At 40.0% G+C, this 209,239-nt stretch overlaps 9 protein-coding genes across 15 annotated transcripts; 3 read left to right on the top strand and 6 right to left on the bottom strand.

The window, feature by feature from the left end:
* Positions 1-11,175: 11,175 nt before the first annotated feature.
* mrpl39 (mitochondrial ribosomal protein L39) lies at positions 11,176-26,585 on the bottom strand. Of its 2 annotated transcripts, XR_005991631.1 has the most exons (11): positions 26,405-26,585; positions 25,594-25,800; positions 25,353-25,492; positions 23,164-23,263; positions 22,899-22,966; positions 20,844-20,956; positions 20,682-20,747; positions 19,720-19,873; positions 17,364-17,411; positions 12,005-12,145; positions 11,176-11,316 (listed from the first exon to the last, which is right to left on the bottom strand). XR_005991631.1 is itself a non-coding variant. In XM_041781997.1 (10 exons), the coding sequence occupies exons 1-10, from the start codon at positions 26,439-26,441 to the stop codon at positions 11,239-11,241; spliced, it is 1,011 nt and encodes a 336-aa protein (XP_041637931.1). In that variant the 5' UTR covers positions 26,442-26,585; the 3' UTR covers positions 11,176-11,238. The 2 variants fall into 2 exon arrangements, 1 of the variants encoding a protein (XP_041637931.1); XM_041781997.1 differs by lacking the exon at positions 12,005-12,145.
* A 1,850-nt stretch (positions 26,586-28,435) lies between these two features.
* Positions 28,436-72,851, bottom strand: LOC121506275 (ras-related protein Rap-2a-like). 3 transcript variants are annotated; one of them, XM_041781999.1, is made up of 5 exons: positions 72,716-72,851; positions 61,736-61,949; positions 53,157-53,477; positions 29,557-29,568; positions 28,436-29,478 (listed from the first exon to the last, which is right to left on the bottom strand). In XM_041781999.1, exons 3-5 carry the CDS (start codon positions 53,468-53,470, stop codon positions 29,241-29,243), a joined length of 564 nt encoding a protein of 187 aa, XP_041637933.1. In that variant the 5' UTR covers positions 53,471-53,477; positions 61,736-61,949; positions 72,716-72,851; the 3' UTR covers positions 28,436-29,240. The 3 variants fall into 3 exon arrangements, with proteins under 3 accessions (XP_041637933.1, XP_041637932.1, XP_041637934.1); XM_041781998.1 differs by lacking the exons at positions 61,736-61,949; positions 72,716-72,851 and having other exon boundaries at positions 53,157-54,371; XM_041782000.1 differs by lacking the exons at positions 29,557-29,568; positions 61,736-61,949; positions 72,716-72,851 and having other exon boundaries at positions 53,157-54,371.
* Positions 63,969-83,363, top strand: kpnb3 (karyopherin (importin) beta 3). Its single transcript, XM_041781996.1, has 26 exons — positions 63,969-64,128; positions 71,407-71,487; positions 72,738-72,930; positions 73,029-73,131; positions 73,206-73,302; positions 73,386-73,490; positions 74,944-75,066; positions 75,153-75,273; positions 75,375-75,462; positions 75,569-75,675; positions 75,870-75,994; positions 76,079-76,168; positions 76,251-76,424; positions 76,506-76,724; positions 76,913-76,996; positions 77,074-77,206; positions 77,308-77,429; positions 77,540-77,636; positions 78,452-78,624; positions 79,985-80,096; positions 80,488-80,543; positions 80,626-80,748; positions 81,509-81,728; positions 81,805-82,033; positions 82,110-82,251; positions 82,364-83,363. The coding sequence occupies exons 1-26, from the start codon at positions 64,051-64,053 to the stop codon at positions 82,448-82,450; spliced, it is 3,282 nt and encodes a 1,093-aa protein (XP_041637930.1). The 5' UTR covers positions 63,969-64,050; the 3' UTR covers positions 82,451-83,363.
* Positions 83,364-84,987: 1,624 nt separating this feature from the next.
* Positions 84,988-97,077, bottom strand: atg13 (ATG13 autophagy related 13 homolog (S. cerevisiae)). 3 transcript variants are annotated; one of them, XM_041781509.1, is made up of 18 exons: positions 96,926-97,077; positions 95,030-95,110; positions 94,390-94,470; positions 94,023-94,142; positions 93,763-93,809; positions 93,044-93,184; positions 92,798-92,838; positions 92,612-92,708; positions 92,326-92,433; positions 91,593-91,686; positions 91,353-91,451; positions 90,098-90,181; positions 89,889-89,998; positions 89,074-89,215; positions 88,877-88,954; positions 88,685-88,792; positions 86,061-86,189; positions 84,988-85,955 (listed from the first exon to the last, which is right to left on the bottom strand). In XM_041781509.1, exons 2-18 carry the CDS (start codon positions 95,096-95,098, stop codon positions 85,878-85,880), a joined length of 1,626 nt encoding a protein of 541 aa, XP_041637443.1. In that variant the 5' UTR covers positions 95,099-95,110; positions 96,926-97,077; the 3' UTR covers positions 84,988-85,877. The 3 variants fall into 3 exon arrangements, with proteins under 3 accessions (XP_041637443.1, XP_041637444.1, XP_041637445.1); XM_041781510.1 differs by lacking the exon at positions 96,926-97,077 and adding an exon at positions 96,629-96,811; XM_041781511.1 differs by lacking the exon at positions 91,353-91,451.
* Positions 97,078-97,171: 94 nt separating this feature from the next.
* On the top strand, positions 97,172-101,450 carry harbi1 (harbinger transposase derived 1). The gene is made up of 7 exons (XM_041781514.1): positions 97,172-97,349; positions 98,449-98,614; positions 98,687-98,889; positions 98,988-99,075; positions 99,277-99,481; positions 99,922-100,097; positions 100,609-101,450. The coding sequence occupies exons 1-7, from the start codon at positions 97,282-97,284 to the stop codon at positions 100,807-100,809; spliced, it is 1,107 nt and encodes a 368-aa protein (XP_041637448.1). The 5' UTR covers positions 97,172-97,281; the 3' UTR covers positions 100,810-101,450.
* A 139-nt stretch (positions 101,451-101,589) lies between these two features.
* Positions 101,590-163,995, bottom strand: creb3l1 (cAMP responsive element binding protein 3-like 1). 2 transcript variants are annotated; one of them, XM_041781512.1, is made up of 13 exons: positions 163,597-163,995; positions 141,253-141,391; positions 137,369-137,455; positions 122,995-123,146; positions 122,831-122,912; positions 116,899-117,098; positions 115,698-115,844; positions 115,427-115,485; positions 112,554-112,622; positions 108,044-108,146; positions 107,788-107,944; positions 107,052-107,211; positions 101,590-106,958 (listed from the first exon to the last, which is right to left on the bottom strand). In XM_041781512.1, exons 1-13 carry the CDS (start codon positions 163,705-163,707, stop codon positions 106,922-106,924), a joined length of 1,503 nt encoding a protein of 500 aa, XP_041637446.1. In that variant the 5' UTR covers positions 163,708-163,995; the 3' UTR covers positions 101,590-106,921. The 2 variants fall into 2 exon arrangements, with proteins under 2 accessions (XP_041637446.1, XP_041637447.1); XM_041781513.1 differs by lacking the exon at positions 137,369-137,455.
* A 7,166-nt stretch (positions 163,996-171,161) lies between these two features.
* zgc:110699 (uncharacterized protein LOC325371 homolog) lies at positions 171,162-178,265 on the bottom strand. The gene is made up of 8 exons (XM_041782261.1): positions 178,217-178,265; positions 178,002-178,080; positions 176,372-176,428; positions 176,180-176,253; positions 174,982-175,120; positions 174,438-174,531; positions 174,196-174,267; positions 171,162-172,022 (listed from the first exon to the last, which is right to left on the bottom strand). The coding sequence occupies exons 2-8, from the start codon at positions 178,051-178,053 to the stop codon at positions 171,914-171,916; spliced, it is 597 nt and encodes a 198-aa protein (XP_041638195.1). The 5' UTR covers positions 178,054-178,080; positions 178,217-178,265; the 3' UTR covers positions 171,162-171,913.
* Positions 178,266-192,753: 14,488 nt separating this feature from the next.
* On the bottom strand, positions 192,754-201,736 carry LOC121506404 (NADH-ubiquinone oxidoreductase 75 kDa subunit, mitochondrial-like). The gene is made up of 19 exons (XM_041782194.1): positions 201,621-201,736; positions 198,469-198,545; positions 198,256-198,347; positions 197,928-198,035; positions 197,717-197,793; positions 197,554-197,635; positions 196,914-197,044; positions 196,642-196,827; positions 196,433-196,567; positions 195,470-195,584; positions 195,217-195,362; positions 195,003-195,131; positions 194,786-194,915; positions 194,550-194,710; positions 194,322-194,476; positions 193,631-193,806; positions 193,412-193,546; positions 193,133-193,205; positions 192,754-193,050 (listed from the first exon to the last, which is right to left on the bottom strand). Exons 2-19 carry the CDS (start codon positions 198,539-198,541, stop codon positions 192,959-192,961), a joined length of 2,196 nt encoding a protein of 731 aa, XP_041638128.1. The 5' UTR covers positions 198,542-198,545; positions 201,621-201,736; the 3' UTR covers positions 192,754-192,958.
* Positions 201,737-202,666: 930 nt separating this feature from the next.
* Positions 202,667-206,888, top strand: unc50 (unc-50 homolog (C. elegans)). The gene is made up of 6 exons (XM_041782195.1): positions 202,667-202,750; positions 203,560-203,831; positions 203,950-204,070; positions 204,578-204,717; positions 205,393-205,500; positions 206,418-206,888. Exons 2-6 carry the CDS (start codon positions 203,564-203,566, stop codon positions 206,552-206,554), a joined length of 774 nt encoding a protein of 257 aa, XP_041638129.1. The 5' UTR covers positions 202,667-202,750; positions 203,560-203,563; the 3' UTR covers positions 206,555-206,888.
* The last annotated feature ends 2,351 nt before the right edge of the window (positions 206,889-209,239 follow it).

Raw genomic sequence — 209,239 nt, 5'->3', positions numbered from 1 at the left:
CAAGTAGCCAAGACATAACAAAGTGACCTCTTTATTGCCCTCAAGTAGCCAAGACTTGACAAAGTGCCCTTTTTAGTGCCCTCAAGTAGCCAAGACATGACAAAGTGCCCTCATTAGTGCCCTCAAGTAGACAACATTTGACCAAATGCCCTCTTTAGTGCCCTCAAGGAGCCAAGACATGACAATGTGACCTCTTTAGTGCCCTCAAGTAGCCAAGACATGACAAAGTGCCCTTTTTAGTGCCCTCAAGGAGCCAAGACATAACAAAGTCATCTCTTTAGTGCCCTCAAGTAGACAGAATTTGACCAAATGCCCTCTTTAGTGCCCTCAAGGAGCCAAGACATGACAAAGTGCCCTCTTTAGTGCCCTCAAGTAGCCAAGACATGACAAAGTGCCCTCTTTAGTGCCCTCAAGTAGCTAAGACATGACAAAGTGCCCTCTTTAGTTCCCTCAAGTATCCAAGACATATCAAAGTGCCCTCTTTAATGCCTTCAAGTAGCCAAGACATGACAAAGTGCCCTCTTTAGTGCCCTCAAGTAGCCAAGACATGACAAAGTGCCCTCATTAGTGCCCTCAAGTAGCCAAGACATGACAAAGTGCCCTCTTTAGTGCCCTCAAGTAGCCAAGACATGACAAAGTGCCCTCATTAGTGCCCTCAAGTAGCCAAGACATGACAAAGTGCCCTCCTTAGTGCGCTCAAGTAGCCAAGACATAACAAAAGTAAACACACTTTGACAAATTGCCCTTTAAAGTGTTCTTGGTTGATAATTTTTGACAAAGACCCCCTTTAGTGCCCTTCAAGTTGAAAATATATGACAAAGTACACTTTTAAGTGTTCTTGTTTGACAATTTTTGCCAAAGTCCCCCCTTTAGTGCCCTTCAAGTAGAAAATATATGACCAAGTACCCTTTTAATGTCCTTCAGTTAAGAAAAGTACCCTTTTAAGTGTCTTTATTGTCAACAAATTTGACCAAGTGCCTTTTTCACTGCCATTAAAGTAGACAAAAAAGCTCCCTCTTTAGTGCCCTTTAAGTATAGAAAATTTGACAAAGTCCCCTTATTAGAGTCAAAATTTAGTTTGTAAAAATTTGACAAACTGTCTTTTAGGAACCCCTCAAAGTATACAACACATGACAAAGTGCCCTCTTTAATGCTGTTCAAGTAGAAAAGAATGACAAAGGATCAAAACTAGACCAAATTTGACAAAGTGCCCTCTGAAGCGTCCTCTTAGTTGTCTCTCTAGGGCCCCTTAGGTTGAAATACATGACAAGTTGCCCTCTTTAGTGTCTTTCAGGTAAACAACATCTTTCAAAAGTTTCCTCTTTAGTGTCCTCTCTTTATAAAGTAAAATAGTGCTTCCAGGGTTTCCCTCCAGTGGGTAAATTGTGATCAGATGTCCCCTCGGTGCTCTCAGTGAATGAAACCTGAGAGGAGAAAATGCCATATAGTGCCATATGCTCCTTGCTATAAGATTTATTTTCATTGACCTCTGCCCTAGTGTATTTTTGTAAAATAAATGGTTAAATAGTTCATAAATCCTCATCTGTTCTGATGTCTGCTCAACAAGTGAAGAGAAACTAGAAACTCTGTCCTTTATTTCTGCGCTCCTGTGGAGCCACTTGGCACCTTTGTCAACCTGGAGGTTATTAACAAAAGTTGCTGCCAGATGATGAAGAACACTCTATGAAGGTCAGGTCCACAATACACCATCAACACCGCTATAATAGATTATAAATCATTCCAACAGCTTCATAAACTCGTCATGAGTGTGTCTATAATCATGCGTGATAATCCCATGCATGGATTCATCCCTCTGACTGCACTGATTGTGGTTTTTAATGAATGTCTGGTTGTTTTTCAGCTTCTACCTTACTCTAAGTCTTGGCCGATCTCTCCCTCTCTCTCTCACAGCGGTGCTCAGCTTCCCTCTCTGTTGCACGTTCACACCTGTGCTGGGAGACTGGCCAAATACTACCTCAGCTTTGTTCCACCGGCCAACATGTGCGTGTGCTGGAGTCATTTTCAGTTTCTATTAAAATGTGACGTTTATTGGACGCTACATTCAGAATAAATCATGTCCTCTGCTTGTTAGACTTCATATACCCCACTATTTGTCTTCATGCCTGATTATAATCATATATTACCAGCTAGAAGAGGCATTTGGACGTCATGTGAACATGCTTACAATGCACTACAGACACAAACTTCTTAAAACAGTCCTAAAAATCATGTTTATTAAATCTATTATGGGCTGACTTAATGAAACCTTACCTTTAGGCAAACGCAGCACAGAATCTGTAGATAAAACTATCAATGAAAGACATTTAATCACAGATTATGGGCTTTTAATATTGCATTATACCACCAAAAATGAAAAACTGTCTGTCTCCACTCATCTAGATAGGCGTGCAGTAGGAGGGCTGCAGGACCAAGACGTGTGATACTGATCATCTCCACGCCAGGCTAAGCTGTGGGAAAAATCCCTTTTCACAAAGTGTAGGAATCATGCCTAATGTGTAGAAATTTCCTGATAAGTGCAGCATGCAGGTCCATTTAGAGCTTTAACGTCCTATTTTCCCCCCATTATCTCTGATTTCTAACTGCTGTTCCTCATTTCCTGCCCCAGTCTGACTTATGTGCACTATACAGATTATATGACCTTGCCTCCTATACTTGCAAAAAGAGAAGACCTTTAGTCCCCTTGAGGGGAGAAAGTCTGATGAAGTGCTCTTAAGTGCCCTTCAAGAAAATAAACGTATGGCAAAGTTCCCTCTTAAGTGCCATTCAAGTAGACAATAAATGACAAAGTCTTCTTAAAGTTTCCAAAAGTAGGCAAAAATTGACAGAGAACCCTCTTTGGTGGCCTCTAAACAAACAAAATTAAACAAAGTGCCCTCCTTAGTGCTCTTCAAGTGGACAAAATTTGACAAAGTGCCCTCTTTAGTGCCCTTTAAGTAGACACAATTTGACAAAGTGCCCTCTTTAGTGCCCTTTAAGTAGACACAATTTGACAAAGTGCCCTCTTTAGTAGCCTTTAAGTAGACACACTTTGACAAAGTGCCCCCTTTTAGTACCCTTAAAGTAGACACAGTTTGACCAAGTGCCCTCTTTAGTGCCCTTTAAGTAGACACAATTTGACAGCGTGCCCTCATTTGTGCCCTTCATGCAGACAAAATTTGTTAAAGTGCCTTGTTAGTACCCTATATGTAAACAAAATCGGACAAGTGCCCTCTTTGGTGCCCTTCAAGTAGACACAATTTGACAAGTGACCTTGAAAGTGCCCTTTACATAGACAAAATTTGACAAAGTGCCTTGTTAGTACCCTCCTGTAAACAGATCGGACAAGTGCCCTCTTTAGTGCCCTTCAAGTAGACACAACTTGACAACGTGCCCTCTTTAGTGCCCTTCAATTGGAAACAATTTGACAACGTGCCCTCTTTAGTGCCCTTCAATTGGAAACAATTTGACAACGTGCCCTCCTTAGTGCCCTTCAAGAAAATAATACCTGGCAAAGTTACCTCTTTAGTGCTATTCAAGTAGACAAAATTTGACAAATTTCCCTCTTTAGTGCCCTTCAAGTAGACACTATTTGACAAAGTGCCCTCTTAAGTGCCCCCTAAGTCAACAAAATTTGACAAAGTGCCTTCTTTAATTCCCTTCAAGTAGACACTATTTGATGGAGTCCTTGCTTTACAAAACAAAATCTGACAAAGTGCCCTCATTAGTGTCTTTCATGTAAACAAAATTTGACAAAGTGCCCTCTTTCCTGTCCTCTTAGAAGACAAATTTAGCAGTGCCCCCTTTAGGGCCCTCTGCGCCTCCTACACTTGCAAGAAGAGTGGTTTGTCGTAAAAGCTAAGCTTGGAACCATGGATGGAGACACCAGGTGAGGTGACAATGACTCTCGTTGTGATGCTCCGAGGATAACAGAATCTGACCACCAGATTTAATGTTTTCAGACATAGACAGACCATAAGAAAAGGACTTTGTCTGCCTATTGCACAATTGTGGGTCCAGAGACACTCCGGATACACAAAAGTATGCGCAAAAACACTAAAGTTGTTTTTTCATGACGTCTGCTTTAAAATGCCCAAATAATATCCAGCGATTACTAAAAAGAAGAGTTGCAGCTTCATAAAGGGTGTAAAAATCAGAAAATTTAAATCCACAATTATTCAGACAACATCAATACTAAGCAGCCAGGTGTATAACAAGCACATTTAGTTATTTATGAAGGTTGTTTTAGGTGAAGAGCTGTTGTTTTGGCCCCAAACAGGCAGATATCTTCAAGGTAGAAGTGTTACGACTATTTTAAATTAAAGAAGGAAAAAGGTGCCAAAAATAGTTCCTACATTTGGATCAAGATGCTTCGCTCAAAGCGAAATCAGAGCGAGGTGCAGCCCAAAAAGATTTAAAGGCTTATGAGATGAAGGTTTGACACTCTCTTCAGGCCAAAATAAGATTCTGTATGTTTGCAGAGCTTGATCCTTCTCAAGATAGCAGAAATACTGGGATTATTACCCGCTAGGATGACGAGTCTTTGACATATACTGCAGAGAAAAACCCCTGTATGACACTAACTTTTATTCTTTAATTCTGATGGGTTAATAATTGTGATATTTACTCTGTAAAAGCAGAAAAATTGGTGTGTTTATGAAGTATTTTTCTCCCTTTTAGTCTATTTTTGGAAACTGTTCAGTAATGATGGCATGCGGTTACATCCAGCTGTGCAGAGGGTGCTGTTTGTTGTCTGGCTTTGTACTTTTTTCCTTCATCGTTTGTTACTTCTGCCTCTTTAATTCTCCTTTTTTTAATGAGGATTTGCCTGAGAAGGATTTATGAGCACTTGAAGTGTATTTGTCTTTATTCCATGCATTTAATTTTCTCAGTAAAGATTGCTTTGGATGTGTTGATCCGTCTGTAAGCATCGCAATCTGTTTTGATTCAGCAACATATGGAGGGTAAGTATGACCCCCTAACATACGAGGCCAATGAGGCATATCGTATAGCTTCGATTGCATTTTTATTGAGTTTTGTATTAAAATCTTTAAATTTGTGGTATTGCATTCGATTTTAATCAGTGTTTTGTGCCAACAAGCTTTTAGACTGAACCTGAAACCTAGAACTCACATGATAACAAGGTGAAGGACAGGCAAATGTGGCTCAGTTCAGATCAACATGTGCAAAAGTTTGAAAAGGAACCAAAATAACAGGTCTGCTGGGGTTCAAAGCGTATCCATCTGACCCTAAAGGTTGGAGCGAGGTTCACCACAGTCCATTGACTGGATTGCTTCCTCCCACTCTGACAGCGCTAGACCAAATGGTGTGTCTTGAGGCACGTCCAGACATGCCCTGAGAATCTGTAAAGTTGCTATAACATGAGCTAAAGAGGCTATTTTGCATACGTTGTTAGATGTGCCCTGTGCAAAAACTCTGCTCTACACAAACAAGAGTAAGTTGACTTATGGTGTTTGCAATATATAGAGAAATTTAAATGGAAAGGCTTAAGAGAAGTTGAACATATTCCCAGTGGGTATTGACCTCCGTCAGGGCTGCCCTTTGTCTCCGATCCTGTTTTTGATTCTCATGGACAGGAACTCGAAGTGCAGCGAGGGGCAGGAGGGTTGATGTTGGGGGACCTCAGGACTTCATCTCTGCGTTTTGCAGATGATGTGGTTCTGTTGGCTTCTACAGTGGTTCATAGCTGAGTGCGAAGCGGTTGGGATTAGTGTGGGCACTTCCAAGTCCAACACCATGGTTCTCTGCCAGAAAACGGAGGGTTGCTCCCTCTAGGTGGGGAGGGTAGTCTTTGCCCCAAGTGAAGGAGTCTTGTTCATGAGTGAAGATAGTGCGAGATCGACAGGCAGATTTGTGCAGCATTGCAGACATCGTACTGTAACACCATAGTAGACCCAATCCTCACCTATGATCATGAACTCTGGGTTATGACCAAAGGAATAAGATTGCAGGTTCAAGCAGTTGAGCCTTCGAGGCAGGATGAGGAAATAGGAAAGGAACTTAGAATAGAGCCGCTGTTCCTTCGTCTCAAAAGGAGCCAGTTGTGGTGGTTTGGGCATCTGATCAGGATACCTCCTGAGTGAGGATGGGAGGAGACCCCAGGTAGACCCAGGACTTGCTGTAGGGATTAGATATCTCATCTTGCCTGGGAACACCTCGGAACCACCAAGGAAGGGTAGAGGGACGTCTGAGTTGACTTGCTTGTCCTGCTGGCACCGCGACCCAGCCCTGGATAAGTGTCCGAAAATTGAAGGATGGGAATCAGCAGTTTCTGCCTTATATTTGAAAATATTTAACTTGTTTTTGACAAGCAATGTGTGGATGCTCTGTTATTTGTCTGTTTTGCACTGTAGTAGCCTGACACTCCAGACTGTTTCACATATCAACTGCATGGGATATCTTTCAGATTTATGTGGGCACCAGCCCATAGACGGTATTTAGGAAGGGCAGAACCTTTCAAAATAAAACTAAGAAAGTGAATGGATGAACCTTGTGTCTGACACATAGATTACGAGCCAATCAGAGTGATGAAGCATATCATGTAGTCGGCATGCCCCACCCTGGAGAGTACATGAGGCTCAATCATTACTGCACTTTTAGTGAAGACAAATCTTTTGAACGTGAAACAAAAATTGGGGACAAATGCACCATTTTGGGGAGTATGCAGCCTTCTTAAGGACTGTTTGATAGTTTCCAGTTTTCAGTCTGGTTTTTCCTAACATGGAAGCGTAAACATGACTTAAAAGATGGATATTTGTGTTCGTGTGGTGTCCTAATGGTATTGATGCATATTCCCAAAGTTTTTGGTCCCTTAAATCTTTCACTAGACTACTGCACTTTTGACTGCCAATAAAGCTTTGGAAATTAAACTGCAAACCTGAATTAATGAGCTGATGTGCTGTCACAAAGTTTGGCATTGTAGCTCAGCAATGATTTTGCATTGGAATTGAAATGGCAAATTATTGAGTTTTATCAACTTTTGGGGATGCTTAAAGTTTAAGACTGTAGCTTCAAAATGAACTAGGGCTGCAAGCAGCACTGAAGAGCCCTCCCACCCCGGCGCATTTCAGGGTGTGTTCACAGAATATTGTTTACTAAAGTTATAATAGGTTAAAGTCATATGGCACCATCAAAAATGCCTTATTTTGAAACTGAGATGAAGCTGGTCGACTTCCTGTTGGTATTTAGGCATGGGTTCAAGACTTTTGTCGGTCTTATGATGACCCATACACAGACCAAAAATCATAAGCCTAGGCTGAATGGTGTGCAGGGTCTGATTATTTAAAGGGAAAATCTAAAATATCAGGGGCGTGAATGTACGATTACCACAAGGGGGTGCTATGACAAAGTAATGATACTGATGCATGAATCTATTCAGGATCAATGCCTGATCATCCCTGTGAAATTTGGTGATGATTGATAAAAGCATTAAAAAGTTAGAAGGCATTATTGGTGAATTTCACTGCAAAAATATACAAAAAAGGAGTTTAAGTTTGGACTCTGGTCACGACCCCACCCTATTGTGAAAACTCACAATTTGCACAACTTTAGATCTCCAGGTTGTCTAGAATGAGCAAAAAAAAAAATCTGGAGTCAATCCGATAAAATCCCTTGGAGCAGTTCGTAAAATATGAAACTTGTGAATCACCCAAAAATGCAGAAATTTGACTTTTAGCTGTTTGTAGTGCATTTCCTGTACATTTTAGAGGATGATCCCAAGAGACTTTTTTTATCGTTTAATCATGAGACATACGTGTACCAATTTTCATGCATGTAGCTCTTACCCAGTCCCCTAGCTCACATTTGGAGCCCCTGCTTGATGGACTCTTATGATTCCGCCAAAATACAAACATTTCAGGGGGACTATTTTATAAAGTTTGATGTGTTTTTTAGCATGTTAAAGCCGCCAAATTAGTAATTCTTTTGACAGAAAAAAGCAGATACAATAGGGTCCTCGCCAACTGAAGTCGGTGTTGGGGCCCTAAACATTTTAAGGGACCACTTGGACAAGATCTGTCATGGAATAGTGAAAATTGGTCGCATTTCTTATTATTTAGTAAGGCAATGGTTAGAAATGTGTAGGATTAAGTAATTGCTGCAGGCCTTCTGTGAAGGACATAAAAGAAAAAGCGATTCATTAACCTGAGCCCCGCAGATCAATAATTCTCAGTGAATTACTATCGACTTAGAAAGTGTTAACACTAAAAAATGGACTGAGCAACATTTCGACACTTTCCCTGCTTTAAATCAAAGAACAAGAGGACATTACTGATTAAATTTTCTCGATGCATTATTCCAAAGTGTTTTAGTAGCTATTCAAATTTAATAATGTTTGAGCTGCAGGCGTTCCCAAACATCCTGAGCAGCAAGGAATTCAGGGCACCGGCTCAAACATCTCAGGTCTGCTGGTGCGACTGGCCCGCCGTCCGAGGCATATGTTTCCCTTGGGTGTGTCTCACACATTGTCGGGGTGTGTGGCGGTGGGGGGAGCGGGATGCTTGAGAAGGAGCAACAGCTGCACAGCGGCCAACTTTTCAGGCCTGTGGGTTTGTTCAAGACGCAGACGTCTCGTGATACACTCGGCTGTGATAAACGCCTGAAGTCTTTCCTCGCTGTTATGAAGCAAAATGTAAAAATAATCCATCGATAAAGGAGGATTCTGGCTGCTTGATACCACCTTCTTCCACTTTAAAAGACACAAAGACAAGAGGCTCAAATATCAGACTGTTTTGTACAACTGGGGGATGGGAAAGGGGGTTAAAGTAGGGGGGAGCAGCTCCGTTTTCTTTGTGTAATTGGAGGTCATTAACAGTATCAGCTGTCTGAAGCCAACTGTACCACCACACAAATGTCAGGCACTATTGGTTCCACTTTCTAATCAAGGTCCTCTGACCTGCTGCTTCGTTAAGGGGCTTAAGGACATGTCAAAGATATTTCTAGTGAATTTAAGTGAATTTTAAGAATTCTTTTAATCATTTATTGTACAAAAGTTTTGGTATAGCCCAAGGCGATGGCCTTAGCCACTTGCTGTGAAACACGCTTTGATATCCACAGCTTAATCCTTCAGGACAAATGTGCCTTACCAAAGACAAACCCTTGTAATCCAAACTGTTGACAACTTCTTACAAAGACGTTTTCACGACAAACAGCTGGAGGAGCATTTTAAATCTAATTAGGTTAATTGGCAACAGGTCAGCAGCAATGGGCAGAGGTTTGCCAATCTGCAAAAAAACAAAACAAACAAAAAAAAAAAACGTGTCTAAAAATTGTGGAACAATTTCCAAAAATGTTCCTCAATGAAAAATAGCAAAGACTTTGAATACCTCACCAACTACAGTCCATAATACCGTCTAAGGATTCAGAGAATCTGGAGAAATCTCTGAACAAGGAACAAAGCTGAAGGTCAGAATTGGATGCTGGTGATCTTCGGGCCCTCAGGGGCCACCGTATTAAAACCAGGAATGACTCTGCATTGGAAATCCCTGCACGGGCTCAGGAACACTTCAAGAATTTATTGTTGGTATCATCCAAAGAAGAAGCCATATGCACTGCCGTCTTCTCTGGGCCAGAGCTCCCTTAAAATGCACCGACGCAAAATGGAAAACTGTTCTGTGGTCAGATTAATCAAAAGTTGAAATTCTTTAAGAAAATCGCAGACGCCATCCAGTTTATCAGTTCCTAAGCCTACATCTCTGGGTGCTGATTTGGCTCAGTGGGTGGAGCAGGTGCCCATGGATGGAAGCTGAAGTCCTCGGCATACCGGTCGTGGGATTGATTCCTGGTCACTGGCCTGTTTGGTGCTCACCTTTTCCCTTTCTCACTCCCTAATTTTCCTGTCTCTCTTCAGCTGTCCTGTCAGAATGGAGACAAAGAACCCCAAAATAAATCTTTGTAGGGTTGCATTGGTGCTTAAAGCATGGGTAACTTAGACATCTGCAAAGGCACTGAACATGTGGAGGACCGTTATGTTCAGGGATGTGTCTAAATTCTGCCTATGGCAGTTGAATCGTAGGGTTGAAGTGTGGAGAAGACGTGGAGAACACTATGCTGATTGCTGCACCGATAGAGTGAAATCTTTTGGAAGCAGTGTGATGGTGTGGGGCGGCATCAAGATGAGATTCTGCAACCAGTGGCGATTCCTTACCTCCACAGTCTGGGATTGAACTCTATCCTCCCTACAAAGCAGGGTTTATCAGAGACTACCACCAGAATTTAAGAGTAGAGAGGATGGAATGGCTCCTGCTAAATGGATAAATTGTTAAATTGCCAATATGTCTAGTGTCTTCAGATTTCAATCATCCAATCCACCAAACAAGAGGCAACCCACATACTCAGCTCTGCTGCTCATCCCACAAATGCATGCTCCTTACAAATGTGGCACAATTTAAAAGGTAAATAAACAGGCTTTTCAACGGTATAAGATTTATTGCCAAGAAACATTGTTGCTTGTTAAATTGTTAAAACTTTTTCCTATTTTTTAAGCTTTTTATATACATCAGAAGACCAGAAAAGAAATAAGAAATACCTGTAAATATAATCCACTAAGAAGCAAAAAGTACCAATTCTAACTCCACATAATAAAGCTCCTATAAAAAGACACCTCATTAGAAAGCGGTGCCTATCTATTTCAGCCTGCGCCTCGACCCGTTGACGACACTGTTGGGGATTTTGTTGGATCAGAAAAGGTTCCTCCGCTGGCTATGAGGAGTTTGTGTCTAATGTGTGAAAACGCCGGGAATCCTGGGAGGAAAAAGTCAAAAGTAAACCCGCCTCATGGCCCCTGATCCCTGGGGCCTGCTCACACTTTCTCACACTTCTTCAAAACACACTCGGAGGATCGAGGGCCACCTGTTTGACGAGTGACAGACACAACAGCTGCTCTGCTGCCTGACCTTCAGCCAAAGCATGCAAACACGCACACTTCTGTTGTTAAGAAAACTGCTGACATACAGGGATTTATGCGTGCTTCTCTTTACACTTTCACTCCTACAAATACACAAATAGATCAGCAGTTATTAACCTAAGAAGCCTTCCGCCCTCCTGGAGTGTGAAAAGCTTTCTTTTAACATGCTCAGTGTGAGAAAGACGGGGTCAAATTGACAAATCCTGTCAATTTGCACCCATTTTTCATAAGAGATGAACTGAACAGATTTGTCAGAGATTTTTACACATTTATTGAACAAATAATACAGTCTAGTACATGACAAAGTGTGTGGAAGGTTATGCAGAGGATGTTGCAGGCTGGTCAGAGACAGGAGGAGAGTGTGGAGTTGCTTCTTCAGTCTTGGGCACCTCAACCTGTGCAAAAAAAAACAAAAACAAGAAAAGCTTCAGTCATGTTCCTGATTATTCAGTTTGGTTTATCAAAGATGAAAGATCAAATTTAAAGGGATTTTTCTACAGGGAAGTTCGAGGGGTGTGGGGGCATCTGTGTGGAGCGTGGGTGGTCGTGTTTGGAGCGCCAGCTGGAGGCAGACGGGGGAGATGCTTCCCTGCCGCCTGCAGCCGGCTCACAAAACAAACGCCCACGCATCGCTGCTTTTGTGGACCTGATGCTGCAACAACGGCATAAACAGAAGGTGGAGAGAGTGATGTAAACCTTCAAACTTTACAGTGCAATGTATGAGAGCAAAATGGCCTTAAAAATATGTTTCGGATCAACAGCTCTTCAAAATCTCAGGAAACGTAGGTGTTTTTAGGGCTCTTCTACAGAAGTGCATAAAAAGTGCTCTGTTGTTTTATCCACCAGCATCTAACCTTAAAAACAAACACCTGAGTAACTGTTAAGCTTAAAAACACCCTTATAATTACTAGAAACATCTCAAAGCTGCTTCAGGAAAAATAGAAGTGCTTCCACAATCATTAACTAGCTGTACTTCTATTCAACTATTACATGTTTACTCAATTTTCTTCTTTCCAGACCTTATTTTGAACAGTAAAGCAAAGGTAAAATAACAATTAATAAAGCATTGCAAATGCTTTATACCTCTGGTCATGGAGGTGAAATTTTCTTTAGTTCCACTGAAGCCAGGAGTGAGTGACTTCCTGACTGTGTGGCGTTCATCTGCAACGTTGTTTTTTTCTCTGTCCAAGACATTTCCAGCGCCGCTCCGGATTACTGGGGGCGCTTGAACGACAGAATATGCAGATGATGGCAGAGAATAATCGTGGTTGATCGTCAGTAAGCGGCATGTAACGTGAATGAGATACAGCGGGAAAACAGCAACTTCCTGTGGCACTTCAAGCCTCCTTATGAAGCCGTCTTTGGCGTAACATCCAACACTTTCATGGAGGTGTTATAAGACCTCAACCACAATATATAAATTTAGCTCAAGAAGTAGGTAGATTAGCGTTTGGTAGATTATTTCTTCGTAACAATGCTTCTTGGCAATAAATCTTATACAGTTGGAAAGCCTGTTTGTTTCCCTTTTAAATGGAGCCATATTTGTAGGGATCATGCCTTTGTGGGATGAGCAGCAGAGCTGAGTACGTGGGTTGCACCCATGAAAAATTTGCCAAATCTTCTTTGCCAATGCAAAACAACTGGTTCTGCCGTTGACTCTTGTTTGGTGGACTGGATGACTGAAGTCTGAAGAAACAAGATATATGGCAACTATACAACTTATTAATTTAACAAGCAGGAGCCTCAGTAGCGTGTGGAAGCCTGGTCACACTGCTGTGGGATGGAATCTCATTCTTCAACCAGCATTTGTCATGAGTCTGTCAATGTGGTTGTGTTCTGGCAGCAACAGCACGCTCAAGCTGATCCCACTAGGGTTCAATGGGGTTGAGGTCAGGACTGCTGGCAGACCATTCCATCCTCTTCACTCCCAAATTCTGGAGGTAGTCTCTGATAAACCCCACTCTGTGGGGGCGAGCACTGTCATCTTGGAGGATAAAGTTCGATCCCAGACTGTGGAGATATGGGATTGCTACTGGTTGCAGAATCTCATCTCAGTATCTCTCTGCATTGATACTCCCTCCCGTTATTCCAGTGAGCTAGATGGCGCCCCACACCATCACACTGCCTCCACCAAAAGATGTCACTCTATCAGTGCAGCAATCAGCATAGCGTTCTTCTCTTTGTCTCCACACTTGACCCTACAACCAACTGCAGTAGGCAGAATCACAAGTTGCTGACACCAGTGCAAACAGGCCTGATGGTGAAGGACAGTCATGGCAGCCCCATGAGACTGGAGATTGTTCTGGATTGTCTGGGCAGAGACCCGTCGGCCATATTGTCCTGCAAACCTGACTGCAAATCTGTAGAACGGCCTACGGTTCCTGAGGGCTGACAGTGTGAAGAAACAGTCTTCTTTGGGTGTGATCTTCTTGGGACACCCACTTCTCAGCCTGTCTTTGACATCCCCTTCGCCTTCAGTTTGGAGATGGAAGTTGCCGTTTTGAACGGGTTCTATCCAGATCAGTCAAACGTGGCATGCCGATTCTTGGAGCAGACACCTACTGACCACTGCAGCAGAGCCCATGCTCACGGATGCAGGTGCTTCTAGAGATACCAGAAGCTCAAGAGTCAATAGCAACAGCAGAATAAGCTGTTTGGCGTTGGCAGAGATTTGGCCAATTTTTACATGGGTACAACCCACATACTCAGCTCTGCTGCTCATCCCACAGATGCATGCTCCTTATAAATGTAGCACCATTTTTAAGGGAAACAAACAGGCAAAACTCCCAATATCATCACATGAAAAGACTGACTGTCTCATAACAACTTCAGTTTGCCACTCACTGGTGCCTGTTTTCAGCTATGACATTTGTAGAGTAATGTTTTACTCCTTCCTAAACTCAAGTTGGCAGCTCAGAAATACACTAAAAATATCTGCAAAATTCCAGTCAGAGTGAAAAGGGTCTAACATTGCCTACAGATCTATTGTAGCAGCTGTAGAAATCGTTTCAAGCTTTGGACCTCACATCTTCTCTCACAGCTCCAACAACGTTTATCCTTTATTGAAATGTTTGCATCTTCCATGTCCATGGAACATACATTTTTTAATCCATTGCTTTCCAGGCATATTCTGGATATATTTAATTAATGGACTATTTCTCTGTGTAATTCCTGGGGGTTGACAATGATTAATCATAGCCTCGTTCCCCTCGTCACTTTGAGTTAAAGTATTTCGCCTTTATGTGCACGTGTTGCTACATCTTTGAAGCGTCCCCCTGAACTTGGCTTGAAGGCTCATTTCGCCCCAACAATCTAAATACATGAGGTACCAGTGATATACTCAGTAAACAGCGACTAGTACAGACTAATACATGCACTGCAGGCTCAAATATAACCAAACATTTTTAGAGCAGATGTTTAGATGGGGAGAATTAATATGAAGGCACACAAGTTTGTACTGCAGATGGCTCCAAGCTCTGGGCGTGCAGAACAACAATGATGAATTTCCAAGTTGAGAACAGATTCTGGACGAGTCTGCCAAGAACTGCTTTTAAATAAAAATAGTACAAGTTAAGATGAATCATACTTCTGTAAAATATCCTTGGTTGTCCATTTGTTGATTGAGCTGACTCCTTTAATGAATCTTTGCAAAATAAGCCTTTGACCTGAGTTGAAATAATTTTAAGAATAAATATGAATGTAAATTAAATAAAGATATGTAATGCAGAATAAGTGAATGCATAAATACTCACCCCCTTTAAAGTGACCAACCTAATTCAACAAAGGTCCAGTCACTGGTTAATCAGTATTCCTGGCTACCATTACACCATCAAGACAAAGGAACACTCCAAGCAACTCAGAAAAAGGCTATTGAAAAGTGTAAGTCAGGGGATGGATAAAAAAAATGTCCAAGGCCCTGAACATCCCCTAGAGTTCAGTTAAATCCATCATGAAGAAATGTAAGTTATATGGTGCATGTGTAGAGAAAGACTGAATTAGGGCTGGGCGATTAATCCCAAATTAGATTAACTCTTAATGTGGCATGCTGCAATTTTCAAATAACAGGAGGTGCAATATTTCTTTAACCTGAAATTTGTGTCAAACAGTTTAGAACGTATTTTGCTGCAGAGATGTTATGCATTACATATCATGCAATCATTCTCGTGCCATATTTTCAGAATAGTGTACAAAAAATATATATTTTCTTCATTTTTGTTTGTTTTTCTTATTAGATATGAGAATTATATGAAAATTATCATTCCCTTTAATACAACAGTTCATATAAAATTTGCAAAATGAGTCAAAAAATAATCACAATTAGATATTAAGAAAACATTCTTCCTAGTTTAATCAAATATTGTCTTTGTTATAGTAAACAATGAACTATTGCTTGTTTTTGTTGTAAAATACACATGAGGAACTCAAGAAATAATCGCACAATAAACTGCAATCACAATATTGGGTAAAAAAAAAAAATCAATTCTATTTTTTCCAAATCGTTCAGCCCTACTCTGAATACAACAACTGTTGGCCTGGTTCTTGACCGGTCAGAGCTTTATGAGAGAGTGGCGAAGAGAAAGACACTGATGAAGAAAACTCAGATTCAATCTGGACTAGAGTTCACCAAAAGGCATGTGGGAGACTCCATGGTAAAGAAGAGGAAAGTTCTCTGGTCTGATGAGACCAAAATGGAGATTTTTTTTGTCATCAGACAAGATGCAAAACTCTGCACATCACCACTAGGGGTGTAACGATTCATTGATCTGGATCGATCGATCGATCATGGCAGCATCATGCTGTGGGGATGCTTCTCAGCAGCAAAATATAGGAGGACAATCTTATTCATTCTGCAATGACCTGAAGCAGACAGAGAAAGGTAAACAGAAGTGGTTTAAAGACAACAAGGTGAATGTTCTAGAGTGACCCAGTCAAAGCCTAGACCTCAATCCAATAGAGAATTTGTGGCTGGACTTGAAAAGGTGAAAAAAGGTCATTATATATCACCGTTAAAGTAACCACAGCTTGCAGCAGCTCAAACCCTTGACAGGCACACTTCAAAAAGACACTGATTATCAAGTTGAAACTGCTTTATTCAGCATTTTAATTACCAGGTTTGTTTGTTTTGGAGACAGGGAGCCCTCTGAGGATACTTATGCAGCACACAGATCATAATGCTGTCGATTCTGCATTGCTTTGTGCACAATGACGCAGCTAAAATAGCTTTACTTTAGAGATTCAGATGCTAGTCACCTCAGCTTTGCCAACTTTAAAGGGGAATATGTTTGATTTAGCTCTGAGTCGTATCCAAACGCAGAGATATCTGCGACTGCTGAGCGTGAAGCCAAACCAGCTTTTTGTTGCATTATAGGAGGAGTACAATCATCCGGATAGTCTTAAATGATCTCAGTGCACCAGCTCTTGAAGAAGAGGATATAAAGTGCATTAGCTTACATAGAATAAATACAGTGCAGTATAAACGTCCTTCAGAGGCTTGTTTGGGTTTATTGCTCCTTTCCTGATTACTCATGTTGATGCGCCATTAATATAAACGGGACAGAGAGGACAAAACGTTTGCCCTCTATATGAAGGAGCAAACATCAATGCATGAGGTGATAATATGGAGCGGCGTCCTCTAAGATCATAAACCAAGCATCCTGCAGCCGCTCTGAACGCCAGCTGAGCTTGTAAAACTTCAGACGTGCTCCAAATATCGTCTGCTTTTAATGTGATGTCCAGACTTTAGTCTAGCGTTACGTCTAAACCCCCGAATAGCTCGATGTGTGGAGATAAATGTAGGCCACGGAGCACAGTATGTCATCAGCTGCCAAATCGAGCGTGTCTATTAATGAGTGCAACTTTTTTTCCCATCATTATGCAATCAGAGAAAGCCAGAGAAGCTGCAGCAAGCTAAGTGGCTCCATCCAAAATTAACTCACAGCCTAGTTTTAATTTGAATTCATGCATCTGCTTTTCGGAGTCAAACTTGTTATGCTCAGAGGGGGAAAAAAAGATTCCTCTTTGCGAGTGTCAGGATGCACAACATCTTCAAAAAAAAGACCTGCAGAGATTTAAAAATACTTCTGCTTGGATCTTAAGTGAGCGTGTGCGTCTTTGATGTCAGCTCAGAAGACAGAAGTTTGTCCTTCATGACGAGGATGAGATCCGCGTTCTCGCTCTCCCTGTTTAGCACCGAAATATAAATGCAAAGCAATAAAAATAGCCATGTTAAATCTCATCCTCTGGCTACTCTCTGAAATGTGAAGTGATGCTGCAGCCGGGGAGTGAGCTGGCTCGGGTACCCGGCATGTAGACCAGACCAGTGCCCCAAAACACAGAGAGCCCTCCTTCCCTGAGCCTGAGCTGGCCCCGAGCTGCAGCTTTGATGTCCCTGCTGTTGGACGGCTGTGAGACATTGGAAAGCACAGATACTTGTTGTTCTTACCAGTTTCACTGCCCGCTGCCTCAGTTTCCTCCAGACTGTGTGGTGAGCCTGCAGAGAGGAGACAACGTGACAAAGAGGCACATGTAGACACCGATACTCACTCTGACTGCTGGATGTACGTCTGTTTTATAGGACAGCCTGAAGAACAAATACATATTATATTTTATATATCATCTGATCCACACCGACAAAGAAGGCTCTACTTATTAACTCCAGGGAAAACGCTGCAGGCTTCTGAAGGGGGAATCCTTTTTTATACACATTATTTGGGTCTGCAGGTAAAGCAGCTTTTGAATTCGCTCCAGTGCCGAGACACAACAGCTACGCCTGAGATCAAATGGAGCTTAGTTTGAACTTTCGACAGTCTACGGTCTACTAAAACTCAAGCAGAGCTAGAAACACTTCTGTTAATCCTGTTAACTGATAATAATCGGCTTTAAGTTCTCTATAAATTCCTTAAGTGGCTTTTACTTTGAAAAATGACAGTAAACCCCTTTAATTTCCTTCAAATTCAGCATGCATTAATGCACATTTCTAAGCAAGCACAAAGGTCTGTCAAGATTAATCAGGTTAATTGCGATTAATCAAGGTCCACAATTAGTGCACCCATTTTTTTAATTTATTGTGATTAATCTCATACTTTGTCTCTTTCAACACACTTTGGTTAAAAGTCATATTATGAAAAAAAAAAAAAAACTTTTTCAGGCTTTTCTAACAAAAATATGTGCCCTTGGCCTGTCCACAATCCCCTCATGATGTCATGTGAGGAGTTAGCCCCGCCCCCAGGTTCAGTTGGACCTCCCCAATTGGAAGAAAGTTCCACCCTCCTCTCAGCTGAGGATCAGAGGAGCAGCATCCATTAAGCTGCATCCATTTCCTGAGAGGGGCGCGGTCAGGGGTGGAGTCAGACAGATCAGTAACATTTAAAGCTACAGACACAGAAACAGCTCGTTCTGAGCAGGGCTGAAACAGAGGGGTTTTTAGACATGCAAAAATCCAACACTGGACAATTTTTTAAACAACAAACTTCACAGGCATGTTTTGGGGACCACTGAGAACAATATAAACTTGTCTTAAAGGGGTAAAATATGTGACCTTTAATGGCGTTTTAAAGGTTGAGAATCAACTCAGGGTTAAAATACATGCATACATAAGGTCACAGCTGAGGTTGTTCGTCCAGTTGACCGAGAGAGTCTAAACAGGCTGACATGCACCTAAAACTCTGTTCGTTTTATAATTTTAAGATGCCAATCCTGACTCTGAAATGTCATTTTCTGCTCATAATCCACTGACTAATGAATCTGGACTCTGAATAACCATTAATGTATACAGTTTTCTTATTTTAAGCTTTTATGACATTTACCCCAAACTCTCTCATTTACCCTCATTCATTTTGATGGAAAATTTTCCCCCAGAAGGGGGCGGGACGAGCATCATTTCAGCAAAGTACCCAGATTGGTTGAAGCTATCAATGGGGCTCTGTGTTTGTGTATGAAGAGGGAAAGCATCCAGGTGATCACTGAGACACTGGGACATGGTGAGGGTCGGACCAGGTGTGAAAAGCATTCAGTGTCAACAGCCATGACGGCTCCACTCACTCTCTCTCTCTGCAGGCACTAATACAGATTCTATAACATCAGCTCTCATCACGTGTTTTTGCCTTTATGACTACATCTACTTTGATTTACATAGAGACCAACGTGTCCATGGTTGTTCTCTTCACTAATGCTGTGATCATTTAAGGGGTGACTGAAGTATAGAAACAGCGCGGGCCAAGGACCACTGTCGTCAGATGGCGTCACATTACCCAGAATGCAGTGCAGACTCCTGGTGAGTTTATAAATTCAGATTTTCTCAAAGAAAAAACAAACATGTATTGTCTGTTTGTTGATTTAAATACATATAGGAGAGAAACCCCTATTTAAAAAGATGAACTTGTCTGATCATATATGGTTTCTTGCTAAATGAACCAGGTTAATATTTCAGATTAACCCTTTACATTTTTATTTATGTTGAAAAAAGGCATTTTCTTTCAGTGACTCTGAAACCTGTAAATGCCTGAAATTAAAGCACCAAAAAATTACACTTTTTAGCCATAAATTGCCCTTTAAATATGATGTTTTCACCACATAAAATGACGTATAAACAGTTTGTTAGTATTAATCGGGCAGTCAAGATTAGTCATGTTTTTTAAGGAAGTTTAAACCATTAGGGATTTTAAATATCCCTTATATTTTTTAATTCTGATGCAATCAAAAGTTCAAACCAAAAGAGACCGTAAAAGTAAGAAACACTCCTTGATGCCTCATTTGTATTTAAGTGTTAAGTTACCACTATCCGATAAGCGTGTCCATACCTGCAGCTGCAAAGGCAGCGAGAGTCCTTGGGCCCTACGGTGCAGGCCCAAGGGCCCCTGTCCCAGGTTGTGAAGAGCTGTAAACTCATATTGAGAGCACAGGCCTGTTCTTGCCACTAGGGGGCCCCCTGTGAGAAGCACATGGTCCCCACATCTACAGGAAAAGATACATGGTTTAAGAATTTATGGATGATGCAGATAATGAATAGTCAGAATTTAAAGTTTAACCCTCTGAGCTACACCCTTTTTTTTAGCCATTTTGTCTCGCCTGGACTTATTGTCCTAAAAAGCTTGTAAAACATCAACTCTGTGGTGCACAGTCAAGCTCCAAACATCCTTTTCTTCAGGATAACCTGAGCTTTAAGAATATGTGTGCTGCAGAAATGTCACATGAATTTAAAAAAAAATTATGGCACTATAAAGATAAAAGAAAAACTGAAAACTAAAACCCCCTCTGAACTCTGAGGACACATCACGGCCTCTCTGTGTCTTTTTCTCTCTATTGTGAGTCACTCTGGCTCTCTTCACTAGTTTCTAAGTCTGTGCACATGCGCTGTTCAGCAAATCATGATGTGACGACGGAAAAGCCTGACGTTGGTGTCACAGCCCAATCGCAATGCATTCTGGGATACAACTAGACAATATGGTAGCAGGCAAAGTTGCTAGCTGCAGGAACGATCAAAAAATGGATAAAAAGACGTTCAATATTAGAGTTATTGGTGTGGATTTAATCCACCTCTGAAAGTCACCTGAGTTCCAGGGTTGCTAGAAAAGCCTCTGTAAGAGCTACAAAGGCGTGGATAGCGTCATTAGAATGGTACAGCTGAGGGGTTACAGAGGAAAAACAAGTAAGAAGTTATGATCTATGGTTCTAAAGTTATTTCACTTTAAATAACCTGTGTCTCATTTATGACAACGTCCATCTCAGAGGGTTAAACAAACACATGTTCTTGAATAATCACCTGTAGAGCATCACTGTGCCTCTGGGACTCTCTTCTGCCTTCTGTTCAACCTCCTCCTGTTTAAACCTGGAACAGAGAGAGAAGAATGGTATAAGTGAGCAGAGGAAGATCTATCCATGCCTGTTAGAAGTAATCATCTGTATTTAATATCTTCGTTTTTACCTGCTGTGTGAAAAGACTTCCAGTGCCACAGGGATCGTCACCTCCAGAGGCTCCCACGCCAAGTCCTGATGGATCAGCTGCTGGGCTCCTCGAGTTAAGGAGCGCAATGATTCCTGGAGAAAAATACAGCGAGATAGAGCATTTTTTCATCCCTCCTCCTTAAATACTTGAGAGAAATAAACTGTATAGTTTTGGTGGTATGGTGTAATACAGTTCTAAGTTTGTTTCTGTCTGATTTTTTGTTTAACTATTGTTGTAAGTCATCTGATTTCTCCTCAGAGGTCAGTGCAGACCTCTAACAACCATTTTTTCATATTGATAAAACAACAAAGACTCAGATTCACAATTAAAAAGAGCAAGGGGGAAATATTGAACATGCACTAAAATATTTCTTTAATTGAGCAAAAGTGCTATTAACAAATAAGACTGATATTCAGTTTTGAAATCAGTAGATGGTGTTAAATATGATGCAAGAAGAAGATTAAATTTGTGACCATAAAAATCCAAATTACTCTCAATTACAATAAACCAAAGAGCATCCATTTATGAGTCTGTTACAGTCTTATTTTTGGATCTTAGGAGGTATTCTAGTGAACTTTATAAAGGGACTACATGACTGGAAGCTGGAATTTGGTGGTTTTGCTGCCCCCTAGTGGTTAAAAGTCATATCTCGCTTCAGTGATGTAACAGCTCAAGATGCAACATCCAATGCAGGAAACCAAGAAAAAAACAAGCATTTTTTGCCCTAAAAGCTGGATTTTTGTGTTCAAAGACACGCTTTCATCGGTGGGTTGGGACCCAAAAGTGGCCTGTGGAGTTGTTTCCACAGGTCATAAATGTGCTCCTTAGAAAAGAAACTCCAACAAATGTGCATAAGACCTTAGCAGACAGAATCTTTTCAATGCTTTCCTGCAAAAGGAAGAAAACTGTAGTTTTTGTCTCAAGATCTTTGTTTATTAATCTCAATATCTGTGATAAAAACTGCTGGATTTCCGATCATAATGCAGCCACTTCTAAAGAGCTCTATAAACTAACCAACATTTACATGATTTCACAGGAAAACAGAGCTTCTGCAACCATGCACTCTGTAAACATGCACGTTAGGTCTCTTTTTTTTTTTCATCTAAAACAGAGTCTCATTAAGGAGGGCAAGTTCTGAGGATACAGAAATCAGCAAAAACCAAGCCATGAGGTCAAATGAACTACCTACAGAGCTCAGAGACGAGGTTACTGACAGGCACAGACCTGGAGAAGGCTGCAAAAAAAAGTCTGCTGCACTGAAGGTTCCCAAGAGCACAGCACTTGGAGTTTGAAAAAAACTACCATAAAGCCCAGATCAGTGGAGGGCTGCAGTGACGGTTGTCCTTCTGGAACTTTGTCCCATCTCCACACAGGATCTCTGGAGCTCAGTCAGAGGGACCAGGTTCTTGGTCCTTCTCTTACTGCGACCCTTCTTCCCTGATTAGTCAGTTTGGCTCTTGGAAGAGTCCTGGTTGTGCAAAACTTCTTCCATTTGAGAATCATGGAGGTCACTGTGCTTCCCCAGATCTGTGCCTGTCAACAGTTTGGTCTCTGAGCTGTGCAGTTCCTTTGACCTCATGGCTTTGTCTTTTCTAATATGCATCGCCAGCTGTGAGGCCTTCTATAGAGAGGTGTGTGCCTTCTCAAATCATGCCCAATTAGTTTCATAAACCACAGGTGGGCTCCAATCAAGACCAGGAGAAATGGTAGGAGCCTGAGCTAAATTTCTAGTGTAGCTGCAAAGGATTTGAATACTTATATCGATGTGATATTCCAGTTTTTTTTATTTCTAATAAATGTGCAAACATTTCTAAAATTCTGCTTTCACTTGTCATGATGGGGTACCAAGTGTACAGTAATGCATTTTTGTTTTTACAAGTGTAGCATCAGGATGCAACATAACAAAATATACCACATACTTGCTCACCCTCATCCTTAATGTGCCCCACTGACATTTCCAGGTTAACACCCACACTCCAGCCTAGAAGGTGGCCATAATGCACCTTTCCTTTCCTTTAAAAAAACACAACACACCTCAGATGGAGTCCATGAGTCGAGCTGAGGATCGAGCACAACGTCACAGCAGAAAGCTCCAGAAGTGACTGCAGAGAAACACACGAAAATGTCAACTAAAGAAAGACCAACTAAAGCTGATACTGAATGATCCTGCACAGAAAATAAGGCTAAACACCACAATATTAATAAGTCTGGTAAAAATAACGGTTCTTCTCTGATGGGGCAAATATAAACTCTGAAATGTGTCTGACTTGAATCTGGACTTTTAAAATATTCCATCTACCTGGCACTTCCGGCGTGCTGAGCAGCTCTACAGTATAGTCGTCTTTGAACGCAGTCTCCAGAACCTGACCAAGCAAGGAGGAACAGGAACGCCAAAACGCCTGAGGGGAGAGAGAACACTCTTTCAATTACACTGTCATTTAAAAATTTTCTGAATGCAATTCACACCAGTAACTGGGGATTTAAGATGGCAATAATGTTCCAGTGATCAGTCTGTGTTTAAGGCTTGTCATAAGTAACACAAGTCATTATTACTGGTCACTACAACATTTATTCTCTTTGTTGCAAAAAGAAAATTTTGGCAAGTTTGCAAAACTCAAAGAGATTTTTTTCATTTACATCTAATAGTTTAAGACTGATGGACAAATGAGAAACTGGAACCCATTTACTATCAGACACGGAGTGCTCACTTAAATATAAAGAAGCAGCAGCACATGGAAATGAGTTTAAATCCCTACTGGTTTTCATTTCCGTGTCCTTTAATAAGAACATATATAATTACTGCTATTTCCTTTGTTAAAAGCTGAACTATCGGATTATTTGTCCTGCAGAGTACGCAGTGATTTATGAACAATACTAAGACAATAAAGAGCTACGATATAAAATTAAACTGGAAAAACAAACCAGACACATTTGTGCACCCAGGTGTTGGTTATTTTTCATTTCAGACCATTCATCCTCAAATTTTTGGTTCCTTTTTTTAATTTAATTAGAAAGTTTCTCTTTATGGGACAACACTTAATTATGCATAACTGTTAAAGTGCTCATTTATCTCATCAGCCAATCACACGGCAACAATCAGTGCATTTTTGCATAAAGACATGATCAAGACCATGCGCTGAAGGTCAAACAAGCATCAGAATGGTGATTTAAGGGACTGGTTCTCAACGCGGGGGTCGGGACCACCTTTGGGGTCACAAAACAGTTAAAAGGGGTCACAAGATGCTTTTAAAAAACAAAGATTATTTTTCAAATGATGTCTTCCTCCCCAACTTTGTTACTATTTGCCACGTTCATCAATTTTGCACAGTTTGGACCCGTTTTTTTCCTTTTAAACAAGTTTTTTTGCCTGTTTTTGACACTTTCCACCTATGATAGCCTCTGAGGACCCATTATTGCCACTATTATCCCCTTTTTACCAATCTGTATGCCTATTTTGGTCATTTTAACCACTTTTCACCATTTGTTTTACCTATTTTTGCCAGTTACACCAATTTCTTCTAATTAATTCCCACTCTTCTGTCTCAGTTAACCCATTTTTGCCAGCTTTACCACTTTTTTCCACTTTTAAATCCACTTTCACCAAATTTTCCAACCATTTTGCCACTTTTAGAGCCCATTTTTGTCCCTTTAACTCATTACTTCCATTTTTTGCTTATTTTATTGCTGCTTTTATCTTATTTTGCTACTTCTAACCCATCTCTGCTACTTTTAAAATCCCGTCACCAACCATTTTTGACATTTTTAACCCATTTAATAACCTAAGATTTCTATATTCCACAGCACAAATGACTAAAAACATCAAAAACAGATATTTGTTCCTTAAGTGGTTACTATTTAGGTTAAATATAAAATATGGATATCACAGCTTAACTTTACCATGGACCATGATTTTGCTGACCTCTATGGGCCCCAGCTTGGCTGGGTCCCTGAAAGTTCCCCCCTTTATCCTCCCTTATAGAGGGCTTGTCTGCACATGACTATTCTTGAGTGTGCATGGCTGTTCAACCACCCTCAAGCACAGTCGGGGTCCCCAGTCTCTGGCACCTTTATTCTGGGGGTCGCTGGCTGAAAAGGTGGTGAACCCCTGATTTAAGGGACTTTGAACTTTGGCGGTCTGGCAGGCTTTCATGTTTACATCAAATTCTGAGCCTACCATTTGAATCTCACAGCACAAGAAAGATCAGACCAGGTAGCATTTTTTCTATCATCTATGGTCCTATTTTGGAGAGTCTGAGTAGCCTTATTTTGCTTTTCTAAGCTGACAGGAGTGACCCCCTCATAAAGGTTTGTGCTTTCTGAGTACCTTTAATCTGAAAATCCACTAACCACCCCTGGATTTCTTGATTTTCCCTGCCTATTATCATGTCACTGTACTTTTTCTGTGATATCAAGGACATTTTAAAGATAGGTGGTTGTCAGTTCTGAGGGAAACACACAGAGTTCAGTTTCTCCTCCTTGAAAAAGTACCTGGTTGACCATCGTCGGGTTGTTGTCTTTAAATGTGAGCAGGGTTAAGGAGCAGGACTCAGTGAGGGGCTGATGAAGAGGCCACAGCTCCCCGTTGACCAGGGCCATCACAGAGTTGGTGACATGGTACTCGGTCAAGTCTGAAAGGCATAGAACAAGTACAATAAAGACAGTTTACATGTAGGGTAGATTTAACTTCTACATGCTGACTACATCGTCCACATTTTCTGCTTTCACTCACGTCTGGCACAGCTGAGCGGAGTGGACATCCCTTTATTCATGACGAGCAGAGTCCCCTCCAACCCGGGGCCCTCCACGTTCACCTCGATCTTCTCAATGCGGGGATACAGAGCTCTCTGTCGGGCCTGCTCTCTGGAGAAGACGGCGTCACGATGGCGGCGAACCTCAGCAGCCGGAGGACGCACAGCAGCTGCTGCAGATGCAAAGCCTGCAGAGGTGGAAGATGGACAAAGGATGAACAACAGGAACCCAAATTCCCACATGCCAGCTGCATAATGAAGATTACCTGTGCTGACTATATTCATGTACAAATTTGTCTGAACTGAAAGAAGTTTTTTCATGATATTCTGATGTTTTTAGACACACCTGTAAACTCCTCTTGACAGATATGAAAACCAACCTCAAAACTTGATCTGTTTGCATTATAAGCCACCTATTAGGTTTAAAGCTCTTTATTTATTCCACTTGTTACATCTATTATCTTGTACAGAGCTGTCAGACCACATCAGATATCTAAAATAGATCCCCAAAACAAGCACAGGTGTGCTTTTTTACCTGAAACATGATTATCTACGACTTAGAGGAGCTACTGAGGGACGCAATCTTAGCTAAATGTACTTTATCGTGTACTAAAATAGCTCAAAAAGCCAATTACAAACATATAAGTTACTTATATATGTTCTTCATCAGGCTACGTCGAAATAACGTGGATTAAGCTCCCTTTTTGTACAGAATAATCAATAAAAAGAAGCGGAATCCCCTCAAACTACCTTGCTAGCATGCTAATGCTACTCTGACCGTTAGCTACTTACGTCGTTGGAGAAGGTGACGCACGGTCCTGGCCGCCATTTTTAACGAAGTATCCACAAATAAATAAAAACAACAAAACAGTTTTTGATAAAGAAGGAAGAATTAATAATGTTTGTCACTTGTGCGTGTACGTGAAGGACGCCATGCCTGTTCCGTGTGCAGCGATTATTTAGGTCCGGGTAGGAACTCAGTGGAAGGTTCCGCGTGGCAGATGCTTTCCGCCGTTACGACAGCAGATGTCGCTGTTTGATGGTTTTATAATGAGGCTAAAGCAAAGGAAAGCCTGCAATCTGAGCTGTGGAGGAATAGTTAATATATATCGAGTCCTGCTAATCTATTTTGATCACATATTTCTAGAAAATATGTTTTTATATTTAAAGTTTTAAACTGATGGCACCTCTCCTAATTCATTCCTACCTCCTGTGTCCTCTTATGCTGATTGGATGCTCTCCAAAGTTAGCATCTTGGCTCTAAAGTCTCACATGTCCCCAATTTCATCCCCTTAATGGACTCTAATGGCTCTCAGAATTTGACAAATGCTTGTTGCATTCTCCGGGACCAGAGCGGGTTTTAAGTGTTGGCACTAATGACAGAAGGAGGAGTGGCAGGACTTTGGGCCAGGAAAGGCAGCCGCAGAACCAAAACATCATAAATCACGTGGAAGCAGGAGAGGATGGAGCCAGATTAGAGCTAAATATCTTGGGAGGGTGTTTTAAAAATGACCAAATGAGAAAGGAGGTGTAGGTTTAAAAAGATAAATACTATTGCTGTAACTATTTTGATGATTGTGGACAGTGCATAAAACTGGAACAGGAAGCCAAGTCTATACAGGCTGTAATTTCTAAAAATGATATTTTAAGACTAGATGTAAGGGTACACTTACACTGCTGATAAAAACTGTTCACCCCATGCAAGGTAAAATAAGTGGCTGCATAAATGTTCACCCCTTCAGTGGATGGATTTTCCCATGTTTTGCTGTGAACCCTCTACCTTTACAAGCCTTCCAGGGCTGGCTGCTAAGAAGCACCCCCACAGTATGATGCTGCCACCACCTTGCTTCACAGTGAGGATGGTGTGTTTGTGGTGATGTGCAGTGTTTGTCACAAAATTATTGTATCCTTTCCTTGCCTTGTACTTTTCAATAAACTTTTCTCTGAGTTGCTTGGAGTGTTCTTTTGTCTTCATGGTTTAACGGTAGCCAGGAAAATAATTAACCAGTGACTGGACCTTCCAGACGCAGCTGTCTTTATACTACAATCACTTGAGTCACATTGGACACTGTTGAATTAGGTCAGTCACTTAAAAGGGGGAGAATATTTATGCAGGCATTTATTTTAAATTATATATATTTTTTAATTAAACTGGCATAAATCTGGTTTCACTTTGATATCAAAGATTTTTTTGTCAAAAAGCCAAATTATTTTGGCCATGACTGATTTATAAAATTAATAAAGGTTAAAATATCCAAGGGGGGAATAATTTTCATGGGCCCTGCAATTGAAGTAAATAAATGTACAAAAAATAAAAATAAAAAATTTATTTCTAGGACATTATTAAGCTGAAATGATCCGGTCTTGCCTCCTAGATTTCTCAAAATAAAAAGATTTTAATCATGGGTCCTATTTTCCATCCATAATTTGTAATTGAAGATGTAACTTCTCAGTAAATAAATACATATATAAATAAATAAATAATAATAGTAGGGAAAAAGAAGAATATTTCCAGTGTTGTATTCATAAATATAAAGAAATAAAGTTGCAATTTGATATTTATGGAAGCCCTCAAGGACATAAATGTCTAGATATGTATTTTACCTATGAAACTGTGTCATTTGAGTTTATTTTCTCGATATCTTGTCTTCATAATAACATTACACTTGATATTGTCTTGATAAAAACAGCCACAGAGTGATCAGTATCAGAAAAACAGTAAAATAGAACGAACAGATGCATGTCCTCTCAGGGCTTCCATAAATCTGCACAATAAAATCATGCAGCAATAAAAAACACCCGACACATTTGTGCAGAAAGATTTATTTTTTGTTGAAAATAAGTGATTCTGACATTGCACCACTTACATATCTTGTGTGATTTACCATAAATGAGCTACACACTGACACTGATGTTCACTTCATACAATGTAACAAGGCATTTGTATCATCTGTAAAGTGTAAAGACGAGTGTCTGCACATTTTTAAATGACTGATTGATCGGCTGATTGGTTCACTGATGCGGTCTCTTTGGGTGTGATTGATTGTACTCCATGTCAGTGTGACAGTACGACTTCATGCAGCCGGAGTTTTTCAACATTTGGGAGGAATTTCCCCAAAGGTGCAGGTTCTTTTTGAAACATTCGTACATCTTTTTCATTCATTCAGACTTAGGCGGGCCTGCTGTGACATTAAGTCCTGGTTCCACTCCTTCACAGTGGGGTTGCTTGACATCCGTTCTGATACTACGTGATTGGTCTTGCACTGTTTTAAAGTCCAAAAAGTGCAAAAAGAGACAATAAAATTGTTCAGTTCACTGCCATCCCTGCATGGATCTATGGCTGGTTTCCCATGAGCACAAAGATCCTCTCCGTCGATGGCTTTTAAAGATGGTTTTGGCACCGTGCTGCCTTTGGGAAACCTTGTAAATTTGCTCCTATCATTCAAAAAGTTGGCGATGAAAGTGGGAGGTCGAGTGTTTCTGTCAAAGAAAATCCCACCTGTGATCGAAAAGCCTTGCAAGACAGAAAGCAGTTAAAAACAGTTTAAGAAAGAGCGGATTTTCCCTTCTACCTTCATCTATTTTACTCGATTCTCTTCCACCCTCCCAGCTATCACACCATTGGTTGCTACTGCACGCTGCAGGCGGGGCAGCACGCCTCCCTCCGGTCCGGCAGGGGGCAGAAGTCCATCTGCCGCACGATCTCTGCGAACAGCTCGTCCACCATCGTCTTGCTCTTGGCCGACGTCTCCATAAACGGGCAGCCCCAGTCCTCTGCCAGCGCCTGGCCCTCGCTCGGGGACACTTCCCGCTCGTCTTCCAGGTCCACCTTGTTCCCCACCAGCACCACGGGCACCTGCTGATACCTGGAAGGGAAAGAGAAACCAGACGAGTGAAATCTGCCGCTTTTTTTCTCCTCCTGCTGGGTGTGTTTTGTCTGATACCTCAGGGACATCCTACGAGAGAAAAAGCGACAGAATGAGAGTGTGAGCGTGCATTGCTGGCCTACATACTGTATTTGTTAGGAGCTAAAACAATAAGAGTTTAAACAATGCACAATGGAGCAAAAGAAGAGGGATAAATAGCTCCAGCTTCCCAGGAGGCCAACATCCCTCCACGGGGGTCTAATATCAGTAGGCGGTCATTAAAGAAACGTCTATAACTGCCTCTTTTCCACGCTATGATGCTCTGTTTACCTCAGGATACATTATAAATGCATCTGCATGACATGCAAGCTGAGTGTTTGATGCAGGAGTGTCCAAAGGTTTTATATTAAAGGCTACACACAGAAAAATATAAGTATGACTGGGCCACTTCATTATACTTCACCTTTAGAGTTTTAAAGCTAGTAGAACCAGTCCAATATAGATGGAGATGTGCCTTAAGAAAAACAATACTGGCTCAACAGGGCGAACAGCCAAAGATTGTTAAGGAAAACAAGAGCAAACTGCACAACGCTGCCAACTTAAAGGAGTCTTGGTGCTTGAAACTGATACAGTGCCTGTAAAAGTATCCCCCCTGTGGATGTTTCACCCTTTTACTGATTTAATAAATCAATCATGGCCGATAGAATTTGGCTTTTTTGACATTAAAAATTCCTCTTTAATGCCAAAGTGAAAACAGATTTCTACAAAGTAATGTCAATTAAAGAATAATCTGTAATGTAACACACATTGGTGCAGCATCATGCTGTAGGGATGCTTCTTAGCAGCCGGCCCTGCAAGGGTTGTAAAAGTAGAGGGTAAAATGAATGTGGCAAAATATTGGAAAACCCTTGGGGACAATCTTATTAAATCTGTAAGAGCACTTTGGATTGAGAGAAGATGTCTTCTGTGATCGGCAGTGTTTGTTAGTTAGTTTGTTAGCAACATAACTCAAAAAGTTGAGGACGGATTTTGATGACATTTTCAGGAAATGTCAGATATGGCATAAGGAAGAACTGATTAGATTTTAGAGTGATCCAAATCACCGTCTGGTTTCAGGAATTTTTCAAAGGATTCTTTACTATTGGGAGAAAGGGCTAATGGCGGAGGGTCTGTGCTCTCCAAGTGCTTTTCTAGTTTAGGTTGGTATATTTACCGTTTTACGCTGCAATCTCAACTAAGACATGAAAATACGCTTATCAGTCATTCTTTTAGGGCTGTTGGAACAATTTTCAGGGCTCGAATATAACTTGAATATTTAAAAACTCATTAATATTGTCATGCGTATGGACCCTGAGTCTGAAATAAAATCTATCTATCTATCTATCTATCTATCTATCTATCTATTCGAAAGCTGAAGTTACTATTCAAACGTGTTTTTTGAAAATATTTTTGCTGTTTAAAATCGTTCTTGAGTCTCTCCCCTCTCTCCTTGGCCTCTACTTCACCCATATGTAGGTGCAGGAACCAAATGTTTCGTCACATGACACGTGACATGATGAACAATAAAGTTTTCACACCAAAACACAGAGGCACAGCAATGGCTGCCATTAAGGATGTTTATTGCCAAGGTGGTGCACACACTGGCAGTGAACTGGCAAAAGAGGCTTTGCTACATTAATAGATGCTGTTGTACGAGAACAAAACCACAACGCCCACCGACAGTAACCTGCTGTCATGGTGGAAAATGTTTCTGTCCTGTTTATCCTCTCCTGTCCCAGCTGGCACGCCGCTACCTGTGCATCCCGGGCACCTCCGGAGAGGGTTTTCTCCAAGGCTGGGACGATAGTGAACAAAAAAGCTCTATTCTTGATTCAGAAAACATGGATCACCTCGTGCTTTTAGGTCAAAACATGTAGGGACAACATAGTACCAACATTTTTAAAAATGTTTTGTTCATTATAAACATATTTTTGTTTGACATTTAATTTCTAACCCGTTTGTTCATTTTTAAGTTGATCATCAGTACCAAAATACTTGTAAAGGCCTCTAAATGGTGCAGGTGGCTGTATTTGCACTAAAAAGTACATAAAAATGAACATGAACTACTTTTGCTTTTAGCTCATTATTTCTTCATCGCAATCTGTGATGTAATATTGGAGAGTCCCCTAGTGGGCAAATGTGTAACTACACTGTGATTAAAGCAAATGAACGTTTTACATACATATCGATAAACAATGTGCATAAATATTCAAATAGAATTCAAAATCTGTAAAAAGTAAATGAAATTCGAATGGGACTGTAGGTAAATATTGACAGCCCTAGATTCTTTGTGTCAAAATGTTTGTTTACAGAATCAGTACTGCAGCACCAACTAGTGTTTAAACAAAGCTGCAACTTCCATGGTTGAAAATTTAAAAAACTGCAGTTCCTCAAGTGTCCACTGGAGGCTGTCTGCAGAAGTATAGTATGCCACATACAAACCCATGTTAAAATGCAGATTTTTGCAGTGGAAATAAACCTGTTTAAAGCCTGGTTTAAATTATTTAAGTCTGAATAGTTCATGTTTTTATGGGCAAAGAAAAAATTATTACTAGTGCATTTTGGTTTACATAAAAATATTGATTTATGCATAATTAGGAGCGTAGTTGATAGTAAGCTGGCATGTTGTAGCTGTTTGTCAGAAAGCTCTGCCTTAGTTTGGGGCGTTTTCTATATTACGTCTGCCACAGATGAGCGTCCTTTGGTGACCAAACAGCTGATGTTCCTCAGGTTTTTTCAATACTTTCTACAGTCTATGGTTGAACCTAAGAAATGTAATACAGTCAAACTCAAGCTTCCAATTCTAATGCGGGCCATATTAAATTTAATTATCTGAATTTGCTGCGGGCCAATTAGAAAAGAACCACATGTCACACAGTTTGGACACCCCTGTTCTAATGGCTTCAGATTTGTGTTTAAAATCTCGGCACTTTACGTCATTTCCATCACCTTTTAATGGATCAAAAACTTTCCTCTCCGCTCGTGGCCAACAACCGCCGTCCTCTCCCCCTCTGAGACATCAATACAAGGAAACCAGGCCGGGGGAGAGTAATGGTAAAGGTTATTGAATAATTGAATGAAGCTAATGTGCTGCTCTCACATGGACAGACATGAGCGTCGGCTTCAGACACAAGAAACAACTGTTTCCTACTTAATGTATGAAGCTTTAGCTTTCTGTGTCTTTAAGTGTTAAACATAACAGCGTATCAATGCGGAAGGTTTAACAGAGCAGCTTTGAGTTAAACAAGGTCACATCATTCATGTGCTATGAAAATGAAGAAGGGTTAAACACAAGGTGAATGCCTCTGTTGAGGTGCACAAATCTACTTAAGGAACATGTGAGTCCATTTATGGATGTTTATAAAGATGAGTCTCACATGACATGTCTGTTAAACTAACAAGATAACCCTCAGGTATCTTTTCCCTTTTTACAAATTATCATCCTGAAGGCCGTCAGGAGGCCAGAGCATCACAGGGCCAGAGTTGCTGAACTGGCATAAGCTCCCATACCTGACCTGACCTGACCTGACATACAGTACTGTGCAGGACTTTTAGGCATGTTTGGGACACAAATTGGAGAAGGGTCTGGCCCTTTGTCTGAGACGCTGGATATCTCAGAAAGGAAGTGCCCTAATTTGCCGGTGCAACGTTTTAGATATATATATTTTTTGTAAATTCAACTTTACTCTTTAAAAAAGTCTAGTGGTAAAATTCATGAAATAACCACACTGCAAACCTTACAAACTAAAAACATTTCATGAATAAAACAGAGAAAAAGGTCAGAGGTCTAATCTAGGATTGAATTATCTATAGACCCGTTTTAGAAGTATTTACAGGAATGATGGCTCAGTTTAGCTTTGTTAGTTATAGCTAAAGCTAACATAGCTAAGCTAGCTATGTAATAAATGTTACTACATAAGACACTGTAGCTAAGTTAGCTTTACTAACTTTAGCCTCAGAAATTATGGCTAAAGCTAGCTTAGCCATGTAGACACATAGCTTACTCAGCTACTTTGTGGGCTTAGCTTTCGCTATGTTAGCTATGTAGCTTATGTGGCTTACGTAGCTATGCTCGGCTTTATCAAACGTTTGGTAATCAGGTTTTGAAGGTCAGGTTTTTAACTTTAACTTTAGTTATCCTAACCCTTATCTTAGCCTTTACCCTAACCCTAATTGGAAGTTTTATTTCGGAAGTTTTAGCCTGTATTTCCATTCTGAGATATATGGCGTCTCAGATGAATGGTCTGCAGCCAGACTTTCTTGAAATATTGAGGCTGAAGTAAATGTAAAATGGACTTAATCTTATATTTTATACCTACCCATTCACTGTTTTCACTCCACATTCACACACTGTTGGCAGAGTTTTCTATGGAGAATTGGCCATCAGTCCCATTCAAATGCATCCGTACCCATTTACACGCCACTGACGAAGCAGTGGGAGCAAATAGTGGTTAAGTGTCTTGCCCAAGGACACATTGACATGTGGCTGCGTAAGGTGTAGATGTGGTGAGTAAGCCACCTGAGGGCACCGTCAAGCAGGAAGGGAGATTGACACAACCCTGGTAGCGCTCTGGATGTCCTTGCAAATCACGAGGGGCATGGGAAAATAATCTGTTACAAAAATAAACTAAGTCCACACTTGTGGGTTGAGTAAGGTGCTGATGTTGTGAGTAAGTGCGGTCTAGGTTACGGTCTGGGCTGGTAGTAGGGTTACCCAAAGGCCTGAAAACCACTGGTGGTCTCTGGTCATACCTGAAAAGGCCCGGCAAAAGAAATGCCATTGAGCTTGACCTTTGCTGCCGGGCAACACCCACGTGTGCCACTGTGTCGATTCTTAACCTGACACCCCAGATAGATTAGCTTCACACCGCGACAGAGGTGTGCATGTGCAGCTACCGAGAAAAACCACAAACCACGGCGACTATAGACATGTCAGAACACGACTTTTGTCATTTTTGAAAAGAAAACAACTCACTGCTGTTCTTTGTTCTTCTTTTAACGAAGAAATGTCGTCAAGTTCTGATAAAACTGGCACCTTAGCAGCATCCACACTAATGGCTTCCACCATAATTGCACTGGCCTCTTGTTGCTGCTTGCTTACGTCATGACTCTACCGTCCCTGAAAGTACTGCCCCTCGTCGCTGATGGCCCAAACGGTTCAGACGGTAACTTTGCAAGATGGATTCACCAGTGAGAAACAAGTAAACGGGCGTATCCATCTGCTTTGCAAGGTTAGCCGATTCTGCCAAGTGGAAGAAAGTTCTTTGGCCTGTTGAGACCAAATTAGTGCCTTTTTTTTGGCCATCAGACAAGACACTAAACAATGCACATCACCACAAACACACCATCCAAAATGTGAAGGACAGTTGTGGCAGCATCATGCTGTGGGGATGCTTCTCAGCAGACGACACTGGAAGGCTTGTAAAGACCGAGGGTAGAATGAAAATGGTAAAATATACTGAATATTCTGAACCATTTTGACCATTAACTGATTTAAAAATTCAATAAAAGGGTTATATGCACTGTATATTGGTGTTTTTCTTTAACAATGTATTTGTGCAATGCAAATTTTTTAAATGTAGTATTGAAAGTATCATGTTGGAACATCTTACCTGACTTTTTTACACTGGAGTTGCCCCTGCTGGTCATCAAATATGATGCAAGTTTAAACTCTACCACACTGGCTTTACTTCCCAGATCATGGCTGCATACAACATTTTACAAACATGTTAGCACACTAAGGCTAGAACAGAGCAAAGATTTATCCTCATTCAACATATTTCATTCCAGTTAGAAGGCAGTCATGTTTTCTCTGATTAAATAACTACACGTCAATTACACAGTGTGTATATTCTCACAGCAGGTAATGGTGCAGGCCGTGAAATGGCCTCGACCATCAGTCATCCCTAAGTGCATCCCGGGCCCGGCTTATTGATCCGCTGGTGCTATTGAGAAATGGGCTCTTATCTACAAATTGGTGGCCTGCTGCCGCGCTGCTCAGCCCGGGAGAAGAGCTGAGGCGTGGAAAAGAGCCGGGGAACGAGTCAAAGAGCGGAGGAGGGATGGTTTGAGGAAATCAGTGCAGGGAGGAGGTGGGGAGGGGGGTGCTTGAACACCTGCTGGACCTGCAGAAATATCCTCAAGTGAGAGATGTCACAAGTTTCAGGAATTAGGTAAGAAAATCTCACTGAAAAATCAGCAATTTCATTCAAATTTAGGGGATGCATGTCAAGTAGAAGAAACCCACTTTAAATGCCAAAGGCTTCCCCCCACAGCTTGACATTTCCCCCCCTACAGAAACTGCACTGTACACCACACAAACATCTACACACTCACAGCAGCTGACCTCAGCAGGACGAGCATCTCGCCCTGCCTGTGTTTGGAGAGCCGGAGTCTGCAGGGTGTGAAGTGTGAACAAGGAGAGCACCACGCGGACAAATGTAATCTGACAGCTCACAGGAGAAACTCTATATTTATCTACAAAGACGCAGGGAGAGCCGGCCTCACCAGGGTGGGGCTCGATGGGTGGGGGGTTTGTGTGAAAATAATCAAGCTACCACCCCCTCTTGGCCTGATGAAGAAAGTGATACTGCTCATTACTATATGAGCCTTTTCTCTTTTATGACACTTTAACTAGTTAGCAATTTTTATCTTCTGACTTGGTTCATGGTCTGCAACTTTAGAAGCCCTCAACAGTAGATGGAAAATCTAACTAACCAGATAAAGCAGTATTAAGTGTTACACATTTAGAGGCCAAAAGGTTTAAAGTAGAATTAATCAATTTCTTTTTACAGCTTGTGGAAAAGAAGAACACACTGTTGTGAATTATGAAGGTCGGGTGTCAGGTCAAGTCAGGTACAGGACAGGAGCTGGTTTGGCACTTTGCCACATCAGTCTTGGTCCTGTACTGCTCTGGCCTCCTGATGGCCATCGTCCAGGCCTGCCCCAGTCCCATGGTCCCTTTCTCTAGGTATCCTCCCAGCTGACTCCTCCATGATGCACGTGGCTGCCCCTGAGGTCTGGTCAACCCACCGGGTCCTGGGTGCCTGGTATGCAATGAGCTGGAGCAGGCCCAGGAAAGTGCACCAGGTGCCACTGCTGTATCCAGCAGTGGACTCTTCCCATCCCCACCCTCCTGAGAATCAGCATTAGACACATGGTCTTGCCAGTCATACCCAAAAATGTGCCAAAGAGAGGTTGTCACAAAGGAGTCCAGCTGGCGCCTCTGGCAATCGATCAACGTCTAGTACAGCAAGATCGGAAGGACCAAGGGCCGAATGCTCAGATACCAGAACCGCCATACTGTCTTGCTCAGTGAGCCTACCCCCCCATGTGCAATTCCAAGCCTGTGGTTAACCTCGCCCCTGCAGTCAGCACATTGATGGATTACGCTGCCCAGGTAGGCGAACTGCTCTACAACTTCCACGCTCTCACCATTCAGACGGCATCCATACCTGGATATTTGTTTAGTCCCATGCTTCAGCCTCCTCACTTGGCAAGTTAAGAGCCATCACAAGGACACCAACAGTCTCTGCAGGGAAAGGGAATTCTGGAGAGACTACCTCCAAAATTTGGGAGTCGAGAGGATCGAATGGCCTGCAACCCCATTGAACACTTGTTGGATCAGCTTGGGCGTGCTCTTCGTGATCAACACAACCACACTGGCAGACTTGTGACAAATGCTACTTGAAGAATGGGATGCCATCCCACAGCAGTGTGTGACCAGGCTGGTGACCAGCATGAGGAGGTGCGAGGTTGTTGTGATTGTGTAAGGTTCTTGTGTGAGGCTCCTGTTTGTTAAATTAATAAATTGGCTGTATATCTTGTTTTTTCAGACTTCCATCATCCAATCCACCAAACACGAGTCAATGGCAGAATAAGCTGTTTGGATTTGGCAGAGAAGATCTGACAAATTTTCATCCCACATACTCAGCTCTGCTTCTCATCCCACAAATGCATGATCCTCACAAATGTGGCACCATTTAAAAGGGAAATAAACAGACTTTCCAAGGGTATAAGATTTTTTCCAGGAAGCATTAGAACAAAGAAATAATCTACCCATGCTGGGAAGAAAAGATACAAAGACACTGATGTTTATATAATCACTTCACAGTGTATTTTAAACAGTGATTCACTGATTCCCCCACAATCACAATAAACCATTTCCTCCTGAACAGTTTCTCTTTCTTCTTTATTTACTAATGTTTATCCTCTGCCTGAAGTGTTTTTCTTCCACATACTGTGTGAATTTAAAGCAGCAGAAAACAACAAACACTGCTATCTTGTTCCTCGTCCAGCATGAGAGCTGGCACCGTGCATTATGGGAATTATTGGCACAGTTGGAAAGTGTTTGGATTTCTTGGCTGACACTAGCAGCTGTATGAATATGCAGCTTTTTTTGTTTTTAAGAGTCAGTGGGAGAGAAAGTCAAGTCGGATTTATGGAACAGACAACAGCAGGTGGCCGGAAGATTACGAGTTTGTGTACAGTGATGTCATGGATGTTAAAGTCTGAATTTAGGGATGAATATGAGGCAAAGTGACCTTCACTTTACACCTCCAAATGTCATTGTCTATCATTGAGTCCCTTTAGCATTCTTTAGACTAACTTTAGGCTTAATGATGTTGACTTTTGACCAATCAGGTCATCCTTGAATCAGAGTTCACATCAATGCAAATTTTGGAAGTTATCTCGCAAATCCCATGTTCACAAGAATGGCTAGAAAGGATGGTCAGATGTGAGAATGCGTATGGGTTTATCATAGAAATTTAATAAGCAAGGGATGAGCATGAGGCCCTGTGACTCCCACCTTTGACCCCCAAAGTGTAATCAGTTTATCCTCTAGTCCAAGCGGACATTTGTCTATAAGTTGAAGAAAATTCCAAGAGTATTCTAAAGATGTTAAGTACACATGAATGGTCAGAATGTAAGGGATGAACTTGAGCCCAGGTGACCTTTACCTTGCACCTCCAAAATGAAGAGTGGTTATTTCTGCATAGCATCAAGAAAATTTCTTCAGCATTCCTGAGATTTATAAGCATCTGACTCATGACTTCCAATAGTAATCAATTTATCGTTGAGTCACAGTGGACATCACTAACCTTGCAAAGCTAATGGATTTGCCAGACTTTGCTCCAACTCAAAAAGCTCCAATCCACAACGTTTGTGCCAAGCCCGACACTGTTTGGACCAATCAGCTTCATTAAAGGAGAACGAGGTGGAAGCTATGGGCGGGGTTAAGTTATACCTGCCGTTTGTAACGGCTGCCTCCAGTGCAGTGATTAGCTCGGATGTACAGTGCTTAACAAATGTATTAGACCACCCTAACCCTAACCAAAGTAAGGTTTATGCCACAGCTGCCCTAAATTAACAGCATTGGTAATTACCAAAATCATTTTTCATGTTTCTGCAATGGTTAATACATCAATATGTAGAAGCTCTTTAATCCAAATGATATTTTTAATGCTAAAATATAATTATTATTCTTATCCATGAATTTTCAAATTTACTGATTTACCAAAAAAAAAAGAAAAAATAGTAAAGCACATTATTATTTCTTGATTAATATGTCAAATTATAGTTATTTACTTGCATTTCTGAACAGACAAATGAGTTTTAGTGGTTGAATGTTATGCTTGATTCATTTCTGACTTCTCAGAGAAGCCTAGTGAGCCGGCTCAAATTTGGGTGAATTCAGTTTGAAATCCCTCATTCCTGTTCAAAATGGTAAAATGTGGAGAGCTCACTGAAAATGAAAGAGTACGCATTAAAGCACTTCATGATGCTGGATGGTCTCTGAGACAAATATGACAGGTGGTCAAATACATTTGTTAAGCACTGTAGCTACAACATAGCAGCAGTTTTACTAAAACTAGACCACTTTTTTGTGTGAAATAGGGCAAGAACAACTCTAAAAGCTTTTCATGATAAAAAAAGATGTGCCGCTTCGGCATGAGTTTGAGAGTAATGGTGTTGTGGTTGAGAATGGCTGCTGGTAGAGTGATTAGCTTGGATGTAGCCACAGCATCGGTATTGTCAGAACTAGACGACATTTCTAGACACTGACAGTTTTTTCATGACGGAAGAGATGTTCACACTCTTCTCTGATCTTCTTCGGCATGAATTCGCATTCGTTATGGGTTCGGTCTGCCTGTGTGTCTTTTAAAACAAGAGCTTGGAGCCACTCCGAAAACTTGTCTCGGCAGAGAAGATGTTTTTGCACGTCTCCTGACCTGGCTTGGCATCAATTTAATTCACAGAGAAGCTCTGAACATTCCTCCAATTACCATCCGAGAGGTTTCTGAAAAGTTCTGCCCTTCTCAAATGCTTTCTATGGGAGAAAGAATGAGAATTACATCCATGCAATGGATATCTGAAACAGTCGTTCTGGTGTGTCAGGTTATAGACAGACAATCTGAAATGGAAATACTTTCTGTCTTGGCTATCGTGGAGGTGGAGGAATTTTAAAATGCTTGCATGCAGTTTTTTTAAAAGTCAAATTGTGTAATAAAAGCCACAGGTTGCTGCATCCTTGTGGCATCTTGGATAACTTTTGCTGATACACATTTGACCTTTGCATTGTACACAACTGCCATCTGTCTCTGCAGGGTGTTATCCCAACCGTTGGGAAAACACAAACCCTCCCACACACCAAGAATTAGTGTTTATAATGCACAAAAAAACATGGATCCACATTTTCCACTTAGCCTCCAGGTACAACCGCCTTATTAAAGCTACCTGCTGTGTTAAATAGCTGTGATGACTTCACTCGGGCATATTCACAAGCCCCAGAGCGCCAACAAACACATGAGAAACACAAAAGAACAGTCATGCATCTCCGACGTGAAGCCCTCCAACCGTGCAGACGCCTCTTTGCTCCCTGCATCTGCTCTTAATTAGCAGTTGGAGCGGCTGAACGCAGTGACAGCCAGCCTAACGCATGTATCTGCTACAGAACTGGACGTAAAAATCATACAGTGCCTACACTGTTTAAACTCCCAGAGGGTGTTACAGCTGCAGAACAAAGCTTAGTCGTGTTTCTGTTTGACCTTAATACACGAAGAAGAAAGCAAAACAACACCAGGAAAACATTCCTGTGATAATCAGATGAAGAGGAGGCCTGCACGGCAGATGGAGACGAGTCTTTAGAGTCTTTTTTATGATCAAACCCCAAGCTTCATTTCCATCTTTAAAGTCTGAGCCCAGCACTTCTCCATGGTCTTGTTTTTCTTGAATGCAGATGTACAGACAGTATGGGCAGTATGGGACTAAGTGAGACAAGCCCTCATTAGTTTTTATTACTGCTGTTCTTCTCTGCAGTAAATAAACAGGAATGTACAGAGGGATTTAAGTTTGTTTGTTTGTTTTTTACCCAGAGACAGGATATTAGCATAAACATGCATGCCAGAGTTCGAAATACTGCTGATCTATAGGGGTATTCCCACAGCAAGTTCATGATTCATCTTCTTTTTGCCAGCTTTTATCAGACATTTAATCTGATATGGGAATGAAAGTGTGATTTAACCTTTCTACCATTTTTAACATGGGGGATGATGTTTTCAGTTTCCCCCACACCATAACACCACCACCGGCCTGAACCGTTGATACAAGGCAGGATGGATCCACACTTTCATGTTTACGCCAAATTCTAACAGTAACATCTGAACGTTACAGCTTAGATCAACTCATCAGAGAAGGCAACGCTTTTCTAATCTTCTGTTGTCCAATTTTGGTGAGTCTATGCAAATTGTGGCCTCGGTTTCCTCTTCTTAGCTGACGGTGTGCTGTCCAGCTGCTGTAGCTCGTCTTCTTCAAGGTTCTACATGTTGTGCGTTATATCATCTTGAACCAGTCTCCTCCGACATCATCAAGGCATTTTTGTCCACACAACTGGCACCCACTGGATGTTTTTCTTGGACCATTCTTTGCAAACCCTGGAGATAGTTTTGCGTGAAAATCCCAGTAGATCAGCAGTCCCTGAAATACTCAGACCAGTCTAGCACCAACAACCAGGGGCGTAGCACAGGGGGGAAAAAAAGGGTACTAATTACCCAGGTCCACAGTAGGGAGGGGCCCTTGAGGAGCCTGCAATGAAAAGTGTGTATGTGTCTGTTTTTTCTTAACAATTATTAGGGGTGTGAGCAAAAATCAATACAGCATAGTATCGCGATATTTTGTCTGATGATATATCGTCTCGTCCACCAAGTATTGATTTTTGCAAACTAATATGCCAATATGAACTAAAGTCTAGGATAATGGAAAAATAAGATAAATTGTTTGGACAATTGTTTGTCCAGTAAGGTCGGCAGAGTTGGCGATCATACAGCAGGAGAAAGTTAGTACAACAAACATGGCAGCACCAGGGGAGGACATTAGGAATGCAAGCAGGGCACGAATGACACATGAGGTTTGCAAAAAGTGCTACATGAAAATAAAATACTGCAGAAATACGATAAACATGAGGGCAAGACTAATGCTAAATCAGCTAAACAGCTGAAAAAAATGATATAGCTCGCAAGATATTACAATATATAGTATCGCAATCCTCGCTGTATTGCAAAATGTTTAAAATCATGATAATATCGTATCGTGGGACAACTAATGATTCCCACCCATAATAATTAGTGTCATTATTGAATCAAAAGTGACAAAATGAATCAGTCAACAGACTGATATTTGTATCAAATAGAGTAAAATAAATACTGGGGGACCTCTGCTCCTCCCGTAAAAATGTCCAAATGGTATTGTCCAGCAGTGCTAAATAATGCAGCTAAATTCAGTTTAAGTAGTAAAAATATTGCTCATAAATGGGGAAATTATGCTTCAAAAATACATTAAAATCCATATATATTTGTAAAAAAAATGGTGCAACATTTTTTGCTTGGCTAGCCAGTTAAGGGGGGCCTGTGTAATATTCTTTCTGGAGGCCGAAAATCCCTAGCTACGCCCCTGCCAACAACCATGCCATGTTCAAAGACACTTAAATCCTCTCTCTTCCCTGTTCCCATGCTTGGTTTGAACTTCAGCAAGCTGTCTTGACCACGTCTACATGCCTAAATGTATTGAATAGCTTTCATGTGATTGGCTGATTAGCTATTTGTGTTAACAATCACTTGAACAGGTGTACCTAATAAAGTGGTCTTTAATATGTTCTGGCAAATATCAACACCAAAGTAATATCACTGCTTTAATTTAGCATAGACTGTTATATCTTCACCTTCACAGGCCCTAATGGGATTGGACCCCAGAGAGCTTTTCTCTTTCCCACCCTTTTGGGGGGGTGTGTGGTTGCAGTGACCTTTGACCTCTGACATCTAATTAGCTCCCCCTCAACTCCAAGTGCAGGTTTGTGCCACAGCAACAGAAACACAAGGCAAAATTACCCTGACAGTTGACCTCAAACACGTGATGAGCTCATCCTCAAGCCGTGTTGGACATTTGTGCAAAGTTTGCAGAAGAGCTTGCAAAGGGTTCTTGAATATTATGCTTATAATCAAAGTACTAAAATAAGAGTTAATGATTTTGACCCCAAAATGCAATCAGTTCAATCTTAAGTCAGAGTGGACATCTCTCACCGCGCCATGATGAATGTAAAATATATCTTTTCCTGTAGATTTGTGAAACAGCCTATCAGGCATGCAATGTTATGTTTAGAAACTCATGTTTCACAAAAATTGCCCAGAATGCCTCTGGCGTTGTCTATTGTTTGTGTGGAGGCATAAAAATACCACTTTGGCAAGAACTGTGTTAATTTTTTGCACATTTCTCCGATCTCTGCTCTTTTACAATGGCATAGTTTCTTCACAATCATCTAAAACCATTCAAGAAAGACTTTTGCCAACAAGTGATACTTTTAAAACTGTGGCAAAAGGGTTGCATAAAAAACATGGCATTGAATCTACTATCGTATAGACGTGTTCTCAAAATGTAAGAGTTGCAAGAAAACTATGAATCAGTATAAGTGGAGGTGGAAAAAGGGTGAGAGCACCAACAAAGAGTATCTCAGCATCTCTTCTTAACTCACATTTCAAATTGAGCTTTCAGCTTTAAGGTACAGAATCTCTCTCCTTCCTGAAGGCGAACACTAAAAGCCTGAGGTCAGGAAGTTGCTTTGCACCCCCTGGGATATGTAGTTTTGGTCTCCCAGTCAGCGGCGCGTGATGCTCACCTCCTGCTATTAGACACAGCATCAGTGCAGCGTGAAAACAACACAGCTTTGAACCTTCTTGCCCCGTCCTCTCGGGCAAACATAAAGCTTTACATGATTAGATTGTGAGTAGGGCTACACCCAGATGCCGTTTTTCAAAGATAGAGACGGACAGGAGCTTTATTTGGTTAGTGTGAGAGACTCGTCGGTCCTCGGAGGGTCTGCAGAGGAGAAAGTATGTCAGAGACAGCGTGTTCTAGCTTAAACATGCATCAATTATGCACATATGGAATGAAAGGCACAAAACTACATCATGGCAGAGCGTCTGGTACAGATGTCCTTAAATAGTCTCTCCTCTGGGACAAACAAGTTAAAGGGATAGTGCATAGATTTTACAATTGGGCTTAATTTGGTACTTATGCTAAATCAATGTTAAAAATAGAACAACACAAATATGCTTCCTAGGCGGCTATCAGTTTAAATCAAAGCAATATGAATGATTTTTTCTCTACTTTATCTCAACCATAAGGCTTTGTTTATCCTCCATTAACTAAAACTGTAGTGCCACAGGAATAGAGTGTAGTTTGGACCAAATTCCAGAAAAGTTGGGATGCTATGTAAAATGCAAATGTGTTCATATTGGTCCCCACTACATATAGTTAAGCTACTCCTCTAAAAATGTTAAATACTTAACAACATGACAGAGCCGCAGTGGTGGGTCACCTGTGTCAAGAACAAAGAAGAGAGTCAACCTCATACTGAAGAAGAATATGCACTATGTATGCCTAAGAAGCAGGTGGGACCTCTAACTCAGTGGATAACTTCACGCATGGTGCAAATGTGTCTCGCATCAAAACAACATACAAATACAACTAAACATATATAAAACACATTTAAACACTCTGCCCAAGGGTATGGTGGGGAACACGCCTACACACCCCTCCCCTAAATTTAAATTTGCAGAGGGCGGAGCTTAGATCAGCTGACTCTTTACAAAGTTGAACTGGTCAAATAACTCCAAAACTGACGACCATTTCACACAGAATGGAGTCAGATGGGTGGGAAGTAACTGTACTTTATTTTTTGTTGCATACAAAGTAGCAATAGCTGATTTGAACTTATTACTAAGTTATTTTAACTTATAAATGATCAACAATCAATCCGTCTCTATATCGTGCAAATTCATAACCAAAGTTATCTTAAGACAATTCACAAAGAGGACAGGTCTAGACTGTACTCTCTGTTGTGGCATATTAAAATATACCAGCGTTAATCATGAGTATTATAATAAAGACTACACCGTATTACAGGGGTGTAAAACTTTTTCCACTGAAGGCCACATAGAGAAAATCTGAAGGATGGTGGGGCCACTTTCAAATACTTCTCCTTTATGATATCAGAGTTAGTCAGTCAAGTCCAATTTAGGTAAAGATTTTAAGTCACTGGAAGTTGCATGTCAATAAATTTTCATTTCAAAATGTTGGTTTACCGAATTAGCACAGTAGGTCACTCATACCATCTTCACAAACTATAATTTTTTTGTTTTCTTATTGACAGACAAGTATAGTTTTGTGTTACCTTCCCGGACGAGCCCCCAAGGTGACACAAAAATAAAATACACAGTCAAGCACGAGCTTCATGTAATGTGGGTCATTTTTCAAGTTTTAGTTTGCTGCGGACCAGCTAAAAATGGGCCAGGGGCCACATCTGGACCCCGGGCCATAGTTTGGACACCCCTGCCCAATCATAATAAAGACCAGTGGTAATCTTTTATTATGTAGTATTGCTCTTGAAATCAATGGAACTGCTTTAGTAATGATTACAGATGTGATGCAACTATCACAAGAATAATGGCGGTGAAAGAATGTAATAAACTCTATTCTGAGTGAAATGGTCTTCATTTCTCGATCAGTGTTAGTTCAACTATGTAAAGAAGCTCTGCTAAATCAGGGGGATGTGTGGGCGGAGTTTCCCATCATGCCCTTGGGCAGAGTGTTTAGATGTGTTTTATATGTGTTCAGTTGTGTTTGGATGTTGCCTGGTGTACAGTGATCCCTGCTGGGGTTCTTTTACTCATATTTCTGGTGGATTGTTGTTTTGATGTGAGACACATTTGCACTATTAGTGAAGTTACCCACTGAATTAAAAGTAAGGATGCACTTATCATTTTTTTTTTAATAAACATGGGCTTGAAATCCCATTCTGTAATGCTCTTTTAAACTGTAATGAACCTCCCACCACTAGAGGTCGCTGTAGCTTCAGTTAATGGCTGCTGCCTTCCTGTCTGAGCTCTCCCACTTCTCCTGATATAAGTATAAGAAGTTTAACAGTTAGCGTGGAGTAGGGAAAGCACGGTATGACAGTTTATTGAGTAGTAAATGGAAATAAAGTGGTATGTAGGCTGTCAAGGGTTGAATTCATGTTTCACAACTCAACCGAAGTGAAAGAGGCCAGATATTAAACGAAGGTCGGTCCAGCTAGCTGCTAACGTTAGCTACGATGTATAGAGTATATCGTCACGGCCACAATTCAACAGTTTTCTGAGTATTTTCTCCACCCTAACCCTAACTTTTTTGGACTTGGGTTTGTATTTGAGGTCATGTAAGAACTCAGCTAAAACATATCTGTAAGATTAGAGTGGCCATGTCATGATTAATGTGGGCTTTTTGGTGTAAATACCAGATTGCACCTTTACAGCTTGGGACTGATGTGCTACCTCTTTATGTTCAGGTAAATTAAATGAGACGAAATCTGACTAGCTTCTTGGACAGGATCAGTCTTTCTATTTCTTTCTATGTAGGACTTGAAACTAAGCTAAGTAGCTTCTGATTCAAATTAAATATTCACATTTCAGACAGAAGAGTGGTATCAATCTTCTCCTGTAACTCTAAGTGTATTTCCCATCAAGTCCCACGATCACTCAGCTCTAATTGTTTTTCCTGCTTCCTTTTTATAAATGTGTGTCAACACAATGAAACTGATAGGAACACAGCTGGAACATCCCTGCACGAGGCTTCACAGCACCTGCACCCCGCAGAGCTGTAACATATAGGATTATTTCCCACGATCCTCCCGCACACAGAGCCTCTGCATTCAGGTTTATACGAGTCCCTAATGGAGGCCTGATGTCTTCTTGGCTTCCAACCCGACACAATCCCATTAAAGTTGTGGTGAGTGGGCACGTACTATATCTCCGTGTGGTGCTGCTGGCTCAGCGAGAAGTTTGGGAGGAGGGAGGCTGATCTCCTAGAGGCAGCTAATGGAGGCCAGGAGAGGGTCGGATAGTTGTTTTATATAAAAAAATAGACACCCAGAGGAGGTCTGCATGTGTCTGAATGACCGACAAAGCCTGTCCTTAACTCTGCAGTTCACTGAGAGGCATTTAAGAACTCCTACATGCTCAGATTTATCATTAGATGATTGAAAATCTTTTAACATTCTGTTTGGAAACTTCATTGGACAAAAACATGCAGCTTACTTCTCTTTTTTTTTTTTTTTTTTAATAAAGGGATTCATTATGGACTATGAGGCTGAGTCCAAGGCCCTAAAAGTTGGATAAAATTAGAAATGTTCAACATAAATTTGACTATTTTTCCTTTTCTCCTCAACAGCATTGCCTGTATTGTGACAGGTTGAATGGTAAATCTCTACATGAATGCAGACATTGCACAGATTGTAGCAAAATGCATAAAAATAATGAATGTTTTGCACTTACTATAGAAAAATGGAGCTTAGCACATGTGGAGATTTGCTCCACAGACCTAACGCTTTACGTATGCTCACAAAAACTGGACATTTTCTGAAAGTTTTTGAGAAAATTATTGTGTTTTTCTCATTTAAGTTAGCTAATTCCCTTTGTGTTAACAGCCTCAGTTTCTATTTAACATGGTATCTATACTGCATGATGTTTATTTTGAAAGAAACTGTCACAAAGTGAAAGTAACTGTCCACTTATGCGACCCAAAATCAGCATCTCCAAATAGCTAAATAAGTGTGAACTATGAAAGCACCATGCTAACCAAGCTTGCATTAGCTTTAGCTGGTAATTCTATGTTTTTGCCTTTATTCTGAAAGGACAGCTGAAGAGTCACAGGAAAAAATGGTAAGTGAGAATGGGGGAAGACGTGCACCAGACAGCGCCAAGACCAGAAATCAATCCCGCAACCTGCGCTTCAATCAAATTGTAATTTGACTCCTTTTTTGTTTGCAAAACTGCTCAAGCTCTGTCAGACTGGATAAGATTGTCCTTCAGGACTTTGTTGCATTCATTTTACCCTCTTCCTTTACAAGCCTTGCAGGGCTAGCTGCTGAGAAGCATCCCCACAGCATGATGCTGCCACCACCATGCTTCACAGTGGGGATGGCTCTATCCCCTGACTTCTACTTTTCAATAACGTCTCCTCTGAGCTGCTTGGAGTGTTCTTTTGTCTTTATGGTGTAATGATAGCCATGAATACCAATTAGCAAGCAACTGGACCTTCCAGACACAGGTGTGAGACTACTAGCACCAACTGGCTGGACCTCTGTTGAATTAGGTCAGTCACTTTAAAGGGGGTGAATATTCATGCAGTCACATTTGTTTGTAGAATTTTACATTCACTTTGACATTAAAGAGTTTTTTTTTTTTTGTCAAAAATAGCCAAGTTATATTGACCATGGACAACAACAGAGGGGGGTTGACTGGCTGCTCAGTATGACTAAGGTGCTTCAATAGTAAACCAAAATTTGGTACTCTGGAAGCTGGAAAACAGGGGGAAAACTGTCAAAAAAGGGGAGAAAACCAGGAACTCCAAACACAAAAAAAGTCCAAATGAGGAAGGAAATACTAAAAAGCCTTTATTGTAATGGCCAAATCATTAAAAAGCCAACATGTTTCGACCAAACCGGTCTTCTTCAGGGCTAACAAAACGTTGTGTTTGGAGTGCCTGGTTTTCTCCCCTTTATATTTACCATGATTGACTTAAAAAAATCAATAAAAAGTTTTTAAAAACATGCAGGTGAATGCTTTTTATAGGCACTGTATATTGTATACGCCTAGGTATTTCTTTATTAATGTATACTTTACTCCAACAATTCCCCTTTACTGTAAAGGTGAATATTCAAACATAGCTTGCCTTGTTCAGTGCAACAAACCTCCAAAATATTAAATTTATTACTAAGGAACAGAGAAAAGAAGCAAAAGTTGGGCCTAAAGGAGCATAAAACATCAATATTTGGCTTGTAAAGAGTCTTCTCCATCGATCATTTATTCATCAAACAGGCATTTATGCAGTAATCATTTAGCACAATTCTGCTTTAAGTTGTACATTTAAAAATAAATCATGTTTTTGTGTCACTGTAAGGATGTAGGTCTTTAACTCAGTTGCAGATTCGGACATACAGTAAGAATCCGTGCCTCAGACCCATGGCAGTGTAAAATAACACCATGAAATATTCATAGGTGTACACTTGAGGACAGCGATGCTTGGTGCAGTGAAAGCAGCTGTGCTGGGTGGTGGCTGTCTACCAACAGCAGAGCAGAGCAGAGCTCACTTATAGTCCTCTTTCACTCTTTTTAACAGAGGAGTTCCCTCATGCACCGGTCCCCGCCGTGCATCGTCAGCTGTGACGCTCTGCTGTGACGTCTGAGCTACAGGAGCATTCGGTTCACTCCGGGGATGGAGGTGGGAGCTCTGCAGCGAGGGTTAAATTATAAATCCTTATTATACAATATGCAGCTGGATGAATAAAGGTGCCACGTTTTTTTGTGTTTAGTGATGTTCAGCTGACAAAAGCTGAAGATCTCTAAAGAGAGCGTCCCCAGGTAGGGATGCTGTAATTCTAAGGGCGACAAAAATGACATCAACCTTCAACATAAGGAGTAAAACAGAGATCTAAAACCACTATAGCAGCATGAATCACTGACATAAATGCCTCACTGTTTGATTTCTACACCAAATATCTACATTTGTTATTCGTGACATGTGTTAAACATCCTTACCTGGCAACAAAACTCCTCCTTTAATCAATTCAAGCCCTTATTTCTAACCTGCACTCATATCTGGATTCTATCACTATCATTAAACAAATGAAGTGAGGCTCAAAGCCAAAAGCACCAATATGTCACCTCTAAGAGAGGAGATCACCATTTTCCTTCCAGCCGTGAGATGAGCTCAGTGGATTTGTTGAGTAATGGAGCGAAGTGATCAAAGCCGTCCAGGGTTAGTCATGTGTGAGAGACAGCGAGAGGTCAGCTGGTTGATATACGACAAGTGAGACGCAGCTGGGACTTTTTTATGAACAACATATGAGATGGTTAGTGGATTCTCACGGAAGTGCTGGCGGAGATCAAGACAGAGGAAGTGAGACTCGAATACTGGGCCTGAATGTGAAAGAAATCATTATTAGGGACTGAGCACCAACGTAGGGTCAATGAGGAAGCTATTTTATCTGTATGCATCATTTTTCTGTCAGAAGAGTCACTAATTTAGAGGCTTTAACATCCACAAAAACTCACCAAACTTAACAGAATGTTGTCCCCCAGTGGAAATCTTCATATTTTGGTGAAATCCTGAAAGTTCATCAAGCAGTGGCCTCACAGAGGCCCCAAACAAGAGATAGAGGACCAAATAAGAGCTATGTGCATGAAAATTGGTACACATATGTGTCCTGATTAGATGGAAACAAAAGTCTCTTGGGGCCATCCACTAACATGTACAGGAAGTGCACCACAAACCGTTTTTGGGTGATTCACCAGTTTCATATTTTAATGAACTACTCTGAGGGATTTCATCTGATTACCTCCAGATTTTTTTTGCTCATTCTAGACAACCTGGAGATCTGAAGTGGTGCAAACTGTGAGTTTTCACCACAGGGTAGCGCCGGGCCCAAACTTAAACTACTTTTTTGTACATTTTTTCCATTGAAAATACACCAATAATGCCTTAAAATCTTTAAGAGCATAAGACAGTCATCACCAAACTTCACAGGGATGATCACACATTAATCCTGAATATATTCATACAATAATAGCATTACTTTGTAACAGCGCCCCCTTGTGCCAGTTCAACATTTCCACGTCTAAAATTTTGCATTATCCCTTTAAATATTCAGCCCCTGAACATCATCCAGCCTAGGCCTATGATTTTTGGTCTGCATATGGGTCGTCATAAGATCTACAAATAACCCTCCTGGACCCACGCCCAAATCCCAACAGGAAGTCCACAAGCTTCATCTCAATTTCAAAATAAGGTATTTTTGATGGTGCCAAATAACTAGCCTATTATAACTTTAGTATACAATGATATTCTGCTCTTTTGTGCAAGACAACGGTATCACACTGAACACGCCCACATACAAACTACTCATCCTAGCGCCACCTTGTGGTGACAGGAAGTGACATAACTGGTTTATATTTTCATTCCTCTTATTGTGCTTTACCTACTGAGCTCTGATGTTGAAAGAAAGGCTTCAATAATTCACCTAACACAGACATGTTTCATTGAAGGATGTCTCGCTGGTGATGGAGAGCATTTCAACATCTCGCCAATTTGACAGGAAGTATGTGCAACTCTCATACCAAACATCTGATTGCCTTCAAATTTCCTGTGTCAGATCAGGGTCTGCCGCTCCACATATTCAAAGGTTAATTTCACTGTTTTGATGTAGCGCCCCTTCTGGCAACAGGAAGTAACACAATTTGGCCATTACGCCATTTCACAGGAAGTCACTGTAACTTTTGTATGAAACTTCTGATTTGCATCAAATCTCACAATTGCTATAACTGTTGATTGATTATCAAAAATTAGTGCAGATGCCATATGTGAAATTATGGAGCATGCACCAGCAGCATGCAAAGTGATTTGATTTCATGGTTTGCATGTTTATTTTATAGAAATATCAATTTGCTATAATAATTGTATAACATAAGTCAAGCTCACGTTATTTTAGGTGATTTTAGGTGAGACACATAAACTATCAGGGGCTTGGAAGGTTCCAGGGGGGCACTCCAGTAGCATGAAAAGTAAGATTTTTCTAGGTGTAACGTCACTTTTAATTGACAAAGGAAATAAAACAGTGCCAACTAGAATTTTCTCCGTCACAGAGCACCCAAATTCTGTGCCCCCATTGTCATAGAAGGGCAGAAAAGATTAGAAATTGGTTTTAAATTTTCAAAGTAAATTTTAACAAATTTAAGGGGCTCTAGGACGGTCCCGGGGGTACCCCCAACAGCATGAAAACTAGCTCAATGTCATGTTTTCAACACTATTTAAAAATATGGGGAATTTAAGTAGCAGCTATATATTAAAACCTTCTCCATCATAGAATGTTAAACCTTTTGCATCAATGTAGCTCAAAGTGGTGCATAGTGTTAAATTAAAGTACTGATATATGGTGGCAGCTTATCAATAACTGCACAAAAGTCAGGATAGCCCTGCATACCAATCCATATCATTTAAAGTGACGTATACGGGTGTGCCCCTTGAGATCTTAGCTCGATCTTAGGTGTGTCTTGTGCAAAAAAACTTTGAAAACTTGTGATTTATAACATTTTAAAGGCCCAAGGGATGTTTCAGGGGTACTCAAGCAGCATGCAAAGTAATTGTTCCTCACTATATATATAGACAAGGGAATTTTGAGTAATTATTATGCTTGCGAGAACTTCCACTCAACTTTCAGAGTTCGCACTGCCTCAAAAGGCCATTTGCACACAGAAGTGAGCTATCTTTATGGGTATTTTGCCCCACCCGTGTTCATATGTGTGGTTTATGAAATTTTAAGGAGTCATAAGGTTCCAGGGGGTAACCTGGTCCTTATGTTAAGTGTAACAGATTGAATTTTATGGGCCATGGGGGATTCATGGGGAGGTGCCACTTTAGTTTAATTTAACATTTTATTTCAGTATTAGGAGAGAAAAGAATTTAAAGGGATAATTATGCTTAGAAGGACCCTCCCTATCATGTAACACCAACATTTGTGTGTCTACATTGAACAAAGAGGCCATTTAGAGAGAAAAATGTGTATTTTTATCACCATTTTGTCCCATCTGTGCCCTTATTAGTGTATAATCCTGATTTTAAGGTGTCCTAGGACACCAGGGAGTACCCCAGCTGCATTTAGTAGTTTAATTCCATGTTTTATTCCAGCATTGCTAGATAAGGGAATTCTGGGGAACAGTAATGCCTATTAGAACTTTTCCTCTAATTTTAAAACTTGATATTTTATGTTTAAATAACCTTAAAATGGAATTAGGGTGCAAGAAGATGCAGCTGTAATCAATGCCCTATAATTTATTGATCTTTGAAGGCCCCACCAGGGTTCAAGGGGAACTCCAAGTAGTTGAATTTCATGTTTTAATTTACTTAGTAATTTTTATGCTTATTGCAACTTTTTCTCTCATAAAGATAGTCAACTTTTGTTCTCAAAGAACCTTGGAAATTATTGATAACCTCCTCCTTACTGCATGGAAGCACCTTTAGGGAACAAAGGAGGTTAGTGGATGAAATAGACTCACCGTTTCACCCTGATGATCTGGTCCCTCATGGGCTTTATGTCCTGAAAACTTTGCTGGTTGACCAGACTGTAGACCAGGATGAAGCCCTGGCCGTTCCTGATGTAAAGGTCCCTCATTGAGGCGAACTGCTCGGTCCCGGCTGTGTCCAGGATCTCCAGCACGGACGGCGAGGAGTCCACCTCGATCTCCTTCCTGTAGAAATCTTCAATGGTCGGGTCGTACTTCTCTATGAATGTCCCGGTGACAAACTGGACCGTGAGGGCGGACTTCCCCACCCCGCCGCTGCCGAGCACCACCACCTTATACTCCCGCATAGCGCTCCTGTGGATGCATGCAGAGGAGAAAGGAAAGCTACGCTACAGCCATGACACAGACACAGCTAACAATAAATGAGAGGCTCCTGCAGCTAGAAAGGCGAAGCTGGAGCATTTAGCCCTGAGATACAAAGCCACAGCCTCTACTGAAAGATTCCCACGCTATCTTGCAGGGACACCATTCCAGAGGCATCCATAATGCAATAAGGCGTCGGTGTGGTAAAAATAAGATTGGCTATTATTAGAAACAACGAGACGGCACATCTTTTTATGCGCCCACAAAACAGAAGGCTAACACTACATTTCTCTGCACAGTGGGGTACAGTCGAGTTAAAGGCAAAGAGTCTATTTATCCTGAAGAAGAAGGCTACAGTGCTGCTGGGAATCCACGCCTCTGGAGTCGGTGCATGATGCATACACTGGATGTTGCTGTTTCCTGGAAGATATGGAGGGTGATTAGTGCCACAGACAAAAGGGGAACGGCTGACCAAACACCGAACAGTTTTGTAATTTAACTGGATTTTAAAAAACAAAGGAGACCATAGAGATATGTTTAACAGATTTTAATGTTATAATTAGAGTCCGGCGGACAGGTGTAGCAAATTAGCACTTCGCTATAAACATTTAACATCAGCACCTGTGCGTGGTTAGTGTCACAGCATCAATGTCACTGTCAATAAATAAATATTAAATAAATAAATAAACACCGATGTTCCAAGCAGGCAAATCCCTTCACATCCAATAAAACTGAATTATTGTGTTTATTAACTGCGATAAAGCTGTGACGGTTTAAAAATTACAACCTTAATTAGTCAGACTTACTTGGAGTTGTTGAAGTGCCATAATTTGCCAGTGCAACTGTTTTTTTATTTAAATTCAACTTTATTCACAAAGTCTGGCGCATTCATTAAATAACCACATTGCAAACATTACAGACTAAGCAACATTTCAAAATAAAACAATATATAAGAGCAGAGATCTAATCCTGGACTGAATTATGTAGATCTGTAAAAGAAAACAGTGGCTCGCTTTAGCTAGCAAAGCTACATAATTAATATGTAGCTTAAGCTAGCAAAGCTACATAATTAATATACTACATAAACCAACATAGCTATGTTAGCTTTGGCAACAAGAACTTTGGTAAAAGTAGCTAAAGCTGAAATAGAGATCTATGTAGCTTACCTAGCCCCTTTGTAATCTTTGCTCAATCTATGTAGCCATGTTAGCGAAATAATCTACATATTTAACAGGATCTACATATCTTCCGTTAGCTAACAAACAAAAGATCAGAGGTATAATACTGGACTGGATTATGCATGGTCCTGTTACACAAATAGTGGCTTGCTTTAGCAAACATAGCTAAAGATGATGTAGAGATTGTACGTAGCTTACCTAGCTACTTTGTTAGCTTAGCTCTCTCTACATAGCTATGCTAGCGACGTAATCTACATATTAAATGTAATCTACGTTTCTTCTGTTAGCTACACAATAAAAGATCAGAGGTCTAATCCTGGAATGAATTATGTGTAGACCCGTTTAAGCAGTAGCTACACAGTGGCTCACTTCAGCAAATGTAGCTAAAGCTGATGTAGAGATCATACATAGCTTATCTCGCCACTTTGTGAGCTTAGCTTTATCTACATAGCTATGTTGGCTTCATAATCTACATATTTTATGTAATCTGTTTTTTCCGTTAGCTATAAATTAAAGACCTGAGGTGTAATCCTGGATTGAATTACAGACCTGTTTGAACAGTAGTTACACGAACAGTGGCTCACTCTAGCTAACAGCTGCGCAGTTAACATTACTACATAAGCCAATGTAGCTAAGTTGGCGTCAGCAACATGAGCTTTAGCAAACATAGCTTACCTAGCCACTTTGCAAGCTTAGCTTTAGCCACATAGCTATGTAATTTATGAATTTTACGTTATCTATGTATCTTCTGTAAGCTCCGCAAGATATGCAAATAATGTAGCTGCAGTAGAGTGTTTTCAGAGAGGACTAGCTTTTTTCCTGTTAGCAGACTGTGTAGTTGGCTTCATTAAGCCTTTTGTTATCAGGTTTTGCTGGTCAGGTTTTTTGTTTTTACTTTTAGTAACCTAACTGTTAACCAAATCCCTTCTTTTCACGTATGTATGGTTACAGAGGTAAATCAACCAGAAGTCCATTATTCCTATGCGAATCTCTGTGTTGTCCAACCTGCCTGCGAAACTCCTCCCCTCTGTAATATTTATATCCTGAATGTGCCACTAGTACGTTAAAGAAATTTAACTTTTGCACCATATGGCAGCGTGCTAGCTGACCATCTGCTAACAGGCTATGGCTACTTATATTTATCAGCCTAATAAGAAAAACAGTCCGATTAACAATTTTGTCACATTTTGTCCACCTACGGATATCCTCGGAAAGCACTTTTACATATTTTGTCACTTAGATGGCTCACTTAAGGGCACCTTATCATGTTTAGGTACCTTTGGGGCGTCGCAAATGGAAACTCTGTGGAATTTCTTCCACCATTATGTATAATGATGGTGAACAATGATAACGACTGCCTGACAAACTTGCATTATAGAATCTATTTTACTAGATAATATGTTGTGTTGCTCTGACTGGCCTGTCATTAATAAGACAGGCAGAATGCTTATCCAACTGTCTTCTGGGTTTTATTTTGAAAGTTTCTGCCCTTCTCAAGCACTTTTTATGGGCTGTTACCCAATAGATGTGAAATATATCTAATGCCAAGGATCTATTGGCTGGTCAGGCTACCCCTAGAACCCTACGGTGACCCTGACTTTGGAAACCCCTGATTTAACAGACATATAGACGTAATTCCATCACTAGGAGCGAGGCTAGACGGACATCGGCTGTGGAAATGCAAGCAAGCGTAGTGGAAACTCCATATGTGTGATACCTACCTTGTTGAGTCTCCCTTCTTTCGGTCTGAAGCCTTGCCCGACCTTTCCACTCATAAAAAGAAGTCCCCACACTTGAGCCAAACATGAGTGGTTTTAATAACCCCTCATATGGCTGTTTTTTAAACTTCAAAAAATGCACCAGTGCAGTCTCAGGAAATGACAGAAAACAACAAACAAAAGGGTCTGTTTGTTCCACTCTGAGGCCTTATCATCAGGACTATCATCCATAGTGAAAACTTAAATCTGTAGAGTCCCTGCTCTTCTTTATTAAAATAGCACTGAAATCTTTGTGTGTTTGTATGTGCGGAGCATATAAGCATAAACAGCCTTAAAAGCCTCAGGGCTACATTAGCCTTTAATCTGTTTATTTACACATTGGCTATGCTTCCAAGAGTGGACTTCAAGGCACAAATCAGGGTCTCTGAGGGGACCACAGACGTTAAAGTCAGAGGATGTTTGGATTTAGTCCCTTACAGTGTAATCCTGCGTGGACATGGTTCCTTATAATTAACAAAAACCAAGACCAAAGAAAATCTGACCAGACACATAAAACAGCTCAAAATAATACATTCAGAAAGATTGAAACTAGGAATGCAGTATCAGTCGTCTTGTTGATTTACTTTGTTGGTAGGGTGAATTCCAGTTACCTGCAGCCTCTGGTGTGCTGCCATCTGCTGGCTTAAAGTGTGAATCACCCAAACAATTCCAATACAAAGACATGGGATAATCTTCCTGCACATTCAGGGGACAAAAAGCTCAGAACAATGACTGGTCACTCATGAGCAGGCGCCCCCTTTTGGCTGTACGATGTGCATATTAAACCTTACAAAGACATTTCATAAGACAATTATCAGCACCATTAAGACTGAAAAAACCTGGCAGTTGCAATATGAAACTGTTCAACCTCCACTGCAAATCAGGTTTGTTGTGAAAATGTGCAATGAACAAATCAAACAAAAGCGACTGAAATACCTCAACACAACTAATGCTTTAAGTGATTTCTCCAAATTCAACTGAAAATGAAACTTAGTAGAGCACCTTTTTGCTACTGCAAATGAGATGCATACCCAGACACCAGCTTCTGGCAGCGATCCTGAGGAACCTTACCCCATTCCTCATGTGCAAACCTCCATTTCAGTAATATTCTTAGGTCTGCATGCCGCGACCGCCTTCTTCAAATGCCACCAGAGATTTTCTACAAAGTTCAAGTCAGATGACTGTGATGGGTCTTCGGCAACCAAGCCTCTGTGCAACTTGAGGTATGCTTGGTATCACGGTCCTGTTGGAAGGTCCTACAGGACTTCTTTCTTCTTCCTCCAGGCATACCGCTGAGCCATCATAACAAAAAGATCCAGTTTGTTTCACTGCTCCATGAACAGAATCCCAAATCTCTGTAGCTTATACAGTATCTTACGAAAGTGAGTACACCCCTTACATTTCTGCAAATATTTAATTATATCTTTTCATGGGACAACACTGAAGAAATGACACTTTGATACAAAGTAGTCAGTGTACAGCTTGTATAATACCTCCAAGACGACCACTGCCTTGCTAAAGAAGCTGAGGGTAAAGGTGATGGACTGGCCAAGCATGTCTCCAGACTTAAACCCTATTCAGCACCCTCATTGGAAGATGGAGGAGCACAAGGTCTCCAACATCCACCAGCTCCGTGATGTCGTCATGGAGGAGTGGAAGGATTCCAGTGGCAATCTGTGAAGCTCTGGTGAACTCCATGCCCCAGAGGCTTAAGGCAGTGCTGGAAAATAATAGTGGCCACACAAAATATTGACACTTAAGGCACAATTTGGACATTTTCACTTGGGGTTTACTCACTTTTGTTGCCAGCTGTTTAGACATTAATGGCTGTGTGTTGAGTTATTTTGAGGGGACAGTAAATTTACACTGTTATACAAGCTGTACACTGACTACTTTACATTATATCCAAGTGTCGTTTCTTCAGTGTTGTCTCATGAAATTAAATATTTGCAGAAATCTGAGGGGTGTACCTACTTTTGTGAGATACTGTACATATGATGTTGAGTAGACTGGAGCCGACTTTTCTTGATCTTTTGGCTCAGTAGTGGTGAACGTCTTAGAGTTCTGGGATGGAAGCGTCGACGTTTAGTGCACGCCTTACTGTACTCTCCGAATGCCACCAAGTTTCGCCAACTAAAAGTTTTGACCAAGAGTAACAGAAGATAAATTACAACAACAAGGAACTTCTTTTACCACCATATCAACATGCAAGTCATCATGAAGACAACCAGAGTAAATGGAACCAAAAACCAGAGTTGGAAACTCTCACTACCAAGGTATGATTGTTGATGTTAATCCAGCACCACAGAAATATACGGTACTGTTGTTATAGAAAACCTAGTCTGATCCACAGGATGTTAGGAGTGTCTTATTTTCTTTTCTTTCACCTTTCTCTCTCAACAGAGCTTGTGAGCTTGTTTTACAAAGTGGAGATGCTGAAGCCGCTGGTCACCAGCGGGGAGAGAGGAAGCGCCCGCTCTGCAGTGAGAGTATAAACTGGTGGGATCAGCCAGATGGGGCGATAAACCCCACCCCTCTGGCAGCACAGGTGGATTAAAACAAACACCCAGGATTGTTTGCAGGTTTGGTGCAGAATTCCACCAGGACGATGGTGAACAGTGTGACTTAAAATCAGTATATTATTCTAAATTAATCTCATCTCTCTGGCCTGGACGGTTAATCTGAATAAATCTGATGAGAATAATCACAGGTTCTTTCCTTTTTTCCCTTTTGTCTTGTCAGCCTTTATGTTTGTTGTGCAATGCAACGTTTGGACAGCAGAGGGCGCTGAAACGTCACTATTTCTAAGTTAAACCAGAGCACTGTTTGCTCATGGTGTCTGTGAGCTGGCACAACTGATGGAACTATTGAGAAATGTTAAATGTGTCTGCGGCTTTCTACCACTCTTTGAATGTTTGTTAATCACAATTTATGTAATGTTATGGAATTTGTGGGTTGGAAATGCACTCATCCTGCAATGTTTAGCTCTTTTAGCTCAAGTTGTGCATGATTGCATTTATCATTTTATACATTTATATTTAAAATAAACATTATTAGTGACCTGAAACACCATGTATTTAAGAATATTTGGGAAAGCTCCTATAGAAAGCGTTTGGGAAGGGCAGGACTGTGCCCCATTTGTGGGGAAGCAAACCCTCACACTGAATGGTGGTAGGTTAGAACAGGGGTTCTCAATGTTGGGGTCGGGACCCCATTTGGGGTGCAAGACACTTAGAGGGGGTCTTCAAACGCCTTAAAAAACTAAGAACATTTTTTAATTTACACTGTTGCCACTTTACACCAATTTTGCCACATTTTCACCCATTTTCCTCACTTTTTCCCACCAATTTTAACACATTTTAGAAACTTAAAACCTGTTTTCTTTAAAATTTTAAACCCTTTCCACCATTTTTTTCTGCCTGTTTTTGCCACTTCTAAACCAATTCTTGTGACTATCTGCCTATTGTTGGCTCTGTTGACACATATTTGTCACTATTAACCCCTTTTTATCACTTTTTAAGTCACATTTCACAAATTGATATGCCCACTTTTGCCAGTTTCTGACTTTTTCTGCCTCAGCTAACTTTTTTTTGCCATTTTATATCCATTTTCATTCCATATCCCCAAATTTTCACCTATTTTTGCCACTTTAATGCAATTTCAGCCACTTTTGAATGCCTTTTTACCACTTAATATGCCCATTTTTGCCACTTAAACCAATTTTTTTGTCATTTTGGGATCATTGTGCCACTTTAATCTAATTTTTGGTATTTCTAACCCATTTCTGCTACTTTTAAAATCCAATTTCATCACCTTTCCCTCCATTTCTTCCCATTTTTAACCCATTTTAGCTATTTTAATGTATTTCATATTTTCAAAAGAGGGCTACTTACTACTCAAATGAATTAAAATGTGCTTCTTTGATAAGAGTGGTTATTATTCAGGTTAAATATAAAATACCATAGCTTAACTTTACAATGGACCATGATTTTGCTTGCCCCCAGTTTGGCTGGGCCCCAGAAGGCTCTCCGAATTTTCCCCCTAATGGACGGCCTTGTCTCCACATGACTGTTATAGAAAGTTCATGGCGTGTTCAGCCTCCTTCAGGTACAGTGGAGGTCCCCGGTCACTGGCACCTTTATTTTGGGGTTGCCGGCTGAAAAGGTTGAGAACCCCTGAGTTAGAAAACGTCCGTAGCAATGCGATGAAAAGCCATTTTGTTGTGTTTGGTGCATAAAAAGATTAAAAAGCCATAATTTAAGGCTTGTTTTGTTATTCTCAAATGATGAACGTGTCAAAGAGGAGTTCTGTGTCTTTTGGATGAAACTAGAGAGGACTAAATGTTGAAAAACAATTCTATTTTATCTTAATTATGTAGAAATTTTATTAGAAGACATGTACTTTTTGTGATTTCACTGGAATGTCATCCAATAATTGGGGGGATTTATTTAAATTTTAGACTACATTATTGCAGTTTTATTGATTTGAAGCTTGCAGTGAGTGCAGTCATGCTGTTTTGATGGTTAATTCCTGCACTGTCATGCACTCCTCCTTACTCACGTTACAATCAGGAGTCCACATCACCTATCCAATAGCACTGCTCCCCTCCCTCACTGTAAGCCTATCATATCGCTGCTGTCCAATATAAATGTGGCTTTCTCCTCCACCAGTTCATCATGGCATAGCTGCTAGCCACGTCCACGTCACTGCCATGTCTACAAGATGTCATCATCAGCCATCAACCCTAGCCTCTTTACTGAATGATCCTCAGACATCATCTCTTCAACCCCGGGCTTCACAGTTGATCCACTTTCATCTAATCAACCTCAGATGACATCATTAGCTAACACCACCACCACCCGTGTCTGGACTGGGATGGATCTCGCCGTTGCTCAGGGCAGACACCCTTCGATCATGCTATATCCATGAGGAGTTACAGCACCTAATAGACTAACAGTAATTCAGTATCACATCTATGTCAGTAAACATAACAATATGTTATTTTTGAATCAGTCACCAGTCTCTACTGGTTGAAATGAATTTTGATCTTCTTTGTTGTGTATTTATTGAAGTTTTGGTGAATTTGGTGCAGAATTTTAATGGCTTTTAAGCATACTTATTTGAGAACTTTATTAGGATGCTACCTTTGGGTGAATTTAGCCTTTGGGGGATTTATTGAACTTAAGACTACACAGGATTCTGACCTACATTGTCGCTATATTACTCCTATTTTGGATATTTTATCCTTGGTTCTTTGTATTCTATTGGAATTTAAGCTTACTGCCAAACAGCTTTTTCTGCTGTTGCTATTTACCTTCATTCTGACATCCCAAGAAGACCATGTCCTCACCCTGTCAGGAACCGTAGGCTGTCTTCTACAGATTTGCAGTCAAGGTTTGCAGGACGATATGGCCGACGGCTCTCTGCCCAGACAAATCAGAATAGACTGCACACAGCCAACCTCCGGTCTCACAGGGCTGCGAGGAGGGGTGCCATGACTGCCCTTCATCATCGAGGTGGTTCCGGACCTGAACATGTGAGGGAACATTATGTTTAGCAATGCCTATGGCAAGTGGATCAAAGAATCAAATCTGGACGAGACACACTATGCTGATATCTGCACCGACAGAGTGACATCTTTTGGTGGAGGCAGTGTGATGGTGTGGGGCGGCATCTCCCTCACTGGAAAAACGAGGCTTGTCATCACTGGAGACAATCTCAATACAGAGAGATATGGAGATGAGATTCTGCAACCTGTGGCAATCCCATATCTCCACACTCTGGGACTGAACTCTATCCTCCAAGATGAAAACGCTTGCCCCCACAGAGCGGGGTTTATCAGAGACTACCTCCAGAATTTGGGAGTGGAGAGGATGGAATGGCCTGTCAGCAGTCCTGACCTAAACCCCACTGAACACTTGTGGGATCAGCTTGGTTTTGCTGTTTGGCTGACTTGCAATAGATGCTGGTTGAAGAATGGGATGCCATTCCACAGCAGTGTGTGGCCAGGCTGGTGACCAGCATGAGGAGGAGGTGTCCGGCTGTTGTGGCTGTGTATGGTTCTTCCACACGCTACTGAGGCTCCTGTTTGATAAATAAATAGATTAATAAATTGCTAATATGTCTTCTTTCTTCAGACTTGATTCATCCAGTCCATCAAACAAGAGTTAACGGTGGAGTAAGCTGTTTGGCTTTGGAACAGAAGACTTGGCAAATTTTTCATAGGCACAACCCACATACTCAGCTCTGCTGCTCATCCCACAAACGTATGTTCCTTACAGATGTGGCACCATTTAAAAGGGAAATAAACAGGCTTTCCAGTGTTACAACAAAGACATAATATACCAAACACAAATTTACTTACTTTTTGTGCTGTTTTTTCTTAATGGAATCAAAGTCAGATACTAAGGTCGCCTCAAATTGTGAAATATAAGTCGTATGGGAGAAAATTACAGTATCATCAACATACAGTTGAATTTGACACTTTAGTAAGGGTTTGTGCTAGTGGGATAATGCATTTAAACTACAAGAAATATACTCATATCGCTATACAATTACTCAACATTTTCTTCAGCTAAGGGCAATATAAATCCACTGAATATCTTAAATATATCTTGCAGACTGACTTGACTCTTATCTAACCAGGTGAGAGGTAATAAAAGCAGAGGTTTGTAGAAGATAAATGCATTTATAATTTTTTTTAAAGGCTTTGCTGCCATCTTCTGGAAAATAGTGAAGACAACCCACTCCACTGATATGGCTGGCCTGAAAACACAGCCTGTTTTCACCATATATTTAATACTGATAATAAACTGGGCCTTTTATTTTGGTCCTTTCTAAGCATTTTACTCTACAGTTTCCAAATATTGATCTATTTCAGGATTTAATGGCAAAACAAAACATTTTGACCGACACTTCAATTAGTTTTTGAGTATTTTTGCCTACTAACATTCATGTGTCTGCATAGATTTAATTTCTAAAAACCATGTTGGCTTGTCTTTTTGCATCAGTTTTTACTTAATATAAAATAAAAGCCAATAGCAGCTTAATATTATACTATATTGTTGCTGTTCGAGAGGTGAATGCATTTAATGTTTAATAATAACATACATCACAAATATTTCAATATACAAAGGCTTTTCTGTGTCCATTTGTGTAGTAAGTCGATTTTATAACGTAGCTATTGTCAAATAAGCTGAAATTTTTGAATATAAATTGGCATAAGATGGAAATACTTACGTACAATACCGTAAAATATCCGTAAAGATAACATACGAGTCAATGTAATCGATATCTTTCGATAAATAAAGATATTTTGAATAATACTGAGGCATTGTTTTCATTCTCTTCTGGCTGATGAAGTAATTTCCCGCGCTTTAGTCATTCACTATAAGCTAATGGGAACAACTCATTAGCTTTCCTGTGTCCAGTCCAGCCAATGAGCGCTGAGACTCTGTGTCAGCCAATGGCGTGCGTCTGAGGGAGGACCCTAGACCAATGAGCGGCGAGTAGAGTTGATATAACAAGCCAATAGGACGGGAGCAGCATTGTGTGACCGAACTGAAGCAGGGTCTGCCGGGCTCATTTCGCCGCTTCTCCACCCGGCTGGTCTTTTTGGATCTCACTGCAATGGCGGAACAGCAGCAGTTCTACCTCTTGCTGGGCAACCTGATGAGCCCTGACAACAACGTCAGGAAACAATCAGAGGTGAGTGGGGAAACCCGGGCCGATTTTAACGGATGACAAGTTCGAGGAGTGTGGAAATCAGTGTCGGTTGGGCTAGCTCGAGCTAGCTGCCCGGGTTTTGGCCGCGCGCGCAGTCAGCGCTCACGTCAGGCTGTGTAGCCCACGTGCAGAGTGAAGCCGACAGACTACTAGTCTGCTAGCGCTAACTACCTCCACCATGTTGCGTAGTTAGGTGGAGATAAAGTAGTCCTTACCGAAACGACCCGAGTCGTGACACTACGTGGCTGTGCCGGTCCGTGCCACACTCGGTCGGGTTGATTCACACTGAAATGTTCCGTCTGTTATGAACTGATCCTTAATTCACAGCTGACTGTAGCCACAGAGCTAGTCACGGAGCTAGTGGAGTTGAGGAAGTAGCACGAAGCTAAGCAGCTACAACAGTGCTGCTAGTTTAGCTAGTAAACCAGCACTAGAAGGAGTGGCTGCTTTAGGATAGACACACGAACCCCCAGATTAATCCCCAACATCTATGTCACGTTATATGTCTCATTAAGAAGCAAATGAAGTTTGTTTTGTTGTAGATACGAGCTAAGTTCATGATGAGGACAAGCTATGCTAGCTGTGATGGACGTTATGCAATGGCCTTTAGTCGTCTGAAGCTAACAAGATACTAACTTTAGCTTACAGGAGGATTAAAACATATCAAAGTAGGACTTGGTGATATGAACCAGACGCCACGACTTTATATTTTTATTAAGAAGTATTAAAACAAAGCCAGTTACCAGTCTACCCCTCATGGGCCAAATGAATGACCAAATGTGGCTAATCATTGGAGCCATGGCTACAATAAAGGAAATGATAGTTTCTCATTTGGCCTAAATATTTTAAACATAATGTTTTGTTGCCATCAAGCATACTTCTGGTAGTGGTTTTACTTTAAACAGTATGGTTTTTACTGCATCATCACTATCACAAATGGCCGGTTTGAGTCTGAAGAACAGTCTATTGTTGTATCAATACAATCTGAAATGATCTAGAGCTTGCCTGATAGTTTATGGGTATACATATTAGGGATACATAATAATATAAGTATCAGCAGATAAGATTCATGCGTATATTTGGCTATAAAAATCTGCAATTATTAGCTGTAACTATTGGGTGTTCAACAAATACATTAGTGGATTTTAGACTGGACATCAGACCTGTGTCCGTTTTATCTGATCCATCATTATTTCTTTCAGAGTGAGTCTAAGGACTTAAGTTTTGCTCTGACTACCTTTAAATGTCTGCATCAGATACACGCTAAAAGGTAATACTGTGCATCCCCTGTATATTTAAAAAATTAACACATTGCCCAGGCTGAGTAATCCAGGGCCATGCTTTTAATAAATGAGTGTTTTGTTTTATTGTATTATTGTAAATACATGTCTAGAAATCACGAGTCCCAAGTGAGGTTGCTTATAGAGATGCACTACTAGGGAAATTGGCGCTGATTTTTAACACGACAATGCAAATTTAGGACCAGTAAATCAGATCAGGGTTTGTCCAACAGGTCACTTCTTCTGCCCTGTTATTTTTTATTGACTCAGCAGTTAGAGGCATCAAATTCAGGCATTAAAACAATTGAACATACCCCATAAACACTGGTAACTAATATCTGGCCGTGCCACATCATTTGGCTGATGTTTAACCAATGCATTTGTATATCTCTTGTTGCCGAAAAGTTTGATGCTTCAGTACATTATTGATGAAAAGCCTGAGATAGCAAAGGAATTAGGCCATCACAAACTGGAGATAAGCACTGTCATGCTTGGTACATTGGTAAAATATGTTGGCATAACAAAAAAAGCTGAATGTTTCTGTGCAAATTAGATATGCAAATAAGCAATTACCCAATAATTTCAGTTTTCACGGCCATGAAAAGGGTGACTTAGATATTGAAGCGTTTGAAGTTTGAGAGCCTTGTACCTTAACAACCCGAGTGTTCATTTGAATACAGATGCACCAATTAATCAGTGTAACATCGGCTAGTATCGGCACTGTTGACACACTTAATAATATGGCATGAACAGATGTGGGCCGCCCGATGTTTCTGTCATGTTTGATCATTTTAATGCTGCCATCTGGTAAACCTGTCTGCAGGATCAAGTAGATGGTTCACTTGGCAGCGGAAGTCACCTATTTTCAGTTTTTCACGGTCATACATGAAAGGAAATGTTGCAATACTACAAGCTGAAAAAGAAACATACATCTGTGATCTGCAAAACTTTGATAAAGGCCCAATCAATGCACATCTGATCCTAGTGTTGTCATCATTGTTCATAAGGGATGTCACAATACCAGCTTTTTAAAATCTGATTTAATGAGTAAAATCCAACATTATTGATGCCACATTTCATGACATGTCTACAAAACTAGTCTGAGATGTTCATTATTGCGTTAAGTCTTGTTTTTACTCACAAAAACATGCAGACAGAGTCTTGTGTTTTGTGGCAGCTTTTGGCTAGAATAAGACTAAAGAACAGTGAGGTTTCAGGGATTTTCAGGTTTTTTTTAGAGTACAAGTAAGCTAGTGCTATGTCAGCAAAGCTTTTATGCATTTTTTCATCACTCCTTACAATATAAGCATGTTTAAATGACGGAAATTTGTCCATCCTCAAACTTTAAATGGTGTGTTTTAAGGGCTGAAGGTTTAGATCTGAACTACTTTTAAATATCTGTGTCTGTTAAAACCCATCATCGTGCATCTCTAGTACTTTTCTGAACAATTAGTCATAAAAGATTTTATTTCTATCACATGTAAAATCAAAATATTTAAGGATAAGAAGATATTAAACTCTCCTGACATTTAAAAGTTATTTTCTGGTCTAGTTGAATTAGTTTCGGAGCGTTAGCTTTCAGCTAAAACCTGGGGCAAACACCGGTTTATAGCAGCTCAGTGTCTGGTTCAGTAGAGCCATTAAAGAGCAGAATGCTGTGATTATGTTTTCACTTTAGCTGTTGGGATTTCTCTATTTTTAATCAGAACCTTTCCTTCAGTTCAGCAAAGTTTTAGTTGTTTTTTTCTGTGGTCACATTGAGGTTACAGAAAAAGCTTTTATTTCATAAAGACATGAACCTGATTTTGACCAGTCTCATCTCTGCAGATCTTTAGACTGGCATATTTCTATTCCTTGGACTTTTTGGTGGTTTCTTCATACATGGGCCAACCCAAAGGCCAACACTTCAAGTGTTGATCTGTAAGCGTTTAAAATAGTCAGAATTGGCGCTGTTGCTTTCCTTGTTTGGTTCCTGTCGCTCACGAAAGCGAATTATCTCACTGTCAGTCACGTCACATCGGAGCCAGGCCATCCTCTGGTGGGATTAGCTCCTCTGAGGATTTGTTGGGGCTCAGTCTCGCTGCCCTTTTCACTTTTATTTTCCCACCCTGATTAGCCGCTCGTAGCAGCGAAGCATTGTTCTGAAAAGTTTACCTCTTTAGCATCCGACTTTTGGATGAGGTAGTAGAACCTTATCACGCTCCCCTCCCTGGTTTGGCAGTCAGCGGTTTTCTTTGTAAACCACAGACGGTCTGCTGCGATGCTAAGCTCACTGGAATTCATCCTTTATAGAAACGCTCCCTTTGTGTCCCAGTAGGAAGTGATCCATCTGGAGAAGACTTTGACTCACTTTTAGGCTTCAAACACAACCACTACTTAGCTTTTAGGTGTCTAGATCCTCATCCACCTCATTCAGGAAAGTCTCTGTGGCGCTGTAATGGACTACCAGGCGCTTTTGTTAAAGAAACCAAATTGGTGTTGGTTAATTTTGGATAAAACTGATGAGAATTCTGACTCTTGGATGCGTGGATCTTCAGCCATATTCTAACCAAAATCTGCCCGAGTGAAAGACAGAGACCTGTCTCAATTGCAGGAGAATATTGGCGAGTTTTGGGCACTAAACCATGCCAACACGTGTGCAGTTAAGGCGGCATGCTTATCATTTTTTGGCATTTAAAACAAGGAGTGACCCTCTACTAGTAGCTAGGGATTTCATTTTTTTTTGTTGCCAGAGGAGAAATGGGTCTAAGTTTGCCATCACTTCTCCAGTAAACTTGAACATTTTTTGTAGGTTAAAGTGGTTCTTTTTCAAGCTTTAAGGCCTGAATTTGGTGTTTTTTGAACAACAATGCTACAGTTTGTGACTGAAGTTGTGAAAATTTTAGATACTTGGATGCTTTTTGATACCACTTTTTAAAAAATGATCATTTTTGTTGTTTTAGTGATGGATATCATTGAAAAATGCCCCAAACAGCAAAAAAGTGTGAAGAACAGGAATTAAACCATCAGAACTTGCACAGGAACTGCTGCGTTGTGACAAAATTGCAATTGTTACTCAAAATCGAGTGTTTCAGGTTTGTATTTCTGTTGCAGTGGCATTGTAACTGAGTCGATATTGTTCATATTTGTACGTTTGAATTTCTGATATCATGGTGACCCTGGTTTTTGGGGGTCCAAGCTACCATTTCCCTGGAAAGCAGCTTAAAAGCCTCAACATGAGGGGGGTACAACCTTAAAGTATGATTTATTTATGTGTGCTCATCTTCAAAAGTTCTTAAGACCAGATCCAGTAGAAAATCTCATTATTGGCGCTCCTTTGCTAAGGATTATTGTTAAGATATCTGTGACTATTTCAGTGTAGATGCAGCCTAAATAAGCAACTAAAACCAAAGCTTCAGCTGGCTCTATTTTTAGGCTAAAAGACGCTTTTTAAAACTCCCTTGAAGTTTCTATTCAAATGCGCTTCCATTCGTAATCAGCTTTCTCCCCCATCTCACCATCCCCGCCTGTCGCCTCTTTGACGTGCAAATTTCCCACTTTTTTAAAAGCGATTACTTTAAGGTCTTTTCTCTCCCTCTTCCACGTGAGACGTCCAACAGTGTCATTGAGCTGTCTCTAATCTAAACCTAATAGAGGAGGATTTTAGTAGAGGATTACACATGATTGTGTTGTAATATTTCCCTCTGAGGACACGCCCATTCCCTCTCCCCTGTGTGTTTGCATTTCTCCCGTTGCTGCAATGATATCACTTCTAAACGCTGAGGACCAAAACAGACTCGCGAGCAGGTTTTCTGGTTTTTCAGGTCTCAGATTATGGTAAAGACGTGGTTAAGTTGAATAAAAGAATGATTCAGCAGAAGATGGAGGCCGTTTGAAGTTAAGAAGCTGCGTTTCTTCTCTTCATGGCATGCCAACAGTCAAACATGCAGCAAAAAAAAACGTCGACTGATAGTTTTTAAGAACTATGTAAATTAAATGTCGGTTAAGAAGGCATAACTGCAAGTTGAATAACTCAAAGACAGACCAACAAACCAACATAAAGTGGTTGTAGATCCATTTACCCTTGCAAGCATACATCTCAACTAGACCGTTTCTGCGCTTGTCTTTCACCCAGAAGACGTCCTCTAGTAGTAAAGTACATGTATGAAACATGTATGAAACATGTTCATAACACCAACAGTTTTTTTGCTTTAACTTGTCAGCATGTCGGCTAATTGAAGTACCATGATCTTGTCTTCATCAGTGTTTGTCTAGGGACTAGGACGGTAGCCATGAAAGTTTCCTAATCAGGATTTGACTGTAGATCAATGATACTCAACACTGGCTCTTTTTGTGGTGATTTGTGGCTCTACTACATCTGAATTTGAAATATTCCCCCAGAAAATCTTAATAAAGGAAAACTTTGACCTTTAAAATTATCCACTGCAAGTCACATTAATCAGTTTTTTTTCTCACTCATTCACAGTAGGCTTTACTTATCAGACTTAACTGTGAACCTTTATTTTTGCCTATATGTTTCCATTGTCCTTACATGCAGTTGTTTAACCTTTTTCCCCCTTTTTGCCACTTTGAATCCATTTGTGCTGATTTTAAACCCATTTTTGGAACTTCTTTTTTGCCACGCCCCACCGATTTTTGCCACTTTAATCAGATTTTTGCTCTTTTTCACCAAGTTTGCCACTTTTGTTCAGCTTTTTGCCATTAAATGCCTCTTTTCCCCCCTTTTTTGCCACCTTTTGCTGCTTTTTGCACATTTAAATCACTTTTCACTCATTTTTTTGCCACTTTTTGACCATTTTGCCACCTGTTACTCATTTTTTTGTCACTTCTCACCCATTTTTTCCACGTTTTCTCTCCATTTCTATCACTTTTCACCCCATTTTTGCTCTTTAATGCCTATTTTGCCCCTATTCACCCATTTTTGCCACTTTTTGACCATTTTGCTAGCTTTAACTTATTTTTACTGCAACTTTAACCCGTTATCACCACTTTTCGCATTAGATTATGGCTCTTGCAAAGGTATTTTTCAGCAATTTGGCTCTTTGGTTAGGCAGGGTTGAGTAACACTGCTGTAGATCAACTTAACTGTGCATGTCAACTGAGACTCTAAATTACACAGAAAATTGGGAATGTTTCTGTCCTGGCAATTTTTTTATGCAACTTGGACAGTACAACAGAAGCAGCTAACATTTATTTGATTCCATCAGCAAAAACTTGCCTTCTGTTTTAGTGTTTTTACATCTTCACTTGCTTTAAACATTTATTCATCCATTCATGAATTTATTTTTCCCCATTGTTCAGATTGCTTAAGTTGGACAAATGCATGCCATGTTGTTGGTGATAATCAGGACAATCATGATTGAACATTTTGGCCATAATCGAGCATAATCAGCTTTTATTTTAAACTGTAGATCAAAAATTGCAATACTTTGGTGCCACACTCTGCCTTTGTTTTGATTGTCCGGTCTCACCCTTAACTCCCACCCACAAAACGATTTGATTGGCTAGACATCACAAGGAATAAGCAATAAATGCGAAAAAACATCACTTCTGTTTTCTCGCTTCTTGGGCTTCTTGTGGCGGTAGAGAGAGTGCTAAACTCTGCATTTTGCTTTATTTTATCACTATTATTTGATCACTGTATTTCTAGACATGCATACATTATTATCGTTATTGACTGACGTGCCAAACTGTTTGCATGTTGGCTCCAAATATCGGCTATCCATCTCAGAAATGCTAATAACTGGTATCGGCTCTTTAGAATCTATCTCTGATTTCTGAGAAATCACAATTATCTAAATTATCAAAAAAGAATCCTAAATCTAGACAAACTCTGTGCAAAAGGAGATCTCTTTGTAACTGGACGGACAGGAAGATAACCTGGCGCCTGTTGGAGATGACTTGTCCCTGAGTTTACATTATGCTTAAATGTTTCCTGCATGTCTCATCCTAACCATGTGTGGTGATTTCTTCCTTGTAGGAGACCTATGACACCATCCCAGGTCAGAACAAGATCACGTTCCTGCTGCAGGCCATCAGAGATGCATCCGCTGCAGAGGAGGTTAGTCAGTGTTTTACATGTCTGCTGTGAAATGTTTTTTTTCCTCCTTTGAGATGTCTTCATTTAAAGCTCAGCATGCTGAGCTACATCAGTGTTTGAGAAGCCATCCAGAGTTCATGTGATACCACTTCCTGTCTGTATTCCTGCCATCTATCTGTTCATTAAGGCGTGATGTTGGTGGCGTTTTAGGAATGCGGTCCATCCCTCCTCTCAGCTGTGAGTTATGACTCACAGTTTTGGCATTCAGGCCGTTGTATTTACTCCTCGTCCAGCAGCTGCTTTGGCCCTCACGCTTCCTTTTTCTTTACCTCGAGGTGGATATTTTTAGAGTCCTGAAACGGGAGCAGGCGAATAGGAGCTCGCTCCACGGAGAGTGACTCTGCCTTTCTCAGATGATGCAAGTTTTATCACTGCAGATTTGTGTTTTTGAGGCTTTAGCTAGCCTCATACCTTCAGTCATAACTAACCAGAGGTTTAAGAACATACAAGACAGACCAGTAGATGCTGCTGATTTAATTTAGTGAGTTTATATCAAATTTGGAACAAGCAGACACAGCCTATTGCTTACAAATTGACCCTTTTACAGAAGATGAACAGTTTGACTTGTGGTGCTTCATACAGAAATCACTGCTGACTTTGGTACCTAGCTGCTGCTGTTCTGTCAAATCCATCTATATGAATAGGGGGAAGGCTTTCTGTAGGCAAAAGTAAGAAAACAGGTCATGAAACTTAATTTTAGTACATTAGAAGTCATGTAAGTTTTAAAACAATGAAAAAAACTTGAGTATGAAGGTTTGCGGCTACTATCCTGCTGTTTATCTGTGATTCTTAAGATACCATTGGTGCCATTAGCACGTTTACATTCTAGGGCTGCACAATATTGTGCATTTCTATTGAATGCAATTAGAAAATATCAGACTTTTGTGCTAGCCTGACTAAATCTAGAATTTTTAATCACATTTAAGCATGTCAGGATGACTAAAATTGCTCTAATCCCAAGTTTTTTGGGAAGCTATTGGAAATCTACTCCCTTGGTGCTTCTATATTATGACTAGGAAGGTTGCTAGGGAATAATTTCACCCCTGCAGAATGTGGCGAATGCTAGCATTTGATCATTTTTGCACGTTGGTGCCCAATGCCTCTGTTATGATTGAGTATATCTTGGCAGAGCCTACAAACAACTTCAGCCCTGCACTGTTTCTTTAGGGGTTATGATGATAAGCATTACCTTGTCTGTTGTCTTCTCCCAGGTCAAACAGATGGCGGCGGTGCTGCTGCGGCGGCTGCTGTCGTCGTCCTTCGAGGAGATCTACCCGGGCCTGACGCTGGAGATGCAGACGGCCATCAAGACAGAGCTGCTGACCAGCATCCAGCAGGAGAGCTCGCCCAACATCCGCAAGAAGGTGTGCGACATCGCCGCCGAGCTCTCCCGCAACCTCATCGGTAACTTGGGCGCTTTTACAGCTGTGAGAAAGAATCAGTTATCGTGTAAGGACTTTGACTTGATTGTGCGCTGTCTGATTGTGATGTTTTCTATGTAGATGACGATGGGAATAACCAGTGGCCGGAGTTGCTGAAGTTCCTGTTTGACTCTGTAAACTCAGAAAAAGTGGGCCTGCGAGAAGCTGCCCTCCACATATTCTGGTAACTCTCCTGCTGCATTATTGCAAAGTTAAGGTACTCTTGTGTTCTGCTGCTGATAAATGTTTGTTTTTCAGGAACTTTCCAGGGATCTTTGGGAACCAGCAGCAGCACTACATGGAGGTCATCAAGCGCATGTTGGTTCAGTGCATGCAGGATCAGGAGAACCCACAGGTAGGATCTCCAGGAGGGATTTAAGGCTGATAATTCCCTGATTTATATGACTGTACATGTAATTTTCTAACGCCTTTCTCCAGATTCGTACCTTGGCTGCTCGGGCCGCGGCGTCCTTTGTTCTGTCAAATGAAAGCAACACGGCTCTGCTCAAACACTTTGCAGACCTCCTCCCAGGAATCCTGCAGGTGAGATGAAACAGCTTTTGTGCTTTTTATAATTTCTATTTGCTGATTCTGCTCATAAAAATAGAACCTGTAGGCCGTGAACAGGATTTCTGCTCTTAGTTGAGATTGTAGTCCTGAATACATCAGCCTGGATGAAAACCTGGAACCCATCTGGGGACAACTGAATGCTGTTTAGCATTTTATTGATCTCTGCAAACATCTGAGCAGATGAAATGTCTGCAGCGGTCATCTAAGCTTTGTTTCTATGTGAAATGTTAATAACTGCACAAAGGCGACATAAGCAAGGTAAACAAAGGGACTCGAGGCTAGCTCTGTTTGTTTGCCTCTACTGTTTAGCATCAGTGCGCGTTTTATGGTCAGTGGGTAGGTTTTGTTTGCTTAACATCTTTATTGATTGTCTTTCTGCGGTGCAAACAGATGGCCTGTTAGATGTTCCTCCCATCAGTCATTGCATCATCTTTACTTTCACACACAGAACTCCTCCTGCAGAACCTCCAACAGCTCTGTCCACTCTGAACCCTATGCTGAATCTAGTCAGGTTGTAGTATAAGTCATGGAGAGCATATCCTCTTTAATACAAGCCTGATTCCAAAAAAGCTGGGACACTGAATAAAATGTAAACAGAATGCAATGGTTGTCAAATCTCATAAACCCATATAATATTCACAATAGAGCGTCAACAACATATCAGATGGCAGCAACACATCTCAAAAAAAGTAGGGGCGTGGCAACAAAAGGCTGGAAAGTAAGTAGTACTAATGCTTGAGGAGCATTTTCCACCTTAATAGCAAAACGTCAGTAACATGACTGGGTATAAAAGGTGTATTTTAGAAGTATGGACACAGGGTGCAGATGGCCTAGTGTTTTAAGATGTGCCTCATGTTTGTTTCTTTGTTCATCCTTCTACGGTAAAATTTGTTCAAAAGACTGAAGTTCTAGGTCTGAAATACATATTTGGATATCTGCAAATAGTCCGATATTGTGCATCCCTATTTAGAGCAACATCCATCACAACAGCCTGGCTTCACAGTCCAGACCTTTCACCAATAGGAACTGAGCATCATAAAAGGCAAATCAGGCCAAGAAGACCCAGGACTGTTGAGCAGCTAGAACCAAAAATCAGACAAGAATGGGACAACATTCCTCTCCCAACTGGCCTCCTCACACCAGATGTTTACAGGATGTTGGTAAAAACGTGGCCCTATCCCAACTTTTTTGGAATTGGAGTTGTAAAATATTTCCCCGTACAAGCAGGAAACTTTGAAACATTTATCTTCAGGACCTGGTTCTTGAACATGCCGGATCCTGCCGTCATTTCCCAACAGCCTTAGTGTTTCAGCTCTAGTGAGACGGTTCGAGGGTTTTATTGACTCATACTGGGAGGCTAAGCTCTCACATTTAGCTTGGATAAAGGTGCATTTCACAACACTGACCTGAGCTCCTGTTAAACCAGGCGGTGAATGAATCCTGCTACCAGGGAGACGACTCTGTGCTCAAGTCTTTGGTGGAGATCGCCGACACAGCGCCCAAATACCTGAGACCCAACCTGGAGGCCACGCTGCAGCTCTGCCTCAAGGTGAGAAACAGACACACAACTTAACTGAAACTCAGTCTATAAAGCTTTAAAATCTACAAACTGACCTCTCCTCACGGTCTCCTCAGCTGTGTGCAGACACAAACCTGACCAACATGCAGAGGCAGCTGGCTCTGGAGGTCATCGTGACTTTATCGGAGACGGCAGCCGCCATGTTGAGGAAACACACAGCCATTGTGGCTCAGAGCGGTGAGGATCTGCTCCATCTTTGTTTACTAGATTTATCCAGCCTGTGTGGTTTGGTAGAAAAGATCAGACTCATGAGTTGAACCTGTGTGTCGTTGCTTCAGTGCCTCAGATGTTGGCGATGATGGTCGACCTGGAGGATGATGACGAGTGGGCGTTGGCCGATGAGCTAGAGGATGATGATTTCGACAGGTAGACTTATAATTTTAGACCTTTTTTTTGGGGGGGGGGGGTCAGATTTTTTTTTTTTATATTGAAGGATATAAACTCACCATCTTGCCAAACTTGTCACTGACAGTAACGCTGTAGCCGGTGAGAGCGCTCTGGACAGGATCGCCTGTGGTCTGGGAGGAAAAATCATCCTGCCGATGATCAAACAACACATCATGAGCATGCTGCAGAACCGTGAGTGATTGTTTACAAACTGCTGTTGTTTTAAGCCTTCACATGGTTTTTAATCAAGACAGACTAATGCAAACGGTCAAAAAATCTTTGTAAGTGACTAGCATTATGAAGCGTAACATTTAAAATAAGTTGCATGCATTAAGAGGATAAGATGCCCCATAGTTGATGCTAATCCATTGTGTTTTTGTCCTTAGCTGACTGGAAGTACCGTCACGCCGGTCTGATGGCGCTCTCTGCCATTGGCGAGGGCTGCCACCAGCAGATGGAGGCGATTCTGCAGGAGATCGTCAGCTTTGTCCTCCTCTTCTGCTCTGATCCCGTAAGACACTAAAACGTCAAACATTTTCACACATACACCAAACTTTCAGTCTTCTTTGGAGCTTATGAATCCTTGTCTTATCAGCATCCAAGGGTCCGATACGCTGCCTGCAACGCCATCGGACAAATGGCCACCGACTTCGCCCCGACCTTCCAGAAGAAATTCCATGATAAGGTGCATAAAGCGCAGCATACAGAGCGCGCACCCACCAGAATGGAGAACTTTGATGGTGACGTTTTTGATTGTCTTCCTCCAGGTGATCTCAGCTCTGCTGCAGACGATGGAGGATCAGAGTAACCCTCGGGTGCAGGCTCACGCCGCAGCCGCTCTCATCAACTTTACAGAAGACTGCCCCAAAACCCTTCTCATCCCGTATCTGGACAGCCTGGTGCAACACCTCCACGTCATCATGGTCGCCAAACTGCAGGAGGTAAGAGACGAAAATCAACCTTAACACGTCTCCCTGCTTTGAATGTATATGAACTTACAACGAGTCGCCTCGTCATCACAGTTGATCCAGAAAGGCACCAAACTGGTCCTGGAGCAGGTGGTGACGTCCATTGCCTCAGTTGCCGACACAGCGGAGGAGAAATTCGTGCCATATTACGACTTGTTCATGCCATCGCTTAAACACATCGTGGAAAACGCCGTGCAGAAAGAGCTGCGGCTGCTGAGAGGGAAAACCATCGAGTGTATCAGTCTGATCGGACTTGCTGTCGGCAAGGAGAAGGTATGGTAACCCTGAAATCAAAACCAGCAGATGGATATGCAACATTTAAACATGTTTGCATGCCTGTTTGACATGTAACAAGATATCCTGCTGAAAGATAAAGTTGCATGCATGTATTTGCAGTTTGCAACACTTTTCATGCTCTTAATGGTTAAATATCTCTATTTTCTCTTCCTGTCTTGTTTCAGTTTATGCCAGACGCCTCAGCCGTCATGCAGCTTCTCCTCAAAACTCAAACAGATTTTAATGACCTGGAAGACGACGATCCACAGGTAGGACCACCTAACATAACCTCGAATCTTCTCTTTATGATGTTGTACCTTTGTGATGACATTTCTGTCTGTTACAGATCTCATACATGATCTCAGCCTGGGCCAGGATGTGCAAGATCCTCGGTAAAGAGTTCCAGCAGTATCTCCCTGTGGTGATGGGTCCGCTGATGAAGACGGCGTCCATCAAGCCTGAGGTTGCCCTGCTTGACAGTAAGTACACAGTGAAAGTTTGGCAGATTAAACTGTTTTTAAGCCTTAACAAGCAGCAGAGAAAGTGAAAGATTTAGTTCTGACATGAATCTGTGTTGTAGCTCAGGACATGGAGAACATATCTGAGGATGACGGCTGGGAGTTCGTGAACCTTGGCGACCAGCAGAGTTTTGGAATTAAGACCGCCGGCCTGGAGGAGAAAGCCACCGCCTGCCAGATGCTGGTGAGTCGTCCAGGGTGGCCTCAGACACTAAGCGCCTGATCTGAGGTGGATTTGATCATCTAGATGTTGATTTCTGTGCTTTTAGTGAGACTTGCTGTGCTGTTTTGCAGGTGTGTTATGCCAAAGAGCTGAAGGAGGGCTTCGTGGAGTACACGGAGCAGGTGGTGAAGCTGATGGTGCCTCTGCTCAAGTTTTACTTCCATGATGATATCCTTGTGTTGAAATCCTAAGCTCATTTTTCCTTCTTTATATTTTGATCATTTCGGCTGTGCTCATGTTTATGGCATGATTTTTGGATTGTGTTTTATTTGATCTTATTTCCAGCTCAGCTCCTGCAGTAAGTCTAAAATACAGTTTAGAAGCAAAAGTCACACTCAAGCTGTTAAGAGCCAAAAACGCCCCATTGAAATCCATTCAAACTGACATTTATGATCTCACTTCCATTAAAGCATAAAACAGGTATTTTATTACATCAGGGTGTCAGTCTGGGCTTTTGCCTTGGAATTGATCATTTTCACTACTCTCCACCAGATGGCGTCATTTTGATCATATTTGGCAAATGGAGAAAAAACATGCAAAAAAATAATAATGCACAAAAATCAATGTTTCTTCTAATCATTGATATATCCCAGGATGTAATAATTCAACACAAAAATGATTTTGCATGTAGCATATTGAAACTAATTCATTTTTCTATCTAAAAGCATGGTGGCATCATGACAAAACGCTGGCATTCGTAGGGTTAAAATGTTCAAAAAAATAATAAATATTTATAACAAAAATTAGGGCAGTTGTAGGTGAAAGACGACGCTTAATGAAAATATTAATGTTTCGTATTTTTATAGCTACTATATGAAAAGTGCATTTTTGGTCCTTAGCAGCTTAAGTGGGACTTTGTTAAAAAGTCTTGAAGCTTAACATAAAAAATGGTCAAAAGTTCAAAATTCTTCAGTTCAGTTTATGAGTGGAGGTAAAATTCAGAGGTGCTAAAGTGGCTGAGATTTTTCCTTAACTCCACTCACGTGTCCGGGTGGCGGCCGCCGAGTCCATGCCCCTGCTGCTGGAGTGTGCGCGTGTCAGAGGGCCGGAGTATCTCACCCAGATGTGGCACTTCATGTGCGACGCTCTCATCAAGGCCATCGGCACCGAGCCTGACTCGGACGTCCTGTCTGAGATCATGCACTCCTTCGCCAAGGTACCTTTAATCCTCCTCGACACTTTGATTATCACAGACATCCTGATTGAGGTCGCTGCTCATAAAATCAGAGAAAGAAATACATGTTTAGATCCCACGTCTTGTATTGTCTTGTATCGTATCGAGTCTTTCCTTGATTTTTAACTTTTTAACACAACTCTGGCAGTCTGTCTAGATCCTTGGTTCAGTTCTTCTTAGATACACTTCCTGGCCAAAAAAAAAAGTCGCCACCAGGATTTAACTAAGCAAATAGGTACGAACCTCCGATTGGATTATTACTGCATGGGCAATTATCTTTCAGCTTGCAACAAGTTATTTAACTTCAGCTGATGCAATGAGTAACTTCTCGTTTCTTAAACAATGGATTTTGTCTTCCCTAATGGCACGGGCATACTCCAAGATGACAATGCCAGGATTCAACGGGCTCAAACTGTGAAAGAGTGGTTCAGGGAGCATGAGACACCATTTTCACACATGGATTGGCCACCACAGAGTCCAGACCTTAACCCCATTAAGAATTTTTGGGATGTGCTGGAGAAGGCTTTGCGCAGTGGTCAGACTCTCGCATCATCAATATTAAAATCAATGCAACACTGGATGGAAATAAATCTTGTGACAGTGCAGAAGCTCATTAAAACAATGCCACAGCGAATGTGTGCTGTAATCAAAGCTAAAGGCGGTCCAACGAAATATTAGAGTGTGTGACCTTTTTTTGGTGGCGACTTTTTTTGGCCAGGCAGTGTATTTGAAGGGGGGGCTCAATGGAAAAAAGGTTGGGAACCACTGGTATAGATGATGTTCGCACCTGCACTTTCTGATGCACAGATTTCTCTTCCATGCGACTTTCTAATGAAGTCGTTTTTAACGTTTAGGCCAGGGGTGGGACTGTCGGCCCTCCTCCTCATTCAGTCTATTTTAAATATCAAGCATGATAAACACGTAGAAATCATAATACCAGCCATGAAACATGAAAAATGGAAATACTTCACTCATTATCTTTGATTATTTGTATATGTTGGGTTGTTTGCAAGAAAACAGAGACAAAAAAATGCTGTAATTAAAGCTGTTAAGCTCTTTTAAAGGCAGATATATAACCAGTTCTGTTAAATGCATTCAGAAGCAGTGTAAAGTGGGTTAAGTTTCTGGGTTTTACTGATTAAAATAGCTAATCTTATTGGCATTTTACCTGAAATAAACTGATCAGAGCAACATATTTCTTCCTCTTGTAAGATTACAGGGAATCTATATTGTTGAATTGAGTTTCCTGTACTTTAAAAATCAAAAATGTCGCCCTCTGGTTACGACACGGGCCACATGACTTTGGATATGAGAATTTAGAGTGCGTCTTTCTTCTTTGCAGTGCATCGAATTGATGGGCGACGGCTGTCTGAACAACGAGCATTTCGAGGAACTTGGCGGCATCTTAAAGGGAAAACTGGAGGAGCATTTTAAGAACCAGGAGCTCAGACAGGGTAAGAAAGGCAGTTTTTTTTTCCTGCTAATTCAAACCAGGTGCTGCAGGATGTGAATTTAACTTTAACCTATGCATACAATGAAAGTTCTTGTGATAATTACGGCTATAATAAAGCAGGGGTGTCCAAACTTGTTCCTCAGAGGGCCACATACAGATTATATTAGGATAATGGGGCTACTTTCATTCCTCGCCACGAGGATTTTAAAGTTAGTAAGACTAATCCAATATAAGTTGATACATGCTTAGTGATTGAGTATGCCTGAGTGGCTAGTTAATGGCTGGCAGGGCAAATACAGTTGTTTTCAGGATTTCAGGGGCCCCGTTTAGCTTTGGCTTCTGTTAATAAAAACAGACACGTTAAGTTTTCTCTCATCTTCGTCTTTTTCCAGCAAAGAGACAAGACGAAGACTACGATGAGCAGGTGGAGGAAACGCTTCAAGACGAGGTAGATATCGTCTTCTAAGCTCACGTCTTGGGTAAATACTAGAATGAAACTCAGTCATATTCATGTGTTTTTCCTCCTTTAGGATGAGAACGACGTCTACATCCTGACCAAAGTGTCGGACATTCTTCACTCGGTGTTCAGCAGTTATAAAGAGAAGGTGCTGCCGTGGTTTGAACAGCTGCTGCAGCTCATCGTCCAGCTCATAGTGAGTGTTAAACACATTACTGCTCACTACAGTCATTGGTTTCCTCTGGAGCTTTGGAAGAAGGGCCACTAGATGGTGCTAAACAGTTGCAAACAACCTCCTGCACACAGTCTAAACTGCATAGTGCTGCCATTGTGTTTTTGCAACACAGCCAGTGGCCTTTCTCGCTCTTTAGCAGCAGGGTTAGATATGCCTCGGTTTATTTCACAGATCTGGTACTTCTCAATTCTATCTGCATTACACTGGAGAAGATTTTTTTTTTACAGCATCAGGGATCAAAATGGGCTGAAATATCAGAGTTTGATAACACAAGTTAGATAAAAGTGTGCGCAAAATGTTCCTATGAAATTGTCAGGAATATTGAGACAACAACTTCATCTGTTTTATTATTTGTGCATCATTTGTTTTGGGTTTTTTTGCCCTTATTTCTCAGCTCGGCTCCCACTTACAGTCTAAAAACCAATAGAGGTTAAGAGTACATTTTGCAAAAATTCCAATGAATGCATGACTATTTTTAGTGAGCCAGCCCTGGTCAAGTTTCTTTATTTTTCTTTGTATTTAATAGAGAATTTGGTTTTATTCTCTTGGTTTAAAAAAAACAAAAAAAAACTGTCAGATGAATTTAACGTGGTCTTTCAGCCTGCACTAATGTCAAAGTAAAAGTCTTAAAGAAAATACCTTAATTGAGACTGTAGACCATCAAATCCCCTCACCAGACTCCTAATTCAAAGCGGTTTCTAACATCTCACCTGGTGTCCAGTGTCCCAACAGGCCGTGGGCCGACAGGCAGTGGGGTCTTTGCATCTTTGACGACGTTGTCGAGCACTGCAGCCCCTCCTCCTTCAAATACGCAGAGTACTTCCTGCGGCCGATGCTGCAGTCGCTGTGTGACACGAGCCCGGAGGTGCGACAGGCCGCCGCCTACGGCGTGGGAGTGATGGCTCAGTACGGAGGGGAGAACTACCGCCCGTTCTGCACAGGTACAAACCCAGCCCATGCTCATGTTGAGGTCCAATCGGGTCGTTCCTTCCTGCTAACTCGATGTTTGCTCCTCAGAGGCCATCCCCATGCTGGTCCAGGTCATCCAGGCGGCCGACTCGCGCTCCAAAGAGAACGTCAACGCCACAGAGAACTGCATCTCCGCCGTGGGGAAGGTCATGAGGTTCAGACCCGAGTGTGTAAACGTAAACGAGATCCTCCCTCACTGGCTCAGCTGGCTGCCACTCAACGAAGACAAAGAGGAAGCAGTGCACACGTTTGACTTCCTGTGCGACCTCATTGAAAGGTGCGGCCAGCATTGACCCGAATATTCGCAATCAGAGTTTTAAAAAAAGATGCTGAGTGTTGATTTCTCTCCACAGTAACAACCCCATCGTCCTTGGTCCGGATAACTCCAACCTGCCCAAGATCTTCCTGATCATCGCAGACGGCGTTGCGAATGAGTCGGTGAAGAGTGAAGACGCGTGCAGCAAACGGCTCGCAAATGTTATCCGTCAAGTACAGGTGAGCGTCCTTTGTACAAAGTAATCCAAGAAGGTTGTCGTGCACAGCTTGTTTCTGAAGTTCTTGTTGCCATTCTTGATTTTATCAACTTATTTTCGTCGTTTCCCCTCAGGTGTCGGCGGGATTATGGACACAGTGTGTATCGACGCTGAACGAGACGCAGCAGAGAGCCATACAGGATCTACTGAACACGGCCTGAGCCCGACCCCCGTCACCTCCCTGCTCTCAGATAAAAAAATAAAGCCCATGAAGAAGAAAAGTCGAGCTCTTGGACCTCCTCCATACACTCCCTGTCCTCCCTCTCGCTCTGATCTGTAGTGCGTTGGACGCCGGCTTCACCCCATCACCACGCCCACCCGATTATCAAATCAGCCCATGAACGCCGGGGAGGGGAGCGGGTCGGATTTTGAAGACGATGGAGGACTGAACCACCCACCTCAAAGACTTTAACCCCAGAGAGGGAAGTGTCCCGGTCCTTTCACGTGTCTTTATCTGGACGTTTTGTTTCCAACCATTCCCTGAAGTTTGTCCTCCACGTCGCCCCGTAAACAAACGTGTGGGACAGTCGGGCTCAGAGGGGGAGAAAACGGGGACATTTAACGGACTGATTGATTTGAACGAGGTGGAAATGCACACTGGGCGATCACTGCCTGTCTCCTGTGAATTCTTTATTTTTTTGTATTTTTATTTGATTTCTTTTCTCGTTCAGTGTTCCCAATGTTACCTGAGGAGGGGGGGCGGCCTCTAAAAGTAACAGCATGTTCAGTGGCTAACTCTAGAAAATATAGTTAGGAAATTTACATCCTTGTTGTCTGGGAGACTTGATTTAAGCAGCTTTTCTCCTCCATAGCCTTCCAGACGTGTTTCTGAAACTGTTTGCTGAACGGTTCTCAGCCCTTTAGGTAGCATCGTAAAAAGGGGGAGGGAAAGGAGCAATAACATGTCTGTAGTCACGGCCACGCGGCATGACACGTGGGAGAAACATGAATTGTAGATTTGATGTAAAATGCGTGCTACCATACTCTTAACTTTACGGTTTTGACCCTTCGCAGTCCTGCTGGTTTGTGATGGAACTCCAGAAAATACCAACAATAAATTCCATTTGAGAAAGACGACATTTCTTTGCACTTTTATTCCCTAAAATGTCAGAATCGGTGTGGGAGTGCAGGCTCAGGATGGAGGGGAAAACTACCGCCCTCTGTTTAACAGCAAAATTCAATAGGGGGGCTAATAATGTCTTCATCTGTAAGATTAGAGCCTAGGTGATAAAAATCACCCCTTATTTCCCTTTTTAGAAGCTTCAGAAGTCCTGATAAAGACCCCAAGAATATCTAAAATGAAAGACTAGCAGACAAAATACCCATTTTCCCCTTTATAAGCTTTGGAAGTAATGGCAGAACACCAAAACCACTGATAACAGGACCTAGCTTGCAAAAATGCCCATAAATCATTTTTAAAATATTGAACACACCTTGACAGAGACCCCAAAAGTATTAAAATTTTGAGCCCAGCTGAGAAGAAATAGCCTTATTTGGTTGGAAGTTGACAATGGACCACAAAACAAAAGTTTTTTGTTTTCTTTTAAAAGCCCAGAAAATATTTAAAACCAAAGCCAAGCTTATAAAAATATCCTTTTTTCATTTTGAAATTTTAGAAATACCAAAAATGACCCCAAAATATGCAGAAAATGCCCTCATTTTTTTAAAGCTTTCAAACACTATTTCCCCCCCTTTTTTAGCTTAATAAATAATTAGGACGCCTTTTAACATGATGAAAATCAGAGCCTAGCTTACAGAATCACCCTCAATTCCTTTCAATAGCTTTAGAAGTACCGATAAAGACCCCAATAAATATGAAGGACCCGAAGCCAATTTCCTAAAATTAAAAAATATCCTTGGATTTTGAATGTCTTGTTTTTTGGCTGTTAATCTGAACCCTTTGATATCCTGACATATTTGTCCCTAAGGCCAAAAATGTCCTAAAAACTGCTTTAAAAATAATATATAAATATTATTTCCACTTTCAACAAGTCAGACTTTTCAAACTACTTCAGCCTGAAATATACATAAATATTACTTTTGTTTATGGGGTTTTAACCCTTTAAAGGCCAGTATTTTTACACCAAAAGCATCAACACATAGCTGGACTTGATGGTAATGCACTTATTTCAGTTGCAAGGCACCTTTGAAGAAAACGATAAAAAATATCCCCGAGCAAATCTGATTCTTAATCATTCAACAGCCAAAATGGCTTGAAAATAAAGACTAATGGCACAAAATGTCCCTAGGATCTCTAATGGGTTTAAACCATGTGGTAAACCAGCTGCTTACACAGCCTAACAGCCTGTTTGAAGAGATGTATGATCTTTATGACAAGTTTAATTTGATACTTGTCAAAACCAGAAAATACTGAGTTTTACCACAGCAAAATTAAGAGTCCAAAGCACCCAATGTTGAGGGTTTTTCAGGATGAAAACTGAAAGCAAACTCTAAAAATGCACAAAAATGTTGGTACTATTTCACATTTGTGCAGTTTAGACTGTGCTCACCCCCTCAGTAGTTTTAAGCTAAAGTTTTGGTACTTTTTAACACTGACTGATCATTACAATAATGAATATAGCATTAAAACAACTGGTATCAAAAAGTGCGAACGTATAAATGAATTCACCAACCACAGGGAGAGGACATGCATCCTTCCTGCATGTTTTCACTCAGGTCATTTGCAGACAAACATCAGTTCGAACGGAGCAGCCATGCTTTATTTATCAGGACATTTAGACCAACAACAGCAAAGAAACAAGTAAATTAAAGCTCTCAACCAAACAGTCGTGGACGATGACGCGGCTCCTTCTGCTAACCCCAGAAATACACACCAGCATGTCGTACACTGAACACACTCGCCAGTCTTCTAGTTGGCTAAAACTACAAATTTAATGCAACAGGCCTGCAGAAAATCTTACCTTGAATTATTTTAATGCATCTTTGCAGGGCTGTTGCATTTATTACAAAAGACTAGCTTCTGGCTGTATTTAAGCATGGAAATATGTTCTCTGTACACACACGGAAAGCTTTTTATTCACTTTATATCCATTTAGGGCCTTCTTGTTGGCAATTTTAATCCCCAGACCAGCTGGGAAACACCTGCGTGGGTAAATGAGTCAGTTTCCTCCGAGCAAGGCAGTGAACCCTCTATTTGTGGATGCAGAACTGTATTTCTAATCTATCACTAGTATGCAAAGGGCTAGATCTGCACTGTAAGGCTGAGTTTTTTTTTGCAAAGACCAGCTTTAAAGAAAAGAAGACGCCCAGGAAGGAAGATTTTTTGATTTCTCAAGTCGGAAAGGCCATGATGAAGAGAGAACTTCACATATTCAGTAGGGACGAGCTACAGTTAACTAATGTTTGATTTTTCTGGCTAAACACGGATGAACTGTGGTTTTCTAGTGCCTGTCCTCCACATAATAATCGATATTTACAGTGACAATCTGTACAGGCGGGTCAGCATGGTGAACGTGCCAGGAGAGAATGTCAGAAATTAGTGATTCTCACAGGACAAACAATGACAGTCTTATTCTCCCTTTCATTCTTATTTTGTGTTTCCTCCCTCACACATCGATGGTTTCTCCTCTACTGCAGCATGTCCACGAAGGCGTCAAACTCGTCCATGTTCTTCTCGTAGACGGCCAGTTTCTCTGGCAGAGAATCCTGCAAAAAAAAAAAGAAAAAGAAATCAAAGTTTAGGTTTCAAAATCAGGTTTTCAAATGCAATAAAGAAAGTTTTATTTAGAGCTGGAAGAAGAAGGCGGCTACCAGGTCGTCGGCCATGGATTGCGAGCTGATGTGGAGGGACAGGCTCGCCAGCTGAGGAGGGTTCTGGAACTCGCGGTAAAACGTTCCTAAATCCATCGGCAGCAAGTCGTCTTTAGAGAAGGCTGGACGCTGTGCACGGATTAAGAAAGGGTGATCATATTAACACGCTCTCTATTTCGTTTTAGTGATAAAAATATTAAAGGGTAGTGAACACTGTCGACTTAAAACAGCCATAAACAATGAGCTTTTTCTAAAGAATGCCTGTGAAACACTGAATCAATCAATCCTTGCTTTTTTTTAAGGAAAAAAATGTTATTTCTTCATGTAGGGCTGTGAATTATCAAGCTAATCTATCTACTTCCTGTGGCAAATGCAGGGATGTAACTACTTCCTGTGGCAAATGCAGGGATGTAACTACTTCCTGTGGCAAATGCAGGGATGTAACTACTTCCTGTGGCAAGTGCAGGAATGTAACTACTTCCTGTGGCAAATGCAGGGAAGTAACTACTTCCTATGGCAAATGCAAGGATGTAACTACTTCCTGTGGCAAATGCAGGAAAGTAACTACTTCCTATGGCAAAAGCAGGGATGTAACTACTTCCTGTGGCAAAAGCAGGGATGTAACTACTTCCTGTGGCAAATGCAGGGAAGTAACTACTTCCTATGGCAAATGCAAGGATTTAACTACTTCCTGTGGCAAATGCAGGAAAGTAATTACTTCCTATGGCAAATGCAGGGATGTAACTACTTCCTATTGCATCCACAACAGGGATCTAACTACTTCCTGTGGCAAAAGCAGGGATGTAACTACTTCCTGTGGCAAAAGCAGGGATGTAACTACTTCCTATTGCATCCACAACAGGAATGTAACTACTTCCTATGGCAAAAGCAGGGATGTAACTACTTCCTATGGCAAAAGCAGGAATGTAACTACTTCCTGTGGCAAAAGCAGGGATGTAACTACTTCCTATGGCAAAAGCAGGGATCTAACTACTTCCTGTGGCAAAAGCAGGGATGTAACTACTTCCTATGGCAAAAGCAGGGATCTAACTACTTCCTATGGCAAAAGCAGGGATGTAACTACTTCCTATTGCATCCACAACAGGAATGTAACTACTTCCTATGGCAAAAGCAGGGATGTAACTACTTCCTATGGCAAAAGCAGGGATCTAACTACTTCCTGTGGCAAAAGCAGGGATGTAACTACTTCCTATTGCATCCACAACAGGAATGTAACTACTTCCTATGGCAAAAGCAGGGATGTAACTACTTCCTATGGCAAAAGCAGGGATCTAACTACTTCCTGTGGCAAAAGCAGGGATGTAACTACTTCCTATGGCAAAAGCAGGGATCTAACTACTTCCTGTGGCAAAAGCAGGGATGTAACTACTTCCTATTGCATCCACAACAGGAATGTAACTACTTCCTATGGCAAAAGCAGGGATGTAACTACTTCCTGTGGCAAAAGCAGGGATGTAACTACTTCCTATGGCAAAAGCAGGGATCTAACTACTTCCTGTGGCATCCACAAGCAGGATCTAACTACTTCCTATGGCATAAGCACTTATGAAACTACTTCCTATGGCAAAAGCAGGTATCTAACTACTTCCTGTGGCAAAAGCAGGGATGTAACTACTTCCTATGGCAAAAGCAGGAATGTAACTACTTCCTGTGGCAAAAGCAGGGATGTAACTACATCCTGAGGCAAATGCAGGGACGTAACTACTTCCTATGGCAAAAGCAGGGATCTAACTACTTCCTGTGGCAAAAGCAGGGATGTAACTACTTCCTATGGCAAAAGCAGGGATCTAACTACTTCCTGTGGCAAAAGCAGGGATGTAACTACATCCTGGGGCAAATGCAGGGATGTAACTACTTCCTGTGGCAAATGCAGGGATGTAACTACTTCCTATGGCAAAAGCAGGGATCTAACTACTTCCTGTGGCAAAAGCAGGGATCTAACTACTTCCTATGGCAAAAGCAGGGATCTAACTACTTCCTGTGGCAAAAGCAGGGATCTAACTACTTCCTGTGGCAAAAGCAGGGATGTAACTACTTCCTATGGCAAAAGCAGGAAACTTCCTGTAGGAAACTTTCCAACATTCAGGGATGTAACTACTTCCTGTGGCAAATGCAGGGATGTAACTACTTCCTATGGCAAAAGCAGGGATCTAACTACTTCCTGTGGCAAAAGCAGGAATGTAACTACTTCCTATGGCAAATGCAGGGATGTAACTACTTCCTGAGGCAAATGCAGGAAAGTAACTACTTCCTGTGGCAAATGCAGGGATGTATCTACTTCCTGAGGCAAATGCAGGAATACAACTACTTCCTGTGGCAAATGCATCCACAACAGAAATGTAGGAAATTTCCAACATTCATTTTATCTTTTGAATTATTACAATGATCAGTTAGAAAATCTGGATATTTTTACAGAAATGTAAGGACAGATCAATGACTAAACCGAACTGAAGTTTTTTTGAATAAGCAGTCAGTAATCATATCTTAACCTTCATGGACTGGTTTACTGACTTTAACACACTAAAGAGAGGTATATAAAATTCACTCAGTCATCCTTGTGTTAACTATGAACAGAAGTGAGAGCTCAGTTGAAAAAAACTTACAAAGTCGATCATGACGAAGTCGTCCTGCTGCCCTGATCCTTCTGAGCCCTGAGAGTGAAGACTGGCCTGCAGGGGGGAGGGGCAGGGCGGGGAGTCCGGAGGATGCACCTGGACACAAAGAAAATATAGATTTTTGAGGTCTAATTAAAGACAAACCACAGAATTGTGCTGTGAGAGCGTAAAAAAGTCTACCATGGGATCGTTCTCCTCTGAGTCAAGTCCTCGAGGAGCGAACGCAGCAAATGGAAGATCCAGACTCGCTGCTGTTATCTGCACAAATGTTGAGCAAAAATAAACTCAAAACATCCTCAGAGAAACGACGGTGTCAGTGAGCTTTAAAAATAGAGAGGAAAATCAAAGATTGCATGTTTATAATAAATCCAATGTACCTGTGTGCTGGGTTTGTTAACAAATGCTCCGACTTTCCTCGTGAAGGCGTTCAGAGACTCCACCGGGTCAGAGGGAGAAACACTCCGGCGTCCTTCGTCTCTCCGTCCCTCCCCGCTATTCGACAGACCGTCATCATCGCCGCTGGAAAAAAACAAGAAAATACCGTTAGCCCTTCAGACATCCTAGGGACATTTTGTGTCTTTCAGTTTTTTATTTTCAAGCCATTTCTGCTGTGTTGAATGAATAAAGCTCAAAATTTTCTTTTTTAGAATTGCTGTCTCAGTTCCTTAAATTAGCTTAAAATGGCTAAGCTGCACAAAAACCAACACATTTTTTCCTAAGGACAAAAACGGACCCATTTTGATCCCACATTTATCTCATCATAAGCTAATGCAGTCCTTTATGTTAAGATTTCACTGTATAGTTCTAGCTTTCAATTTTTAGTTTAAATATTTTTCCACCAGATGGCGCTACTTTTTTCACTTTAAAAGCATGCTGAAAAATTTCACACTTTTTCACTGCTTTCTGCAAGGGTGCCTTGCTACTAAAATGATTTGTGAAATAAGGAGATGGCAAATTGTAAAAAAAAAAAAAACACAAACAAATGAGATCACTAGAAAACATCTTAAAGCACAGAAATTAAGAACTGGACATGACTGGATATGCTTTAATCTGGAAAACATTTTAAAAAAACAGAGAAATTTCTCTCTAAATTTACAGAAACAACAAAAAATTGATCTAGAAGACCAAACAAGCCAGCACGGAGCAAGTTAACCTGCTTAATACTGATGTGAAGCAGTGCATGGAGATTTACCTGCTGCCAGGTGTGTTGGGGGCGTGCTCTACTGTCAGATGGGCGTCGGCTCCATGAGGAGGCTGATTAGGAACCAACACAACCCCGCCCTCTTTCCCAGGATGCAACGCCTGAGGATGAAGAACAAAGACAAAGAAAATTAACAGGAAATTCACAGCGTTTACAAAACTTAGACACAGTGTACTGATTGATCTTCGAGCGTTGTTTACCTGGTTGGGGTTGGCTCCGGGGTGGCAGAGCTCAGCAGCTCCCCCTAGAGCTGAAGGCTGGTATGATAACCTGGAAGTATACAGCTAGAGAGACAGAGGGAACAACAGACACAAGACGTGATGGCTTTAGGTGATAAAATATGGAGCTCTACAAATCAAACATGTAAATTGAAGCTAGACCTTCAAAATAAAGACATCAAAAAGCTGGCCCTTCAAAATAAAGACATCAGAGCACGAGAACAAGTAGATATTTACAGCATTGAACTTAACTTTCCTGTATTTCATTAAAATCAAAGAAAATAAACAGATTTAAACATGGCCTAATTTAAACTTCTAGAAGTTTCTTACTTGTTTTAAGGAATTCTGCCCAAGTTACATAAAAGGCATTAAAGATTATTTAAGATTTAAAGCTACAACTTTTTCATAGATTTGCTTAATTTTCTAAAATTCTGTTTTTACTTTGTCGTGATGGGGTACTCAGTGTAGATTACTGAGAATAAAAATGAATTTTTTCGATTGTAGTATCAGGCTGCAAAATAACAAAATTGAAAAAAAGTGAAGGGGGCCTGAATACTTTCTGAATGCACCGTATGTCTATTTATAAAGAAATAACAGGACTTTTAGAAAATAAAGGCCCTGTTTGCACTCAAACTGAATTTCTTGCTACATTTCTTAAATATCTCTTACTGACCCATGCAAAGTTTTATAATATTTCAGATTTGTTTTCACCCTTTTTTTGATGTATCTCTAAAATGTTATATTCTTGAGAGTTGAGGGCCTAAATTTGATGGTTTTTAATTTAAAAACCTCATTTCAAGACTCTCAAATTGATAGGTTAGAGGGGAAAGTCAGAAATTTAAAGTGTCAGAGGTGTAAGTGTTCAAAGAATTGTAGAGAACTGATAAATAAAATTAAATATGGGCAGAAAGATGGTTTAAAAAGTTTGACATGTTTAGGGGCAACACACACACCAAATTAAAAAAAATTGATCTGAGTGTTAAACAGTTGGGCTGGCTACACACTCGACGATGAGGGCATGGTCTGATTCAAGACTCTGCCATTGTGGTGTCATTATGGTTATTTCAGAGCCTCAAATCAGGTCGGTTATTAGACTCCACAGGACCATGCGCCACATGTCTGCAGTCTTACATGTTTTCTAAAACCGGTTCAGATTTTAAAATCATCTCGTGTGTAGCCGGCTTTAAAAGTTGTTCCACACACAGTCACACTCTCACAGTGGCCAGCAAAGACTCACAGTGTGAGTGACAAGTCCAGGAGCCAATGGGATCTGCAGACTGTCCTGGGGGAGGGGCTTAGAGAGTTTAGAGGGCGAAGGGCTCAGTGTGCACACGCACTGAGATACCACGCACACAGACGGATAGAGCGAAGGACAACCGAAAGAAAACAGACAAAGAGAGAAAAGAGAAATGAAAACAGAGGAAGTCGTAGGATAAAGACGGAGATCATGAGGAGGAGCAAAGGTTCGTTTTCTTACCTGAGAGGGGGGGGAGGTGGAGAACGAGGTGGTGCAGACTTCCTGGGAGTCCTGAACGCCTGCAAATGGTCCTCCGTCGTCCTCATCTGGAGCTCTGCACATACAGTATAATTTAGATTAATAAAGATTTTTAGGACATGGTGGTTTAAAGTAATATGATCTGATCAAAACAATCAGTTATCAGTAGAAGATAAAAGATCGATGCAAAAAAGCAAGCGGCAGTCTCCCACTGTTGCTTTGTGTTCCCAGCTTAACCTTAAGTTTTAGGGCAACAGACACCGGCCCATTAAGTACAAGAGTTTTCTTTCCTTCCTTCAACACCATCCAAGCAGAGGTTCTGCAGAAAGTCCACGACCCTAGCCATGCTCTCATCCCAAAGCTGAATCTTGACACTACAAGACTTTTAACTTGCTGGAACCGTGGAAGGAACATGAATTGTCTGACCTTTGTTACTTTCTGGATCTGTTGGGCATCAGACTCCGATCACAAGTGATCACAAGTAAGCATTTCATTTGCATTAATTGAAGGCCGCATTTGTGATCTTGTTGTCGTTGCTTATGTGTTTTTGCTTTACTTTGCTGTGTCCATTTATGTCCATTACAGTGCCTTATTCTTCATTAAAAAAACAGTGGAACTGCCGTTAAAATCAAGGTCTGGCCACTAAGTTTCTGTTATTTTACTAAATTTTGCAGACTCCTTAGCAGTCAGATTAAAGCTGGATTAATGTATCTACCTGTAGTTGCAGGGCTGTCCCATGTTTGCAGGCCGCTGGCTGCTGCAAGGAGGATCCACAAAGTGATCCACGATGATCCCCATGATGGGGGCTGACCGCTCAAACTGTCTGCAGACGACACAAGACATTTCAACCCTTAAGTTACATTCCCTTAGAGTTTTAAGCCTAGAGCAAAATGTGATCTTTATGAACCAAAATATTAGAGGGTAGAATTAAAATGTGTTTCTAGATAAAATAAGCAAAGTGAATTTTTTTTAAAGAGCCTGTGTTGCATTGCATGTGTTACCTGTTTGACATGAAGGCCAGGTTGGTGCGGTAAGCACAGGAGAGTGTGACTGTTCCCACCGGGGTGCCAACGACACCAACACGCACCGTCTGAAAACCTTAGAAAATAAACACCACAATAAACACACAAACCAGCCAAAATTACACCAGTAACTTATTTTTCATACACTTTACTGGTTATGGTTACCTTCCCCGAGCCCACCAAGCTGAACTTCACCAAAGTAGATCCTAAAACACAAAAGAAGTGGTTGAAAATGTTTTGCAGTTGCATGCAACAAGATAAAAATCTAGAAAATCTCAGCTCTGTAACAAGACTACATGATGTTTGCATTCTTTTGTTTTGAAATGAAAGTAATTTGGGTTGAATTGGTGCAGAAGTTTGCAAAGAGACTGTAGAAAATCAAACTTGGTTGATCCTGAACATCACGCTGACCTGTATAGAATGACGTAGTCGTGCCCCTGCTTTCTGGAAAGTTTGTAGGCCGGTGTTACTCTGGTGATAGCGAGCAGAGACTTCAGGAGGACGGACAGTCGGTTGTAGACCGTGTACGACACCTTGATGTCCTTATCACACCTGCAACAGAGACAAACATAATCATCATTCATTAGTCCTAAAAGCTTGGTGGTACTTCTTGTATATGCAAACTTAAACATGGAAAAATCTTCACAATTTATGAACATTTTTATGGACACTGAAGATGAGTATTTCTTCTCCATATAATGTCTTTTTCATTAATGTAGCATAAAGGCAGCAGCAAAGATTTTCAAGAGCTCTGACCAAGCGTGGTGACATATCGATTCAGAATCAAACTTTTCATTGCAGAAAGGTGGATTTTCCTGAGGCAGACATTTATGGACATACTCGCTTTATCTCTAGTGTAAAAGGTCATCAGATTTTACACAGCAGTGCTTCGGAAAATGTCACCAAAACAGAGACAGAGCAGTCCATTTATGACTTAAATAATCTGAGACCTCCACTGGTCGCTTGTTTACAAAACATAACATTAGGTGTTCGTGTGTGACAGTAACATTAATGCAGAGAGGATTAGTCACAAGTCATAACAATTCTGCACATTATGAAGTGAATTTTACAGCATCAAATGAGGAGAATGATCTGTTGTCCACAAAAATATTACAGCAGATTTCTCTCACTTTTCATTCATCTCCAGGCACCAAGTCTCCAACTCCATCGAGTCTCCCTGAGGAAGAATCAAAGCCAGAAAGATTAATGCAACAACAGTTAACTTGAATAAAATACACATGTAGTTCTTTTCTTATAATAGTTGAAACTAACACCTTCAGCAACTTTGAATATTCAAAATAACTAATATTAAACTCACTGCACAGTTTGATGACTAGAAAGTGAAAAATCCTTAAATAAAAGAGGAATAATAGTGGGATTTATTTTCTACCTCTGATGTCTTCAGGGAGATCTCAACACACATGGAGCGTCCGATGCCAGGGAGCTGGCCGGCCAGCGCCTTTTTGGCTTCATGAGTCACCTCAGGGATGTCTTTGATGGCCAAATTAAACTACAACAGACACAAATAACACTCTTAAAACAACTTTACAAGACTGATGGTTTAAACAAGTGCTGGACAAATCACTGATTTTCAATTTAATTTGGGATTTTGACATTTTACATTTATCAAGACAAGATAAATTAAACCATCACTTTGCTGCATGCAGGGTTGCTGCACTCTTTTTCCTAGTTTAAACCAGCTACATGTATGTAAATATAAACGAGTCCTGAAAGCTTAAAACAGGACTTTGTTTTACCCAATCAGAGCCCGTAGGGGACGAAGACGAGCGAGTGCAGATCTTCTCTCCGAGACGAGCCTGGACGATCACCTGGACAGTCTGCAAACACATGATATAAATGAAAAAAAAAAAAAAAAAAACATAACATTTAGTAAGAAAAAGGTACATCCACACTTAATTGCTGTGGAATCTTTTTTTGACGTTGTGGAGATCAAAAATGATGTATACCTAAAGAATATTGGTACAAAGAGAAAGTAAAAAGAAAGTTTTACATGTAAGTGAGAAAATACTGTCATAAACCCTCCCTTCAATTTTTTTTTTTTTTTTAAACCTTGGCCTTTTTTAAACACCTTTCTTTCAATAATTGGCAAACAGTCAAAATGTGGGACTGGAAGTAGAATACTTCTGTAAGAAAAACAACAGCAAACTGATAGAGGCAGTGAGAGACAAATCATTCCACTTTCAGGTTCCTTAAGATAATATTTGTGTTTTAATCGATGGGTTCTGGTGGCCAAAGGTTAAAAATAACTGAACTCACCTCTGAGAACAAGGTAAACAACAAGACCAAAAGAACATAGCGTCCCATAAAAGCTCCTGTATTGATATTTTCATGCAGCTGTAAAATCAGGACTGACCAGTGCGTCGAACTCTTTCTTACCTTCAAGGCAAAAAACTTTATAAACTTGTCCAGGTCTTTTTTATCCTGCGGACTCAGGCCACTGTCCATGTTTTCACGACCCTAAAATCAAAGACATGCTCACATCAGATCAAAATATCTTTTAAAATGACCAACAAAATATGCCCTAATTGCTTCTACTCACATTTATCTAAACCTTTCTGCTCTTTTTTTTTATACTGAAATTTTAATCTTGTCTGAGTCTCTGAGACAAAAGCTGAACTTTTTGGCAGAGTTTTTATTTCAAAATATCTATTTTTAAATAGTCTTAGTCAAGCCTTCCTCATGAAAAAAGGTAGTTGACTAACAATTTTATGCAAAGTCTTAGTCGACAAAATTAACACTGACATTCTACGTGCAGTAAGTATCCTAACACGGCATTTTAACATGTACAAAGTGGCAAATCAAATGGCATAATATCATCTAAGTATTTGACAGCGAATGCACCTTGAGAATAAATATATTGTCCTTTTGTCTGTGCATAATACTGGCAGATAACTGAACTGCAACCTATCTGGTTTTTAGTATAGAGCCTGTATCGTTGTGCTGATATTATTTTTTTCCCCTAGTAATAACAGAAAAAGTACAATAATAGCAAAAAAACTAGGGCTGAACGATTTGGGAAAATAATCTAAGTGCAATTTTTTTTACCCAATGTTGCGATTGCGATTTAATATGCGATTAAATAATAAATTCTTAATCTTGTGCATTTTCCAACAAAAACAAACAATAATTCATTACATATTATAATCCACACATTATTAGATTAAACTAGGGTTGGACAATTTTGAAAAAACATCTAACTGTGATGATTTTGACTTATTTTTAAAATCGGATATGTACTGTTGTATTGAAGGGAGAAATAATTTTAATATAATTCTAATATTTAATAAGAAAAACATACAAAACTAAAGAAAACAGGACTTTTTGGTACACTTTTCTTGCATGATACGCAATGCAAAACGTCTCTGCTGCAAAAAAAAGTTTTAAACTAGTATTTCGACACAAATTTCAGGTTAAAGAAATATTGCACCCCATGGGATTTGAAAATTGCAGCAGACCATGTTACGATTTAATCTAATTTGCGATTAATTGCCCAGCCCTACAAAAAAACAGACGTATTACAGTGATTTTTATCATATTAATCAGCTTACAAATTAGATAAAAACGGAATATGATCATTTGAAGTTAAACCTTTTAGTGGTAAAGTCTACAGTGATATGCAGATTAATATTTTGTTGGACTAGTTTTGAGTTTTTAGTTGCAAATTCAGAAGATTTAGTATGAAAATGTAAATTTCAAAGACTGCTAATGCATGAATAATATTTAAAAAAGGAGCTGAAATTGAAATAATCGCTGTAAATGGTGAGATATTGTTCAGAGCAGCATTTGTTATGATTCATGGTAGCTCACCAGCTAAATCTGGACCAAAACAAACCAAGCTACCCGCGCATGTTCCTTCCTTTATAGGCAATACAAGTGTTATCACAAGCTATACAGTCCATTTAATACAAATACAAGACTTCCTGTTAAATATTCAGTAATAATATGCTGATTTTTAACCATTTAAATCCCCCTTACAGTTCAGTTTGTGTTGAGAGCTAGTACGAGGCCTCCGTGTTGACATGTAACTGCCCCGGCATAAAATGTGGGTCAAAATGAATAACCAGCACAGTGACAGCTGACTAAAACGCTAAATATGAGCACCTTAAATTTCAGCTTAGAGCTTTACAGTCGTTTTACCAACAATGTCAGAGTATAAACGTGTCAATAAGGAGGGGCACAGGAGAGGTGACTCTGCCGTTAGCCGTTGGCTAATGCTAGCCGTTAGCTCACGACGACACAATTTCGCTCCATAATAAAAACAGTTGAACTCACATCCGCTTTTCCCTTTAAAGAGGAACTTCGGTTGAACTTAGAACAGACGACATGCAACGACGTGTTTAATGAGCATTTACACGCCTATTTTGGTGCTCAAAACGTCAGCGGCGGCTGTGCTACTTTTCTGTTTATCTTCTCCATGTCGACGTGTTTAGATAGCAGCCGTTTCTACTCGACACTTTCGATAGCTTTGCTTTAAATATCCCATAAATGTGTCAAGTCAATAAAAAATATATATTCCACACTGACAGCGTAAAAACCAATGGATGGACCAGATAGATATATTTCAAACACACAAGAAACCATCTAATGTGAAACAATAAATTCTAAATGCTGCCGTGTCGAATCTGCGGATGCGTCAAACAGGATACGTTTACGTGGGCTGTGTTTTGTTTACAAACGCCGCACCACTTCTGCAAAGGTAAGAGCTAGTTTCTTATTTAAATCAAACTAAATGTGCTTTCAGTGGTATCCGTTTAAAGTTACTCAGATAAACATACGTCTAGATTTGTATTTAAAAACATAAAACGTTCGCAGATTTGAGAAAATCTCATAAACGAGCGAAATAGCTTGTTAGCACGTTAGCTTGACTCTATTGAATACAGGTATGCAGACCCTGAAGTTGAGTGTTTTGCACAAACGTGCTTGTCATTGTTAGTGTAATGTGGTGCTGATGATAAACATGGAAGTAGTGAGGAAGCAGGAACCAATTGCATTGCCAAGAAGCACAATTAAACGGCATTTAACACCCAAATATAAGGAATAAATGTATTAAACACAATACATGCACAATTATGTGTTAAAGGCCGGTTTCACAGGCATGGACACACTCTAATGAATTTCCTCAGTCATTATTGACTTTGTTACTATATTGACAGCTTTTATTGTTGTTGAGGAGTTACAAGTATTGTCATCTTTCATGCAATAAAGGATATTTAAGCGCATGTATTTCAGATGCCTTCTTATAAAAGCCCTTCTACAGGTGTTGCACATGATCTTTTATTATAATTAATGCTGGCTGCATTCACAGCACCGAGTCCTTGGAAATAAATCTTCTCTTCTGCCATAATTCTCTGGCAGACTGAATAAGATTGTCCTCCTATAGTTTTCCGCATTCATTTTACCCTTTACCTTTACAAGCCTTCTCTGGGCTGCTGCTGAGAAGCATCCCCACGGCATGATGCTGCCGCCACCGTGCTTCACAGTGGGGATGGTGTGTTTGTGGTGATGCGCAGTGTTTAGTGTCCTTGTCTGATGGCTGAAAGGCCTCATATTAGTCTCATCAGACCAACAAACTTTAATTTAGACTTTTAAGCACACAATATGTTTTTAGTTATTTGTAGAGCCTTATTTTTATTTTAGTTTCAATTAAATGAAATGATTTTTGCATTTGAGTTATTTAGTAAGTTCTAGTTAACTATAATAACCTTCACTCTTATGTTTACTAAGAGAAAACTGACAAACTGAAGCTAATTGTTCATGTGAAATGGATATTGATGATAAATTATATTTTTCCACAGCATGGCGATCTCCATAGCCATCTTAGACTGTGACCTCCTCCTACACGGTCGAGGCCATAAGACCCTGGACCGCTTCGACCTCGACTCTGTCTCAGATAATTTCCTCCTCACGCAGTTCGGCTTCCCGAGACACTTCATCCTCTACCTGGTGGAGATTCTCAGAGAGGTGAGCCTCTGCTGATCTCTTGTTTTGAATAATCCCTAAAAAAATGATTAATGAATGTTTTCTCTGTGCCAGGCTCTGTGCAGACGTACGCAGCGGTCCCGAGCTATCAGCCCTGAAGTCCAGGTGTTGGCAGCTTTGGGTTTCTACACGTCCGGCTCGTTCCAGACATCTATGGGAGACACAATCGGGATCAGCCAGGCTTCAATGTCCAGATGTGTGTCTAATGTGACCAAAGCCCTGGTGGAGAAAGCGCCGCAGTTCATCACATTCAACAAGTACGATTGTACAACTACCATCTGGAAAGATTTTAAACATTTAGCCCCATGAAGGCTATTTTTAACGGACATTAACGGTGATAATGTTTCTTGAACAGTGACCCCACCAGCATAGACCAGACCGTCCAGGAGTTTCAGAGGGTGGCAGCGTTTCCAGGAGTGCTCGGGGTGCTTGATTGTGTTCAGGTAAACATTTCAATACTGAATATTGGAAACATATTTCTGCAACTTAGAGGGCAGGAGTTTGCCTGCAATTTTTGATGACTGAAATCAAGAAATTAGGGCGTCTTATCGTGGTGCTTGATTTTTACTAGATTGATCTTAAAGTTTAAAATTCTGATCCTTAGGTTCTGACATCCTAACTGAGCCGCCCTCCTTTATCTCCAGGTGACGATCAAAGCTCCAAACAGCGAAGACTTTTCCTTCGTGAACAAAAAGGGCTTTCACTCTGTGGGCTGTCAGCTCGTCTGTAACGCTCGAGGACTCTTGCTCAGTGCAGAAACCTGGCCGGGTGGGCTCAAAGACACGGAGATTCTGGAAAGATCTGCTCTCTTTAAACAGATGCAGGACGTCGAGGAGGGCTGGCTACTTGGTGAGAACTGGATGGTTCCCTGATGGACTTTATTAAATCTAAACGTGTCCCAAAAATGAATCATGCAGGACATGGCAGTCATACAGCCAGCTGATCCTGATCTCAGCTCCCACAGCCAATCACAGCTCTTTCTCTCAACACAGGGGTTTATTTAAATATGACGTATTCCTCACTAATCCCTCCTTAATGCTGCTGCTAGCAAAGTTTAACCTCCTCCACCCCAGCCTCCTCCTTTATAGCATAAAGCCTGTTGCGCTCTCATATTCAGATTCATGCTGTTATGGATTAATTGCTTTTGAGTTAATTTTACTGTATACAATATGCATTGTCATTAATGTATTTATCCATATGGGGGTTTTGGCCACGTACTCCGTGGAAGGTCAAACATGCTGCTTGATCTTTTTGACTGAAAGGAGTAAAGTTTGTGATCTGCTTCCTAGGTGACCGTCGTTACCCTCTAAGGAAGTGGCTGATGACGCCGGTCGACAACCCAGAATCCCCTGCAGAGCTTCAGTATAATCTAGCTCACACAGCGACTCATGAGATTGTGGACCGAACATTCAGAGCCATTCAGACCAGATTTAGATGTTTGGATGGTACTAAAGGATACCTACAGGTTATTCTGCTTTATTTCATTCTAATAAATCTAAATTTCCAGATGTTAACTTCTCAATTTACAGATTTGACTATTTTAATTAATGCAATAGTTTTGATTTTTTAAGTTTCATCATTTTCAGCATCATTGTAGTAAGTTTCAAGTTTCTAACCTAAACCATGTAGGACTGGATACAAGCCAAAAAGTGGTAGAATAATAATAAATAAATCAGAATAAATACAAGGGATAACTGTGGCCAGCTCTCTCACTAATCAGAGGCCTTAAGTCACAAAAACAAAAGGAATTAGAGGCAGAAAAAAGTAATCTAAGATGGTCTCAAAGCTGCCAACTGAATCACTTTCCTTCTAAAACTTTCTGTACCTCTCATTTACTCATGGCTTTGAACTTTGGAAAAAAAAAATAAAGGAGGGTTTTGACTGTAAGAATTACTTTTAATGATATAGCAACCAGCTTGAACTGAAGCGTAACCTCCATCCAACTATCTATCTACCTTGTCCCTTCTCCTCTGCAGTATTCTCCAGAGAAAAGTTCAGCCATCTTGCTCGCCTGCTGCGTCCTCCACAACGCCTCTTTGCAGTCCGGTTTAGACGCCTGGACGCTGGAGAGGACCGACCCTCTGGAGCAGCCGGAGAGCCTCGAACAGAGACCCGAGGACCGGGACAGCCAGGCAGAGAACCTTCGGAAAGAACTCATACTAAAACACTTCAGCTAATCTCATCAAAAGACTGAATAAGACTGCAATAAGAGCAGAGAGATGAACAGGAGAGTCTCATTTAAAGCAAAATAAGTCCACAGACACAGTGTTGCTGATGCAGTTTTTTAATATTTTGCTGGTTTCTACTCTACGGACTACACTAAGATAACATAGAAGTATATTGAGGAACATGCAAGGAGCTATACAACAAACCAAGACAACATTGGATCATAACACATTTTAAATATCGCCCAAAAGTGCTTGATTATCCTCATGGAAATGTCAGAATAATCAAGCACCTCCTGGAGTTTTACATTATTCAAACTGTGTGCAGCTGCTGTTATCGAGGATTCTTTACAAGTGGAAAAAGTCACCCTCCCTCTTTTTCTTTTCGTGAAATTCCCACCCAGTTTACATCTTCATTTACCCCCAAACTCAACTTTTTTTTTACCTTTTCCACGTAATTCCACAGGTTAAAATTTTGGACAATCTCACAATACAAAAAAAGGGCATTATTTACAACAACTGCACATTAAGTTGTCATTATTTATGTACACTGGTGCATTAAGATTGTTAAAGGGGAATCTGGTGTTTTTAACCTGGGCTTTATTTATAAGTAAGTTTAAATCACCAATTAAATCAAACACGTGTTTAACAAGGTGCATGTTAACATGCCTGGTCAAAGTACATCCACAAATAAGTCTCATTTTTTCCACCAAAACAGCCAGGAAATCCATCTATTTAAAGCCACTAAACTAGCATGTTTTTGCTAGTTAGACACAGTAGTTGCTTGTGAAACTACAAGCTTTTAAAAGCCAAATTTCAAACAAAAGAGCAAGCCGCTTGGGTTACATTTAAGTTTTTTTTCTCTGCCAAGTTAAACCACTGTTTTTGTCAGTGGAGTCTGGTGGCTTTAAAAAGAGCATTGTAAATTGTAATTTTAGGTTCAAGAGACAATCAGTGTCTTTATCTCGTCTTTTTATTAAAGAAAATGGTTCTGTTGAGAAACCACAAGCTGTAAATGTTCTGTTGTGTTCTCTTTATTCTTGCATGAACTCACACCATCAGATGGACCAAAACCAGGGTGCAAAAGGAGTTCTCAAGAGCTGCACAGATATGTGCAAGATCTGCTCTTACCATTTCAAAGCATTAAATAATGATAACAGTCAAGCTGACTGGGGCAGAGGTAGAGCATCGACTCCTCCATTCTGCACGGCAAAACCTTTTAGCCTTCTTTTGTAGTCTTGTAGCTGCTTCTGGAGAAAATTCCTGTATGGAACAAGCCATAGCTGTAACTTTTGCTCTATTTAAACCACCAAACTCCAATGACCAAAACAATAATTTTGCCGTTATAAATACAGAAGTTGCTGATCTGTCACTGCCTTGATTTGTCAGTTGGTTTGCAGGGTTTTTGTTAGCATCACACAAATATGTGCAAGATCTACTCTTGCCTTTTAAAACATATAACACAACTAAACAGATCAAACTAGGGGCAGAGCATCAACTCCTTTGTCCCGCGAAATAAAATTGCTGCTTTTGCTCATAAAATCTTCAAGAGCAATACGTGTGGATATTCCTGGAAAAGATTCTTTGGAAAAACCAACAAGAGCTGTCACATTGCTCTCTTCAAACTAGCAGACTGTGCAGAAAAAAAATGATGTGATAAATACAGGAGTTGCTGATCTACTGCTGCTTCAATTTCTTATTTTTTTTAGCAAGGTCTTTTTTGTGCAGGGTCTGCTCTTACCAATTAAAAACATCTAACAAAACACAAACAGCTAAACTAATCAAGGCAGAGGTAGAGCATCAACTAGTTTTGATTATGTAGTCTGGTAGCTTTAAAAGAGAGGCTTTTTCTGGAAATAGCAAAAGAAACCACTAAATGTATTGTTCTCTTTAAAGTTACCAGAATCAATTGGCAAAAAGGGAACGTTACCTTTACAAATATGGGAGTTGTGCTTTATTCCTGCTTTGTTTTGTTAGTTTGCAGTTTTTTTGTTAATATGTGCTGTGAAATTTCTCGCTTTAAAGTAGCAGACTCTCCTTGCAAAAGGAGTTAGGTTACCTTGCTGATCTACCACTGCATAGATTTGCTTTTTTTTTTTTTCACATTGGTGTTTTTCCTTTTTGTAGCAAAAACATTGTATGAGATCTTATCCAGAATGAAGGCCAAAAGACAAGATAAACAACCTAGCAGTTTGAGGCATAGGTAGAGCATCAACTCCTTTATTCAGCGAGGTAAAAATGTAGTCTGGTAGCTTCAAAATAGCTATATGAGAAGCTTTTTTCTAGAGAAGGTTCTACGGCAAGGTGAGCCACAAAAAATATTGTTTAAAGACAACAGACTCAGTTGACAAAAATGCAACTTAACCTTCGCAAATGTGGGAGTTTTTGCTCTACTCCTGGTAGTTTGTTTGCAGGTTTTCTGTTACCATCACACAAATATGTGCAGGATCAGCTGTTACATTGCTCTCTTTAAACTAGCAGACTCCACTTACAAAAGGAGATGTTACTTCAATAAATTCAGAAGTTGCTGTTACAGGCAGAGGTAGAGCATCAACTCCTTTAACTGTCGATGTAAATTCACCGTTTTGAGAATGGCGTCTCGAAGAGAGTGATGAAAAGTCTGTTTTTCTTTAAGAACAGGTATCGTCTACCTCAGAGATGAGCTCTATCCCTGTAGGGACACGACAGAAGAAAAACAAGGACTTGTAGTGGATGTACACTGACAACACTGCAGCAATTAATGGCCACTTCTGTGGATGCTGGAATTAAATGTATTTTTAAAAAAAATGGTTTAAAAAACACCAGAATTCCCCTTTAAGAATAAAATGACAGAATATTTGTGCTACGAGTTGCAGTCACAAGAAATTGTGTAATTTTTCGCACAAAAGACAAAATCAAAAACATAAAAAAAAAAACAAAATAAAAGAAAATGTGTCAACTGTAACGCTTTTGGATAAAAAAAGGAATTTTGTGTTTTTGTTGAGTCAGAGCTCAAAGTGAAATATTTCATTTAAAGTTTCAAGATTTGACTGGATGCGAAATATTACGTTTTCTAACAAAGGCAGTCTAGTGGTGAAGAAATAAAGATTTTCCTGGTTAAAAAACTAGTGGTGTTAAATTCTTGGAATGTTTTAGTCTCCTGATTGGCTTCATCAATATATACACACTTTCTACAAACAGGAATAAATACAACACACTGCTGTCGCATGAGGGTGGATTTAAAAACTACATTATAGTTCACTTTTAGATTCTGTGATTGATTTGTGTTTTCTTCACCTGGAGGGTAAAATCTGATGATTTAGTTTTCTCCATGCGACAGCAGTCAAACACTGTATTACAGTTAAAGACAAAAAACGATCAAAGTTTTACATCCATGAAACAGCATGTAAACGACACACCATCATGTAAAACTTCATCCTAAAACCACGACACACTTCCTCTTTTTTTGTGCATAAAATAAATATGCTCTTTTCTGATGCTCAGAATATATTATAAGACGTATTTTTGAGATTTTTGTAAACATTATTTAGAAAACAAGACACTGAGATAAACTGATCTTAAAAACAATTATTTTTTTGTTGCATAAATTAAATATGCTCTTTTTTCAATGCTGCAAATATATTATATGTACAATTTTTAATTCATAAAAAATACTTTGATGTCATGTTTCCCAACCTCTGTCAGGACCCCTGTGAACAGTCCCTGAAAATATGGTAAATGGTGCAGAATTTTGGTCTTAATCAGAGGTGAAAACCAGATGTAATCCCAGATAAAAAAGGAAAATAAGCAATATTACTCTGTTAAACTTTGGTAAATGGTTAAAAAGAAGCCTTACGAGTGCAGGAAAACAACTTCCTTTCACATTCATTCTGTTAATGATTGATGTAAACGACTTAAAGTGAAAAAATATTTTTATATAGGTAGAGATAAGCTTCAGGTGTAGATGTAAGGGTGTTGGCTTTTTATTTAAGGCCTCATTTGACTCAAGTAAGTGGAAGGCACTTTTGAAATGGCACTGCTACTTTCTGAAGTATCAGTTTAATAATACGTTGCATTTATTGTGTTCTGTTTACTACTATCACAGAGCTGTGGGATCTTTAATTGGCAGCTAATTAACAGCTAAAATATGGATTTAACTTGCCAAGAAGTATTGTTCAAGCATCTCCTATGTAAAGACTTGACTTGGGTCCTAACATGTGTAGTCACTATTTACTGAATATCCTCTAATTTAAATCATTGCTGGACACAAATCCTCTTGGAGTCTAATGGCTTTTTAAAAAATATATAATTCTGATGTGTTTTAGGTTCAGCCTGGTATGAATATATGGTGTGAAGGGATCAAGCACATCCCCTTCAAAATAAAATACAAGCATGAAGTACAAAGAGCAGACTGTATATAAAAGGTGGACGTAGTCACTGGTTTGTGGCAGCAGCTGTGGACTAGTAAGACATTTTGCACTTTTGTAAGATAAAGGCTGTTTTTTCATCAAAAACGTGAGCTACATCCTTTATACAGATGCAACCAACATACCAGAGTAAAATCCCGAGACAAACGCCGTTATACTGTGAATTTGCTCCCATTCATTTGGATGCTTCACTGCTGGGATATGTAGCAACACAGACCAAAAAGGTGACAGTTGGCGCCACTTTTCACCAGCTTTTCACCCTCATAAGGTCATAATTCAGTAAATAAACTGCTTGGCGTGCTGGTTTGACTGAAAAGACTCCTCACTTAAAGGCAGCAAGTGACCAGAGGAGATGGGCAGAGTGGCTTGCTAGTTGCGTATCCGTACCTTGCAACTAGGGTTGGGTATCGTTTGGGTTTTTTTCTGATGCCAGTGTTAAATTGATCATTTTTATACAGCGACGGTGCCTGAATCAATACTTTTGAGAAGAAAGTGTGTTGAAGGTTGAAGTATCGATATCTGCTATGTAATTTGGTCTACTGCAAAATCTGGAATATAAGCCGCCTGCATTTCCATTTCATTCAGTAGAGCCCACAACGTGCAGCATCTGTGTCGCTCTTTTGCTATCATCTATTTTTCATTGTATGAACTTAGCACATCTACTGTCTATGATACATCATATAACAATGCAGTGATTGTTGTTAGACAGCCTCATAACTGTCTGTGACTCCCTCTGCCCTCTTCAGCCTTGTCTTTGAGCAGTATTTTCAATCACATTAGTGCTCCGAAAGATTTATGCAGTGTCAAACCTTGCTGGTCTGGTCTTCGTCTTTATGCATTCCTCCACATTCTGAGCAGCGAAACAGCTGTTGCAAAACACAAAGACCAGAGGGAATTTTCAGTCACACTTGGTCTTGGTCTGCAGAAATGATGCATATCTCAGCACCTTACTCTGGCATATTGGTGGCATGGGTATATAAGCTGTAGCCAATTCTTTAGATGGAAAAAGGGTATTTAAAGTGTGGCTTTTTCTTTACAAATCCTACATCTGTGCTCACTGCATTTGGTCCAAAATAAGCCGAATTGCTTTAATGTCTAAACCTACTTGGCCTACTTGGCCTTGCATGCTTAAAGCTCTGCTAATAGCTTGTCTATTCAGACCCAAGGGCTACACTTACACCACCTCGTTGTAAGTCTATGGCTAAAACTAACTTTATTTAAGTCATTTATGACAGTGTTTTACACATGCTCATATTTAAAGGTGCAAAGTGCATCATTTCCCATGAAGCTTTGCAAACTTGCAACCTATAATGCTTTGATTCTATAGGCTAAACATAGCTGACTTTATATCTTAATCTATGTCTCTTTAAATGCTACAAGTTGCTCTGGTAGGCTACTGCATGACTGATAATTTTCAACAAGGGGATTTAAAATTATCCTTCATTTTAAAAGATAAATTCCATCATTTTGTTTCCTTTAAAATCAAGTCTTTTCAGGTGAATCAGAGTCTGTTTAAGGTGAGGAGTAAAGCTCTACGTACAGACAGTAAAACGGCTAAGGAGGGTGAACAGACTGCAGAATGAAAGAGTGTGATAAAAAAGGAGAAAACTGAGGTTTTGGTCCAGCTGGATGCTGATGTGAAGCCGTCTGAGAAGAGGGGATCTGCAGGATCTTTGGGGTCAGAGATGAGAAGTCATGAGAGGAGGATTGAGACGTTGTCAGAAAATCTCTGAGACTCCTTCTGCTTTTGTTTCTCTGCAGAGAGAAGAGTTGAAATGAGTCAGGGTTAAATGAGAAAGTCACACATGTAACAATAAATACATCAATGTCTTTGAGAATGATCTGTACCTGTGGTCTGTTTTTGGCCCAGTCGTCTGGTTTCTTTGCGTCTCAGCTGTGTATCTGCTGCTCTGAATGTGAGAGTGCGTGTCAGGCTGCAGTCTGTCACTCTCTAAACTTTGCTCCAGTGGAGACCCTTCATCGTAGAAGAGCAGACTGCGGGAACGGACTGTAAGAGAAACAAAGATTGGCTTCATTCTCTTGCAACTTCATCTAGTATGACAACTTAACTCATTTGTTTGGCCAAAAAGGCATGTGGGAGACTTCAGGGTCAAGTGGAAGAAAGATCTTTGGTCTGATGAGACCAAAATGGAGCTTTTTTGTCCATCAGACAAGACGCTAAACTCTGCACATCACCACAAACACACCACCCACTATGAAGCACAGTGGTGGCAGCATCATGCTGTGGGGATGCTTCTCTGCAGCCAGCCCTTGGATACTACCCATAAATAATGTCAACATGAATTTCTCCACAAAGTTAAGAAGTTTGGTGCAGCTTTAACTCATCAGACACGTGTCTTGTTCTACCCTTTAAGGTTGGATAGAGACGCTTGGTACTCAAACAGAAAGGTGCAAAAAAGTAGGATGATGCACATCAGTTATTTTGCCACATCCATCTTGTAGAAACATGATACTCTTGGGCACTTAATTATCAACTGACACATTTTTTACATGAAAAACCTACACATGTACCATAAATATCCTTTATTACAGTAGAATAATGGGTAAAGATTTGCTGACGTACCCTGACTGGTGGTGTAGAGGTCCGCTGATGGTAGAGGAGCGGAGGGGGAATGAGAGGAAGAGGAGGACAAAGAAGAGGAAGAGTCAGCGAGGAAGGAGAGAGGAGAGAGGCAGGGGGAGAAGGAGCCCAACACAAGGACAAAACACAACGCCATCATCTGGAAAGAGAGACAAACACACAAGTTAATAAACGATATAACAGAAACTTAACAAATAACAGCTATAGCTGAATAGTAAAGATAACCATAGATATTTACCATTAAGCATGTCCCTGTTTGAGTTGAGGCCATTTTACAAGAACGAGGGACGACTTTCCCTGAAATCAACGACTGAAGCTTCTGCAGCTGCTGTAGGAGAGACCTGGAAGAGAAATACCATGTCGATGTTTCAGATTAAAATACATTTCAGATTCCAAGTGACTCACAGAGTCACTCTGAAGACCACAGTGTCCAAAAACATTTTCTGAGTGTTGCATAACTTTCGCTGTCTTTTATTGTCCCTGTCCCAGCTTTTCTGGAACATGTTGCAGGGATCAAATCCAAAATTTGTGTTAATTTCCAAAAACAGCTGTCAAGTCCAGGCCATAGCAGAAAAAAGACCATGCAGATTGCTATCAATGCAAACTTCAAAAGGTGTAGGGGTGAATTACTGCCCATGGCACGGGTCACTTGCACATCTATGAAGGCACCATTAATACTAAAAGGTGTATACAGGTTTTGGAGCAACATATGCTTTCATCCAGATGATATCTTTTCAGGGGCATCCCTGTTTATTTCAGCAAGAGAAAATCCAAGCCACATTCTGCAGGAGTTACAACAGCATGGCTTCACGACACTGGCCTATGGCAATGGAAACCTTGTAAGCAATAATAAGAAAGACTTCCACTTTTAGTCCTTTTACAATTAATGTCTTTAGTAGAGAGTGTTGTTGGGACACAAGGTGATGTATCATAGAGGTAAACATGCCCCTGTCCCAATTTTTTTGGAACATGCCACAAACATAAAATTCAGAACGTGTATATTTCCAAAATATCATGCTGAACATGTAATATCTTTGTGCTGTGTTCAGTTGAAAACAGGTTGAAAAGGTTTTGCTGATCACTATGTTTAGTTTTATTCACATTTTACACAACGTCCCAACTTTTATGGAGTAGTCTCTAAGTACACAATCCCAGAATCCCCCTTTAAAGTTAACACGTATCCAGTTTATGTTTAAATAAGAAGAGAGCTGGTCATAGTTAAACACTAAAATAGAGTAGTGCTGTGATCTGGAGAGCAGGGCTCTGATGGTTAAACTCTCTGTGGGTGTAATGGCCCAGTCTGACCACTAGGTGGAGACAATGAATCAGTTACAGCTACGGCAACCAAGCGAGACAATTAACCGGTCAACAGTCAGTCTGCAGTGTTTCATATTTCCCTGCTGCTGTCGACAACATGAGGCAGAAAAACCGCACGTTGCCGGCTGTAATAAACTTTTTATGGGGTGATTTCGACCAGCATCACTCACGCTGCCCTTTGAAGTCCCACCACAGTGGTTAAGGCCTTTAAATAAACCATACTCACAAAGGTCACGCTGGGTGACTGGGTGAAGATTTGGACTTGAATGTCAAGAGCAGGAGTGGAAAATCATACACCAAAATTAGACAATAGGATTCTGTTATGGTTGCTTTTGCACATGAGCTGGATTTTCTACCTTTTCATGCACATTTTTGTGCAGATTTCCTGCAAGATGAAAGTGCAGATAGCACCAGTAGCACTAACCAAATAGTGCATATATTTAAAAGGGCGTGTAGTAAAGAGAAACCGCTGCATAGAAGCACAATAACCACTAATAACTGCATTTTGAGCCTCTATGGGAACTCAAATTTAGCTCTGAAAACTTTATTTAGACATTCAGAAACTTTGGATTTGTGAGAGTGAGCGTGCTGACTCATGTTCCCCGCTTTGTGCCAACGCATTGTTCCCGTGCAGTGGTTGAACATATTCACCAGCGTGTGTGAGTGTTGTGGGAAGGGAGGGGGCTGGCTGCATGATGAAAGCTGCTGTTAAATCTCAGCTTTAATGACAGGCCGAAGCCGACAGACAGACGCAGAGACAGACCCCCCCTCGGTCCAGACACACCCACCCACCCTCTGGAGATAATAGCACATTGGTTTCATATTGTTGTAATAACAGAGCTGGATGAGTCTACACGTTCCTTCTGGAGCAGACAAATTTCTGTTTGGAGTCTCATAAATCATCTTGTGGCACACTTTGCTTATAAACTGAAGACAGACTGTAAATACCAGCATGTATAGCCCACGGTGGAGCGCTTTCATCTTTAAAAACAGAAGCCTTAATGTGCTACTGCTTCAAGCATTAATATATTCAGACCCAACTTTGTTTTTGGGCCATCCATCAAAACACTTCAAGGGAATTCCTTCAAACTTTGTAGAAAAATTCCCACTCACTTCAAGATGATCGGATTAAATTTTTAAGATTTAAGATCAGAAGTCAAGCTCATGTTCATCCTGTGCTTGTAAACACTAACTCAAGAATACTGTGCACGATTATCAGTGAAGATTCAAGATGTACCAATTAGATTTTAGCAGTCTTCGCTCAAAATAAGTGTCATAGGGCCTCATGTTTATCCTTTCTTGTGAATGCAATAGCCCAAGAGTGTGTTAAAAGATTTTCTTCAAGCTTTGCACTAATATAAATTCTGATTCCAGTGTAAACTGACAATATTTTAAAGTGGGTCAAAAGTCAAGTACAATGGGCCTTATTTTCATCTGTTTCTTGTGAATATAATATCTCCCTGCTTTGAGGGATTTTGTTCAGACTTTGCAAAACACCCACTTAGACTCAAGATGAAGTGAGGTCTTTAGTCAGTGGTCAAGATAACTGGGCCTCATGTTCATCCTTTGCTTGTGATTGCAATAACTCAAGAAAACTTAAGAGGATTTTATCTGACTTTGCAAGAAGGACCCATCTGATTTAACAATTACCCAATTAGATATTAGATGGCAAATGCCAAAATAAGGGTCATTGGGCCTCATGTTTATCCCTTGCTTATGAATGCAATATCTCAAGTGCATTTTGAAGGATTTTCTTCAAACTTTTCGCAGAAGTCTGTGTTGACTTGAGGATGAACTGATTGGATTTTGGACGTTTTTTGGTCAGTGGTCAGGTCTACTGGGCCTCATGTGTATCCCTTGCTTGAGAGCATAATATCTTATGAAAAAATTGGAGGCTTTTCTTCTAACTTTGCTAGAAAGTCTGATCTGACTTAACGATTAAGCGATTAGATTTTAGAGGTCAAATGTCAAATAAGGGTCCCTGGGCCTCATGTTTCTCTTTTGCTTGTGAATGCAATATCTCAAGAATGCTTTGATGGATTTTGTTCATATTTTGCACAAATAACAACTTAAACTCAAGATGAACTTATAGAATTTTGGCAGTCATTAGTCAATAATTTAAGGTAATTGGGCCCGATATTCATCCTTTGCTTGTTAACATAATATCTCATGTTTTGAGGGATTTACTTCAATATATGCACCAACACCCAGTATGACTCAAGGATGAACTGATTGGATACTGAAAGTTTTCGGTCAGTGGTCAAGGTAATCAGGCCTCATTAACATCCCTTTGCTTGTTGATGTGATATCTTGAGAATGCCTATTAGGTGCCTTTGAAGATCTCTTAAAGTCTTTTCAGGATTCTCCTCCAGCTTTGCACAATTATACATTGTGGCTACTAGATGATCTGATTAGATTTAAAAGGTCATTGGTCAAAATTAAGGCTATTGGGACTCATGTTCATCTTGCAAATGCAATATCTCAAGCACATTTTGAGGGATTTTCTTCCAATTTTGCACAAAGGTCCAATCTAGTTTTCCGATTAGTTTCTAGAGGTCAAATATCATTTGGCCTATCATTTGGGCCTCATGTTCATTTTTTTTCTTGTGTGGATGCAGTATCTCAAGAACGCTTTGAGGGATTTTCCTCAAACTTTGCACAAAAATCAGCCCTGACTCAAGGATGAGCTCAATACGTTTTGTAGGTCACAGATAAAAAATCCACCCTGCCCTTCATCTTGACCCAAAACTGTACTGTTACTGCTTGGCAATGTTGTACCTCTAGGAGACATGTATCCTCCAAAAAGTCTAGCTTATTCTTTGATAGAGATTCATAAGAAATGCAGAGATATTGTGGTATGTTTTAGCTGTAGTCCCATTTTTACATATTTGAGGCTCTTGTGTGTGTTGCTGCAATCAAGCCGGCTCTAAGAGACAGATCTCCGACAATGTTGCATCTAATCCAGCCCAGATAAAGACATCCAAGACCACATCCATGCACAGCCTGAGCTATCAGATGTCAAACCTTTTGTGCCCACACAAAGCATTAAGGATTACCACTCGGTATCAGAATGCCCAAATCAGCTGTTAATGCCCCAACCCCAGAGAGACAAAAACAACAACTTTGATTGAGCATGTTTACATGCAATGAGACCCAAAATATGGGATAAAATAGGGCCTAGGAGTTAAAATATCCTAACTCCCCTTAACAACCCACTTTCTGCAGCCTTGCTTTAAAGAGGATTCATCTCTTATGTTACCAGGCTGTATTCTTTGATGTCATATTTCTGTTTTCAATGATGATAATCCAAAAACCTTTACACGCAAGCATGTCCAGTCTGCATTAAGCCAGATAACAACAGATTCAGTCTGTTCAGGATACAGCACAAGGACAACAATAATATCTGTGGTGAGTGTGTGTTCAATCCTCACCTGTTGCTGGTCTCCAAGTTTTCTACTTTCCTCCACAGGTCGCTGTTTTCTGACGTGTAGTTCTCCACCCTGAGACACAGACAGACACAGACTTTTGTCAACATCTCACCTGTGTCAGTTACATGTTTAAATGTGGGCCTCCGATTTTGGCAAAATGAGAGAGAAAAGCTGTTAAAAGTGCAGTTTGGGACAAGCGAGGGAGAGGGAGTCGTAGTCGTATGATAATGAACTCACAAGTCTCAATAGCAGTGTTGATAAGGTAAGCGGTTGTTGATTATCAGGCGTTGAAAAATGCAAAACTGGGTCCTTACAGAAAAGGGTTTCGATCCCCTAAAAGCTCCATGTGTTCAGTGCACAGTGATGTCTGCGCTGGCTCCTCATCCTCACTGCTCTGATTACCATAAATAATAAAAAGACCATGTGGGAAGCTCAGTGCGATCTCATCTAAAGGTATTTCTGTCATTTAAAGGACTCTGATTTGTAGTTTCAACTTTAATATAATAGCCTCCGTGTTTCAAAATGTTGGATTTAAATCAGGCTCAGGCCTATAAATCTGGTTAAAGAAAATGTGCATGGGCTCAGGTAGGATCAGGCTGGAATTTTTGGATAAGCTCTAGGAGGCCTCACTCTCTCCACTGCTGTATGTCTATAGGATCCTGTCTGTGCATGTGCATGTATGTGTGTAGTATGTTCAACAACATACACTGAGAAAACTGGCGTTGCTTCCATCTTTGCAAGAGAATTGATTTTCAGGAGGAAAAGGTTTTCCTGGCTAATCCCATTGATTTCTATAATCAACTGGACATGTTGTTAATCTTGCACCCTGCCGCTCTGATCTCCTCCTGTGTTTGTTTGAAAGCAGATCATTCAGAACATTCTTCTGAGCAGCCCGTCCTGCTGTTTCCTTCACGGATAATCTCCTCCTCATGTTGGAAAAGGAAACATCAACATCGAGAGGAGACAAAAGGGTTTATTTTTCCACACCTTCTGAGTCTTCTCTGATCAAAAGTGTGGATTAAAAACTCTCTATGTAATTCTACTTCAGCCGTGTTTTTAAACCACCTGCTTAGCTTGTGCTAAATAAAGACAAGCCTCCTTTTTTTACCCTGAATCTACCCCATGTGTTCAGCAGCTTACTGGAGTCTGGCCATCGCAACAAACGCTCAGAAAAGCTGAGGAGAGATGGGAGGAAGGAGTTTCTTGCTCTGCATGATGAAACACATTCTCTAACTGTTCTGTATCCCTTTAAAATCGCTGGGCGTGACCCTGTGATGACCCGCGTTTGTTTCCAGATTGAAACCCCTGCAGAGATGTAACCGCACTGAGCAGTCAGAAAACCTCTAAATAAAAAAAAAGGCTTCTTTACTGAACTTCACCTGCCAAGTGCTTGTCAGGGTTTCACATCTCTTTTTCTCTCTTTTGTTTGTTGCATTCTTTATTCTTGCATAAAAAAGCACACAATTATGTAAAACAAGGCCTATGGTTAGGATAAGCCCAGGGGAGAGCTTGTTAGCCAGCACGGCTGCTCTTTGGATAAAATACAAGACTCTTAAATCATTTTAAACTGCTGGAAGAAAAGAAGAAAAGAAATGCATTTATGCAACTAAATCTCTGTTTAACAATCTAGAAAAGAAGCTCCAGCTTGGCATGACTGGTTGTAATCACGTTTATAAAAAAAAAAGTCACGGCATGGGATGTAGAAAAGGGCCTCTTTTCTCACCATTGGCTGACTTTGAATATTTAAGGTAATTTGGAAAAGCTTGCTTACTTCATCTTTGGGCACCATTTTTGGTATATCTGCATCTTTATAGACCACTCTGTAAACAACTGACTCTCTTTATTAGTGAGCTCTCTGAACATAATCCTGGGTTGACTGGCAAAAATTCATCTGGATTTACCTTAATTTCTTCACCTTCATCTTCTGTCCTCTCCTCCTCTTCACAGCTCATAGCAAATGCTTTCCTTTCCTACTTTCTTCTACATCATCATCCTCATCTTGCGCTCTGTCCCTGCTTTCATCTCCTCCGACATCCACATCTTGCTCTCTGACCCTGATTTCCTCTCCTCCATTACCTCATCATCTTGCTCTCTGTCCCTGCTTCTGTCTCCTCCAACATCCACATCCTGCTCCCTGTCCCTGATTTCTTCTTTTCCAACATCCTCATCTTGCTCTCTGTCCCTGCCATCTTCTCCTCAATCATCCTCATCATCTTGCTCTCTGTCCCTGCTTTCATCTCCTCAATCATCGTCATCATCTTGCTCTCTGTCCCTACTTCCATTGGGTGGTGGTCTAATACATCCGTAAAGCACTGTATATTTCTGGTGTAATTACTTTTTAAATTTAGTTTGATAAATATTTTTTAATATGTTTCAAACGTTTTTCGATGCCAGAGTGTTGTGCAAGATTAACGTTTTTACTCACAGCAGAGCAACACTATAAAAGACTGAAGCCAGTATTTACAAGTGAGAAACTCTGTGAAGTTGCTGCACTTGTAAGAGATGCAACAATATTTTTTAAATGCTTCAAAAGCCTCAGATTGTTTCAAAATTGCTTCAAGATGGTCCAATTATTGACTAACAGCTTCTGAAAGACTCCAGTAGGACACTTTAATGAAACATAATGTGATAAGCACACATGATCTTGAAGCATTAGGGACTTATTGGCAGTAAAAATGCTAGAATTACATCAGCTTTATCATTCATCATGCTGAACTAAAGGGTGAACTCGGATTGAGCTCCGCAGAATTTGCTAAATAAAATAAAAGGAAAATAAAGTGTCAGATGTCACAAAAGACGGGCAGATATGAAAGTTATCCAAAGGGAGAGGAGAAGGAACGTAAAAAACGGGGCCACCATTTTTTTCCAAGACTTACTTTTTCTCCAGACATTCCACGTATTCTTTCTTCTTCCTCCGACTCTCCTGAGCTGATATCTGAGCAGGAGAATGGAAAATATCAGCATGGCTCATGATGGAGTTTGCATAATGATTTTAATCTTAAAACCTTATCAAGCCTCTGGCATCCACATGAATTTATTTAGATGGAGCGTTCTCTCTTTTTCAATTTGCAAATTTGCAATTCATTTGAATTTTCCTGCACTTGAAATGCAATTTTTCTTTTAAATCTCATGGTTGAATTAGTCTACCTTGTTTTTGATCTTCCGTCGGACTCTCTTCAGTGCCTTCTCTTCACTCTTGGTGAGAGGGAGTTTGTTAGGGACGGGGTAACCCTCAGCGACCAGGGTCCTCTTCTCTTCTTCTGTGAGCATTAGGGGTCCTGAGCCCTGCAGTTTCTGCACAATAAATAAAGCACTGAAAGTTTAACAAGTTATTCTTCGGAAAAAAAAAATTAAATAAAGACAAGATACTTGGCCCTAATGAAGTTTTGGGCCCTTGGAAGTTTTTTATGTATCCATCCCCTGACTTAAACTTTTCAAAAACCTTTTCTCTGAGCTGCTTGGAGTGTTCTTTTGTCCTCATGGTGTAATGGCAGCCAGGAATACTGATCAACAAGTGACTGGACTTTTCAGACACACGTGCCTTTACATTACAATCACTTGAGACACATTCACTGCACTCAGGTGTTCCCTTTTTCACTAATTATATAAGGGTTATGAATATAAGAGCAAAGTGATACACAGAGTCTAGAGTGCATAGCTAGAAATCCCCATATGCATAGATACATTAATGACAACGTGTACTGAATATTGGTTCAAACACATAGTAGCATGAATTTGAATATGAGCTTTAAGCTATGAAGGAGGAGGCTGGGGTGGAGGAGATTAAGCTCTAAGCAGGAATCAGTGAGAAGTACGTCATATTTAAATGCTGAGAAAAAAGATTGGCTGTGGGAGGTGGGAGGCCACAATTGGGATCAGCTGGCAATCAGCTGATCACAGCTGGCATATGACTAAGGTGTCCTGAATGAACTAATACCTTGAGTGAACAAATGTCCTTTCAAGCAGTGAAATTAAGAAAGAGAAATACTCAAAAAAATCAGCTGTTTGCAGTTTTCTTTGCAGATTATTTCAGTGCCAAAGTGAGTTTCATCCAAATTATGTTTACTTGAAAACCACAGGTTGAATTAAAGTGAAATGTCTTTGGGCTCATGCTGTTCTTCTAACTCATCCGTATCTAATCAAAGTTAACTCCAACCAGCTCTAAAGAAAAGCTCATTGTGAAAGTTCAGGGAGTGCAGAAACATGCATTTGCTGTGTGCCTCCTTTGGGATGTATGAAGCCAGTCTGACTCAGGAGACTTCTTCAGTTGTTTCAAAATGATCAAAATAATAATAAAAAGGACTATTAAAAAACAGCGAAGCATAAGATTGGTGTTTTCTTTACTCACATGTGGAGCAGTGAGGAGAGGGGAAGAGGAGATGGCTGAGGAAGAGGACGAGGAGGATGAGGAGGCTCGACCTCCTGGCCTCTGCTGTGGCTGGGGGGAGGACGGTGGCAGAGGGAGGTGAGGGGAGGAGGGAGGAAGGGAGCCGTCACTGTCGCCATGGTTACTGCTGGGAGGAGTGGGCGGGAGCTGGAGAGCATCATCTAGAGGAGAGGGTGACGTGGAGTGAGTGATTTGTCTCTTGTACATTTTTTATGGTATCTGAAGCATTTCTTTCTTGTGAGTCAAAGTGAAATCAAAAAGGAGGAGGAGAGAAGACAGAAGAGCAAACTTGTGGGCAATTTGTCAAATTTTTTAACCTTTTGTTCAAGCCACTGTTATAAGCTGTCGCCTGTGTTTTAACAGATGGCGACTTCCAGTGCTACAATGGTTATTTGTTTTATCAATCAATATATATCTTGTCACTGAGGTTTCTTATTGTTCTGATTAGTGTGTTTTTGGATGTAGTAGATGAAAGACATCCTTCAAAATTATGGTTCAGGTAAAGCTGGGTATATCTGGATTAAGGAAATTATATGTTATAGCACAGCAGCACTGTTAGAGATAATCAATACAGCATGAAATAATATAATATGGGGTGCAAATGTCCTAGCCGTTAGGACATGCCCCATGTAATCAGGCAGCCTGGGTTCAAGTCCAACCTGCTGCTCCTTTCCCTCATGTCTCTTCCCCAAAGAGAATTTGCACTCCCAAAACATTTGTTTCCACAGAAAATGGCAAATTTCACCAAGATAGAGTGGACTGATAAAAATGTGTTTAACATGCATGATATTTGCTAATAATGGCTGACAAGTGAAATTCTGATAAATGGATGAAAAATTGTCCCATTCCTGATTAAGTAGTTTCAATCTCGATTGTTCTGGAGTTAGCTTTAGGGAGTATTTAAAAAAAAAAATTCCCCTCTGCATGTTTTGAATTTGATAATGTTCTGGGGGCCGGATGGAAGTTTGAGGGGGACCTGATGTGGCCCCTGGGCCACCAGTTGATTATCCCTGCCATACAATATAATACGATATGTGATACTATATAATACGCTAAAATATGAAACAAAACAATTACATATAGCACAATGTTATGTGTTATATATAACATTATAATACATTTCAATGTGTTATGATATGTATGATACGTTACGATACGTAACAATATGTTACGAAATGTAATCAAGCATTAAGATATGTTATGTTAAATGTTAAATTACAATAAGAAATGATACAATAACATTATTTACAATATGTTACGATATGTCACAATACGTGAAGATATGATACGTTGTGAAAAGTTATGATTCATCACGATACCATAAGATATGATACGTTATGATACTATACATTATGATACGTTAGAATACGTTAGGGTAAGATATGTTACGTTACGATACGCTACAATACTTTAGTATACGTTATGATACGTTATGATACATTACTATACGTTATGATATTTTACAATATGTTATGATATGTTACGGTAAGTTAGGATAAGTTAGGATACTTTACTACACGTTACGATATGTTACGATACATTATGAGACATTAAGATACATTACGATACTTAACTATACATTACAATATGATAAGATATGTCACTGTAAGTTATGATACATTATGATACTTTACTATATGTTACGATACGTTACGATATGCTACTTTACGTTACGATACGTTATGATACGTTACAATACGTTACAATACTTTACTATACATTACCATATATTACAATACGTTACGATACATTTCAATTTGTTACAATATGTTACGATATGATACGATACATTAGGATAAGATATGATACGTTATGATACATAACCCACAACAACACTGGGATTCTTAAATAACTAAAATTTTCACGTCAGTATATAGAAATACATCACGATATCTGATAACTTAAAGAATATGATATGCTCCTTAAAAGTTAAAGTGCAAGAAGTAAACTCACTGCATATATTCACTGCAATCTGATGTCATTCTTTACAACTTCATCTTTGGCCATTTAACTTCTATTAACATAAAATGTGCACTTCCTTCATCATGTTACCTTCACTCATTCATTCTCAAGTGGATCTAATTTAGCCTGATGCTGAGATCTGCAGTAGATATTTCTGGCACAACCTCACCAACTTCCAATAATGGATAGAGACTTGAAGGTAAGAGAAAGCTGCAGCAACACTTGTATTTTAGAGATCAGCTTTATTAGAACAAATAATCAAGTTCTCTAAACTACAAGTGTTGCTGGAGCTTTCTGTGTCTATCTAATGCAGAGACACCTGTGTGCTGATTTTTATATTTTGTCCATGTCTTTTTTTACATATTGCCAAGAATTACACAAAAAAAAAACTCAAGTTGGAGAATTGGTTGTATGAGGAGAAAAGTGAATTTCTTGAACCCCGGTATTTACCGTTGCCTAACAAGAACAAACTGTACAATGTTTTTAAACTGTGTCCCAAATATATCTGTGCTGTATTTAGCACAATGAAGAACAGTACATCATGTATTTTCATACCAGATCACAGCATACCAGTGGCACTGTCCTAAATTTGACCTGCCCTTTAACTTGAACTTGATTGTCTTTATAGATATTCCACTGATCTATGGTACATTTTGGTGTTTCTCTTGTGTGATGTACTTGTGACGGTCTGCTCTTGTGTTTTGACCCTTCTGTCTATGTGGTTGCCATGGAGGTTGCAGGAAGGTGGTGTTCATCCATCACGGTGGACCTTGGGAGTCTCTCAGGAGTAAGTATAGTATGTTCCAGCTCTTCCTGTGCTATCTCTCTCTCTCTCACTCTCAGCCTCCTAACATTGCTCCTGGGAGCACCATATTTCTGTTTTAATATCTAGTTTGCTTGTTTACTTTCACACCATTTGACATGTACTGCACATCCTACTCATCAAACAGCCAACACACTGACCAACTGACAAATACATTTCACTCTCATTGTAAATCATTATATATGCCTCTGCATCTGCAATAGCCAAGGCCAGAAGTGATTCTTTCTTACAAGCAAAATATCTCAAGAAAGATTTCATGGAAATTCTTCAGACTTTGCCTACATGCTGACTCACTCTGATTCCAGGTTGAGTTGATAAGATTTTTCAAAAATACAGTGCTCAACAAATTTATTAGACCACCTGTCATAAAAACAAGAAAACATTAATATTTTAGAAATCTTTCAAAAACTTGTATAAAACTAAAAATGTTACTGTTAATTATTTGGCAAGTAATAAACTGAAACAACTAAATAGTCCTTTTTTCACACATAATAACCAAAAAACTTCATATTTTGTATGTCCTCCTTTGGCCTTGATAACAGCTTGCATTCTTGCTGCCATTGTTTTTATGAACTTTTCCACAGTCTTTTTTTGTTATTGTGTTCCAAATAGTTTCTAGCTGTTCCCACAGACTTGCTTTAGATGATACTTTTGTGCGATCAATCTTTCAATCTACTAAATCCTAAATTTGTTCAATACGATTTAAATCCGGATGTTGACTTGGCTAGTCCATCAGTTCCAGTACTCCAGATTCCTTTTCCTTGGTCAAATAGTCTCTGCACAGCTTTGAAGTATGCTTGGGATCATTGTCTTGTTGGTATATGAACCCACGACCAATCAGATTCAGTCCAGAAGGGATTCCATGATGCACTAAGATGTTGTGGTAGACGTTCTTGTTCATGATACCGTCCATTTTCACTCATTTGCCCACACCGTATCCACAAATGGAACCCCATACCATAATGGAATCGCCGCTGTGTTTCACTGTGGGTGCAATGCATCTGGCATCAAAACGTTCTCCAGCTTTTCTGCGGACATAAACACGACCATGCTGACCGAAAAGTTCAAACTTGGACCAGTCTGTCCAGAGTACCTTCTTCCAGTCATCAACAGTCCAGTGTTTGTGCTCCCTGGCAAATCTGAGGTGTTTCTGGATGTTTGCAGGCCTCAATAATGGCTTCTTAGCAGCTATTCTTCCCTTTAAGCCTTGTTCCATCAGTCGTGTGCTTATGGTCATTCTGGAGACTTTCTCAGACTCTGATCTAGAAGCATTCATCTCTGCCTGAAGATCAGCAGTGGTCTTCCTTCTGTCTCTAGTACTTCAAATCTTGAGGTGTCTGACATCTGCTTCAGTTAACTTTGGTTTCCTGCCTCTTCCGTGGCACATTTTCTAAGTACCAGTCTCGGCAATTGACTCCAAAGCATACTTGACCACACCGTGAGAACACTTTATGTCTTTCCCTGTTTGTCTCAGAGACCATCCAGCATCATGAAGTGCTTTAATGCGGACTCTTTCATTTTCAGTGAGCTCTCCACGTTTTACCATTTTGAACAAGAATGAGGAATTTCAAACCAAATTTCCCTTTTCATACCCAAATTTGAGCTGACTCACTGGGCTTCTCTGAGAAGTCAGAAATTGATCAAGCATAACATTCAACCACTAAAACTCATTATTCTGCTCAGGAATGCAAGTAAATAACTCTAATTTGACATATGAATCAATAAAAAATAATGTGCGTTACTATTTTTTCAGTTTTTTGGGTAAATCAGTAAATTTGAAAATTCATGGATAAGAATAATAATTATATTCTAGCATTAAAAATATAATTTGGGTTAAAGAGCTTTTACATATTGATGTATTAACCATTGCAGAAACATAAAAAATGACTTTGGTAATTACCAACACTGTTAGCTGTGGCATAAACCTTACTTTGGGTGTGATGTAAAAATAAGTGACTGCTTAAATATTCATCCCCCTTTAAGTCAGTATCACTACTTTTTCTAAGCACTGTATTTCACTGGTTAGTATCATTGGGCCCACTGTCCATCCCTTGCGTTAAAAAATGATATCTCAAGAATGTGTTGAAATATTTTCTTCAAACTTTGCACAAATGTGCACTCTTACTCAAGAGTGAACTGATGGGATTATGGAGGTCAGAGGTCCAAGGTCCAGGTCACTGAACTTCATGTTCACCCCTTGGTGTGGACATTGAGGTGGTGACATCGTGTAAATATTTAGGTGTACACCTGGATAATAAGTTGGACTGGTCTAAAAACATAGAGTTCATCTACAAAAAGGGGCAGAGCCGCCTCTTTTGCCTCAGAAGACTCCAATCAATAGACATCTGCAGTAAGATGCTGCAGATGTTTTATCAGTCTGTGGTGGCAAGTGTTCTGTTTTATGCTGCAGTCTGCTGGGGAGGCAGTGTAAAGCACAAGGATGCAAGGCGTCCGAACAAACTGGTTAAAAAAGCTGGCTCTGTGGTCCAAATCAAATTGAACTCATTGGAAGATGAGGTGGAGAGACGTGCACTGAGCAAGGTGGAGGCCATTCTGAGAAACATGGATCATCCACTTCATATCTCCCTCAATGAGCAAAGAAACAACGGTGGTGGACAGCTCCTATCCCTGTACTGCAGGACAGAAAGATTTAGAAAATCTTTCATACCATCAGCAATTAGATTGTATAATTCTAAAGTAAACAGATGAGACTCCCAGACGATTGAATTTCCCTTCAGGGATAAATAAAGTTCTTGTATTGTATTGTATTGTATTGCTTGTGAATGTGGAATCTCAAATACACTTTGAGGGATTTTTTTTCAAAAGTTGACCTCCTTAAGTCAGAGTGGACATTTATGCGATGGTCAGAGGGCTTCCAGGCTTCTTAAGGGCCCCAGCCAACTGTGTGTCTGGGTCATTGGTACCCTTTTTCCCCCAGTGTTACACCCATGGCTGCTAGCTCTAGTAATTGGCATATTTTAGCATAAATACTGGTTCACACCAAGTATGCATAAAAATTTTAGCCCTACTCAGTTTCTTTTTCTTGGCCGTGTCTTAAAAGCTGGGAGATTCAATCATGAGATTGTGATTGAGTATCTGTTTACGTACCACTGGGCAGGCTGAGGTACTGTCCCATCTCTCTGGGCTCATCTTTTATGACCTTTGGCTTCACGTCTTCTTGACTTCGTTCCTACAGAAACAGAAGATGAAAGCCAGTCTAAATAAACACGATAAACACATATTTACATTATTTAGATCTGTTTTATACTTACTGTGTGTTTCCATGCTCTGTGTGGAGGTGCGGGGCTTAATATGAGAGGCGGGCCTTCCTGAGGCTGAGGATCTAATCTTTGATGACCCACATCGGGCTCCTCCTGTTTCACCAAGATGGCTGAAAGGTCCTGGCTGAAGTTCCATTCAAATTCTACAGAAAAAGAAGGAAAAAAATCAGTGTTAACATATTTAAAAGATTGGCTTACATAGTTGCATACAAGATTAACATCAGGGTTGCATATAAGTGGACAAACATGTTAGAATATGATAAAATTATCTGCAGGAAATGCCTCACTATCTTTTTTTGCAGCTCCCAATTCCAGCACAATCACATGATGATAAAGTCTGCAATATTAAAGCATGCCAAGAGATTTTTCTGTGATAAAACAGCCAAATTAAGTCCCTTAACCAAGCCGTCTATCCTTGGGCAGGCTTTGCTGTAGGTCTTCCAATGGGAAGTAACTGGTAGCTTATAAATCACACGTTCAAAGCGCTTCCCCAAACATTTGAGCACTTCCTGACAGAGCTGGTTATTATGGACTGCTGGACGGCGGCGCTCTGGCAACTGTGGTGCATAATTTGTCTGAGTGTATCAAGCCTGAAATAAAAGATGGGCTGAACCAGCAAATCATCATCTGTATCAGGAGAAGAGAGCCAGCTTTTGGCTCTGAAATCTGCACACAGTTTGAATATTTAAGCCTTATTCACCAAATCAAGAGAGGCAGTTCTTTCTAGCATCATCTCAACGTCAGTCTTGTATTGTTTAGTCTATAGAAAGTATTTTAGGTGCGCAAGTGCCTCTGCAGGAGAGTTAGTCACTGCCACTCCCGTGAAGTTTGTGTCCGAGTGGGTTAGAAGATGAAAAGCCTCCAATCGTCTCTGCCACCAACCCTGGTAAACCTCTTTAAATGACCTCTCATGAACCAAAGCACATGAGGATTTATGTTCCTTTTTTCTGCTGACACCATTACAATTCTCCCCCGACAGTAAACCAGAAGAAAGAGTGCACAAATAAATGTAGTCAGCTGTCAGGGATAAATCTGACATGCATAACATGGACCCACGTGTCTTTCATTCAATCCTCTGAGAAAATGCTTCTACACACAGACAGTATGGATGCTTTAAATTAAGAGCAAAAGGGAAGCTTTTGATTATTTGGGGCTATGAAAGAAAAGCTGAAGAGAGACAGGAAACATGGAAAAAGAGAGAAGGGGAAGGCATGCACCAAAACAGCGCCTGGATTGGGCCCACAACCAGCGCCTTGATGATTCCAGCTCCTCTATCAATTGAGCCAAACCAGCACCTGGAAGCCTCTGTTTTTATCCTGAAATGTTTAAATCTTTTTCTCCCCTGCTGAAGAGAATCTTGCTTGAGTATGTGTGGTCTGTCTGCAGCTCTGTCTAGGCTGTGCACTGTTAATTCTGACTAGCTATTTAAAATTTTGTCTTAGTTTTTAGATTGAAAAGCTCTTCAGTTTTCACCACATTTCTGTCTGTATAGTTTAAGCCTGGATTTAGTAAACAAAAACCCCAAAACATTTTAGTCAAAGGCTTCTAGGGCAGCTGCCGAGAAGCATCCCCACAGCATGATGCTGCCACCACCTTACTTTACAGTGGGGATGGTGTTTTTGGCGTCTTGCTTGAAAGCCAAAAAGCTCCATTTTTGTCTCACCAGACCAAAATAACTTTCTTCTACTTGACAGTGGAGTTTTCCACATGCCTTTTGGTAAACTGTAGTCAAGATTTATTCTGAGTTTTCTTTAACAGTGGCTAACTCCATCAGAGTAGTCATAGCTGTCTTCGTGGACTCTCACTAGTCTCCTTCTTGCACAATCACTCGGTTTGTGAGGACAGACTGATCTAGGCAGATTTATGCATGTGCTACATTCCTTCCATTTGTTGATAATGGGTTTAACTGAACTCCAAGGGTCATTCAGTGCCTTGGAAATGTTTTTTTTTATCCATCCCCTCACTTGTACTTTTCAATAAACTTTTCTCTGAGCTGCTTGGAGTGTTCTTTTGTCTTCATGCTGTAATGGTAGCCAGGAATACTGTTTACACAGTGACTGCACCTTCCAGACACAGGTGTCTTTACACTACAATCACTGCACTCGAGTGATCCCTATTTCACTAACTGTGAGACTACTAGCACCAATTGGCTGTGTCTCTGTTAAATTAGGTCAGTCACTTTAATGGGGGTGAATATTTATGCAGTCACTTATTTTACATTACAGATTTTTGTTTAATTGACATTACTTTGTAGAAATTTATTTCACTTTGACTTTAAAGAGGGCTTTTTTTTTGTCATTTTTATGACAAAAAAGTCAAATTATAGTGACCATGATTGATTTTTAAAATCAATAAAAGGGTAAAACATCTACGGGATGAATACTTTTAATAGGCACTGTATAGCATCTTTAAACACAGGCAGTGGTGCTGCTGCTAAAAACTAACATACATTATTAAGGCATTTATAATAAACTCAATACACAGCAGTTTTTGCAAGCCAATAATTTAAGAGATACTGTGGACATTTTTAACCTTGCAAAGCAGATGGATACGCCTGTTTCCGTGTTTCTCACTGGTGAATCCATCTTGCAAAGCTCCTGCCTGAACAGTTTAGGCCCGGTTAGAAAGTGACAGGACCAATCAGCGACGAGGGGCAGTGCCTTCGGGTGCGGTGGAGTTGTGAAGTAAGCAAGACATTAGCTTGGATGCTGCTAAAGCACCAGTTTTATCGGAACTCGACAACTTTTCTTTGTGAAAAGAAGAAAAAAAGGATGGCACTGAGTTGTTTTCTTTTTTAAGAATTTTTTTTGGGCCTTTTCATGCCTTTATTTGATAGAGGAAGGACAGTGGATAGACTCGGAAACAGGGAAGAGAGTGGGAAGGGATAAAGGGCCACAGGCCGGATTCAAACCCCGGGCCACCTGCATACATGGGTAGCGCCTTAAACCACTCGACCATCTGCGCGCCCAAGTTCTTTTCTTCTAAAAAACGACAAAAGTCTTGTACTGGCATGTCTACAGTCACCATGGCTCTGTAGCTGTGCACACGCACCGCGGTAGCGGCTACAACGTCACGTGTTTTGTTGCTCTGATTGGCCCGTAAAGATATGACAGACAGAACGTTCACCCAATCACCCTCTGAGTTTTTTTTCAAAGCCTCCACCCTTTCCCAAACACTGTCTATGATTGGTTTACCAGATGGTGAAACAAATCCATCTGGAGTGCCCGGTTAGGACATTTTAAAATACTCTGTAAACTGTTGGAAATATTTTAGGTGATATAAACAAAAATATATACAGCATACGTTTTGTCATTTTTCTTATTTAGAAATGTTTGTGCAAAAAATCGAACTATCATACCTTTAAGTGAGCAATATATTTACATGCAACGATAAAATTGCTGAATTTTTGTGGTAGATGTGCCAAATGATGATATGCAATAAAGATGTGCACAATAACAGACAGTCTCTTTTATTTTGTTGATATTTCTTTTGTATTCTTATGACCACAATTCTATTTTTTCTAATAGGTGCAACTGTCACAACTTCCAAAGTATCCTATGGCGCAAAATACAATAAATGCCCACATACTGTAGTTTTTATTTGCACTGAATGAGTTGTTTTATGATTTACTGACAGATGAGTCCACCAGGATTGAAAGTTAACAGGATATGTTTTCAATTAAGGCCTTTTAAAGGTGAGCTAAGCAGTCTTTGCTCCAGGGAATCCTCATTAGGTGAAACATTTAAACTTTATATTTAATTTAAAAAGTGAACTGTCTTACATAACTTTTAGTGGTGAAAAGTTACAAAACAGTGTAGCAGCAGTTAGAAAGAGTACTATTAGTACTATTTGCCTTTTTTTCCATATTAAAATGAATGTAAAAACCTGGACACACACTTTGATCTTTATCACGGCGCTCTCACACTAACAGGCTCCTGTGGTGAGTGGAAAGAAAGCGGCAGCAGTTTAATGAGACGAGAGCTGCGTCATTTTAATCACCTCCTGGTTTCCTAGCAACGTTTGGACGGTTCAAACGCTCTGAAGTTTAAAGGACGAGTGTGTGCCGGGAAGAAACCCGACTCTTCATCCTGTGCAATGCTGCACACACGGACGCTCCATCCTTAAAAACAAATCCCTGCAGCCTCTCTCTGGTATCTGACGCAACAAAAAGCCAACATCTGCAAACACAGGACTTCAATCTCTGCTGTGTTTTAAAGGAATAACTGACCTCAAGATTTAAAAGGCCTCTGGAATTTCTTACATAAATTAAGCCTAAGAGTATCAGTTGTATTGAGTCCAATTTTTGGTTAACTAAACCCGACAGCTGCAGCCTAATGACACCAAATGGCAACAAAAATCATCCAGGATTTGGATTTGTAGAATGGAAACTGTGAAAGTCTTTGGCTCCAGTACCTACATAGGTAGCTAGTGCATCAGTCACTTATGGTTTTGGCGCAGTTTTGCAGCAAAACAGCAACAAAACAAGATTATTTCAGCCATCTAACCATGTGGTTCTTCTCTTGCATGTAATATCCCCATCTAATTTCCAAACAATTTCAACCAATCAGATTTATTTCATGAAAAATTACTGTAGTCTGGGCCAGAGAAGGCTTAAACTGGGAAGCGGAGCCAGGCTGAGGTGCAGGATGCAGGATGGGGATGAAATTTACTAACACAGCTCCAACTTTCCTCGCACACAAAAGCTTCTATCAGCCTTTTAAATCTTGCCTCGTCTCAAAAACAATCAACCACACTTTTGCAAAATAGCTGACATATTTAGTTTGCCTCCCAGTGTTGGCATAGCATGAAAAAACACAGCTGCAGCTGATTAGATAATGATGTGGACATCTGTTTAAAACCAGATATTAAAGGAGACAGAAAAATACAACAATTACTGTCAAATATATCAAGCCAGGAGTTAAGCCATATTTTGTAGCATTCACTCTCTCAGTGGAATAAAGGTGCGCTCTTAAAATCTGCACATTTAGCCCTATATCAGTATGGTGACCAGAATCTTCCAGGAAAGCCACACATGGTAGTAGGATTTCCCCTTGATTTAAGATTCTAGGATGTTCCACAATTACGACATCCTCTGTAGAAATTAAAAACCTCTCCTAATGAGGGTCCTGTTGTTAGCCCGAGCCTCGTTAAGCCCCCTACCCTCATTAAGACTGCTGGACCTGATTGGATGACCTCTGCCACCGTTTCTTAACGAAGAACAGAAGGCAGTGCATAGAGAGGCGGTACTACACATTAGTGGCTGGACTACTAAAGCATGGCACAGACTAGCGACTGTTTCAGACTGGCTGCTTGGCTTTCACACTAGGTATAGTGGAACCACACCAGAAAGGATTAGAAGTGAAGGGAGTTTCTCCAAAGAAATGCTAAACAGGGCTTTTACTTTCAAAAGCACAAACCAGAATGGTACTCATACTGTGTTTACCTTTCTACTGTACCATCCACCCCCTTTTACCCCCCTTTAAAGTGACTGATAATTAAGTCTCAAGTGATTTTAGTACAAAGATACCTGTGTCTGCATGGTATTCCTGGCTTCCATTACACCATGTAGACAAAAGAACACTACAAGCAACTCAGAGAAAAGGTTGCATATCACTAAAAACACACCATCCCCACTGTGAAGCACGGTGGTGGCAGCATCATGCTGTGGGGATGCTTCTCAGCAGCCAGGCTTGTAAAGGTGGAGGGTAAAATGAATGCGGAACCTGGGGGACCATCTCATTCAATCTGCAAGGGAACTATGGCTTGGGAGAACATTTATTTACAATGACCGGAAGCAGACAGCGAAACCTACACAGATATGGTTTAAAGACAACAAGTTGCAATGTTCTGGAGTGGCCGTGTCAAAGCCCAGACCTCAATCCAATAGAGGGTTTGTGGCTGGACTTGAAAAGAGCTGCTCATGCCTGATCCCTGTGAAACCTGATAGAGCTTGAGCAGTTTAGCAGAGAAGAATTGAGGAAAATCGTCCAGATGTGCAAGCCTGATTGAGACACACACAGACTCAGTGGTGACTACTAAATACTGACTTGAAGGGGTTGCTTATTTACATTGCATGTTTTTATTGACAGTACTTTATAGAAATCTGTTTTCACTTTGACACTGAGGAGTTATTTTGTCATTCTTCTGTTTGTAAAAAGTGAAATTATATTGACCATGACTGATTTGTAAAATCAGTTAAAATTGTAAAAAACCCAAGAGGTTGACTACTTTTATAGGCATTACACGGACTAAGAGGATGTGATTTACAGACATGCTGCAGCTTCACCTCTAAAGCTTTTGGACACTGTCTACTACTCCGCTCTTAGCTTTATAACAGGTGACGGATACGGCACACATCATCACCCAAGCCCATAGAACACCCTCCAACAAACTCTAAAGATTGAAGTTCATTGCAACAGTTTGTGACTATGTATTTTTGTCCTTTAAGATTGTGTAGATGTAGTTTCTTCTGTTGTGAGGTGCTAGTAATCTTGATGGCAATGGATATGAGGGAAACCTTTTGAGAGAAAAATGAAGGACTGATTTAAATTAAACTGAATTGAATTGGTAGTGATTTCAGTCCAGCTCATCTCTTGGTCAGCGTGACTGTGCTTTGATTTGCACACATTGTATAAAAACTTGAATTGTTGCAACAAAGCCACAGGCTTCAAGGTGAAACTGCAGAAAAATGTTGCTTTTGAACAGAGCTTAGCTTCAATTTAATTCTAGATACGATCTTGTATTTTATAGCGTTGTCCAATGCGAAAGCCTGATTTCCCCTACTTTTCCATACTATTTTCTGTGCTTGTATCTTAAAACTTTCAGCATGTGCATCTGGTAAACCGAGGTCGTATCAGCGAGCTAACGGCTAATGACCACACAGCTTCTGGCGGTCGTAGCGGGGCGCTAACAGAGAAGAGGAGGTGACTGTGTTTGATCTCAGTGGGACAGAGGGAGCTTTAAAACAATGCATGGAGCCGCACAGCAGGAGAGGAAGTAGCACACGGTTTCTCTGCGACTGAACACGACTGACGAGGGCGCAGACTTCAGGCTGAGAGAGGGCGAGAGAGTGGAGAGTAAAAGCTGAAGGGAAAGTTCAAATCAAGTTTTTACAACATGTAATCTGTTGAGTGAAAGCCATAACTCAGATAAAGCAACATGTCAAAACTTACTCATCAAAAACATTCAGAGTTTCCAATGCTGAAATTATGTAGCAGTAAAAATTTTACAAGCTTACAATCCCTGGACAATTACCAAGCAGAGAAACGATAAACTTGCCCTCAGACTGCAGACTTCCAGGGGAGAAAAGCCAGAAAGTCTGGTGCTTTTTGGTTATCTCATAACTTATTTGGATATTTATACCACCCAAGCACAATATCAACAGGTTACTGCAATATTTCCATGCATATCTGATACTCAGATGGACCACCCAGGTATTCTTAAAGCCACCCAGGTATATTTGCCCGCTTTTTTCTTGTTTTTAACTTTCTTTAATCCACATCTATGAGAAAGAATACGTGCATTAGAGAAATGTTTGCTGCTAAACAGGTTAAATCTGAAGCTTCTGCTGTTGTTTAAACAGTTTTTCTTCAGTTTCTTGCTGCCGGTGACTGCAGTTTATGGGTTTTTTCATCAACACTAAGCACCAACACAGAGAGAGATTGCTTGGTGCAATAGGTGAATATTGAGTGAAAATAAAGCTCATAAACACTCCACTGTAAAAACATTTTAACAGACAAATATAATGGTTCATTTGTGCGGCGGTGCTCTAAAGCAGATGTAAAACCAGTGGAAAGTTTCAGTCAGGCTTTATGGAGCTGTCTTATATAAATTGCATTCTGGATAACACTCAACAGTAGAAGCCGGGATAAAGCCAGATGAATATTTGATGATAAGTCAGCGTGTGTTTAACACATGTGGACTTAAAAAGACAGCTGCACAACTACACATGAGGATGACACTGGATATTAGGGATGCCCCTGTGAGGATTTTTGCTGCTGATCACCTGTGACTTTTGATATAAGCACTGGTTTCGCCATTTGTCAGTCTACTTAGCTTTGCAGTACACTGGACCCTCCTGCAGCAGAGCACAGACAGCATATCATTCTTCCTAGGACTGTTATTTATGATGTGAAATGAGAAAACACAGGACATTATATGTGAGAGATGCTTCTGCTTTCTTAGGGTGGTGATGCATTAGCAAAAACATGCACTACACATTTAAATATGACCCTAATCATGTGAAATTTGATGCAATAAGAAGTTTCATATAAGAGTTACAGTGACTTCCTGTGAAATGGCGAGATAAAGAATTGCTTATCAATAAAGACAGGGCCTAATCCTGTCAGTTCCTGTTGCCAAATTTAACTTTTTGATATGTAGAAAAGCAGACCTTGATCTTACATGTGAAATTTGAAGGCAATCAGATATTTGGTATGAGAGTTGCTCATACTTCCTGTCAAATTGGTGAGATATCGAAAAGCTCGCCAGAGAGACATCCTTCAATGAAACATGTCTGTGTTTGGCCAATTATTGAGGCTTTTCTTTCAAAATCACAGCTCAATAGGTTAAACTCAATAAGAGGAATGACTGACAGATATGACCCATTGGTGTCACTTCCTGTTGCCAGTAGAGGGTGCTATGACGAGATGTTTGCATGTGAGTGTATTCAGTGCATAGACTGGACAAACCATGACGTCAGTTGTCTGCTTGCAGTAGGCAGACTCAAACGGCTCTTGAAGCCAATCGGTGGAGGCTTCCATATTGAAGGTCCGCCCATTAAGCGTGACTTCCTGTCAGCCTGCCAGCTAGCATTCTGGTTGACAGAAACGGAGCCTCCGCCTGCCAAACTATCTGTCAATCAAATGAGACGTGCCAATCAGCTTTCATCCTAAATATAATCCAAACGATTGTGGTACAAAAAAATTCACCCCCCGTACAGTGGGAGCACAATAAGACACTAGCTAATGACACACATTTGGTGTTTTGAACCAGGCTGTAAACCAGTTCATTTCTAGTGTCAAAACCGGCTGTTCAACATGTGTCCAGACGGGACTTTCGGTGTTCCTGCAGCCAGCCTCAAGTGGACACTTGCGGTATAGCAATTTTTTTTTGTACTTCTGCATTGGCTTCATTTTTTAGGACCAGAGGTTGTAGCTTGGTTCAGTGTGATACTGTTGCCTCACAAAAAGAGCAGAAGATCACAGAATATTGTTTACTAAAGTTATAACAGGCCAAAGTCATTCGTCACCATCAAAAATACCTTATTTTGAAATAGTGATGAAGCTTGAGGACTTCCTGTTGGGATTCAAGCAAGAGGCCTTTCTGTCAGCCTCATGATGACCCATATTCAGACCAAAAATCATAGGCCTGGGCTGGATGGTGTGTGGGGGCTGAATATTTAACCCCTTAATGTCTGTTGTATCATATTTGATACATACTTTTATGATACCTCTTTCCAATCAATATGATTATAAATGCCAAAAAATCTTCCTAGTACAATGTGATAAATGATGAAAATGTTCTCAAGTGGATTATCAGTTACCAAAAACACCTAATGTATCAAATGAGATACAAAAAATATATCTGTTAAATTTTATGGAAATTAATCTAAATTTTTGGGATTTCATTAGAAAGTGAAATAAACATTTCAGTTCCAAAAAATTAGAATTTTCTGGCAATAATTCATGTTTTCAGGCTTTAAGGGGTTAATTGGAATATTCAAAAAATCAAAAGTGGAGTTGTTCAACTGGCCCAAGGGGGCGCTGTGACAAGGTAAAGATATTGATGCATGAATGTATTCAGGACTTATGTGTGATCATCCCTGAGAAGCTTGGTGCTAATTGGCATTAGCATTATAAAGTAAGAAGGCATTATTGGTGTATTTTCACTGCAAAAAAAAATGTACAAAAAAGTGTTCAAGTATGGGCTTCAGTCTCAACACCAATCTATGGTGAAAAGTCACAGTTTGTACAGGTTTGGATCTCAAGGTTGTCTAGTTTGAATAAAAAAAATCTGGAGTCAACCAGATGAGACCCTTTGGAGTAGTTCATTAAAATATGAAACTTGTGAACTGCCCAAAAAACGCCAAAAATTGATCATTAGGCTGTAGAGGATGGTCCCAATAGACTTTTTTTTTCTCATCATGACACATATGTGTCCCTACATAATGGACTGTCAAACTTCTTATCTTTTTATCTCATACTGTGACCTTTTTCAACTCCTAACTTTGATTTGTAATCCCATATTTTGACCTTTTAAGTCATGATTTTGTATTTTATCTCATATTTTGACCTTTAAAGTCATGTTGCTTACTTTTATTTCATATATTTGCCCTTTGAAAACATTATTTTAACTTTTGATTTTGTGTTCTGACCTTTTTAACTCATTTTTAGATTAGATTTTGAGCCTGAGTGTCACCTGTGAAAATAAGGTTGAGAGTTTATGGTTAAATCTTGACCCTGTTGGGCCCTCAGGTTAGACCTAAATTCAGATTTTGGCCCCTGCTGTGGTTGAGTTTGACACCCCTGATTTAAATATTAAAAATCATTTGAAACTATCCTTGAATCAGTGGTCTCCATCCAACTCATTTAAATTAGTTAACATATAAAAATGGTCTCCTGCAGCAGTTCTGTTCTGGTCTAGCCTCAGGAACCACTACTACCTCCTGAAATTCTAAAAAAATCAACAACTCAAATGTTTTTAATGAAAAATAGTGCAGTTTGGACCTGAGATGGAGAAACAGAACCATGTTCTTCAAATAAAAGCACATCTTAAAATAAAAGCACACCTGTAAACAGCCATGCATCCTGCTTTTGAGCCAAGGGTCTAGTTTGTGTTATAATAGTCTAACGTTACATTCCAGCTGCAGCATCCATGTTTGGTTCTGACTGATTAGAGGGATTCTCACTTATCTAACAGTGATTTATTCAGTCCGACTTGATTGTATTTTCTCCGAGGAGGGGAGAGCGATCTAAATAAATATTGTGGTTCAAAACAATACACAAGCCAGACAGTTGTTTTTAAATGCGAGCCAGACTTTGCTTTTTTCCGATGCAGTATTTTGGCAAAACATGTAATTTGATATTCAAACCAATAAAGTGGATTTAATTGGATTAAGGCTGAAGGAGACGGAGAGGCAGAGAGATAGAAAACAAGAGAAAGAGCAAGAGAGGGAGAGATAACCTGACAGAGGAGAGAAAGAGAGTTTCCGCTGGCCTCGGCTAAAGCTGCAGACTCAAAACCATATGCCTGTCATAGCTGTGTGTGTGTGTGTGTGTGGGTGTGTGTTAGTGTGTGTTAGGTGGGCAGGGCTTAGCTGGAGGAAAAACTGCTCAGACTGGGAACCTGCTGCTCAGACGGCAGGATCCCCGGGACAAACGGAGATCAGACAGACAGACAGAAACAAAGAGAGCAGACAGGAGGAGGTAATAAAGGAGATAAGTTAGGAGGAGAGAGGCCGGGAGAACTGCAGAGACAAAGTGTTTTTATATCAGCCTGCAGGAGACACCGATGCTGCTGCAGGCTCCTCTTTAATAGGATCAGAGAGGGAGGCTTACTAACAAACCCACTGGTCCATCTTACTTAACATTCAGCCCGCATGATCAGAGAAGATTATGCAATGTGTGCTAACACGGTTCGATATCCTGATAACTTGAAGATTAGAGAATCAAGAACCCATCATTATTGGCTGATTTTCATTAAAATGCACATTCAGATGAATGCTTCTGGTCACTGATCATTGCCACCAATAACCTTTGGTTAATTTATGCCATGATAATGCAATGTATTCTATTCCTGGCTACCATTACACCATGAAGACAAAGGAACGCCCCAAGACACTCGGAGAAAAGCTTATTGAAAACTGTAAGTCAAGAGATGGATAGCAAAAAAAAATGTCCAAGTCACTGAACACCCCCCAGAGTTCAGTTAAATCCATCATGAAGAAATAGAAGGAGTACGTCACATGTGTAAATCTGTGTAAGTGAGCATGCAAGAAGGAGACTAGTGAGAGAGGCCACCGAGACACCTATGACTACTCTGAAGGAGTTCCAAGCTTCAGCAGCTGAGATGGGAGAGACTCTGCAGACATCAACTGCTGACCGGGTTTGACCATTTAAAGCTTTATGGCAGAGAGGCAAAGAGGAAGACACCGTTGAGGAAAACTTATTAACCCTCAGGCCCTCCTAGAGCCCTTTCAGGGCTTTTTGATTGTATTTTTGCTCTTACTTTGGCAGTTATAATGCTAAGATAGATGTTCATTTTTTTATGAATTTTTGAAATTTCATTATCCACACTGTGTCAGAATTTTCCACTGTGTAGGCAAAAAAACTCACACTCTCCCCCCTAAAGCCCTTTTAGGCTTCATTGACTACCATTAAAACCACTTATTTTCATTCTACTGCCACTGCAATACAGAAATAAGAAATCCTGTTAATTCCTCTGTAATTCAGTCATTCAGAGGTAAAAATATTTGCACACCTAAAAAATGCCGCCAAATTTTGCCATTTTTCAGAGTTTGCAGAGAGGAATTGTGGGAGATAATGACCTCATTTGAACTGATAGGATATATCAGTGACTGTAGGCCAGTGGAATTAATTATTTCAACTAAAACTACTTTGGGTGTTTTCTATGGATGTCAGAGTCTGGTGAGAAATTAAAATTATGAAAATGAATTCACATTTGCTGTACCTGATGAGGACAACAGTTAAGGACCAAAAATTAGAAAAAAAAAAGTTTTTTCTTCCATGTTTAATATTTCTAAATATATCCAATGTCCTAAAATGGCTTTAAGAGGGAGACTGTGATTTAAAAAAAAAAAATTATTACACAAAACTTAATAGTACATCAAAATCAGTGTTGCTGTTAATCATTGACATATCCCAGACCGATAATCCCTGCACAAAAAAAAATTTGCTTTGCATTTTTCAAATAGAAAATAATTCATTTTTTGTGTCCGAAAATGTGTCATTATGTAAATAAACTGTCATTTATAGGGTTCAAATTATGAAAAACAATTCACATCTGCTATACATGACGAGGACTGGAGTTGAGGATCAAAAATTTAAATTAAAAAAATTCATTCATTTTTAATACTTTTCAATATATCCAATGTCCTAAAAGGGCTTTAAGAGGGAGAGTGTGATTTTTTTAAAGGAGCGCCTGAGGGTTAAATCTTGGCTAGACTTTGCTAAAAGGCGTGTGAGAGACTCCATGGTCAAGTGGAAGAAAGTTCTTTGGTCTGATGAGACCATAGTTGAGCTTTTTGGCCATCAGACAAGACTCCAAACACACCATCCCTGCTGTGAAACACACTGGGGGCAGCATCATGCTGTGGGGATGCTTCTCAACAGCTGGCCCTGGTAGGCTTGGAAAGGTATAAAGTAAAATGAATGTACAAAATATAGGAGGACAATCTTATTCAGTCTGCAAGAGAACTACAGCTTCAGAGAAGATTTATTTTCCAGTAAGACAATGACCCGAAGCATACAATGAAAGCTGTGGCCGAGTAAAAGCCCAGACCTCAATCCAGTAGAGAATTTGTGGCCAGACTTAAAAAGGGCTGATCACACATGATCTCCATGCAACCTGACAGAGCTTGAGCAGTTTTGCAAAGAAGAATGGAGTAAAATTGCAGTGTCCAGATGTGCAAGCCTGATTGAGACCTATGCACACAGACTCAGAGGTGTGACTGCAGACAAAGGTGACTCTACTAAAGACTGACATGAAGGAAGTGAATATTTATGCAGTCACTTATTCTACATTCAATTGACATTACTGTGTAGAAATCTTGTCATTAAAGAGGTTTATTGTAATCTTTTAGTTGTCAAAAAGTCACATGATATTGACCATTGACCTTTTTATAGGCACTTTATTTGTGTAATTCAGAAATAGGCTGAATAGTGCCTCACTATCAAAGAGCTGCATTTCTCTTTAAGAAGGCCTTAAGACCAGATATCACTAAAGTGATAATCCATCATAGATACAGAGAAAGAAAAATATTCTGTCGTATTTCTAAATGATTTATTTCAAAAACAGAAAAATTGAATCTGATTAGAGATTATCAGAGCCAAAAAAATAAAGCACAAAAATGCTGTTTTTGGACTGAATCATCCCACATACCACACGACAGAGCCAATCACAGTTAATACTCTCACACAGACAGAATCAGACTGCGTGTAAAAAGTCAGGCAAAAACTGAGCCGAGTAGATAACGAGGGAACAGCCGGGCTGCTAAAGCACCAGACCAAACATCAGCAGCAAAGATTCTGGCCATAAATGTATCCAAAAAGCATAAACTAAAGAAAGAAAACTACAGAAAGAGGAAAGGATGATCCTAAAATTTGTGAATTTTATGACGACCTACCAGAGTCTTGGTCCATTTTGATTGACAGGGCTGGGCTCTGGGGGGCGGAGTCTTCACTGAGAGAGTAGCTGTGCTCTGCTTGAATATCTGTGACATTCAAATCTTCTATTAGACATGTCATACACGTTAAATACTACCTGTTAATCAGATGTGCATCACATAAAGAATATAAAAGAAGGGCATCCTCAAGTTTCTCACAGCTTGCACTAGTATTTGATTTGTTTTGTTATTTTCTCTTTAGAAGGCTTTATAAGAGAGATAAAATGAATGTGTTTGAGGCTAGAGCCAGACATTTGTAGCAGTGTTAGTTTTGTTGACTAAATATATGACTAAAAATGTTCGTCAACAGCCTTTTTTCCACAACAAAAACTAGACTAAAACTGACAAAAAAACACGTATTTTTTGTCAAAAATGACCAAAACTAGACTAAAATGTAACGTAGTTTTCGTCTGACATTCAAAATCTGTGATATTTCTCCAATGTGGGTAAATCTGTCAAAATGCAATGCATCTGTTGTTATTCTGCCTCTCAGCTGTAGAAAGCAGGGACCCCAGCTTTGGCAGAGTGAAGAGAACACACTACCATGATTTGGTACCAGATTTAAGCAAGAGAATAAATGCTCGGACTAAAAGTAAAGACTAAAATGTGAGGACTTTTTATGGACTAAAACTAGACTAATATGTTTTGAGTTTTCGGCAACTAAAACAAGACTAAAACTAAAAAGGACAGAAAAGATTAAAATGTGACTAAAACTAAAATGCATTTAATTTAAAGACTAAAACTAAGACTAAAATTGAAAATAGCTGCCAAAATTTACACTGATGTGTAGAAGATGGTACCTGCTGAAGTGGGTGTACTTTTCACAGAAACCTGAAAAATATGACCCAGCCTCCTCTCTGATTGGCTTACCCTGATAAAGATAGATAACCGTGCTGATTTTTGGCCACCTCCCAGCCCAGCTGATGGCCACTCCCACAGACTGTTCATCTAAGACGCTGTCTATTTCAGAACAGAAGTACTGTAATTCACCGGTAGAACGTTTAAAACTACTGCTGGTAGTTTTTGGGTCCACTAAATCAGCTCCACCAGCCGACTTCACTCATAAAGGACTGAAGCGTTACCGGAGAGGCCGTGAAGCAGATGCTACCCTATTATGATCCAAGGACTAAATGATGGAACTATGCTAGGCTCAAGTTAAAAGACACACCAGATTGCTGGAAATACAAATCTGAGGAAAGGCTACTTGTTGCTTTATGGTCATGTGACAAAGTGCAATAGTGTTTGGACAGAACATATGATAATAACAAGACTAGGTCAAAACCTAACCGCAGCTATCTGGGATGCTTGCTTAGATACTAGGCTGAATTGTGAGTTTTGGCAGAGTGAAGTGAGGACAGGGGAGAGGAGTAGCTCCGCCTAACCCCACAACATGGTAACCACAGCACAGAGCTAATCTGACACACCAGAAAGACCGTGCCATATACCTACTAGGGCTGGGAAATTAATCAAAAATTAGATTAAACCGGCGCAATTTAAAAATCACAGAAGGTGCAATGTTTCTTTAACCTGAAATTTGCGTCAACATACCAATTTTAAAACTTTTTGCTGCAGAGACGTTATATATTACTTATCATGCAATCATCCAAGTGGCCGTTTTTTAGAATAATCAACAAAAATCCTATTTTTTTTTTGTACGTTTTTCTTACTAAGTATGAGAATGACATAAAAATTTTATGACTCCCTTCAATACAACAATTCCTATCCAATTTGCAATACAAGTCGATATCATCACAGTTAGATATTTGTGTGATAATAATAATATTGTGCTACCTGTAATATAGAATGCCTCATTGCTTGTGTTTGTTGCAAATTACATAAGATTAGATAAGAATTAGATTATTTTCCCAAATTGTACCTAATACCTCCTGCACGGATTTCTTTCACATTAATCTGGAAAAGCTCTTGTAGAAAGCGTTTGGGACAGGACAGGACTTTTCAAAAAATTCTTGGAAGGTGATTGGAGGAAAATTCTGTCTGTCACATTAGTGATGGGCCAATCAGAGCGACAGCACAAAGTAAGATTCTACGCATGCAATTTCCTGAGCAGACAGGCTCCCTCTGTTGTAGTTGTGAAAAGTGGAGCCCTTTGGTGAATAACTTATTGCCAAAAGTGGGTGGGAGGCGTGCAAAAACATCTACTTTGCCTAGACAAGCTTTCAATCTCACTCTTAGTTCTGTTTCAAAAGGAAAATATCATCCAGTTCTGATTAAACTGCAGCTACATCTGAGCTACATGCTTCCGTATCAATTGCAAACCCATGCTGAAGCACAGCGAAAACCTCTTGTCAGTCATGGAGAGTTTTCAGTGTGGCTCTTTTCTTTTGTTTCCAGTTCGGAGGTCCACTATGCTCTACAGACCGCCATTAGACGTTGCTACTCTCTGTACGGCTCTGAAAGTATCGTCACTCACTCAGTCACTCAGTCAGGCAGTCACATACAGTCCCATGTGTAAGAATCAGTACCCCCATGGGTAGAGCTGAGCACCATGTTCAAGTCTGACCTGTGACCTCTCCACTCCCTCATCCATGTTTCAGGCTTTATCGTCCTTTCTCAACAAAATAGGCCCCTAAAAAATTAATCTGCTGACCACTGCAGCACCATGAAACCATGCATGTTTTTTGTTTGAGAATCATTTGATGCTTTCCTTTCCTAAAATATGCAACCGATCTTTCCCTAAGTGCCATACAAGTTTGCATGCTTTGTTGCTCTAGCTGCTGTTTTTCATTTAAGAGACTTTTTCATTGGACAGAAAACAGCAACCCAAGGTGTATTTCCCCTCCTCTTAGGTGTCTTCACAGTTCATCTCTTTGTTGTCTTGTTTTTGGTTATTTTTCTACCTGTTGAAATTGCAGAAACATAAGTGAAGTGCCCTAAAATTGGTCTAAAATGTTCAAGTGTTGTATGTATGGAAAGTGAAACCAGCCAAGGGTGCTGAGTGCTACGGCGGGTGCTGTGAGACAGCTTTTGGAACCTGTCTGCTCTGCTGTCTGAGAAGGAAAAACTGACCTTTTCAGACTGGCTAGACGTGAAGTAAATGTTTTATTATTATGAACTGGTTTGAAATTAGATCATAATTCTATATAGGTCCAAACAAGCACAATTGGCCCTTGACAATGACATAAAATTGAGGCTCTAATTATTTGGACAGTTTTTAAGTCACAATGTCTTTTCTTCCAAGACTTTGTGAAGTTGAAGTAGACATGCTAAGTAGCGCGGTTCTGAGCAGAAATAGCAGGGCCGACTCACCCGGCTCTTGAACTTTATCTTGGAGTTAAGCATCTACTGGAAGCTCAGGCCGGTGTAGCCTGAACCGCCACCTGCTGTGAGAGTGGAGGAGGTCCTGTATGTTTCCCCTCTGCTTCAAACTTTTAAGACTTTGGCAGCAGAAGCCGGCTCTAAAACAGAGGAATTTGACCCGACCAGGGAGCCAGAGTTGATGTCAGCGGTTGAAAAGTTACAACTGGATACAGTTGGTCTTCATGTTTTGGCTTTTCAGTTCAATCCAAACAACTGGATTGGGGTATTTTTCCACCCAGACAGTGGCTGCACTGCTGGAGTTTATCCAGTGAAACCAGAAGGTCATTTAAACAGGACAATTAGTTGCAGAGTGGAAAAAATGGCTATTTTTGGAGCATAGATGCATTTCAATACAGTGGTTTGGCTTTAGATGATGATCCTCTGTTCTGTACCTGCTGTGAGGTTTAAATCAGATGTTCAGATGTCTGGAGGAATCAAAACTGAAAACGAAACCCTCGTGATGAACTCCGACTCCTTCTCGGTGGCACATTTAAGTGGTATATTTTAGTGAGTAAAGAGAGGCGTACCTGGGCTGCTCTCTGCATCTGTGTCCATGTGTAAAAGTGAAGATCTATCCGCCAGCAGGGGGCGCTCTAACATGTGGTCGTCAAAGAAACTGCTGAATAATTCACTGCTGAAGTCGTCCATCTGGTCTCCTGAGAAAGGCTGCAAAACATGAAGAGACACACGGACACAGAAATGGTTATTTAGACCAGAAAGGTAATAGATGAGGTCAAACACCAGCTGAATTATGGGAAACACATCAGCACAAGGTTGCCAACTAGCCATTTTTCCCTGTCCTTCTCATACAGTAAATAATATGGAGGTTAATACTGAAGTAGTGGATGTGATGTGTCACATGTTGTTCTCCCAATTCCTAAAAAGTTGGGGCACTGTGTAAAATGTTAAAAAAAAAACAGAGTGCAATGATTGTCCTCAAAAATGGACATAAACAACATACCAGATGTTGACATTTTACCATTTCATAAAAAATATTTGCTCATTTTGTATTTGAAAGCAGCAACACATTTGCTGGAATTTTGGGAGAGTAATGTTGTCCCCTTCTTGTCTGATGTAGGATTCTAGCTGCTCAACTTCTTGTTTTTTTTGTTTGTTTGTTTTATGATGTGCCAGATGTTGCTATTGGTGAAAGATCTGGACGGCAGGCCAGTTCAGCACCTTGACTCTTCTATTGTGAAGCCATGCTGTTGTAGGGTTAGGGTTAGAGACATTGTCTGGATGGGAGTGTATGCTGCTCTAAAACCTCTCTCTACTACTCAGCATTAATTGTCAGCCTTTCCAGACGAGTAAGCTGCCCACGCCTATGCACTAATGCAACCCCATACCATCAGAGATGCAGGCTTTAGAACTGATAACAAGCTGGATGGTCCCTCTCTTTTTTTAGATCAGCACATGGCATCTGCAGTCTCCAAAATAAATGAAAAATTTTGATTCATCTGACCACAGAACAGTTCTCCATTTTGCCTTAGTCCATTTTAAATGAGCTTAGTCCCAGAGAAGACAGTGGTGTTTCTAGATTTCTGGCTTCTCCTTTGCATTTGTGGATGGCATGGCCAACCGTGTTGACAGAAAATGATTTCTGGAAGTGTTCCTGAGCCCATGCAGGGATTTCCAGTGCAGAATCATGCCTGTTTTCAATGAATTGCACCCAAAGATCATGAGCATCCAATCTGACCTCCAGCCTTGTCTTTTGCACACTGAGATTTCTCCAGATTCTCTGAATCTTTTGATGATTTAATGTAATGTGGAAATTTAAAGTCTTTCAAAGTTAACTCAAAATGTTACAAAGATTTTAGACCCAGTTGTTCACTCTCTCTGAGAGACTCTGCCTCTCTAAAATGTTCCTTTTATACCCAGTCATGTTACTGACCTGTTGCCACTTAACCTCATTAGTTGTAAATGCTCCTCCAGCTGTTTTTCATTACTCCCACTTACATTTCCAGGCTTTTGTTGCCCCGTCCCTTCTTTTTTGAGATGTGTTCCTGCAATCAAATTCAATACAAGCTTGTGGTAAAATCGGTTTCAACATCTGATATGTTTTAATGAGTTATTGTGAATAAAATATGTGTTTATGGGATTTACAAATCAATGTATTCTGTTTTTGATTTACACTTTACACAGCACCCCAACTTTTTTGGAACTTAGGTTGTATACGGATGCAATAAATACATACACATTTGATTTAGATTGATTTAGTTCTGTTATCTAGTTGTAATAATGATTAGAATCATGGATTTTACAATAAATGAGCCGGGGAACCAGACAGACCGCGGATGATACGAAGCACCAGTGAACAGGGAGAAAGCTTCGATAGATTCTTCCTCAGTCTGGATGAATGAGTCACCGAGCGGAGAGATGATGTTCGGGAAGCCTGGGACAGCGTGGTGCTCTCATTCACTGCTTTCCACACACAGACTGTTATCTACGCACACACAATATGAGTCAGACGGGTCTAGAGCAAACATGAACACAGCGTTACAAATTCACTCTCACATTGAGCGATCAGGAGCGATCCTCTCTAGCAGTCTCCATCTGCTCGAAGGCGTCTCAGACAGCAAAGTGACAGACATGAACATTATAAAACTTCAACGATTTTAATATTTTATTCCTGGAAGCTCTTTTCTATCACTGCCAGAAGAGTCCAAGCAGATTAAAGCAGGCCAAGGTTCATAAATCCAGAGCTAAGTGTAATCATTTTCACTGTCATCAGTGGGGAATAAAAGGCTGCTTCTGCACTTTCCCTCTGCTCTGTGGAGCGTTTGGCTCCTCTCAGCTCATTGTTTTGGTTTTTTGTTCCACAGATTCTGCTCTAATAAAGAAACGGGCAGCTGGCACAAAATGACATAATGTTCTGTTCAGGATTTATTAGGTCAAAACTCTGCAAAAAAGAACATTTTAGAGCAAAGCTCCTCATTTATAGGACAAACAGAGTGATAATGTTTTCTGCAAATCATTTGAAAGCATTTTACCCTGAATTTAGGCTTTTAGGCACTCCTCACACCCATGCATTTGCAGTTAAGATTGTACCACTGCAGAGGAGTGGGATAAATGAATGCAGAGCCTTTAATTAAAGATTTAAATGCTGTTCAAACAGCTCTGTCTCTTTCAGACATGCACTGTTGCCTTGAACTTGTCCAGACACTAAAATAAAGATGTAATAAAAGCTTAAGTCTGAATCACTTGGACAGCGCATTTATGCAGTTTACTTAAAGACGTACAGAGAAAGAGCTGCAATTCAGTCCTCCTCAATACCAACATTTCTGGTTTATCTCTTCCTCCCTGGAGATAAATGAATCCTCTGGTTGGCTGATGACTTCTGGGGCGTTGGGGAATGCATTTTGACATTTTGCAACATTTTCTAACATTTTATAGGCAAAATACTTATCTAGAAATAAGAGCTGGGCAATATCAAATATATATCCGTATTACTGTATGACCTGGTGTTAAAAATTAAAAACCCACTCTTCTCCCCCTACAATGAGTCTGTGATGTGATATTTAACTCATGCTGTAGAGATCAAATCACAGCTGGGTAATAACATACAAGTCTGACTGTACTCTAGTCTCTTAATAATGTCTCCTGTGACACCCTAGTTTGCCCATCTTTTATGTAAATAACAGCCCATACATCATTTCCTCTGATCTCGTGCTTACTGTGGCTTAGTTCCTAGCCTCATTGGACTTTACTGCCATGAATTGAGGAGTCATTACAATCTTATCAGCACCCAATAAGGTTGATTTATTACATAGCTGTTCACAAAATAATGAAGAAAAGCTGTTAAAGAGGCACCACAGGCCTCTTAAACTGCATGCTGTGTGCAGTGAAGCTGCTGGCATTACTGATGAATAAGGGTAGATTAGCAGAAGCTAACCGTGCCCCAACAGCATGCAAGCGTCATACACTGTGTTGCAATGCTGTAAATTTAATTTTTCACCTTAAAACAGTGTAATATCAACAGTTTTGCCTCAAAACGAACACAAGATGAAGCACAACATTTAATACACAGATGTGGATATTACTGGAGTCCCTTTGAGGTGAGAAATAAAATTATTTTAGGTTTGTTGTATGACATGCTGTTGTGTTATGAGCCACCAGGCCAAATTTCAGTCACGAAAAACATCACTAAGTTTAAAAAATCAGGCTTAAAAATTATAAACAAGGCAGTAAATTCTAGTCAAGGATGTGTGGGCTTAGCATTGATGTGAATGAGTTTGAAAATCTAAATGCAGTTTAAAAGCTCAAAATCTGAGATAAAAAGTAGAACTTCTAAGTTCAAAAGGTCAAACCATGACATTAAAAGTAAAAATTATATTCTTAAAAAGCAACATATATGAGTAAAAAAGACAAAATCATGAGTTTAAAAGATCAAACTATGAGATTAAAGTCAAAATCATGAGTTTAAAAGGTCAAACTATGAGATAAAAGTCAAAACCATAAGTTGAAAAGGTCAAAATGTGAGATTAAAGTCAAAATCATGAGTTTAAAAGGTCAAAATATGAGATAAAAGTCAAAACCATAAGTTGAAAAGGTCAAAATGTGAGATTAAAGTCAAAATCATGAGTTTAAAAGGTCAAAATATGAGATAAAAGTCAAAATCAAGAGTTGAAAAGGTTGAAATATGAGATTAATGTCAAAATTGTGAATTTGAGAGGTCGAAATGTAAGATTAAAGTCACAATCAAGAGTTGAAAAGGTCAAACTATAAGATAAAAGTCAAAATCAAGAGTTGAAAAGGTTGAAATATGAGATTAATGTCAAAATTGTGAATTTGAGAAGTCAAAATATAAGATTAAAGTCACAATCATGAGTTTAAAAGGTCAAAATATGACATTAAAGTCACAATCATGAGTTTAAAAGGTCAAAATATGACATTAAAGTCACAATCATGAGTTTAAAAGGTCAAAATATGACATTAAAGTCACAATCATGAGTTTAAAAGGTCAAAATATGAGATTAAAGTCACAATCATGAGTTTAAAGGTCAAAATCTGAGATAAAAGTCAACACATGAGTTGAAAAGGTCAAAATCTGAGATAAAATTCAAATGCATGGGTTTAAAAGGTGAAAATATGAGAGAAAATTTTGAATCGCAAGTCCTGTAAATCAAAAAAAGGATTTAAAGTCAGATTTATTTGAAACCGTGATTACCGTTAAATCTAAAGGGTTAAAATGTTAAAGAAAAAGTCAAAATCACAAGTTTAAGTCGCAATTGTAAAAATGCTAAATTAAAAATATAAAATGAAATGAAAATAAACATGATATGATCTTGCAGGCTGGGTATAACTGTGCCATGGGCCAGATTTTGACCCAGGGCTTTGAGTTTGACATCCCTGTGTCAGTGTCTTTTTGGTGTCAGTACACGTTACAATCTAGTACCAACTGCAGCCTACATGAAGGCACCCCAGACCACCTCTGCAGCCTGAGCAACCAGATGTCAACATGTGGACACTTCACACAGAGCTGCGATCATGGCTAGGATCAAGGAACACCATTTGGTATCCAAATGCCCAGCATGGATATGAATGCAGTCTGTAAACAGGGTTTATATCAAAGTCAAAACTAACAAGGGCCAGCAGAGCGCTCATGGTTGACCTATTAATCATAACGAGATCTGCTTCGGCTTTGACCCTTTCCACCAACATTCAAATCTTTTGCATGTGTGATGCTTTAGAGTTCAAGCTTAACTTTATGACAAAGTAGTTCATCCAAATTGAATGCATGCTGCATGCAAAAGTGCAGGTGCTGAACACGGAGCAAGCTCAGCTCTCAGAGAATGTTTGTATTTATGATCATGGTGAGGAGGTCGAGTCTGTCTGTGGGGAAACTCTCTACAGAAACCATGTGGGTACAGCACACGCAGACAGAGGGTGGGTAAAATAACACATGACACATGAAGAACTGCTGATGTTTGGAAACTTCTGTGACCCTGGTCCAGTTTAAGATCTGTTAACAGCAAGTTTAGGATTTAGACATGTGAAAAACACTTGAATCTATTGATCTGTTGTAAAGAGAGATAAAAAAAAGAAGTTAAAATACCAATAGAAAGCATGCACTTCCTTATAAACATTGCAAAATGTCATGGTTTAATGGAGGGCTCTGCAGGATAGAGACACTGCTCAGCCAGGTGTGTGCATGCACTCATTAATCCTGCAGCGTCTTGTTCTCTCACACAGGTGAATACTCACTCATTCATAAACATTTAGGAGCACTGATGCTGACAGAAGAGCCTTGTTCTCCTGCTGAGCTACAGGATGACACATATAACCCCGACACTGCCCCTTTAACGACGCTCCGTTTAGGAATATAGGTCACTTTTCAACCAAAAATAAACAGTGAAAGTTTCCCAGATGGAGAACTGTGGGTGAGAATGGTCTGATGCGGGAAGGGAGAGGAAGCAGTTGGACTAAATTTAGCTCTAATAGCTGGATTAGAGCAACAGTGTTCACTTTTATTTTGCTCTGTATTCATAAACATTCAGGTCTTATAGTTACAGGTGGCTCTATTAATAGATTTTACTTTCTTTGCCTCTTGTTGCACAGAAAAGATCTAGATCAGTTGCATATTCTGCAGGCACAAAACCCAGATCTGACACCTCACACTAGAACCTACTAAATCAAATCACTAGTGTGCTGTCTAATAAAGTCTGTCAGTGTAACCGCAGCCAATAAGCATGAAGTGAATCAAAGTAAACCGAAATGCATCATCTTCAACTGTCGGCTTGAGAAAACTGCCCAAGGACATTCAAGGACAAGGGTATTTATACTGACATGGTTGCTACATTAGAGCAGGAGTTCTTAACCTTTTCAGCCCGCGACCCCCAAAATAAATGTGCCAGAGACCGGGGACTCCCACTGTACCTGAAGGAGGCTGAACACAGCCATGGACATTCAACAACAGTCATGTGCAAACAAGGCTGCCCATTAGGGGGGGAAAAGGGAGAGCTTTCTGGGGCCAAGCCAAACTGGGGGCCAGCAAAATCATGGTCCATTGTAAAGTTAAGCTGTGGTATTTTATATTTAACCTGAATCATAACCACTCTTATCAAAGAAGCAAATTAAAATACGTTAAAAATAGCTAAAATGGGTTAATAATGGAAAAAAATGTTTGGAAAGGTGGTGAAAATAGATTTTAAAAGTAGCAGAAATGGGTTAGAAATGCCAAAAATTGGATAAAGGTGGCAAAAATTGCTTAAGTGGCAAAAATGGGCATGTTGAGTGGTAAAAAGGGCAATCAAAAGTGGCTGAAATTGTGTTAAAGTGGCAAAAATAGGTGGAAATTTGGTGAAATGGGATGAAAATTGATATAAACTGGCAAAAAAGGGTAAGCTGAGGCAGAAATAGTCAGAAACTGGCAAAATAGACATATCAAATCATGAAATGTGGCTTAAAAAGTGGTAAAATGGATTAAAAATTGCAATAATGTGTCAGCAGAGCCAACAATAGGCAGAGAGTTGCAAGGTTTGGTTCAAAAGTGGCAAAACAGGCAGAAAAAAGTGGTGGAAAGGGTTTAAAATTGACAAAAATGGGTTACAATTGGGTTATAAAGTATATTAAAATTGGTGTAAAAAGGCAACAGTGTGATTCAAAAATGTTCTTAGTTTTTTTTAAGGCATCTGGAGACCACCTCTCAGTCCCTCGCGACCCACAGTTGAGAACCCCTGCAATAGAGGATGATGCTGCAGCTTTAACTGTGCTAAAGTAGGCAAAGCCTTGAAGATGACCTGAAGTCTGGACGTCCCGCCACAGCCACCTACCAAGAAAAAAATCCACCGTGTTCACCACATGGTGATGGATGAAAAAGTAGAGTACATTCTGCACAATGAACTTGGCATGTCGAAGGTTTCCGCTCACTTTTGACCAGGCTGGTCATATCGCAGGTGAACTTGGCACTACTTGAAGCAGTTTCAGAATGCTTCCTCACCCAAGATGAATGTTGGGTCCGCCACTTTGAGCCAGTCCATGCAGTGGAAACACCCACCTCCAAAGAAAGCCAAGGTAGCAGGGAAGGCGATGGCCTCCGTCTTTTGGGATGCAAAGAGAATGATGTTCATCAACTACCTTCAGAAAAGCTAACATGACTGTGCACCAGTGCACAAAGCGAGGTCCATAAAGACATGGATGAGAGAGTTTGGTGTGGATGAACTTGACTGGCCTGCACAGAGTCCTGACCTCAACCCAACAGAACACCTTTGGGATGAATTAGAGCGGAGACTGAGAGCCAGGCCTTCTCGTCCAACATCAGTGTGTGACCTCACAAATGTGCTTCTGGAAGAATGGTGAAAAATTCCCATAAACACACTCCTAAACCTTGTGGAAAGCCTTCCTACAAGAGTTGAAGCTGTTATAGCTGCAAAGGGTGGACCGACAACATATTAAACCCTATGGATTAAGAATGGGATGTCACTTAAGATCATATGCGAGTAAAGGCAGGTGAGCAAATACTTTCGGAAATATAGTGTATGTTCTGGCATGTGCATCAGCTGTAACCTGGAAATGACACTCAGATCAACATTTTCTCTGGCATTGCTATATAAATCTGATGTCATAAGTCCTGCCCCTCTTGATTTTGATTGGTCAGCAAAGGGGGGGGGCCTGCGTTTCTCTAAAAGATGAACTGTTTTAAAAGCTGATGCTGAGGATGCTAAACACTTAGACATTGGACTTCATTTGAAAATCTTCTGCTTTATTTCAACTCTGGATTGATAATCTTTCACTAAAGGGACTCAAAACAAAGTTTAGGGAATATTTGCAGCTGCTTCAAGTGGACGACAAAGCTGCAAGAGCATCAGAAGAAGAATAATAGAGAAGCTTATGGACTTCATTAATCCAGGCGACAGTTGAAGAGGCTGCTTTTCAGTTTAATTTGATTCATGCTGCTGATGTGCTTCACACTTAAAAGCTTGCAGCTCAGTGAGCCTTTAAAGACACTACAGAGCTTCTCTCAGGCACAGACACCAGAGTATTACCCTAGCATTACTTCCCATGTAGTTTTAAGAGCTGCCAATCAATGTGGGGTATCCCTGCTTTATATAATTACCTAACTGCTTGTCTTGCACCACTCTTTAGCCCACTTTTAAGCTAAATATTGAGTGGAAACAGTTGTCATTAGGACAGGAAACTCAAAAATCCCAGAGACGGTTCAGCGCAGGAACATCTGCTGTCAGTGTGAGCAGAGGAACAGACGTCTGGACCTCTCATTATGTGACCCCTCTCTGCTGGGAAAAGAATCACACCAGGGAGGAAAAGCGGCGTTAAAAAGCAGTTGACAGTTTTTACAGCTTATTTCAGAGGTGCTGTGTCATTAGGGGGGATGGGATGGAAACCACACACTGGGAAAGACAGACGCAGGGAGTCATTATAAACGTCTGTAATTAACAGGGTTCAGTCTCAACATATCTCTATGTTCATTTAGAGCCTCGCTGCTTCAGGTGAAATCAGGGAAAAAGACCATCTATAAATGAAATGGTTTCAACGTCGATTCAGCAGCAGTGTTAGTCATTTTTCAACCCAGTGGGGTAGAAGCTTGTCTGTGGAAAGAGCAACCTCCTGCAGACAGAAAGTGATTCACATGCTTACAAATGGAAAGAATATTTACTCCACAATAAACAGCGACAAAGACTGGAAGCCTTTTTAAACTCTTTAGAACATCATGTTCAAGCTGAAGGGAATTACACCGCAAAGACGCTCATGTAAACGTTCTTGCTGACATTTCTGTTCAAGGCAGAAAAAGAAAATAAATCAGGCCGAAAACAAAGACGGTGTAATGTTCAGCAGATTCATGCAGCGGTAAACAATGCGTGCATGTCAGGAATTAGATTTAAGAGTGAAAGGAGAAGCAGCTGCTACCATTGACCACGACACGGAGCTGCAGCAGGGATTTTTATTCTACATCTCTTCAGTTTGACACATTAATATACCAATACTACTGTGCTACTATTCAAATCAGCAAAATCAGAAAAGTCCTGGTCAGAACATAGCTGCAGTGATGTGCTAAGTGCTAATAAGCTAACTTTGCAAAGTTAATGTTAGCTAACGAATATTACGAGTCACTGTTGTGGTGATGCAATGTTAGTTAAAACTGTCCTGTCTTGATAACGTTAACACACTATGTGATGGCAGGATTCGGATAAGTCTGTTCACTTCCACTACTACTACTTCCTGTGGCTACTTTCCTTCATGGCGCTCTGTAGAAGTATAACCCAGGCTGGACTATTCATGACTAATGCCCTGTTTACACGGCAAATGTACACGCACAAGTTTTGTAGCGTTTTTGCTGTCCGTTTACACGGCGGGTTTTGGTGCCTGAAAGTGGAACTTTTCAGAAACGAGCCCCAGAGTGGAAGTTTTTCAAAACGCCCCCGTCTCGGTGTAAACAGGGAAACCGGCACTTTCTGAAAACGGACATGCGCACTGCTGCAGTAAATATCAATGCACGAGTAGGCTAATAACGCATGCGTGGATGGGAAGCCCAAAACAAAACAAAGATGGCCGACACCAGTGTGCTGTTCGTGCTCCTCATTCTTTTGAATTTAACTGTACTTCTCCAACAAAGCGTTGATTTACCTCACCGTCACTTGGATCAGCGGAGATGTATTTTGTGCCTGCACCAGATTCTGACTTGACCCATACGCTGTCGAAGGGCGTTATGGGTCGAGTCACAATCTGGTGCAAGCACAAAAATCACACTGCCATCTACTGGCCTGGCATGTATACTATATCGTTTTTGGTGTTTCCAGCAGTCTCATGTGAACGGAGATCGTTTTGAAAACATTGCCGTCTGAACGTGGAACTTCTTGGAAACGAAAACGGAAAATGAAGCAATACGTTGACATGTAAACGAGGCCTCCAGATAATCAGTCAGATTCTCTATAGCAGGGGTTCTCAACCTTTTCAGCCAGTGACCAGGGACCCCCATTGTATGCCCCCACAGCCATGTACATTCAAGAACAGTCATGTGCAGACAAGGCCGTCCTTTAGGGGGGAAAAATGGGAGAGCTTTCTGGGGGCCAGCAAACTGTGGTATTTTATATTTAACCTGAATAATAACCACTCTTATCAAAGAAACAAATCTCAATTTATTTGTGTAGCAAGTAGTCCTGTTAAAAATGTAAATCCATTTGTTAAAAACAGAATTAACATGTTAAAAATAGCTGAAAAGGGTTAATAGTGGCAAAAAGTGATGGAAAAGGTGGTGAAATTGGATTTTAAAAGAAGCAGAAATGGGTTAGAAATGCCAAAAATTGGTTAAAGTGGCAAAAATGGACATATTATGTGGTAAAAGGGGATTCAAAAGCCGAAATGGTGTCCCTCAGGGGTCATGTGGGGGGTACTGTGGGAATATGGGGTCCAGGGGCCGCTGCGGCAAGCCATCAGGTTCCTCTAAAATCAATGTGAGAAATGTGTCCGCATCCTCAGCACAAAGTCGGACATGTTCCTGGTGCATGTTGGCCTCTGCCAAGGTTGCCCCTTGTCTCTGATTCTGTTTTTTGATTTTCATAAACAGGATCTCGAGGTTCAGCTAAGGGGAGGAGGGTTCGGGGACCTCAGAATTCCATCTCTGCTTTTTGCAGATGATGTGGTTCAGTTGGCTTCCTCAGGTGGGGACCTTAAGCAGGTACTTGGACAGTTTGGAACTGAGTACAAAGGTGTCGGGATGAGGGTCAGCACCTCAGTGAGAAAGGGCATGGTTCTCTGTCAGAAAATGGAGCATTGCTCCCTCTGGGTGGGGAGTTAGTCTCTGCCTCAGGTGAAGGAGTTCAAGTATCTTGGGGTATTGTACATGAGTGAGGGCAAAAGGGAGCAAAGCTGAAAGGTAAAGCTTTCAATTTACCGGTCAGTTTTCCTCCCAACTCTCATCTATGGTCACAAACTCTGGATAATGACAAAAGAATGAGATTGAGGATAAGAGCAGCTGAGATGAGTTTTCTCTGCCTTAGAGATAGGGTGAGGGGTTCAGACATCTGGGGGGAACTAAGAGTAGAGCCACTGCTCTTTGCATTGAAAGGAGCCAGTTGAGGTGGTTCTGGCTGATCAGGATGCCTCCTGGATGCCTCCCTTTGGAGGTTTTCTGGGCATGTCGAGTTGGGAGGAGACCTCGAGGAAGACCAAGAATACACTTCAGGACTCAACCTGCTACCACCGCAACCTGACCCCAGATAAGGGGAAGAGGATGAATGGATGGATAGATGGGGAAATACAGAAAACAACATATAAAGAACATGTAACTTTGCCTTTCCAAGGTTAAACTGCCTCCCCTTTGGTGCCTGTTTGACATAAACGTTGATTTAATGGTGGGGTATAGGATCAGCAGTCTATGCAGATTGTTTTATTTTGAAACTGAGCAAACACTGACACTGATCATCAACTGGAGGCCAAGGGGGGACCCAGTATTTTTCAATGCCTGAGAATTAAAACAAAAGACGTGTGATTTCCACCAATCTGGGTGCAGAATATGGATCCATGCATGTGCACTGGAAAAAGCTAGAATGGGCGCAATCGGCCCTGGACTGCACAGTGCTCTTACTTTGTAATGCAAGAATTTGATGCTTTTTCTTTGCCACATGTGATACATCTGTGTCAGACATAAGAAGATATCTCAAGCTGTGGGAACTTATCTCCACTGTGTGAACACTTTTTAAGGCTTTTATATGAGATATAGTGCTGCATTCACTGAATATAAAAGGTGATGGGAAATGTTTGCAATTCTATTGTTCAAAAAGTGAAAAAAAAAAACTGCTATACTTTTGTTTTTCAATCTTAAATGAGTGACATAATCTCACTCTACTGGCAGACTTTTCCATTTTTGTAACTAAGACATTAAAAATCCATAAAATTCGTCATGGCTGGATCTATGATGGAGATTTTTTGCAGGAGAAACTACAATGGTGAGAGCAGAGAAAACATCATGTCATTATGTTACAATCCTGGCTGCCACAGATAAGAAAAATGGCAATGTCCTCTACTGTATTTGGCTTTATGTGGCGGTGAGTGGCTGCAGCGGTCTGGCTTCACTCGAGCTGCATGTGTCTGTGTGAGAGACACAAGTGAACCCGAGTTTCGTTCTCCGTAGAAACAGCAGAAGAAGATTATTCCTTCACACACACATCGCTGCATGCCTGCTCGCATTCCTTCTGGAAGTGCAGCGGCCAATCGGAGACGAGCATGCAAATGAGAGGGGTGTGCGCGTTTGGAGCTGGAGTGCAGGGTCTGAACGGAGAGTTTTCTAAGAATTTTATAGAATGTGGACAGAGAATGCAGCAGAATAAGGGGAACAGAAGGAAAGGAGCACAGATTTAGAGATAAAAGGAGAAAATAGTGCAGAATATGTGAGTGCTGCTCAGTGAAAGTCTGCTTTCTCTATTTATAACAAACACAGAAGAATCAAATTAAAGGAGTACACAGGGAACAATTCAAAGCATGCACTGGCCACAGTGTCCTTATCTGACCTTAACTGTGCATTTGCATCATTCACATTTAAGCAAATACAAACAAAAGGCATGCACAATATCACATTTCTTAACCTGTTGCGGGAAGGATATACCAAACGACCCCCTGTTTAAAAAGGAAATCAGTTTATGCTGCCCAGTAGGATTGTAGTGCAAAGATGGGTAATGAGTTACAAGCTCTTTCTTTGTTTCTGCTGCACAGATTCAGGTTTGGTAAATCAATCTGGTGCTGTTTTAGATTATGGTGCATGGTGTGATGTCATGCCAGCCCATCTAAATGTCACTGTTTTGATTGCTGGACTTGGGTAGAGCTTAAAAACTAGTAGCTTAACAAGTTAATGTGATAAAAACACTTATCTAACTTAAGGCTCACTGATATGAACCAAATATCATACCCTTTTTTCAGCTGTTTTTAGTGATATAGGTTGTTTGCAATCATGTGATCCTGAATGTCCATGGGGGGTCAGGATTCATTCAATCTGAGGGTTTGTTTTCCCTCAAATGGGGGCGTGGTCACAGCGGAAAGCAGGAAGTGATATTGCACTGCTCTGATCCATCTGACAGTGATTCAAACCAGGATCCTTCTTAATATGAGGCAGTGGCTCTAACCACCCAGCCATCATACTGTGCAAGCTAGTCAAATATGTTCTACACTCATGGATGAAAGTATTGGCACCCCTGGAATTTTTCCAGAAAATACACCATTTCTCCCAGAAATTGTTGCAATTGCAAATGTTTTTGGTATACACGTTTATTTCCTTTATGTGCATTGGAACAACACAAAAAAGCAGAGGAAAAAGGACAAAATTGACATAATTTTACACAAAACTCAAAAAATAGTTCGCACCCTCAACTTAATATTTGGTTGCACATCCTTGAGAAAAATAAGTGAAACCAATCACTTCCTATAACCATCAACAAGCTTCTTAAACTCTATCTCAGCTGGAATTTTGGACCACTCTTCTTTTGCAGACTGCTCCAGATCTCTCAGATTTGAAGGGTGCTTCTTGCAGCAGCAATTTTGAGATCTCTCCATAGGTGTTCAATGGGATTTAGATCCGGACTCATTGCTGGCCACTTCAGAACTCTCCAGCACTTTGTCTCCAACCATTTCTTGGTGCTTTTTGAGGTATGTTTGGGGTCATTGTCCTGCTGGAACACCCATGACACTAGGCCCTACATTGCAGCCCAAAATCTTTTGATAGTCTCCAAATTTCATGATTCCTTGCACACAGTCAAGGCACTCAGTGCCAGAGGCAGCAAAACAGCCCCAAAACATCTTTGAACCTCCACCATGTTTGACTGTAGGTACTAGGGGTGTGACGGTGTTTGTATTCGTCCGTCTGTCATGGTTTGGTGCACGCAGTAATACGATGAATACGTCTGAGTATTAAAAAAAGTCGAGTTCTCACTTCAATGCAGGTGGAGGCAACGAGCCTAAAAGCTGCCGGCAACCGTCAATACAGAAGAAGGAGCAGTTACAAAAACAAACAAAGTGATGGCACGTGTGGAGTTAGAAGAGCCGCCGGCTTCATTTAAATCACCCGTATAGCAATGGTGCTCTGGCTCTATGAATCATATTAACTTTACCTTCAGCCTCGGAGGAGTGAGCGAGTGACTCTGCAGCTGTGCCATCGGTAAAGTTATCCTCAGATTTAACACAACTCTAGCCTCTTTATCCTCCAAGATGGGCTGTGAAAAGTTCTCCCAAACTTTGTAGTAGGTCCCATTGGTTCAAAAAGTAGTCCAGTGCTGAAGTCCGAGTTGAAATCGGCAAAAAAAAAAAAAAGACGCTAATTTCCATACTTAACAAGCTAACTTGCGGTTGTGTGATGATGCGTTCAAGTTAGGTGGGAAATTTTAGTGTTTAAAGAATGGGTATAAATATGTCAATATATCAATGAAAATAACCTAGTTATTCAGAAATGTATTCATTTATTAATATTTTTAATCACTGAAGAACTTTTGGAGGGAGGTCGCAGCATTACCTATAATTTAAATGTAATTTATTCAGCCTATTCATTTAAATACAATTCAATTAAAGAATTAAAATAAAATTTTATTTATCTGTTTCAATCACTGTACTGAAAACGTACTGAACCGTGACTTCAAAACCGAGGTACGTACCGAACCAAAATTTTTCTGTACCATTACACCCCTAGTCGGTACGGTGTTCTTTTCTTTGTAGGCCTCATTCTGTTTTCTGTAAACAGTAGAATGACGTGCTTTTCCAAAAAGCTCTACCTTAGTCTCATCTGTCCACAAAATGTTCTCCCAGAAGGATTAAGTCTTACTCAGGTACTTTTTTGCAAACTCCAGTCCAGGCACACAACACAAAGGTTGAGTCAACTTTTAGACATTCTAACTGGCTTCAGGTGTGATTTCTAGATTGCCAGCACCTGTTGCTGCCACAGGTGAGTTTAAATGAGCATCACATGCTTGGAATAAAATGATTTACCCACAGTTTTAAAAGGGTGCTAACAATTTTGTCTGGCCCATTTTTGAGTTTTGTGTAAAATTATGTCAATTTTGCCTTTTTTCCTCTGCTTTTTTAGGTTGTTCTAATGCACATAAAGGAAATAAACATGTGTATACCAAAAACACCTGTATTTGCAACAATTTCTGAGAGAAATGGTGTATTTTCTGGAAAAATCCCAGGGGTGCCAATACTTTCATCCATGACTCTATGAATGATCAAATCTCCATTATTTAAAGACTTGCTGTATAAAACTACAGCTTCATGATCTTCAATCAGATTTTAACCACAAGAGAGAGAGAAATGCAAAAAATGTTGGCATTAGTTGTAAAAGTGGGTGGAACTGGTGAGAAGCGAGGGTTTCTGTGCAATTTAGAAAGTATGCTGCAGTTTTTCTGCCAGTTTTAATAATGAAAAATAAAGAAACTAGAATAAATAAAATCATGATTGCCCATTTAGCTCAAACATGTCAAATATATCTTCCTGTTGTCATTGAAAGTGTTACTGTGCTTTTCCTGAGTTGAAAACCTACATGCATTTCCTGTTTGAACCAGCATTGCACATTAGCATTGATTTGTATCAGCTTGCAAACCAGCCACCTGTTGTGCTACACTCCTGACCAGCAGCCGATAAAAGCCTGTCAGTTAACCCCATAAAACCATAAAGAGACTACGGATGTTATGATTTAAAACTCTCAAAGTTTCTGCAGGCTGCAGCCAGGTATCCTTGCGCCTCATTTTTTTGAGTTGCCTCTCTGCCAAAAAGTTTACTGGAAGAGGAAAGAAACCTCTGAGTGGGGAATGTACTGCTCCGAAGAGAGCAAACCTCACTAAACGCCAAACTTGACTCTGTCTAGTCGCTGTGAATTATAGTTTAAAACTTTTTCTGCATAAAGATACAATAAAAGACTCTTTGCAGGAGTTATCATTTCATAAATTCAGTCTCAATAGTATATTTTAGCAGGAAATGCACATGCACATATGCTCTGTTTGAATGGGAAAAGCTGCATTCATTTCTGCATTTGCAGGAGGTTTTCAATTCTACCCAAGAAGTCACAACTAAAATAATATTTTTATGCAAACATGTCAGAGGTGTTGAAATGTGCCTGTCTCTCCTGATCTCTCTACTGCTTCCACTGTTCTTGCAAAATGAAGGTATAAAAGCCAGAAAATAAGCCTTTAACCCTTAGGTAGACCTAGGCACACTCTTTGAATTCTGCTTCAGAATTTCTTGAATTATTTTGTGTTCTGTTGATGCAAGTAGCATGACACTGCACAAAGATGTGTATTTTTGGTCATTTTTAATTTCTCAAGCCAAATCATTACATTGAACTGTTTGGCACTGTGCATAGGAGAAATACTTGCATATATATCCCTTGGGGACAAAACTTGCCCATTTAAACCCATTATAATTTCTTATTTTGATTGCAAATTTGCAATTCCATGTATCACTGTTACTGCCATCTTCTGTGTTGCAATTTTGAATGGTGACCTTAGACTTGCAATTTTTACTACTAACCACTAGATGGTGCCATTTTGGGCCAAGCGTGTATCCGTAGGGCACTTAAAAGGCACACTTACAGTGGGATTTTCTATAGCTCTGTGAAAAAAAAGGCATAAAGAAATGAAATAAAAAATGTCTGTGGGTGTTGATAGGAATATAAACTTGGGTTGTGCATGTTAGATTTTTAGAAATTACATCTCTGAAGTGCCACTACATCGTGTTTTGTTGGGGATACATTGCAGGTCTATGTTCAGCGCCGGTGCTGCCAAACCGCGTCAACACTCAATCAAAAAAATAATAATATAAAAAAATATTAAAAATTACCAAAGATTTGCTATGTCATGATTAAAACTGGAGGTCATTACAAAAAAATAATTAATAAAATTAAAAAAAAAAATATATATATATATATGATTACAGCCATATAAAGTAGGGGTCCAAATGTTTCCTAGGGGTCCATCTTTTGCATAATTTCCACCAATTTCTGGAAACTGCACAATGCACCGAACTCGATGCTGGTGGTAATTGATGACTTATGACCATCTTTGATCATAATAAAAAAAAAATCACTTAGCATTTTTTATATGGAAAATAGCTAATTCTGCTGAATTGAAAATTGAATAAACTGGCATTTAAAGGTTTAAAAACATATAAAATCATGACAATGACCAAAGATTTGCTATGTCATGAACAGAGCTGGAAATGGTAACAAGAAAAAAAATGAAAAACTGTTTTTGAAAATGAAATAAATTGGGGATTTTAGCATTTAAAGAAAGGTGCAGAAAATGTCCCCTAGGGATATATGTGTGTAGTGGTTTAAAGGGATGCCTAAAGGTTTAAAAATAAGGATGGATAAAATGACTTTACCACCTTAGGAAAAGCACTGTATCAAAGCTCTGCCATAATTGCACTTTAAGACATTCATATTGATTCTGCAGCTTTACTTTATGGTGCTGGGAAAGTGTGAGAGAGCAGCTATATGTTGAATCATTCCCAGTGATAAGCCACGAATGACACTGCAGCTTATTTGAGCTTTTTTACTGTCTTATAACTTCATGTCTCCCCCATAACTTCACTGTTGAGGTCTCCGTCTCATCCGTCAAATTGGCCATTTTTAGTCATCGTCGACACATGAACGACTGTGATTCATCAGCACCTCTCCAGAAAACTAGACTACAAACCATACAGCAAGGAGGAATCAGACTTTGGCTGTAGTGTGCCATCCTCCAGCACGGCTCACCATCCATCCTTTCCCATGTCCTCAGCCCAGCCTAGTGGCTTCACAGCAGAACGGACGTCTTTATTTAGCTCAGAAACAGGGGGGTTAAAACCACGAGCAGACTGCTGGGCTGACTCACTGACTAGAATAGAGATCTGCTTATAAAAAAACAAAAAAAAGAGAGTACGACAGGATGGAAAAAGGGACAGTGAATGACAGAAAGAGTACTTCCTGATAACTCCCAGCATGCACCTTATTTCTATGAATTAAAAATGCAAAGCTCATTCAAGCACAGCGTGCATATGAGCATATGGTAGTGCACCTTTTTGCAATTCTACGCTGCAAGTTTGAACCAACACACCTGAAACACTAAAGGAGGGATATGCTACCATAAACTAGGAGCAGGTAATGTTTACATGCAATAGTTCATTTAAGGCATGAGACAACAGCTCGATCACCTGAAATAACCTGACAGTTCAAACAAAGATCCATGTTTTATCTTATAAAATAACGAGATGTTTCCTTACAGCCACACTGTTTCCTCTACCTAAATGAAAAATGAACCTGTGTGTTTTTGGATGAAGACATGAAGAGACGATTAGGAACAACAGGTGGTTTTTAAATGAGGATATGAAATAAAGAGGGAAAACTTAACTAAGTAGATTTGAACAATAAGCACAACAAAAATGTCAGACTATAACTGCTAGTTCAACCGTTTCTCATCCATTGAAGCAGCATCACATAGATTGTGTTTAACAAAGACAGAGCCAAATATAAAAAAGGGACATTTATACAGAGCCCGAGACATGACATGGTCAAAAACATTAAATTGTGGCCACAATATAGCTAAAACGTGCACACGAAATACTAATTTATTGCCACAAAACACTAATTTGTGGGCCAGGAAATACTAAACTGTGGCCACAAAACACTAATTCATGGCCACAAAATACTAATTCATGGCCACGAAATACTAAGTCGTGGCCACAAGACACTAATTTGTGGGCCAGGAAATACTAAATTGAGGCCACAAAATACTAATCCATGGCCATATTATACTAAAATGTGGCCCCAAAATACTAATTTGTGTGCTTAAAATACTAATTCTTGGCCACAAAATACTAATTTGTGTGCACAAAATATTAAGTCATGGCCACAAAATACTAATTCCTGCTCATGAAATACTAATTTGTGGCCACATAATACTAAATTGTGGCCATGAAATACTAAATTGTGGCCACAAATACTAATTTGTGTGCACAAAATACTATTTCATGGCCAAAAAATCCTAATTCGTGGCCAGGAAATACTAAATTGTGGCCACAAAATACTAGGCTAAATTGTGGCCATGAAACACTAAATTGTGGCCACAAAATACTTATCTGTGCGCACAAAATACTAATTCATGGCCACAAAATCCTAATTCAAAATACTAGTTTGTGGCCATGAAATAAGTACAGTGTGTGCACAAAATACTCATTTGTGGACACGAAGTAGGTATAATGTGCACACGAAATATTAATTAATAGTATTAATTTCATTTCTGGACAGCTGGGTAAGCAAATTGAGCGCACCTTGTCTAAGGTCTAAGGTAGAGGCAGTAGAGGGGCTACAGCTACACGATGGACAGGGATAGAATGATTGAATTTTATTTAAGGCTGGGAATGAGCTACAAAGACATTCTGAAAAGCCTGGAACCCTTATTACTGAGAGGCATTTAAACAGAATATGGAGAGTCAGGTTGCTTTACCGGTGGAGGTACGACTCGGAATAGGAAGGTGCATTCGATTTGCTTACCCAGCTGTCCAGGAATGATATTATTGATTAGTATTACATGCACACGTTATACTTATTTCATGGCCACAAATTAGTATTTTGTGGCCATGAATTAGTATTTCATGCACACGTTATAGCTATATTGTGGCCACAATTTAATTTTTTTTGACCATGTCATGTTTGGGACTCCTTACATTTAAGTTAATTGTTCTACAAAAAAAAAAAAAGCATCCATTTTCTACACTGCTCACCCCTTTCAGGGTCATGGGGTTGGAGCGTACCCCAGCTGTCATTGGAAAAGAGGCGGGATACACCCCAGACTGGTCGCCAGTCCATCACAGATCATGAATGCAGCTACTGTGCAATCATCATAAAGCACAAAGAGTGTCAATTAAAATTGTCCCTGACGCTGATTAGGTCAAAGCTTAATTAAGACATGACTGGAACAAACTAACAAAGCTGGAGCTGTTTTGAGGACAAGTCCAGTCACAGTCTTCTCTAAAAGTCAGGTGTGCTGCTGAGGACTGTAACACCTGCCAGCTGGATACACACTACACAACACACTAAAGTTAACCAGTAACTCACCAGCATGTCCCTGCTCCCACTATCACAGATGGGTTTACACTAGGGCTGGGCAATATGTCCAGTTTTTCTGCTTGTGGTTGGGATGTGTTTTTTGTATCTCTGAAATGTTAACTTGATATTCCATAATGATATTAGGTGAGCAATGGGCTGCATGTGTGGAAGTAATTATTGATTATCTATTTGAAATGTTTAGCTGAAATTAGAAATCATTATTTTCTTCATTACTCTTATTCAGGGGCATTAAAGTCGTTAGTAAAAATCAATCATACATATACCTACCTACCTACCTACTTAAACACCCAAATCTTTGGCAATTTATTGTTTTTAATCTTAAAAAATTGTAAACAAACTCCTATAAATGATCTAAATTGCACAAAAATGTTGACAACATTTATAAAAGTGGGTGAAGCTGAAGTATTTGTTCAATCTAAAACATACTTGCCCAATTTTGGGCGCCTAGGACGTCTACTTTTATTGCTGTCATAGAAAGAATCAATATTGTTTGATCCATCCCCTTTTTCCAAACGTTGCCAACCTATTTGTGCAATTTAGACTGTGCTTACTCTCTTTTGGTTTAAGATATCACTGAAAATCATTTTGGTACATTTTAAATACCACCAATCATTAACATAGAACATACATTTAAGAGCACTTACAATTTTGACAACCTCCATATACAGAAATATTGTCAATGTAATTGTACAATTTTAGACTGTAAGAGTTTGTCTGCAATTTTCAATTTCTAATATGGAAAAATGGGGCAATGCTGGGTGTCTAGGCCTTCTATTCAAATTGCTGTTGTATTGCATAGGTATCATTTGATTCGACCCCCTTTTACAAATGTTGCCAACCTATTTGTGCAATTTAGAGTGTGCTTACATTCTTTTGGTTAACTATATGACTAAAGATCTTTCTAGTATTTTTTCTTAGTAATACCAAATGATTAAAGTCATTGATATTTAATCATTTTGACACATATGACATTAAGGACACCTACAATTATGACAACCTCCATATACAGAAATACTGTCAATGCAATTGTACAATTTAGACTGTGTACAAGAGTTTGTCAGTGATTTTTAACTGATTAAAAAAAAAGATAAATTGCCCAGTATTGGTTGTTCAGGCCTTCTAGTTCAGTTGCTGTTGTATTGCATAGGTGCTGCTTGATTCCACCCTCTTTTATAAATGTTGTCAACCTATTTGTGCAATTTAGATTGTGCTTACACCCTTTTGGTCAAATATGTGTCTCAAGATCTTTTCTCTAACTTTTCTTAAATAATACCAACAGATTAAAATAGCTGATATTTGATCATTTTGGAAAAAAATACATTTAAAAGCATAAAAGCACATAAAAGTATGACAACCTCCATATACAGAAATATTGTCAGTGTAGTTGTACGATTTAAACAGTGAGACTTTTTCTGCCATTTTTAATCATTGAGTATGAATTTTTATCCAAGTTTGGGGGTTAAGGACTTTTATTTTTGTTGATTTAAGTATTAATAGCATTCAAGTTCTACTACATCTTACATGTATCATATGTTCAGCTCAAACATATGAAGACCTGACTGTAGTCCGTGTTGCCCAGCCCTAGTTTACACACTTTAAACAGACGCATGTAGCAGAGCGGATGTCAGTCTGGATCTGACAATAACACCGCCCTCCTGAGGTCCGGCTCCGGGCGGAACAGGCAGCAGGGTGCGTTTGATTTGATATGGTAAATTGAACACAAACTCCAAGCAGGAAAAATAACACCATGACACGGCGTTTTATGTTAATGAATATACGGACAGAACGGATAGAAATGCTAAGCTAAAGAAGCTAGTTAAAATGTGAAAAAACTCACCACGTTAGTGAGGAAATCTCCGTCGCTAAGTTCCTCCAGGTCCAACAGGTTGGTTCCTCCGGGTGGGTACAGTTTATCTGCGGTTAAACTGTCTAAAATAGACTCCATCATGGCTGTCTGTGTGGTCGGGACGGGTTGCTATTTGAACGTTAATCTTAAAATCAACTCATTAAAACGGAGCACTTTGATTTCTAACGGCTGTCGCGAGCGCTGTCAGAACCCAGCCGTTATTTGTTTTTGTTTTTTTTCACCTCCTCTGTAAGTCAACCAAGCCCCGTTAGTCGAAATGAGTCCAGCTGCAGCTTCTTTTCACTGGAAAACTTCAAAAATGTCGAATTTTAACATCCTTTTTCCTTCGTTTAACAGAGACGGTGTTATCCATCCAACTGTGTGCGTCCAGTTGAGCGTCTCTGCTCGCGTGCGCTTCTGTCTGCCCCACGCGCTGATGAATATTCAGTGAAGCCCCGCCCCGAAGCGTTGATGAGCTACAACGCCCACCAAGGACTACAACGCCCACAAAGAACTACAACGCCCACAAAGCCCAAAATAATAAATATTAAGGGCGAAAAAATGAATAAAGATAGATAAATGAAAATATCAGACTAGAATAAAGGAATGAAGTAAAACAATTAATAATAAAAACAATAAATAAATAATGAAATAAAATCATAAAATATAATAAATCAAGAAAATAAAACATAAATATAGCCACTTAGCCCACTTTCTTTCTCTTTTCATTTATCTAACTTATGGCATAGGTGTAAAAAAAGATATATATTTACAAAAGCCTATGCAATTGATATTTTTTCCAACCAGAGAAAAAGTAGTCAGATGCCAAACCATCTGATTTTTTTTTTTTAATAAATTTGGACATTTGAGCTTACTTATTTATTGTTTAATAATAGAAATTGAAATAGTTAGAGTTTCTAAGCTATATAAATTGTACACTGCATTTAAAGCCATATACCTTAGACATCAAATGTCACTTTCAAAAGCAAAAGAAGTGAAGAAACAGTTGTTTTCATTTTTAACAACTGGTTGAATATTTACTAAAGCAACAGTAAGACTACTCACTGCACTGTTGGACTCAGAGCCAGGTGGGAGGAGGTGCAATCGCTCCCTAAACTAGCTAAAGCTAAGCTCATAAAGCAGCTATGTGAGCTACATAGCTAATGTATCTAGGTTGTGATCTTTAGCTATGTCAGCTAAAGCTCATATTGCTAAAGCTAACTTAGCTGTAGATAACGGAGATACAAAGCTTACCTAGCTAAAGCTAAGCTCACAAAGCAGCTACATAAGATATGTATCTACGTTATCTATGAAACTAAGTTAGCTACGTTTGCTAATGCTCACTTTGCTAAAGCTAACTTAGCTATAGATAGCAGAGCCTTCTTTTTGTCCTTTAAGCTGGCAAAATGTGACAAATTACCCTCTTTGGTGCCCAGCTAGTGGACAATGCAGGACAAACTGCCTTCTGGCACCCACTTAGAAGTGAAAACCGGACAAAGTGCACTCTCGGGCACATGTCCAATAGTAAAGAAAAAGCAATAAAGTGCCATAAGCACCTTTTTATATATATATCTTTCATTTTCTCTGACATTCCTCCTTGTGTATCTTTGTGGAATGAGGTAAACTACTATGTTTTTTCTCTCCTTTATAGCATGTTTAATATGTTTCTTTTTTTATATATTTGTAGTTGTTCTGAAGGCCATGCACTCCTCCCTCTGTCATGCACAGCCTTTAAGAGGTCGTATTCATCCCATTTGTTCCACAGGCCTTTTCCACATTTCTTTATAAGACTGAACTACGCACTCGTCGATGTAATGAGCTCCATTTGGGCTTTTCTTGCTTTGACAAGTCTAAATGTCAACTTAAAGGTCTCTTAGCAGGCACCAGAAACATAATCAGAGAGCTGAGGAGGAAATACTGACCCCTACAGACCAGAGGAGACACTGCAGTTTGAGTTCTTGCCATGAGAACATGTGGAGAAATACAGCATATTGATAATGTGTTTATGATTGAATTTGCAATAAAAATAAGAGACTGTGTTGACCACCAGGAGTGCTGCTTTCAGCAATAACTCTTAGAAACACTTGCAAAACACGTGCAAAAAGGGAATGAAACTAATCTTTCTTCCTCTCTTACATGATTGCAGCAGCTATCCTCTCTATGCCCTGGATCATTTCTCCTCTTGGAAACAGAGAAGAGGAGATAACAGGTTTGAGAACACAGAGGAGTGAGAGGAAACCACATTCTCTATTGTGCTGCAGGTATCAGAGACTACATGTGAGCGCGCTCCACCTCTGACCTGTTACATAATCTGGATGGATTTCAGGGAAAGAGGCAGGTAAGGAGGGCTTTTCCAGGTGTTATTGTACCGTGAAATGTCCCAAAACTGGATTTCCAGGAATGAAAGTGCTGTTAGTCATGATGAATTCTGTGTTTGGTGAAACTCTGACCTTTACTGCACATCTATATTTACTGAGAAACATCTGCTATTGCACAAAAATGCTGTTCCATCAACAGAATTCAACAGTCCAGCCAACTGGTTCCAGTAATCTCACAGTTAGTTAAATGGGGATCACCTGAGTGCAGTGCTTGTAGCATAAAGACACCTGTGTTCGGAAGATCAGTATCCAAGGTCACCATTACACCATGAAGACAAAGGAACACTCCGAGCCTAGATCAGGCCTGCACACTGCCACAAACACACCATCCCCACTCTGAAGCGTGGGGATGGCAGCATCATGTGATGGGGATGCTTGTTAAGGTAGAGAGGTAGATCATCTCAGCTTTAAAACACCAAAATGACTCCAGCATATCAGAAAATAGTAAAAGTACCACTATGCTAAATGTAAACATTCCTGCATTAACCTTGGACTGTGCTGTCTATCGGGGTCATTGCAGAGGATGTGGTAAGGTTAAGAGCCAGAAATCCTTTGTCATACTGAGCTACAGATTACCATCACATATTAGTGTGTTATTTTAACAATAGTTACTGCCTGTTATGTAATGATCTCCTGTTACCTTTTCCACCCTTCTTCCTTATCGCTCCTCTTTTCTTCTGTCATATATCAGTTTACGGAGGTAGAGGAGGTACTCCTCGAGGGACAGGGTGTCTCTGCTTTCTCTCACACAGGCAGAGTGACCTCCATATAGTAAACTCACAGACTGCATTGGTCCTCTCCTTAACCTCCTTAGTCCTCATTGAAAGCTAAAAGCACCCCTGGGAGTTTCAGACCACCCGTGTTACTGTAAGCAACGTTTTGGCAAATTGAACTTTTACTCTTGACAGTACTCTAATGTTCTGAGATAGTGGATTTCTGATAATCATACCCATACCTATCAGTTTAGGGTAAGGGTTAAGGTAACATTTAGGAAACCAAAAAGTAGAGTTGAAAACCTGACCTGATAAACATGATTATAAAATGTCAAAGCTAACATAGCCATAGATAATGGGGCTACTTGGTTAGGTAGTGAAACTAGCTCAAGCTATGCTCACAAAGGAGCTATGAAGGCGACATAGCTAATGCATCTATGTAGCTATGTTAGCTTTTGTAATGCTTGCTAAAGTTCATGTTGCTAAAGGTAACTTAGCTATAGATAACGGAACTATATAGCTAACACAGCTAAAGCTAAGCTCACAAAGCAGCTACATAAACTAGCTAGGTTGCTTGACTAGCTAAAGCTAAGCTCACAAAGCAGCAATGTAAGCTATGTAGCTAAAGTATCCATGTAGCTATGGTAACCTTAGCTCCATTTGTTAGGGCTCATGTTGCCAAAGCTAACTTAGCTATAGATAATGGGGCTACATAGCTAATGTAGCTAAATCCAAGCCCACAAAATGACTAATTAAGCTACATATCTATGTTTTGTGTAGAACAATGTTTGCTATGTTTCCTTAAGCTCACATTGCAAAGCTAAGTTAGCTATAGATAACAGAGCAACTTGGCTATCTAGGTAAACTAGCTAAAGCTACGCTCACCAAGCAGCTATGTAAGCTATGTAGCTAATGTATCTACATAGCTATGTTAGCTTTAGCTATGTTTGCTAAAGTTTGCTAAACTTAGCTATAGATAACAGAGATGTGTAGCTAAAGCTAAGCCCCCAAAGCAGCTACCTAGGCTATGTATCTACATTGTTTATGTGACTAAGTTAGCTATGTTTGCTTAAGCTCAAGTAGCTATAGCTAACTTAGCTATAGATAACAGAACTACTTGGCTACATAGGTAAACTAGCTAAAGCTATGATAGCTTTAGCTTTTTTTCCTAAGTTCAGGTTGCTAAAGTGTAGTTAGCTATAGATAACAGAGCTATGTGGCTAACAAATCTGAAGGTATCTCACATAGCAGCTACATAGGCTGTGTATCTATGTTGTTTATGTAGCCAAGTTAGCTATTTTTGCTAAAGCTAAATTTGCTTTAGATAACGGAGCTATGTAGCTAACCTAGCTAAGCTTTGCTCACAAAGCAGCTATGTAAGCTTTGTAGATATGTTATCTAAATAAAAACACTAGCTCTAGAAATGTTTCCTTAAGTTCACATTGCTAAAACTAGCTCCATTGGCTTTCATAGTACTGTTACTTATGTAACTTGTATAGCTATGTTAGCTTTAGCTAAAGCTAACAAAGCTAAAGCAAGCAACCATTGGTGTAACTACTTCTAAAACAGGTCTGTACATAATTTAATCCCAGATTAGAGCTCTGATCTTTTTCTCTGTTTCATTTAAGAAATGTTTCCTAGTCTGTAAGGTTTGCAGTCCAGTTATTTCATGAAAGTAAGAGACGTACTTTGTTTATGATTAAAGCTGAATGTCTAGGAATCCTCCGCCTTCCTCCCACAGTCTAAGAACATGCTCCTTAGGTGAACTGGTGGTTCAGAACTAGTGGTTCCCAATGGTGGGCCTTGTAAGACCATGCATTCATTACTACAGCCATATGACAACTAAAGCTCTGAACACATGTTTAAGATGCTACTTTACATACCAATATGAGATTTTGGCCTGACCTAAGTTGAGTGATAAAGTTGAAAATCCGTACACTAAATTGCCCGTAGCAGTGAGTGTGAACATGCCTGGTTGTTTTTCTCCATGTGCCAGTACTGTGATTGACTGGCAACTACTCCTGGATGTAGTCACTTCTCATCCAATGGCAGCTAGGATTGGCTCCAGCCCCCTACGACCTCTAAAAGGATAAATGGTGTAGATAATGGATGGATAAATGGATTTAAAGTGATGGTGAGTCTGAGGCTAGATATTAAAGGGTCTTTTCTGACCAGAAGCTCAGTGGTAACAGACTGTTTTGGATCAGAAGTGATTAAAACCAAAGTGTTGATTTATATTCACCAGCATGTGTGAGCGCTGCCATGAATATATTAGAGCTTTCTAACAGAAAGAGGAAATAGAGGAGCAGTAGTGATGATCTGATAGTGGTCACAGAGAGGAGAATAAACATGTTATTTACTCTCACATTAGAGCGTCCTCCTTCTCTGTGATTTACGATAAAAACAGACCTGATCCTGTTTGATGGACGGAGGAAGAAAAAACAGGATGATGACAACAATAAATGTGTGACATCACAGCGGTCACCACGGAGACGAAAGGTCAACATCCCGAGCCGCCGTTCCAGCTCAGAATAGAGGATGAGTCACACCTGCATCATTACAAGAATCGGCAAATCAGAAAGCAGCCTGTCACAACATGCATCAAGAGCATGAGCAGCCAATCAGAGGGTTTTCATTCAGAGTGATTTAATCAGTTTGCATATTTAAAGCCTGGGAAAATGTGGTTATTTTAAAGGAGTATATCAATGTTTAAAATGTGGTTGTGGAGTCTGAAGGAGGAGGTGGACTGCTCTGGTTTTCTGCAGATCGATGCCAGTATTAAATCCAGTTTGCAGGCAGCTGTTTGTTTCCATTCATTTGGGAATTTAAGCCAATTTCATGCTGTACTAAGATCAATACAAACCAACTGCTGCAAACAGCACTGCCCTTCACTATAATCTCAAATCTCAAAGTTCTTGCTCTGTTTATCTTGTTTAAAGTCCTCTTTTTTTAAACCGCCTTTCGTCATGGTGCTAACTTTTTACAACCACAATTCCAAAAAAGTTGGGGCGCCGTGATGGATGTGTAACGTGCTTTTCTAAAATTGTCCCTCAAATTTTAGATGCATTTTTTCACAGATTGATGAATCTCTGCCCATCTTTACTTCTGAGAGACTCTGCCTCTCAGTCGTGATACTGACCTGCTGCCAGTTAACCTAATTAGTTGCACCTGTTTTGTTCACTCCCACTTACTTTTCTAGCCTTTTCTTGCCCCGTCCCAACTATTTTGAGATGTGTTGCTGCATCAACTTCATAACAAGTAAATATGTTACATGAAATTATAAAATGTCTCTGTTTCAATTTCTCTTATGTTGTTTATGATTTATTTTGAATAAAAAATTGGGCTATAATTCCGTTTTTATTTACACAGCGCCCCAATTTTTTTTTTGAATTGGGGTTGTTTTCCTGGACTGTTATTTATCAAATGAACACCATGCTGCACTGAAAGATCACTTAAAACCAAGAAAAACGTCCTGGTGTTTAAAATAAAGCAAGTGCAAAACACACCTGCAGTTCCTAGAATGTCCACTAGATGCTGGCTGCAAAAGTGAGCCATTCCCTATAAGATCCCATTTTAAAATGACTTTTTACAGTAGAAATAAAGATGTTTTCAGTTTGGAACAAAAGCATTTTTGGTCATTATGGAAAATTTTTGTTACTTGTGAAAACTGTATGAGCATAGAATGTAATATTTTTTCAATTAAGACAATATCTTAAAGATCAGTTTGCATCATTAGGGCGGTTTACAGGATCATTAAAACCTGTTTCAGCTCAACTGTTTCTTGGCTGATTTCAAGCCACATTTTGAGCTTGGTTGACCCTCAAACAATCTGAGGTTATGCTGCCAAGTTCAGGGCTTGTCACATGTGATCATTTGTGGAAATAATCCTGAAGTGCATAGTGTCAGTATAATTATTTTGCTGGTCCCAATCAAGTTTGAGGCTCCTCAATCTTGAATTGTAAATGTTAGATTTATACGACTCCTGATTGGACTGTTATCTCTCAATCCACACACAATGAATGGCTAATCCAGAAAAAACGCTGGCATCTGCGCACATTTTCCTCCTGTGTGAGTATCTGAAGCTCAGTGGGGGTCTGTGGTTTCATGGTGGTGGTAGCAGGGTGGGGTAGCTGATACAGAATAAATCTGCGGTGGGATGTAGAGTAAACACACCGACAATTTCCCATAATGCCTTCACAACTGGTTGCAGAGAGATGGAGCAGTGTGAGTCACTTTGGCAGCAGCTCATATTTTCTGATTTCCTGTCAGACGAATCAAACGCCAAAAAAGCTCAATATTTTCCTTCTCTTTTGTCTAAGATTCTCTCTCTCCCTGATCATCAAGTTCAGAAGTTCAGCTCTGAGGATCGATGCATGGAAAGAAACAAGGAGAGTTAGTGGTGTGAAGCCAAAACTGTAATGAAAGCCATCTTGGTTCTTTACACACGGTTACATCATTCGACAAGAAAAAAAAGCTTTATCTCACACATTGATGCACCTTTAAGAGCGTTGACTTCTGGGTGTCTGAACACATGAAAATGTCAAATAAAATGAACTCTGGAGATGACACCCAGGCATATTTGATTCTAAAACACCTTTATCAACACCTCAGGCTTTAGAAATCATAAGTTAAACTTTGATTTATGATGATTAAAGCTTGAACTCTTATTTAAAATTTTTAGATCACTGTGATGTTGTGCCATAACTTAAGCAAGGTTATTGCTCCCCCCAGGGTTGACTAGGAGAACTGCAATTGTTTCTTGACATCCTCAGTGCCTCAATGAAATGGTAACACCTCTGTCAGAAGCATCCGAGAGCCAAAATGGAACATTTTTCATTAAAAATACTTAAATGGTTGAAAATTTGGGTCTTTCGAGATGTTGGTGAGCCCTATTGACAGATCAGCTGAGAATCACAGGAACAGGTAACTTTATCCACATCAAACTGCACAGAATAAATAGATTTGTTAAAGGATATGATGTATTTAAAAGCCTGTGGTTCTGCAGCAAATATAAAGACTCCACTGCCCTCTAGAGGAAGACAGAAGTGAAATCTTTTCAATGTAACCTGCATGGCATGAAAATAAGAAAACTTCCTGTTTCCATCCTTACTTATGAGCATAAATAAATATTAGGCTGTTACTGGTTTGAGAGTAGTGAAAACAGGCACAGTTTCGTCAGTGTCCCTGCTGTAATAAAGGCCGTTTCTTGGCTCTTCGTCACCACTGCATGGTCTTGGATCGGGTCAGTTTTCGTGTCAAAGCGTGGCGAACACTCAGCATGTAGGAGCGACGGTCAGGCAGGGGGCGCTGCTGATCCAACACCAACCTTTAAGGCACAGAAAAAAACAACCACCAATGAGTGCATGTGAAAAAACTGTATCTGTTTGATGCTATATGTGTGATACAGCAATGCTCTGTATAAAGCCATAAAGCAAAATTAGACATGCATATTGACCTGAATAATCAATATACTTAAAATATTTCCCCATTACATCTAACCTGCGTGAAAGGATGTGGTTCTAATCTGTTATATCTCCTTTGAAATCAGAGCAAAATACTAAAAGGGTGCAGCTTCTGGAGGAAACAAAAGCCTGTGTTCTCTGTAATTGAGAGCACAAACTCACTGACCACTTTATTTGGTACGCCTGCCTAGCTGCTAACTTACAGAAATAGTCCAGTTATCACCATTCAATAAATCAATCTATATTTATATTATTTTTTACAGAGAGTCTTTAAGGTATTTACAAAGTACCACAATTGATCTCCATGAGTTCAGAAACATGTAGCAAGAAAAAGTAGAGAGAGACGTAGAAAAGTAGGGAGAGGTGTAGAAAAAGTAGAGAGAGATGAAGAAAAGTGGAGACAGATGCAGAAAAAGTAGAGTGAGATGTAGAAAAAGTAGAGAGAGTTGTAGAAAAGTAGAGAGATGTAGAAAAGTAAAGAGAGATGAAGAAAAAGTAGAGATGTAAAAAAAGAAGTGAGATATATAGAAAAAGTAGAGTGAGATATAGAAAAAGTAGTGAGAGATGTAGAAAAAGTAGTGGGAGATGTAGAAAAAGTAGAGTGAGATGTAGAAAAAGTAGTAAGAGAGATGCAGAAAAGTAGAGAGAGATGAAGAAAAGTAAAGAGAGATGCAGAAAAAGTAGAAAGAGATGTAGAAAAAGAAGCGAGAGTTATAGAAAAAGTAGAGTGAGATGTAGAAAAAGTAGAGGTATAGAAAAAGTAGAGAGAGATGAAGGAAAAGTAGTGAGATGTAAAAAAAGTAGAGAGAGATGCAGAAAAAGTAGAGTGAGATGTAGAAAAAGTACAGAGAGATGAAGAAAAGTAGAGAGAGGTGTAGAAAAAGTAGAGGGGGTGCAGAAAAAGTAGTGAGAAGTAGAAAAAGTAGAGAGAGCTTTAGAAAAATAGTAAGAGATGTAGAAAAATAGAGAGAGATATAGAAAAAGAAGTGAGAGATATAGAAAAAAGAAGAGTGAGATGTAGAAAAAGTAGTGAGAGATTTAGAAAAAGTAGAGTGAGATGAAGAAAAGTAAAGAGAGATGCAGAAAAAGTAGAAAGAGATGTAGAAAAAGAAGCGAGAGATATAGAAAAAGTAGAGTGAGATATAGAAAAAGTAGAGAGAGATGAAGGAAAAGTAGTGAGATGTAAAAAAAGTAGAGAGAGATGCAGAAAAAGTAGAGTGAGATGTAGAAAAAGTACAGAGAGATGAAGAAAAGTAGAGAGAGGTGTAGAAAAAGTAGAGGGGGTGCAGAAAAAGTAGTGAGAAGTAGAAAAAGTAGAGAGAGCTTTAGAAAAATAGTAAGAGATGTAGAAAAATAGAGAGAGATATAGAAAAAGAAATGAGAGATATAGAAAAAAGAAGAGTGAGATGTAGAAAAAGTAGTGAGAGATTTAGAAAAAGTAGAGTGAGATGTAGAAAAAGTAGTTAGAGCTGTAGAAAAGTAGAGAAAGATGTAGAAAAAGTAGAGAGAGATGTAGAAACAAAGAGAGAGATTTAGAAAAAGTAGTGAGACATGTAGAAAAAGTAGTGAGAGAGTTAGAAAAAGTAGTGAGAGATGTAGAAAAGGTAGAGAGAGATGCAGAGAAATAGAAGAGGGAGATGTAGAAAGAGATAAATTTCCTTTCCTGTCCATGTATCAATCTTAAATGTATTTTCTTTCATATTGCTGTAATGGCAGTAAAGAGGAAACAGTGTGTGAAGAATTAACAGTTTTTACAACGTTTGATGGCAACTGAACAGTGTAACAGCAGCCAAGATGATAATGAAATGGAGAGGACTGATTATAGTAATTATAGCGGTTAAAGTAGAGCTTCTCCTAAAAACACTTTCTGATAGTGATAACAGATTTAAGTGGGACAACCAACAACCATGAATGAATCATGTTTATTCCCCATTCCGATGCTCACTTTAAACATTAGCTCACCATCTTCCCATGTCGACATGCCTAAATGCACAGGCTGCTGCCATGTGAGGTCAGAGCAAAAATAAAAACACAAACCTGATGAGCTGAAACACGGCGGTTTCCACAGCTAGAACAGTTTCTGCTACCGACAGCTCTCTGAAACCACACCTGGGCAAACACAGACGGAGCAGATGTTTTTTTTTTTTTATCTACACTTCAATATGCAGATGATGAAGCCTTGTTTCTAATCTGAACACTACACACTAAGTTTATGTATCCTCTTAAATAACACCTGACATTGAAAAAGTATCAAACTGCAAACAGAGATGAAATCAGACCTTAAATCTTTGGCCAATCTCTGTCCTTCTTCTGTCGTCACCTGCCTGCCGATCTCCAGGTCAGATTTATTGGCGACCAGCACTGTGGGAACAACTGAGACACAGACGTTACACACACAAAAACAAACCATAAATTATTGAGACTATAAAGCAGGGGAATGCTACTACAGCAGGCCGAGTTTTGAGTCCATGTTATTAAAAAAAAGGACGAAGTATGGAGAACATGTCTGCTGCAACACATGCACTGTTTCAGTTAAAATCACACCACAGGTTAAGCTGCATGTTGGGTATAATCCTAAGCACGGTTTCAGACTTTTGAATCCACTATACCAAAGTAAACAGCTTTAAATTATCAAAAATGTTTTTTCTGCAAAAATGCAATCAAGGAACAGAAAGCTTGTGACTCTGATCTCTGGTCAAGAGCTACCCAGAGAGACTTTTTAACTCTCAAGACGTGTCTTTAAATCATTATTGAATTGCAAATCTGATGTCAGTGGGTCTTATTTTAGTATTTTCTCCACTATTGAGTGAGCGATCTCTTTACCCAGGCTCTGTTTGGTTTGCTCGATGAGTTTCTTGAGTCGAGGGACCTCCATGAAGCTGAGGCGTTGTGTGATGGAGTAAAGCAGCAGGAAACCGTCTGCCCAGCGGATCGACGACTCCAGAGACGACACAGAGCTCTCCTGCAGGAAAATAACACCATGTTTAATAAAAATACTTAAAACCTCACAGGAAAAACATGCTAACAGAAGAAAAGTTTGACATGTGATCTCCTATTTGACGTAACATGGATGCACTTGTATTTACAAAGTTTGACATTTTGGTAGGGTCGGCTAGGACCCAAACACTCACCAAACTTTGCAGAAATTTGTTCCACAGTGGAAATGTTTGTACTTTGGTAGAATCGTGAAAGTCCATCAAGCAAATGTGAGATAGGGGACTGGGTAAAAGATACGGGCATGAAAATTGATACACATATGCATCATGATTAAACGAAAAAAAAAGTCTCTTGGGGCCATCCTCTAAAATGTACAGGAAGCGCACTATAAACAACTAAAGGTCAAATTTTGAGGTATTTGTGCGATTCATGAGATTTATATTTCAATGAACTACTCCAAGGGATTTCATCCAACTGTCTCCACAATTTTTTTCACTCATACTAGACAACCTAAAGATTTTAAACTGTGCAAACTGTGAGTTTTCACCATAGGGTAGGGCCATGACAGGAGCCCAAACTTCAACTACTATTTTTGAACATTTTTTGCAGTGCAATTTCACCAATAATGCCATATAGCTTTTTAGTGCTTATGTCAATCATCACCAAACTTAACAGGGATGATCACACATTGATTCTGAATACATGTATGCATCAATATCATTACTATATGACAGCACCCCCTTGTGGCAGTTGAACATTTCTGCCCCTGATTTTTAAAAATTTCCCTTTGAATATTCAGCCCCCGCACACCATTCAGCCTAGGCTTATCATTTTTGGTCATCATACAACCTACAAAAAAAACCTCTTGGACCCATGCTAAAAAATCCCAACAGGAAGTCTACAAGCTTCATCTCAATTTCACTGTAAGTCACTGTAACTTTAATATGAAACTTCTAATTGGCATCAAATCTCACTTGATTAGGGTCTGCTCCTCTACATATCTAAATGTGTATTATATGTTTTGCTAATGTGCCACCTACTGTAAATAATTCAATAAAACTAGCAAAAGGAGGTGTAAATTTACCTTAGAAGCTATGTCCAGAATCTCCAGCTCCACAGCTTCCTGATCCACCAAACGGCTGCACCTGTAAGTCATCTCTGTGAGAAAACACATGTATTAAATGTTTTTATCCTGTCAGTGAGAGATGCTAATGAGACGTGCTCTTTACAGCTTTTTATTCCATGTCAGCAATGTTTACGGTTGTGGATATTTTACCCTTTTTATGGTCGTATTCCCCGATGAAGCGCTTGGTTATGAAACGAACACACAGAGCTGCAGACACAAAGCAGACCCAAACAGTGAGCAGGCACAGTCTTACATACTGTACATACTGAAGGTAGTTACACCTCTGTGTGTGATCTAAACATGTTAAAATTGTGCCTCTCTCCTTCTCTGTGTTTAAATGGAGAGCCATGCTTGTTTGACATTTGTGCCTGCAGTTTGAGAGCTCACTGGACTCATAAAGGATGCATCAATAATGGTTTTCATCCTCATCTTTTCCTTTCCAAATGATTCTAGGCTTGCTTTTATTGGAAACTCTGATATACTCTTAAAGAGGGGGTATTATACTTTTCCAATTTTTAAAACATAAATATAAAGTCACAATGTTGGGTGTCCATACTTCACGTATGTAAATTTTCAAACCGCAAGATAAACGTATGTGGCAGTAATCTTGGAATTAGAGTGTAAACTCGTGAAAACGGTTCATTGGGAATCTCTCCGAGATCTTCCCGAGACGAGATTTCGATGGAGCGAACTGATGAGGTCATCGCAATAGGATCTCTTGACTGGTTCATCCGTGCTGCCAGCAAAGCTGAACAGACAGACCCCACAAGGCCTTTTAGCCATTTAGCAACACAGTAATTAAACACTCACCAAACATATATGTCCTGCTTTACCTTTTACTGCTGCTGGTTTTCTTCCCCCTCTCTCTCCAAACTATCAGGGTCAGACTCCAGGTCTAACACATACAGATGTATATATCATGTATATCGGTTCATTCAAAGTTTACAAGTACGTAAACATAGCTATTTTGGAGGGGGCGGACACAAAACATTGAGTCCTGCCACCGGCCATCCTCTGGAAAATCGGCCAATCGGAGGAAAGCAGGTCTGTGGAGCACCAGTGTGAGAAACATAAGGAGTTTTTTGAGCTGTAAACCATGTAAAGCTATTACGTGGGTATCAGAGAGATGGTGTAAAGCCTTGAAAAAAGTCATAATACCCCCAATTTAAGAAAATAAATTCTGAGTTGTGATGTGTTGTCCATAAACGAACTGGTTCTTTTCTATGAATAACAGGAGCTTGGAGAGACAGTTTGCTTTCTTTGTTTTTTGTTGTTATGTAATCCACATTTACAAAGCTGGTACCAGATTAAGAGGCGTTTGGGATTCAAAAGACCGTCTTTTTTCACTAAGCTGTGTCAAAAGAGACGGATCTCTAAAATGAGACAAATTCCCATGAGATTGAGTGAAGCTGTAGCAAAACATATATGAATATATAACTGTTCAAAATCAATCTTTGGAGTTGTGTTTTTCTTTGAAGGTTCTGGAATGGTTACAGAGAGATGTGCCGCATTTTGACCAATTAATTTGAGTTTAGAAGGCATGCTGGGAACACTTACTCTTTATTGCCGAACAAAAGGGGTCAACTTCAGAGCACAGTAAGGTTTCCATATTTAGCAAATCCTCTTAAAGCGTGACCAAAACTTCACCCTAAACTTAACCCTTAACTCCTCATCTTCACGTGAGGATCCTGTGACAGCAGGTCCACCTTATGCATCTCTTACATAACCCTGAACTCCCCTCTACATGTGATGATGTTTGTGTCTGCAGTCAGTAACGTACCTGTTTTTCCCGTGTTGTGAGCTCCCAGTATGAGGAGTTTAACTGGAACCATTTCTCTGCTCCAGTCCACTTTGAGATCCTGCAGAGAAAAACCAAAGCACAAAAATTAATGCACCATAAAGGAGTAAAAGCAGAGCTAGATGTCCGTAAGCCTTGCAAAACAATCATCTGAAATCAAGTTTAAGTTATTTATTAAAGTTTGCAGTGATACTGACCTTCACATGGAGACAGAGTTTAACCCCGGACACTGAGCAGACGCAGAATGAAGAGGTGTGACTGTCTCCTCTCTCTAGTGTCTGTTTCTGCTCGCTCTCTCTCTCTCTCTAGGATCCTTATATGACAGGAGATATTTGTCTAAAAGAACCGCCTCTACACCAGTATCCCGGTCTGGATCTGCTCAGAGCACACATACACACTGGTTTGAAAGACTCGTAATGACTTTGTGTTGTTCTTTAAAGGTCTGCCACTGAGCTATGGAGGACTGAGAGTGCCAAAATGAAATATATAATTCATTGATTAATTAAATGTGCCATTAATTAATTAAATGTGCCATTAATTAATTAAATGTACCATTAAGTAATTGAATATGTCATTAATTAATTAAATGTACCATTAATTCATTGAATGTACCATTAAGTAATTGAATATGTCATTAATTAATTAAATGTACCATTAATTCATTGAATGTGTCATTAAGTAATTAAAAGTGCCATGAATAATTAAATGTACCATGGATTAATTAAATATGTCATTAATTAATTAAATGTACCATTAATTAATTAAATGTGTCGTGAATTAATTAAATTTGTCATGAATTAATTAAATGTGTCATGAATTAATTTAAATTGGTGATAGCTATCTAATTAATTCATGGTTCCTGCTCCAGCAGTGCATCATGAATTAATTTTATCTGTCATCCTCTCCCATCAAACTCAGTGGGCGGGACTAAAACTGAACAGTCACAAACCATTGGTTTGGTCTGCAGGATTGCCACATGGGGGCGTTTCCCACCAAACAAACTAACACACAAACATGGTAGCTATCACTGAGGACCTGCATGAGCTTTCCCGTAAGTTAATAACAGATATTTTAGTCCCGTCAGGGAATGTTGACACTGGAATTTCAGACCCTGAACATGTGGCTAGCAAAGCAGAGGGATTTATTGAAGATCTTGGAGTTATTTCCACTCTCCCTGACCAAGATATTGACCGAAGAGTGTTCGCAAACTTAGATTGCTACCATGTTTGTGTGTGTGTGTGTGTGTGTGTGTGAGTGTTTGTTAGGTGGGGAATCCCCTTGTCTGGCAGCCCTGCAGATCAAAGCAATGGTTTGTGATTGTTCTTGTTAGGACACAGAGAGAGGTTCATATCGTTTTTTATTCCATAAAATCATTAAAAAAATAAAAGAAACCATACAGACATCATTAATTGTGACACTGGGGGGATGTGAACCCTAATCTCCCGAGTGACAGACGTCTATCCTAGCACTGAGCTAGTGGACCAGTTAATGACAGAGGCGTAGTTTACGTACAAAGCAATGACGACACCTGAAGTGGCTGAAAAACTCGACAAAACACGTATGTGTACGAAACAATACAACATCTGCTACTGCGCTGACAAATAAACCTGTTAATCAACACTTGGTGAACACTCTTCGGTCAATATCTTGGTCAGACAGAGCGGAAATAACTCCCAAGAACTTCAATAAATCCCTCTGCTTTGCTAGCCACATGTTCAGGGTCCGAAATTCCAGCGTCAACGTGTTCTGACAGGACTGAATTATATATATGAATTATATATTTCATTTTGGCACTCTCAGTCCTCCATACTTTCAGCCAAGGACCCTGTTGTATCTGGTCCATTTCTTTCTTCTTAATATTCCCATGCCTCTTTAAACCTTAATTTGACCCCCTAAACACGCTCAAAAACTCACCAAAATTGGCACACACCTCAGATTTGGCGAAAAATTTGATAAAATGAAAAAAAATATTTTAAGTTTTATTTAAATTTTAAGTTGAAAAAAAAAAAAGTTGTATATTTTACATGTTTGATTATTTCAAGTCATACATACACAAGAAACATTAAAAAAAAAAAAAAACGGTTAGATTGATGCAGTTTACTGAGGGGTCCAGATGATAATGTGATGATGATGGGCTAAAACAAGTATTTCCTTGTTCCATTTAAAAAGGATGACTTGATTCCTGCAACTGCAGTGGGCAAGCAGAAAAAGCTTGATTTTCTTTCACCCAGTTGTCTAGTTTTGACTTTATAATCCCCCAAATTATATATGTTGTTCTTGTAGAATTACAAGTTTTTTTGTAATAAATTTATGTTTGAAACTTGATTTTTCTTTTCTTGCAAATTTTAACTAACAACTTTCTTCTTTACTTTTTTCCTCAGAAAATTTTATTTTTTAAACTTGAAAATTTTGAGATTATTTTAACAAAATTTTATGATGTTTTAAACACTAAACTTTTCTGTTTTTTCTCCTCCTAGATGTATGACTTTTAAAAGTTGAAATATGTTTGTTTTTCCTTAAATTTAGGACATTTTTAACCAGAAAGACTCTTTTTTTTTTCTCAGAAATTACTTTTTTTTTTTTTTAATTATTCTTTTTGGGCTTTTTATTCCTTTTTTGACACACGGGCAGTGGACAGAATCAGAAACAAGGATGAGAGAGCTGGGGAGAGACGTGCGGGAAAGAGCAACAGGCCAGGTTTGAAACTGGGCTGACTGCGTACATGGTGGACACCTAAAACCACTATACCACCTGCACTCATAAATTAAAAATATTCAAATCTAACAACTCATTTTTTTTCTATTTAACTTGAAACTGTTTTTATCTTCTACATTTACAACTATTTAGACATTAATTTTTGCTTTCAAAATTTTGGATGTTTTAGCTGGAAAATATATTTTTCCTCAAAAATGTGACTTTATGAACTTGAAAATATATTTTTCCTTTTTGATTTTTTTTACATGTAGTGTTAAAGTTTCTTTTACAGAAAGTTGATGTTTTAAACATGAAATTCTTCATTTGTTATCTTTGTAAATTTGTTTTGTCTTTGCCACTTTTAACCCTCTTGCTGCTTTTCACCCTTTTAATGTAGGTTCACTGCATTTTTGCCATTTCTATAAGCCAGTGTTAGTCATTTGGCCTTTTTTCCACTTTTTGGCCAGTGTTTCGCCTCTTCGTTTTGGCATTTATATACAATTTTTGCCACTGTTGCCATTTTTTTAATCAATTTTTGCCGCTTTTGACCCATGTTTGAAGATATTGGAAATTTTTGCCCCATTTTTGGCACTTTTAATCAAATTTTGCTGCTTTTTGCCTATGTCTGCTCCTTTATTGCTAATTTTTGTCACTTTTTTTGGTTTAAACCTATATTTGGTGCTTTCGGACATCTTTAACCAATTTTTGTCAGGTCCTGTCAGTTTTAACCCACTTCACCACCTTTTGATTTTATTTCCCCTTATTGCCATCTTATGCATATTTTTTACAAAGTCTTTTCGGCACTTTTACTCCATTTTTTTGCCACATTTAACCAATTTACACCATTTTTTTCTTGCCAGTTCTAACTCATATTTGCTGCTTTATGACACCTTTACCCTATTTTTGCCATTTTTTGAAGGTTTCTGTCATTTTTAACCCTCTTTCTGGTTTTGATGTAACCGTGGCAACGAGTGACGTAAATAGATAGGAACTGTTAAACTTTACGTTTATATTCATTTTCAACAAAAGCAGAGACCCAATGGATTCTAAGTTTTCTTTCTTTATTTAATTTTTTTTCAGGATCTAAAACTTAAAAGAGCTGCTCAATTTTAAAAATGTTAAACACCATTATAAGCCAAAACTGTTTTGACCTTAAAATTTATGATTTGTAGGACTGTCCACCTAATGGCGTCATTTTGACCATATTTGTCACTGTCCCATTTACTGCCCATTTACAATACTTCTTTAAGCATCCTTACATTACAAAAAATCTGCACAGTGCACTTTGAAGAAGTACTGCCCCTCAACAGTCAGTGTCAGTATGTCAGAGGTGGATATAGATCTTTAGAAGTGATGGTGGAAGGACCATTTATCATGTAAAATTTAAAAAATGATTGGGATTTTTATTTTGGAAGTGCTAACTGCATGTTACAATAGGGGGCGCTACAGCAAAACCATGACATTAACATTGAAATTTGTAGAGATACATACCCTGATCATTATGTGAAATTTAAAGGCAGTCGGATGTTTAATTTGAGAGTTACACACACTTCCTGTCTCATGGAGAAGGATCAAAATGGCCGCCATGGCCACTAAGGCATCCGGTAATGAAACATGTTGATTTTGGGACAGATATGAAGGAGTTCAGGTGAAAATCATAGGTTCAACACAGTAAGAGGAATACAGAAATGACCCACTTCCTGTCTGAGGCAAAGGATCAAAATGGCCACCATGGCCTGTGGGGCATCTGTTACTGAAGCATTTCAATGTTGGGACAGCTATGGAGAAGCTGAGGTCAAAATCAAAGCCTGATAGGTTCAACACAGTAAGAATAATACAGAAATGACCCACTTCCTGTCTAATGGCGAAGGATCAAAATGGTCGCCATGGCCACTGGGGCATTTGTTACTGAAAAATGTCAATGTTGGGACAGATATTGAGGAGTTGGGGTCAAAATCCCTGCATAATAGGGTCAACACACAAAGAAAAATGCAGAAATCACCCATTTGCGTCACTTCCTGTTGGCAGTAGAGGGCGCCATGATGAGCTGTTTTCATGTGGGTGTGTTAGTGTGATACTGTTGTGTTGCCATAAAACTTTGCAGAGCATAGAATGATCTCTCCCAAAGTTATTAGTTTTCAGTGAATAAAAAAGACTCAAACTGAGTAAAAACATACTCATAGTAATACAAAAACAAAGGACTGAATCCATATGAAATATTAGTACAAAATAAAAGCACATAATTGCTTATTTAGGGCGTTTTTTTTTTAAATCATGGAGTACAAATAGCAGTGGTGGCACCACATGATACTCAGTTGCACCAGATGATATTTTCAGTCTAAACTAAAATTTGCTAGCGCAGGATTAGCCAGCTAACAAAACTAGCTAGTTTTCCCTAAAAGGTCACTTGGAAATTTACTGTGAAAATGTATTCTTTTAAGAGATGACCTTATTTCCATTTTGTTTAATGCTGCGTTCCGTTGTACTCGGAACTTGGAAAGATCCGGGTCGGAAATTCCGACTTCCGAGGTAAATGCGTTTCATTGCGTAAGCTCGGAAAACATGGCCAGCCGCAGTAAGCTGACCCACGGTGTGGGACGCCATTTTGCTACGTCATTCCGACTGACTTGGGCTGCTTGGATCCTACCCGAAATCCCGAGTCGGAGTCCCAAGCTCAAGGGCCGTTCTATTGCACTTTTTCGATTCGGAAGTCGGATTTATCCAAGTTCCGAGTACATTCGAACGCAGCATAAGGTCATACTACATGACAGTCAAAAGTGACCCTGCCATACTAGCCATTAAAAAGGTCCCTGGCAAACTAGTGGATGATGCAATTTCCTGTCTTGGAATGGAACTTAACAACAAAGCCACAATAGGCGGAGTTCTTGATGGTCGCTCCACATGACATTTCATAAAGTGGACAAAGTTTTACGGTATTCCAAAACACTTTGGAAAAAAATGCCAGATGGGGCAGAAAATAAAATCTGGATAAAATTAGGCACATTTCAAAGTAGTTTCAAAAGCAGAAGTAATCGTCAGACAATTGCACCACATGATATTTTTAAACATTAGATAAATAAAAAATGACAATGGATCATTGTTTTTGTTAAAATAAAGTACATAAACAGAAGAGGTATTACATGTATATAACATGATGTCTAAAAAGCATGTTACTGCTGAGAGTCATGAATGATAATTGTAAAAAGAAATATTCTGGATGATTATAAACAAATGGACCCTGATTCTATTTTTTATTTTTATTCATTTATTTATTTATTTATTTTTAAAGCCAGGTGTTAATTTAACCCACGTCCCACATAATATAATGCTTCCACATTACAACTATGCCTTGGGGTTAGGGATGCACGATATTGAATTTTTGCCGGTGTCCGATATGCCGATATTTTGAAACAAATTTTGGCCGATACCGATATTTAATTACATTTTTTTCCACTGTTATAAACACCAATTCTATCATGGACTACATTTTTTTTAAAATATTGGTAGTCTATTTTTGTACAAACTGACAAAACATTTGATTTTTATCAGAACTGAAGGATATATTGTTTGTTTGTTTTTTCCAAATACAGCCATACACTAATGACAAACTTACAGTAATGTCTTTGGGTTACATGTGTATAACATGCTTACATGTATTTATAACAGTACCGCCAAAGTCATCTGCATTTTTGAGAGTAATAAGCAGCAGCAAAATAACCTGCTTACTCTGAGCTCCACAGTGCAAAAAAGAAATAGCTATATATCCGTGGTGAAGCTAATATGTTTAGGTTTAACGAGGAGCTTCTCTATGTGACTGGAAACGAAGTTTTGCAGTTCAGGTAAGGCTATTAGCACCTGCTAGGTATAACGTAGCGGGGCTTTAAATGCATCACAAGCCGGTATATTCTACCACGCTGAAAGGCTGATTATCAAGAGCTATAAATTCAATGATTTTCCTGTTCAGCTCCTTATCTTTGAGTGGTCACTGCTGTATTTTTTAGCTTTGTTGAATGACTTAAGTAGAGGCTGCTGCCGAGTTCTCCCTGGCACGAAGTTTTGCCATTCTTTATAGTCCTTGTAGTCATCAGGTTGCATTTTTTTTAGATGCAAAATTAAACTGGTGGTGTTAAAGGCATGTCCTCGAGCTTCTCCACGCATCTGATGTACTTTACAAGCGATGCAAACAGCTACTTTGCTGTCTTGTTCCCACACCTCAGACTTCTCCCACACAGCTGACATGTTGTTTATTGTTGTTGTTTGCGCAAGTCCGGCATCATCGCATTTGCTTAATTATGACGTCATATTATCGGCCATACACATCGGCATAAATTTTACTATCTGCCAATACCCATAATTAACTTTTTAAAGCTATTATCGGCCGATACTGATATACTACCGATAATATCGTGCATCCCTACTGGGGGTTATAGCATAAGGTCAAGTAGGGCTCAAATGGTCCACCATAGCAGTGCATCACAGGGCATTCAGGAGGTGCAGTGTACATTGCATTCGCATAAACGAAAGCACCAACAGCAGCAACACCAGCCCAGCACCCAACTTTGGCTAGTCCTCTGCCAATGCGCCTCCAGACACCTGGTTTCTGAACTTCTGCTGCAGGACTCTGCAGCTGCTGGGATTCAGGGACCGCCTCCTCAAGATGATCCTCTGACATCAGTCTTTCCCTCTCCTCAGCCATCTGAGTTTCCTCTGCTGAACCTGCTGTGTCAGCCGATTCCTGCTCCTGCCTCGGCTCCACCTGTGTGTTGAGGTTGTCATGGATGCACTGATTTTCCTCATCCACGGCTAGTGTTCCCTCTTCTAGACAGCCCATGGAGGTACTTGGGGTTGTCCAGTCAGATTCAGGAACTGTCTCCTCAAGATGATCCTCTGACATCAGTCTTTCCCTCTCCTCGGCCATCTGAGTTTCCTCTGCTGAACTTGCTGTGCCAGCCGATTCCTGCTCCTGCCTCGGCTCCACCTGTGTGTTGAGGTTGTCATGGATGCACTGATTTTCCTCATCCACGGCTAGTGTTCCCTCTTCTAGACAGCCCATGGAGGTACTTGGGGTTGTCCAGTCAGATTCAGGAACCGTCTCTTCAAGATGATCCTCTGACATCTGAGTTTCCTCTGCTGAACCTGCGTTGCCAGCCGATTCCTGCTCCTCCCTCGGCTCCACCTGTGTGTTGAGGTTGTCGTGGATGCACTGATTTTCCTCACCCACGGCTAATGTACCCTCTTCTAGACAGCCCATGGAGGTACTTGGGGTTGTCCCGTCATTCGTCAGGATTCTCAGTGCCTCAAGAGGTAGACTCATTTTTACTTTTAAAGTTACCATGTGCGCGTCTTCTGATCTTTTAGTTTGGGTACCTCTTTCATTTTGGGTTGTCTCTTTACCTTTCACAGATTCAAGCCCATCATTCTGATGCTGAATTTCTTCCACTGAAGCTATTTTTTGTTTTAATTGTTCAATGTAAACATCTCTTTCTTCCAGGACTCTCCGTATTTCCTCATTTAAATCCAATTTCTCCTCTTCTAATCTTTTAATTTGCGCATCTCTTTCATTTAGGGTACCTCTTAAAGATTCAACCTCATCATGTTGACACGGAGTTTGGTGGATTAGAAATGTTTTTTCTCCTAATTGTTCAATGTAAACATCTCTTTCTTCCAGGGTTCTCCTAATGTCATCAACTAAGGTCAATATATCCTCTTTTGGTCTTTTCATTTGCGCATCTTTTTCATTTTGAGTACCTCTTAAAAATTCAAGCTCATCATTTCGACGCTGACTTTGGTGGACCAGAAACATTTTTTCTCGTTCTAAACGTTCAATGTAAACGTCTCTTTCCTCCAGGGTTAGACAAATTTCCTTATTTAAAGCCAATTTATCCTCTTCTAATCTTTTAATTTGTGCGTCTCTTTCGTTAAGGATTGTCCTTTTAACTCTTAATAACTCAAATTCACCTTTTTGAAGCTTAATTTCTTCATGTGCTAGTATTTCTTCTTGTAATCGTGAAATGTAAAATTTTCTTTCTTCCAGGGTTTTCCATGTTTTATCATCCTGACGCTTCATTTCGACCATTAAAGCTAGTTTTTCTTTCTCCAATCGTTCAATTTTGACGTCTTTTTCTTCCAGAGTTCTCCTAATTTCATCATGTAAGGCCAATTTATCTTCTTCTGAGCTTTCAGTTTGGGTGCCTCTTTCATTTAGGGTAATCTCTTTACCTCTTACAGATTCAAGTTCATCATTCTGACGCTTCATTTCATCCATTAAACCAAATATTTCTTTTTCCAATCGTTGGATGTTGACGTCACTTTCTTCCAGGGTTCTCTTATTTTCATCATTTAGAGCCAAGTTTTCCTCTTCTAGTCTTCCAATTTGAGCGTCTCTTTCGTTTAGGGTACCTTTTAAAGATTTAAGCTCATCGTTCTGACGCTTAATTTTGTCATTTGAAGCCATCTTTTCTTCTTCCAATCGTTCAGTGTAAGCTTCTTTTTCTTCCAGAGTTCTCCATATTTTTTCATTCTGACACTTAATTTCGTCCATTAAAGCTATTTTGTCTTCTTCTAATTGTTCAATGTAACACACTCTGGCTTCCACGATCCCCCTAATTTCATCTTTTAAAGCTAAGTTGTCCTCTTTTAGTCTTTGAATTTGTGCGTCACGTTCGTCTAAGGTACCGATTAAAGATTCACGCTCATCCTTCTGATGCTTATTTCCTTCGATTAAAGCCATTATTTCTTTTTCCAATCGTTGGATGTTGACGTCACTTTCTTCCAGGGTTCTCTTATTTTCATCATTTAGAGCCAAGTTTTCCTCTTCTAGTCTTTTCATTTGAGCGTCTCTTTCGTTTAGGGTACCTTTTAAAGACTTAAGCTGATCATTCTGACGCTTAATTTCTACTTTTGAAGCTATTTTGTCTTCTTCTAATCGTTCAATGTAACACTCTCTGTCTTCCACGGTCCTCCTAATTTCATCATTTAAAGCTAAGTTGTCCTCTTTTAGTTTTTGAATTTGTGCGTCACGTTCGTCTAAGGTACCGATTAAAGATTCACGCTCATCCTTCTGACGCTTATTTCCTTCGATTAAAGCCATTATTTCTTTTTCCAATCGTTGGATGTTGACGTCACTTTCTTCCAGGGTTCTCTTATTTTCATCATTTAGAGCCAAGTTTTCCTCTTCTAGTCTTTGAATTTGTGCGTCACGTTCGTCTAAGGTATCGATTAAAGATTCACACTCATCATTCTGATGATTATTTTCTTCGATTAAGGCTACGTTTTCTGCTTCTAAACGTTGAATGTAAGTGTCTCTGTCTTCCAGAGTTCTCCTAATTTCATCATGTAAGGCCAATTTATCCTCTTCTGAGCTTTCGGTTTGGGTGCCTCTTTCATTTAGGGTTGTCTCTTTACCTCTTACAGATTCAAATTCATCATTGTGACGATGAATTTTGTCCATTAAAGCTATTGTTTCGCCCATTAAAGCTCTTGTTTCTTCTTCCAATCGTTTGATGGTGTCTCTTTCTTCCAGGGCTCTCCTAATTTCATCATTTAAAATTAAGTAAACCTCTTCCAGTGTTTTAATTTGTGCATCTTTTTCGTTTAGGGTACCGATTAAAGATTCAAGCTCATCATTCTGATGCTTATTTTCTTCAATCAATGCTAGCTTTTCTTCTGCCAATTGTTTGAAGATGTCTTTTTCTTCCAGGAGTATGTTATTTTCATCACTTAAAAATAAGTTATCCTCTTCTAGTGTTTTAATGTGTGCCTCTTTTTCGTTTAGGATACCTTTTAAAGATTCAAGCTCGTCATTCTGATGCGTATTTTCTTCGATTAGAGCTAGCTTTTCTTCATTCGATCGTTCGATGTTGTATTGTTTTTCTTCTTCTAGGAGAACATTATTTATATTATTTAAAGCTAAGTTATCCTCCTCTAGTCTTTGAATTTGTGCGTCTTTTTCTTTTAGGGTACCGATTAAAGATTCAAGCTCATCATTTTGATGCTGAGTTTGGTGAGTTTGAAACCTGTTTTCTCGTTCTAATCGTTCAATATAGGCGTCTCTGTCCTCCAGGGTTCCTTTATTGTCCTCATTTAAAGCCAGATTATCCTCTTCTAATCTTTCAGTTTGCGTGCCTCTTTCGTTTAGGGTTGTTTCTTTACCTCTCAGAGGTTCAAGCTCATCACCCTGACGCTGAATGCCCTCTAACGCTATTTTATCAGCGTCGGCAGCCTCAGCGAGCACTTCTGGACTCTCCACATTGAGAGTCCCTTTGAGACTCTGCAGCTCATCTCTTAGTTCAGCCAAATTCTGCTCTAATTCCAGGTTCCTCGTGCTCTTTACGTTAAGCTCCGTTTCAAAATCTTGAATTTGGGTTCTAAGTTGGGCCTTCTCTGCCCTTTCTTTCCCCAATTCAGCCGTAAGGAACTCCTCCCATCTAACATGGCCGTTCACTACTGCGGTATACACGGCCCACTTCTCTGTCAGTCGGCATTTTCCCAATTCCTCGCGAGCGTTACGGATAAACATCCGAAGACTCTGAGGATTGGCTTTTTCCTCAGGCGACGGTGGTCCGGGAAAGGACGCCTGGTTGTATATTTTATAGCAGAGTTTGTCAAACCCAATTTGTGTCATTTTTACAGCTGTAATTTCAACAGAAATAATGAATGAACTAATCGTTGATTGTAAGAGAGAATGTTTCTTCCCTTACTAAATTCACCTTTTCTGTTCTGTTTTTCTGTTCAGTCAAATGAACTGACTCCTAACTGACACTGGTTACTATGGTGTTCAGAATTTAGGGTGCATGGATCATCACTAAAACCTTAGGAACAGAAATGTGCTGCTCTGTGACGTCACAAAGCGGTTTTTTTACCCCTTTGATGTAGAGAGGGACTTTCCCTAAAAATGTAGTCACGTGATGCGGTCACGTAGTTAACGGTAGACTGCGATTTTTTTTCCCCACTGGGTGTCGTAGGAGAGCAGAGCCTTGAAAATGTAAACAAAGAGGAGTTTTTGACACACAGCCGCCGCTTTAGCTTCTGTTGATCCCACACAGCCATCATATACAAGTTTATATGTAACGTTCAAGGCGACCGTTACTGCTGATATCTTTTTTCAGCTGCACCAGCTCTTCTTATCCTGGCCGGTTATGTTGTAGCATCAATTAAACATGAAAACATCAGCGCTGTCACACTCAGCTTAAATGTCCAACCATGAGAATAGTGCTGTGTCAATAAAGCAACACTGGACAAATGTTGAGACAATGCGCACAGTGAATGAAAAGATGTAGCCTACTTAAGCATCCAGGAAGAAGCAAAGCCAGTTCTGAGTCATGCCAGAGCTTGTTAGGGAAAAGCAAATCCGATATTTACTCTAGTTTTTCCTCTCGCTTTGTCAGAGGGTTTCCAAGACAAATGTCGAGGCTTTTTAGGTGGAGGGGAAGCCGGTGGCAGGCCTCCAGTCGGCCATTTACCCTCCTCTCAGCTGTCTAGGTGAAACATTTACCTGCTGCCCCCTGGGGGCGCATCTAGGAGGAGAGGGTTACCGCCCCATTCCGGTCCGGACAGTTATAAACATCCCATATAAACAAAACTACAGGGTACCCAAGTTTTAATTCAGTGTGTTGATACTGTACTCAGAAAAACATTTACATGGCATATGTTTGATTTTTACTACATTTAAGTGTAAAATGTCGGATATTCTACCTTTAAGGGAGCTGGCCACACACTAAATCTGAAACGATTCAAAATTTTTGGTCTTATTACGGTAGGAGATTGGTTCTGTTGAATACGAAAATCTCTACAGCAGTGACACTGAGAGGGGTCTCCAGATGCTTTAAAGAAACTAAGAATATTTTTTTAAATCACACTGTTTCCACTTAAAACCAATTTTGCCAAATTTTAACCCTTTTTCTGAACAATTTTGGCACATTTTTGTTACTCATACCCCATTTTTGTCCATTTTAAACCAGTTCTTTCCACTTTCTGCCTGTTGTTGCCTCTGCTGACACATTATTGCCACTATTAACCCCTCTTTACCACTTTTTATACCCTTTTTAACCACATTTCACTATTTGATATGACTTTTTTTTGCCAGTTTAACCCATTTCAGCAAATTTCTACCTCAGTAAACCCTTCTATGCCAGTTTATAGCATTTTTTCATCCTATTTCACCAAATTTCCACCTATTTGTTTTACCACTTTAAAGCCATTTTAGCCACTTTCAATCCTCTTTTACCACTTTATATGCCCATATTTGCCACTTTAACCCATTTTTTGCCTTTTTTGGGTGATTTTTTTACCACTGTTATTTTTTTACATATCTAACCAATTTCTGCTAATTTTATGATCCAATTTCACCACCTTATCCACCATTTTTTGCCATTATTAACCCATTTTAATTGTGTTTTAAAGAAAAGGATATCTAAAAAAGATATTTTGTCTTTGATAAAAGTGGTAATTATTCAGGTTAAATATAAAATATGGATACCACAGCTTAACTTTACAATGGACCATGGTTTTGCTGACCCCCAGTAAGCTCTCCCCTTTATCCCCCGTTACGGGCAGCCCTGTCTGCACTGCACATGTTCATCTATAAAATCAAGCACCTAGGCATGCAGACTGTTTCTACAAACATTTGTGAAAGAATGGCTCGCTCTCAGGAGCTCAGTGAATTCCAGCGTGTTACTGTGATAGGATGCCACCTGTGCAACAAGTCCAGTCGTGAAATTTCCTCGCTCGCAAGAACAGTGCGTAGAGAGCTTCATGGAATGGGTTTCCATGGCCGAGCAGCTGCATCCAAGCCATACATCACTAAGTGTGATGGAAAGCAACGGATGCAGTGGTGTAAAGCACGCCGCCACTGGACTCTAGAGCAGTGGAGACGCCTTCTCTGGAGTGACAAATTCTCCATCTGGCAATCTGATGGACCAGTCTGGGTTTGGCGGTTGTCAGGAGAACGGTACTTGTCTGACTGCATTGTGCCAAGTGTAAAGTTTGGTGGAGGGGGGATTGTGGTGTGGGGTTGTTTTTCAGGAGCTGGGCTTGGCCCCTTAGTTCCAGTGAAAGGAACTCTGAATGCTTCAGCACACCGAGAGATTTTGGACAACTCCATGCTCCCAACTTTGTGGGACCAGTTTGGGGATGGCCCCTTCCTGTTCCAACATGACTGTGCACCAGTGCACAAAGCAAGGTCCATAAAGACATGGATGAGAGAGTTTGGTGTGGATGAACTTGACTGGCCTGCACAGAGTCCTGACCTCAACCCCATAGAACACCTTTAGGATGAATTAGAGCGGAGACTGAGAGCCAGGCCTTCTGGTCCAACATCAGTGTGTGACCTCACAAATGCACTTCTGGAAGAATGGTGAAAAATTCCCATGAACACACTCCTAAACCTTGTGGAAAGCCTTCCCAGAAGAGTTGAAGCTGTTATAGCTGCAAAGGGTGGACCAATGTAATATTAAACCCTATGGATTAAGAATGGGATGTCACTTAAGTTCATATGCGAGTCAAGTCAGGTGAGCAAATACTTTTGGCAATATAGTGTATATCAAATTATATATTATATACCATTTATTCGCCAACCAAACATGTGCAGATGTAAACTAGAAAAGCACTCGCAGAGCGCTGACCTCTGCCATTAGCCCTATCTCCCAATAGTAAAGAATCCTTAAAAAAATTCCTGAATCCAGACGATGATCCAGATCGCTCCCAAAATCCAATCAGTTCTTCCTTATGCCATTTCCTAAAAATTTCATGAAAATCCATCCACAACTTTTTGAGTTATGTTGCTAACAAACGAACAAACCCTGCCGATCACATAACCTCTTTGGCGGAGGTAAAAAGGGCACATTAATATGACTTCACTCACAGTGTAGTAACATCTTTTGATATACCTTACATACATATGAAATTGGGGTTTTGTTGTAGACCCCCCGAAGAAAAATGCACCAGCCGCCACTGCTATAAGGTAAGTGGTTAAACACTACTATGAGGCAAGGAAGAAAGGCAAAAACCCAACCAAGCTTCAGTGAATAAAGACGAACGCTGGTTCAGGAGTACAGACATTAAGATTTATTCATATTCATACATTTCTCACTTTTATTCAACAAACATCGTTCCAGCTGCAGGAGTGAAAACGATTTACATTAAGCATGGAGGACGACTTTAAATAAGGAGCAGCGCTGAGTTCAGACGTGTTCGTGTTGTTATGGCAGAGACGAGTCGTTATCGTTTATGTCAGTGTCGTAGAGTTTTCAGCAAACTGACGGCTCTTCTACGGCGGCGGCTCCTTCTGTCACGGCTTTCACGCACTTCGCCATCGTCTGTGACGCTCTGCTGATCGAGTCTAAAGACGACCAGAAACGGAGGAGATTAGTTTGTCTTCTTTACTCATATTTAAGAGACTGAATGATAACAGACACTCTTACCTGTCATGTAGAAGTCCTTTGCGGAGATTTGAGGAGGAACCAGAGGAGCAGCGAGGAGATCCTGGTTCACAGCCTGAGAAAACAGCAGATAGTGATCATCTGTGAATTTATGTCTGTTTTCAAACCAAACTTTACTCCCTTTTCTGTTGTAACATGTTCATTTGACACTATTCCAGAGATTAGGGGAAGCCACCTCTTAATCATGTAAAAATGAGCTTAGATATCAAATTAAAATATTGAGAAAACACTGAGATTAACCCAAAATCTAGTGACGTCTACCTTGGCGAGTTCGTTAGCTTGCTTGAAGTAGTTGGCCTCCTCCACGTCATCATAGCGGACCAGATTAGGAGAGACCTCGGCTAACCTGGATCGGACCTCCTCCAGAGAGTCGTAGGGCAGCGACACACCAGCCAGCTGCACAGACACAAAGGTTTTTAAAATTCAACAAACCAGCCATTTGAGCAGAGTTGTGAGCTGTAAAAGCGGCGCCCTACGGACCTCAGAAACTGCTCTGATGACCTTCCAGTCCTCTCTCGCCAACCCAGGAGCTGTTACAGCCACGCGGGTGTGCTGGCTCCGCCCCTCAGTGTTCACATAGGTGGCGTTTTTCTCCGTGTACGCAGCGCCAGGTAGGATGATGTCGGCCATAGGAGCTCCGATGTCTCCATGATGACCTGGAGGCGGTATATTTCCAGGAATTAGCATCATTTTTATTAGGGATGCACAATATTATCGGTCTGGTATTGGTATTGGCAGATATGAACTTTAAAGGGCAAATATCTGTATTTGCAGATATTAAAATATCTGCCGATATTTACATCAGATATTTTGCCTGTGTATTTCAGCATATATTGACTTTAAATTTTGTCCATACAGATTAAAAAATTAGTGGAGTTTTAGTCTGAACTAACAGACCTATGTCAGGTGAGGTCTTTTTCTTAATTTATCCTCATTCTTTGAACTTTAAAGTGTTTTTTAAGGACTAAAAATTGTTTCCTTGGTCATCTTTAAACCTTTAAGTGTGCAAAAGGACTGACACTTTTTGTCCAAAAAGGGCATTTAAATATCGGTATCGATATCGGTATTGGCTAAAATGAATCAGTATCGGCATATCGGATATCAGCAAAAATCCAATATTGTGCATCCCTAATTTTTATCTAAGGTTAGCTTTCAGGGTTAGCTTACATACCCTGGTAGATGATGAGGCTGTCTTTGGGCAGGTCAGCTCTGGTGATGCATCCGGCATCTGCTCCAAGCAAGAAGAGGACTTTGGGCGGGTTGTTCCGGATGGCGTCCACACCAGGTTTGTAGCCCAGATCCAGTGCAGCCACCTGACTGGCCACTCTGCTCAAAACACAAACACGTTTAAGTATGCAAACATTTTTCAAACAGCGAGCAAAGCTTCTACCCTTCATACCTGTGCAGGACGTTGAGCACCTTCCAGCCTTCCTCCACGCCGCTGCTGGCTCTGGCGTTCTGAGCGATGGTGGAGACGGTGCTCAGGATGGCAGCCCCGTCCCCTCTTTGAAGAGCGCTGCTGCCCACGACGACGACGGGACGCTTTGCTGCTGCGAGAGTCTGCAGACGGAGAGGAGAGGGTGAGTTAAGGGGAAAGAGGATGAAGGTTAAACCGGGTGACAGGTGCGTCGTTACCTGGCAGAAGGGGTGTGTGCCATCAGCGAGCTCCTTCAGCACAGACGTCTCCTCTCCCAGGTGTTGGTACGAGTAGCTCAGATCGACTTTGTGACCCACCATGGCTACCTGCAGCTCGTTGTGGAGCCAGCTGAGAGGAGAATGCATGTTACGCCTCTGTGACATTTATATTAAAGGTGAAGCCTAAAGGAGGTAGAGAGAGGACGTCTGACTTTACCTCTTTCGGATTCTTGCATTGAACAGCGGGGCTTCGTAGCGTGGATTCGTTCCCACGAGCAGCAAAAGGTCGCAGTCCTCGATGCCGGCGATGCGAGAGTTCAACAGGTAGTTAGAGCGCAGGTCAGTGCTGCAGAGAGAGACGGGCGCCATGACTTCAAACACTTTTAACGTGACATTCTATAAACATTTCCTTCATCTGTGCATCACTGTACCCTGCTCCTGCCATGGGGAAAAGCTCCTCAGTGCAGAGGCTCTCTGAGTCGAGTCTATTGAGGAGATCTTTGAGGGCGACCAGAGCTTCGGCATCTGCCATGCCGCCGACGATGACTGCAACCTCGCTGCCCTGCACGCTCTGCAGCTGCAAAAACACACAAATACAGATGTTTTTGAGCATGCATACTCAGTTATGAAGGCGTCCTTTCTTTTGTCTTTGTTGATTTATGTAAGGGGCGATCAAACACTTACTGCTCCAGCAACACGAGTCAGAGCGTCCTCCCACGTTGTCGGGGTAAGCTGGCCTGAATCGTCCTTCACCATTGGCTGCGTCAATCTCTGTCTCTTCAGACCATCATAAGCAAACCTACAGAGAACACATTTTTCATGAATGCCCCAAAGAAACAACCACAATTTCACACATCCATCTGGAGAAGCTTCAATACTAAGTGTTTGGAAAGGGCACATGATTTAAAAAAAAACTTGGAGTGTGATTGGATAAACGTTCTGTCTGTCACATCTTTACGGACCAATCAGAGCAACAAGAAAAGAAAGTGTCAGCACTCAAAATTGTCCTTTCAGGTAGGTTTTATTTAGGCAAGGCACAACGGATGGGTTGTGTCCGTTGAAGAAAACCATGAGTCTGTTGTGCCTTGCCTACACAAAACCTACCTAAAAGGACATTTTTGAGTGCTGACATCTTCTTTTCCAGTAAGTCTTTTTTGTTGTGCACCTTGAGGAGATTTTTGTTTGGAGGGTGCTCTTTTTTTTCGCTTTCTCAATCAGAGCAACAAAACACGTGACGTAGCTGCGACCGAGGTGCGTGTGCGCAGCTGCCGAGGAATAACACGAACCATGGCGACTGTCGACATGTCAGTACTTTTGCCGTTTCTGAAAAGAAAACAACTCACTGCTGTTCTTTGTTTTTCTTTTAACAAAGAAATGTCATCAAGTTCTGATAAAGCTGTCGCTTTTGCAGCATCCATGCTAAGCTCTTCTGCAAAAATTGCACTGGCCTCTTGATGCTGCTTGCTTACGTCACGACTCCGCCAGTACTGCCCCTCATCACTGATTGGTCCTGTCACTTTCTAACTGGGCCAAAACGGTTAAGAAGGGAGCTTTGCAAGATGGATTCACCAGTGAGAAACAAGGAAACAGGCGTGGAGCTTTAAAACTCTAACACCTGTTTTTCTGGCTCATGTCTGGGTTTTTTACCTGGTCTTGTCAGAGATCCACTCTTCGTTGACGTCTTCATTCAGCCGAGGCATAATCCTCATCACCTCGCCGCCTCTTGTGCTCACCACGATGTTGCTGCCCACAGCATCCAGGACGTCCACAGACTCTGTTTTCCTGCAGAAACAGCACTGGCATTACACCTTTGAACTGGTACAACATGAGCACACTGGTGTCGGACTCTCTCCTACCTGGTCTCCCATGGTCGTGCGGTGAAAGCGTATGGTTTGGAGGTGAGCGCTCCCACAGGGCAGACGTCGATGACGTTTCCTGACAGCTCTGACATGAACATTTTCTCCACGTACGTCCCGATCTGAAGGTTGTTTCCTCGTCCTGTCGTTCCCAGGTCTTCGACGCCAGCGATCTCACTGGCAAAACTGCAGAATAAAAAGGAAGAAGACATAAATCCACTGGACGCAGATGATCTTTCTGTTCCTGATGCTTTTACTTGAATATTTGGTACCGGACACAGCGTGTGCACTGGATGCAGCGGGTCATGATGGTTTTGATGAGTGGTCCAATGTTTTTGTCCTCCACTGCTCTCTTTCCTTCTGAGAATCGACTACGGTCTGAGCCGAACTGCATCGACTGATCCTGGAACACAGAAGGTGGAGTGTTCATGAGAAATTCCTGGGAAATATTTTTGCAATGTCTATTTCTGATTCAAAAAGTCCTCTAGCCTGTGAACAAAAAGTTTTGTGTCTCTTGATATAATTTCCATAACATTTTCAGACAGCGAGAACAGTGATCTTTGGTTGACGCCCTGCATGACTTCCCTCAAAAGCTTTGTTTCCACCGTTAAAAGCTGGAAAGTAAAGTAAAGGCTGTCCTGTTTGGGTACCAAGATGGATACGCATAGCCATTAGCTAAGAGGCTAGCGGCACCCCATTAACAGCATTTCTCCCTCATGCTGTCATAAATATAAATCTTTCTGACGTTGAAGAATGGATCTAAAATCTATGAGTGAAGCTGGATGGACATTTGTGAAAACAAATGCAACACCAGGGTTTACTGCAGCAACAGACTGCAAATGAATGGTCCATTTTGAAACGGATTGGTCCGGGTTTGAAGAAACAGCTACACTTTTAGATTTGTTTGGTTACCTGCAGGTCGCACTCTCCTCCCTGATCACAGATCGGACAGTCCAGAGGATGATTGGCCAACAAGAACTCCATCACTCCCTCTCTGGTGAAACACAACAAACAAGTTTATTAACAAAAATGTGATTTTAAAATGGGCATCACATTTGAATATCAATATTTGTACCTTGCTTTACGTGTTTTCTCTGAGTTGGTGAGGATGTTCCAGCCTTTCATAACGGGCATTGCACACGCCGCAACAGGCTGAGGAGAACACCACAGCACAAATGTCAACAAAAACAGAACAATACTCCAACTAGACAGGGATTTCTGCTCTAAATAATGCACTTAGAGTCTTTTAGCTTCTCTGATTAGGACAAACAGATGCATGTTTTAACCTTTGGAGCTTTCTCGATCTCCACCAGACACATACGACAGTTTCCAGCCACTGAGAGGCGCTCGTGGTAACAGAACCTCGGGATCTGGATTCCTGCTTTCTCACAGGCCTGAAAAAAAAAACAAAAAAACAAAAGGATTTAGATATTTTTGTTGCTGCTGTGGCCAACTTCTTAAACAAAACCCAAACATTCAAGTACTTTTCTTCACTTTGTTTTTGTAAAGTGAGAGAAAAATAGAGACAAAACAGAAACATCATATCCCTAATCTGTTTGGATCTATTAATTTAACATAACAGTACATAATAGTCCCCACTGCTAGATTGCTAACCTGCAGCACAGTGGTTCCAGGCTCCACCTCCACTGGTTTACCGTCCACAAACACCTCCACCATGTTGCTGGCTGCACGCACTGAAGTACGCACTGAGAAAGAACACAAAGAGGTGTATACATGTAAGCTCCTACCCAAATATGTTACAAATAAATACACCTGAATGAGTGAAAAGATTAACACTCTTCAGTCTCAAACACACACAGGTCTTACCTGTAGTGGAGGGAGCCAGGCTGCTCTTGGCGGCTCCGGCCAGAGCCCGGCCGACGGTTGGCAGACGCAACATGACGCTGTGAGAGAAGGCAGACAATCACGTGAGCTAACTTTTCTCAAATTTTCATTAATATTTTCTAGCATTTTTTTGGAGTTTTACTCCCACTATGCCAACTCATTAATAACAAGTTAAGCCTGTCAAAAACAACAACTTTTCGTGGATGTACACTGATCAAAAACAGAATTCAATATGTTTGTTGTAGCCATTGCTATCAGACTCACAGCTGCAGTCAGAAGATGTTCTCCTGCAAATCCGCTGATTTTTGCACCCACTAATCTCTTCTACCTTTAAATTAGAGACTGTTTTTTTGTACTTCTTTACATGTTAGACGCCCACTACGCCAACATTTTCCCCTAATCAAACCTGAGTTTTTCCAACAGGTGACTTCTGATGATTGCCAACAGGGCAGATATCAGCTGATGCATCCCTGCAACCCCATTTTTAACAATAAACTCTGTTGAACAACTGAAGTCAAAGGGGTGATTCTATTAGAGCTCAATGTTTATCATTAAGGAAGAAAACCCTCAAGTGATCAGGTGAGACCATCCCTGAAATGACCTCTGAGATGACCCTGATGAAGGCTACATGCCGAAATGTGTTGGTCTAATAAAACTGTTCTCTAAACTACAAGTGTTGCTGGAGATTTCTGTTCTCTTCAAGACCTTCTTCACCCTCCATGCACCGTGGAAGTTGTTTAAGTTGTGCCAGAGTTACCCACTTAACCATCTCTGAAAAGCAGATATCAGATGACTGTTTGATTTTTAGTGTTTAGTCAAATTTGTTTTCCTTTCTAAATATTTTAAATATAAAGTCTTTGTACACCGCTGTTGATCACATTTGTATTAGGATGAGTTCAAGTCAAAGGTTTATTATTGGGATGCAAAATATTTGGTTTTTGCTGATATCCATTGTGTTAATATTTACAAAATTTTTTAGCCAATACCGATACCAACATTTAAATGTAGTTCAGACCTGAAACTTCAGTCCTCAAAACACACAACTCAAAGTTCAAGGATGAATAGGTTCAAGCCCTTTAAACACACTTTAAGGCAGGGGTGTCCAAACTATGGCCCAGGTGCCAAATGTGGCCCTTTGTCTATCTTTAATAGGCCTGCAGCAAACTCTAAAACCTAAATGAAAAATACCCCTCATTACAACATGACGTTCATGCTTGACTTTATATTTGATGGATGAGAAAATATATATATATATATATAATTTTTTTTTTTTTTTAATCACCTTGGGGGCTCGTCCGGGATGCTAACACAAAACTATACTCTTCTGTCAATAAGAAAACACACAAAAAAAAGTTTGTTAAGATGTTATGAATTACCTACCTTGCTAATTCTGTAAACAAACATTTTGACATGGCATTTTATTTACGTGCATCTTTTCGTGACTTAAAATCTTTACCCAAATTGCAGTGGATTGACTAACTTTGATATAAAGGAGAAGTGTTTGAAAGTGGTCCCACCATCTTTCAGATTTTTTGTATGTGGTCCTCAGTGGATAAAAAGTTTGGACACCCCTGGTGTAAGGAATGATGATGAATAAAGAAAAAGACTTCAGCTGACAACAGACTGTTAGTCCAGCTTAAAATTTCACTATCTTCCTTGTTCATACAGCCACAGCAGATCTGTAAATAGGTCGTAAACATTGGCAGAAACTTTCTGTACCTGCTGAAACCGATACCATACTGATAATATCATGCATCCGTACTTTGTTCCTAGCAATGTCCTAGGTGTTTTAAAAACTGTATTAATGTTGATAAAAAAAATAAAATCATAATGACGCCAAGTAAGCCCACATTAAGTGACATGACAAGGTATTTTTCATATATTTGGAAACAGTGGAGCAAATGACTGTATTTTAGATAGTCATCTTCTGAATTATGGGGATTTTATATTTGTATCATATTTATATTTATTTTTTAAGGCCTTTTGCTCAACAATAAATTATAAAGTACTGTAAAATCATGCTATGCTGGTTTAATGAATGTCATGCAAGATATATGAACCAATGCTGCAAATATTTATCTACAGTCTAAACAGCTTTTGTTGTTTTCTCTTTAAAACAATCTAAAAGAATCTGGCCCGTATTATTATTGTGCTTCAGTAATAATGGCAATGCATGATGAATATGCCAGTGTAATTTCCCGAACACCAAAACTTGAGCGTTTTTACCCTAGTTTTGCCTACCTAGTTTACATTCACTATGTTTGAAAATGTCTATATGCATTTAATTCTGTCTATTTGTGGGTGTGAATATGTTGTGTGTAGCATTCCTGTGGTTTTATTTTATTGATTACCTGCTGCTATGACCCCACACTTTCCCTGTTTGAGGTCAGCTAAGTCCACCTCTCCATGCACTCGTCTACCACTGCTTACACTAATGTCATTAATACAAAACTAGATTGCCAACTTTGAACAGTCATATTTAATAGGAAAAACCATACCACAATGCTCCCTTTTCTTTCCTTTTAGTTCTTGATTTAAAATAAAATAAATTTAGATGTCCAAAATATCAAATAATGTGCATTTTCTTGGGGATTTCTCTCCATAAGACGTTGCTGTTAATATAAAATCCCTTAAATTTCCCGATCATTGATGAAAGAAAGCTCATTCTGTTAAATGAATAGGTTTCTGTACATCTGTTACATACATTTAAAACACGCTGCACATGTTTAAACCTCAGCAACAACAGTTAACATTGGTGCTAACTTGCTTTCGGCTGCAACTGTCAACAACAATCTTAAATCAAAAACGAAGCAAATTACTTCAAATACACAATAATACAAAAAGATATGATTTTTCCAGGGGGTTCTAAGATACTTAAGGTCAACATTACATTGATAAGACATGGGTTTTAAGCATTACAGAGATGTAAACAGCCCAACGCCAACAGTGTTGACTCCTTGCTCTCATGCTAACAGAGTTAGCTCAGAGTACTACTCAAGGACACGGACAGCGCTGAGCTGTGAGCAGGTTAACCCGGGTAAGAAGGTCAAAGACTTCATTTTTAGACAGTCTGACACTGCAGAAACGTGTAGATTCAAGCAGGTATGGATGCATAATATGATTCTGGTTCTTACCTTTTCGCTATTTGGCCTTCTTGACCAGAACAGCGGTGATTAGAGTTACTCCAGTCAGATTGCTATTACGCAGTGAGCGGAACTAGCCCGGTGTCTTTCTTCTTCTCTTGTCTTTATTGCAGGTTGTATTCAGCGTGCAGGTGCATTACCGCCACCTACAGTATTGGAATGTAGACAATAAAAAAATTACAATTCATTAAATCATAAATAAAATAAAAATAAGAAAATAATAATAGATGAATAATAATAAATATAATAATAATGAAATAAAAAATGCTATTTGTTGATTTTCATTATATTTTTTATAATAATAATATGTTATTATAATAGTATATATATATATATATTGCACTATTTATTTTATTAAAATAAAATAAAATAATGAAAATAAACACAGTGCTTGAATGGAAAAAAAACCCTTTTAATAGACATGGAAAAAAGCCTAAACTATAATGAATTAAACAATATATGTGTTGCCCTGTATCATCTTGTATTGTATTTTGTCATATGAATACGACAAGAAGGATAAAAATAAAAAATATTCTAAGATCATTTTAAAAAGAATAAACACATTTTTTTGAAAAAGAGAGTAATAAATGATAAATAATATTTTTAAAAGTAAAAAATAAAGAAAATAAGAAATAAAGAAAATGAAGGATAAAATAAGTAGAAGGGAAAAAAAAGATTTCTATGTTATCCATGATAAAATAAAATCATACATAAATAATCTGGGTAAATACTTTGGATTTCAATTGAAAAGTAAAATTCTGATAATAAAAATATCATGAAAAATTAAAAAATACAAAACAAATAAGTTGATACATTTATTAAAGAAGACAGACATATACATACAAAGGTGAATAAATGAATGAATAAACCCAGTGTGATACTTGATTTCAGAATAAGACTGAGCTTTTAAAAGATACAAAATATAGTTTATTCAGTTTAAATCTTTCTTTCTTTCTTTAGCACGGCTTCGTCATACTCTGACTACATTTCCCATGATACACTCGCGGTTACCGGAAGTAACTACGTGTTCACTTTCGCGACAGTTCAGGAAGCACCGACGAAAAGCTACAGAAACAAACGAGAGTCGGTGCTTTCTCCTTTAAAGGAGTACAGCAGAACAGGTGAATATTTTTCGTAATTATTACTCATCAATATACAGTTCATAAACAATAGTCTCTGTCGTGTTTACGCCACATTTATCAGAAATAGCCTAGGCTAGGCCTTCTCATCTTACTGAACTAGTTAGCAACAAGCTAACTATGACGGTTAACAAACATCATCGTCAATGCATAAGAAAATTACACTTATCAGTGTTGCTGTGTGCTGAATCGCTGTTTTGCGGTACATATCACGTTAAACTGTGTTATATATGAATCAATTTGATCCATGAAACTGCTGCTGTAAATAGCTAATCCTCTTTTCTGCTGTCATTATATGCAAATGTTTTTTTCTGCAGTAAAATGTAGAAATATTTTGAGTTGATCAAATTCAAAAGGTAACTTATAGAGATTAGAGTGGAGAAGTGTGTGTGATCAGTGTTGTTTTAGTAACTCATCAGACTGGTTTCAGGTTATGTTAGTAGACCTGGAATAGTGTATCAGTTTAATAGCATCCTGTTTATATTATTATCCATCCATCTGTTCATCCTTTCTTACACCCTGCCATCCATCCAATTTCTTTCACTCATCTGAAGTTGGGTGGTCAGTTAAAATGCAGATTGGAGAAGGAATCCTTAATTTGGTTTTCTTCCTATCAGAGCCACAAAATAGTGCATGGAGAGTAAGTCTGTCAAGTATTGTTATTTACAACCCCACACTGTTGCACAGAATGCTGTTATCATGCTTCATTGGTGTATCTTCATCACTTGAACCTCCTCATCTTTAATGCATTCCTTTCTTGTCCTCTTTCAATCCTTGTTTCTGATCCCCAGCACCATGTTGCCGACAACCTCGCCTCACACCAACGGCTCCCTCGGTTCTAGGGACGCAGCTCGTCACACGGCGGGTGCGAAACGCTACAAGTACCTGCGCCGGCTGCTCCACTTCAGGCAGATGGACTTCGAATTCGCTCTGTGGCAGATGCTGTACCTTTTCACGTCACCGCAGAGAGTGTACAGGAACTTTCACTACAGGAAACAGACCAAGGACCAGTGGGCCAGAGACGACCCGGCTTTTCTGGTCCTGCTCAGCATCTGGCTCTGTGGTACGAGCGTCTCTGACACTTTAAGCAGAACAAATTGATGACATGGTTTGTGTCACTTTCATCAAGTTTTTTAGTTTTTATTCACTGATATCTGAGCCCTTTCTGTATTCTTTTGCAGTGTCGACAGTAGGCTTTGGTCTTGTTTTGGACATGGGGGTTTTGGAGACTTTGAAGCTGCTGCTGTGGGTCGTCTTTGTTGATTGTATAGGCGTCGGTCTGCTCATATCAACCCTTATGTGGTAAGAAGGAAGTTTGCCTATGAAACCAAAGTGAAAAATAATAAATTGATCTTCTCTTGTTAGGGTTGCCAGATTTTTTGAAACCTTGCAACCTTTTGTGATCCACAAGTTTAAATAAAGAAACAGGTTTTTATCATTTTAATGATCCAGAAGTGTAAATGCTTTTAGAAAACGGAAACAGTTGCACGGGTGAGGAATAAATCCATCAAAAATGCAAGATAATTCTTCCTGCACAATGTCTAAATCATGTGAAATAAACATTGCCAACATTTTGTGCAATTTAGACTATGTGCAAGAGTTTCCCTGCAAAATTTTGGAATTAAGATTGAGAAATTTCCCACTTTTGGGCACAAAGGACGCCTGTTTTCGTTGCTATGATACCTAAATGAATATGGATACAATAGAATCACATCAAAAATAGGCTTGTAACAACATTGTCCTGTAAATTTAAGCTTTTTCATACATTTTTAACTGTATGTGATTATTTCTGCCTGTTGTTTGTTTCAGGGTCATCAGTAACAAATATCTGCTGAAACACCCAAGCAGAAATTTTGACGTGGAGTGGGGCTACGCGTTCGATGTTCACCTCAACGCTTTCTACCCTCTTCTAGTCATCCTGCATTTCCTGCAGCTTTTCTTCATCAACCGTGAGTAAACCCTGCCTGTGTAGCTGTTATATTATCATCATTATCATCATACTAGCCGACATAAAAGTCCTTAAAAAACAAATAAATAACCAGAGGTGAAAAAAATTATTAAAAACAATCAATGTGAATGATATTACTTTATCTGAATCACACTATTGAAGATCTTTGGTGGGGTTTAATTTGCAGAAAAGTCTGCCTGGAAACAGTTTCACTTTGTTTAATATATTTATTTTCATCTCATTAATATATTATTTCATGTATTTGTATTCTTAATAAATCAAGAGATAATTATAGGGTATTTGGTTAGATGGTGTTGGCTTCCAGTTGTATGCCCTGGTAAATTGAAGCTGTTCTTCCTGGTTATAGACAAAAACAACACCTGTAGCATGTGATGTTGTTTAAAGAATCTAGAATTAAATCTTTTTTTAATCTTCATAGGATTAAAACCATATATAGCTTTAGATATGCAAACCAAAATTAGTAAATAAACAGAAGGACAGCGATGGATCTCAAACTTGCCCTAAATATCTGTAAAGAGATATAAACTGAGTTAATCCTTTGTGCCGCCTTTGTTGACATAGAAATGTTTAAACATATATCAAAGATGGCTTTGTATTCTACCTGGATAACACCCACCTCCTGTAACTTAGACACCTTTTTCTTTGTGTGTTTCAGACATCGTGGTGATAAACTCGGACTGGTTCCTGGGATATTTTATCGGCAACACTTTGTGGTTGATCGCCATCGGTTATTACCTCTACATCACATTCTTAGGGTACAATGGTAAGTCCTGTTTAAATCTAAATAACACCTGAAAGAAGGTAGTTTTAATTTTTATAAGTAAAGCAAAGTTGATTCATAATAAGAAATTTGTTTTTAATAACACGGGCATTAGATAAGAACTGTCTGCATTCTAATAAAGACATGGATTGAGTCTGAAATCACACTCTCATTCCCCACTCCCTATACCTTATACAGAGAGTTGTCCACAGTGGACTACATAGGACACAATAAATAAACAACTTCTGAAACTACTCCAGCTGTGGACTTCATTCTTGCACAGTTAAGACAAGCAGCAATAACAGCTGAGGAGCAGAAATACATTAGAATTTCACTGATACATAGTGTGTTTTCACACAAAAACATGGAAATCATAAGGATTAAGCGTTACTCTGGGGTAAATTCTGAGCATTTCATTCAAACACATGATAGATTTAGCATAAAATGTAGCTTTAAACATTTACACTGGCTTCCTCGCATCTGTCAAGTATGAGAGCAGTCTTTCTCTCTGCTTGTAAATATTGCTGGGATAGCTTCAGTCAGAAATAACCGGATCAATCAGCGTCATTTGAGGAGAAAGAGGCGGGAGTTGAAGCAACTGCAAGCCCGTAAACAATGACGACGGGAGAAGAGAAGCAGCTGTAGCTGCAGTTTGATCAGACCTGGACAGCATTTCTTTATTAAAAGAGGAGCAGAGTAATAATAATTTCTACAGCATTACTTTGAAAAATCTGTAGTTTTCATGTTAACTTTTTCACAGGAATCCAGGAAAGAATAAACAAAGGGCGAAACTGCTGGTAGTTAAACTGCACATAAAGAAGTACTAAAAGGGTTAGGGTTAGGAGCATTAATGCACCGCCGTAGACATTTTAACTTAAGATAAATATAAACATGCCTGATTAATCTGTCTTGTATTTCAGCTCTTCCCTTCCTGAACAACACGGTGGTGCTGCTGTACCCATTCGCTCTCCTCGGTCTAATCTACATCCTCTCTGTCTCTCTGGGCTGGAACTTCACCAAAGGTCTCTGCTGGTTTTACAAGTACAGAGTCCAGTAGGACTTGAACGTTGGACATTAAGAGGCTTCAAGCTGAATCAAGATGTTTTAGGTGATGAAGATTGATTTCCATCTTTAAGTCACACTCGGGCTTGGATTCTCAACTTTGGGCAGACCGAGGCGGACTCCTTTGATTTCCCGTTTGGCTCTTTTGTTGAGCTCTGAAATTCAGTGAACTATGATGTGTTTGGGCTAGGAACATGAATCTGAGGACTTTTATTGTTGTTCTTTTTGTATGATTTGTAAATAGATTTCTGGTAAGTTGTAATATAAACAACAAGGGTTGTTTCTGAAGAGAAGAATTTGTTTTCATTAAAAAAGACTGAAAAAATCTATCTAATCCTGTTTATTGAGGAGAAAAAAGAAAGTGGAGGACTTGGGATGCAAACTTTATTTTTCCTTTTCTTTTTTCTTAAAGTGTACATTCCAGAGCACTTTCAATAAAAAGGTTTTACTAACTTAAAATGCCTTGGAGAGATGTAATTGCTTGATTGTAAAGTTTTAATAGCAGGCAGTATTTGTGTTGTAGTGTCATGTTCAAGCCTGATGGTGGTGCTGTTGCTACACATCACTGTGCTATTTTAAAGTGCAGAAACTAGTTAAAACTTTTCCCACAATGCACTGATTTCTTGCAGTATATGAAGGATTAACTTGCAGTACAGACCCGTAATATTTTCAGATGTAGGGAAAAAATCTGAAATAAAAGATAAACTCTCTAAAAAAATAACTTAAAATAAGATGTTACTTGCATTAGATCTTAAACAGCATATTTGATATACACAGCTGATTGTTTTCCAGGGCAAAAAAAAAAAAAAAAAAAATTTAAAATAACCAAATTACAACCCCAATTCCAAAAAAGTTGGGATGCTGTGCAACATGCAAATAAAAACAGAATGCAATGATTTCATCCATGATAGAACAGAAACGACAGATGTTGAAACTGAGACATTTTATCTCATTTCAATTACAATGGCAGGAACACATCTCAAAAAAGTTGGGACAGGGCGATGTTAGTCATTGTGTAGCATCCTTTCTTCTTCAAGCAACAGTCTGTAAATGTCTGGGAGGTGAGGGGACTACGTGCTGGAGATTTGGGAGAGGAATGCTGTCCCATTCTTGTCCGATGTTGGATTCTAGCAGCTCAACAGTCCTGGGTTTCTTTGCCCGACTTTATTGAGATGTTTTGCTGCAGTCAAATTCAAAATAAGCCAGTATTTTTCATGAAACTGTTTAATGTCTCAGTTTCAACATCTGATATGTTGTTCATGTTCTACAGTCGATAAAATGTGGTTTTATGAGATTTGCAAATCAATGTATTCTGTTTTTATTTACATTTTATGCAGAGCCCCAACTTTTTTTTGGGAAACTATATATATATATATATATATATATATATATATATATATATATATATATACATTTATATATATATATATGTATAACAATTATATTTTTTTGAATATTTCAGGATTTAGCCCCAATCCTAAATTATCAAACTGCTATCCCTCTAGATTAAGCAGGTGAAGAAGGAACTAACTAACAACAATTGTATCAATCCGCGAAGATGAGTCCCGTTATTTTGATTTCCTGGAAGAAAGAAAAGATAAGAAAGAGAAGAAAATAGCAGAGAAAAGCGGATACAAGACGTAGAAACTGAATGCTGAAGGAATATTCAAGAGGCAAAATGAGCGGGCGCAGAAAGGTTCACGTAACAGAAGGTGCGTCTCTACGGCTTATTTAAAGATGGCGGATGTGAACGGACATCTCACCGAGCTCGGCAGTGATGAGGCAGATAGTCGCCTTCAGGTGCTGCGCTGATCGATAAGGACCTATTCACTTCGTCTCCTCTCATTACTGGGAATATTGTTTTTAACGTGAGTTGTTACTGCTGCATTAGCTGCTTTAAAATTGTGAGTATTTAAGCTAGTTAACTTACTCTATGAAGGCTACTCTGGTTAGCCGCTGCTATAACTGCAGCGCTAACGGTCAACTCCAATGGCTAAACATCTCTGAGTTGTTAAATATTTCCCAAATTAATATTTTGTTCCAGCTTTTAAATTTCCCCCAGAAGTTTCTGAAGTTATATGCAGAAAAGAAAGTTAGTTGTTTTCTCATAACCTGCTGAATTTAGCATTTACAAAACTATTAGCTCCTCTATGAAAATGTCTACTTTTTGACCCTTAGCGCTTGTTTTAGCTGCTCAGTGCAAAAAATGCACTTTTCATACGGTTGTTATAAAAAATATAATACATTTATATTTCATTCTGCTTCCATTGAGTGGATCTTTTTCACCAACAACTTATTTAACAGAGTTTAACCCTTTAAATGCCATTTTTTTGTGTGTTTTTTGATGAAAAAACCATGGTGCAATGTCAAATACTGACTCTTAAGCTGCTAAGTGCCAAAATTGTGCTTTTCATATGGTAGTTATAAAAATATTATACACTAATATTACAACAGACGACTTGCAGGCTGTTATCCAGCAAACAGGAGACACAACTGACTACTAGCATTAGGGGGCTTATAATTTAGACCCTGGTAGTTTTTGTGAAATATTTTGTTTCTATGTGCAAAGTAAAATAATGTAGGCATCATAACAAAACTAGGATGTTTTGAAAAGCCGTGTTAAAAATTCCTTGCTGTGTTTAAGAGGATTTGGGTAATACTTAGGAGAAACTGTAATTGT

This window comes from Cheilinus undulatus, linkage group 24 (assembly GCF_018320785.1).
Source record: "Cheilinus undulatus linkage group 24, ASM1832078v1, whole genome shotgun sequence".
Classification (NCBI taxonomy): domain Eukaryota; kingdom Metazoa; phylum Chordata; class Actinopteri; order Labriformes; family Labridae; genus Cheilinus; species Cheilinus undulatus.
This window is presented reverse-complemented; position numbering and strand designations above follow the sequence as displayed.

Coding starts and splice junctions, on each gene's coding strand:
- mrpl39 (XM_041781997.1), bottom strand. CDS start 26,441: ATGGCGGCCAGGACCGTGCGTCACCTTCTCCAACGAC. Junction 17,412..19,719: donor CGCTGCCTTTGCAGCTGCAG/GTATGGACACGC, acceptor TCCTCTCTGCAG/GCTCACCACACAGTCTGGAG. Junction 11,317..17,363: donor GGCAGCGGGCAGTGAAACTG/GTAAGAACAACA, acceptor TTTTTTGCACAG/GTTGAGGTGCCCAAGACTGA.
- LOC121506275 (XM_041781999.1), bottom strand. CDS start 53,470: ATGCGGGAGTATAAGGTGGTGGTGCTCGGCAGCGGCGGGGTGGGGAAG.
- kpnb3 (XM_041781996.1), top strand. CDS start 64,051: ATGGCGGAACAGCAGCAGTTCTACCTCTTGCTGGGCAACCTGATGAGC. Junction 77,637..78,451: donor CAAGTTTTACTTCCATGATG/ATATCCTTGTGT, acceptor AACTCCACTCAC/GTGTCCGGGTGGCGGCCGCC. Junction 80,544..80,625: donor AGGAAACGCTTCAAGACGAG/GTAGATATCGTC, acceptor TTCCTCCTTTAG/GATGAGAACGACGTCTACAT.
- atg13 (XM_041781509.1), bottom strand. CDS start 95,098: ATGGACAGTGGCCTGAGTCCGCAGGATAAAAAAGACCTGGACAAGTTT. Junction 93,185..93,762: donor TGCCTGGAGATGAATGAAAA/GTGAGAGAAATC, acceptor TCTCTGTTGCAG/GTGTGATAAGGACATCAAGG. Junction 92,434..92,611: donor CTGGCCTTCATGTCAAACAG/GTAACACATGCA, acceptor TGTCGTCTGCAG/ACAGTTTGAGCGGTCAGCCC.
- harbi1 (XM_041781514.1), top strand. CDS start 97,282: ATGCGTCAAACAGGATACGTTTACGTGGGCTGTGTTTTGTTTACAAAC. Junction 98,615..98,686: donor TGGTGGAGATTCTCAGAGAG/GTGAGCCTCTGC, acceptor TCTCTGTGCCAG/GCTCTGTGCAGACGTACGCA. Junction 99,076..99,276: donor GGGTGCTTGATTGTGTTCAG/GTAAACATTTCA, acceptor CTTTATCTCCAG/GTGACGATCAAAGCTCCAAA.
- creb3l1 (XM_041781512.1), bottom strand. CDS start 163,707: ATGATGGAGTCTATTTTAGACAGTTTAACCGCAGATAAACTGTACCCA. Junction 141,392..163,596: donor GAGATTTCCTCACTAACGTG/GTGAGTTTTTTC, acceptor CATGTTTTGCAG/CCTTTCTCAGGAGACCAGAT. Junction 106,959..107,051: donor GGGCCAAAAACAGACCACAG/GTACAGATCATT, acceptor TTCTCTCTGCAG/AGAAACAAAAGCAGAAGGAG.
- zgc:110699 (XM_041782261.1), bottom strand. CDS start 178,053: ATGGTTCCAGTTAAACTCCTCATACTGGGAGCTCACAACACGGGAAAA. Junction 174,532..174,981: donor GCAAACCAAACAGAGCCTGG/GTAAAGAGATCG, acceptor TCTGTGTCTCAG/TTGTTCCCACAGTGCTGGTC. Junction 172,023..174,195: donor GCCGTGTTTCAGCTCATCAG/GTTTGTGTTTTT, acceptor TGTGCCTTAAAG/GTTGGTGTTGGATCAGCAGC.
- LOC121506404 (XM_041782194.1), bottom strand. CDS start 198,541: ATGTTGCGTCTGCCAACCGTCGGCCGGGCTCTGGCCGGAGCCGCCAAG. Junction 193,547..193,630: donor TCATCAGAGCAGTTTCTGAG/GTCCGTAGGGCG, acceptor GTGTCTGTGCAG/CTGGCTGGTGTGTCGCTGCC. Junction 193,051..193,132: donor AAAGGACTTCTACATGACAG/GTAAGAGTGTCT, acceptor GGTCGTCTTTAG/ACTCGATCAGCAGAGCGTCA.
- unc50 (XM_041782195.1), top strand. CDS start 203,564: ATGTTGCCGACAACCTCGCCTCACACCAACGGCTCCCTCGGTTCTAGG. Junction 204,071..204,577: donor CTCATATCAACCCTTATGTG/GTAAGAAGGAAG, acceptor TGTTTGTTTCAG/GGTCATCAGTAACAAATATC. Junction 205,501..206,417: donor CACATTCTTAGGGTACAATG/GTAAGTCCTGTT, acceptor CTTGTATTTCAG/CTCTTCCCTTCCTGAACAAC.